Source organism: Lepisma saccharinum, chromosome 23 (assembly GCF_977018435.1).
Source record: "Lepisma saccharinum chromosome 23, izLepSacc3.1, whole genome shotgun sequence".
Lineage (NCBI taxonomy): Eukaryota > Metazoa > Arthropoda > Insecta > Zygentoma > Lepismatidae > Lepisma > Lepisma saccharinum.
This window is the reverse complement of record NC_139251.1, coordinates 33,894,790-34,183,147: the sequence shown is the minus strand read 5'-3', so window position 1 is coordinate 34,183,147 and position 288,358 is coordinate 33,894,790. Positions and strand designations below refer to the sequence as shown.

The 288,358-nt window shown below is 38.1% G+C and overlaps 5 protein-coding genes and 1 long non-coding RNA gene across 9 annotated transcripts; 3 read left to right on the top strand and 3 right to left on the bottom strand.

Annotated features, from left to right (window-relative positions):
- The first annotated feature begins 20,594 nt into the window (after positions 1-20,594).
- On the top strand, positions 20,595-35,440 carry LOC146005285 (zinc carboxypeptidase-like). The gene is made up of 10 exons (XM_083144408.1): positions 20,595-20,603; positions 23,873-24,035; positions 25,607-25,743; positions 27,596-27,680; positions 28,463-28,607; positions 28,885-29,039; positions 32,085-32,172; positions 32,595-32,794; positions 33,847-33,931; positions 35,186-35,440. Exons 2-10 carry the CDS (start codon positions 23,889-23,891, stop codon positions 35,374-35,376), a joined length of 1,233 nt encoding a protein of 410 aa, XP_083000534.1. The 5' UTR covers positions 20,595-20,603; positions 23,873-23,888; the 3' UTR covers positions 35,377-35,440.
- A 23,185-nt stretch (positions 35,441-58,625) lies between these two features.
- On the top strand, positions 58,626-102,486 carry AspRS-m (aspartyl-tRNA synthetase, mitochondrial). 2 transcript variants are annotated; one of them, XM_083144405.1, is made up of 12 exons: positions 58,626-58,752; positions 73,502-73,677; positions 82,845-82,943; positions 84,054-84,152; positions 85,493-85,663; positions 86,596-86,772; positions 89,576-89,755; positions 93,658-93,750; positions 95,926-96,144; positions 100,519-100,728; positions 101,275-101,461; positions 102,236-102,486. In XM_083144405.1, exons 1-12 carry the CDS (start codon positions 58,659-58,661, stop codon positions 102,433-102,435), a joined length of 1,905 nt encoding a protein of 634 aa, XP_083000531.1. In that variant the 5' UTR covers positions 58,626-58,658; the 3' UTR covers positions 102,436-102,486. The 2 variants fall into 2 exon arrangements, with proteins under 2 accessions (XP_083000531.1, XP_083000532.1); XM_083144406.1 differs by lacking the exon at positions 73,502-73,677 and having other exon boundaries at positions 58,637-58,752.
- A 2,845-nt stretch (positions 102,487-105,331) lies between these two features.
- LOC146005287 (uncharacterized) lies at positions 105,332-130,703 on the bottom strand. Of its 2 annotated transcripts, none has more exons than XR_014444002.1 (3): positions 125,930-130,703; positions 123,752-123,816; positions 105,332-105,911 (listed from the first exon to the last, which is right to left on the bottom strand). It is a non-coding gene; the product is annotated as an uncharacterized LOC146005287 (long non-coding RNA). The 2 variants fall into 2 exon arrangements; XR_014444001.1 differs by lacking the exon at positions 105,332-105,911 and adding an exon at positions 120,495-120,631.
- A 17,681-nt stretch (positions 130,704-148,384) lies between these two features.
- On the top strand, positions 148,385-173,996 carry LOC146005286 (zinc carboxypeptidase-like). The gene is made up of 10 exons (XM_083144409.1): positions 148,385-148,405; positions 151,052-151,217; positions 160,086-160,222; positions 160,590-160,668; positions 166,157-166,301; positions 168,194-168,348; positions 168,788-168,875; positions 171,533-171,732; positions 172,927-173,011; positions 173,763-173,996. The coding sequence occupies exons 2-10, from the start codon at positions 151,068-151,070 to the stop codon at positions 173,945-173,947; spliced, it is 1,224 nt and encodes a 407-aa protein (XP_083000535.1). The 5' UTR covers positions 148,385-148,405; positions 151,052-151,067; the 3' UTR covers positions 173,948-173,996.
- A 21,876-nt stretch (positions 173,997-195,872) lies between these two features.
- On the bottom strand, positions 195,873-210,813 carry ppl (glycine cleavage system H protein, mitochondrial). The gene is made up of 5 exons (XM_083144260.1): positions 210,587-210,813; positions 209,425-209,504; positions 206,773-206,836; positions 202,885-203,016; positions 195,873-200,293 (listed from the first exon to the last, which is right to left on the bottom strand). Exons 1-5 carry the CDS (start codon positions 210,747-210,749, stop codon positions 200,196-200,198), a joined length of 537 nt encoding a protein of 178 aa, XP_083000386.1. The 5' UTR covers positions 210,750-210,813; the 3' UTR covers positions 195,873-200,195.
- Positions 210,814-247,763: 36,950 nt separating this feature from the next.
- Positions 247,764-287,205, bottom strand: csul (protein arginine N-methyltransferase 5). Of its 2 annotated transcripts, none has more exons than XM_083144356.1 (12): positions 287,086-287,205; positions 282,870-282,968; positions 281,406-281,524; positions 278,113-278,330; positions 276,760-276,872; positions 275,213-275,510; positions 269,303-269,529; positions 265,500-265,622; positions 261,994-262,169; positions 256,663-256,866; positions 253,131-253,312; positions 247,764-248,404 (listed from the first exon to the last, which is right to left on the bottom strand). In XM_083144356.1, the coding sequence occupies exons 2-12, from the start codon at positions 282,956-282,958 to the stop codon at positions 248,252-248,254; spliced, it is 1,902 nt and encodes a 633-aa protein (XP_083000482.1). In that variant the 5' UTR covers positions 282,959-282,968; positions 287,086-287,205; the 3' UTR covers positions 247,764-248,251. The 2 variants fall into 2 exon arrangements, with proteins under 2 accessions (XP_083000482.1, XP_083000483.1); XM_083144357.1 differs by having other exon boundaries at positions 269,303-269,511.
- Positions 287,206-288,358: the final 1,153 nt, after the last annotated feature.

Below are 288,358 nucleotides of genomic sequence, written 5' to 3'. Positions count from 1 at the left end.
CTTCTATTTATCATTTATTTCTTCTATCTTCTATTTACAACAAATCTTCTTAGGCCTTCTTCATCAATTTCTTCTTTGGCATTCTTCAATCTTCTACAACAAATCGTCTTAGGCCTTCTTCTTTATGACTTGGCATCCTTTATTATCTTTCTTCTCGGATCCTCATCATCCTACCTTGACTATCATCGTAAGTTCCCTTGGCGGAAACTGGTATATCTATTGCTATAAGTTTGAAATCCTTTTCTCTTCTCGAAATATCGTATTTGAGACCCAAAGGATCATGGCTTACAACAGGATGTTGGTAGTTTCTCCTCCTTCTTTCTCCTCCGTTGTATAATATACTCCCGAACTCTCTTTTCGGCACACTTTTCTCTTTTCTTAGGCATCGAGAAATGGAAATTAAAGCTACAATGGACTTTAGCGCCGTCTCCTATGCCAAAACCAAAGGGAGATAACCAAGGTTAACTAATAAAAAGCGCTACCTGTGGCCCAGTGCTACTAATATAACTAGCGCAGCCGAAAGTGCTTTGGGGCGTGTAATTTGAATACAGCGCCACCAGGAAAAAAACAACAAAAACCTGGCGATATTCTCCTCGCCAGAGGTAAACAGAATCAAATCCGATCTCAAAGATCGAAAAAGGACACATTCTGAACTCGTCACTCAACTTATTAACTTTACTGAATATTCCATATATGGGTATATCCTTAATTACCATAATCTTCTATTTACATTGTTATTTATTCCTTATATACATTTTTATAAACTGCATTTACTTATTTCCCATTTGCTTTAATACATACAATCATCCTTCTCATACTCTAATTTCAACAATCAGTTTTCTTTCCAGTTCTTTTGCGCACTGCCATCTGCCGTAGATTCCATGAAATATTCCATATCGCTTTAGTGATTGTGTCCGGCCGACTAGGCACGTGACAAAGCATAGCTAATGAAACTTTCGGTGAAGTTATTCTCCAGCTGTTTTGTGCATGGTCGACGTGTGTAGCAAAATATATTTTCTTCGAATACTAGAAATGGGTTTTTTTTTCCCAAGAACCAAAAAATTGCAAATGCTAATACCATTTGTCAATGCATTTGGTTGCATGACTAAGTTGTTTTGTTGACCAACAGAAATGAATGATACGTGTGTACACATTGTACTTGTGGCACACACAAAATTTATGGTGATGGTGATCGGATCTATGGTTGATTCTTATGTAAATATGTATATTTAGCTACCACAACTAATCTGTTTCTTGTAAACAAACAGTTTGTATGCAATTTTGGTAATTGACGTACGAGCTCATTATACAATTTATAAACTACCCATATGTAACGTTCCACTTCTATGAGTTCGGTTACTTTGTCTTATATTGGCATTTTAATAACATGTGCAAAATGGTGAAAAAAATGTTGAAGTATGGCATCTTTTTTTAAGCCTTGTTTCATTACAATCTCACATGGTTTGGCACGTTGTCCAACTGAATGATGATGTAAAATGGAAAGATAAATGAATGGATACCAGCAATATAATGTCACAGTTATTATTATTCCTTAGCACTGTACAGTGTTATGATGCGTGATAAATAAGCAGTTTGCAATATGTACTAAAACACTCACACACACACACAACACGTACACACGTAGAAACACACGCTCGCTATCATTATATACATACATAACACACACACACAAGCATACACACATATGTAAAATAAGGCTTCGGCATGAGCTTTAATAACAGTAAACGCTAAAAAAAGACTTTTTCTTAGAAAGCGGACTTTAAAAAACTACTCCAACTGTATTGTGTAAAGTACACGAATTCTGTCAGTTATGTGGTATGATGATGGCAACGACTGTATGTGTGGCATTTTTCAGTTTATTTCCGGAAACTAATTAGTGGGTTCCATAATAATTGACCATGACAGTGTTTCAATCATGTGTGGAGATGGTATTCTGTGTTCTGTGTTTTCGGAATAATGTAACTTAATGCAAACTTGTTCAATTTCTAATACGTGTCATAGGGAAAGATATCTTCCAAAAAATACGTGTTTATTGTGGTACATTTTGGCATTATCTTTCATTGTCTTAATCGTTTGTTCGTTTATGAATTTACTTCAAAGTCCTGACCGGTTAAAAAATATATAGGTTATATTATGGTGTGTACTATATTGTAATCAAATAATGTTATTTTTCAATGTCAATATGCGTGAAAGATAATTGTAACATTCCTCAATAATTTGTGAATATTTTTGCCTGTTTGTTGCTCTCTCGTTTCTTTTCATTTGCCGCCAACATTTTTTCCAAACGTAAATTTATAATTCCTCGGAAATGAATCACATTCTTAATGATATTGAACACAACAAGTTTACAACTTATGAAAGACAAGGCGTCAAGTTTGTAAAGATTAATGTTTGTTAGAAATACGTAATACAATTTTATCTATTTTTAATTTAATTAAAATTCGCGTCTTTCATGTTTGAATGTGGCATTGGCAAGAAATATATTTTTTTTAATTGGTTAACTACTGTAATGATGAGAGGCTAGTATTTGTCAAAGTTTCTACAGGCCTTAATATATAATTTACAGAATAGTATTGAATGTGTGATCAAGTATTTGCTAATAATAATTTGCAATGACTATTCTAAAATACAATTGCAATATTAATTTATTATTTAATCAATTAAATATGTAATATTTTATAATGTAAAAGTTCGAAATTATTCAGTACGAAGCACATTCATAGTAAATTTGATTACAACAGGCTACGAGAATATTGATAACACATTACTAAATATTTACGTTAATATACGCGTACTATAGGTGTACAATTGCATATTGTACAAAATATATATATTGTGTGTAATTTCATTCATGCATTTAAACTAGATATTTGTTTGTACTTTACCTGATAGTTATGTTGCATAACAATTTTAAAATTCGAAACAATTCTCTCAGAGATTATACAGTATTAATAAAATTCTACTAACTATCTTTAAAAACGGGTTGGGTCAATTAAATTTCCATTAAGACACACACGCACGCACACACTCAAACATGCACATATGTAGTATACCTACTTCACCTATTCCAAGTAATAAGTACGTTTTCTTGTTAATGTAAAGATTTAAACATTGATATGTAAAGAAATGTTGATATATAATGTTTCTATCGGAAATTGCAGTCATAAATATGAATGAAATGAATGGAAATGCTTGATTATGTTTCGAATATACGTAAAAATAGGGAAATAATTCTAAAACAAATCCCGAAAATCAGAATTTCGAAACAACTTCTTCAAGTGGATTCATTTGGAGGTTAGATGGCTAGTTGGCAATTTCAATTCCAACAATTTAATTCAGAAGACTCGGAGTTCAGAACATATATAAGACAGGTAATAGCAAATGAAAATCGAATGAAACTGACCAAAATGTGCAAAGCTTAATTTCTCCAATGGGATGAGAATCGTGATTTGAATTTCGCTGACCTGCTTCCCTAATAATAAAATAATAAAATCTATGAGAAATCTAACTTTGACAAATACCTAGTGTGTTCACATCAATACAGTTTATAACTTCAGTTAATGAAAAATTTATTCTTATTAATACATATCCTGAAACGATACATATAAATAAAAGATGCAAATCGTAAATATTTTTCTCTTATGGATTTCAAAACTTTTCAAATAAGTATATTGAATTTACTGTAACTTCCTCAAGGACCTTGGTTTCAACCGAGTAGTATATCTTAAATACAAGTACTAATTTCTCTAAATAAATGTCTGAAAGTGCAAAAATTAAGAGCACGGTGTAAATATTACACACTTGTCTATCAATTGCACAAGACGTACGTACACTGTGTATGTTTGACGAGACTTCTATGCCCGAAATTGAAACAAATATTTCTTAGTACACAATTCATATTGTTCCGTACGGATACAGAACATTTTGGAAAAAACAAGGACAAGAATCTTTCCTTTTCAAAAAAAAGTGTACGCACATAAATATAATCTTTATAATAGTAGAGGTTATCTCTATTCATCTTTCACCTACAGATTGTTGCTTACAATGTAGACTCACTCATTCATCACTGGTTCACTGTACTTCTGAATATGTAGCTATGCGATATTGAACATTGTATAAGCTATATAACTGAAACGTTTATACTTCGCATGTAATCTAGCTGTCACCTATCTTAGTATGGTACAGTAATACACTATATCCAGGAATCAATATCTTATTCTGTATATCTGCATATATATATGACTAATAATAGAAAATACAGTAAGTACATTTTCATGAAATATATTCACATTGAAGAAAAAATATGTGCAATGTTGCCTTAGAAATTACATTTGTAGCTCAAACTTGTGATATTTTCCCCAAATGTCGGCTGACTGTCAGTTTTAACAAAATTGTGCCTCGTCTTTACAATAGAGAATTAATAAGGCTTTTTAGGACGCTTCTAGCATAACAAATCTTATTTTTAAGACGAAATTAAAATGTATACAATGTAACAATTTTTCATTTTTAGTAATTTTCATATACACTAGATACAGGGTACTTTGAAAGGAATTAATTTATCAACTTTTCCTGTAGACATTCATATCTTGTAGTTGTTATATAACTGACTTACTCAGGTATATCTGGCAGGTGGGAAAGTAGTTGGATCAATAATGCAAATTAAGCTATAGGTATATTTTTAAAATAGTTTTGTCGATATTAATAGTGAAATTTTGGTTGTAGGTGAAAATGTAGAAGTCATCAAGGAAGACTTTAAAAATGAATCACAACATTGTTTCAATAAATCTCTAGAATTTTTGTACATATAATAAAAAATCGGTTTGTTGTATTTTTTTAAATATATAGAGATCATATTTGAAAACTAATTATCTAACTTTTTACCGTTTCACGTCAATCTACATTGTCTTATTACTTAATATAGTTTTTATGCATATTATTACATAGTTATATATACTTTTATGATTATAAAATACTTAAAATTCGATGCAATATAAACAGCTTGAAAATTCATCTCTTCCAAAGCAATAGTCCCCTTTAGGTGCTACATTGTATTTACAATAAGATGTGCTAAAGGACAATATATAGGGTAAATAACTATATCGATTTTTACTCTATATTTAACAAACTCAGACAATCACAGTTTGTAGTTCCTCAAGCTTCGTTATTTAATGCCTGTTATTTTGATAATCAGGTAGAAATTAGTGAAAGTAGTGTTGATATCAGGGTAAAATAGGGTTTGAATACAACTTAAAACTCAGAATCACTATTTCATGTAAGCTATTATTTGAATAGACGGGGTAAAATATTAAGAAACAAAAAAAATACACTATAGAAACGTAAAATTCGTATATTTAGAATATGTCATTGTCCTCGTACATAATTTGAACAGGTTATTAGATTTTTATAAATCTTCCTGAAAAGCAGCAAGTTTTATTTTAACAAGTGGATACATAACATTTAATTGTTCATTGATTTGGTGTTTTAACTCCATTTTATGCACAGTAAGGTTAATCGGGACTCGGCCTACAGTTTAAAGTGGGATCCGAACCACTATGTGCCTCCACAGGTATCGAACCCGGGACCCCTTGATTACAAGGCGACGACGATACCACTGTGCCATCGGAGAGGCATGCATAGCATTTAACAATGAGCAATTACAATATAGAATAATCACCTCAGGGTTAAAGGCCAAATTTTTCGTCTATAATATTACAAATCGAGAATTTGTTCTGCCTTTCCTTACAAATGGCCTATGTAGAATTTAATTGCTCCACTTCTACATAATACACCTTAATGTGTAGATATTCGTCTACATTACTTTAAATCCAATTTTTTTTAAAAAAAAAAACTATAATAACGTGTATTTTTAAAAATACACCTTTGTCGACGATTCAGAATGAGAATTAATACTCGATACAATATTTAATAAGTGAAATTATAAATCTTGCAATGGAATGATCAATTTCTTTTATATTTGTGAAATAAACGGTTTTCTCAGGAAGGATTATGATTATTAACAATGTACTTTTAAGGATATAATTTGCATTATATGCACTACTTTCTTTCTGTCAGATCTGCTTGCAGCTTAATAAAAAACAGTGTGACTGTTGTGCAATTGTCTACCAAAGCTTTCGATGATATTAATTTAATTAATAGGAGCTACTAATTGAAAAAATATTGCAAGTTGTTAATTTCAAGTAGGATGCTTGCTTGTACTCACGGGCTTGGCTTTGTAAAATCTTGAAGATGTCCAGTACCGCAAGTTAATATACCTTCACATTCCTGAAAAATAATAAAAAAGGCAATACATATATCTATTAGAAAAAGGTTCAGAAGCAATATATTGATGCATTTATACATACATATTTAACGTTGTTTCAGTTCCCATGACGGAATATTAAATATCAGATGTAAGTGTATATTATGATGCATGGAATATTTTGTAAAATATTGTTTTGTACATGGCTTTGTAACTAGAGATGATTTGTAAAAATGACTTGGATAGTTTCCGAGATATCAGATGGGGAAAGTGTTTTACATATTTTCTTTAGATACCGAAAACGGTAATCAAATAAGTAATTTCATGTTGATTCATTATTTTCTCAAACAAAACAATAATCAAGAAAAAACTTTGATAGAATAAACGTATTTAAAAAATCTGTATTTTAGAAAAAAGTATTAGTATTAATGCACAAGTAAGAAAATGGAAGAAAAAGCAATATATTTTCTAACATTTTTCCCAATATGTTTCTATTATAGATCCTTTTAGCAACCAAGCAATAGAATTTGTATTCATTTCATGAGTCATGACAGCAATTAATTCATATTTTAAGTGTCATTTTTTAAAATCTGTGACAAACGTCAAATCTTTGCTTCCAAATATATACTCTTCATATTGTGTTTTAGTGTGTTCTTTTCAAATCTTGTGCTTGTTTGTGGATTACATTGGAAATAAGGACACTCTTGCATAATTTGTAAATCAATGTAAAGCTTTATGTATTGATTGTGCTTGTCTTCTGCAAAGAAAAAGACGTCTATATTGTGCAACACTTGATGTAACTTTGTAAATGGATGTAGGAGTTGTGAAAAAAATGAAGAAAATCGGATGTAACAGAGCATCAAAACTGAAAATGGCCTTTAAGTGTTTAATATCTGTGCTGAACTTCTGTAATCTAAAAGGAAGATGTGTAATGTTGATTAGGATTTCTCTATGCATGTCTAATATCTTATTTTTAAGAAAAAATGGGAAACAAAAAAGCAAGTTCATTGCCGATGCAATAATGGAAAAAATAATAAAAAATAGCAATTAGAAAGTTTAATTCAACTGGTAATAAGCTGTAAATCAATAATTTAATTACTCTATTGCCTATGTACTGTTTGTATCGCCAATATCTTCATCCTGTTCTGCTTTTTTTGTTGTTATTTTTTCACAATGGGAAAAATAACATTCAGTTCTATTTTGCTGTTATAAACTGTTACGTGACCGTGTGTTTATTAGAGTGTGTATATGTGTGTGTGCATATATGAATGTATGGAACATTAAAGACAAAATGAGTGTGTGTCACCTGAGAAACTATGGTAGGGAATGCATGTGATTGTGTAATGTCCGTATAGGATATAGTGCCACTAAGGCCGTGTGTTTCCATGAAGGCCTACTGTCACTTAAAATATACAGAGAGTCTAGCCAGGAAATATCAATACTGGAGACTTTTATTATTGATTTTGAAAAATATTGAAATTTATTCGTTGGCGGTCGTTTGCAAATGTTTCTCTTCTCAAGGTTATATTTTTTCTGTTTTAAAAATTTATCTACCATATGGAACATTCTATGCAAAGTTACTTTTAGCCAAAATATAATTAATTATGTATAAAGTGCTCAAACACGTGCGAAGGAAATTGTTGCGTTTAGTTAATGATAAATGGTTAACATGTTACAAGCATTCATTAACTACAAAATTATTTGCATTTAAGAATGCATGCATATGTAATGTCAAAATTAATATATAAGCGACGATAAGCTAAAGAAAATTCTCGAAAAGTATTTACATTTGTGTATATTCCTGATGGGAGTGACATAAGTTCCAAAAAATATATTTTAATTAAATATGTTAACAAAAATCAACATCGAAATGCCATAAGAAATACGCATAAATCAAAATTTTGAAAATTCACACATGATCCATGTGAAAGTAAGTTTATATCACAACGAGATTTGTGAGAATGGAACATTTGATGATGATCGCTGATACCAGTTGAAGTAGGTTTCATATGTGTGTGTTAGTTGACAATAAAACAAGATGAAGGAATGGCAATTTTTAAAAAATTTGTATATGAGAAGGACAAAGGCACATTTAGAGGTTAATGAAAGTAATAATTGAAAAAAATTAAAATAAAACTCCTGCATAGTTGATTGGTTATTACATGAACTTCTCTCTTTATGTGTTAAAAGTAGAATCCAGATATTTCAATATAAAAATTCATAATATAAATATTTTTGCATATGAACCTAAAAGTAATTAGTTGCAATAAAAATATCGGCCATGCTCTATATATTTTATTTTTTTAATGTTTCAGTCCCTGTGAATGTTATATATATTTATTTCATAACAATCTAAATGTTATTTTAATTTTAATGTCTTTGCTTATCCGCAATATTAAATAAAACCCAATTTTCTTCAATGCTGTAACGTACCACTAAGACAATCGTTTACACTTGTACTGCCACTGGTTGTACTCTAAGCTAGAAGTTATCTATCTGATCGATGACTTAATTTATCCTAAAATATAATAGAATTTATGTATCTTTTTTCTTGTTGGTAATTTTGTAGGTGTACAAATACTACGAACGATCAGTAAGAAAATATAGTTATATTTTCCCATTGAAAATAGTGTTCAAGAAAAAATGGCTTTTGCAACACTGCAAGAGTGAAGTTCTTGTAAAAGAGTCGCCAAATTATAAAATATTTTTCTCCCAATTTTATTTATTTTTTAATATTGTTGTACGAAATCCACGCAATGTAGGTTCAAAATGTAACAATGTAATCTCCACGGTATAATTTTGTACGTAAAGGATAGTTTGCTAGTTTTGTACTAGTTTTGTAATACATGTGAGAGGTGATGAAAAACATATGCCACGTGTATTAGATGTAGTCTCATAAAAATATAAATTTAGCTGCAAGTGTTTTATGGTTCGATTTCTTTTCCTCATCTTTCCAAAGCATCTTTGATTATTTTACGAGTTGTATCACTTTGAACGAATTGTTATTATTAATTGATGTGTCACTTCATCTTCTCGAAATTGTATGAAACCTTGAAAGTCGAATTATTGATTGAAATAATATTAGCAAAAAAACAGTTGAAGTAAGTTTACATTGATTTACGCAAATCAAGCCATATTCCGTGACGAAAATATATATTTTAATGAAATTCAGCTACGTTTACCGCTGACAATAAACAGGATAGATATGTATCATAGAGAAGATAAATTTTAAAAGTGGCAATATGGTGAAAAGGTTTTGGAGTAGAGTTGGAGTGTGTTGTTTAATCAGTTCTGTCCAGAGGCCTGCACAAGACCCGGAAAAAAACCTGTCTGCGAGGAGGCGCGCCTACAAGAATATGCAACACGCACGTCAAGCCCGGGTGTTCGACATCGCGCAAGCAAGCTTCACGTCACAGTTGGCACAAGCATCGATTCCCGCCAGGTTTTTCTATTACCCGGGTCTTAAGAAGACCCGTGAGACTCGATAGCCCCGTCTAGTTGGCTGACTTTTTGACACTCGGTGCAGTGCAGGTGTATCCAGTGTCAGGCACATATCACCTCTAATAGTGCGTCAAGAATAGATAGGTTTTATATCGCACCAAGATTTCAGGACTATATAATTAGTGTTCAAAATTTGCCAGTATGCTTCAGTGATCATAGTGTTCCAATTCTCAAAATAAATTTAGATTTGATGAAACCCCGACAAGGTAGAGGACACTGGCTTTTAATCAGGGAAACGTGGAACGAACTGAAGGCGTTTCGGCCAGTGCAAAATACCCTAATCGAGTGGTGGGAAACTCGAGTTAAGCCTAAATTTCGTCAGGTCAGTAAATTCTTCAGTGCAAAGGTTAGTAGAGATCAAAGAAACAAATATAATTTTTTGTATGCAGTCTTGAATGATCTCCATCGTTTAGCACTGCAAGGTAATTTCAATCGTCCTTATGCAAATGAAATAAAAGCGCAATTACTTTCTATACATAGGAAACGAAAATCTGCAGCAATAATAAAAAGCAAGATTCTCCCTATAGACACTGACGAGCAAGCCACACTAAGTCACATTCTTCAAGAACATAAACACGCCAGGAGTCACGTCATTCATGAATTAACTTTAGATTCCGGTGAAGTTGTCACCAGCCCTCATAGTATACACGACAGGTTTTTGCAATACTATAAAAATCTTCTTGGTCAAGCCTTTAAACCAACAGAAACGCAATGTAATTTTTTGAACTACCTCCCTGCATCACTGACGGAAAATGAAAGAACTGAGCTCATACAACCGTTTAGTAAAAAGGAGGTTCATGATGCAGTATTCAAAGCTCCGAGGAATAAAACTACAGCCGAAGATGGATACCATCAGAATTCTATCAATGTTTTTGGGATTTAATAGGAGACGAATTAACGAAATGGGTCAATGAAGTGTTGACAAGAGGGATAATAGGGAAGACCAGTAGCACGGGAGTTATAGTGTTAGTATCCAAAAAGGCAAATCCAAAGTTCGTCACAGATTTTAGGTCAATTTCAATATTGAGCAGTGACATCAAACTTATAAGTAGGTGCATGAATCAGCGTTTAAATATATATATGGTTAAACTTATTGGCAATTTACAGTTCGCTTGTAATACGCCTCAAAGCATACATCACTTGCTTCAAACGATAAGAGACGTAATTATTACCAAACAAAATAAGAATGCATCGGAGGCATTTCTATCGTTAGACTTTTCCCAAGCATATGACAGAGTGAGCCATGAATATATGTACAAAGTCTTAGAAACATATGGCTTCGGAGACACTTTTATTAATTGGATCAAGACCTTATAAGGTATAATCACACGCTGCTAAAACTCAAAATAAATGGTTTCTCGACAACAAGGTTTAAAATGCGACGAGGTGTACTTCAAGGTAGTCCCTTGAGTAGCACATTGTACGTCCTCACAATAGCCCCTTTCTGTTTAGTATCCAGCATAATTTACAGGGCATTTTTATGGCTTCCACAACAATACAAGTTGGCAGTTTCACGGATGACGTGACCATTTTCCTCAAGGATGAAAGAGATCTGTACAGTGTCCAAAGCCAAATGCATACTTTTGAGCACACATCAGGAGCAAAACTAAACAGTCGAAAGTCATTCCTGATGCCCCTTGGCAAGGAGAATTCTTTCACAAAATATAAGGAGATCCCTGTAGACAAGAAAATAAAAGTTTTAGGTGTAAACGTCTATGCAAATATCGATGAAACGATTGAAGCAAATAGTAAACTCACGTGTGAGAGGACAATCTACGTCCTCACAGCGAACAAGATGCGCTCTCTGAGTTTAACAGCACGAGTAAGATTTATCAACGTTTTTGCTCTCTCTAAACATTGATATGTAGCAAAAATCTTGCCCTTCAAACCATAGCACTTAGCTAAGGTCAACAAAGCTGTTGGCTCCTTTATGTGGCATGATACAATTTTCCGAGTGGCAATGAGCGAGCTCACGTTATCAGAGAAGACAGGTGGGTTGGCACTAATACACGCGAACACACAGGCAAGAGCATTGTTTGTACAGACTGGCCTTAAAACAGCTTTCTCACTGCACGAGTCAACGACCCAAGCATGTATACAGACGATAATACAGGACATTCCATTAGAAGCTCCCATCGATATCCAAAGTATCCCCAAAAGATTTTCGTTTTATAAGGACATCGCTTTACAGGTATGCTACCAGTTATTACGACATGAGACAATTACACCATCTGTTAAAAAGTTATATAGTGAAATCAATAGTTTCAAGCACACAGTACCACGAATAGTCAGGGATTTCAATACACATAATTGGCCACAAATATGGGAAAATGTCTCCGCCAAACACCTTTCAAAAGCTGCCCAATCAATATGGTACAAAGTGGTTCATCGTGTTATAGTGACAAGAGGTAGGACATACCAATATGGAATCAGTGACTCTCCTAACTGTATATCATGCAACGTGCCAGACTCTTTAGCCCACAGGTTAACGAAGTGTCGAAACTCCTCCACGGCATGGAACAAATTGAGAACAATGCTCAGTCGTATATGCCGCACCTCATTAACAAAATTCACGAATACAGGTATAGTTTTCCCTGATTTCAATTTTTTCCACCAACAAAAGAACGAGCAGTACAATGGTTGATCACTGAATACTTATTATATATATTTCATAATGAACGAGAGCAGTTTTCAGGAAAAATTCAGTATCTTGCAAGAACAATACGAAAAAAATCATCTCCAAACAAGAAATGGTATGCAAATTTCTTAATAATGCTTTATACTTAATTTAGGTCAAACAAAAATGTAAAGGTTTAAACCAGATAGAAATACAAATTGTAATAGCAGTAATACACTTATGTAAATGTAATTCCACAACTTGTATATCAGAATGAGATGAAAAAAAAACAGTGGTTAGCACAGCGCGCAACGACGCCAGGGGTTCCGGGTTCGAGTCCCGGGTAAGGCTTGGGTATTTGTGTTCGTCCAGTTGATAAGAAACAAAGCAAATGTAACAATTGAAAAGTGTAAAAGTGAGAAAAAGAGTGAATGGTGGGGATACCTTCGTGTAGAGGATATTTCCTTTATTACAGAAGAAAAGTGGTTAGCACATCGCGCTGCGACACCAAGGGTCCCGGGTTCGAATCCCGCTCCGGCTTGGTTGTTTGTGAATGTCCATTCATCAATTTCATCACTCATCCCCATCTTCGCAAATTAGCCAAGAGGCACAAAACGCGAAGTAAAATAAACTAAATCAATCAATCAATCAATTAAATATCAATAATTTTTATAAGCAAAAATAGCACATCTTTTAAATATAATAATATACAAAATACTAATCATGTTAAACCGTAAATAGTGTCATTTTCATTAAACTGTAAATAAATATGGCAGCTGATATTTGGCTAACTATCATTAAAAACACTAAAATTCGGCTACAAAGACTTTAAAAATTATTTTAAGTTAAAATTATAAAGTACATAAAATAATTTTTAAAGTCTTTGTAGCCGAATTTTAGTGTTTTTAATGATAGTTAGCCAAATTATAAAGTACATCCAGAATTTATTATTTTCACTGTAAGAAAAGTTACTTAAATTATAATAGTTTCACTAACACACTCAACAAACATTTTCATATTAGGTTCATTATGTTCAATTCCAGAAACAGAGAAATGCATATTTACATGTAATTTGTTATTTGCTTTAATCAAACTGTTCAAATATTTTACAGGGCGGTTTATCAGAAAAAGCCTTTCTATATAAAAAATATGTCTGTGTACAGTACGGTGCCAAAAAAAAGATCGATTTAAATAAAAATTATCAAAAATTATAAATAAAAATCATTATTTTTATCCACCCAGCTGTTAAGAGGGGCGGGGGAGGGGATAAGTAAATATTTTCGTGTTTTGAATACATAAATGTCAAAGAAAGATATGTTGTAATATGTGAAAATTCAGAGGTAGAGCATCGATTTGTATAATTATTAATGTAAGTGTAGCCACAACCAGCCATTCTAAGTAATTACATAAATTTCCTGGAAGAATCTGACTGTACTTGAGGGACCCAAATTTGTTTCTTGCGGAAGCGTACTTTACGATTTTGTTACGCCACTGCGTCAAATATTTAATATTAAAATAACATTAAGACTTAACAACAAAATGAGATTCACAATTATTATTATCATCTAAGTCCTAAAATTCAATGTTAACTGGTACAATTAATGTGCAACGAAGTCAAAATGCTAATTTTAAAAAAAGTCAAATTAGGTGTATCAATTTATTACACCAAAGATTTCATACTTATGGGGCAAATAACTATCGTTTTAAGATTTGTTGATGTTGAAATCGATTGTGTCGAAGAGCTTGTAGGTAGATATTTTGGGTCCCTAGACAGGATTGTAGTTTAGTTCACCCCTTTCCCCCCGCTCTATCAAGCACCGACATTTTATGTGCGTCCTTCGATATTTTGTACTTAAGCCATGGTTTGTGACATTTACATCCTACAAACTTTAAAATGAGGAAACAAAGAACGACTCAAATAATATATAGGTTATATTTAAAGATTCTTAGTTTGTATTTCTGATTTTTTTAAAAAACGTTTAGCACATTTAAGGATATTTCAGTTGTCTTACTGACTAAAGAACATCTTAAAAAACGTACTATTACTACTGCTTTGGTTAATGAAAATTCCAGCAGCGTGTTACTGTAACTCTGCCAAGTGTAAATTTCCCTGTCGCGTACTATTAAATATAATTTTCGTCAGAAATTAGTTATTATTATAGGCTATTATATAAATATGATAATATGCTGACGTTTCCTTGATGACTGTGTATCGATTCACATTGATATTTCAAACTTATAGAAGGGATGGGATCTTGCATTCTAATCTCGCACAGGGCCTCGCGATATGTTGCTACGCCACTATACCTAAGATTTTGTAACTTCTCAAATTAGTTTCATTATTATGTCAAACCAACTACCATATATTTTCCAAATTTGTTTCGAAGGTCTTGAAATAGGTTTGTGTGTCTTGTTCATTTTATGTCACTTTTCTGGTCTTGAAATCGTAAATCTTCTCTCGGCTTCATTTTTACGTTATTTGTTGAAATGTGTAAATAACATGGCCTGCTATTTGCACCCGTAAGAAGATACGAGTCGCATCCAGAAAGTAAGTTTCCCTATTTTTTAAAAAAAAAGAAAAACCAACACAGTTTCAGGAAACCATTTATTGGCAACAGGTACAGCAAAGGTTCAGCTATTTTTCAACATAGCAACCACCAGAATTGAGACACTTGTCGTATCGTGGTATCAACTTTTGGATCCCACTGTCGTAGAACTCTGCCGCCTGTGAATGGAACCAGCGTGTGAGAGACGTCTTCAGCTCTTCCCAGCCAAATTCCGTCAAAACAGCTGCTGTGCGCCGAGCCGTATGTGGACGAGCATTGTCATGGAGGAACACAACACCTGCAGTAAGCATGCCACGCCTCTTGTTTTGAATGGCACGTCGCAATTTCCTTAGTGTTTCACAGTAATGGTCAGCGTTCACCGTTTCACCTCTGGGGAGGAAGTCAATGAGCAAAATGACCTTCCTGTCCCAAAACACGGTGCACATCACTTTCTGTACCGACAGCGTCTGTTTGAATTTCTTCTTGACCGGAGATCCACTATGCCGCCAATGCATTGACTTCTGCTTGGTTTCCGGGGTGAAGTGCGAAATCCACGTCTCATCGCCCGTGACGATCCTGTCGAGGAAATCATCGCCGTCATCATGGTACCGTTGCAGGAATGTCAGTGCTGCTCCTGAACGTTTCATTTTGTGTTCGGGTGTCAGGTTTTTCGGCACCCACCTGGCACACAATTTTTTGAACAGTAGGCGCTGCGTGACAATCTCATGCAACACGGATCACGATATCTGCGGAAAAAGGCTACTCAACTCCGTAATCGTGAAGCGACGGTTCTTTACGATGCGCTGCCGCACCAGCTCAACCAGATCATCAGTGATGAGGGACGGACGCCCACTGCGCTCTTCATCATGGACACTTTGACGACCTTCCGAAAAGTGCCGACACCAGCGACGCACCATCTGCTTACTCATAATGTTCGGACCATAGACCTCACAGAGCTGACGATGAATGTCAATTGGCGCAATGCTTTGTGCATTCAGGAACTTTATCAGCGACCGAACCTCGCATGCGGCGGGAGAAGGAATACGAGCTTCCATTTCGGACCACTGCTGCCTCGCTTCTGGCATGCGGCGGGAGAAGGAATACGAGCTTCCACTTCGGACCACTGATGCCTCGCTACTGGCGCCGGGCGGGATCTGTCCGCCTGGCATATGATTGATACGTCTTAGCTCTGCTGCGCATGCGCAATTTACATTATGTTTACTTTCACGGGAAAAAAATAGGGAAACTTACTTTCTGGATGCGCCTCGTACAATATTACTATCAATGCGGTCTGTAGAACTAGATAACTAGCAACAACATAAGCGAACGACGATTTGCTGAAAGAGATGACAATATTCAAAAACCTTTTACAATGCAAATTCTGATTTCATGTTCCATTTTATGGACCATCGTGCTTCAGTGTTCGGGGGGGGGGGGGGGAGAATCTTGGACAACTAATTCGGATATTGAATTGGCAAAATTACAACAGAGAAAAAATCTGTTTGATTGATTGATTCATTTATTTTGTCAATTTATACACAATAAGGTTAATCGGGACTGGACCTATAGTTTAAAGTGGGATCCGAACCAACATGTGCCTAAACCGGCTATCGAACCCGGGACCCCTTGATTACAAGGCGACTACACTACCACTGTGCCATAGGGGAGCCCCCTCCAAAAAAGTATAATATAGAACAACCACCAGTCACACAAAGTTCCAAAATATTTACGATGGCACTTTTTACGAAACTTGGTTTGTACTCCTTTACAGGTGTCAGTAGTGGTGGCGATTAGGGGCGTGGCGATTAGGGTGCAGTTGCCCTACCCCACACTTTTTGCCACTTTTGCACCACGCTAACCTCATGTACCAAGGGAAATTAAACTGTCCTTGCCCCCCCCCCCCCCCACACACACACACATTTGCACCTTGGCCTCCTTGTTTTGGGTGTGAGTGATACAAATGTTTTCTACCAAGGAATAAATGTCTGCAATTTCAAATTGATAAAAGTGATGAACATTTTAAGTGCTCCTTGACCAGTTTAGAATCTAAAAGTTGGCAACGGTGACTGCGTGACTTACGTATCTGGAGACGGTGCAAAACCGGAATGAGCGATCGCTGAAGATAAGCGAGCTTCTTCTTGCAAGGCCTCCCATTTACCCGTGCGGTTTCGATGCTTGACGGGTCAAAACCCAGGTCTATAGTTTTACTCGCCCGCTCGCCAGCCAGGCGGGCCTTGTAAGCGACTCTGGCCGATGTGCAGCTCTCTGGTTCTGTCTTCAAAGAGACAATATGAGAATTTTCTGATCAGTTGTGATTGGTTAAGACCCTGGTTCTAACCAAGGTTAGTTCTAACATACACAGAATATAATTTATAGGATGGAACTTTTAATGACTTCTATAAGCTTGTATCACTTGCCATGATGTTCATGAGAAAATCATGCAAATATCAAGGTAGTTATCATGTAAGGAGTTAGCTAGGATCACACCGCCTGTCCTCTCGGGTTTCTAGCCAGCGTTGCCTTTTCACGCATGCTGTTTACAAAGCATTCCGAACCAAGGAAAGCATTCACACTGTCACGTAGTGCTATACAACTTGAGTATGGAGTTCGTTTATTTCTAAGTGTTTGAATGTTTCTTTCTTGCCGGTAGTGTACTATTTCGATGTGTGAGAGGCGTAACTGTGAATACTACCTTTTTTTTTACCAACATAATTGTTTGCGTCCATATATAAATAAGAAGCACGTCCTCGAATACACTGTACTCGTTAGAACTGATAAAAATCTCCGCTGTCTGTTAAGTTCGCTCTTCAAATATAGACGATAGATACCCTATCAGGCAATCTCATCGTCTGCAGTAAAATAACTGTTTTATTTGCAGTAAAACAAAGCTATCGCCTCATTTTCCCTCTGCAAGGACTTAGACAAGTTCTGCGATTGTTACGATTCTTTTGCGATGAGATAACGAAATAATAGATTACAGATATTTTCTTACCAGAAGTCAAGATTAATGATATCAGTCAGTGCCTACCGATAAGTAAGGTTGGTTTTGTTTTATTCTTTCAAAAGCAGGTGCATTTTTCGCTTTCAACTTATATGAATGTGAAAATTAGAATCAAGTTTAACAGCAAAATGGACACAGTCACAGATCTGGGGCTCAACATGTCTCAAGAAGGGCAACATCCGGTTTCAGTTCATGTGATCTTGTTGAAAGGTTTGTTGGAATAAAATCGTGAACAACCGTGAAGTTCTGTGACCAAAGATCTTTTAAATGAGCCCTAGATTAACAGAAGGTACTGGTCTTCCTCAATCCCGATCAACTGTGCAACGATCACTTTGTAATCACATTATACAACTTCAAATAGTACATTGGCGAAGTTATTTCTTCTGTGAGTTTAAGTATTGTAAATAAACCAATTCAAGATGCAGTTCACTCTCAACTGTATTGACTCACCGATTTACAGGGTGAGTTAAAAGTCACAGAAACTTAATGGAAAATGAAATATCTGAGTTCACCCAGCAAACAAACAGCGAAAGTGCCTACCTTTTATGATGTAACCGCAACACGGCCGCCATATTGAAACCCGCCATCTTGAATTTAGGTCAAGTTTTTCAAAAGTAAAGGAGTTAGGCTGGCTACAATTAGTCATGATAGAAAGAGGTTAGCCTTAGGAAGAAGCACATTGGTGTGTTTCAAGCGGACGTCTGCCTTTTCAATTCAACTCAATTTTTTTAAATGGGAAGGGGGTGATGTGATTTATATATGACACTGTTTTCTCACACCTGGAAAATAATACATTTGTCACAATCATGCAGTCGTAACTTTATCCTGATTAAAGATAGGTTGAAGAAACCTTCACCACTGCATTTCTCTTGAAATTCTAGCCTCATTTGATTCTAGTCTGACTGCCACACGAGAAACCCAGGTTGGGTGATCTAAGGTAGGATTTTTTCCGACTTTGTCCCCGTAGATGGCTGACATCGAGAAAATGTGGAGTCCTACTCCCACATACTTTAAATGTGCCTTCATAGAACAGTGCTAATGCACAGAGAACTTTAGCTTTACCTTTACCTGTATATATTGTATTCGTTTCTGTACTACTGAGTACCTACGTTTTATATTGTTACTTATGCATAAACGAACCCTATACTATGTCAATGACCGAGGACCCTCCAAAGACTTACTTGTCTCCAGACACCTCCGCACTGCGGGGTTTTGCGGCTTGTAACTCCGGCACTGCTTGTGTGTAATATATTTATACGTGTGTTTGTGTGTGTATACACGCACCTACACGAAAATAAAGGCTAGTCGAATATTGGCGATATTTGAAGTTCTAGCAGAAATAGAGAAAATCGGGTTTTCGTCCGGTGTGCCGGTTAATAATTCTTAATTTCGTCGCTGGATGGGGCTGGAAGCAAGGGTTGGTGCACAGTCTCAACTGTTACGTCAGTGTGTTGTCAGGACAGTACCTGTCAAAACACCGTGGATGTGCAACCGAGTGCGAGTGATCGTGATATTGGGTTTGTGTGGTAAACATGTTGACCTTCAAACCAAATAAGGAGCATGTGCGGTCCTGCTTTTCTTGTTCAATCAAAAGAAAACCGCGAGTGAAAACCATCGTATCCTTGTGGAAACGTACGGTGACAATGTCCTAACGCAAGACGCATGTGTACGTTGGTTTCGACGATTCAAAAGTGGTGATTTCGACTTGAAAGACAAATATCGCCAGGGGCAGCTGAAAAAATTCCAAGACGCCGAATTGCAAGCACTGTTGGACGAAGACGATATGCAAACGCAACAACAACTGGCAAAGAAGTTAAATGTTGGTCGCCAAACCATATCTGATCGTCTTCATGCCATGGGAAAGATCTAGATTGGGCGACAAGACACGGAAAAGTGATTTTGCAGCACGACAACGCCTCATCACACACAGCGAAAGGCGTCAGAGACACCATTTCTGCACTTGGCTCTGGAATTCTTGCCCCACCCGCCATACGCACCAGACTTATCCCCTTCGGACTACCACTTGTTTTCATCGATGTCTCACTCACTTTCCCAGCAACGCTTCAACAATTACGAAGATGTTGAACAATGGCTTGCTGACTGGATCACCTCAAAAATGTGAACGATTTTTCTGGTAGGGCATCTACAATTTGACGGACAGATGGGCAAAATGTATAGCTAGCGATGGCGTATACTTTGAATAAAGCATTTGTTACCTTTCTCCCCAGATACACTTGTTTTCTTTCGGATCAATTAAGAATTATTAACTGGGACACCTGGTAAGTGTATTCACCGATATTGCTCAAATACAAAACTAGACGAAAGCTCTAAGCTATCTAGCAGCTGAAAAACTTGACATTTGCAACAGTTGTGGTCATGATTTTTTTTCGATTGAGACCCCACTCTCCTCCTGAATAAAGCATTATATTTGAGAAGTTTTATTGAAAAATGTTCTCCAGAGGGCATACTTCAAAGAAACGTACGTACAATGTCTTAAGTTCACATCAGTATTTATCTAGTCTACAAATTGAGATTTCGCCACACAATACCATTACATAAATATTAAGATTTGATAAGCGAAGAACAAAGAACGTTTCCAAGTATAAAGAAACAATATACTTGTTCTTGTTACACTATCTGTCAGTGGCCGGTGAAAAGGTAGGTGTTGTATTTGTGAATGATCATTTCACTATATAGGGCTACTACAAAAGAAATGGACACTTTCAATGTCTTATAAAACAAAAACTATTCGTAATATCGACATTAATTTTTCGCTGTTAGGTTGAGGAACTGTGGAAGTTTCGATTAGACACATTGTTGGTGTTTGTTGTTGTCGCTGTATTGTTCCGGCGCAACAATTGTTAAGATGGCTGCAAACGCTGTTGAAAAATTATATTGTGTTCTTGAACTAGGCAAAACAAACTCCGTTACTGTCGTACAACGACATTTTTTAACACATTTCGGAAAACCAGCACCTATAGTGGAACCACAAGCAAAGAAACCTGCGCAGACCCGTGACTCCTGTGCACCGTACTCCCGCGTGGAGGGGGGAGAGTGGACCATGATTCCTTATTGCCCGAGCTGAACGGAAGAAGGGAAAGCTGCGCGGGGACTTTTCGTCCAAGGTTTTTTTCCCTAGTGATCGCTCTATACTAGACAATTGATCTACGATTGTTACAGAAAATTTGAAAGAACAGGGTGTTTATGTAAAGGCAAAAGTCCGTGAAGACCCACCGTGTCAGAAGAAAAAGTGGATCGTGTCCGTGCTGTTTTCCAGCGAAGACCACAAAAGTCCACAGCAAGGGCGAGTTGGGAACTACAAATGCCACAACAAACTGTGTGGAAAATCTTAGGAAGAGACTGAAAATGACGCCTTACACATTGCAGGTATTACAGCATCTAAAGGAAGATGACAAGGTTAAACGTCAAGATTTCTGTATTGAAATGCAGGAACGTAATGAAGAAGAAGATGGCTTCACAGAGCGGATAATTTTCAGTGATGAATCAACTTTTCACGTGAGTGGCAAAGTGAATAAACAAAACGTCCGAATATTGGGGACTGAACGTCCGAGGGCGACGGTTGAACCTGGCGGGATTCTCCAAAAGTGAATGTGTTCTATGCTCCATCCTGCACGAAGGTTTATGGACCCTTCTTCTTTGAAGAAGACACGGTAACAGGATTTGCATATCACCAAATGCTAATGAATTGGTTGATGCCTCCACTGCATCAGGACGGGTGAAACTTCATCTTTCAACAGGATGGAGCACCACCTCACTGGCACCGAGGTGTTAGGACTTTTCTGGAAGAAACCCTTCCACAGCGCTCTCGCACGGTGGCCACCACGGAGCCCTGATCTCACACCGTGTTACTTTTTCCTTTGGGGATTTGTCAAAGACAAGGTGTACGTCCCCCCACTTCCTAATGATTTAGATGAGTTGAAACAATGCATCACGACAGCTCGGAAAAGTGTAGATGCAGGTATCTTACACCAGGTTTGGGTTGAATTTGATTATCATCTTGATGTGTGCCGTGTGACATAAGGAGCACATATTGAACTTTGTGAGTTCTCGAAACAAAACTTAAAGAATTACTTTATGAAACAGTGAAAAGTGTTTCCTGATAACACAAATAGTTCTGGATTTATAAAGCATTGAAAGTGTCCATTTATTTTGTGGTAGCCCGTATTTCTCCAAGTTAAAGATACATGAGAGTGTTGCTAGAAAACTTGATTTGTCAGTTTCAGTAATTAGGATATTTAAATAGTGCTCTCTGGTGTGTGTATTATAATTATATTTATATATACAGGGGGTCCATAAGTAGGTGTACAATTACACATTGTTTCCAAGTAACGACTGCATACCTACGTTTTGCACCCCCTGTACTATGGAGAATTGATAGATTAATCGGTACTATATGGATATATCGGTGTATTGGGTCATAATTTTTCCGATCCAATATATTAATTAATAGTGAAAAATTCCGTCAATTTATTGTATAAAACATACGGCCTAGTTTTGTAAAGCAAATATCTAAATCCACAGTTTATTTTATATTGTTACTTTCTCTATCGAAATAAAAATTATGACGGTCTATCACACTCGCACACACAATGAGAAAGAACTGATAGTTAGGCCAACGGCAAGGATAGTAGTAGGCAAATTGTCAATCACTATTTTTATTATTTTTCTCTTCATTCTACATTCTGTGTTGGTTTAAAGAATGGAATTCTGTTGATGGGAGGCAGACATTATCCTCTGTTTATTGATATTTATATTTCAATTCATGATCATAACATTGTGAATAAACAGAATGGAAATGATGGGCAACTCGACTACTTCGCCTATTACTCTGCCGTTGGGCGTACGAGGTTACACGTACTCCTTCAAGTTTTTGCTGTAAGAAAAAAAAGTCCTTCCCTGAAACTATGGATTTGGGGAATAACTATTTAAGAAATTAGTTTACTATCCTTTTAATCGAAAACTAAGATCAAAAGTCAATATTTACCCAAGTAGCTTCCCCACCCCCACCCCCACCCCCTCCGAGCTGAAATGCGAAGTAAAATAAACCAAATCATCAATCAATCAATCGTCATTTCCTAAAGTACAGTTTCGTCAGCTGCTTACAAATTGTTAGCTATCACTGCGATAGATGGCACAAGAAGCGCTCTTCTAAAAGTCTGCACTCTAGTGGCCAATGGCCGAACTTCGAGAGCTAAGGTGGAATTCTGGAACGAGAACCGATGAGTGCTGCAAGATACGTTATACAGGAACATCTTTAGTTAGATATTTTTAAAAAATTGAATGGACGCTGTTAAAATAAAACTACGAAGGGTCTATGTGGTTTAAAATACGCGAAATAATTTCGAAAACTTTAATTCAGAAACATGCTAAATTTTTCAGTTATTACTGACAATGGTTTCACTTCCATTATCAGACTGATATCAAGAAGATAGTAAATATTCCATTATACTATAATTTGTTACGCCTATTTGCTTCAATTCACTTTGTGTTTTCTCAGTGATCAGGTGACATTGACTTTCACAGACAAATAAGTCAATCAGTCGAAAATGTCCACGTTTGCTCTGTTTTTCTGACGCAGCGAGTCCGTCGATGAAGAGTGTCAATAGGCGTAACTTGGCGGGGACAAGGGGCCACTTCCAAAGGAATAAAGAATAACATTTGTGAAGTATGGATAGATTGGTGGTGGCTCCTTTTTGCAAGTCGCAAGGAAATAAAGGTATAAAAATATACTTCTTAAAACCCCTTGAGAATTCTGTGGATTAAATTGAATATTGATTTTGGTTTTAAGTCTAATTTATGCACAAATAGGCTAATCGGGACTGGGCCTAAATTTTAAAGTGAAGTCCTAGGGGATTTTATATTGTACATTGTTACGTTAAGACATTTTTTGGCGTCTATTTGTACAGCATACCCTGCAGAAAGATGTTGCGAAGCTTATTTTTGGCGCTAGTGGCTTCTTTAGTGCTTGCTGAGAAGGCTAGATATGATAACTATCAAGTATTTCGAGTAACTCCATCTACCGAGGAACAACTTGAAGTTCTGCATCATATGGAGAATATTCCCAGTGCTGTAAGTATGCATTTCAAACTTTTATCTTTCACTCTCCTTTTCTGTATACAGCATGTTTATCCAAAGAACTCAGGTACACATTTGTGGCCAGTAGTTGTTACGTGTTGTACTATCAACCATTTTTTTCTAATTTATTTATTTATTTATTTATTTCGAACAGACAGGCACATGCTCAATTATAGTGTTCACAAAACATTGTGTAAACAAGAAATTAATGTATAAACGATATAAAATCAAGTGAAAATATGACATTTCAAACTACAACGAATTTATAAACGTGACTGTTTTCATACAGTGCTTGAATTAATACAGTTTAAAGTTACATTTGAATCTAAATAATTCAGATGTAATCAGCTTATATACATTTAAATAGTAATAATGAAATAAGAATATTGAGTAATATTTTGCACACCGGAAAACAGAGGTGATAAATTGAAACAATATTTTATAACAAATAAGGTAAAAGTATAGACAATGTGTAATTCAGGGTGGGATTATCATCTAAAATAAGAATCTTCATTGTGTCCTGGCTATATGCAGAGTTCAGAGAATTCAATGACTTTTAAATCTAAATAGATCAATACTAGGATTGTTACTAGAGACTGAGTTCAACGACAATAGGAATAACGAATAATTTTCATTTAATATTATTTTTTTGGTGGGATTAAAGTTCAAGGGAACCCAGGGGACAAATGCCCATTTGCCCTCTGGACCAGTACGCTCCTACACAATCAGAAGCATGGAACTTGCATTCTAATTTAAACAGCAACCGTTTTCAACCTCTGAGAAGCCTTCCAGTATGTTGATTGATTTCCTGTTTTAAGTCCACTTTGTGCACAGTAAGGCTAACCGGAACTGGACCTACAGTTTAGAGTGGGATCCGAACAACTATGTGCCTCCACCGGGTATCGAACCCGACCTTCCTGTATGTAGGGAATTTTCAAACCAAATGTACATCGTATGACTGAATATTTTTACACCATTCCAGAGAAAGAAAAGCAAGTAGTTGAGTTATTTTATCAACAACTGCCAAGGATGAGTCCTCATATAATAGTAGCTTCAACTGTCAAAAAATAGTAACTCCTCATTAATAACGCTAAAATATTATGCCAAATAAATCTTTTAATAAACGGTTTCACCTCTAGAAGTCATAGTTAACCCATTTGTTCTGACTAGAATGACATGATTATTATTTGCTCCGAAGAGAACATCATCTAAGAAAATCTGCTTCTTTTCCAAGTCACTTTACAAACATGGGCATTTTACCATAAGTGAATACGTATAGTTCAATGCGATGTTATGGTTAGATACTCAACAGAATTAAATCATAGTAACTTATACGAAAATGAGCTTTCACCTTCTCTTTTCCTCTGAAAACATCAAATGCACAAATTTTCATGCTATGCCACTGAAGTTGCTGATGTGGTAACACTGCGCAGTGCATCAACATCAAATGTAAATTATGTCTCTTTTAACGGTTGAGTATTTTTAGAATGACCCGATTCCTCAGGTATCGTAATGGTAGCGACTACTTACACAGAACTCTGTACCTAGATCTTTATAATTTCCAGTACAAATTCTGGACGGATATTGGCGCAGTTGGCAACCCTGTTGACGTTATGGTCCCACCTCACTTAATGGCGGAATTCTCTCATGTGCTAGAGAAGATTGGATTCCAATCTAAGCTCTTCATTGGCAATGTTCAGAGGTAAGTTCAGTTAGGAGGACTGCATTCATAAATAAAAATAATAAAAAAATAAAATAAAAACTTAACTATTTGAAGATGAACTTCATGCGGCGGTCTTTCTCTGAATTATTCATTTTTACTTGTACGATCTACAATTCAGAACACCAGATTATATAACTTACTGCCGGAAAACAAATAACTCTTAGAATCGATTCGAAAACTTAAACAATCACGCACTTACTGACAAGCGAAACGGACGCGTTACATGACCGGCCACTGTTTCTCTCGGTAATCGAATGTTTACGCGCGGTGTCCGCCGTCGTAGTGTGAGAGGTTTCGATTTCTACCACTTGGTAGCGCCACCGTACATTTTATAAATGCAGCCCGCTTTTTAGCATTACAAGGGCCTAGGAGGGAGGGAAGTGGAAGCAGTGCTTACGTTAGAGTTAACAGAATTGTACTGGCAGTCCCCGAGGGGGAAGCGGCTTCATATACCAGTTTGCCTCTTGTCGCGCGCCAAGTGAATTTGAAAGCTCCACTCAGCGCAACGGGACGCAGTAAGATAGCGGAGTATAGATATTTAATCTTTGCACTAATGGCAACAAAATATAATCTGTTTGGGAGGGGGCTGCAGTCTTGCAGCCCCTCTTCATCGGTCCCCACAGGCTTGGACACTTCGGTTACCTTCGGCTGGCTTTTATCTCGACACAAATGTGAATGAAAAAACTCAACAATCTGAAACTAGAAAAAACAATATTCTTAACCACTCTGCTCCCAGTAATATTTCAGCAAATATTAAAGAGGAAATCTATACTTAGCTACACTTGCATGAACAGGAATACACTTAAAATGCACTTGAAGAGGGAAATTAACACTTAAAATCACTACAAAGAGGAAGTATACACTTGAAAGTATTAAAAGAATAGACATTAAAAAGGATAAGTAAGCACTTTTAAGAGTACAGAAAATAGGAAAAGTTGACAGGTACACAGAAAAATTCGAGAAGCACAAGTCTCAAAAGATGAAGGTTACATAAACGTCATCATACTCTGCTAACCCTTCCGGCAACAACACATCTCCACTTAGAGGGGAACTTTATGTGAATACTATAATTATGTAATATTAAGAATATTAGCAATTTAGTTCACCCATTTGAAACGAGATGGAACGGGAGTCATCCAGGTATTCACGAATCGGAACGCTGTTCCCGTCCATTTCAAGTCCTTGGCTTAAAACAAACTATTATTCATCAGAAACAATTTATTTCAGTAATGGTGCACATTTGCTTACAGTTACCAAAAAATATATGGTCAAAATTGCCAAATTTAGTAAAAGCTACCAAATTTTTTGTTTGATGTTTCCAAAAAGCTTAACCGAACATATTTTGTTAATTGAACCAAATCAGTTTTCTGTTTGAAAGTGCCGAATAAAGGAGAAGTCGACGCCTGAATGTACAGAGGGAGGAAAGGAAATGTCTACGTAACGAGAAAAGAAGTAATTATGACGTAAAAGTATTGAAATTTGACTTTTTTAACAGTCGGAAAAACAAATATTTTACCATCATTATAATACAATTATTTGTTGAACTTTATCTCGATTTTCTGTTATTCTTGGTTAGCTTGTAAGGTAACTCGTAAGGTTTCTTTTTAAAGTAACTTTGCAAAGTCTGGCGATGGCAAAATGTTGAGAAATGCTTAGCATGAAACCAGACTTTTCTTCTGCGCCTTCTCTTTCGAAAACACCTGTCAAGATCGGTGCTCAATGTCCCCGGGCAAGACTTTGAAATGTTAACCAACTAAACAGCTTGATTAGATGCCTTCAGGGTCGGTGAAACATACTGAAACTTGATCTCTTGCGTCTCCTTCTGTTACAGCTTGATTGACAACGAGAGACCGAAGAACTACCAAAGGCCCAAGGCCTCGGGAATCGATTGGAACGACTATTATAGGGTAGATGACGTAAGTAATACCACGTGTATGTAATGCATATTATGCATTATAGCATATCTCCTATTAGATTCATAACACAAACATAGGAAAAAGTAGGCAATTAAGAGGGGCAAAAGACTGAGATTTGCCCTTAAAAGGACCGTTTGAGATAATACCGAAATTACTAACCTTTTAATTTACATATATTTTAGGGCCGAAAACAACTGCAGCCTTTATGCACCACCATTTCATAAAAAGAAATGATATAATTGAAGAATTACAGAACATACATAAATAATATACCCATTATCAAACAAGCTTCAAGAATTATTTGCGCAGTTTTACCCACAACAATACACAAAATAATTATCGATAAATTGCATGGATGAAATCAGCTGTCCCCTTTTAAAGAAATAATTTTAAATTTAACTAAGACATTTAACTAATTCAATATTAACTCAATTGCGAACAGAGTGTGTGTTATTAACTTTCACTCCCTAGCGTGCACTATAGTGAACAAAATTCATTCAGTAACCGATAATTGACAAACGCATAGGGTGATTACATGGGTAATCCATAAGCTACAACGTGGTGAACAAACCTTCACTTTGTTTTTCTCAGTTCCATTGTCATTTCTTGTAATGTACTGCACTGTCCTGAATGCAAGGAAAGTTCAATTTCAAGCAAAAGTGTATTGGTTGTAATCCACTTTTCCTTGTGACTGTACAATGAGGATGGATGACCATGTGTTAGAAAAAACCTTGCAGTTTTAATTTTGCAGCGAAACATTAATAAAACAAAATATTTTCCAGATATACGCATGGCTCGATTCCTTAGCGGAAGAAAACCCTGACAGAGTATCCGTTGTGATTGGAGGAGAGTCCTATGAAGGAAGACAATTGAAAGGCGTTAAAATATCATCCGGTTCTGGTAACCCTGCCGTGTTTATCGATGGAGGCAAGTTATATTGATATTACGGAAGGCTTCGATTATATTCAATGTTCTGGCATCACTGCTTGCACAATATTTATTTTCCTAAATGTAAAGTGTGGACTATTTATTGTATCTTATTCTGAAAAATAGTGTACGCATAAATAAATCACGAAGCACAGTTCATACATGACTTAAAAAATTGAAGAGAGAAGTAAATTAGCAACATTGTGAATGTTAGGTTTGCTTATGTGAATTCAACGTGACAGAAAACTATACTTATTATAACAATTGTTTTCAACAGGTATCCACGCGCGAGAATGGATATCTCCTGCCGTCACTACTTACATAACGAATGAGCTGATATCCAATCCAGATCTTCAAAATCTCGCCAATAGTTTCGACTGGTACATTTTTCCCGTGATCAATCCTGACGGATATGAGTACACGTTCACCAGCGTAAGTAATAACATATTAATTCGTTTCATAAATTGTTAATGACGATTTAATAATTGGTTTAATTAATGCGTCTCCTATCTAGGCGAATGGTTAATTCTTTGGCGGGCACTGGTCTCAAAAGTCAAATAACAGCGTCGATGGGACACCATGCACTGTAGCATGCATCACCCACCGTAAAAACCTTGGCCATCAAAGGACTGCTGCACCACAGAGTATATTACTTTATGCAGAGTAACCTTCCACAAGTTGGGATTCACAGGATAGAAACATGTCTGATGACAAAGAGCGACTTTGTCCAAAATATGTGCATGGTTTCACTATGGCCTCAAGTGGCCACGCAAATTTGAGTCGAAGAAATAAGATCTGTGTCCCTGGGAGACCAATCAAAGACCATCGGAGTTCAATCAAAGAGTAGCATTATCCCTAAAGTTCAAGACTTGTGGACCCAGTGTTATATTAAACCACTTGGCCATGGGTGTTGTTTGTGATTGTTCCTTCATCAATATCGTCTAATCACCACTCACACTAGTTGTTGATTGTTGATTTGTTGTTTTAAGTCCACTTTATGCACAGTAAGGCTAATTGGGACTGGACCTACAGTTTAAAGTGGGATCCGAACCACCTGTGCCTCCAACGGGTATCGAACCCGGGACCCCTTGATTACAAGGCGACGACGCTACCACTGCGCTATCGGGGAGGCCCACCACTCACACTAGTCACCGCGATTAGCCAAAAGTTGCAGAAAAGCAATGCTGAGTAACCAAAGTACAAAAACATGAAGGTTTGAGTCCTGGCCTGGGAGGTTGTGGGTGTCTGTACAACAATTCCATCAGATCATCATCCCTTATTGTCACGACAGTGGCGGCGATTGGGTTCCGAAACTGGGGGGCAAGGTTAAAAACTGGGGGGACACTTCACTTTCCCTTGGTAGATAAGGTTTAGCATTGTGCGGTGGCAAAAGTGTGGGGGAGCAACTGCACTCCTCTCCCCCTCCCCTAATCACCGCCACTGCTTCACGATTATCTAGGGTGATCAATTCTCCCGTATTTCTTGGGATCTCCCATATTATCACTTTTTTTTATCATCCCGGCTCCCGTATTAACACTCAATCTCTTCCGTATATTTTAGTAACAAAAGAAAAAAAAGGTCGCAAAATTTCAACTCATCGAGTTCGGCGAGTCATACAAAACTTCAAGTCGATGGCAAGATCTTGCACTTTTAAGGCGAGGAGGGACAATTACGCACTAGTTGTGCATTTATTTCAATATCGTTGGATTTGGCACTGCTATTTAAAAAAGGATTTAGTATGCAAGAAAGTAGGAATTTGTCTCCATGTTGCAAGTGGAAACTATTTTTCAAGTTGATTAGTAAGCTAAACACGATGTTTGAAAAATATGATAAATAAGGATTTACAGAATCCCATGTATTTCTTATGGGAAACTAACTTCAACTTCAAATTACGGCTAATCAAATGCGAGTTTCGACTTTTCCTTCTACTAGGACATAGTTCAACGTGTCCTTTTCCGTCCATGTACTTTTCTACGACATTGGATGTTTGATATTCCCGAGAGAACGAATAAAATAATGGTCCCATAAACCTAATGCATTTTACCTTGCCTCATACGGCCATCCTGGCAGTGTTGCCAAACCTGATGTGCATAAAAGAGCTACATTTCACCATTAATAGAGCTAAAGATGACTTTCAAGGAGCTAGATTAACGAAGGCTGCATAATGTGCCTCCTAGGGTAATTTTAGGTGTCAGAGGGGTGAGGGCGCTGCTATTACCGTTTGAAGTGATGGCAATTTATTCTTAGTTTTCACCGCCTAGATTTGGCGGCATCACCAATCTCAATAATCCAATGATGTTCATATGAAATCGAAAATGAAGGATTCCCGGATAATAATATTGTCATCTTTACCTTAGCCACAGCGCTATATATAAAAATACCTGGGGAGGAAAGAGGGGGTGGGTGACGCAGCCTATATATGAATATCACGTCACGTGCAAAATGTACACTCATGACAAAGGTTGGTATTTATGGGCCGGAGCCAGTGGTGGCATCATGGCGGGGCAGAGGGCGGGTGCCACAGTTCACACTCAAACGAGTGCACGAAAGGGAGAGATCTGGCTCCAAAAGAGCGAAGTTGGCAACAGTGATCGGCAGCTGTCCCAGCGAGAAAGACCTAGGGAAAAGTGTTCCTCCTCGCCTTAACATTTGGCGGGCTGAAGTGACGTCATATTGCAGTAGTTGATGCTTTCTGCAGCAGCAGTGGTCAAATACATACAGGTTAGGACTAATAAACATGAAAATGTATAAATGTTTATTCTCTATATATTATTTAAAATGTAAATTGGTTATTTTGTTTATTACGAGAGGTTAATCGTATTATCCATTTGCTGGAGTGATGTCGGGCCGCTGAAAATGCGCAAAATTTATCAAGACTAAATCTCCCGTAACCTTTCTTAAATTCAGTGCCAAAAGTTTGAAATCTCCCTTAAATTCATGGCCGAAAGTTGGTCATCCTACTTTTATCCTAAAAATCAGAAAAGTGACGTAATATGAGAAAATACAATTATAAGATGGCGTAAATGATGGCATGATTAGAATTGACCAGAGCTTAAATAATTTGAGGGTAATTTTAATAAAGGTTGTGCGCATAATCTGAATGTTCTTATAATAAGTATTCGTTCATGAGCTTCGAGGAATTGATAAAAACATTTGCGCTATTGCATTGTGGTAGATCCAACAGAGGAATATGTAAATGTGAAGTTTGAACACTAAACAATTGATGTAACCAATTAACGAAGATCTTAAATCAGAACCTGCATTGTTTTTGTATTAAGATTACTAGAGTTACCCTGATGAAATAATTACAATTCTCTCAGCACGCGTGCGCAGAAATACTGCGCGTGCGCTCACCTCATGAATTTTGCAGGGGCCTATGAGAAGTGGGAATGGGTAGGAGCAACAAGCAGCGCGCTCTGAGAGAAGGAAGCTGTCCATCACAGTTCTTACAACATTGTTCTCCGTTTCTTCTTTCAGGATCGCATATGGCGCAAAACAAGAAGCCCAGCGGGTCTCCTGTGCCACGGCGTAGACGCAAACAGAAATTGGGGATACCACTGGAATGGTAAGTGCAGTGCAAGTCAATAAATTATATCCCATAGACTGATTGATTGATTTATTGACTTGCTTTATTTTACTTCGCCTTTTGTGCCACTTTTGGCTAATTTGGTATGAGTGATGATATGATGAAATTGACGAATGGACACTCACAAACACCCATGCCCAGGCCGGGATTCGAATCCGGGACACCTGGCATAGTAGCGCGATGTGCTAATCTTACTAAAGATATTTGGATCTAAAAGAGAAGATTCCATAATCAATACAGTAACCTCTCGTTAATCCAAACTTCGCATTATCAGGGCAAAGTGGATTGAAATCCCCTTCTGCTGCAATGAAGTTATTCACGGAATCTTTTGGGTATAAAGAACTATAAATTAACTCGATTGAGCAACGTGAGTCTTGCGAATGTATTCCATATTTTCTCAGAGGGCGGGGCCAGTAATATAGGCTGCGCCGAGACGTACCCAGGTGCGAAGGCCTTCTCCGAAATCGAGACTCAGAGTTTGTCCGAGTACATCCAAGGCATCCAGGACCTCCAAGTGTACATCAGTTTCCACAGCTACAGCCAGTTCATCTTGCTACCATTCGGATACACCAACGAGAAGTACCCAGATTTTGAAAGTCTTGTAAGTATCATAGAGTTTTTATTTTTATTTTTTTTGTCGCACTTCACTGTTTAAGTCATGCTTATTATTATTATAAACCACACAGAATTTGTCTCCTATTGCCTTTCTTTAATCTTGCATCTTCCTTGCAGTTTCCTTCATCTGAAATTTTGCACTTGTTTTCCGATCAGTCTAGAACTTAAGAAGAGCTCTAATACGCTATAGGTCCCCTCGCACCTAATTTCCTATGAAACGAAGATGGTTTGGAATGCAATAACTGCAAACATTGTTAATTTCATTGCATGTTATAAAGCGCCGAAGGGTATACTCTGAGAAGAAAAATGTACCTCCAAATGACATTGGGATTATAACGTACAAAAGGCGTATTGGCTCCCGTCCTTATGGAAATTATAGCGAAGAAACGTTAAATGATTCCATAAATAAACTGAGATTTAAACGAATAAATCTTCTCGCTTCTGAGGAAAAGTAGAGTAGGTGGAGGGACAACTTTGTTCAAAATATTTTACTTCTAACACGGGTTTGTCAGAACAATTATGTAATGTTATCTTCATTGCGTAGTTTTACATTCTACAAAGTATCTGCTATTGCATTATTTTCAGGTTATATTTATTTGAAAAAATGTTCATGTTCAATTCTCAACTGGGTAAAGAAAAAAAGATCGCTAAGAAAATGTTGAAATAAGAATATTGAAAAATCCGACAAATTATGAAGAAAACAAACTCTTATGGCCATTTAAACAAGTGATGTTTAACATCTAATTAAACTAAATACGTAGCTTAACGGTCGTTTAATTTCTTGTTGATGTATTTCAAATCCCCTATCCCCAAAAGAGATGTTATTATTCTTGAATATTTCTCAAATGTTCATTTCATTGTGTGCAAGAGCTCATCAAAACAAGATTTACAGTTGCGAAATGGTTACAATGTTCCGCCTTTTACATTTGCTTGAAAATTAACATTTTTTACAACATAACTGAGCAAATCTAGCTAATTAATTTTATTGCTCATGGTTATTGTTTTTATGGTAAGTCTTATTTTTCATCTTTCCCCTAGTACAATGTTGGAAGAGACTCTGCAGCCGCCCTTGCACAACCGTATGGAACTCAATATCAAGTAGGAAACATTGTTGATTTGTTGTGTAAGTACAATAAGTTGCACCACCAAGAAACTGAAGTGATTTTTTTACATCTTTGTGGACATGCTGTAATGTTGGCCAAGTGAACATACCAATGAACTGTGCAACCAAAATATGCAATGTTGCAAGTTGCAAAGAGAAAAAAAGTTGATAGAGAGGCGGAAGTGCTTAATCGATCGTACTGTTTTAGGCAAATTGAATCCGAAGGCTTGGCTGTTTCTGCTAGCGTCTAGCGCCGTCCAATCAGAAACGCAGCTTCCAACCTGCAGCTGCTGAGCATGGCACGGAATCGTTAGCTATTGCAAACTTCCTCATCCTTACCGTAAATAAAATACAAAATCCTGTCTCATTAGCCTGTGTCAAGTGTCGTGACACAACAATCTTCGTCGCTGAAACTGTCATGGAAATACATCACAGTAACGGACGTGAGAAAATTAGTACGAGTAATGTAGCAAATTGGGCTAATTGAACGCCTATTATCAATGTTCATTAATCCATAATTTTAGTTTTAGTTATGTTAGTTTTAAAGTCCCATGCGTTTCAGTTACGTCACCAATAAAAAAAATAGTGGCAATGCAGAGAATAGAGAGGGCAAGTGTTTTTGTATGAGGAAAGTCACTGTTTTGTTACAGCCAAAAGTAGCACATTAAAATGGGTATTTGGGGGTAAAGGCTCGTTTAATGACAAAGCTTTTCGTGCCTCTTGTGGTGGGGGGATTAAGATGCTCCATTCTACCTTCGGCACTGGTCCTCCTGACAGTCACGTCTGTTGTACACAAAAATCAAATTATTGCTACTTGTGAAGGATCTATTTTGGTCTTAATTTTATTGAATTTAAAGTATGTAGAATATTGACATGACTGGACAGTAGTTAAGAAGGGGGGCGGGGTTGCAAATGTGCTGGATGCCGAAAGTTAAGGGGCGCCTTAAAGGCATCCGTCCCATCCGAAGAAACTTCCCTAATCCGCCACTGGTGTAAATAATGTGGAAAAAGAAATCGTGTAATTATTGGGCTATAATTAAACTTTTCTGAAAAAATAATACAACAAACTTTAGAGTTCAGTTCTATGAGAAACAAACCAAATATAATTACTCTGATTTTAGAACTACGATTAATTCTTTATGATTATTTCCTTATTAATTTTGTAAATCAATAAAATATTTACATAAGTTGAAGATATCATTTTAGTTTATGCAAAGTTATTGGACTTCCATCTGTTGGTGGGAGTTGGAATTAACTTCGTTAACTCTTTAACAGATGTCGCCAGCGGCGGAAGTATGGATTGGGTGAAAGGAACACTAAACACGACCTGGACCTTCACTTTTGAATTGAGGGACACAGGTGAGAATGGATTTATTTTGCCTGCAAGCGAGATTATTCCTTCGGGCAGAGAGACTTTGGAAGCTGTTGTCACCATCGTGGAAGCAGCCAGGAACAAACGCAAATAGGATGACTTGCTTCGTATGAAGTTGCCGTGTCGTGTTCAAAGGAGCAATGTTTTGACTATTAAAGAATGAGAAAAATGATGTGTATGTGCTTTTATTGAAAATTCCCAACTGTGAAAACCTTAAAGTACTCTGAAAATTATCTACTTCGAAACAGGGTCATACGTGAGATTTAATTATTGGTGTAGCTGGACCTCATGTTTATACCAAAAGACCTGCTAAAGACAGGGAAAAGAAGAAGGAAGCGCAATAGATGTTCGACTGTTTATTTCAAGGGAACTTTTTTAGTCACAACTACATTTAAGATTGAGGGAAACTCTTTTTTTATTATTGATGGAAGATTCTGTTATTTATGGTTATTTTATATAAATAGTCCACGTGTTTAAATTTCCTACTGGCATGTTGATAATTTATGTTGCTACCTTCCCGAAATGAGGACTTAGAAAATCTTATAAAAGTTTCAAGTTGGAGGTGGATCCGGAAGTGAGTACATAAGTACCGTATTAGACTGGTGTAGCATTTATACTTTAAGATTTTTCAAATACAGACTAATTTGACTATGTACATTTTCTCCAATCAAGTTCTATTATATCTAACATATATCCTATGCTCATTGAAATCATGAATTGAAATAGTAGTGGATAATGACATTAAATTTACACAATCACTTATTAGTTTTGGTTATAATACACAATTGAAATATGTAACAAAGATGAACTGGAAAAAAGTGAAGTGGAGAAATGCTCTCTTATAGCGTAGGCTACTTCCAGTTATACCACAGCAAATTCTAAATTTGTCTGTGGTTATATTCAGTGCTCGTGTTCTAAGGACAGGTATAAGGTACACACACATACAGACCCAGACTCTGATATAGACTAGAGTGGGAGTCAATTGTAACATGAGGAAAATGTAAGTCGTTACGATGTTTCTTTCGTGCGATAGTTATCTAAAGTATACTTCGCTGCTAAAAGAGGAATCCAGTAGTTGAATCGTGTAACCTGCGTCTTGCTTTTCGCGATTTTCACATTTTTTTCTAGGGGTGTGCGGGACAGAATTTTTTGGGTAGGGACGGGACATTTTTTAAATCCCGACATTCGGGACGGGAGAAATTCGCAATTTCCCGACAAAGTCTGGAAATTTTGGGGACGAGAAATGTTCAAAATTTCCCGAAGCTCTGGAAATCTCGAATTCTACACGTCATTTTCACTGTAAGTGATTGTTTTGCATTTCTGGTACAAAAAGTAACAATTTCCGATAAGTTCCAGACATTTACAATGAAGAAAACGTCAAGAATTAACGACTTTTTAAAATGACCATTCGGCATTTCCCGAAGTCGGAATCTGGACGGTAATTTTTTTCCCCGCTCCCGACTTTTCGGGATCCCGCACACCCCTACATTTTTCTATAATTTCAATACGTAAGTAAAACTTAAAAACGTTATTCTTTAATACTGTTTCCTATGTGGAATTCGATATGGGTTTGTGTACATCATAGTAATTCTTAATGGTTTGTGTATTTATTAGGAGAAGTATGTTCCATTTTTGGTGTCGTAATTAGGAGCTTCAAGCTAATCAGGATTTTTAAGAGGGGAGGATGATCCGAAAATGTGGGGGGAAAAGGTAAGATCTGAAATGCTGTTGGAGTATTAGATGTGACCACTAGCGCAATGGTAGTATTGCATCTAGAGTAAAATTGTAGAGTTGCAATATTATGCCTCAAAGTAAGTAAAAAATTCAGCTTACCGACAGAACCTCCTGACCCGACAATCTGCAACACATGTGCTTTCGGACAGGGGATGTCACACAGTGTACAGCCGTACAGCTTAGGGCTTATGCCTACCTGATAGCGTGGTATTTACGTCGTGGCCTTGTAATCAAATAGTCCTAAGTTCGATACACGGTGAAGGCCATAGGCGCCGACTCCATGGGGCTTAGGGGGGCTCGAGCCCCCCCAATGTTAATGATGTGGGGGCAGAGCCCGCCAAATAATTTTGCTTAAGAGGATCTAATGTATTATTTTTCTTCTCTTGTAAAGTTTTCTCTGAATTGTGCCACATGAACTTAACTTTAAATACACATTTGAAATGTTCTAGACCATCAACTTTGGGGGGCTGAGACCGCTAAACCATCAACTTGGGGGGGCTATGATCGGAGACAGCAAAACACATGACTTATTACTATACTATACATCAGAGACATGATGAATTTAGCCAACGACTTGTTAAAGACTGTTTAGGAATCCCCTAGAAGAATGCAAATATTTAGGAATATTATTGATGTGACTGCGACCACTTTGCCCTCGTCGGTAGGCGTTGAGAGCCTCCAGTATGCAACAGATCTTAAGGAACTATGAGAACCTTCTCAATTTTGTTGATAAATATTCTGAAGAAGATTCTACTGACGCAGCATCAAAATGTGCTGGATACCTGGAGACAATGCTTCACTTCAAGACATTTTTCATTCTCTCCCTCTACTGCCATTTGATGGCTCCAATAGAAGAGGTAAACTGTAAGATTAAGTCTTCACGCATTGGTGCTACAGAAGTGGAATCAAAACTAAAATACTTCACTGACATCTTTCAAGAAAAGCGAATGTTTTGAGCAGTTCTGGCTGAAATGCACAGAGGGCAAACCGAGCCTCGTTGATGAGCCAGAATTGCACCGGCAACGTCATGTCCCTATGAGACTTGAAAATCCTGATGCTGCCAAAACTCACAAGTTCTTCACTCCAAAACAGCATTATAAATCAATATACACCGACGTCTGTGACACAGCAAAATCATGTGTTAAACAAGGGCATGAATCTACAAGACTACAAAAAGTAACAGCCGTAGAGAAAAAATGTATCTCAGCTGTGAACAGTTGCACAACAAACTTTCAGCAAACGCGAGAAGGTCATTCAGTCCTATTCGCCGACTAAAGACATATTTGCAGTAGCGATTCTTCATAAAGGGCAACTAGGGCACTGCCCCACAACACTTTTAACATAAAAAGTTCATCTGAAGAGACGATCGGTATATGCGCGTAAATATTTTTTTGTTTTTTCCCTCAACCCCTACGTTGCTGCAACCAGACTTACAGGGTATGCACCCTGTGCGAGGTTAAAAACATTTACAGCATAGGCAAGGGACGGTCCCCTCACAATGGAAAAGCGCAAAATTCGTAGCCGTCTCTGGGCAGTGAACGAGGTGCCCTGCCCATTCATGTTTGCCTGTTCAGTGTTTCCAACGCTTGGCAGGTAGTTCATTCGTTCTTCCAGCCTGCAGCAATAAGATAGAAAAAAATCCCTCGAATGCTTTTCTTCGCGCTTGTTCCGGCGACCTGAAAAGTTGACAACACTTTTTATTGCACAAACTAGTCCCTCGTATTTTTAAAAAGATCCTCCTTTCTTCCCATTGTAATACGGATTTGGATTTGAGTTAGTGTGTGAGTTTGCGTTGCGTTCCGTCTGTGCGTATTGGTCGCTTATGAAATAATTAGTTTTTCGCGATTTTATAGTTACTGTACGTGTTTATTTATTTGTGTAATTGTGTCTGTGTTCCAGCAACTTGACATGCAGAATATCTTCGTAAGTATAAACGAACTTTTTGGGGGTACATGGCCAATGTAAAGTGTTGTAACTGAACTTAACGATGCATCATCTTCCTAGTTAGTCATTGATATTAGTGGATACTTGGTGAATATGACATTGAATCATGTAGAAACTTTAATATCTACGCCTTTCAATTCATTGACAATGGAAGAGAAACTGCAGTGTAACATTTTTCTAATCATTCCAGTATCTACCCAAAGTTTAGTTACTGCAAGCGTATAGGGTTCCGACGTCAGTATTCGAGTTTTTTTTTATTTATGTAATTTGTTCCATATGTTGCTGATTTTTCGTATTCCTACGTAGTGAGTATGTAATGCTCTTTGGAGAGATATCTTGATCAGAATGTTAATTTTATTCCAAATTGTTCGAACAATTTACTTACTCCATATCAAGAAACTCCCCTCAAAAACCTTAAAGAGGTTTTTTTTGCCCCCCCCTCCCCACCCAAAAGAAAAATGTGCCCTGCCTGACTGAAAAGGCACGCGCCGCCCCTGCATATTTGAGATCTACAATAAGGCAGAAGAGACTAAGCAGCTTAGCGGTACTCCACGTACATCAAACTGTGCTTGATAATTTGGACCTGAGACCGCTCGTTAATGAGTTCATAAAAAAAATAACCCACTGGGTAGAGCAACTTTTGCTTTATTTTTAAATCATGTTCATATGTTTTTGTTGTGTATGCCACTTTATATCTTAGTGTACATGCTATTTTTTTATTATTGCAAAATTAAATTTAAAAAGTAAAATATTGTAGCAAGAACAAAAAAGTAAAACTATTTTCCTGCGATTTGTGTTATCATTTATGTAAATAATTAAATAAAACTGTTAAATATTCGTTATTTTATGGGTTATTTGCAACCCATCACATGTCTGTTGCGGACATTAAAACACACCCATGCCCTCGCCGGGACTCGAACCGAGACCTCTGGATCAAAGCGAGTTGAGTCGACCACCCAACACGCTCGGCTACCGAGACCGGCAACAAAACTGTTAGGTTGGTCGCTTAATGTAAATACATACTTTTCAATAAAAATGTTAATAATATCTAAAAAAACAAATGAGCAGACACAAAAGACAAAGAGACTTTGAAACATTTTCTAAACGTATTTCATGTTACATTTCAGTAGATAGTAAATATGCCTTTGAGGCCAACTCTGATTTCTTGACCAAACGACCACAAAAAGTTGAAAAACTCACTTTCTCTCCCTGTTCCGCGCCTCATTTATTACGCTGACGATGTTTCACGGGGGCAAAAAGGCAGTGATGAGTGAAAGATGAGCTCTCATCCCCTCATCCTCTCATCTTTCTCATTCTCTTTTTATTCTCTCATCTTCCTCTCATCCTCCTCTCATCCTCCCATCTTTCTCTTATCCTCTCATTTTTTTATTTTCTTATTTTCTTATTTTTTGAAAGATGAGTGCATCTTATCGTAATTTTCCAAGTCTGGGACCAAATGTTTATATATCATGACCTACGTAAACCTCTTTTCTTATTCTCTCATTCTCTCATTCTCTTATTTTTTGAAGGATGAGTGCACCTTATCGTAATTTTCCAAGTCCGGAGCCAAATGTTTATATATCGTGATCTTCGTAAACCTCTCTTCTCATCCTCTTATTCTCTCATCCTCTTATTTTCTCATTCTCTCTACCTTTAGAATATTGTCGTCAACATTAGAGATGAAGTTGGAGTGCTGGAATCAACGGGGCCAAATGTTTATATATGGTGATCTTCGTAAACCTCTCTCTCGGGGGGAAGGATGTGGCATATACACACGCGCGCGCTCTCATCTTCTCATTTTTTTATTCTCTTATTCTCTTATTTTTGAAAGATGAGTGTATTTTATCGTAATTTTCCAAGTCCGGGATCAAATGTTTATATATTGCGACCTACGTAAACCTCTCCTCTCATCTTCTCATCTTCTCATTTTTGAAAAATGAGTGCACCTTATCGTAATTTTCCAAGTCCGGAGCCAAATGTTTATATATATCGTGACCTTCGTAAACCTCTCCTCTTACCCTCTTATTTTTTGAAAGATGAGTGTATTTTATCGTAATTTTCCAAGTCCGGGACCAAATGTTTATATATATTGCGACCTACGTAAACCTCTCTCTCGGGGAGGGAACGATGTGCCACACACATACGTGCGCGCGCTTATGTATTGTAACACAAACAAACAAACAAATAATAATTGTTGTTTTTTAGGATGCCTGGCCCCTATAACCTCGCCAGGGTGCGTGGTGCCCAACCAAAAATGTAAAAGTTTTCTAATGGCTGCGGTTATAGATTACCGCACCTCTGTAGAGTTTCACGTGTTTTTTTTTTTTCCCCCAAACTTCCATGAAACCCTACAGAGGACCTCCGTAATGCATGCAACGTGTACTAACGACTCTAGTGTTATTTGATGTTGTGATATTTTTTGGATATAGAGTTTTATTATGAGATAGATAAAAATGATTATGTTTATTATAATATTTTCTTGATGAAGATGGAGAATGTATGTGTGTGTTACAAATAAAGTTGCATGCTTATTTTCTAGTGTGTGTGTATATGTTTTTGATGTTTCGACAGCATCTGAAACGATAAAAAGAAATTTTATTGTTAATTTTCACGTGTAAAAAACAACAACAAATTTTTTGTGCAAATTTTCTGATTGTCTCGTGCTATAGTGCAAAAAGATATTGTAAGTGATAACTAATGAAATTGACATTTGTAACTGATCTGAACTAGTGAAATTCGTATTGTGCCATTGTAACTGATTGTGCTAGTCCAAAAAATTACTTATTGTGCAAGAAAAGATGTTAAAAACTTGTTAAAACTGCTCTGTGACCCTCTCGTTCTTCACGTCGTAGGCGAAGGACTTCTCTGCAATCAGGATGACACTGCATAGGGTATCCTCGGGCAAGGCATCGTGGAACTCGCAGACGACCTTGATGTTGGTTCGATCGTTGACCACCACCTGCTTTCTCTTAGATGTGTTGATGACGGTCATGGGTCTCCGTGCTTTGAATTCGCTGGGCGTGTAGTACATGTCCACGCTTCCCTCGGTCACGCGTTTGTAAGCCGAAAACGCTTCGTAAAGTTTGAGGTAATCGTTTTTGGTCACGTCAAGATTGTAATTCTCGCGCGGGAACACTTCATTGCGTCCATTCTTCAGATAAACGTTCTTGATCTTACAGTCGTCGAATTTGCTGGAATCTTTTTCCTGATTCTTGTCCCTCCCGGTCTGAAAGAGCACTACGACGAAATCTGGCATGTCGAACTGTATGTTGTTGAACTGCGTCGTCACGTCGAATTCCATGTGACTTCCCGACGCCATCTTCTGCACGCACTGGTAACCGTGAAAGTGAATCGGCACCTGCGGACTTTTCAAGATCTCCGCTTTGTACTTGAGGGCGTAGTTCGTTTCGTATTCCACCACCGGCATTCTCAATTCCATGCTTTGGATGACGCATTTCGCTGCTTCGGGTAAAGTGTTGGCTATCGGCGTGGTGCCGTCCGGGCCCAAAGTAGCGTATCGCATCAGTGCGTCGTTGTCGTTGGCCGCTCTTCGAAACGTGACTCTCAGTCCTCCCTTCCACATGATCTCCTTGTAGTCCGAGAAGAATCCTGGAAGCAGACGCATGGGAAAGAGCACCGTGTGACTTCTCGTCGATATTTTGGTCCCGGCTTCGAATCCTCCTGCTTGATAGTACGCTGCGTCTGTTTTGGATAATTTCAATGTTCCCACTGCCGTCGACGTGATGCCTGGATAGTCTATTCTGTCGATGACGGTGTTGTGTTTCCTCACCTCCACCTGCGAGAACAGGTGAGGCACGAAGTTGTCCACGAGTATCAAGTTTGCTGCTGCGGGAAACGCGTCTCCGCTTTCTTTCTTCACCACGTCGAATTGAAGGTAGAGGTCTGCTCTGTGAGGATGAATGAACCCATCGCCTACGTCCACGTCGTATTCGATCTCCCTGTTCGCTTCGTTCAGATTGGCAAACGTGCGACGGTTGGGAGGGAAAGATTGCAATTCGTAACTTTCGATTTGCTCCATTTTACATGTATGGTTATTTATTATACGTTGATCTCCACGATGGCAGTAGTTGTTGCACCTGCGAAATCCACCACGTCTCCTTTCTCGTTCGTCACCACCAACTCTATGTCGTCTATGCGGTTGCGACATACTGGAAAATAGATCGGCGAAGAGGGCGTGTAGATGATCGGTTCCATGAATTCGGAACTTGGTTTGAAAGTGGCTATGATTCCCGTCTGCTTGTGACTTCCCAGTAATCCGTCCGAGGATTTCGTGATCATACCTTCTGCCACGTTACAGTGTACGTTCAGAGCTTCTATGGCCAAAAATTTAGGAATGTTGGTTGCTACGTGCTTGATGCCAGCTTCGAGTTTTGTGTTGTTCTCGAAACCTAAAAGTTCTCCTATGGTGCCCAGGTCCACGGTCTCCGTCGCGGATAGGATTTCCACTCTGTGCGTGACCGAATTTTGAGAAAGATATGTGCCTTTGGGTAATTGAGCTTGCAAAGTGGAAAGATTGTATTGTCCTGGCGTGACGACGATGTGTTCGCTTCCGACGCTAATTTTGTTGTTGTGCTGCGTAACATTAGGTATGAGGTACATGCTGTAGAATGCACGCAGAGCCACGGATTTAGGATAGACAATGTCGTCGTGCAGCGTGAGTTTCAAGATTGAAGATTCGCTCGTGAGATGGAACACGCCCATCCTAGTGATGCTGTTTCAGGTTCCACAATGCTTTCTGGAAATCCTCGATCGTAGGGTTATTTATTTTAGAGAGAAACGCGAGCACGGAGAGGCAGAGATGACCGCAGTTCACGTCTCCGAAATCATGAATGCGTTCGTCGTTGTAGTATATAGAGGTTTTGCTCGTTTTCAGATAATGAATTAAATTTGTAGGTGGAACACCTCCGAAAGAATCGAAAACGAATGCTTTATCATCATTTTTGTGGTAACATATCCAATGCGTGCCTGGATTTTCTTGACCGTCCAAGTTGACTACTCCACATTCTCTTTTTTTCACGCTTGAAGGTAACGAGTCGGACATGAAAACTCCTCTGAAGTGTTTGATTTGTAACGGTTCGATCAGAGATTCAATGTCTCGGTTGGTGAGTGCTTCTGTTTCTTTTTTTTATATTTCTTCAAAGCATCGAGGTTGCTTTTTTGTTTTTTGGTTATACCTTTCCCCTTCTTCTCCATGGCCAGGTTGTGACGTTTCTGTTCTTCCAATTCCGCCTTGTTCTTCTTCGAGTCGATGACGGTTTTCGCAATGGCGGCACTTCCGCCGGCCAAACTTCCAACGGCCCCCAATGCTGCCAGGATGGCCGGGATGCTGAATATGAAACCTCCGATCTTTTGCTGTTTCCGCGAACGCTGCAACCTTTTCAATTGAGGTGTGCTGAGCAGCAATTTCATTCCATGTCCTTTCGACAAGCAAGAACGTTTCTTCTCGCGTTGTTTCTTGGTGAGTAACCCATCGAGGGTACCTAGATTTTTTAGATTCGAATATGGTATCTGGTACACGACACCCTTGGGCTTCATGTTGATGCTCTATGTGTTATTTTCACGGTATGTTATTTATATATATATTCTGAGATTTTTTCTTGTGTAGTTTTTTACGGTATGTTATTTATATATAAATATTCTGAGATTTTTTTTTCACGGCCCCGCACTCGCTACACAAATTCTATTACGTGCTTCGTTTTCTTGCCAAAAAGTTCCTTTGTCCCCTTGTACACGATTCGAGTTTTGTTCTCGATTAAAATAGATAGCTTCTCGTCCGATAACATGTTAGCGTATCGATCTGGTAAAAATAGACTGTATTGTGCGTTGAGCAACAGGCGTACCTTGGGGCCATACTGGGTAGAAACGATTGAACCGGAAGTTATCGTGTAAGATTTGTCGACTTCCAATTCCCGAATTTTTACATACTCGACTGACAAATTTAGCATTTGTTTTAATGCTTGGAGATCACTCATTTTTTCAGTTGTCATATCGAAGAAGAGAAATTTTCAGTGTGTGTGTTAGGGAAATTTAATTGTTTTTCACGATGTGTGTGTTATTTATATATACCGAAGATTATTTTTTTCACGATGTGTGTTATTTATATATCAAGTTTTTTTGACACGTATATATATTATTATTTTTTTAACACAGGAAGAAAGTCCGTGCTTCGGAAAACGCGAGGATGTGCGTAGTGATATCTTCCGTCTCCTGCATAGACTTGTACCAATCATCAGTATACCGTCTTCTTCCCTGCCTTGCCTCGTACAGTTCGTCCGACCTATCGTTCAATTTCTCCCCTGCAGCCGAAAGCAGAATGTTGAGATCACCGCACCTCAGGCCGCTGATCTCCCGAAGAAGGTCCTTGAGAACCATTTCACAAGGGATGCGAAATTCCGGCGTCGTTCTTGCTATGATTAGAAGTTTATTAACATCCCCGTTAACTACCTTTTTGAATATTTTAGATAGTAGTTCGTGCGGCAAATCAGTTATGCAAGCCATGTTGTTTTTTTACTGTATGTTATTTATATACCCCACCCCAATTTTTGTTTCGTGTTCATGGCGATGGTGGTGCCTAGTGCGGCGACCCGTTCACCCAGCGATGCGTCTCTGCTCACGAACCTTTCGAAAGCTGCATGCTCTAACTTTCTGTCTGCTTCGTGACGTGCGTCCAGATCCGTCTGCGTGGTGTTGTAGGCGATGTCGTGATCTTTGCATGCGGCGTCCAACGGATTTACACCCTTGTCTCCTCTCTCCAATCTTTTCTCGAGTTTGGTACCCGGTCCGCAGTACTGGTAGCCAGGTAGATGCATCTCGAAAGGTAACTTGTTGATGATGTCGTTTACGAGTCCCTTTCCTTCGGCCACGTTCCAAAATTTCGGAGGCAGCGTGTTGATGATTTTGATGAGGTAACCTATGCCCTTGTCGTCGTTCACGATGAAGTTGGAAAGTTTCGTGCTGATCATGTCCACGATGCCAACCTTCTCGTTGTAGAAATTACCGTTGCCTGCATTCTCTTCGCCGGCTATCACCAACAATCGGTCCACGAGCTTCCTAACGTCGTCCACCCAAACGAATTCTTTGGGTAACGTGTTGTAGCGTTTGACGCCGCTGCCTGTTTTGACCTGGTTCCAAATCGGTTTGATGATTTTCCTGTACTTCTCGCCGCTGCTTGATTTCACCCTATTCTGCGAGGCGTCGTTGTTTTGGTACAAGGCATCCGTCATGATCAGAATTTCCTTGTAACTCTGGTAATCTTCGTCGGTATAATCTTTCGGCTGCTTTTTGGCAACAAGTTCCCACAGTCCCACCGTACCCGGATACCTGTTCCAACTATCCTTGTCGCCTAAATTGACTTTAATGTCGTTGCCTTCGAAGGTCACCTTCGATTTCCCAATCTTCCACACCACACCCCCGCCTTCGCTGGTTTCCATGCTGGGATACAATCCGAACACTTCATCCTTGTCGAATTTCCCCGTGCTCAGGTAGTCTCGTGCCAAAGGTCCCAACTCGATTTTATCCGAAGACGACGACGTGCTGCCTATGGCTCGACGTCGTGCCGGTGCATCCTTCAGTTCGAACGGCGTCGAAGGAATGCTTGAAATAGGCGTGGGTACAGCGTAACTTTTAGCTGCAAGCGGTACGAGTTCATTGATCAAATTTTTATTTTGTTCCGTGACACTTTTAATTTCTTTACCTAGACCGCTGATGGCATCAATCACAGGTTGATCCTGACGTTTCTTCTCTTCGTAGAATCCGCGATTTTCGGATTTCCAACCTTTGAAGCGTTTCGCGAGGTAATCGCGAAGCTTGAGATTTTCGTCTTCGATTTTTCGTTTCGTCATGACGTTATTTATATACGTCGTTTCTCACAACGTTGCAACGTTTAGAAAGTCGTTGATTTTGTTTCTGTATTTTCCGTCGTTGGGTTTCCTCGTCATGTCGATCGTAGTGAATCCGAAATCGTCACCGTTCCAGCAAGTAGAGCAGCAGCCTTCCGAAAATTGATTGTAGTTCATGTCTCCGCCTACGTAGTCATCGTACGCATGCTTGAGGTTGGTGTGATCTTGACGAAACAAACATATGAAATTAGCGTTGTCGCGTACTAACTGTTTTGGAATTTTGGAAAACGTTTGAGCTAGGTAGAAGCAATCCATTCCTTTGTGACGACCTTGCGTGAAAAAGTTGCGAATTTCATTTTGATTTTCCAGGATGGCGTCGTCGAACACAACGACTGAATTTTCACGACAATCGTCGAGTGGTTTTATTTCCGAGGCAAACGTTGCAATGTCTAGACCATCGTACAGTTTCATCAGTTGCTGGTATTTGGATTGCTCCAAACTTTTCGAGAACACGTACAGGTGCCTGTTCTTCCAATCTAACCAATTCGGTGCGAGGAGAAAATTGTCCACGAGCAGTGTCGTTTTCCCACACCCCGAAGGACCTACGATCAGACAGCGGATGCTGTCGGGAAGCAACTCGCCGTTTTTTTTCTTCGTTTGACTTTCCGAATCAGGTAGACGCTTCACCACGTTCCACGTACTCATAGAATCACTTCGTTTGAATCGATCCAACTTGTTTCCGGAAGTCCCAGCCATTTCACCAAAAGTTTGTTGCCTCTCTTGCGCAAAACTTTTTCGATAAGGTACGTGTCGGGGTATTTAGTTTTAGAGAGTTCCTCTTCATAGAAGCGCCCCAATAAAATTTCACCGCCACTGTCCTTTATTATATACGTGTGACGGTTCCCGGGTAGAACTCGAACCACGGTAAAAAGTTCGGTGCTCCAGTTTCGTGTGAAACCCCTGTCGAACGTTCGCTTCAATTTACTGACCCTCACCTGTTCTCCAATTTTGTATTTAGCCTTTTTTGTCGTGGGCGTGTATTTTGGACAGTAAACGCTAGAAATTAAACGTTGCTCGTCAGACTTGGTAACTTCAGCTGGCTTCATGCCTATCGTTGCGTGCCGTGTGTGATTATAGTCGTTAACAAGTTCCGGAAGAATAGTGACCCACTTGTAGCTTCCCTGAAGCGTGAAGCGTGACCACATGCGCGATTTCAGAGTGCGATTGAATCTTTCCACGATGCTGGCCTTGACGTCACTGAAGGTCGAGTAATGTTGAACGTTGTGTTTCCGAATAAACTTTTGGAATACGGCATTGTAAAATTCCTTCCCTTTGTCCGTGTGCAGAAACCGAGGTCGTCTGCCGCCGCTTTCGCGAAAAATTGTCTTGAATGCTTCCGTGACGCACGTTCCTGTTTTCGCCTTCAAAGGTAGAGCCCATGCGAATTTCGAAAACGTGTCTATGACGGTGAGGAGGTACTTGTTGCCCTTGTTCAATTTATGTACGTTTTTTAACTTACCGCTACTCATCTCCACGAGGTCACTTTCCCAGAGGTCGTCGATTCCCTTGGTTACCACAGCCAAACGTTTGTAGTTGCGGCGTGCAGGTTTATGCAATTCTTGGACGATAGCTTGCCTAGACATTTTTATTATTTTTAGAGATTACGTTTGAAGAGAAGCACAAGCGTGATGGGATTCAAAGAGGGTGGTACTTCGCTCGTGTTTTGAATGATCAGCTTATCGCCGGCACTCACGTCGAAAACGGTGAGATCTTCGTCTTCGTGTATTTCATATATGTTGCGCGTTTCGTTCCAACGTGCCAGAGGAATGTTTCCTGCTTTCTGGACACCACGATTCGATATCAAAGTCATGGTGGGAACGCTAGCTTTTCTACCGTGAGACCAGTACGAAAATTCGTTTATCTGAATCGTGCCATTGAGGAGAAACTTGTAGTACGGATGATAAGGATGCAGCATGTACAGTTTGTTACCTTCGATGAACGTGGAGATTCTCTGTTGATTGGGTACGCTGTTGATTTCGATGGCTTGCAGAGAATGCAGTTTAGCGAATTTAGTATCGACGCTAACGAGGTTGCTGTGAAGCTGACCCAGCGTGTTTTGTACGGGCAACAAATGTTCGACTATGGTATCCGTTACGGTAGAAAATGACGGTTTGATTTTCACTTCCACGTTCAACTGCTTGTAGCTTTCGTTGAGTTCTTGCAACTTGGCACCGAAAGAGGTCAGCGTTGATTCCTGCGTTGATTCCAGCACTTCTTCCAACGTGCTGGTGAATTCTTCTTGTAATTTGGAAACGACGACATGCAAGCGTTCTATATCAATATCGCTCACGGCGGTTTGAAGTTCAGAGAAATTCTTTTCTATTGCGGAAGTTCGTTCTTCGATTTCGAGTTTCAATTTTTCCAAATCTTCATTTTTCGATTGAAATTGTTGTAATTTGGCCAAATCATTTTGAAGCGAATCCACGTTCAACTGTATATTTTGAACGCTGTCGTAAGAAGGTACGTCGACATAATTTTTTATCAGCGTTTTCAGTTCGGAATCGATTTTCAGAATAGGGTCGAGACATTGCGTTTGGAGCGTAGCGATTTCCGACTCTAAACTTTTGTTTAAGGTTTCCTGCAAAGCGATCAAATCAGTCCTCAACTTCTTAACACGAACGTCCAACATGAGAATCTCTTCTGCATGGTCTACACGCTTGGTGTTGCCGAAAATGTCGTTAGGCATTTTTGGTTAACGGTTATTTATAATAGGATAGACGATTCGTAATTCTACGAAGAGAGGAATAAGTTTGTCGTAGTCTCCGAGGAGTTCCACGTAAAGATAATCTCCTGCAGACACATCGTACGTAATGTTAGAAAGTATCTTGTCGTGCTTCATTCGAAAAATGTTCTTGCCGGTAGAAATTTTGATTTCGCCTGTGTTCTCCGGATTCACGGTGATTTGAAGTTTCCCGTCGATCGGAATTTCATAGAAATGTAAATTGTTATTAAAAACATAAAACATCTTGCCCACATCGTTATTTATTTCCGTCCATATACTATTAAGATGTACAATTAGTAGACCATTGAGTTTAGATAACACGGAAGGTAAGAGGCTATTGGAATTTGGTGATGGAGTGTCCATCTTGTTTTGTTTGCGAAAACCAAAGAGATTCATTGTCCTTGTTAGTTATTTAACACATTGTGCTTTTTTGCTATTCTTCAAATCATACGGAGGAAAAGAATGAAAGAGGGAGCCCTCGGGCGATGAAAAGTTGCAACCTGTTATTATGTTGTTAAGCCCGCTCCAAACCGAGGCTCATTAAATTCAACTCTTATTTTTCATCGCCCGAGGACTCCCTCTTTCATTCTTTTCCTCCGTATGCTATTCTTCTTCAAAAACACAGCGGACTTCATGCTATGGGGTTACGGTTAACACACGTCACATTTATCGCTTCCATTGTAGTGGCCCCACTCTCTCGTGTGGATTTGACAATCGAGAACACGTAACTTGTTGTCCGTTGCATCCAATGCGACCTTGCTTACGCGCGTCGTGTACAAATCATGCAATTTACTTGCAATGCGATAATCGGTGCTGAGTTGCCTTTTACGATGAAAAAGACATTCCTTGTAGTCTTGCATGCTAAATTTGCTGGTACTTATTTTCCCACCCCCTTCGCTTTCTTGATCTCTTTTTCTTCTGCAATCTTTACACAGTACATTTTGGCACGAAGCCCCGCAAATTCGCTGATGTACTCCCCGCCAACTTCATCTTTGTATTTTCCAATCGTCATTTTGTTTTCTGCCGAATGTAAGTGATGGCCTGATGGTAAGTTGCTAAAATCAAACAGATGCTTCATCTTAGTCAGATCATGTTCGAGGCTTGGTGTTTGGATTAGAAAAATGAAGCTATCCGTGTCAATGTAACATATTTGGATGTTATCTCCATAAAAAGGTTGAAACTGATCGTAGTACGATTGGTACATGTGCAATTTTGATAGTTCAAGGACAGTGGCACCTATGGCAATCGGCTTGTTGAGCATCACTTGCTTCTTGTTCCTCTCGACGAATACTAGATTCTCGTCGAAAATGGTGAAGTTTTTGAAGTAGGGGGACGCGACGATCTTTTCAAATTTCTTTTCGTCCGTGACCAACGTTGCGTCGATGTAATTACGCACGTTCTCCATCGTCTTGCCGTAGATGGCGTTATTGAACAGTTTGTACAGATCCTTGTCTGCAGGCGATGTCGATTGCGCTCTGCGGCGCGTGTTCTCGGTTATGTAGGGTTCCAGCCACTTGCTCTGTCGGAACTTCAATCCTCTATGAACTTTCTTCAACTGCAAGCCGTGACTTATGTAAAATTGGAGGAGTCGGTAGTGCAGAACGTAATTCCGCTTGTTCTCCATGCTTAGTATGAGTTTTGGCTCCGATCCTCCAGGTGGCTTCTTTTTGGAGGGGGCCAGGGCCAATCCATGATGTTTCTTGTGAAGTGTTTCGGGATAATCGAGATCCACTTCCAAGAAACAGCCCCATTCGTTATCTTCGCTCCAGTTGAGAAAATCCTCGCAGGAGAGTTCCTCTTCGGTCATCCACGCGTAGTCGCTGATGGGAAGACACTGGGACATGGAGTGGCCGTACAGGTTGTTGACATCCCAGTAGACAATATAGGTGTTGGGCTTCGGTGCATCGTAACCAGGCGTATGAGGATTGTTTGCCTGAGCATGGCGTCGGGGACATTGGACGATGCCACCGCGTATCGCACTCTCCATGAAAGCATACTGTTCCTTCTCTGCGATGAGGCCCAGTTCCACGTTGGTGTATTTCATCATCGATTCCCAAGTCAATCCCGGCGTGGTGAAGAAATACGCAGGATCCAACTTGTATATCGTGATGCATCTCTTACGAAACGATTCGAAAATGTCCATGAGGAGAGTCACGTCCAATTTCAGATAAAGATCGTGATAATCGCGAAAAGTTTGGCAATTGAATACCCTCCATACACTACGAGCGTGTTCGTAGTCCTCTTCGGAACAGACGTCCTCCGTGAGAGAAGAATAAAATACCTCCCGGGGTGGAAGTTCCGTCTCGTCAAATTTGTCGAAATCGTTGACGTACTCGTAGGGGTAGACGCCCTTGCGACGCAACAGATTCAAATTCTCATCTCTCCCCGAAAAACATTTTTGTTTGGTGGCCACAAGATCTTCGTCGCCAAGTTGAGATGCAAGGCTTGCGAGGCTGGAGGACAGGAAATTGTACGAGTCCAGGATTCGCACTTCCACGCTTCCTCCTTCTTGGAGAGGGATCCACACTCTCACCACAATATACTTCTCACTCGTTCTCGGAATGATGCTGATTCGAGAAGTTATGTTGTGGAGCTCTTTGACGAAGAGATGTGTGTCGTACTTCTCCGTGTAGTGCAGAAACACGGCAACAAAATGCGACTCCTTAATTTTAAGATTGCACGAATTACAGATGGTGCTTAGAAATAATCCATTCTGGTGGTTATGGTGGACGACCTTGTAATTTTCGGGGGTGAAAGCCTGGTTACACTCCTCGCATCTTGTCGCCGCGTCATGTCTCTGTTGTTGTTCTGTTGTGAGAGCAGGTGGAGAAACGTAAGAGCCTTTCAGGCCGGGTGCAAGTTCTCTCGCGCATTCCGCTATCTTCTCAACAAAATGTTTTGCCGCATCGGGTCCGCAATACAAGATGACATCATTCAATTTTTCTCCGTAGATGGAGAAACTGCAAGGCTCGTGGTGAAAAATTTGGGTCGTGCTTGAGGTAGAGGGATCAGAATTGCAAGACGTCATGGGAACTTGGAAGCTTTCAAAGTCGGCATAAAGGACAGCGGGATGGTGGAGAAGAGCCTGGTGTTTCTGAAATTTCATCTTGGTTCCGGGTTCCGGCATGACATCTTCGGGTTCTGCATTCACGGAGCCAAAACACTTGTGCTGTTCTTTCATCTTCTTTCCCTCGCGAAAAATTTTTAAGCATCGATCGCAAATTTCGATCTTATCGTGATCCTTGGTGATCTGTCTTCCTACTAATCGTGAGAAATTCCGTATCAAACTGTAACGGCCATCTACAAGCAAGAGTCGAATTACATTATTCTGCCTTCTCGCAGGTCTTAACACACGAATGTTGTCGCAATCGTCAACCCCAAAAACAGAAATATCGATATCTTCTCCTTTTTCCTCTCTATAGTTTTTTAAAATTTGATTGATCTTATTCAGGGGCACAGGATAGGAAATTCCTCTCATCATATTCTCGTATCTTCCCTCGTATCCTCTGTAATTGGACAGACGTTGGGGGTGATTATTTGCTGGGTGTAATGCAGCGATGACAGACCATAGGAAACTCTTCTGATCATTACTTTGTATGTTCAACACTGCATTTTGTTTTTTTTGTTTTTTTGTTTTTTTTTGAGCGCTGCGTAATGGTTTGAAATTGCAGACTCGAAGTTCTAACATGTGGTTGTGACCGCAAAGACTCCACCCACTTCCTCTACCTTCAAACTCTTCTTGTTTTTGTGTCAGGTGCTCAAATAGCCGTGTCACTATCTCGTCAAGATCCTCGTTATTGTCATCGTGTAAGGCTTCACACCCTACGTAAAAGCTAAAAGTACTTGACTCGGACGAGACAACTTTCTCATACAGCAGGGTCAAGACGAGATGAATTTTAATTGCAACATTGACGAGGCAATCACGTAATTTATCGACTACCAGAGATTTCACATTGTCGAGGAAGATGCTCGAGTCACATTTTTCGTCGCTTCCAGATTTATAGGTCATGATGCGTGCACTTTTATTCAAAGCACCGCATTCATGCCCATCAGTGCGAGATTTCTTTGCCGGCGGGACTAGGACATCATGATCCGGTCGACGACATTTTTTCAAATGCCTAGCAATATTAGGTTTAGAAATTGATATTCCGCAGTTGCGACATGCCACTTTAACGCAAAGACCGGAGGGACCTGGTTGCGATTCCATTTTTTCTCTCTGTTATTTATATATATATACAGAGAAATTTTTGGGGGGGGTTGTGGTGATGGTAGTGGAAAGCGCACTGAAACAGAAGGAAAAAAAAGTTGAAAAATGCTAGATATTTTTTCCTTCCACATATATATTAGACGCGAACAGTATGTATGTATGTATGTATGTGTGTGTGCACTGTTGTAGGGGGTTAAAAATATACGACATGTAAGTGTGTGTCAATTTTTTATGACTCCTTTGAATATGTGTGTGTCAGACGCAAAACAAAAAATATTAATATATCATGAAAAAATAAAAACTTACCTTTCAACAGAGATAGAGAGAGAGACTTCAAAATAAAAACTTGTAGCTCACTAAAACTTCCACGATGATATATATGTATACTGCTAGATAAACAATTAAGAATACTGAACTGCCACGATTGACGTTCACCTTTCAAGAGAGATAGAGAAACTTCAAAATAAAACTTGTAGCTCACTAAAACTTCCACGATGATATATATGTATACTGCCAGACAAACAATTAAGAATACTGAACTGCCACGATTGACGTTCACTATGATAATGATGTACAAAAGAAGAAACTGGTACGTTATATAAAAACTCCTCTCTTTTTTCTCCTTCCCTCCTTCCTACTCCACGCGACTCTCTTTGGTGAAAACACAATAAGCGCTATAGTCAATGTCCTAGCAAATAAAACCCTTGTTGACTGATTTACTCATGTTATATTTTTTTTCAACAAAAAACTTTTGTGATGCGCACAATATCCTGTGGGGGACAAATAACAATAAACGGGGCGTTGATAGTTCCACCCATGCATGTATTCTCGATTATTTCCCCTCGGCCTCTATTCCACGCCCCGTCAGGGTGTGGTGTGTGAAACGGGCGGCGACCCCAGCACAAAACTCAAAAGCGGAAGATGCTGCTGTATTCGCTTCCGCCGCATCCGCTTCTAATTCTATTGTTATCGGGGATGTGATGGATTCTTTATTCAGAACCGTGGGAAAGCTGAAAAAAAATAGAATCTCTTCGGGCGGAAGAGGATGCAAGGTGAATGGGTTCGGGGAGGGGTTGCTGTGGATAGTTTGGTCCGTGATGAAAATGTTACATTGAGCGAGGAAACACAATTTCTCCACGGGGACGGGAAAAGTTCTACCGAGCGTTGCTATCCACGCGAACATTAGAAATTGCCTGAATGCCTTGGGGGCTTGGCATAGGATTATCGATTTTCGTTTTAGAGAATAATCTATATAAGATTCTAGCATTGAGAACGAACAACGTTGATTGAATTTTGACAACATTCGCAGTACAAATCTAAACTCGTGATGATTTCGTCGCCACCATGCACCCCCCCGGCGAGGTTATATAGGGGCCAGGGATCCTAAAAAAACAACAATTATTATTTTGTTTGCTTGCGTCACAATACGGAAAATAATAAGAGGCATACGCACGCGCGCACGTATGTGTGTGGCACATCGTTCCCTCCCCGAGAGAGAGGTTTACGTAGGTCGCAATATATATAAACATTTGGTCCCGGACTTGGAAAATTACGATAAAATACACTCATCTTTCAAAAAATAAGAGGGTAAGAGGAGAGGTTTACGAAGGTCACGATATATATAAACATTTGGCTCCGGACTTGGAAAATTACGATAAGGTGCACTCATTTTTCAAAAATGAGAAGATGAGAAGATGAGAGGAGAGGTTTACGTAGGTCGCAATATATAAACATTTGATCCCGGACTTGGAAAATTACGATAAAATACACTCATCTTTCAAAAATAAGAGAATAAGAGAATAAAAAAATGAGAAGATGAGAGCGCGCGCGTGTGTATATGCCACATCCTTCCCCCCGAGAGAGAGGTTTACGAAGATCACCATATATAAACATTTGGCCCCGTTGATTCCAGCACTCCAACTTCATCTCTAATGTTGACGACAATATTCTAAAGGTAGAGAGAATGAGAAAATAAGAGGATGAGAGAATAAGAGGATGAGAAGAGAGGTTTACGAAGATCACGATATATAAACATTTGGCTCCGGACTTGGAAAATTACGATAAGGTGCACTCATCCTTCAAAAAATAAGAGAATGAGAGAATGAGAGAATAAGAAAAGAGGTTTACGTAGGTCATGATATATAAACATTTGGTCCCAGACTTGGAAAATTACGATAAGATGCACTCATCTTTCAAAAAATAAGAAAATAAGAAAATAAAAAAATAAGAGAATAAGAGAAAGATGGGAGGATGAGAGGAGGATGAGAGGAAGATGAGAGAATAAAAAGAGAATGAGAAAGATGAGAGGATGAGGGGATGAGAGCTCATCTTTCACTCATCACTGCCTTTTTGCCCCCGTGAAACATCGTCAGCGTAATAAATGAGGCGCGGAACAGGGAGAGAAAGTGAGTTTTACAACTTTTTGTGGTCGTTTGGTCAAGAAATCAGAGTTGGCCTCAAAGGCATATTTACTATCTACTCATTTCATTTGCATGAGGAATATAATAGCTGATTAAAAACTGCTATACGAAGACGTAATTTTTATTTTTAAAAAAGGGAGGGAGTGAGTCATTCATTCATTTATTTCAGTGATCAGAGCCCCCCCAATAATTTTGACAAGTCGGCGCCCCTGGTGAAGGCACATTACACAAGTAGTTCGAATCCAATTTTAAGCTGTAGGTCTGAGCTTAAAAATTCAAATCAAATCCAACATTGGCGCTCATTGTTTACATTCAATTCTCAGAAGTATTCGAGTAGTAGTATTGTATTCCGCAAATTAACAATGTTTTCAAATTTCCTCTAATACCGGCATGATAATCCTATATGTAGAAAATAATATATTAGCAATGGTTCTAGCAGCCTTTCCTTAATAGTTATAACACTTAAATTACCAAACATTGCAGACTGCCTCTCTCCACAAATAAACCCATTCATTTGTGCAGAGAACAAAATCCAAATTCTTGCAAAAGTAGAAAAATCTTCAACAGTGGCGGCGATTGGGTTCCAAAACCAGGAAGGCAAGGTGCCAAACTGGGGGGGGGGGGGCAAGGACAGTTTTATTTCCCTTTGTTTAATAGGTCTAGCATAGTGAGGGGGCAAAAGTGGGGGCAACTGCCCACCACCCCTCGCCGCCACAATCTTCAATGTTACTTGTGTATATTTTCATAGGTTTACATTAAGATATTCCATAGTTTGATTGAGTTAAAATTTTTGGGTGCTTTGGCACATTGGCCATTTTGCACCCTTCTAAGTATAAGAGGAAAAATTCCCTTATCTAAAACCCTTACCTTAAAGTTAGAAAAGGGGTGTAAAGAGCCCCATGAATAAAGGTTAGAAGTGCAAGATGTAAAAGGATTTGCACAGGACAAGCACATTAAAAAAGGTAAGGACAAGGATGGTCTAAAAAAAATCTCAGAAACGGAGTAAACGGGCCGCGCTTCTCTAAAAGCTATAAACATAAAAATCGCTCTCATCATTTCCCAACATTAATGGCAAACTGTTTGGAAGTTTTAAGAATGGGCATGGTCTCCTTGTGTGTGTGATCTGGTGTTTATGATCGTGTGCACACGTAGAGTGCGCGTCAAATCTCCTGCATATGGCCTTGAACTGCTGAACAGCACCAGCGAATCGCAGACGTGCGGCGTTGCCTAGTTCACAACCTGTTTCACCTCGCTACTAAATCGTGTACCTGGCGCTCGGATATAAATATATTATTTCAAGTGTCAGTAGTTCAACAGATGGAAAGATAATGAATTTGCGAGTATGTACGAAAAACAAGCGTGATTGTAGCTTATACCGTTCCCTCTGTAGAAGCAATGTCATTATAAACGTATTTGCATTGTATCGTTTTTGTTCTCCCTTCGTTACTGTTGCATTCCGAAACTTTCCGATTAGCGAAGGGAACAGGGCAGGTTCGTTCCCAGTGATGGTAGAAGGAGAAATTGACGAAGAGGATACCGTCACTGTTCGTTTTTCCCACGTTTTTAGTGTGTGTGTGTGTGTGTGTGTGTGTGTGTGTGTGTGTGTGTGTGTGTGTGTGCGGCGCGCGCGCAGCATGTCGTTGAGTAAACCAAGTGGTAGTGATAGCGAGAGAAGAGAGAACAATACAGTGTTGTACGAAGCCAGGCACGACGGGTGATTTTTCAGGTGTACAATTTTCTTTAAAAAAAATGTTCGAGTGAAGAAGAGAGAAGTAAAATTGACTTTAAGAAGTGCCAGGCTCTAACAGCTCAAGCGTGTGGTGTGAATCAAGCTACCGGTTCTCGGATATGTTCGGGGGCAAAACAATGTGGATCGGGGCCTGCTCAAATGTTTCAATCACCTAGAAAGCACATTAACGTACCAAAAAAGGACGACAAACTTAGATAACTTTGAAAAAGACGTAGTTCGTAGAACCGTCTTCGAAATTTACGATTGTGGCGAATTTTCTACTGCCAAAAGGATAACTTACTCTTTACGGGGCAAAATATCTTACAAAGGCTGTACAACTTCCACTTTGAGAATATTGAAACAATTATGCAGTCCCTCTGGCACAATCAGGTATGTTCTATTCTTCCATTAAGTTTATTATATTATGTTATATTATCTAATGTTCCGTGCTCTCCGTGACAAGGCGTTTCGCTCAACCACGCTGTCTCTTTTCCGTGTGAGATTTCGACATGGCACCGCTGCAGTGCGTTGCTATTGGCTATCGCCATATGCAGGAGATTTGACGCGCACTATAGTGTATTCTCACTGGAAACTGAAGGTGTGATTAATGGAGTGACTAGCAACATTGATCACCAAATCGGATATCACATGTCATTTGTTCTATTCCGGTTCCGGACGAATATGCTTGTCTTTTCCAAATTATGTTTCGTTTGAAAGTTTTTTGTCTGTACGTTGTAAAATGTGATGCAGTGCTACAAATAAGCGGCAAATATATATCGAATGCCTTCAGATATGGTAAGTGTATTACAAATATAATTCGTAATGTGTAGCGCTTCACTGTGTTCTTGCTTTTACTGGTATTCATACAGACAGTTAGCCGGCTCATCAAACTTCCTTAAAACATATTTACTCTCATTAACACAGTAAACAGTCTTCTCCTTCGTGCCACATTAAAACGGGGTTACCGGGGAATATCAGGGTACTACTTTACTATACCTGAGACACCTGGGAATCATTTCTTTCGCACTTTTTTACATTGTTAACGTACTATTCTGCATTCCGGAACACTTATTTAGGTGAAATAATTGAATTTGTTATGAAAGTAATGTATATTTCTTACATTTACGAGTACTTACTGTTCTTGTTTATTTCCACACACAACATGGCGATAGCTTACCGTTGATCGTTCCTTGAGCCAGAAAAACCATTGACGTTAGCCCAAAAATTCACGATAGCCCCACAAACCATCACGGGGACGAGGTATGCCTACTAGGTTAGGTTAGGCCTGTTAGGTTTGGTTCCATTAGCACTCCTTTCGTTCAATTTAGCATATACGGACAGTACGAGAGCGTATTGTGCTCTCATGCAGGAAGCAAATGGCGGCAGCAGCAATAGCGCGTCGGAAATAGATTTTCGTAGAAAACCACATGCATTCGCATTAAAATGAATCAGAATTACATTCCCGAACATCAACAACGCTACAGAAAATGATTTGCGTAAGTACTTTCTCCTGTAAATTTGAAGAAATCTGTCTCGGGTATAGTAAAGTGCTACCAATATCAGATTACTACCGTGTTTTCTTTCGCCGTGGAATGTTTTTTAGCGTGAAACCTTTAAATGTCTGTTATATCGGAGACACGTTAAAATCGGATATTTTGTGTTTCGGATGGTTCGTACTTACCAATTGTGTATTGCGGAACATAGTTGAAGGTGCCATTATGCATTTTACACGAAAATAACTTCGATTTTTCACATTACGAGTGATTCTTTTGGATCCTTTCTTTCGTTGCGGATCATACAATATGGCGTGCACAGCTGTGGATCATCGCGCGTCGTGCTTGTGTTTTGTCGATTAGGAGTGGGTATGCAGTGTTTCAACCTTCTTAACCGAAAAACACCTACTTTCGTATTCATTATGTCATCACAAACCATTGACGGATAGCCCCAAAAAACATTCACGATAGCCCCACGAACCATTGACGGATAGCCCCAAAATCCATTCACAATAGCCCCACGAGCCATTGACGGATAGCCCCAAAAACCATTCACGATAGCCCCACGAACCATTCACGGATAACCCCAAAAACCATTCACGATAGCCCCACTGACCATTTCTGGCAAGGTTAAATTAGGTTAGGTAAGCATAGTTAAAAAACTCTCGTAAAAAGGCACGTTTGGAAACACTGGCGAGACCGCATGACTTTCGACGCTCGCGCCATCTGCAGGTACATAATGGAAATAATGTTGTCGCTTTTCACAAAATGCAAGTTTATTATATCAGAAGGGTAAATGTTTACTATCCTTCGGACACCTATAACTTCTGAGTTTCGTCAATTATTGACATTTCTACTTACCTATCTGCTTCGCGGATCATTTTTTAACGTGTATTCACGTTTTTTTTATCAATTTTTTTTTATAATTTTATAATGGTTTGTGGGGCTATGTGTCAATGGTTCGTGGGGCTATGCGAGAATGGTGTGTGGGGCTACGCATATTTTTTTCTAAACCAATTTTTAACTATTGTGACCCTACCTAACCTAACCTTACCGGAAATGGTTCGTGGGGCTATGTATGAATGGTTCGTGGGGCTATGCGTCAATGGTTGAATTTCCGCTATGAAACATTCCCACATCACACAAAACACCTTCCAGATGTTAGACAATACTACAGGAACTTATTACGGTAAGTAGTTTCTTCTGTAGAAATGAAGAAATCTGTCCGAAGGATAGTAAACTAGTACCAAAACTTCTTCACAATTTTTTACCAAGGAAATTGTAATGTTTCGTGGCGCTATCTGTGAATGGTTTTTGTGGCTATCCGTCCCAGAATCACTGGGAAATTTAAAGTAAAAAATTATTTTCGTTTGAAATTTTTTAATCCAAATTTCCCACAGATTCCGGGCTCCGCCCCTGGGGTAATTGACCTACTGCGGCCCCGCCTCCGCTCCAGCTCCCCGGCTTTCTCTATAGAGTCCCTGTTAAAGGCATGTTAGAAATTGGCCAGAGTCACCTGCCCCCAAATGAGCCCCAAACTTTTAAATTTGAAGAAATCCATTTCCAGGATAAGGAAAACTTACCTGAATTGCACCACGCATCCACGACACGTCATATTAGGCATATACCCACAGCCCATTCCTTCTAACGAGTAGCTTATATTCACTGCCACATTTTCAAAATTTCTTTCCTTTCTTCACAATCCCGTGTTCAATTAAATTAAAACATCCACTGGATCTTCCACACCTAGTATAAATTTCACCACGCATCCACGACACATCATGTTTCTAACTTTTGTTGCAAACACAGCAAGTTCGAAACAGTGGATACCCAATGAACATGAACAAAACACAATCATGAAGCGAGATGATGTATGAAGGTGTACGCGCCAAAGGATGTTGTCCGTCGGAGCATGAATTTTCAACGAAGAACATGAATTTCCGCTATGATACATTTCCACATCACACAAAACACCTTCCCGATGTTAGACAATGCTACAGGAACTTATTACGGTAAGTAGTTTATTCTGTAAAATGAAGAAATGTGTCTCCTATGTAACAGATATTTATCAAATATCTCTCCGACACGCAATTCCTGTTGCTTCCATTTGCTTCTATACGTCAAGGATGGTCCATGCATTTAATGACGTAACCCCCTGTCAATGTTTCCAAACATGGCATTTTGTTGCAAGATTTTTTATTTTTCGAAAATTCAAACTATGCTTGCCTAACCTTACCGGAAATGGTTTGTGGGGCTAACGCCAATGGTTTGTTAGGCTAACTAGGTATTACCATAATTTGGTAACAGTATGGTATAGGGAAAACACATTTCACTCATTCATTTCGTCATTTTTTACATTTGTACATACCTATTTAGATTTCGAAACATTGTTTAAGGTGGGATTTCGCTTTTTTCACGAAAATAGCTTCAATTTTCCACATATCGAGTAATTATTGTTCGTTCCTCTCACACACAATATGGCAGAGAAATCTTGACTAGCGTTGTTGATGATCAGTGGGTTTACAGTGTTGCAACCTTCTTCACCAAAAAATACCTACTTTCGAATTACTCATTTTGTATTTTTATCCAGGTTCGAAAAACCCAACAAACCATGCACAGATAGCCCCACGAACCATGCACGTGTAGCCCCACACCCCATTCACGGATAGCTCCTCAAACCAATCATAAATAGCCTCACGAACCATGCATGTGTAGCCCCACAAACCATTCATAAATAGCCCCACGAACCATGCACGCAAGGTTAGGTTCTGTGAGGTTAGGGAAACATAGTTAAAATTGTCTTGTTCTGGCAAAACAATGGTGAGTTTGGAAACACTGACTGGGGTTTACGTCATTGAACGCACGGAACATTTGTTTCACGTAGTCGAACGTAATGGAGGCAAGAGGTTCTTGTGCATCAGAGGTACATTAATGTCAAATAATACATGATTTACAGGCCGAATAAGTTGAACGAAGGGAGAAAACACTTCCACGAGCTTTCAAAAGTCTACAGAAACTCAGTTCTGTAAGTAGTTTCTCGTGTAAATTTGAAGAAATGTGTTTTTCCTATACCATACTGTTACCACATTATTTCAAATCCAGCCACGAAATTAGGTATTTTTCGGTGAAGAAGGTTGGAAACACTGCATACACACTCCAATTCGACAAAACACTGCCACAATGCATGATGAGCCAGTATTCTATCGCCACATTGTGTGTTACTGAACCGGAAAAAGTAAAAGCAGTGAGTACTCATAAATTTTAAAAATTTACATTATTTTCGTTGGAAATTCATTATTACACCTAAAGAAATGTTCTGCAATGTAGAATTTTACGTTAGAAATGTAAATAGTGCCAAAGAAATGATTCTAGGTGTTTCCACTATACGGAAGTAGTACCAAAATGGGTATTTTACACATCCATGTGATGTGCACAAGTCAATTATTTGCACGATTACATTTCGTTCATAAATATTTGAAACTAAAACGCGAAGGTGAAGATACAACTTCTATAGGTCTATATATTAGTGAAATACCTGAGTAATATGCAGTTCACTATTACCTATATTTCCATTTTTGCCAGACACACTACTACATAATGACTATTGATTCTCGTTGCTATATCAACGTTAGAATTCCAAATATCTCGTTTATACAGCGTATAGTGCAATGAATAACATAACACATAATTAACGTTGTACAAAGTAATAATTATACATTTTTTTTAAACGTTAATATAAAGTGATTTTTATAATAAGAAATTAATGATGTAGACTTACTGGGGGATGATGTGAATACAATTAAGAATAATGCTAAAATATTTTTCAAAACTGCTAAAGAGATAGGTTTGGAAGTTAACAAAGAGAAAACTAAATATATGCTTACAGGCCGAAACCAAGTGTTAGGTAATAATCAAAATCTAATTATTGATAACAACTCGTTTGAAACAGTTTCCAAATTCAAATACTTAGGAGTAATATTAACAAATGAAAATTATATTAAAGAGGAAATAAAAAGTAGGCTTAATTCAGGAAATGCATGTTACTTCTCTCTTCATAAACTTTTGTCTTCTCGTTTAATATCTAAGAATCTAAAAGTTAAAATATACAAAACCGTAATTTTGCCTGTAGTATTATATGGGTGTGAAACTTGGTCCCTTACATTGAAAGAGGAACATAAATTGAGAGTATTTGAAAATAGGATCCTTAGGAAAATATTTGGACCTAAAAGGGATGAGGAGACAGGTGAGTGGAGAAGGTTACATAATTTAGAACTACATAATTTGTATTCATGTCCAGACATTATTAGAATAATTAAATCAAGAAGACTTAGGTGGGCAGGCCATGTGGCACGAATAGGAGAGGAAAGAGGAGTTTTCAGGATTCTTGTTGGGAAACCTGATGGTAAGAGACCAGTAGGAAGGCCAAGACGAAGATGGAGGGACAACGTCGAGATGGACCTAAGGGAAATCGGTAGGGATGGAAAAGAGTATATAGATCTTGCTCAAGATAGGGACAGATGGAAGGCCTGTGTTGCTGCAGCCATGAACCTTCGGGTTTAAGAAGGCTAGAGAGTTAGTTAGTTAGTTAATTAATAATTTCAATAAACATATAATTATATTGTGCGGATTCACAGAACCGTCACAACATTCCCCTGCTCCGGGAAAATGAAAACTACGAAACAACGAGGAGGAGTTTTCATTTATAAATCAGTCAGATGTTATCAACATAACTAAAACAAAGTTACAAATGCACAATATTATCTGACATTCGACAACAACTTGCACATAAACAGATTTGTGCCTAACATGTAATAACAAATCAGATCATAATAGAACATTCAATTGTACAAAATAATAAACAGAATGGTTTCCTTTTTCCAGTATCTACTCTCATAAATTTAATTTTCAGACAAGAGTTGATTCCTCTTTTCTTCCGAACAGTTAAACACTCGAAGATTTGAAAAGTTCACCTTGTCATAATATTGCTGGTTCATTTTGCAAAGAATTGCATTATTGTCCTTAATTTCCTTGACAAGGAATGGCCCAATATACAAGTTGAACAATTTATAAATCTGGCTGTTAATTTTAGAATTAACTTGCCTATTTTTTATCATTACCAAATCTCCTGTTTGAAATTTGATCGAGTTCAATGCATTCTTAATCTTTCTACTTCTTCTAGATTGTCTAGTCCTGATTTCTGCTAAAAACAATTTGCGTTTCCATGGCAAAGATTTAATTTGTTCTGGCCAGCCGATTTCTTCAAATATTGAGTCCTTCATATCTTCATGTAAGAAAAGTTCACTAGGAGATAATCCGGTAACTGAAGAGCATGAATGATTTAATAACTGAATAATAGAATTTATTTTTGGATACCAAGTGGTGTGATTATCATTGCAGAATAATCGCAGTAACCTAACAATCTCCTTATTGTACCTCTCAATAGGATTAGATTTCGGATTGTATGTAGTGGTAGTAATATGCTTAATTTTCCTTGAATCCATGTAGGCTTTCCACTCATTTGATGTAAATTGGCTTCCACAATCTGATAATAATACATTGCATACAGGGTAATGTTTAAAATATTGTTCTTCAAAACGATTGATAATTTCCCTGGCAGTCGCTTTTCTTAACGGATAAATCATAACAAACTTTGACATAACGTCTACAATTGTGAGGAGATATTCATATGTACGTGATCTTGGTAATTTTCTGATTAAATCAATAGAGAGGAAATCGTGTGGTTTGTGAGAAACGACGTGATATTCATCTCTCCGCAACGGCCGACCTACAATCTTTGTTCGTGCACATTCTAAGCAATCTTTCAGGTAATTTCTAATTGATTTTCTCATGTACGGCCAAAAATATGCTCTTCTACAAGCTGTTAAAACCTTCTGATAACCAAAATGTCCATTTAAATCATGCATTTTGTGCAATACCAAAGGTATAAGCTCACGTGGCACTACAAGTTTACAAATTTCATCTGAATTGGGTTTATAAAAAAGAATTTTGTTGTGAAGAAGATACTTTGTAAAGTCTTTATCCGTTGCACTATCTTCCAGGTGAGAAATTATATTATTGCATTTTTCATCTGCTCGTTGAGCTTTTAACCAAATAGAAGAAGTATCATCTTGTGAATCTTCCATAATTACTTGATTGATATATAATTTATCATCAAGTGCAGAATAAGTAGTACAAGGCGGAAATCTGCTCAACGTATCAGCAATATTATTCGAAACTCCTGGGACATGATGTAACGTGAAATCAAAACACTGCAGTTTGAGAGCCCATCTCGTAAGACGAGAATTAAGTGATTGTGCAGTTTTAAGCCAAGACAACGACTTATGATCTGAATATAAGTTGAAATCAGTTCCTTTAAGATATATAGCAAATTTCTCCAGAGCAAATAATATAGCTAAACATTCCAATTCGTGTGTACTATATGTAATCTCTGCTCCTCTAAGAGAACGACTGCCGTATTGTATGACACGAATTTCATCATTATCAACTTGCCAAAGTACACAACCGAATCCTTTCTGGCTTGCATCAACAGAAACACAAAACCTCAACTCAAAGTCGGATTGACTCAATGCTGGTGCTGAAATTAGAGCATTCTTTAATAACAAGAAAGCTTCTTGACACTGAGGTGTCCAATAAAATGGCACATTCTTGCGTAAAAGATAATATAATGGACTAGCGATATCTGAAAATCCCTGTATCAAACGATTTCTCCAATTTGCCAGTCCCAAAAATTTGCGAAGTGACTTTTTGTTTTGAGGAACAGGAAACTGTAGAATAGCTGAGTCTTTATCATGATCGACCTTAATCTCGGAACCAGACACCACATGACCCAAAAACTTAATTTCCGTTTGGAAAAATTTGCATTTGGCAAATTTTATGGACATGTTCGTCTTCTGCAATGTCTGTAGAACATAATCAAGATGTTCAAAATGTTTCTCTATTGTTGGGCTAAATATTAAAATGTCATCCACATATATCATCAGAAATGAATGAGACTCCGGTCCAAACACCTTATTCATCCTCTCAACAAAAACAGAAACAGCTGATTTTATACCAAATGGCAAGTAACAAAACACGTGCTGTCGTCCTCGATACGAAAAAGCTGTGTACTTATATGAGTCGGGCGTAAGTGCTATTTGAAAATATCCACAGGAGAGATCAATCGAAGAAAAATATCTTGCACCCTTAAAATGTTGAAGTAGCTCGTTTATAGGTTCAACATGGGTAAGTGGTGAAATTACATGTTGGTTTAGGCGACGAAAATCCACCACTGGACGCCACTCACCATTAGATTTTGGGACGATATGTACTGGGTTTAAATAAGGCGAAGACATCTCTTTAATTATTCCCCAGGCCTTCCATTTCTCTAGTTCCTTTTCTAATGCTGCTCTTTTGGCGAACGGTACCAGATATATAGGTGCCTTGATTGGTTCCTTTGTGTCTAGTTCAATTCGATAAGGTTCTACGAATGCAGATCGGGGTCGATCAGAAAACAAACTATGGTATTCTATTATTAGATTCTCAAGCTGAGACTGCTGCTCCGTGTTGAGTGATTCACACGACCGCACCTTCGTTGTGATCTGATCTAGAGAAACGACAAGTAAATTTTCTGCTTCTTTGACTATAGTAACTTCCTGCATCTGGCAGCGATCCCTATCAGTTGTGATTTTGCTAGAATTAAATGGCTGAACCAATTCGGAACCAGTAGACGCCATCAAACTAATTTCGTTTCTTCTAAAATCGAGTACAGCTTTGTGTTGCCTTAAAAATGGTATTCCGAGAATTAATTCAGCATGCAGTTGCTTCAATACGAACATCTCCAAAGTAAAAACTTCCGAGTTAATTGAAATACTTATAATCTTCCGACCAGCAACACGAAACTTCTGATGTCCTGCAAACGGCAATAACTTAAGTTGATCCACTGTATCCAGTTTGGCACTCGGAATAATTGATTTTATACTGCACCATAATTCATAACTGACTAAATTACACTGGCTTCCACTGTCGATGACACACTGTATCGTAATACCGCAAACTGTTCCTGTGATCAAAGGTTGATCAGTAATAGGAGTAGGTATACCAGTATCATTTAAAATCCAAGTAGGTTCATCTTCGTACCAATCTAATTGAAAAAATATTGAAAGTGGATAACAATGATCAACTTCAGGTAAAACGGAATTACTTAATACAGCATACTGACAAGTTGTGCCTATATTTTCACTACGATATGATTTAGACGGACCCTCCATTATGTTAGTGCGAGCAAACTGGTCCACGTTCACCCGCGACATTCGTTTAATGTTGCTTCAGGGACAGAAGAAATGAACTGTTTACAAGAAATTTCTCTTGGATCGAAAGATGGAGCATTTTCATTTAATGGAGTATTCGCCACTGCAGTTGCATTGCAACTGTTTCCCGTTGACAACTGAGAAGACGAATATCCGCAATTGGCACATACACTGCATGGTTGGAATGAGTGGAAATTACTGTTAGAGAACTGAGAGTTAGGACGCAGTGTAAATTGCTGTTGTTCTTGCTCGTTTCTGGCATTGAAACTGTTGCTCATAAATCTACCATTATTGTTGAAGTATCGTGAGCTTTGTGGACTTCTATTTTGCCGGAAATTTTGAGTTCCTGCACCATTACGTCTGTAACGATTATATGGTCTGTTAGTTAGGTTAGGTTTCCCAAAATTATTATTTCTATTAAATATCATCGTCTTCTGGCTGGAGTTTGATTGTTGGTTTTCAGCAACAAACGGAACATCTGTACGTGGAATCTTATTTCTTTTATTTTCATCGCGAGAAGAAACAAAATGAACAGTATCATTAGGTCTTACGTTACGTCTTGAACCTTGATTTCCATTAGGTTCATCATCGTTCACAAACGATGAACTTTTAGCAACACTCTGAAATCTCAGTTTTGCCCTTGCACTATTATTGTCAGTAAAACTTTTAGAATTATTCCCATCATGTCGGAAATTTTTTTCACGTACATTATCATGAACATTAAAACTCTTGTTTGATCTTGAATTCACTAAATCCAACCTCTTTAGTAACGCAATTACATCATCCATTTTAACTAATCTAGCAGCTAATATTGTTTGTGCAATAGATGTGGGCAACTGATTGATTAAAATATCAATAACTTCTGCATCATTCGGACGATCAACTAAATTATAATATGCTGAATGCGTACGAATAGCAAAAACTTCCATACTACTCGTCGATTTAGGATCATATTTACGACTTCTAAGTTCAGATAATTGAGCCTGAGTTAACGAATAAGACGTGTAGTGATTCAGAAATTCGTCAACAAACTGTTTGTACGATGTAAACAAATCGACATGAGTATTATACCAACCTTCTGCAGGTCCTTGAAAACAATTAGTAATACATTCAAGCCTTTGCATGTCAGGAACTTGCAGTAAGTCTAAGTAGGACGTTAAAGTTTTAATAAACTTACGTGGACTTGATTTTTCAGGATCTCCAGAATATTTAGGAAGAACAGTAAGTTCATTCAATCTTACCAGCCGTCGAGGTTCTTGAGTAAGCGAACGCATACAATTGTCAGGATAATCACATCGATGATTCTGCTGATTTGCTGACTTTTGGTTTACTTGCCTCTTTCTTTGCTGACCAGAACCATCAGAATATAAAGAACGGGTTGATTGACATAACTTGTTAGTATTACTAGTTCTCACTCGATTATTACTAGAACGTTTGTGTCTTTGTGAAGCAATGCGATTGTGTTCATCATCAGAAACATCACACGCTGAAGAATCAGATGATTTAGAAGAGGTTAGGTTCCGTGCAGGAATACCAGGTTGACAGTTACTATTCACATGAGAACTGTAAACTTGTACAGGATTACTTGATTCAACATTAGTCGAAATATTAGATGTTAACTTAGTAATATTTTCCTCACATGCTTCCACGCGCTTAGTTATTTCGTCCTTGCTCACAACGACTTCAAGTCTTTGAACTTGCCGAGACAACCCTGAAACATTGTTCTGGCATTCTGTAATCTGATCAGTCAATCCAGCAAGTTTATCAGAATTCTCTGTACAAGTAGTGTTGACTTCCTCGATTTTCTCTGTTAGTCCTTGCACTTCTCTTTCCATTTCCTGATGTAATGAACGTGTTGCTAATTTGCAGGACTCGGCAACTTCAGCTAATTCCTTTCGTAACGATGTACTCAATTCGTGGAAGTCAAGCTTGAGTAGTTGCTGTGAATTTTGAATTTCCTGTTGAGATTCCCTGATTTTTATAAACTCAAGCTGATGAGACTCTTGAGTTTGCCTCATTTTTGTAAACTCAACGTGTTGAGACTCTTGAGTTTGCCTCATTTTTGTAAACTCAAGCTGTTGAGACTCCTGAGTTTGCCTCATAGAATCTTGAGTTTGCCTCATTTTTGTAAACTCAAGCTGTTGAGACTCCTGAGTTTCCCTAATTTTTGTAAATTCCATATGTTGTGACTCACTGATTTTTCTTAACTCTGCCAGCAGATCAAACATTTGAAAAGGAACATTACTTTGCCCCGTTGACGTCTCTGCCAACACAGAAGGACGAATGTCAATTTCTTGAACATTTTCTTGACTTCTTTTCCATTCCACGAAAGCTTCAATACTGAACGGATCATAAGAAGGATCACAATCTGTACAGAAATAATTTTCATTTAACTGGTATAATTCCCAATGCTTATCGGACAAACCCAAACATTGTAAATGATACCAATGGCCACAATTTTCACAAGCTACCAACCTTTCCTTATCGGGGTCTTTGCAGCACTTCACCATATTCATGGCACCATTCTTATTTTGTGATTCATCAGGTTCATCACCACAATTGATAGATCTAGCTGTAAGACTTGTTTTGGATCTCAGATTATAAGGATTACTTGATGCGTACCTAATATAAATTTATGTACAAACTAGACTCACAAGAACAATGATGTAAGTTAACACTTACGCAAAACACATCACTCAAGATCGTGCTGATAACGTTCCCCTTACTGGCCACCAATTATACTGTGATGTGCACAAGTCAATTATTTGCACGATTACATTTCGTTCATAAATATTTGAAACTAAAACACGAAGGTGAAGATACAACTTCTATAGGTCTATATATTAGTGAAATAACTGAGTAATATGCAGTTCACTATTACCTATATTTCCATTTTTGCCAGACACACTACTACATAATGACTATTGGTTCTCGTTGCTATATCAACGTTAGAATTCCAAATATCTCGTTTATACAGCGTATAGTGCAATGAATAACATAAAACATAATTAACGTTGTACAAAGTAATAATTATACATTTTTTTTAAACATTAATATAAAGTGATTTTTATAATATGAAATTAATAATTTCAATAAACATATAATTATATTGTGCGGATTCACAGAACCGTCACATCCATTAACGTCCTGCTTGAATAGTTGTGTGCCATGTGCTTTGTATCCTTATGCCTCAAATCTACTTTTGATTGGGTGATGTTACAATCCACCTGAAACCAGCTAAAAAGCCAGTAAAGCAAACAGAAATTCTAACGTGGTAAGACTGCAGAATATGGGCTTCTTAGGAGGAACGCGGTTCCTAATTTTATGGTAATGGTTTGAAGTTAGTAATCTGGAAAAGTGTCTTTCAAGGTGCGGAAATGTGTAATTTTCGAATAAAACAAACGAGAAATACAAGCTCTTGAAATCGTAGCAATGACGGAAAATGTGATATGGTGTGGCACATTCCTGCACAAATCTTGTGATAGCAACTAAGGAAAAAGTGGCATGTGCACATAAAGATAATATAATGTAACATAAGATAAACTAACTTAACCTAACCTAAACATACGGACCTCGGGAATAAAGGAAATCCACTTGATGCCGGTGAACTTCAACAAACTCACTGCAGATAAACGTACCTCTGTCCTCTCCTTGTAAATCTTCCACTGGAACCACACCAGGTGGTCAGCGAAAGAATCTGAAGGGACGTTCTTGTTGTGGAAGAAATGTTTAGCCATCCTCCACGCAGATTCGATCCTCTGTGTGTGAGTGGAATCCGGAGCGACAAATCTATTGTCTGGGTCACTGTGATTCACTGTTTTGTGTTTGTACCCCAAACCTGCCAAACCCCCATATGTCTTCCACATGTCAGTGTGTAAGAACACCAGCATTCTTGACATTTTCAGGACATATCTCTAATCGTAAATCACTGGAGCCATCTTCAAGCATGCCAATCACCTGGTGCCCTTCTATGTGACGGCCACGTTGAAATTTTCGTTTCCCGAACTTAAACCGCCAATTTTATCCCGCAGGTTTTCATGTTCTCTGTAATCAATGACAATTGTCTTGGCAGAACGAGTACCAATCACACACTGTGTATTGCCTAATATCCTTTACATTCACACCACACGCCTCTCAAATTGCACCGTCATAAGAATCGCCATGAGCAAAACTATACATAAGGCTGAAAGTGGTGGGGAGATCCAATTTTGAATTCTCGAACCATGTCCCTTTTGCACTGGAGATGCGATATTGAGATCCATGGCCTGATTTCTGACACCGGAGACTACCGACGTTACCATGCGTTAGATCCAATGTCATCGGACACCTATGCTTCCTGCACATCTTTTCTTTCTTGATAAACCCATTATCTTTGCACCAAGATACACAATCATTGTGATTTCCTAACGTCGAATACAATTTTCTTTTGTTCCAAAATCCCTGTGGCCAAGCTATTTTCACGGAATGAGGTGAAATGCCGCGAAACAAAAAAAAGTAATGAAAGAAACTGTGTAAACAATATGGATGCAAACGAATGGAGAAATGCATTGCTTTTAGTAGCAGGAAAATCATTTTTTATGTGCAAAAATATAATAGTAATCGGAAAATGACACCAGGAAATTGAAGCAAAACGTACGTACTTTTAGGGTATAAATTTTTTCGTCTATTTATAGGAAAAAAGCAGCCCATGTTCTGCATTAAAGCCGTTTTTAGAGCATGGAAACTTATAATTGTGGGAGTTATTGCAGTTCAAATGTGTTCTGCAATTGTAATGTACATACTGAAATGTAGAAATATTTTTTATGGCAATTTTCTCCTTATTTCACCAATTGTCATGTAAACATAAAAATAACTAACTGAACCATGTGTAAAGCAATTAGAAAAATGTGTCTGCTACAATAATAATAATAAGTCACAATTGAAGTATCAAATTGAAGCATTGGCCAAAGTTCCTTTTGTTTTATTGTGATTTCAATTTGCTTAAGTTAACACATACTGCGGATGTAGCGATTACTTAGGATTTTGTTCAATATATGCTTTCGTAGTTAGGTTAGGCAGGCCAGGTTTGGTTATCTTAGCATTAAAATAAAGTCCCTAAATGCATTCTACTGAGGTTCTGATTTACTTATACATATATTCTCACTAGTCAACGATACTTACAGTTGCTTGCCAACGGAAAATACATTGTCCATGGGAAGTTCGCATGCTTGCATATGGTGATTTTGAAGTTGTATTTTCAGCATAAGTATTTTTTTTCAAATTTCAAATAGTGCTCATTACTTTAAGGAAGGTTCAAATTTCATGTGACAAAGATTGCCAAAATTCTATGATAATTAGTCTTGCTGGTAGGAAAATTTGAAAAAGAAATCATAAAACAATCAGAACAGTTATCCAGGAATTTAAGGCTTGGCTGGACTTTTGCCCGACACAAGGACAGCCATTCCTTACAGTTTTCCTGTCTTTTTGGACAACTGCTTTGATGTTCCAAAACCTGAGAACTTACATGTTCTTACAGTTATTTCTTGTGTGAACGTTCGTGCAGTTTGCTTTCACTGTTTTCTAGATGTTCTAGAAATAGATGTTTTCTAAGTTAGTAAACTTACTTAGCCTTAAATGTTGCATCACCATTAAAGAAGATGATGAGAAATTTCTAGTTTGGAAATATTCGAAGGGGGATTTTATTCATATGAAACTGGAGTATATGGTATCCTTCAGTGGACAAACTGATTGTTTTATATATTGCAGCATCAACCAGTGCAGAGAATAGGTTTACATATCGCAGCCACACATGCGGGGAGCTGAGGGAAGACCATGTGGGCCGAGAAGTTTACCTCTTCGGATGGGTCCAGTTTCAGAGAATGGGGAAATTCTTCACCCTCAGGGACAGCTACGGTGTCACACAAGTTATTATTCCAGAGGATGTAAGTTCTCTTCTACAATGTGGTACAATATTAGAAGCTTCTGTGTCATGGAGCCTAATGGTTAGTGCTCTCACCTTTGGTGCAGTGGTGCTAGGGTTGATTCTCATTGGTACCTCCATAGTGTAGGAGGTCCACCTCCTTGATCCAGTTTAGAATGCACCAAAAAAGCTGTTGCCAGGGATAGACATGAGGCACAGATCAGATGGTGTGACCAGAGTGTGGAGGAAGACAAATACAACCCCTATGGTAAAATATGGTGGAGGATCCATTATGATCTGAGCCTGTATGTTAACTAAAGGAGTTGAGAAAATGCAAGTAATTGGTGGAATCATGGACAAACATGTCTGTAATAATATCCTGAAAAATAATTTGAAAAAAAGTGTCCATCAAATGGGGTTGCCATGTGGCATGAGATTCGATGACTTACAGGAGGTTAAAACAGCTCTGAACGAACAGTGGGACAGGGAGTGTTCTGTAGAATTTTTCCAAACTGGTTTTGAGGGCTGGATAAAATGCTGGCACAAATGCATCGAACATGATGGCAACTGTGTGGAAGGGTAACTCTAGTAGAGGACACTACAGGCAAACTATATGTATGTTCATTGTTTCAATCTTTCAGTTATTAAACAAATTATACCTCAACAGGCAAAACTTTTTGATACCTCCTCATATTTTTATATTTTTTTTTTTTTAGAATTGAATTTTAAAATTATGCCAGGTGAAAGTTTTCAGGAACTATGATGACTAGTTGCCCTGTATTTGTGTACCCCTGGATGTTGTGACATGGATTCTGTTTAGTTTTCAGGTATAATGTCACAGCATTGACTTAATCATAATTTTCCACAAGCTTGTGTGAAGGCCGGCAATATTTATTTCAACTTGTCAAAATCTTGAAGAATAATTGATAGAAAGATGAACTTGACTTTTCAATGTTTTTATAAGAACTCATCCATTACTATATCTTTGGGAAACTTTTTCAAAAGTACTTTTATTCTTTCAGTAAGTTATAGATACCAAATTTTAATGACATAATATTTCTGATAAACAGACTTATATATTTCATGAAGGATACAAATTGTTTTTTTTTTTATTTGCCTCCTTAATTCGTAATTGCCTTGTAATCAAGGGGTCCCGGGTTCGATACCCACTGGAGGCACAAAGTGGTTCAGATCCCACTTTAAACTGTAAGTCCAGTCCTAATTAGCCTTACTGTGCATAAAGTGGACTTAAAACCCCAAATCAACTAACCAAAACCTCCATAATTAATATTTGTATCAGTTATCTGTGGAGTTTTGCATTAGGAAAAATAAGTTGAATTTTGGAAACCAAGGTATATACCTAAATTGTCATTTAACTCTTGTTAATAAATGCTTTAAAATCTCCAACAAAGAAAGAGTATTAATTATCATTTCGGAAATGCTCCTTCAAAATGCCTTGAACTAAATTACACTCAGGTGCCAAAAGTCATGGGATAGCAACAGGTGTATAAATAGGCAGAGCGCTTTCAGTGCTTGCAGTTGTATTCTTTTGAGTCTTGTGATGCATCTTATAATGTGATTATGGCTACACGACGAGAATTATCCGAGTTTGAACACGGAACGATAGTTGGAGCTAGGTGCATGGGACATTCCATTTCTGAAGTTGTTAGGGTATTCAACAAGATTCCTCGATCCAAAGTGTCAAGCGTGTACCAAGAGTACCTCATTGCAGGCATTACCTCCTATCATGGACAGCAGTGACAGCTTAATGACCGCGACCAGCGACGTCTGAGCAGAATCATTCTTGCTAATTGACAAGCTGCACTGCTTTAAATCACATAAACAGTCAATGAGGGACGCACGACAGACGCGTCTGTGACGTCAGTTCATCGAAATTTGAAGTTGATGGGATTTGGCAGCAGAAGATCGACTAGAGTGCCTTTACTAACAGAATGCCATCGAAAGCAGTGTTGCACTTGGGGCCATCCACTCATTGATAACTGGAAAAACGTAGCTTCGTGAGACGAGTCAGATGGTATGAGCTGATGGTGGGGTTCGGGTGTGGTGCAGACCACATGAAGCCACGGACCCAATTTGTCAACAAGGCACTGTGCAAGCTGGTGGTGGTTCCATAATGGTGTGGGGTGTGTTTACATGGCATGGCTTGGGTCATTTGGTCAAATTGAACCAGTCATTGGCTGGGAATCGCTATGCTCAGCTGCTTGGTGACCTTTTGCAGCCCTTCATGGACTTCATGTACCCTAACAATGATGCAATTTTCCAAGATGATAATGCGCCATTTCACCGGCCACGATTGTTGGCAATTGGTTTGAGGAGCTTTCTGGACAATTCCAACGAATGATTTGGCTACCTAGATCGCCAGACAGGAACCCGTGAAAACACTTTTGGGATACGATCAAAAGATACATTCGTGAACAAGATCCTGCCCCTGCAACAACCATGCAACAATGGGCGGCTATCGAGACTGCATGGCTGTACATCTCAGACTTCCTCCGACTGGTAGAGTCCATGCCACGTCGAGTTGCTGCACTTCGCCGGGCTAGTAGGTATCCCATGACTTGGCACTTGAGTGTACATGTTATGTATGTAGTTTATTCATCTATCTGCTCTCACTCTCTTTCTACCGTCTGTACAGAATCAGGTGAAGTCTTGCACTTCCTTAAGTCCTTTTCTTCTCACCGAGCATCTGGACCAGACAATATTCCTACTATTTTCCTTCAAAAAACAGCTCACTCACTAGCTATTCCTCTTGCAATGTTATACAATAGGTACTTCTCTGAAGGCTGCTTCCCCACTCAATGGAAGAAAGCAAATATCATTCCTATTTTTAAATCTGGCAATACAAACAATACCACATGTTACAGGCCAATTTATCTCCTTTCAGCACTTGCTATTGTCTGTGAAAAAAATTTGAAAAATAGACTTCTGAAATTCACATCCCCTTACATTAACCCAGCAGAACACAGCTTTCTTCCAAATTTGTCATGCCTTACCAATCTGTCTTCTATGCAATCCTATGCCATAAACGCCATTACTAATTGTAATCAGTTGGATGTTGTGTACTTTGATCTGTCCAAAGCTTTTGATTCAGTGGATGACCATTATTTACTGCATAAGTTATCTAACAGATTTAACATCACTGGAAACACATTAAAAATAGTGAAAGACTCTCTAAATAGACAACAATGCATTATACTTCCTGGAACTCATTCTAACTAGCTACCTGTTATATTTGGTGTGCCGCAAGGAAGCGTTCTTGGCCCTCTGTTATTTGTATTATATCTGGATGATCTCACAGACCTCTTTAATTTCCCCATCTCAAGCACAATTCTAATGTTTGACGATGATTGCAAGATTATGAGAGAAATAAAACAGCCATCAGACATGCAAATTCTCCAAAAGGACGTTAACAGATTCTCTGAATGGTGTAAGCGATGGAAACTGTCCACAAACCCTTCGAAATGCTCTTACATAACAATTTCATTGAAACAAAACATTCTTGAAGGTGATTATACACTCACCGACCTCCCTCTAACAAAAGCAGCACAACACTGAGATCTAGGTATCCTCATAGATTCAAAACTAAATTTCAATAATCACATATCAACCATTAAAAAAAGGCAATGTGTATGCTGGGCCTATTTTACAGATTCACCGAAATCAATAACCTGAAAGCACTTTCCATTTACTTCAAAACATTTGTGTCCCCCCATTCTAGAATATTGTTCACCAATCTGGAATATGGCTGCCCCTTCTCATACCTCCAAGATCGACAGTGTTCTCAGCTTTTTTTTTTTTTAATACTCCAGAAACTCGTAGATACGTTGCAGATATGAAATTGCTATACAAGATAATAAATGGAAACTTAAGCCTCGGCTGGATGTTTAAAGGAATCGCGATTTCAAGCATGTCGTTAGTTCCTTTCCTAACAATAGTACGAAGAAGTGCGAGGGAGTCGTTGGCATCGCTGTCTACGAATTTCCCTCTGTCCCTAGCAGACAAATCCCATCTTCGCTGCCGACTTTCTGTAACTGGTCTCACTTATCACACCAAATCCAAACCTCTTCTTGGTGTAGCTCTGTGTTTCGTCTTTGGAGGCCAGGCCAGGTTAAATGTTTTCATTGTTAGTGCTTTCTTATGCTGAGCGATTTAAACTAACAAGCATCCCTAACTACAAAAGCATTCCGCGCTTACGTCAGAAGATGAAATACGGTGCGTGACGAATATGGTGTTCGAATTTGGTGCGATTAACCATACCCTTATGGCAAGTTGGCCCCGCGGCTACAGCACCTTATACCGCGGCTTTTACGATCTGGGAAGGGGATGGGGGGGATGGCAGATGTGCTTGAAAATGTTTTCTTTCAGCTGAACCAAGCACATAGCAGATCGCCAGAAAGTCACTGGGACAAGTTTCCCGTAATTACCCACGCGTCCCTCCTTTCCTCTTCCAGAAGCAACCCTCTTTCCTTTTCACGTGCTACTGTGACATAAGAAGTAAGGACTGAAAAAGTTTTAATATGAATGAAATGAAAGCTCAATTGGTCACGGTAAATAGAGATAAATGTAATAAATTGCATTAAATTAATTATAATCTTGGCAAAAAAAATTGAAGCACGTATCTCCATAAATCGGCAAAGAAAATATTAAACTGCCCTTTTTTTACGAGTATGAAAAAATCCCAACAATATTCCTATTTAATCATTTTAACTGTATTTCTATATTCGACGTCTCTTTTCTGACACTTTGGCTAATTGCGACGAAGAGGTTGAGCGATGATTAGATGCAATTGATGAAGGGACAATCGCAAAGAGTACTCATGCCCAGGCCGGGATTCGAACTCGGGACCCCTGACATCATAGCACATGCTAAACACTCTGCCACGGAAGTCTACTTTACTCTCGTAATCACCACTGTAATGGCACCATTAGTACAAGACCCATAAAATGTGCCACAGGAGAATGTGCAACTAATGCCTTTAAATCAATTTGTAGTATTCTCAGATTGCATACTAGTTTTATTTATTTACACAACAAGCCTTACACCAAATGAAATATGTGACCTCCCCGATGACCCAGTGGTTGCGTCGTCGCCTTGTAATCAAGGATCTTGGGTTCAATGATATATCGCGCTTCAAAGTCTAGTAATTTGATACATTCCTCAGGAGCAAGTTTGCATGGAACTTTTATTGTATATACTGATTTCCGGAGGAGGCACATAGTGGTTGGGATCCCACTATAAACTGTAGGTCCAGTCCCAATCAGCCTTACTGTGCATAAAGTGGGCTTAAAACACTAAATCAATCGAAACGAAATGAAATATTTAAATTAAGAGTAAAAATATTATTAATAAATATAGTTTCAATGCTACTCGTTTAAGAACACTATATGTATTTGTAGAATCATTGTTAATTCCATCCAATAATTATTTTATTCGTTAGATTTTTATATGCAGCGCACCACTACGCCAGAGATCCCGGGTTCGAATGCCGGCAAGAGCATGGATGTTGTGAGTGTCGCATCATCAATCGTCCTTATCTTCGTGATTAGCCGAAGGTGGCAGAAAAGCAATGTAGGCCTAATATAAACCAATATTGGAGGAGAGAGTCTGGTGATCACATTAACTCTTATGCTAATTGATAATTTACTTTTAGAACACATCTTGAGGAACAGTGTTGAATTTATGCAAATGCAGAGGAGGAGGAAGGGGGCCCCAATACTTTCTTTCTGTATATTTTAATGTTTTCTTTAAAGTGTATTCATACGAAATTACACAAATATTTGAAACTAATGACAAGTCAGTCTTCACTACCAGTATCACTGGACATTTTAGCTAAATGAAAATTGCTATAATAATATGTAAGGCAGCCACTATTGCCGCTCAACTGAAAGAACTGGGGATCGGAACAGTTTGAGTGAAGGAAGCTTGTGGGATGGTGAGTAAGCAACTTTCCCCTATTTTGCAAGGGCAGTCAAGTCAACAAAAAGAGAAAGTTCATCGCGCTTGTTTCATGTGAAACTAAAAATTGCTGGAAAACGAAGGTTTCATGTGGTTCCTTTGAACTAGTTTGCATAAGGATAACAATGGAGGAGGGACTTCCAGATGAAATAGTGGTAACGCCTTGTAATCAAGGGATCCTGTGTTCGTTACATAGTAGAGGCACACAGTAGTTTGAATCCAATTTGAAACTGTAGGTCCAGCCCCGACTGATCTATCCGTGCATATTGCAGAACGTAGACAAAATCTTAAAAATATTAGCATGGCACAAAAGTTCTCTCCGATATTTCTGTCTCTTTTAGAGAAGGGTGGCCACCAGCATTGACTCCCTTTATCCTGATACGGAATCCACATTCTATATGAAAGTATATATTTTTCACCTTTTAGGTGAAAGTATAGTGAAAGCCACCTGCGAGAAAGTTCCAAAATAACTTTGTATTAGTCTGGAGGGAGTAATGTTTTGTGTATATAATGCCCTGTTTTTGGTATCTTGTTACTTTTGTACTTGATACAGAGTCTGATGAAGACCTTGCTAGAAGGTTGAAACGTTACGTTTAGTTTATGTTTTTAATGAAATAAATTACTGCCTTGGTCAGCATATTTATAATTTTTTCATAATAATGGAAACAAGGCTTAATGGTGTTATAATTGTCACACAGAACATAAATTCAGCTTTGTATGGGAAATTGTTCTAGTGAATTATTTTTTAGATTAATATAGAAGATTTCACTCCTTGCTTTAATGTTAACAACTGCACAAGCACTTCTGACAAGCAGAAGCATCGCAGGGACTTTTTTCTTGGCGGGCAAGATTAACAATGTAGGGGCATGGAAAATTTCATTTTAGAACAGCACACATGAATTTCCTGTTTCTTAGTGGAATATTTATAATTATTATTTTTTAATTTTTGATCATTTCAAAAACAGATAATTCCGAAATATATGAAGATCTTGGGCCTCGTTCTGCACTCATTAGGGATTTAATGGAAATTGTGAACAAATATCGGTCTACATGTATCCATTTTAATGCCTGATGGAATTTAAAAGGAGGGATCAGGATGAGAATGATTCCACCCCTGTTTTAAACCATCCCAACCTCTGGTTGTGAATGATACAACCTTTATTTCATAATTATTTTTTCAATTTCAGAAACTTTACTAACCAGAATAACTTAATGAACTTGAGAAAGGAAATGGCAATCTACGTATATGAATTATCTGATTTTCGAATATCTGGTTCTGGATTCTTCGAATGTCAGGATATTCTGATTCACCATATTATTGGTTCTTATTGGTCCTTCCTCAGGCATTTCTCTGGATTCTGCATTTCGTTACATCTGTGGACCATATGTTGACCCAACATATGTTGACCATATTTATATTTTTTTCATTCTGTGTGACAGCACTGTGATCGACCCTAACTTATTATTCGCCTGCGAGAGACACTGTAAATGTGAAACAATGACGCGACGCCATAGATTGAGTAAGGGGGCAGTTACACGTCATGTTAATACGTCAATTTAAATTGCTGATTTTTATAATAAATGTTGTTTTGAATTCATGGTGTGCAAAGAAATTTACCTGTGTGAAATCGTCTCTGCAAGTGCTACTGCGACGGGATCTGTTGCCTTTGAAACACTATAGACGTCGACGTTGCCTGGTTCCTCCCAGCGTAGAGATGTCAATCCATTAAATTAGGCACACACAGGTGATGTACTATGTAGATTTTCAGCGAAAATCTACAAAGGAAAAGAATATTTTATTCTTTACTTTGAGTTTCAATAAATTCACATAAATCGGTATGAATGTTTGAAACCTTCCCACCTGAAAAGATTCTGTGAGTTCTGGACTTTCGAAGTATTTATAACCATATGAAGTAAAAAAAAAAAAATAATAAAATGTCAAAATAGAATCTGTCCCTTCTTTTCTACATTTTATTCAATTCGATTACTGCGTATATTTATTCCCATTATTGTGCTTTAAGTAAATATATAGAAACAAAAGTGAAGACTTTTAATCACAGAATAATTGAACGATGTAACTTGACTTCTTCCTTCGGATCAGACTGATAAACTGCCGTAATTTGTGAGACAATTAATCTTGACGATTCATTGCTTCGACTTCCAAAACTGTCTGTCTTGTTTTTTGAAAGGAGCCACTGAAGTAATGCAGTTCCCTGATTTCATATAAGTCTGTCTCTGCCTGAACAACACAACCCAGATGGCAAGAAAAGATAAGCTTACGAACTGGCGGGTGAAACCTCCCCCCCCCCCTTTCCGTGCTCAGTTCGGCACGTCCCGCAGATGCGAGAAACACACGAGGAGGGTTGCATGTTGAAAAACGACAGCAGCACTGCAAGCGGAAAATCCTCGAACTTTCAGAAGGCGTGGGAACTAAATACCTGTATAAAGTTATATAATTTTTAGTGAAAATATTGTGCAAACGCTTGGAATTATCTATATAAATTCATGACACTAAGATCCACAATATTGAACCTAAATGGTATAGAATTTTAAAACTCGTCAAATGCCCCATTTAAAGCTGCTTTTCAGATCCCATTAATGCTGCTTTACTATTTTTTGTACGCCAAACTAGAACCCCAAATTGATTTTTTAGAATCTACATCACTTCCTGTATCCTACTAGAAAGGCCGTGCAGAGTATCACCGGAATTGGAAGCATATTATAGGAGATTTTGTCACTAGAAGGAGAAGCAGTTTTCAGCTGTTGAGAGAAACATACAGCCGAGGCTTAAGATGCAGCATCCCACTCCACGAACTCTCCCTCTGAGTGCCTAGACATAGAACACGGAGCAAGGAAACTTTTCACACTACAACTCCCAGGGTCTCACTCATACAACGATCACTATTCCATAGGCTACCGAATCAGTTCAATATCATCTCAAACCAAATAGATATATTCACTTCATATTCATCTTTTATCACCAACATAGAAAAAATTGTACATAAGTACAATTTGTTAAACTGATTTGTTTACCTTGGTACTGTCTTGGCTTGTTTATTTTGTTATCTTTTTTTGTGTGTTTTTAATCTTAGTCTATTGTTTGTTATTGTTGTTTCTTTCTGATTTAAAATGGCTTCTGCTGTACTGGAAATTTCAATAAATAAATAAATGAAATCTATGTGCAGTGTACATGTAGCCATTTCTTTATTTCAGAAGACTGATGTAGCAGAGACAGCAGCGAAAGCATCTTTAGAGTCAGTGGTGCAGGTCAAGGGCACTGTTTGCAGGAGACCCAAAGGGCAGGAAAATAAGGTGAGAGGCTGTTTACCATTCAATCAGGTTTTAACCCAACTTTACACTTATTTTCTGTAAAGTTCAATTTACGTGCATTGTGGCAACGGTGGTCACATTGCATCAGGTATCTTGTCAATGTGCTGATAGAGTTTGAGTGAAAAAGAATCGAAGTGGCAAAAGAAAAATGTTACAACCCTTTATCGAAAATAATTGATTGGAAACGGTGAATGGACTGGGTTAATGAGATTTAGGAAGATTTGTGTTATTTGCGCCTATTTTTAATAACGAAAAATTAATTTTAAGTCAGTTTCAGTCTTCCAATTATGAGAGTTTTTGATTGATGCATCTGTAATGCTTTTCGTTTCTACATGAAGTTGGTAAACCTTTTTCTTATCCCACAGTTGTCACCCAAATAATTCAAGAAGTCAAGTGTAAAAGAGCTCACAGCACTATGCTTCTGATAAATTTGGCTGGAAAATAAAGTTAATTGGTTCCAGTCTGTTTTTCCAAAACATGGCTGTACATGCAGCCTCATTGTCATCAACCACACATATTTACATGGTCGAAGATTGAAGTTTTTAAGTTGACTTCTAAATGGAATTATTTTTGAATGTTCTGGAAACTGTGGAGTATTCTAAATGTATAAGATTTTCTGAAATTTAGAGAATCTGCATTTTTGTTCGAAATGGAACATATTTTGTGAAGGTCCTTTAGTTTTATTGGATAATGCCTCATGTTGTGTTTGCATTACATTTTAAGCGATTTATAGGGCATTATTTTGTTGCCAATACAAATACTGATTTTGGTAAGCTTACTGATATTTGAACATTAACAATGCACATATTTCAGAATGTTCATCAGTGTTCGCACTGATCTGAATAACCTGAAAAGTCAGGGGAAATCAAGTGTTTTTGTACTTTTCCAGGATTTGGAAATGAAAATAAATTCCACGTTTCTCTTGAACCAGCTTTTTGGTATTAGATTTTTTATATACAAAAAGAGTATAGTTTATTTGGATAGTTTTGATTAAACTTTAATCTCGTGAATAGCAAAGCAGTTTAATACTTAAAAACATGGTTATTACACCCCTGTTTGACTGTAATCATATCTTCTGCATTTATTTTACAGAAAATGCCAACAGGCGACATTGAGGTGATTGCAAAGAAAGTTGATGTGATAGGTCCAGCGAGGAACCAACTGCCGTTCAACATTAGAGATTTTAATAAGGTATGTGATCTACATCATATAAAAATTGCTTTTTCTCATTTTTCAACACAGTTGCTTGAAAATCAATTGAGATACTGTATTTAGGTATCTGTGTAAACAGAATTTATTCTTAATTAAAATTGTATACCTGGTAATGAGTGTAAATTCGTGTCTAACTTTATTGTGTTCTGGGATTTTTTCTTTGTGTTAGACTTTGTCTACCCTACAATTTATTACCTTTAAAGGCTTAGATATCAAAATTATTGAAGCAAGCAGCACTTACGTAGTAGCCATTTCGATCTATTCTTGTATGTTACTCTGCAAAGGTTTGTCACATTTTTTCTTTATGTAATTTGAAATTCGTTTATAATTACAGTTGAGTTGATACTAATTCTGATTTATTAGTGTTGTAAAGTGTTAGTTCAGATTGTATCGCCGATTCCAGGCAATACTTGTCCTGAGTCTGTGTGTATTGCAGCTTCCGCAAAAATACCATGTGATTCTGGAAATAACCAAATTTACAATTTCTATTTTGTACCAGCATTGTGTTAAAAATGCATTTTGTCATTAAGCCTTTCCGGACGGGACTGGAATATCAAGTTTTCCCATGAGATGTTTTTTTTTTTCCCCAGCTTTTCAAAAGATCATATAAACAGAGTGTATTATGATTTAACGTTTTTTCTCAAATCTACAACTCTTCCTCTTTCCGCAGATATATAATATGTTACATTTTGTATAAATTTTCTCACATTTATGAAATTTATTTTGTAACAACTTTTTGAAATTAAAAAAATATGCCTCTGTGTAAAGGTTACTAGAAACATATTCTGAATATTTAATACAAAATTAATTCATGAAAATAATGTATAAACTTTCTATTAGGATCAAAATAATCACTAACTGAAAAATCTGAAGCGTAATGATCATAAGAATTCCTGCAATGTGAATGAAATTAAATGTTATTCCCATAGCATAAACAAAAGCGAAACTTAATTCAATATGAGTACAAGTAAAATTTAGAAACAAAGAAAACTTGACATGTAGTAGTTGAAATTTTAAAATTTTTTTTACAATCACGTGCATGAGATAAGTGATGAAATTATAGCTTGTCATTCATTTACAATGGTATTTCACGATTTGCAATGCCCATCGCTTGTCTGGTAAGGGTTAAATGAATTAATATTCAGATGTAATTTTTGGAATCTTTTAATGGTGATATAATTTCAATCTTACAGTGTTAAAGCAATAAAATTGGAGGCAATCAGCATCAGTAAAGTTATTTTCTTAAAGTTATTACCCCTGTTTATAATCTAATTTGAAGGTTTTTTTTTAACATTAGCTTATGATGATTAACTTTTCAGGCGAAGGAATCTCTTCGGATGAAGCACAGGTATTTGGATTTGCGGTTTCCTGAGATGCAGCACAACATGCGACTGCGGTCAAGGACTCTGATGAAGATGAGGGAGTTCTTGTGCAATGAATGTGGCTTTGTGGATGTTGAGACACCAACTTTGTTCAAGAGGACACCAGGGGTAAGTGTCTACAGTTTTAACAAGATAGGTGATGCAATTGAAATTGTAGATATTTTGAGTTTGTACGAGGGCGGTCCAGAAAATGATACATCGATCAAATTTACTATGTATGCATTGCACAGAATTTGATGATGATTAGCACTGAAGGTGCCCTGTAACCTGGTATGAAGGCATATGGGGAGGATGTGATCACCACCATGCTCTGGCTGCATTCCCCTCCTCTTTAAACTAAAAAATAATAAGATATAAGATTTCCATTCAAACTATATTCACCAGAGGTTTCAGGTGTGTTAAATGGGTAGTGAAATCATGAATATTCAGTTTTTTCATCTTAGTCCGAAATTTGTTTTTTTTTAATAGTCAGTAAAGTCAGTATTTTTTTTTGTTTCCATGACATCAGTTTGTGATTTTTAAAATATTTTTGTTAGTCTATTGTGACTTTCCAGTGGGATATTATTTTTCTTCAATTCTTATGAGTTAAGACAGCATTTCTTGAGTATTGGCTTCCTTTAAAGACAACACATGTTTTAATCTGATCACAGCCCTAACTTCACAAGTGGCGGCATTTTCAATTTTTTTGAACATTGTAAACACTCAGAGAAACAATAACTACAATGGCAGCACTACGAAACTTCGCACACACTGAGCGGACAGTCAACTGAAGTCGTTTGACCTAGAGCGGCGGCTATTCACGTCACTAGCGCTCCACACAGCGCGAATGGGTACTACTTTCCGGATGGCCCTCATAGATTGTAACTGATAGTTTCCAGTACTCGTACTACTGGTATCTGGTTTATTACTAATACATCTGTTGGTTCAGCCCTAATTTTATACCCTTTATAAGTAGTAATGTCCTTTTTGATGTACCCTGTATTTTATGTTTTTGTTGCGTACTTTATAATTTTTTGATTGTTTGATTGTTGATATTTCAGGGAGCCCAGGAATTTGTTGTCCCCACTCGATTCCCTTGCCAGTTTTATTCGTTGGTTCAGAGCCCCCAGCAGTTCAAGCAGATGCTTATGGTGGGAGGCATAGACCGCTACTTCCAAATAGCTCGATGCTACAGGGATGAAGGAGCCCGTCCAGATAGGCAGCCGGAGTTCACTCAGGTGCGTTGAATAAGTGTATTTGCTAGAAATAGGTTACATTTAGTGTGACATCACTAACTCCCCTTGTATTTAGTACTAAAGTGTTTACTCGGGGCAATAATTGGTTATGGTGGCATACGCAATAGATTGCAGGTTCAAATCCTGCAGTTGGCAGCCCTTGATGGATTTCTTTTTTGTAAGTAACATGAGGTATATGCAAGGACACACTTCCTTGACCTCCCTGTCACAAGTAATTGATGTTAACTAATACACACCATTAAATTAAATTGACTGACTAATCTAGTCATTAAAAGTATAATAATAAAATACTTATGTTTCGTGAATATCAGTTTTACAAAAGAACGACGTTTCGGGATCCAACTGTTCCCTTCTTCAGGTTCTCATTCTAGGCCAGTATGATCACTACATAGCCACGTCAATTAAGACAAGGATAGAGGAAATAGAGAAATCTGGATAAAAAGTTGATTCCATGCCAACTGGCCCCATACACGTAATTTTCCATGATCTATTCCTTTCCGTAAAAAAATTCACACACTAAACACGTTAAAAACGCCTTCACAATGACATGCTTGCCCTCACGACTTATTCAGCGAGTTGATATGGCTTCTCGCGGATTGCCGGAAGTTGCTCGGCCTTAGTCCCTGCCCACTTCCCCCCTCCTCCCATCCACCAACTACGTCATATCCATTTCAAAATCTCGAATCTCTAGAGCTGTGTCGATCACGGCCGGAGTGACTTGAAAGCCAATATTATCCTTACTTAAACATCTTGATCCTCATTTTGTCAACATTCCCATCGTCCCTATGTAATTTATTGCTCCTGTCCTTGCAAATGAAAGCAGCTTCATATACATTCCTACCCATTGGTTTATTTTCGATCCTAACTATCTCTCTTTTCTTAATTCCATGCCCTTCATCAATTACATGCTCAGACAACCCTGTTCTTGACTTCCCTTCCCTAATGGCCGTATCATGTTCTGCCCATCTTATTCTCATGCTCATATATGATCATACTGGCCTAGAATGAGAACCTGAAGAAGGGAACAGTTGGATCCCAAAACATCGTTCTTTCGTAAAACTGATACTCATGAAAAGTAAGTATTTTATATTATACTTTTAATATACTGAACGTGAGTAAGTTGCACATGCCTTGAATAGACTAGATTCAAATTATTCATGTTCACTAATTTTTAGTTTGATTTAACAGTTAACCTTTTTGACAGTCATTTGTTACACATTCTTCAAGGTGGTATTTGTTCCCACCCCTGATGGCATATCCGTGTGCCATGAGGTGATGTATACTAATAGTTTACTTTGGGAAAATACAAATGCAAAGTGAAATTTTAATCAGATATTGTTTACTCAGCTGCCTTCCATGGTGGAGTTTTCAGACGAACATCCTATGAAGCCAGATGTTCCAAGTTTGAATCTTGGGTAAGGTATGGGTATAACATTGTCCATGTCATCAGATCATCTTTCATACTCATTATTGCTGTATACGGTTTTTTTTTTTTTTAAAGTACATCCTGAACTGCATTTTTGAAGACTTGGCTCTGGCACTTTGACCCATAACCAGCAATCACATGGTGGGTTGTGTGTTGTCCCATGTTTGCCCATTTATAGCCTTAGCTTTTAATCTGGATATAGAACTTTAGTCCTCGGACGATAGCGTAGTTTTAGTATTTGTCTGAGTCAGTTTTAAAATGAATTTTTATGCATTGAGCCAGTTTTAAAATGAATTTTTATGCTTTTATAATGCCTCATCCTTGACTTGTTTTTGTTAGAGGCTTGTGCTCATATTAAGTGATGGTAGCAAATATATTAAGTGATGGTAGCAAATAGCCAATGTGCTGACTTGCCCATATTTTTAAAAAATAAACATTCTCAGTGTTGCAAGAGGTACAAAAGTGAAGTGTAAGTTTTTCCTAGGAATTTTCAAATCTCCATATATTGTTATTGTATTTGTTATTCAAGATCACTATATACCTCTTTTGCGTTGATCATAGCAGTGAGAATTAGCGATTACTAGGGCTAGAATTTTTATGACCTAAAAATAGCCAAAATATGCAAAATAAAATATGCTCTTATGACCTAAAATTGTACAAAATATGCACTATAATTTGAAAAATACGTCCTTATAACTGGGCTATTTCAAACATCAATATCTAACATATGCTGAGATATTTTCACATTATGTACTATTTTTAGTTCAATTTATGGGCCCCGAAGTTGCAATGCACAATGATTACTTTCTGCAAATTCTCAAATAAAAATGAAAAAGATTTTGCTGCAGTCGCAGTCCAAGAAAAAGAACCAAGTGTATATGGAAGTAAGAACGAATCCACTTTAACAATGACTATATTTCTTGAAAAAGCGAAAATATGCTGAATATGGCCGAAATTCGATCAATATATGATCTATCATGCAGAAATGGCCAAATATGCCAAAATATGACCTTTAAAAAGCACCTTAAATAAATTAATTTCTTCATAATATGAATTTTGATATGTTTATGGAACACATCACCCTTACCAAAAAAAAATATGCCAAGTTTTGAAAATCCTAGCCTTAGTAATTACCTAACAAATGTGAAATTCTCATGTTCTGCCCATGACTCTGAAACCAATAACCTTCACAGGCAAGATTATGAGGTGAACACTCAACATGATGAACCACTGAGGCAGCTCAATTTTTTTTTGTACTTCGTAAAGAAGACGCCCCTTGTCCTTAGCCTATAGGTTTGCCTGTTGCTATGTGTAAATAGATTTCCTTTTCTCTGTTTGACCCATATCCCCCTTTTCCAGCTAGATATAGAGATGTCCTTCGTAGACAGGGAAGGTGTCCTGACACTTGTTGAAGAGCTCTTGGTCCGCAGCTGGCCTCCAGATCTAGGAAAGCTATCGGCTCCATTTCCCAGAATGACCTACGAGCAAGCAATGGAGGATTATGGGTCTGACAAGCCTGACACGCGATTTTCCATGAAGGTGAGTGTTAAAAGATTCTTCTTGTTGAATTTATATCTTACAGGCAGGGTTCGTACTTACTTGGAAACGTCTGGGGAATGAAGTGTTTTGACTTGCCGCGATTTGGGATTCAAAATAAATTCCACTTTGTTTCTGTGTACTAGCTTCTTGATGGGAGTTCTTCTATATAATGTTTTTATATGATAAACATGTTTTCTCGGGCTATTGACCAGTCTCACCTTTTTATGGCTAATTATGGCTTAGATGTTGGCCTAAACATAGATCGGTTTATAGGTCTGATGTCAATAAGTGATAAAATGGAAAAATTACATGGGAAGATAGGAAGTTGGGTTACAAACATTGCTTCAATATTTATTTCTAGGTGAGTTTTGGAAAGGTTTCATAGCTTTCGAGAGCTGACGTCACTCTCGTCTTCAGGGTAGATGTGTAGTTCTGAGCGTCAACCAGATTCATATAAATTGGGTTGATGCTCAGTACTGTACTTCTACACTGAAGATGAGAGTGATGTTAGCTCTCGAAAAGAAAGAAACATTCCTGGTCGATAGCCTGAATATATTCATAATTCATCACCAGGAAAGCTTCAATACTTATTTCAATCTTTTTAATAGGTTTGTCTGGATCAAACTACATTGAATACCAATTGCTGTTTGACACTTAAATCTTGTTTTTTAGCATGTTAAAACACCATTGAATTATCTGGAAATTTATTTTAAAATTTACTCTAAAGCCTGGGGAAGACAGGGAATTTGTTCTGCGGAAATGAGTGGGAAATGTACTATTGCTTTTAGTGTGTGATTTGAAGGATACATTTTAACAGGCAAGTGGTACTATGCTGATGTAATGTAAATTTCAATCATTTCATGAGACTTAAACTCTTAATAATTCAGGACGTTGTCTACCACCCTAGAAAAGTAAAGAAAGCTACTTTTTTTTCTGGGAAAAGTCAAGAAAATGTACTTTTTTTTCTTCCTGAAAAAACACTCTTGTAGTCCAACTCTTACAGTAGATAATACTTAAAAGCCTGTAGGAACACTGAATGAATTTCCTGAAGCAGATGTTGCTCATCCAATGAGAAACAACTGAAAGAATGTTCCTTGCATCCAGAGCTTGTAGTTTCTGATCTCCATACTAAACACGTACCAACATGCCGTGAATGCATATTGGGGGATGTAGAGATAGGATCTTACACATTTATGTCTGCCATTTGTCGAAGTGTTGTGATCAGCACCATGCTCTGGTCAGGGTTGCCTCCAGGTTTCCATTAAGGTCTGGCCAAACCTACAGATTCACTCAATGCATGGGCATAGCTTGAAATATTTCCACCTGATATCCTCCACCCCAAGGAGTCAAACCTGAGTCTCATGCATGACAGTCAGATACCCTATTGACTGGATGACAAATAAAGGCAAGTCAGTAAGTAGGTCACAAACGTTAATTTTAAAAAAAATACTAAATACTGACTTGAAAACCGTTGTTATTTTAATCTCCACCAACATTTACACTTATCCCATCGCTTTTATCAGTCCCCAAGAGACCTGCTGCATAAGTCTTTGGGCTGCTGTCCCAGCCACAGTTGCACTTCACATTCAACATCTTCATCATCCATGAAACGTTTGCCGCCACCGTGCTCACTTTTTGGAAATTCAAATGATCATACATTATTGTTGTAGGCTAGAGCATGAGAACACACAATTTAAGTTGCTATGCTGTCTATCGCCACTCGTCTGTCAGCTCGGATCATCTCCTCCACGCTTACCATCTCCACGTACAGTCCTCGAATTCGGTTGTCATTTTTAAATTGAGTTGCCCATGAGTGCATCTGCTATCTAGCAACTGCTCACTGAATATTGAGCTGGATTGTGCTGCCACCTAATGACACCTTCAGAAACTACTCTCTACTATTTTCACCTATCCCAGATCAGTTTGTGGCCTATTTACTGACTTCCCCTCATATTATTAATTACAGAGAATTTATATAAATATAGCATCAATTCTTATGTAGTACCGTGTGGTTATAATTAAACTGATGGTGTTCAGAGTGGTACAGGATGGGCTGTAATCAGCGTAGGAGTCTGAAACTTCGTAGATATGCTAATGAAGTAATGCACTCGCGAATTATGCAAAAAAAAATGGTCCAATTAATGCCACCAGGTTAAAATATGGTGCGGTAAACAGTCAGAACATTGTATGGGTACAGGAAAAAGGCAGGAATGATCAAACACATGATAACAGTGATTCTGGCACGTTTATTAGGAACTATGGTTACAAGAACTGTTCAATATGGCCTCCCCATTCAGCAACATGCTGCATCCGTAACACGGCATGGTCGACAGTTGCTCGCAACATGTCTGGTGAAATCTGAGCAACATGTCGTTGTATGCTAGCCGTCAGATCAGGCAGAGACCGGATATGTCCCTGATAGACACAATCTTTTAAATATCCCCAAAACCAGAAGTCACATGGATTTAGGTCGGGCGATCTGGAAGGTTCGTGAAGGTTTCTTGCAGCAAATCTTTCACCTGGCGAGCGACATGTGGTGTTCCCCCATCTTGCATGAAAATAAATAGTGGTGTGGTCACAGTTCCGTTCTTGCAAAGCTGGAATCACGTGTTGCACAAGGAAGTCCCTATATTGTGTAGATGTCACTGTACACCTAACAGGCCCTCGAGGTGTCATCTCCTCGAAGGAAAATGGACCAAGAATGAAGGAGCTAGTGAACCCACACCAAACAGTCACGTAAACTGAGTGCAATGGTTGTTCCTGCACAACATGTGGATAAGTGGAACCCCATATGCAACAGTTCTGTATATTCACTGCGCCGTCCAGAGTAAAATGCACCTCGTCAGTCCACATAATATTCCCCAACCACATGTCATCCACTTCCATGCGTGCCAAAAACTGATGGGCATACTCACGGCATTGTGGAATATCTTTGGGTTTCAATTGGTGCACAGTATGAATCTTGTAGGGATACCAGTGTAAAATGCACCACAAAACCTTGCGAACTGTTGACCAGAGGAGAGAATTCACGTGCCACAGCTCTAGCACTGGTTGCAGAATTTGAGGCACGTGTTGCACGGTCAGCTACAGCAACTTCGTCCACAACTTCCATGGGGATGGGCCGCCTTCCTCTCCCTGGTGTGACCCAATTCACCTGTTTCCTTGAATTTCTTCATCATGTTCTTCAGCACATTAATTGACATGGGTCCTCTTCTCAGCCCTTTCTGTTGGCGATATTCCCTCAATGCAGCGTTGCTATTGATCCCATTCTGGTAAAACAACTTCACTAGCAGTGCACAGTGTCTCTTCGCAATAGCCATTGTGTTTTACATGGAAAAATTCAACCTTTTTAATTTTCAATGAACATTCACATCACAAAAGGAATCATCAACAAGCATCACCAACAACAACCAGGGAGCTCACACAATGGTTAGGCAATGCCACCAACATCGGAATAACATACTGACATCAGAGTTACGGAAAATTCCACGTTCTGACTGCTTACAGTGCCATATTTTAACCTGGGGACGAGAATTGGAACTTTTTTTCTTCCATAATTCGCGAGCACATTACTTCATTAGCATATCTACGAGGTTTCAGACTCCTACGTTCATTACAGCCCATGCTGTACCACTCTGAACACCATCAGTTTAATTATGACCACCTGGTATCTAATTTTGAAAATAATCTGTATATTGTTTATAATTATCAGAAAGTTTACTGACAAAATAATCACCATTATTTATTTTTCTATTATTATGTATTGAAGTTCTTAATGGAATATGTGCATCATCCCAATCTCTTTTTATTTTATGAATGTGTTACGCATGAAATTAAATTGATTGGTGTATTGAATTTGTTATTAATACTTTTGTAACACTATTAATTTGATGTTCTTTCAGTTACAAGACATTTCAGAAAAATGGCAGCAGAATTCTGGAATCAATTTAGACAGCCATTCCACAGCAAGGGCCATAGTTGTTCCACAAGGAAGAGTAAGTAAGTTAATCTTCCTGTGATATTTTTCTATTAAGCTGTGTGTAATTTTTTTTCTTTCTCTCAAATAGTTACTATGAAAATATAATATTTGCCATTCACATATATGTATGCATGAGCGTGTGTGTGTGTGTCTTCTTCTCCCTCCCCCCCCCCCACACACACACTGCAATTCCACTGTTGTTCCAACTTAGAAAAAAACAGGCAGATGCAATAATGAAAAAGATTGCAGTATTGAGGACAACCATCTTTTGATGCAGTAAACCGATTTAATTAATTATTTTCACTTCAATATTTTTGATCAAAAAAATAGTTCTCATTTTTTTAAAAATTAAGACCATTTAATTGCATTTTTGATGCCATTTGTATATTTAGGTGCATATTATATGAATTCATAAATTATCCAATTAAATTTGACTTAATTTTTGCATCTGTAACTGTCGAAATATGCAAGTTTTGTATGCTATGTCATCTAGTGATGTTGCAGGAAACAAAAAAAGGTGATTATTTAATGTTATAAAAATTGAGTCATGAAATTTATCCTGAATTTTATATTTGTATTATTTTAATGTTGCCTTTCTGCCACTTTTGGCTAATCACAAGAATAGTTTTTAGTTTTTACATCTGCAATAGAGCAAAATAGCAATCGGGCTGCATGTGGAATGATGATAAACAAATAGACATTAGAATCCTACGTTTATTATTTTAGTTACAAGAATAAAAATGTGGAACACGTGCATACCAAGAAGTATATAAGACACTTTAATATTCATAATATTTTTTTCCCAGAGTTGTTAAAAAAAAAATTGTAAACAAACTGTGAAGCACAATTTTTTTTTTTTTATTGTAAATCTTCAGAGATTCTAGTGAGAAGGCTGTGCCTGCTTAGCCTGACACAGTTTCTTGATGTCTGGTTGTGCACTTGAAACTTTCAAGCAGAGATTCCGCTAAAAATTTAGTTTTATTATAGGTTTCGAACGAGTATTTTATTTCAAAACGAATGAAACTAAGATAAGTGTGTTTCTGACAAAATCAGCCTTATTTTCCTGTTGTGTGTTAAAGCTATGGAGTCTGAAACAATGAAGTCTGCTCTACACACCTGCAGCAAAAATGTTGTTGTGTGGCTATTCTCGACATTTCTCTTCGGAGCTGATCGCATACCTCTTCAAGTCGTTCATGTACCCCTGGGGGTACACATACCACAGTTTGAGAACTACTGTCCTAGAACATTGAGCCAAATCTTCATGTGATTTGCTTTCTCTGTTGTCTAGATATCGGCATTCGTTTTGTGTCACTCTAAGTCTATATGTGAAGATTCACTTAAATGCTCTAGAATAAATTCTAAACAGATATAATTTTCATAATATGGATTTTTCAATTGCAGAGAAATTTTGCAGGCCAAAAGCCCAGCACAGCCTAAAATTAGGTGTTTTTTAAAGTTTTTTTTTTTCCATGTTAGGAGAAGGGTACAAATAGCCTCAGTGTATCAACCATGATGATTTCTGATAATCAATCAATCATTTTATCACTACCCAAGATTCCATTTCCAACTTGAATGTTGCTTTTTTGAATTTTAAAGAACTCCTTATGCCATGTCCTGGAACAGTTGTGGTAAAACCTAACCTACTAAACTTGGTTTTCAGGCTACAAGGTAAGTTGGATTTTAGCATGGGTCCATCAACCTCTCCTAGAAATCGACATTGTTCATTTCAAGTTGCAAAAACAGAAAGTGGTATTTTTAACCTAAAGAATTTTTGGTTCCAAAATTCCAAAAATTATAGATTTATGTGGAGATCACACAGCATAAACGTTGAGTAAAATTTCCTCCTAACTTCTTAAACCTTGTTGTGAACGAGGTGTGTAAAAGTTAACAACAAAATACAATAACTATGAATTTAGTATGCTAACTGTATGAAATGTTAAAAAGTAATGGAAAGTGGTTTTGGATCGAGTAGCAATGTCTTCCCAATCATGTAATAATAATAATTTCATAGGAAGTTTATAACCATGTAATAATAATTATTGTTATAATTATTTCTCTTATTCAACTTTTATGGACTATCTTTTCATCAATTTCATCTAATTGTCATTCACATCCAATGTTATGATTAGCCTGCAGATGAAAAAAAGTTCTGTAAAATATAAGTAAAACAAATACTTATCTTCTTTTGTAGGTTCACTTCACCAACAAGATGCAATCAAAATATGCTGATGTAGCACGGAAGATGCATCCAAAGGCCCTCTTAGGAGTGGTGCAGGTGCTCACAGATAATCAGTGGAAAACCTCATCCGAAAAGCTCTTCCAGCCAGCCATGCTCTCTGCACTCAGCGAGAAGTTGAGGCTGAAGCCAGACGACCTAGTGTTCATTGCAGTGGGATCAAAGGATGATGCTGTAAGTACCATTCAAGCAAGAAGATCTGCTCTAAAATATTTACTAGCTTGCTCTACAGTGCGAGGATGAAACCGATAATATTGTTGATTCATTGCAGATGAAACAAGCATAAAAGTTCTAAGTAGCATTGTTGTAGTCGAGACCATTGTTGCACGTGGGGTGTAAGGGATGACCCTTTGTGAAGACATCCAAATGTCAACCTCTCTCCTAACAGTTGGGCTGAAAAGTTCGTAGGCTAACATAGTAAAAAATATTTTTTTGACAAAATTCGATTTTATTATTCAATATAGTTGCCTTTGAGGGCGATACAACGATTATAGCGGTCATACAATTTTTCGATGCCATTTTTATAGTACGATTTCTCTTTAGCCTCAAAATAGGCCTCAGTTTCGGCGATTACCTCTTCATCAGTGCTAAATTTCTTTCCAGCGAGCATTCTTTTAAGGTCTGCAAACAGGAAAAAGTCACTGGGGGCCAGATCTGGAGAATATGGTGGATGGGGAAGCAATTCGTAGTCTAATTCATATAATTTTGCCATCGTTTTCATTGATTTGTGACACGGTGCATTGTCTTGATGAAACAGCACTTTTTTCTTCTTCAAATGGGGCCGTTTTTTTCATGATTTCATCCTTTAAACGCTCCAACAACGCTATGTAATAATCGCTGTTGATGGTCTGGCCCTTTTTGAGGTAATCGATGAATATAATACCATGCGCATCCCAGAATACTGATGCCATAACCTTGCCAGCCGACTGTTGCGTCTTTCCACGCTTTGGATTCGGTTCATCACGTGCAGTCCACTCGGCTGACTGTCGATTGGACTCTGGAGTGTAGTTATGGAGCCATGTTTCATCCATTGTAATATATCGACGGAAGAATTCGTGTTTATTACGGTTGAATATCGCTAAACATTGCTCCGAATCATCAAAACGTTGTTGCTTTTGATCGATTGTGAGCACGCGCGGCACCCATTTTGCACACAGCTTTCGCATGTTCAAATATTCATGCACAATATGTCCAACACGTTCCTTTGATATTTTTAAAGTCTCAGCTATCTCGATCAACTTCACTTTACGATCATTTAAAATTATTTTGTGGACTTTTTTTATGTTTTCGTGGGTAACAGCCTCTTTGGGGCGTCCACTGCGTGCATCGTCTTCGATGCTCATTTCGCCTCGTTTAAATTTAGCAAACCACTTCTCAACGGTTGATTTTCCTGGTGCAGAGTCCGAATAATGTTTATCAAGCCAAGCCTTGGCTTCAACAGTATTTTTTTCGCCAAAAAGCAATGCTGAACGCACAGTCAGTATAATCTCTTGTAGGGCTCATGTTGTGTCGTCCATTGTGAGCAGGGTGTATAAAAATCTTCTTCTTCCTCTTTCCCCTTTTGCCTCATAGCATCGGGGTTTTCTCATTTCCTCGATTATTTCTACTTCTTTCCATTTAATGTTTTGATATTCCAGGTTCTGATTCTCGTTTCCTTATTCTTGCATTATCGTCTTTGTAAGATCTGTCTGGGGTTTCCGAGGCATTCATTTCTTCTCTGAATCATCACCTACCCCTATGCTGGTAATTAGCCCAGTGATTGGGGGCCTTTTGGTTGTTTAGTCCTTTCTGACTCAATGCCATGGCTGGTTTTCTGTTTGGGTTTTCTCCCTTAGTCTTCTGAGGATCCCTCCTCGCCACTAGACAGTGGTTTTCCCAATTTTAACTACTTGGGAATGTAGTGCCCTTTCCGCCATCTGCGCCGTACTGAAGGACTCCTTCTCCGCCGCATCTGCCGTTGGGATCTTCGCTGTTAACCTGGCAATGGCCCTTACAAGTTGCTACCATCTGGAGCCAGATGGACCAAGGTTTTTTAGAGAGGTGTTTCTCCTCTGGGTTTCTCCGCCGTTGAGATGACCATCCATCTTCTTCCGCCTTTGGAGCCGTTAACCAGCTCGGGGGGCCGCGATAAGAAGCGGTGTGCAATCAAAATGCAGAAGGGCAGAACGTGACCAAATTCTGTCTCCTCGTTGGCTGCCATGTGGCTGGGGGTTTTCTGCGTTGCCACGTTCGCACAAACAGGCTGACAGACTAATCAGCTGTAGCCAAGCTCGGGGAAAATAAAATGTCACGTGAAATTAAGCACGTACGTATCAGTATGCTAATATATGTTATTTCCGTCGTAAAGTGATAAATTAACAAATCTAGAAGTTTGAATCTGAATTTTCTTGTAGGTTAACGTTAACTTCCCATGTGAATTTTACTTTCTGGCAAGCATGAAATTAACCTTTAACCTTACCAGTTAAAAATTCTACAGAACACTCCATTTCCAGTCACAGATAACGAACATTCACAAGTCACTACTCTCGGCACATTAGGCAAAGGAAGAATGACAGCAGAGATTGTGCATGCCCAGATCAAATCCAGGCTTGCCTCACATCCTATCAAAACATGTCTCTGAATATTCTGCTGTGCATGACTCACATCTACTTCAACGAATGTATTTTCTTGAAGGAAGAAAAAATATGTGGAAAATAAGAGAAACAAAAAAATAATATCTTCCACCAACTTTGACCCTCCAAAAAAAATAGCCTACTTTCAGCGGAGTGCCCAATGAAGGGTTGGTGGGGGTAATAACCCAATACCTTTGCCCTAGTATTCCATAAACAATTGCGTCAAAGGCAGGATAATGTGGCAAAAACAGGGCTGTATACTAAAAATGTATATGTAACCCCCTCCCCTCCCTTTCGAAATTCCTGGGCATGCCACTGCCTATCTTAAGCTGCATGTACTGCTACATTTAAAAAATGTTGTTGAAGCTCAGTTTTGGAGCTGACAATACCAACTGGTCATGAGTAACTAATAAATCAAACCTTTTGCAAAGAGATTTCGCAGATTTTCAATTGTCATACCTTTTAATTTCAATTTCTGGTAAGTCAAGTATTAAATAAAACCTTATGTTTTAAGTATGGGATGTAGTTTAACCTTACTTTGCAACATCAGAAATTAGGTGACATACGTTACCTCATATTGACCAAAACGAGTTGAATCTAAAAGTTGAGATTTTTACTGAGAGTTAGGTTCATGCAGGGCTTCCTTTGTGCCAAATTTCAGAATTTTTCAAGAACCCATCTGAGATATTTAACTACGAAAACTGTCAAAATTCAATGAACAGCCATGTTTGAGCCCATGCTATAAAAAAGGGTGGCATTTCTAAGCACTAATATTGTATTTACAGACACCTTGCAGGCAGGTCTACACATGAAACATCAAGCCTTAGACTAAATCCCTTCATTGAAAAAATCAGGCTCAAAAATCCATTTTTTTAACTATTGTCACCCCAGTTTCCACCCTAATTTTCATACTTACGATGCAATTTTAAGCAAAACATACTTGAATATCATAGAAAGTATACTTCATTACCTACAAAATGTATTTTGTCTCAGGTCTCTAGCTGTAATGGTTTTTGAGATATTAAGGTTTCTGTATACTGCTACATGAGCAAAAAAAAAAGCCATGCGCCATGTTGGAAAAATGGCTGCCCCAGGAGAACTAAAGACAATAATTTTTTTTGAACATTGGTTTTTACATCTAGAAACATGTGCAAACATATGTACTAAAAATGAAATTTTTCTAAAATGGTCATGCAACCAATTATTTTAAAATTGGTTGATTTGACATGGAATGACCCAAAATGGTATAAAAATTTTCCTCAATTTTAGTTTCCTTCATTTTAAATTTTTTTCACCTTCGTCCCCTGAAAAACGTAAAATCAAGGTTTCACTGTAATAATTATTATTGTACGGAAAGAGTAGCCTAATTAAGCTGTTTGTACAGTCACGGACACTTCTGAGTTGTAACAATCCCATTAACTATCAATGTGATCCTTACAACCCAGAAGTGTCCGTGACTGTACATGATCAAATGAACCTCAATAGAAGTGACTTCAGAACAAATTTGTTCTCCTTGGATTCAAGGTTAATGTTCAAGAGTTCATGTATTTAGTGTAGTTTATGTTGTGTGTGTGTGTAGATTATGTAAGCACAAGCCATGCAATCTGTGTACATTTAGACTTACAGTGTGTGGTTCAATGTGACTTCGAACATGTTGACACTGCTTTGTAGCTAAATTCATGGCCATAACTTGGGACCTAACATTTGGGTTAGGGTAAAGAATCAAACAAGTTTTCTGTTCCAGCATCCAGGACTGTTTTTTGTAATAAATATTACATTTGCAAAAATCATAAACAGTACTCATTACTTTTATTCTCGGATCCGGGGAGCTTAGCAAAAGTACCCTTAACTTGTAAATTTTAGCCTATGGCTCAGTTGAAATGTAATCCTTTGTGTGCTAGAATTGATCTGTAATAGCTTTTTGTCCATCTTTCAGTTGTCGTTGCTAGGAAGACTGAGGGTTGATTATGTAGACCACATGGAATCAAAGGGCGAAGCAGTGCGAGAACTTGGCTTCAATTTTTTGTGGGTGCTTGATTTCCCTCTGTTCTTGCCTGGAGATGCTGGGAAGTTGGAGTCTGCTCACCATCCCTTCACGAGCCTACACCCCGAGGATATGCACCTGCTGCAAGAGGAACCCTTGAATGTGAGTTGACAACCCTTCCGGGATAAACATACTTAAACCCTTTCCACTCAGAATAAAAATACTATATCTGCCCCTACCTCTTCAGCTTGGAAAATTTCATGCATTTTTTAAAGGTTTCATCAATTATCAATTCAGTTCATTTCTGTTGGTGTATGTCTGTGTGTATTTGACTGTAATGATTATTTAATGGTGTGTAAGTGGTGACCCTTTCCATAGACATCAAAATGTCACTCTACCTTCCATCTAGTGCACCCTGGCCTGCAATTTGCAGACTAGCGAGCTCGCCAGGCTCAGGCATCTGGACTCACAGGTAGTATAATCCTCTGTGAAGCTTGTGTTGTGTCAGCCCTATATTTTTGTGCTCGTCCCTTCATGCATCTCATCTCACCAGTCATCCTTATCTTCACGATTAACCAAAAGTAGCAGAAAAGAGAAATAAAATAAACTAAATTAATCAATCAATTAATGTTACATTTGATTCAAAGCTTGTGGTAATTGCACCCTCATTGTAGCCAAAATAAACTAGGATTGTTGTTTTGTGTACAGGTCCGAGGGCTGCATTATGACCTAGTCTTGAATGGATCGGAAATAGCTGGCGGTTCCATCAGAATACACGACCCAGCCCTTCAGCATTGCATCATCCAGGATGTTTTGAAGGAAGATGCATCACAGCTGCAGCACTTAATCGAGGCATTGGGAAGTGGCTGCCCACCTCATGGAGGGATCGCTGTTGGTAAGTGCTTGTTTAGTTTCATATTAGGGGAAGAGGGTCGTGTTTCTCTACCACTGGACTGCAGACAGGTACTGGGCTTGGCACCAATTATACCCCCTGAGTGGTTCTCATGAAAATTGTCATTTTACTTCAAGCAGCAATGTCCATTAACAAATATTTTAAGTGGAAATATTCTGATTAATTGGAATTATTGTGTGTTCAAAAATGCAACCAAATTAATTTAATGAAGTTGGCCTGACGAAGCTACCATGATTTTGTTAGACCAGTGGTTGACAACTAATTTAAACCTAATTCTATGTCTGTCAATAAAACCCAGACATAATCGAACTCTTACTTTTATCCTTATGCCATAATGTGTTTATTAATATTTAATTTCGCTAATGTGTAAAGTTTTTTTTAAAAAAAAAAATAGAATGGGGTCAGGGCATCGACTTTTAGAAAACTAATGTAACAGACTGCAGTCTCACTAAGTTTGAGAATCACTGTTGTAGAGGCACCAAATTCACATACACTGACTATACAGTCTGTTGAACAATTGTAGGCTCATTGAATGTTTCAATTCCAACTGTGCTTGATGTGAAATTTTTGACTCCACTTCCCATCTACCCCTCAAAAAGAGCACTTTGTGCACAGGTAGATCTAATCAGAACTGAACCTAGAGAATAAAGCAAGATCTAAACTCTGAAATGGTAATAGAGCATATCCTAGAATATAAATGTATGTTTCTTGTTTGTATGACAATATTGCATAGTAATCTGTGTACTATATTTGTAGGTATTGACCGTCTACTGGCTATAATGTGTGGTTCCCAAAGCATACGAGATGTGATTGCGTTTCCGAAAGGCTTCGATGGGAAGGATCCAATGTCGGGAGCTCCAGTTCCTATATCAGAAGAGGAGAAGAGGCTGTATCATATAGAGTGCGTGAATCCCGAAAGTGAAGAACGGAAAGATCAGGTTTCTTCATCAAGCTGATATTTCACTTTCATGTAGAATTGATAGAACTCACATCATTTGTATATAAGGGTATGCACATGATAATAAAAAGTATTTCACTTGTAAAGCGTTGTGTAGTTTGGGATATGTTGTGAGTGTGTAGATTCCCATATTTTTTTTTTGGAACTAGTAAGGCCCACTTTAGATGGAAGCATTTGCTTTAACATTTTCGCTAGTATAAGTGCTTCCAGACTCTACTTTACACGAAAGCATTTTACATAACATTCTGGTTAGCATTTGTGGCTGCAATGTGAAGCATTCAGAGAACGTTAGATAATATATTACAGCACAAAATGCATATGAGTTTCACGGTTTTTATTTAATAACTAATAAATTTAAAGAGGGAGAGATGTAATTTAAGAGAGGGGGAAATGGTTATTTAATTGACAAAATAATATTGTGTATACAAACTGAAACTGTACACATTTTTTGTAATGTTTCAATCTCACCTACTGTATATAGTGAGATATTTCTCTCCATGAACCAGTGCCCAGTGTTTACTACTGAATCAACTAATTTCTTCTTCCATCTATGTACTGTATGTTCTACTGATTTGTACCTAACACCTCTTTATAGGAAACACTATACTTCTCAGCTGCCATTACATATGCACTTGTGACCTAGAGCTTGCTTCTGATTGGTAGAGGCACATATTTTTGGTAAATAAAATAGCAAAATTTCGGTACCAAAACAATCTCGGGGTACAAAAGCAGTAAATAAAATAAAATTTTCCTGTTATAGCAGTGAAAAAGTGGTATATAAAATGACATTTTGGTTTTAAAAATGTGAATATATTCCAAAATTTGATGTAAAAATTGCACTTGCTACACAAAATCAACATAATCCTTCTAATAGCACATTTATGTTCTTACCAGAATATATTGTTTATTCCTGTTTAAAGGGGTCCATTTTTGCTTCTCAAATATTTATTTTCCATGGATTGCATACCTCACAGGATAATCCTGACTTCACAAAGTGTCACGTTAGTAAATAAACTCTAAATTTCGTGTTTAAGAGTCTATTTTGCATTTCATTTCGCATCATTTCGTGACAAAACAGAGTATGAAAAAGCACCTCGCACCTTTCTGAAACATGAAAAATTAACATTACAATGCGTTATTTCACATTTTGTTTTTTCTACTGATGTTCTACTGATTGGTTATCCTATGCGAAAAGCTAAGGAAATTAGGACCGATTCTGTCTAGTGTGCTATGGCATCAAAATGCTATAAGATTTCTTCACTTTCCACTGTAAAATTTTATCATGGCAGAAATGAAAAATGCCAAGGATAATGCTTTCATTTAAGTGGACCTAACTCTTAATTTTCGTCATGGTGTTGGAGAAACGCACTAACTATGAGGTTTTTAGAGCCAACGCATTAAGAGTTTATTCATTAAATTATTCCCAGCCTCCGTAATAGTAGTTAGCACAGCATGCTATAAAATCTGGTTATGTCATTGTTTTTGTCCTATCATCTGTGTTATCAGTTCATCATTTATCCTTGTAAACATCATAAGGCAGCTTCTACACTGAACTGAAAAGCAACAAGCAATACATGTTACTTGGAAATGAACCTTTGGAAATAAGTATAACATTGAATGATCAAAAATTATGGATACTTGGTATTTGTGAATATACAAGGGATGATCGAGAAAAAAAATACAAAGCCTACAAATTCCAATTCAAGCAAAATTGCATGCAAGGACACTTCATACACTACTTCTCAACATAGTCCTTTCCCGGTTTGGGCATTTATTCCAGCACGAGGTCCTCTGAGATGCTGCATCAAAGAGCGAAGAGATGGTAATCACTCAGAGCAAGCTCCGGGAAGTATGCTGGATGATAATGCACATGCCACCGAAAACTCACCAGGCCAGGATGTAAGAATGCCAGGACGTAAGGGTTGAGCCTGCAGTCTCAGGTTTCCTGCTCTTATCTACTGTTAGCTACGCTAACTAGTCTCCCACTTCAGTTGTTTTTTTCAGTAGGATTTTGTCTTCCATTTTGAAACATACCATTTGTACCCTCTCCCTTGACTTTAATCACAAAAACAAATAATACTTCATTGTTATTACACAGTGCAAGTTGGTAGTGGAAGTCCAACAAGGGTGCCAAGTCTGGAATGTATTTTGGTTGTATGTGGGCCATGTTGTGCGAGCTGCCATGCAGGCACATACTGCTCAATCGTCACAAGACCCATGTAGGAGTTTTGCTAAGGAACCATTTTCTGTCCCAAAATAAGATTCCCTGATGTACATACTTTTCCATGCACTTAGAATGAAATTCCTGAATATATACAAAACTTTAAAATACAAAGAAGACAGTCTTGGAATATAAAATTTAATAACTGTCACTGTTAACCTTTAGCTAAGAATGTATAACTGGAAAGAAAATCATAAATAAAATACTTCTCCCACCTTCTTCGAGTGACATGTTCAGGCATACAACTGGTGAAGATAACACAGCCGTCCAGTGTGCACAAGTCCTTTTTTTATCTTGCCGTAAACATCACATACTCTTGTGAATCTCCCCATTTGTTTATTTAGCATGCTTCCGTAATATAGTGGTTGCACAAGTACATGCCATGCTAATTTACACTAGTGGAATTTGAGCACAACTAAATTTTCCACAATGGAGCAGTTAACATGAGGAAGTGTGTTTCATTTTTCAGTATTGTGCACATTGGTTAAATCAGCTAGTTAAAAAGAAAGCTACTAAAAATTGTCACTTATAATTTGTCATTTCTTCCCGTTTCTTTCGTATGCAATAATGTTTCAAAAACGAACCAAATTAAAAATTAACGTTCAAGTCCTGCCAAGCTGCTTTCTCATTCGATGATGCATCGCGTCACTTTAATACGCATAAAATATCAGCACTATACCATGAAAACTTAAGTGGAAAACAGCCTGCTGTTCTCTTGGCTCGGTGAGGTTGGTCAGTAGCAGAATAGTGTCCTCCTTTAATCCATCAACTTCTCGGCAGGAAATCCATGGTGACTGGACCATTAATGGACATGAATGATTTTCCAATTTGTTACATAGTTAGGAAATGGTACACAATATGCTTTCAATTCCATTTTTGGTGGAGGGGGAAATCCCCCCGTTAATTCACACTGTTATATATTACCGATTGTTGCAATTAACAACTTATGTTTAGTCTTGCTTATTGTTTCTTGTTCCATGCAACTTGAACAGTGCGAGGCAATACATTTCTTATGTTATATGATAAGAACACGTCATGCCTAGGTCAGAATCAGCACACCAGAAGTAAATGCTGGATCCACCTATATAAATCACTCCTTATTCTAGAACATTACACTGGAGATAAATGATAAGACATTTTTTAAAACTTTTTACAGTGTTTAATTTTCCTTCGATCAGCATCTAAGGTAAGAGATTTCCATCAAAGGTTGGTGCTCAGTGACGCTTCCTACATACAGGGATTCTGTCTAGACTCTGTAAGAAAAGAAACCAGTTTCAGTATGCAACTACAAACAGTCGTCTACAAAAGATTCAAATTGTACAAAACCCTACTTGTATATGTGTCAATAAGAAAGATATTCAGTATTATATTTGAATGTAATAGGTATGTACGTACAAAAAAGAGAGACATTCTATAAAACACTTATAAACTCTTCCACAGTGTTGTGAATCGTTGATTTATGAACCTAACCTTACAGTTGGATGTATATTATCATCATCCTTTAGAAAACATGGAATATCATTATAGCAAGAGTAATTTGTTTCAATACTGGAATGATGTAGACAAAGTAAAAAAGAAACGTGCAACTTTATGCACAGTACCTTGATATGGGGAAATCTTCAAAACGCTTTAGTGCACATAAGCAGAAAAAAATCACATTATAATCAATAGAGTTCAAATGATTATGACCTAAAACCTTTAGAGAAGTGCATCCTTTATACTCTAAAATGTGCCACATGATCAGAAAAAACTCAGTAACCTTCAAATAATTATAAACTTAAAAAGTGCATTTCACAAAATAATTATTTTGTTTTGCAGCAGAATGTCCTTCACGATAGACTGTTGACATTACAAATACATAAGAAAATATCATAATTCTGATAGTTTTTAGGAAAGGAAATACTAGACAACTTTAGCAAAAAATAGTGCTACCTTAACTTATTACTTCATTTCTTAGTTACACTGAATGATGACATGTCGTCCACTGGGAATGTAACTGTTCTATGTCCAATTTTTCAGGAGAGACTTTTAATATTTGACCTGATATGTTAATTAAACCTTTGTCACCATTATGCTGAAACTGTTTGTCATTGTTGCAAAGGCTTGTGTATTGAAGCTTTTGTGAAAGGTAGTAGTTGTTTGGTTAGGTATTTATGCTGTAACTATTTATTGAAATTTCAGATAGAACAATTGCACTCAACACTAACTTAGATACGAGAGTGCCAGTGTTCTTTCTACCAGATACTGCATTTTAGAAATGAGATTAGGTAGTTGTTCTGTATTAAAGATGAAACAAATTTCATTATAAATTTGTATTCAGTAGCAAACTAAAAAAAAATATATTCAATCAAAAATACTTTGATTCCGTATTATTGAAACTTTGTCAACCAAAGTAAGAACCTAAGTCCACTACTATTTCTAAGCAGCTCCCACAAGTGACTGAGGTTAGAATGCAAGTGGTTTATCTCAGATGACGCTTGTGGTGGTTGAGGGAAATTGCCATAAGGCTTCATTGGCTGTTGGAGTTTGCATTCTCATGGATGCTTCCAAATTTTGTATATGAACCAAAAACATACACAGTATACCAATATTGGTTGTATGTAGGCATCAGGTGATAACAGAGATTAAACATCCTAAATAGACCACAGCCAAAATATCTTGATTTGTTTTACAATTTGGAGATGGAACAATTAAATTCTCAATTTCAAGCCAGTAGAAGGATTATAATATTATATCTGCTGATTTTTTGTAAAAAAATACTTTTTATTCCAAGTTCTGGACAAAATATGACCTGAATATGCATTTACTACACAGGGCCAAAAATACCTGCATCATCTTCACAAAAGTTAGATTTTTTAAAATAATTTTTTATGTTCTCGTGCAAATTTATTGTTTTAGGGTCAATAAATATGAAGTGGTACAACATGGTTGCTTGACCATTTTTAAAAAAAGTTTATATTTTGTGTGGTGTGAGCCTCATATGTTGACAGTTCAGAACCACTGTTATTTTATATTTTCTATCACCGATTTGAAGATGGCGAGCATTTTTTTTTCATGACACTCATCATTTTCTCCATTCGTAAGCATCAGCGGCAACTTTTTTATCTTAGCTCTGGTAACTCCTACGACAATGAGACAAAATCTGTGATGTTAAGCACATTATAGTCTACAATTATATTTGTGTGTAATTTTCTAAATGTTATTCCTTCATAATACATTTTAAGGTCAAAATTGTGTATTTTAATCGCTCAAAATGACATTTTTTGGGGGGAAGGCAGTTTGTTTGACACTTGAATTTTTTTGTGCAAGTACCTGTGTACCAATAGTGTGTGTCAAAATTATTTGAAGCTTGAGACTTTAAGCCTTTTCTTTCTACAGGGTCACAAACATATACTTTTTGTTTAAAAATTTGAAGTTCAGGGTTAAATATCTCTGGTGGGCAGTTGTTTAAAAATCTGAAATTTGTACACAATACAGTACTCCATGATAAGTAAGTTCAGTAAAAATTTTGAGTTTGATATTTAATTGGTTTAAGAGATACAAAACTCGTAAAAAATTCAATATTTTGCTTTAAACATGGTATGCCTAATTTCATTTCTTATTAACATTTTGTGTTAAAATTCTGCAAACTGTAATTTGGAATGTCAATCAACAACATTACTATGCTGAAATGGCTCTTTGTTTTTTTGTTTTTTTTAAATTGTAAACGCATTTTGGATTTTGAGCAGCCATACATTGCACTTATAAGACTTTCCCGCTTCTCCATTGAAGGTTTCAAACTTCTATTGCCAGGGGATGCTGAACTATAGTGAGGAAAATGGCAGCATGTAACCATGCAATGTCGGTGGAGCGCCTGAAGTAGCATGCCGTGATCGAGTTTCTTACAGCAGAAAATGTGCTACAAATAGACATTCATCTGAGACTGAAGGCATTTTATGGGGATGAATGCGTAGACATCAGTACTGTGCAATTTGGGCTTTTCATGGTCGTAAAGAAAAACCCAGCTGAAGAACTCTCAGCGTATGTGAGAGAATGGAGTGGAAGGCCGCTGATGGAGGTCATTGGGATCGTGTTCAGCTGGGGTTTTCTTTACGAGCATGAAAAGTCAAAAATCACACAGTATTGATGTCTACGCATTCATCCCCATAAAATGCCTTCAGTCTCGGATGAATGTCAACTTGTAGCACATTTTCTGCGGTTAGAAACTCGATCACGGCACGCTACTTCAGGTGCTCCACCGACATTGCATGGTTACATGCTGCCATTTTTCTCGCTATAGTTCAGCACCCCCTGGCGATAGAAGTTTGAAACCTTCAATGGAGATGCGGGAAAATCTTACAAGTGCAATGTATGGTTGCTCAAAATCCAAAATGCATTTACAAGGTAACGTAAAAAATAAAAACATAGGAAGCTTTACTTTTCAGCATGCCCTCGTATATATAATTTATTGCAGAGCCATTTCAGGATTGTAATGTGGATGATTGACATTCCAAATTACAGTTTGCAGAATTTTAACACAAATTGTTAATAAGAAATGAAATTAGGCATACCATGTTTAATGCAAAATATTGAATTTTTCAAGAGTTTTGTATCTCTTAAACCAATTGAATATCAAACTCAAAATTTTTACTGAACTTACTTATCATGGAGTACTGTATTGTGCACAAATTTCAGATTTTTAAACAACTGCCCACCAGAGATATTTAACCCTGAACTTAGATTTTTTTTAACAAAAAGTACGTATATGTTTATGACCATGTAGAAAGAAAAGGATTAAAGTCTCAAGCTTCAAATAATTTTGACACACACTATTGGTACACAGGTATTTGCACAAAAAAATTCAAGTGTCAAACAAACTGCCTTCCCAGTAAAAAATGTCATTTTGAGCGATTACAATACACAATTTTGACCTTAAAATGTATTATGAAGGAATAACATTTAGAAAATTACACACAAATATAATTGTTGACTATAATGTGCTTAACATGACAGATTTTGTCTCATTGTCGTAGGACTTACCAGAGCTGAGATAAAAAAGTTGCCGCTGATGCTTACGAATGGAGAAAATGAGGCGCGCAATGATTAAAAAATGCCCGCCATCTTCAAATCAGTGATAGAAAATATAAAATAACAGTGGTTCTGAACTGTCAACATATGAGGCTCACACCACACAAAAGATAAACTTTTTTAAAAATGGTCAAGCAACCATGTTGTATCACTTCATATGGATTGACCTTTTATGGTGATATCAAAAGCTTTTCGAGCATTAAAATGTGTTATTTAAGAGTATCCTGCTTTAACATGTATTCGAAAAGTACCGTGTGGTATGCTAAAGTTATTTTTTTTATTGCAACTTTTTTTTATTAACCAACACATCAAACTAATATCAGATAGGTTATTTTTGGAGGTCACTGGACCTATTTGCCTAACATAAGAACCATTGCAAAAAAGAAAGAAATGTGCCCTAGGAAGTAAAATTCCTCAAAGAAATATATATCCGCATGCTCTGAGGAATCGGTGTGAGCTATCATCACCAAAGGGTAAAAGTTATAAGGTAGGCTTAACATTTTAGTAAGAAAAATACAGACAATGTAAAGTTAAGCATATTTTGTTATGTGTGACATATACTGTATATGGTAGCATCTCTCTCTTTCTTTATATGTCTTGTCTGTGTGTTTGTTGGAAGACTTACGTGCAATTTCAATGACGTTACTTGTATTTCTAACTACCAATTCCAAATGTGTTGCCTTTTTGTACTAAACAACTTAAAAGAAACTTACTTGTACGTGCTGCACTCCTTGATATGGACTTCAAAATAATTTGACGCAGATCTCTGTCCCACCGGTTTTTGTTTGTAGTGTTTTTTTTTTATTTCTTTTTTTTTTATGATGCCTCGAACTGGCGTTCCACTTTCCAATAGGTTCCTTGGCCTTTGTTTCCCACCTCCCACCCTAGGATCTTTGTACCACACTGTGGGCCCTGAAGGCTCTCTGGGCCCTACAAAGCCCAACTTGGCCCTGTAGACCCTGTGGACCCTTTAAGGGCTCCTTTAGGTCCCTTCGAAGACCCTCGAGACCTCTTTGAGCCCCCAATTTCCCCCTAGGGGTAAAACCAACACTGCTGATAAGATCCTGGCCAATGGGGGAGCCCAGGTCGAAGGGGGGCGTGGGGTACCTCCATGCCTTCCACCCTCCTTCCCACCGAATCCCCCCTCCTCGTGGGAATGAGCCCCCCAGCGTTCCAAGGTTCCCTAGTGATGGTGCAGCAGAAGAGGAGCTTGATATCCAACCCCCCGTAGTGAGCTCCGAAAGGGACAAGAGAGGCCCACGCACACACACAGACACGCATGCACACACTGATACACACCAAATAATAAAATAAAAAGCTACCAGTTAAGAGCTAAGAGGGAAATTGGAGGGTGAACTACAATGGCTCGGCTGTCAGCTAGCAGCCGAGGAAGACCTTATTTACTAATGGTGACTCCAGCTGCCATACAGCAGCCGGAGACCACCCTTATGCACCAAGGTGACTCCAGCTGCCTCTAAAAGTAAAAAAAAGGTAAAGTGTTCCCCTGTGCTTAGCACCACGCCATGAAGGCGTATAGGGGGTGTGGAGGTAACGCCCCACACTTTCTTGATCCGGTCGTGAGTAGGGGTGATGTGATCAGCATCACGCCCCTGACCGCCTTTACCCCCCAGGGTTTCCCCCAGGTACCCATGTTATTCGACGCTGGGTAGGCGCCGGGGCCGCTTCCACCGTTAGAAAAGTTCCCGGATTTGAACCGGCCGGGGATCGAACCCGGGACCTTTAGCATGGTAGTCAGACGCGTTACCGACTGAGCCACCGTGGCCTCTAAGCAGCCAGAAATCACCATTACAGTCTATGGTGGCTCCAGCCGCCATACAGCAGCCGGAGACCACCCTTACGCTCTAATGTGACTCCAGCCACCTCTAAGCAGCCGGAGATCACCTTTACAGTCTATGGTGGCTCCAGCCGCCATACAGCAGCCGGAGACCACCCTTACGCTCTAATGTGACTCCAGCTGCCTCTAAGCAGCCGGAGATCACCTTTACAGTCTATGGTGGCTCCAGCCGCCATACAGCAGCTGGAGACCACCCTTACACATTAAAGTAGGCATAAAAACTTAATTATTACTAGCGGTAATATGGAAACTCTGCAGTATGTTAGGATAGTTTTACTGAAATAACATGTTTAGGCCCAACCTCTTCGCCAATCCCACTTGCCTCTTGTTGTCAGCAACTTATCCTTAACCAAGATGAGATGTGAAGAGTATAAGAGCTTTAGTTATGAACGCTTACAGGGAGCAAATGTAGAGAATAGAAAAATGAAAGAAATAAAGAACAGAGATGAAGAAAGAAAGAAAAACAGGGAAGTGAGAGAGAGAGACAAATTAAGAAGGGAAACAGAGAAAAAGAAAATGAAGAGAGATAGAAATAAAGGAGGCAAAGAAACATGGAAGCAACAGAGAAATAAAGAAAGGAGACAGAAAAACAAAGAAAGGGGGAAGTTAGAGAGAGGGGGAGAAAGAAAGAAGCAGGGAAGTGTGTGAGAGAGAGAGAGAGAAAGAAACAGGGAAAAGAGAGAGAAAGATAGAAACAGGGAAGTGAGAGACAGAGAGAAATAAAGAAGGGAGACAGAAAACAGGGAAGAGAGAGAGAGAGAAATAAAGAAGGGGATAGTGAAAGAAAAACAGGGAAGTGAGAGATAGATAAATAAAAAACTGAGACAGAGAATGAAAGAAAAAGGAAAAGACTCAGGAAGAGAAAGAGAGAAGGAAGAAGAGTAGCAGAAGATGAATAGAGAAAAATATTTATAATAACTAAGAAACAGTAAATAAGAAAGAAGACAGAAAAATAAATGGTCAGAGAGAGAGAGAGGAAGTAAACACGTACACAGTACATACTCAAACTGAATAAAGGTCGAAAGCTAATAGAGAGAAGCTGTTCAGGGAAACAAGGAGACATGATGAACACATGTTCTCCCATTAACCAAAAAGCAGACGCCCATGCCAGGCTCACGATGACAAATCGAGACAATAGAACCTGATAATGATGATGATCAGTGAAGCGCTGAGTACTGACACAATGGATGTCAAATCACCACCTATTTAAGTGTTTATAAATATAATCTATAACCTAAGTAAACTAAATCTAAACTTATCTAAATACGCTTATTTTGTCAAATAAGGCTATCATTTTCGCTCCTATTCTTAAGAATCTTTATTTTTTTTTTCGCAATTTTAAAATATATTCTACACCAGTCCATTCATCCAACGAAATCTTAACATCATTATTATATATGTTATCTAGCTTCAGTACCCTCCACCAGAGATACTTCCAAGCATTTCACATTTTCTAACTTTCTACAATGCTATCCTGCCAATCCTTATATTCTTCACATAATTTTCTTCCGTTCCCTCTTCTAAAATTAATTCTCGTGAATACTTCCAAGCATTTCACGTTCTCCTACTTTCTACAATGTTATTCTCCTTCATATAATTTTCTTCCATTCCCTCTTATAATATTAATTATGATGAATACTTCAAAGCACTTCACGTTCTCTTACTTTTTACAATCCTATCCTGCCAATCCTTATATCCTTAACATAATTTTCTTCCGTTCCCTCTTCTAAAATTAATTCTCGTGAATACTTCCAAGCATTTCACGTTCACCTACTTTCTACAATGTTATTCTCCTTCATATAATTTTCTTCCATTCCCTCTTATAATATTAATTATGATGAATACTTCCAAGCACTTCTCGTTCTCTTACTTTTTACAATCCTATCCTGCCAATCCTTATATCCTTAACATAATTTTCTTCCATTCCCTCTTCTAAAATTAATTCTCGTGAATACTTCCAAGCATTTCATGTTCTCCTACTTTCTACAGTGTTATTCTCCTTCATATAATTTTCTTCCATTCCCTCTTCTAATATTAATTATGATGAATACTTCCAAGCACTTCACATTCTCTTACTTTTTACAATCCTATCCTGCCAATCGTTATATCCTTAACATAATTTTCTTCCATTCCCTCTTCTAAAATTAATTCTCGTGAATACTTCCAAGCATTTCACGTTCTCTTACTTTCTACAATGTTATTCTCCTTCATATAATTTTCTTCCGTTCCCTCTTCTAAAATTAATTCTCGTGAATACTTCCAAGCACTTTACGTTTCTCTTACTTTCTACAATACTATCCTGCCAATCCTTATATCCTTCACAGAATTTTCTTCCGTTCCCTCTTCTAAAATTAATTCTCGTGAATACTTCCAAGCATTTCTCGTTCTCTTACTTTCTACAATACTATCCTGCCAATCCTTATATCCTTCACATAATTTTCTTCCGTTCCCTCTTCTAAAATTAACACATTCGGGTCTGGCCTCATAATACAGCATTGTTACCTCTGGTCTGCGGTTTTTGGTTGTTTTTCAAAAAATCATAGAAAAAATATTTTTAATCTGTTTTTATTTACCACATATTTCTTAAATCTACAAAACTTCCTCTTTTCAATGAACTAAAATTTGTTAAATTTTATTTCCATTTTCAGACGTTTTTTAATATTTTTTCAGCAATGTTTTGTGAAGAAGAAAGAAGTACAACATTGTAACAAATGTTAATATAGAGATATTTTAAGTTCGTAATCTGGAAATTTCAATAATTAACTACGTAAACTATCAATACATCTTTTGAATCTTGCATAAGAATACTTCTTATGTGCACATAACAAAAAATAATTACAAATTACAAGTAATTATCTTTTGCATGAAAAAGTGGCTGCAGGACAGGACCAGACGATGTATCAGTTGGTTCTGTCCCCTCTGTAAAAATTAAACAAATAAATAAATAAACTAAATAAATAAAATAAAATTTCATTTTACATACACTATACAAAATAATAAATGGAAAAACTAAAAATACATCAGTGCATGTAGGAGAATCAAGCAAGAGGCAAGATGAATAGACCCAAAAAAATTACCTCTTCTCACTTCATTCATAAAATACTAGAGTTTGCAACACTGTTTATATTGTCGACAATAATTATTACAAATATAACCGACCTTCCAAATCTTCAAATTCATCTGCATCATCAAAATCGTCGCTAACTTCAAACTCTGAGGTGGAATCCTCTATGCAGTCTGGATCTAACGACGCCATTCTAAACAATGCACAGTACATCAACCCGACAACAAACAGTCACAGGTGTGAGATAAAAATAGCACATGAGTCACCTAGTGGTCAGAATTTCAACAGAGGGGCTTGAATGAACACGAGCATGAGACCAAGTACGAGCATATCACGTCGTTCAATCGGCAAAGCGATTGCATACCGCAGGACGGGCTATGCCCGTCGTTCGTCCACATTGACTTTAAGTGCACTGCGGGCTATGCCCGTCGTGAGACCCCAATGTGTTAATTCTCGTGAATACTTCCAAGCATTTCACGTTCTCTTACTTTCTACAATGTTATCGTGTCAATCCTATTCTCCTTCATATAATTTTCTTCCATTCCCTCTTGTAATATTAATTTTGATGAATACTTCCAAGCCTTTCACGTTCTCTTACTTTCTACAATACTATCCTGCCAATCCTTATATCCTTCATATAATTTTCTTCCGTTCCCTCTTCTAATTTTAATTATCATGGATTTGCTAATCCACCATGATCCTTAGAGCTAAGTACTAATATTATTTCCCTATATCCTTGTAATTTGGAAGAGGTAGTTGAAGGTATCTGCCAAAAGTATAAAAAAGAGTTAATTATGGTGTGAGCCGATAATGGATATAGTGGTACCACAATTTAGCATAGCTCCAGTAGAAGAACAAGAAATGCTGGGTATAGAATGATTCACAGAGAACATAATCCAGAGGAAGACTAAGCTTAGATGAAAGAGGCAAGGAAGGAACATAGAGGCAGTCCGATCTTCTTTTCAGGGGTTTGTAAAAGGAATGCAACCCTGCCCTCAGGGTGAGCGGTTAGCGTGCATGCCACCTATCCTATCGTCCTACGTTCTTATTCTGGATGAAGCATTCACATTTCATCAATTCATCATCCATTCTTGTATCCATGATTATTCTATAGGGGTACAAAGGGTAAAGCATGACATCTCTTTCATCAGATCATATTCATCCTCATCGTCGTGATTAATCTCGTGGGGTAAAAAAAAGCAATAGAGATAAGCCAAGATGGAAGAGGACAGGAGGAGAAATGAATGATAAAGAACCAAATTGCGAAGGAATGTGAGCAAGAGGACTACAGATGTAAAATGTACCAGCGGAGTCCAAGGCAAATTTAGAATATCATATAAGGCGTCCATGTTGACATGTCATATTGTGAGACAATAATGTTTGCACCATTACACATCCACTCAATAGTTTGTTCTCGTCCATCTCAATCCAGTTGGTTGCTGTGACTTTGGAAAGTGAGACACGCAAGTGAATCATGGCGGAACAGCAGTTTAAATATCTAGCAGTGATAGAGTTCTTGATGCTGGAAGGACACCCACACCTGTTTGGTCAATGTGCACAAGGACTCTTCACCTTCCCTTGGCACCTTGTATAATTGGGTTAACGAGTTCAAGAGAGAAAGAAAATCCATGCGAGATGAGCCATCGCCATCACAGCCCAGAACTTACAAAAATTGGAGGAAATAGTCATGTTAGACAGAAGATTGAAACTCTCCTAACAGTCAAGACAATGGGCATTCCGAAATCAACGTTGACTGAAGATTTGATTATGAGAAAAGTATCTCTGTGACAAAGTTGTTCACACCACTTCAAAAGCAAGATCGCATCGACATTTCAAATAACAATTAGGAATTAGTGAGAAGTCAGAAAGCAATTCTGTCCACCTTAGTAACATGGGACGAGATGTGGATATATTATTATGACCCCAAAGCGAAGCAGGTTTTCCCTTGCAATAGAAACATGAAGACTCTCCTTTGCCCAAGAAGGCATTCTACATTTAAATTGTCAAAAATTCACCCTGAGACACTGACATACCCTTAGATCCACAATTTCAGCACTTTGAACTAAATATATAGAATGAAATGAAGCACAGTATATTGTAGTGATATCGTGTGTGTCTTTTGCATGAGAGTAAGAAGAATGGAGAGGAACACTAGTACTCACACTCAATGGCAAAGACTGCCTGCACTTTGGCGATAAGCGCCAACCAAACAAGGAACAAGCAAAAGTTCAACAATCAACATGCAAGCTGCTGTTTTGGAACTGCAAACGATCACTGCTTATCAATTCCACCCCCAGGAATATCATGGTTAATGGTGAATCATATGCAGAAACTATAACCGAAATTCGTCAAACCATTCACCAGAAAAGGTAAACGACAGGTACTGGGTGAATGTGTTACATGATAATGCACCACCAAACACGTCTCACATTGCCAGGTTGCCACAGACGAACTGAAGTTCACAGTGATAAACTACCTCCCTTATTCAACAGATGTAACCCTCAGTGATTCTTATTAGTTGAAAGTTTTGAAGTTCGAGTAAAGGAGACTGTGATTTCACAACTATGAAAAGATTGTGTGTGCTGTGAATTCCTTTTTAGAGTCTCTGGTTTGATCCTTGTACAATACTGGGATTATGAGCTTGCCATCCAAATGGGAAGAGAGTGTTAATAAAGGGCAGACTACATTGAAAAATAAACCAGATGTTTTTGACCACGTGGTCTTTTGTGTGTTTTTTAATTCACCTTGGACACCCCTTGTGCATTTGAACAGGATGACAGTTGGACTGAAAAGGCAACACCCAAAATTGAAGGAGGATTCCCAGAAACCTACTGGTGCAGAAATTAACAAGTAAAATAAACCTACTGTACATGTGGCATGATCAGCCACACAGGAACTGTGTTACAATGAATGAACCGGAGCAAATTGAGGAAAAACAAGGAAGTGAAACAGAAAAAAATATGTGGTCCAGTGACTCATGGTGGGTCATATACATTTTCCAGTAACTGCCAGGTGCCAATGATCTGGGTTCGTAGATTAGGTGAGTCATGGATGCTGAGTTTGCTTCAGCATCTAATCACCATTTATCCACCATTCATGCTCATGGTCGTGATTAACATAGTGGAAGAAATGCAATATGATTCCTGGTTCAGTTCCCGCATAGGTATGAATGTTGATTTGTGTACATCCCTTCATAAATTACATCTATCACCATCCATCCTCATCCTTGAGATTACAGTAGGGATATCAAAATCTGACACAACAATAGAAAGCAAGTACGACAGTAGTTTCCCATACTATAAGTACTTTTAATTTAGAATTACAAGCCTATGTGCAAGTCAATGTAAGCGCTTCCCGATAGCATAGTGATAACATTGTCGCCTTGTAATCAAGGGCTTGGTACCCGGTGGAGACACATAGCGGTTCCGATCCAACTGTAAACTGTAGGTCCAATCCCGATTAGCTTTTCTGTGCATAAAGTGAAATTAAAAACGAACTCAAACAAGCAAATATAACTGCCCTAACCTAGCAGTGTAATGTGGTTAAAGGTGTCTGTCATATTGAAAAAGTTCTCGAGAGGTATATTTGAACACATTTAGTGCAACGTAGCTTTTAAAATATTAACAGCAGCTTCTTTGTAAAAATCGCAGAATGAAAACTCAGATGTGAACTTTAGGTGTATTTACATATCAAATTGTTCAAGACATTATTAAAGTTAGTGTACACATCTTCATTGTCTAAGATTGGTGGCTGCAAGTACAATGTTTAAAGCTAATAAAAGTGTTTCAAGGAATTATAGAAGGATTAATAGAGTTCATGTTTATGATATTTAAAAGATGTTCATTGAACTCATCTGAGAACATTAGAAAAGTGAGGTTACTGATCCGAAGTAAACATCATGAATACTATAATGTGAGATATGCATTTTTAGTCATTAAAGCAAAATCCACCAAATCATGTTAAAACCCCTGTAAATGCTGTTGTGACTGGTTAGTAGTGGTGTAGGAACGGGAGGTACAAGGGGTACACTGTACCCCCTTAAATTTTTACAGTAGGTACCTTTCTAGATCACACGATCCGAAATGTACCTCTTGTACCAAGTAATTTAAAGCAAGAAAGTTTATTTTGTCTGCATTATCTCCTTATTCCAATAAATTCATTCCACGTTCAACCTATTATACATACTATGTTGTGTTTCAAGTTACCCCACTTGAGCTAAAACTAAAAGAGAACTCTTTAAGAGAGTAAAAACAGTTTAAAATGTGTGCAACACGATGAAATGAGGCCTAGGCATCTATCTGTTCTGGTTTTAAAAAACCTGTTCCACATTTAAAGAATGTGGACAAATTCATATGTATATGGAGGTTGACATTTGTACCCCACCCAATTAAAAAAACGTTCCTACTCCACTGATGCTTAGTATAACGAACTGCGAAGCCAAATTCAGGATTAGGAACCTTGATACTTCAGTGTTATTCTTTTTTTTCTTCCAAAATTTGTGTTTTTTTTGTTTTATCTCACTTTTCTGCCAATTGTACCTAAAATTATACCTTCATTCTAGTTTTAAATGAGCATTTTAAATTGTTCGTGGCAGTTTCATACCCTGTAAACTAGTTTTAGGGAAGTTATTTTTCATTATTTCTCGTGCCATAAATACGGATGTTACGTCTCCCAAGTGACGGCAGGTGATCGATCACTCGTAAAACATTTCTCTCGCTGCAAAAATACTGATGTTATGGCTCCGTGTAACAGTAGATGTTAACTCGATGTCTACCAAAAATCGCACAGCGCCACTTGTGACAGTATGTACGCACTCAGTCCTGCCACAACTGCGCCACTTTGATCGGTGATGCAAAAATTTCCCATACAAGGTGAAAAATCGTGGGAAATATCAGTTTACACGTGGATTTATATAGCTGTCGGAATTATTCCATTATATCACGTGCCATAGTTTTATTTTGTATAAGATTTGGAAAACTTGCAAGTTATAAATGCGTAAATATGGCACATTTTAATTCTTAAGTCGAAAACGCAAGAATGTTGGATTTTCCCGATATGTTTATTTTTAAAGCTAGCAAAATGTGTTAAAATTCGCGGAAAAGGTCATAATTCACATTTTATGCTAAATTTGCATTATTGCGCAATTTTGGATGAAAAATGTGCTCAGAACATACATAAACACTTTTTTGCAGCAATTACAATTTTTCGGTGCTATTGCATTTGCGGAAAATCAAGGTTCCTAAGGATAAGTGTACGGATACGTCATTGCTTTTGTTTCATTGTCTGTTTCATCATTCATACCCGTTGTGGCGATGCACCTACAGAGGTACAAAAGTGATGTAAAATAGACCAAATAGAATGTTCCATATTTTCAATAGCTGTTATGACTCTGGCACCATGAGTCACTGGAGGAAAATCGCTGGAAAAACTGGAAAGGAGATCGAACTGCTTCCAGGCGACAGAGGACCGAGCAGTGTGAAGTGTAGAGGAGAGAGTCGGGCGAGTTTCCATGCAACCACTACATCCCCTGCAACCGTTCCCTTACAGAATAACTAACAAGGATGAAGGGGGCGGCCTTCCCCACCTCTCACGAACGCCAACAGAGGAGGATCCTGTACCTGTCCCTTCCATCACATCAGTCCCTACCGAACCCGGGAACTCCAAAAGGTTCAAACCCACAAAGCTCGTCAAAGGGTGGAAGTATGGAGTTTTCACCAACGAAGGCTTTCTCAGCAACCCGCTGGTGCCTACATCCCACACGGCCTGGGCTACATCCCCCATGACCATTCACCCCTCCACAGCACTGGTTCTCCCCCCCTCTTTAACCCTCCCACACCCTTCCCCTTAAGGCTGAGACAACCATTTAAAAAGGGACCCCAGTTTTCACCTGGCTCGAGATAGGCCAATTTTTCGAGGGAGGTATTTTGTGGGTTGGGACAGAAATCTGTTTTTTGTTGGGTACATCAAATTATAGTTTTTACTGGAACCTGTAAAAAAGGTATTGGTTTTAGTACTGTTAAATGGTAATCTAGAAAATAATATAAACTTAGCATTTTTCCAATGTTTAAACTCCCCCTGTTTTGTTAACTTGCTAACTCCAGGGGAATTTATTCAAATGAACAACTCCTTATTTTCTATCTTATATATATATAATAGGTACTTACGTCACAGAAACAATCCATTTAAAAAAACATAACTTCAATGTGAAAGGCTGGACCCCCACTTGAAAGAGAAATATATAATAGATTTTTCGTTTGTACCGGTTTTGTATCATTGAAATTGTCAAGTATAGGGAGGGGTTAATCCCCAAATTAGAATTTTAATTTCAAAACCATATCGGCATTAAAATGATGTGACATAAACTTCAAATATTACAGTGTTGTTATCTTTCTGACGTCGCAGAACTATGAGAGAAGGCTGAGAGACGTTGTACCCTCCCCCCGTAATTAATTTACTTGAGATAGTTAATGGCACAAACAAAATGAAAAGTGGTACATTCCGGTACAAACGACGATCTATCACTTTGTCTATGAATAGTTCTTTCAGAGGCGAGGCGTCCGGTCATCATTGCATTTTATATATTTTAGAGAAGCAGTAAAAATAATAAGTCAGAATACTCGCATATTTGTGCGAAATAAGCCAAGCGACAGCATGAAACAGCTCGAAATACGCAAGAGATTCGCTAATCTTAGCGCATCGAAATGAGGGCCCCAGTACTACCCCTCGCGCCGAACCCTCCCGCCAAGTTTCCTATTGAAGGCAATGGTGTTCGTCGGCCCAGCTCATCGCAGAATGGTGCGAATCTCTCTGGTCTGCCGGTGCCGAGAACAGCCGAACGCTTCCGAACAGGCGCACAGGTCCAACGACCTGTATTTTCCCCCACTCTTGAAGGTCTGAGTCATAACAGGCCCTTTTTTCAGCCCCCATCCCCATGTTTACAGCCACAGCAGGGTTTGCCTGGAGTCATCAAGATTCTTCCGAGTGTCCTGTGGCGTGCTCAAGGAGGGGTGTTGGAGGATCATAATTCTGCTTAGGCTCAATATTCTTTGAAAAAAAAAAGAAGAAAGCAAAGGCAGGAAAAGATGGCAAAATGAGGACTACTAAAAAGTACACGTAACCCCCCACACCACTCGAATGTCTGCTATTTCCACTTGTTAAGAGGAAAAGCACACATTGAACGATATGAATCTGCTTTTCATTATCAAAACAACAATTGGCGGCGAACCATAAAGGTTCTTCTTACCATTAAACGCGACAATTGAGGTATTTGCATTTCAGTTTCCATCATATTTAATAATTCTCGTCGTATGGGATAGAATTCTGTGTCTTTTGTAGTCGTAAGGTCTGTGGTATGAGCTTTTACATTGAATTGGCAGTGACCTTGGCGTTTGTCGCAGAGAAATTTTGTCCCCCCTGCCTCTCCGTTGAAAGATCGACCCTGACGTTTGGCAAACTTTAGGTTCAGGACTGCTTCAATTATAGTCACTGCATCACATTGCTATTTCTTCCATATTTAATTAATTTCATTTTTGGAAAGTCGGCCAAAGGAGAATTATAACCCCTACCACATGAGCACCGCACACAGAAGAAAATCACATAATATTTTAATAGTGTGAAATGGTTCGTGAGGCATGTGGATTTTTTCTCTAATAACAAAACCGTGTCGAAAATATAAAAGACATTTTAAGTTCCCAGAAACTTGAAAGGTTACCTTTGTATACAAAATAATATTACATTAAACGGGGAAGATTAGTTTAAAAATTAACTTGCAAAAGATAGATAATTTTTCTGCAGACATTCTCAACATGTACTTTTATTTTCAAAGTTTGATACTCATGAAATTGAACCTTCTAACTTTTAATGCAAAAGCATTAACAAATTATATTCCACAAAAATACATGAGGTGTAATCAGAGCGGGCCCTAGGAGGGGCAACTGGGGCACTCCCCCGAGCCCCCACGCCAGATAAGTAACTAATCTGAATTTTTGTTGTTTTAAAAATGTCCATAATTACTAAAATAATGTTCTAAACTAAGTACTGCATAAGAATCGTGTTCAAATATTTGAATTGAAATATGTAATATTAATATTCACAATTATTTTAATTAAACTTGAATCATGAGGCGAATGTATTATTGTACATGGCACAATGTAAATTCACTACAGCGTGCAGTTTCATATTGAATATACCAATTTCTTAAATATAATGAACGTCACACTTGCAGTACATCAGGAATGAATAGAAACACTCATTTAAAAACTTTTATTGGCTTCTCATAGTGGCCGCGGTGGCTCAGTCGGTAACGCGTCTGACTACCATGCTCAAGGTCCCGGGTTCGATCCCCGGCCGGTTCAAATCCGGGAACTTTTCTAACGGTGAAAGCGGCCCCGGCGCCCACCCAGCGTCGAATAACATGGGTACCTGGGGGAAACCCTGGGGGGTAAAGGCGGTCAGGGGCGTGATGCTGATCACATCACCCCCACTCACGACCGGATCAAGAAAGTGTGGGGCGTTACCCCCACACCCCCTATACGCCTTCATGGCGTGGTGCTATGCACAGGGGAACACTTTACCTTTTTTTTTTTTACCTTTTTCTCATAATCCTTGTCTTAACCTTCAACGTGTTCTGCTTATAGCTCGTAAGTAATAACATGAAATATAAGCAAACATTGGCGGAGATTAGGGGAGAGGGATGGTTGCAGTTTTGGCCCCGGACTATGGCTTCTTAACGGTAAGCCTTGTCTACCAAGAGAAAGTAAACTGTCTTTTTTCCCTGCCCAGTTTTGGCACCCAATTATCGCCACTGTGTGTAAATTAATTGTCTATTAATTGGAATAATGTTTATATTGTAACCATGTAGGAAACCTGTACTCCAGACTTGGGAACAAAAATCTCAAGACTTTTTTGGTTATAAACGCCTCGTATATTCGTACGAGTATATTGTATACCCCGGGCCCCGCACACAGCTAGTGCCGGCCGGCTGTGGTTGTGATCATAAACTTTAAGTGAAACTGAACGGCTCTTTTTTCAGAAATTTTATTCTGGGAAATTTTTAATGATAATTACTCATCAGAACGTATATGAAATATGGAACCAATTGTACTTACCAATTCGTTATGAATGTTCCGTGTGTAGGAGAGCAGCTCTTTGATTCTGTCGTCCTGAGTAACCTCTGAAAGAGAGAACACGAATATACCCTCTGTCGTAATGTAAATCATTAACAATGCAAGTGGAAGCTTCATCAGAGAGAGGCATAGGCGTGCGCACACTCTCTGATTGGGGGGGGGGGCAAAAGCCTTGAAAATTCAGTCGGGGATGAAAAACCTCATTTTATCTCACTGTTTTAGTTTTTGCATTGATGTGATATATGTATGTATATGTATATATATACATAAACATATTATTTAAATACATTACATAATTTATTCATCCTCCCCATAACAAACCAACAGCAAAAATTATATAAATTGTCTCTGAAATGTGAGCGCTCCTTTTCCTCCAAACCAAATTGTTATAGCAGCAACTGTCTAAAGTACTTATTTGTTCTTACTTCTCTCTGGTAATGTACAATGCATTGGAGAAAAGAAATTGCAAGCGAAGCGAGCAAGGAAAATTATCCATCCAAATTTTTGTAAGTTGAAACAGTATTCATTTAAAAGGGCGCAAAAAATTTCATGGGACACTATGGCATTCTCTTTTACAATATTTCTCAATCAGATTGTTCGGCGCCCAGGCCCAACTCCCGCCGCTTCCTAGCTATGGCTCTGAACTTGAGAAGACTTCAAGAAAAGCAGATATTGCGAGCGAAGCGAGCAAGAATATTTTACGAAATGTATTTTTATCTGTATAAAATTTAAAGTCGAGGGGACAATTCCCCCTCTGTGCCCCCTGCAAGTGATCCTGGCCGTATGGAAGAAATAATGCAAGAAGGACGTGAAAAGTAATTCCATCTTGTAACGCCTGTGTTGGGGAGGACGCTGGCTTGCCCGAATTGATGGTAAAAGTATAATGGAAGCGCGCGGAAATTTACAATTGTCAACGCCTACGCCCACACAAGGGTCACAAACACAATCTGACGCGACGTTCCCGTTAAGCCTATATTCTCAACCACAAGGCAAGTCACAGAAAGGTCACGTCAGGTTCCAGTATACTTTGGAATCCAAAGGAACGGTCGAAATCAAATGATTCCGTTCACTTTATTTTTGCTAATAATGCTGCAAGAAATAAGAATATTAATGTTTATATATATATATAAAAGGAATAATTTCAAAAACTTAGAACACACTAGCGTAAGTAATTGGATAACACTCCGCAACACAACAGTTGCGTATCAATTTAATGACTTACACCTTTCTCACACGTCGCTAATAAGGTTAAATGCGGCGTTTCTAAGATTTAGTCTTGTTATAAAAAAATAATAATAAAGGAAAGAGGTTATCAGGAGCAAGACATATCCTGGCTTATTATGCGATAATCTAATCAACCAGAGCAAAAGATTGTTCAGAGATAACTGGGTTAAAAACTTCTAATCAAACAAGTACAATTCAACTTCCTTTTAACAATCTGTTTAATTTCTGTTCTCAACAACTATTATAAAAAAGGTCCATCAGGACTCTGGTTAACAATTCATTCTCCCAAGGAGTAATTACGATCGTAACAAGCGCATTATAAATATACAAATATCAACAGCATTAAGAATGGTAACCAGTCTTATCAGTAATAGACTACAATTAATTTCCTTTCTCTTTTTTGTGTAATACAATTTTTATTGCATGGCCGTTGATGCTACCGTGTTGGTTATGTGGTGGTACTGGATTGAAATCGGAAAAATGCGGGGAGTGTTGTACGGTTTACCAAAAAAAAAGGGGGGGGGGGCGTAGTTAAAGCAATTCAGGATAAACTCCCAGTAGCTCTTCAACAACACTATTAACTGTCCAAATGGTTCCTCTGTCACTTAACACGCGCTCAACCAAGAATAAAAAAGAAAGTGGTTGCATTTAAGTGAGCCCTTTTTTACTACTACCGTCGTTCGCTACGGGCAGCGTGCTCAAAACGAACACTTCACACTAGAAAGCATTTTGTAAGTTTTCGTTTGCGGCGATAATTGGGAGTAATAATCGTGCAGTCCCTCAAATTCACAGTACTCGTTATTGCAACAACGAGACAAGTCTAAAACTGAAAGGAGGGATAACATACGTCGATCGCGTGTGCAAAAAAAATTCAAAAAAGGGGACAGTTCCATAAGCAAGCAGACAACGGGAATATTCGATAGAAGTCCAATTTACCTTATGTGTATTCCTTCGGAGCTCTAGTCGTAAACCAAGTACACTCAACTGATCTGGTACCAAAAAACTGCCGTTAAGTATTTCCACTTGAGACCGTAAATGCAGCTGCTACTAAAATGTGTGTTCCATTTTCGTGGTCTCAATAGGTTTCCGAAGGAAGTAAAGTTCAAGGCGAGCTTTCCCCGTGTCACTGCTGCTGGGCTGATAAGGCACAACGCGAAGTCTGAATGCGAACTGCTAACTGACTGTATTCCCGATCGTAATCGACGGGGAAGAAAAAAAAGGGGGGAGGGGGAGAAAAGGAGAGAGTAGTTTTTTGTTATGGCCAATAGACGGAGACACGAAGCAGACGACGAGGAACTCCAGTCTATTGGGTTAGAGAGTTTATTTAACAAATGAACTCTATAATCGTACTCAATGGTACGTGTAATATTCACGGATGAAATCTCGAGTACGTGAATATTACAAATTCCCGGGTCTTGGGGGAAAGAGAATCCACCTCTCAAAACAAAAAAAAAAAAAAATAGGGAAAAAGGCCTAAACGGCTAAGTAGCATCAATAGGCTTGACAACCAAAAACCTGAAACATGTAATTTAACAACCCAAAAAAATTTAAGTAGAACAATTATATCAAGAATACCAAAATATAATGAGCATAATTATAGTACGTTATTCCAATAAAGATAAATACTCAAAAAAATCTCATGAAAAATCAGATACACAGAAATCGCTCTGAAGTGAGCCCCAAACTTGACAGATTAAACATCATATAAGATACGCAGAAAAAATACCACACAAATTACAAGAGCAGTTCATGAAATTGTATGCAAGGAATTAACCCAAAGCATATGTCCACCATACCATCACAAGGCAAAAATCAAGCACATGAAATGAGTAAACTAATACTAATGATATATATATATATATATCCCTTGTAAGGAAAGATGAGCAGGATATAACATCACACCATACATATATGCATTCTTACTTGCAATCAGATAAAAAAATTGGAACCTAAAAGGTTCAAGACAAACATGCATACCAAATGACACACAACTCCATGTTGGCCATCCCGGCTCCAACATCTGAGGAGAGCAATTATACACACAAAAGTCATTATATGCGCACAACACACAAAACGTGGTACCAAGTCAAACATATAAGCGATATATAGTCAACTTATGCCGCACCATAAGCGTGCAATCTGACGAATGCGAAGCAGAAAAGGGGGGGGGTATATGCGTAGTGATGCACAGTAGATCCAATTTGTCGTAGGCGTTTAATGACATGCTCAATACCATGGTCCAAAAGGCATTGATGATGTAAGATTTCCTATGGCGTAACAGGAGCGCAGTAGTCTCGAGAAATATGAAACAAAAAAAAGGAAAGGAATCAACAAAAGAATAAGAAAGTAGGAAATTAGAAAGAGAGATAGAAAAGAGAAGACTATGAACTACAAAAGGAAGGAAGAGAAGGAAAGTAGCATCATTACAAGGCCGCATGCATCACAAATATGTTATTGATCAATAAAGATAGGTATATATATACCCGCACCACATACAAAAAACAATAAGAAAAAACATAGATTATATCACAATGAACTTACATATTGAATGACCAAATAATATACCTGTTTTAAATAAAAAATAACAGGAATATAACAATTACACTTATATCCTAGGCACCTTCATATCTCTATAATATAACAATTTTACAATCAAAAAAAAATTCTCAGCCAGAAAAGGTTAGAAAAAACAGTCTACGTGTTAGCGTTTGGATTCTGTAAAGTATGCCCAACCTGGGTAGATCCCAAGTCCACAGGTGACACCGGAGGGTCTAAATTGCGAACGGTATATGGTTTAAGGTGGGTCACGGAAGAACTATCAACGGCGTTCTCCAACTCCGCAACGGGATTTAACGACAAAGGTTCGTGCTGCACCAAAGGAAGACATGATGGAGGGTATCGGCCCTCCTGAGAGTTGGTTATGATATTCGAAGATAAAGGCGGCGTATTCGCTGGTACAGGATGTAAGGAAGAGACTTCATGATCAGAATACAAGAATGTGTGCCTGGTATCTGATAAGTGCGAAGGCTGGGGCGAAGTTATATGTGACTCTGGGTACATCTGCGAACGCCACTTCAACTCCGGCTGGATTATTTGTTGAGCCAAGGCAAAAAATTCTCGAATAGTCTGAGGGCGAGGAAAATTTAAAATTAAAGCCCGTGCGGGGAAATTCACACCCTCAAGCAAGACCTCGAGTAACTGTTGTTCAGGCCATTCAACGGCCAACACCTGGCTAGCATCATAAGCATCGCGAAGAAAAGAATAAAGAGTTTCTGATGGTTTCTGAACACGGTGGAGGATAGATAGTCGAAACATTTGTAATTCGGAAGGAGGTATGAGTCTGAGCCAGACCATTGATAGAAACAAATGCCATGGTAATTTCTGGCGTAAGCCCTCCATCCAAATATCACGGAGAGGATTTAAGGTAAATGGTAACGCCATTAATAAAATGGATTCGATATCCAATAGTTCCAAGGCAACAATCTTATGGATGAGACACAGAAATTTAAATAAAGATAAAGGATCCCCACCCGTAGCGGGTAACATGTCTTTCAAAAGAATGGATACCGTTTGAAAACGTATGGTCTCCCTTATCGGTGACGCATTTTGAGGGAGGATTACCCCTTGAAGAAAATCCAAAACGGAAGGGGAAGGGGGTGGTAGCGGTGATTGTCCGTAGGGAGGTTGCACATCAAAAGTCATTTTTAGGAATCGTGGACCCACACGGGTCAATCACAATCACTCCTTCCAAAAGAGGGGGGGAAAAAAAGGGGGAAGGTTTTCCCGGTACGTCGCTGGTAATATAATGTAGGTGGAAAAAATTTAACCTGCTCGGCTTCCAAAAATTTGTACTGCCACTAAACTGGTAACTAATGTAGATCGAAAAAATTTAACCTGCTCTGCTAGCAAAACTTTGTTATATAATGTAGGTGGAAAATTTAACCTGCTCTGCTGCCAAAACTTTGTAACGCCTGTGTTGGGGAGGACGCTGGCTTGCCCGAATTGATGGTAAAAGTATAATGGAAGCGCGCGGAAATTTACAATTGTCAACGCCTACGCCCACACAAGGGTCACAAACACAATCTGACGCGACGTTCCCGTTAAGCCTATATTCTCAACCACAAGGCAAGTCACAGAAAGGTCACGTCAGGTTCCAGTATACTTTGGAATCCAAAGGAACGGTCGAAATCAAATGATTCCGTTCACTTTATTTTTGCTAATAATGCTGCAAGAAATAAGAATATTAATGTTTATATATATATATAAAAGGAATAATTTCAAAAACTTAGAACACACTAGCGTAAGTAATTGGATAACACTCCGCAACACAACAGTTGCGTATCAATTTAATGACTTACACCTTTCTCACACGTCGCTAATAAGGTTAAATGCGGCGTTTCTAAGATTTAGTCTTGTTATAAAAAAATAATAATAAAGGAAAGAGGTTATCAGGAGCAAGACATATCCTGGCTTATTATGCGATAATCTAATCAACCAGAGCAAAAGATTGTTCAGAGATAACTGGGTTAAAAACTTCTAATCAAACAAGTACAATTCAACTTCCTTTTAACAATCTGTTTAATTTCTGTTCTCAACAACTATTATAAAAAAGGTCCATCAGGACTCTGGTTAACAATTCATTCTCCCAAGGAGTAATTACGATCGTAACAAGCGCATTATAAATATACAAATATCAACAGCATTAAGAATGGTAACCAGTCTTATCAGTAATAGACTACAATTAATTTCCTTTCTCTTTTTTGTGTAATACAATTTTTATTGCATGGCCGTTGATGCTACCGTGTTGGTTATGTGGTGGTACTGGATTGAAATCGGAAAAATGCGGGGAGTGTTGTACGGTTTACCAAAAAAAAAGGGGGGGGGGGGCGTAGTTAAAGCAATTCAGGATAAACTCCCAGTAGCTCTTCAACAACACTATTAACTGTCCAAATGGTTCCTCTGTCACTTAACACGCGCTCAACCAAGAATAAAAAAGAAAGTGGTTGCATTTAAGTGAGCCCTTTTTTACTACTACCGTCGTTCGCTACGGGCAGCGTGCTCAAAACGAACACTTCACACTAGAAAGCATTTTGTAAGTTTTCGTTTGCGGCGATAATTGGGAGTAATAATCGTGCAGTCCCTCAAATTCACAGTACTCGTTATTGCAACAACGAGACAAGTCTAAAACTGAAAGGAGGGATAACATACGTCGATCGCGTGTGCAAAAAAAATTCAAAAAAGGGGACAGTTCCATAAGCAAGCAGACAACGGGAATATTCGATAGAAGTCCAATTTACCTTATGTGTATTCCTTCGGAGCTCTAGTCGTAAACCAAGTACACTCAACTGATCTGGTACCAAAAAACTGCCGTTAAGTATTTCCACTTGAGACCGTAAATGCAGCTGCTACTAAAATGTGTGTTCCATTTTCGTGGTCTCAATAGGTTTCCGAAGGAAGTAAAGTTCAAGGCGAGCTTTCCCCGTGTCACTGCTGCTGGGCTGATAAGGCACAACGCGAAGTCTGAATGCGAACTGCTAACTGACTGTATTCCCGATCGTAATCGACGGGGAAGAAAAAAAAGGGGGGAGGGGGAGAAAAGGAGAGAGTAGTTTTTTGTTATGGCCAATAGACGGAGACACGAAGCAGACGACGAGGAACTCCAGTCTATTGGGTTAGAGAGTTTATTTAACAAATGAACTCTATAATCGTACTCAATGGTACGTGTAATATTCACGGATGAAATCTCGAGTACGTGAATATTACAATCTTGAGTATCCTTTTGTCTTGTTATTCGTAGATTCTGCTGGTCTTGCTTTCTTTAACTTCAATGTTTGCCCCCCCCCCCCCCTACAATTGATTTCCGTCCAAGGTTGGGAAAAGGCAAGAGGCAATGCCCCCTTGTGGTTGCGCCATTTCCTTTTCAAGTATAACATTGTTTAATAACAGCGATAAGTTTTCTCTCCACTAAATTTCTAGGTGAAAGTATAATAATATAGGGGCATCTAACGTCTGGAAGGGGGGCAAGGATGACCACACCTCCTCCTTCGAAAACGAAGGTCAACCTAAAAGTATATATTTCAAGATATAGTTTGATTTCAGTCATAGTAATTTACATTAATTATTATGTAATGGGGACGCAGGAATGTGATAATTTTAAATTCAAGTGGTGTTTTTTGAGGGGACAGCACTAGTATCGGGGTAATATGCCCCATGGAAAAATACCTTGTTTGTCCCTTTGTGGAAAAATCTGTGAACGTCCGTGATTAGGGGGGGGGGCAATTGCCCCCTTACCCCCCATGCGCATGCCTATGGAGAGAGGATATATGAGATAACCTCATTATTCAGACTCCCATGAACGAAGCAGTCAGTGCTAACCATTGTGTTGTAAAAAGTAACAGGAACAGACTAACAGTGCTCTGATCAAGAGTTTCCTCAAATGCCTCTCGACACACTTGTAAGATTTTACTAACATTGAGCAACAGATAAGTAGAACTCATTTCTAAGCCTTTCCTTAATTTTGAGAGCATTTGCCTTTTAATTTGTTTCGTTTAAAAGCTGGTAATCATGCAGTAACGAACCCCTCCATCTAGAGGTCCAGTATTCGATATTTCAAAGGTAGTCTCCGTTGGTACCATCTCTACATTTCGCTGAACCAATATTGACATGAACTCTTCTTTTGAGCCACATTGGACAACGCACTCATACTACTCAGAATTCTACAGACTTTTTCATTCTAGTCTTATCGGGTTTTAAGATTTACAATGACAATAGGCTTGAATGACATTGAATAATAATATGCATGTTTGTTAAGTAATGAAAATAAATTCTCACCTACTGCTTTTGCAACACTCTTCTTGGTAGATGCTGTTGTCTTCCATCCCATTGGCTTGAGAAGACATCAGGTGGCCCGTGGTGTCCAATTTGGTGGTTGAACTTGCTTTGATCAGGCAGTCTGGGTTTGGTGGCGTCTTTCCACTTCCCAAAGTATGTTGAGACATTTTCTAGAAAAATAGAAATTTATATTTTGTACCATCAATTCGTACCACAACTTTCCATAAATAACACTGAAGAAATTACACAAAATGTATACTTGTAATGTTTCACGGCATGCACATGTTTTCACGCGATTTTGAAACATGGTTTTTAATTTGCTGTCTTTCTTTACTTATCTTCATAATAATATTATCTCAGTATAATTTTCCTTAACGAGTTATGCATTTAGACTCCATCGAGATATATTCTGCCCTTGAACAAATTTCTTCCGCTTCCTTTGCAGAGTTGACATTAAAATGAAAATCTGTGGACGTAAGTTTTTATTTCAGGTGAAGGTTTCATGTAATTATGTTAATAAGGAATTTATAAGTAATTTATCTAGCGTGTCCTTTGAAGTTCACATTAGAGAAAAACCTTTGGAAGGTATTTTGAACATCAACCCCTCCCGAATTATTTTTTTTAGTCACAGAAAATATCAGTTTTATATTTTAGTGAATATTTGCGTGTCAAGTGTACGTTATATGTTTTATATTTATCATTAATATCCTCCTACTGACAAGAAATGATACGGTGCCAGTGGAATTGGAAATTCTTAAGATTTGATTGACAGAAAATTATAAATTGTACTACTTACCTTTTTGTTTTTCTGATCAAATTTTGACTCACTTAAAGGACCATGAAAGCTTAATGTCTCTAATTAGTTTTCATATACTATTCATTTCATAAGAATAGGCATTTTTAAAGATGGTTTCTATGGGATCAGTCAACAAACACAAAAGCATTATTGAGTTAGTATATTGTTGCCAGCAGCAATGCAATAACATTCAGGTATAATCCACGCGTTTACTTTGTTAACGTCGAAGACTAAAGAAACCTGCCGCCACAAACATGGGTGGGGATAAATAGCGGGCGAGTTGTTTTCGTTCAATCACACTCAACCTTCAGCCAATGGGCGCAGCTGTCATTCTGCTCGTCTACTCCACGTGGAGTCTCAGTCATATGACTGCGGATGCGCTGTTGCCGTACTTTGCAACTTCAATGTGGAGACCATGGGAAGGTGCTTGTGTGTGGAGGGACAAGGTGGCGTACAGTACAGTATATGTGCAGAGTAGATGTGTGGCAACACTTTGCGTTGAATGTGATTGTTGGAGCTGGTGCGCACGCTCCGTGGACTTAAAAGCCAGCAGGTCGTTAGCGTAGCTGGCGCGTCGACTATATGTAATTCTTGCTATTATGAAAGTGATGATGCTGGTTTTATTGGTCATATAAATATATGTGCTTACCATAGCCAAAACTTGGGTTTAGGTCGTATTTAGGATGTTCGTGATGTTTACAGGATATAGTTCAGAAAGCCATGCTTGCTCTGGTAACGCAAATTTTGCATGACCCCTTCTTTTAGAAATTTGTTATGATGAAGCAAAGGGAGATAACAAAAATGACAAAATTTGCTAAAAGTTCAATTTTTCCTCAAGTAGGGACAGGACCTACAGTTTAACGTGGAATCCAATACATTGTGCAATGTGTCAATGCTGGGAATCGAACCTGGCAACCTTTGATTTGAAGAAGACAATTTAAGTTGCTCAGTTAGCCAAAACAAAGGCATTTACCAGGAATGTATTGCGAGACAAAGCACTTGAGTGAAAAGTTCTTAGTTTTGCCTCAAAAGAGATCCGTGAGGCGAGTTTGTTCTGATGAAAGATTACATAAAAGTTCATGAAGGACATACCAGAGCCTTCGTAAATCAATATGACCAAATTTTAAAATTATCTCCGGTGTTTAGCCACAAGATGGAACATGTAGTTTATATTTCAGTTTCATAATTGAAAAATTGAAATCAGTTCCTGATTAGTGGTTTAAGTGATACTCTAATTTATTATTGATCATGTGGTAAAGGGATTTTTCAGAGTGATAGTTTTCAAGGTAATAAGCTACTATAGTTAATAGTTGATTATTGTAATAAATTGTCCCGTGCCTTGGCCATAAAGTCTAAGGTGTCAGGCTTTGGTCACGAGCTGATTCGAGACTCCTGGGAAAGGGGGGGGGGATGCTTAACAACTTTTCCCCTAACATTTCATCCAGTGTGTGGGACTGGTGACCAGGGACGGCGCCAGGGGTGGGCACGGGTGGGCAAGCGCCCACCCAAAAATTCCTGTGCCCACCCGATTGCCCACCCAATCAAATTCAATAAGTACATATACTTGGAGATATATGAATAATTCGATAAATAAGTGTATTCTGGTGTTCATAACATGTATATTTTACTTGTGAATATTATCTATGCTAGAAATATTCACATATTATCAACCCATAAAAAGCCAATTTTGTCATTAGAAAGTAAATGTAAATACTAGAGCTATTGAAACAAAAACTGTGAGCAAATGAATAATTCCATGATTAAAAGCAGCTAGTATTAGGAGGCTCAAAATTATGCAGGGTATGATCAAGATTAGATCAGAATTTAGGGTGAACTTGAGGACTGTAGCTCCGAGCCTCCACATACGTATATAAATCCCGCCCTGGGTATGGTTAAAATAATCTCCAAATAAACAAATAAAATCATCATCTTAGCCTTACTTCCTCCGGCAACACAATACATTATTTTGACTTTTTAATTATTATTATTAGAATAATTTAATCAAGAAGACTTAGATGGGCAGGCCATGTGACTTAAATGGCAGAAGAATAAAATAGTTTACAGGATTCTTGTTGGGAAACCTGATGGTAAGAGACCAGTAGGAAGGCCAAGACGAGGATGGAGGGGTAACGTTGAGATGAACCTAAAAGAAATCGGCAAGGATCGAAAAGATTGGATTGATCTTGCCCCGAATAGGGACAGATGGAAGGCTTCTGTTGCTGAAGCCATAAACCTTCGGGTTTAAGTATGCTAGAGAGAATAATATAGTTTGTATTTAGCTCGGCATTAAAATTCCAGAAGTGTCCCTTTTTTTATTTCATTACAATTTTTATATACTTCTTATCTTCAAATATCAATATGGTATGCGAAATATCAACTTTATATTCATTCTACTAATAAGAAGGAATCACAATAATCACTACAATACTGCAGTGAATAAATTTTAATAAACCAGTTATGTATGGAAAAAGCTACATAATTATTCAATTGCGAATGAGTGGCTTATCCTATTTAGAAATCCTCTTTCCACACATAAATTTTGCCACATGAATCAGCCGAAAATGTCAACAGAATCTGTGGATGTAGCTGAAGTAGAGAAAAAAAGTTATGTCACGAAGTATCCGGAAGACGATTTTATTAGCTTGTTTTTAAATCCACTTTTATACTCAGATAGGCTAATCGGGACTAAACCTACAGTTTAACGTGGCACCAGTGTGCATTGTGCTTCCACCAGAGGAGGAGGGAGTCGAACACAGGACCTCTTCATTATAATGCGACAGCGTTATGCCTTTGTGCAAAAATATACAGAAAGAACTCGCACCAAACGTGGCATTTTATCACTACAGAAGATGCGTCCATTTTAGGAGGGTGATTGCCTGAGACAAATATTTGAGACTTTCGGAAAACATCATTGTTCACGGAATTAGCTGCCTTGATCTACTAATGAAATGCTGTGCAATTGAAACTACCATCTCAACTTTCTAAGAGGTATGAACTAATGCAACTCCATTTTTGGAAAAGTAAGTTGTGGTTGATTTGTTATATTTAACCTTTAAACCTTTCGAAAGTAACCCCTCTCTCGCCGCGGCCTTTGCGCGCGATTTTTAAATTTTTACACTTATTTCAGAAAAACGTTATATCTCTGAGACTATTTGAGCAATCTACTTCGGATAACTTTTGTTTGAAAACAAAAACATCTGAGCACGCGACCGTGTATAATTCAGAAAGCCCAAGTGAGAAAAACGGGGTTAGCCTTTCGTTAGCCTAGGAATACTTCATGGACAATGAACAAAGAATTTGATTTCCATGTGTGTTTTAAATCATTCCTAATAAGACGTTCATTTTAATCCAAACATTCTGTGGCGGCGATTAGGAGGACCGGGAAGGGGGGATGCAGTTCCATCGCCAAATTTTGCCATTTTTTGCCCCCGCACTATGGCCTCTTTATGCTAAGCCTTTTCTACCAAGAAAAAGTATATTGTCTTTGCCCCTCAAATGTTGGCACCCAATCGCCGCTACTACAAACATTGAGATAGATTTCTCAGTTGTACAAACCTTGTAAGCTAAGAAAAGTGACCCCTAAGGAGCAAAAAACTCTTTCAGTTAAAAACTCATACGATGAAAATACCGTGCGTCCATTTCGATCTGCAGCCGAGAGATCGGGAGAAGCGTGGCGGGCGGCGCTGGCGGAGATGCCGACATTTGCGGCCTGAAATGCCCGCTTATTTTTATGGACATATGCAGACATTTATATAAATATTGCAAAACGAGCACTAACCTGTGTTATAAGAGTATGGTGTTAATTTTAGTAGCTTAGTGGCTGTATGTGCTGATGATTTTGACACTCCCATCTCCTGTGAAACACGGCGTAGAGGTTTGTTTGGATAACTTTCTAACGCTGCCCCAATTTCATCGATGAAGCTCACGAAAACCATTGACTTTTAATGGTTTCGTCGGCAGCGTAATCTTGATACAGTGTTGCACATTCGAAACCTCCAAACGATCCCCATCGACACAAAACTCTTTCAAGGATATTAACTTAAGCAGGACGTTGCTGGTCAAAACTATGATTAAAATGTTTTATTATCTGTGACTCTTATCGTCACTTCTAAAGCGTATTTTTTTGTGTATATAATTGCAGAACTTGGATGAATTACAGATGATGAATTATAACCCAGGTTAGTGCTCGTTTTGCAATATTTATATAAATGTCTGGATATGTCCGTAAAAATAAGCGAGCATTACAGGCCGCAAATGTCGGCATCTCCGCCAGCGCCGCCCGCCACGCTTCTCCCGATCTCTCGGCTGCAGATCGAAATGGACGCACGGTACTATGCTCAGGAACATGCATTTAAATTACGAGAAACTTCACGATTATCTACAGTCGCACTTTCTATCATTGTCAAGTATGTGCCTTGTATTTGCAACACAAGCTTAAACCTAATTCACATTTATTTCGCTGTATTAACATGCATGAAAGAATGTGATTAGAATGTATGGCTGCGCATGGGTAAACACTTCCTTGAAATAATTGTGTCCATCAGAGACAAAGCGAAAGGAAATGGAACAAGATGCGAGAATAGATTAGAAAAGAATAAAAAGAAAACAAGAAAAGGGAAGGGAAAAGAAGTAAGAAGAAAATCGGGAGTGTAAGAGAGAGGGGGATACATACGTCTTACATACACCATATAAACTATATATGGTCTTACATTTATACTGCCCACCCTAATCTATCAATAAGGAGCTTCTGCCCACCCGGTCGAAAATTTCTGGCGCCGCCCCTGCTGGTGACAACCCACCATCATGAGGAAATTAGTAAGCTATGAATGAGTAGTGTAACCCATTCATGAAAATCTACGACAACAACTGGGGATTCGTCGCGCTGACCATACGTCACCCCATGACCGGTTGGATAATGTGTGGAAATGAGGCCGTCGGTCGCTATGTAGGCCGTGGACCTCTGGGGCTGTTTCGCCATGGTTTATTATTATTATTCCATAAGATGTAACATGTAGAGATTTAACAGATTTTTTAATTGAAAAAAATAATGAGTGCATGATTAGTGGTTTAAGGGGTACATTGAATGTTTATGAACCATCTCGTAAAGGAATGTTTAAGATTAATTTAGTGATTGAATTAGATTATTCTACGTCTTTTTTGTGCTCCTTTTGGCTAATCATTCATGAAAATCTATATAATATAATATTACCATAAAATTCAGTTATATTATTATATAAATGTTGAACTTACCTTTCTGTCTTTTTTATGAAATTTTGACTTTCACTTGTAGCAGTGTGAAAGCCAAATGTCTCATTACTTTTCATGTCAGAGATGTTCATGCCTTTCTTGATTGTGGGCATTTCTAAGGATAAGTTCTCTGGCAACATCTAACAAACACATAAGCATTATTGAGTTAGTATATTCTTGCAAGCAACAATTCAATTTCTTTCTGGTATTTTTTATTAGGGTCCGGATTTTTTATGACGTCATATTTTTTTATCCTGGCCTGTTTCTTCATGGCTAAGTTAATTTAAATATGTTTCAAGGTGTTCTGGAGACAATGATTCTACTGTCGGATTAGAAATTATAGATACTTGAGTTTCGACTCCAATTAATAATTAACTAGTAGACCTACATAAAAAAGAGTTACATCAAAATTTAGCTTATTCAATTCTGTGTTAATCTATGCTAACCATTTTTTTTTTCGAGTATTTATTTTATTTGTCGACTTATTACCAAGAGGTCTAGAGTTTGATACCCAGTGGAGGCACATAGTGGTTTGGATCCTACTTGAAACTGTAAGTTCAGTCCCAAGTAGCCTTTCTATGTATTCGGTGGCCTTAAAACCAAACTCAAACAAACTAAGCACCTTATTGATGTTCTGTCATATTCCTGTTGTCAAAAAGAAAGAAAAATAACAGGACTTAAAAGTGAATGAATCAAGGACTATAGAGATCTTCAGGGCAGTGCTTGAAGTGAAAAATGTTACCTGGGGGCATGTTTGGACGAGCCAATGGGGGGAGTGCTCCTATGATGTAACATGATTACAATTAGACAGCTAGGAGGAGGCTTTGCGAATATCTTGTTACCTGTGGAATAACATCTCATCCCATCCGCTCTCACTTCGAGCCCTGTTTCAGGGCTCTTTCAGAAAAAAACATCAATTGTGTCGTCTCTATTTTTTATGTCTTAGAGGTTTGAAAGAACAACCAGGCTGATGCATCCAACAAAGGGAGACTAGCTAATGCTGTTGCTCAGAAATTTGTTTTAGGGGTATTTCTTCAAGAAGCGGTTGCTGATGTTGACATAATTCAGGTGGGTATACAAAAATTGATGATTAGTCAAAAGTACAGCGCCTTGAATAACGTAGTGTGGAAAACGGAACGGTTCTGGGCTCTCTGGTTGGTTCCACTCGAATATGATACCGCTAGAGGCGCTGATGTTGGTCCCGGTACTTGGTATTCGTCTGCTTATAATGGAAGTACATTGTAAATGGAGTTTTCGCTGCAACGTCTGATTCTTTTACACGAAGCATTTCTATGAAAGTGATAATTGATATGATATTTAGTACAGTGGTCGCGAAGATATTAACGAACATTCTAGACAGTCGACCACGTCCTGTTATCGTTATACTTTCATTAATAATACGGGAGAAAAAATACGCCTGGAATGCTCTTGGTAACTAAATTTTTGTGCATGAATTAGGTTCATCATCATCATTTCTTTTAAAGATATACACACTGAAGCATTTATATTTTTTATATTTACTGTCTCTTTTCTTCCGCTTTAAACTAATCGCGGCAATGATGATAATGATGATTGCATGAAAGGAAACTTTCAGGCCAATGGGACACGCGACACGGGGTGTTTACACTGACGTGACTAGTGACACAGACACTTGCAGACAGTAAAATAGCATTCATTGCGCATGAGGGTCGAAACAGCAAACGACACGTTCAAATATCGTATTCGCATGTTACTTGTTACTTCGGTCGTAAAGCTCCTTAAGGGTGCTCAGACCGAAGCTGCGCGCTACAGGGAGAGTTCCCAACTAAGTGACAAGCGACAGCCTTGAAGCGGAACTTCAGTCTATTAGCAAGCGTTTGCTGCTAATTGTGCGAACAACAGATCTAGGCAACACGATAAGCCCCACGTGTCGCTTTGTCGCTTGTGTGTCGCTCAAACTGGGCCATTTCTTCAATAGCTTGCAACATGTTGCCGTGGTTTGTTGTTCGCGTATGCGCGATGCAATGAGTGTCTTGCTTTAGGGAGATTGCGTACCAAAGCGACAAGCTGCACGCGACACTTATCGCTTGAGATCGTCACCAACCGAACGCTGGCCTGTGCTGCCCGTCATGCCTTTACAATGTGAAATTTTGCTCTTGATTGGCTCGTTTCCAAGCGACATGTGTCGCGTCTTGCTTCGGTATTTAAGTTGCCTTGGACCGAAGGACCCGTGTCGCTTTGGTGTCAATTCCTCGTATCGTTTGTCGCGTGGGTCTAAAATCTCCATGATGAAACGGTGCAGTTAGAGGTTGTGTCCCTACGGTTCGAAAGGCTGCATTGATTACCGACTGCTCGCTTTCAAGCGACACTTGTGGTTTGTCGCCTCGGTATGAAATATCTCTCAGGATACTATTTATATTCTAATAACATAGAAAAATAGACTCTAATACACAGTCTAAGACCTGACGTCCAGAATCACATTGCGATGTTTCTTCTTGTGTAACGCACGCATGCTATTTATTTATTCATTTTATTTTAATTTTCTTTCCAAATTAATGCCATTTCGTGACTGCAAATCACTCCACAAATATAACTGTTTCCATCAATTCACGTGCCGCCTTTCAAGACAAACAAATCTACATAATATATTCCAAAAACTAACAAAGCCGCATTACTTTCATAAGAAAATTAGCACCGATACTGATCGCACGGCCATCTATGTTCTCATCCGTCTCGGGAACCAGTTTCTTGGGTCGTTTTCCACACTACGTTATTCAAGGCGCTGTAGTCAAAAGTTATAATTGTTGGAACGGATGTAGATTTGCTGGTCCTGCAGTTGCACTGACCCCGAAGTCTCCTGTCTCCTACAGTATCCAAAAACTCATTCACCGAGATGATGATAGATACGTTTCCTCATGACCATTAAAGGGCTTCTTTTCTTAATGAGAGTAGGGGTGAATTCTACTGACTGCCTAGGGACAGCATGAGATACTTTATGCCATATAGCATTTACCCCCCATGATAAAATTTATCAAACAGAGGGGAGACGCAAGTAGCCAGAAGGGGGAAATCCCCCCATCCCCCTACAAATACTACCCTGGGGAAGACAAAAGCAGAAGAACTTGTTATCAGCCATCTTCAGCCAAGGAGGATGCTCTCAAGAAGAATTGATTACAAAAGGGCAAAAAGTTTATTCTTGTCTTGCTTAAATTGAGTAAATACAAACATCTAGATGAAGTTTGTAACTTTAGCTTCATAATTCAAAGAAGCAAATCGTATTAGAAAGCTCATTCTGATTTGGCTGCTCCAAAGATTCAAGGCACAGAGTGTAAGTAAGCTACGAAAAGGTACTTGAAACAATCATGTGTAGAGTTCAACAATATGGGAATTACAGACAATAATGATATTATTCTGAGGAAACTAATGCAAATACAGTGTCCGAAAAGACACGCAACCCGGTGTTGACGACCGTATAATGGAATAGCGAAACGGAATGAGAAGAAACGCTTTTTGCCAAGAGAATGCCCTGTACATTGGGAAAATTTAGAGAGACAAACATACGTATGTAAGAACATACATGTTTTAATAATAAATAAGCAAAGTGTGATAGCCTGAGGTGAAACACGTTTGTTAGTGACAGGTGACAGCAACAGTGTTGCCAGTGTCCCTCGTAATATTGTGAAAACATCGATTTTTGGAACAGCCCATTTATTCCCTTGTGCAATGTTTTTGAAACTTCGTCAAAGTTCTTTTTCTGTCAAATTCAATAGATGGCCACCTAAATTGTTCGTTGGTATTGTGAAATGTTGCAATAATTTACCTCAGTGAGTTCTGTGCATCAATACACACGATTTGAAAAAAAAAAAAATCGCCTTTGGCAACACTTTGCTTATTTGTTATTAAAACATGCATGTTCTTACATATGTTTATCTCTCTAAATTTTCCCAATATACAGGGTATTCTCTTGGCAGAAAGCGTTTCTTCTCATTCAGTTTCGCTATTCCGTTATACGGTCATAAACACCGGGTTGCGTGACTTTTCGGACGCTGTATTTGAATGCAGGTCATTTGAATATTTTCAAAATAAGACAATTAAAATTATATATTCTATCCATCTACAGCACATGGGCTACTTTAAAATGTTAACAAAATATTAAAAATGTTGTTTTAGCGAAAGTAGGGGAGCGCACACAGCTAGTGAAAGCGCGGGCGCGTTCAAACTTGACTCGCTACAGGGCAAATTTTAGTAGCAAGCTTGTCATCTTTGGTATCAAAATAAAGATAATTTTATACTCTACAACCTTTGTTTGGATAATTTCCCAGTATTATCATTCGTAACGAAAATACAGTGCCAAAAAGGAAAAAGTAAGTATAAAAATTTACACTTTTTCATGTCTTAAAATTACTCAAAAACTATTGGAAATATTTAAAACATGAAGAGGACCAAATTTATAGATAGTAATGTTGGTACTGAAACTGAAAAAAGAACGTCCCGATATGTCCACCAGTTTCAGAGATATGGACGTTTTCCTAAAACACTGCATATTGAATGTTCGGGGGGGGCGTAGGGGGGAAGCTAGGGGGAGGGGCGGCGACTTTTGGGGAAATACATCTCATATGATGGTCTAACAATACACCAAAATTCAGCTTTCCCTTAATTATTTCCGACAACCCCCCATTTTTTGCCTTGGTTTCCTGGACTAAACCTGCCCTCTCATTATCGAGTCTCCTCTGCATGCTACGAAAATTGGCGTCTGATGTTCCTTCTCACGGACGAATAATCGGGCTTCTGTTCTTTGAAACAACCCTGGATGCTGAGACATACCAATATGTTGTCAGGCAGTTCATAGTCTTACTGGGGCCTCCCCGATGGCGCAGTGCTAGCGTCGTCGCCATGTAATCAAGCGGTCCCGGGTTCGATACCCATGGAGGTACATAGTGATTCGGATCCCACTTTAAACTGTAGGTCCAGTCCCTATTAGCCTTACTGTGCACAAAGTGGACTTAAAACACCAAACCAACCAACCAAACCATAGCCATACTGCATGTACATTTACATTTACTCTCATGCTGTTTTTACAATGGGTCAAGTTTTAAATTGAACACCCTATATATATTTATATATATATATATATATATATATATATATATATATATATATATATATATATATATATATACATATTTATTATACACTCCATCTAGATTAATTACATATAATAGAAATAAAACACCAATACAGGCATACAAGCAAAACAAAAACAGAAGTCAAGCCGGCCCCTGTGGCGGGGTGGTTATCACATCGCACTACGACGCCAGAGGTCCCGGGTTCGAATCCTGGCCTGGGCATGGATGTTTGTGAGTCTCCAATCATCAATTTCATCATACATATCATCACTCATCCCCATCTTCGCAAATTAGCCAAAAGTGCACAAAAGGCGAAGTAAAATAAAGCAAATCATATTCATAAAACAAAAGTCAGACATCTTAAAATTTCAGGCAATTCATAAAATTTCTCTTTTTACCTAAAATTAGACCTGAATTTCTCTGCAGAAATTTTCCTTAATGTAGCAACACTACCTCTGCCAAGCGCGTCACAGAAAGCAGGATAAAATGAACAAGCATCGTTCTCCCGCAAACGCATTTCTTTTAAAATAGCCATTCGCACTCTTTCTCTTCGGTTCCATCGCCCTCCCCCGAACAATGGGGAAGGAAACCCGGTCTCGGAAGGGTGCGGTGGGGAACGATCAGTGGCGTACATAAATCAGTGTTAAGTTATTTAAAAAATTTACTTAAATTCTGGTTTAGGAACCTGTTTTAATACTTGCATAATGTATAATGAGCATACTCATGTATTATTCGCGATTAAAATTACCACCTGAGCGCTATACGTCTTTTCAGTTGTTACGGCGTGCGCTCTAGAAGCTGGCAGGGGAAGTGGAGAGCGGGGAAACGACCTATCCAGCGCAACGAGACAGGCCGGTTAGAGAGAGAGACTGCAGCGTTGCCAGAGTAGCGGGAAAAGGGAGTTGAAATTGAAAGAACCATGAAATACAGACGTCCCATTGTTCGCGTGTGGCCTGAGAATGCATATTATCCCCATCTTGTGGTCAGTAGAATACCGATAAGTGTATGATATCAAGTGTATACGTTGTAGGAATTATTTCCAACTGTACCGAATGGTCCGTTATAATCACTGCGTCTTTGATGTTCCTTTCGTCAAGCGTATCTAAAAACTGCAAAAACCACTAAAAACTAATTTACATTCCTGTGAAAACCAGTGTGACTGGAACCTACGTGACAAACAATAATGCGCCCACCTTTACCCACGGGCACTTTTAAACCCCCTGTACCCTCTTTATTTTGCCAGATTTTCGTTGGAGCGTAATGCTGATGTATGTACGTTTCATCTAAATAAAATACCTATATACGACAAAGGTTCCTTATTTTTTAGAAGATGCATTTTTCGCAAAAACGTAACTCTGGCTGTAACTATATCGGCTCTCTCCATCAGAAATCGTCTACCGTCATTGCTCTTTTTGTACTTGAACCCCATAGGCTTCAGTATCCTTCACTACGACGAAACTCTCCACTGAAAGCTTATTTGTGTATGCAAATCAACGAAAACTTGTTCAGTGTTGGATATTCACCCTCCCGAGGATGATTCTTCTTATTATATCTTTATCGCAACCGTCGATTGACTTTGTGATAGATACTGTTCCTTTTGATTCGTTTGCGCGGTGATTCAAATGACGTGGAACCCGACGCCTCAAGACTGTCTTTGCCTTCCCTAACAATATGCTGCACAGTTCGCGTCACAATGGAACAGCGAGAGTACAAATAAACGTCACATCACATGCCACATACACGTTTATCGAAGAAACAATGCAGTTAGGCAATACACGACGCGACAACAATTACTCCCACGTATGTTATTCCTACATTCCGCTCATAACAAACAGGAATAACACTGGGGCAAAAGACCATCATCAACGCGGTGAATTGGCAACACAGCAACGTGCAGAACGAAGTTAGCGCCTGCAGCTTCCTCCCGAAACTGCGTAACTCTCGGCTCCACCGCTAGGTGGTCTGTTCTCTGGTTGGTCAGCAGCATGTTCCCCGCTCCCCACTTCTCCTGCCAGCTTCTAGAGCGCACGACGTAAGAACTGAAAAGAGCTATTCGCGATTAAAATTAACCGATATGCCATCTGGTGGGATTTCCAGGAAGTACTCTAAGTAGGATACGTTGTGTTGAAGTCGTTTAAAGCATGGGGAATATGCGAGAGAGAAAGGTCCACTGTTAAGGGCTTTTTTTTTGCTCTAAGTCGTTTTATGGGTCAGAACAAATTTAAAGTTTTCATGTGTTTCCACCCCGTGGAATCAACAAAATGAAATTTGTTAATAAATCAGGGAAAACGTAATTGACAGAAGATTGGTGTGGAGGATATAACACTGTAATTCGGCAAGGAAATTCGAAGAATGCAAGAGTCTGCTTACTTTATTTTTCGAGAGATAAATATGTATTACCATGAAAGTAAAGTTTTAAAGTGTACTTTATAAATAAAGCTTTTTTTCTCGAAAAATCATGAAGCGTCTTACCCAATGCGTCAATGTATTACCGGTATTACGTATGTGTGAAATTTGGAACAGGTGCTAGTCGATTAAGAGAGAAGATGAAAATAGTTTGAGAATGAATTAATGTCAAATGTAACCAGAAAAAAAGGTGGACATGCTAATGTTACTGTTTCATTCAGTACGATGTCCTTTTTCAATGAGTATAGCCTGGTCATGAAATCGTGAATATTATTATTATACCAGCCTTTCTCTTTCGAGAAAGAACTGCAACGATATGTTTGCAATTTTCTCCTGTCCCAGCTTTTCAAGTACAGGCTAATTTTAATTCCTTTATTTTCAAATAATTTCCGAGAACCCCAGTTCCAACATGAGGTGCAGATGATACAGCACTGCTTTGGACGACCAGTGCGTATACATAGTTTCGTCTGCATTTTCCGTGTTAATTTTGCCTATCATAATTAAATGCTTCGCTCTCAGTACAGCTTCACTTTTTTTACAGTACCTGAAATTCACATCGCATTCGCAATATTTAAAAATAATGCGTAATTTAAACGTTTTCTACCATACCAGTCATGACAACACGCTGCTATTTTGAACTACCGCTGAATGTAAACAAAGATATATCCTACTTAGAGCGGCCATATTGGAAGCGACACTAGCGCTCAGGTGGTAATTTTAATCGCGAATAGTGTCGCTTCCAATATGGCCGCTCTAAGTAGGATAGATCTTTGTTTACATCCAGCAGTAGTACAAAAGAAGCAGCGTGTTGTCATGGCTGGTATGGTAGAAAACGTTTAAATTACGCATTATTTTTAAATATTGCGAATGCGATGTGAATTCCAGGTACTCTAACAAACGTTAAACTGTACTGAGAACGAAGCATTTAATTATAATAGGCAAAAAATAACACGGAAAATGCAGACGAAACTATGTATACGCACTGGTTGTCCAAAGCAGTGCTGTATCATCTGCACGTCATGTAACTGGGGTTCTCGGAAATTATTTGAAAATAAAGGAATTGAAATTGACCTGTACTTGAAAATCTGGGACAGGAGAAAATTGCGAACATATCGTTGCAGTTCTTTCTCGAAAGAGAAAGGCTGGTTTAATAATAATATTCACAATTTCATGACCAGGCTATACTCACTGAAAAAGGACATCGTACTGAATGAAACAGTAACATTAGCATGTCCACTTTTTTTCTGGTTACATTTGACATTAATTCATTCTCAAACTATTTTCATCTTCCATCTTAATCGACTTGCACCTGTTCCAAATTTCACACATACGTAACACCGGTAATACATGGACGCATTGGTTAAGACGCTTCATGATTTTTCGAAAAAAAAAAGCTTTATTTATAAAGTACAATTTAAAACTTTACTTTCATGGAAATATATATTTATCTCTCGATAAATGATGTAAGCAGACTCGTGCATTCTTCGTAATTTCCTTGCCGAATTACAGTGTTATATCCCCCATACCAATCTTCTGTCAATTATGTTTTCCCTGATTTATTAACAAATTTCATTTTGTTGATTCCACGGGGTGGAAACACATGAAAACTTTTAATTTGTTCTGACCCATAAAACTATTTAGAGCAAAAAAAACAAAAATAAAAAAACCCTGAACAGTATACCTTACTTTCTCGCATATTCACCATGCTTTAAACGACTTCAACACAACGTATCCTACTTAGAGTACTTCCTGAAAATCCCGGCAGATGGCATATCGGTTAATTTTAATCGCGAATAGCTAAATGTTAAAAAAAATAATTGGGTTGATGCATAAGTTCGTAGCGTTTGTGTTTGGTATGGCAACACTGCGGTGTAACGACTATGTTTATCGTTTAATGTTCATCAATTGGAGTGGCATTGTTGTGCTTCTGAATACGCATTGAATTTTACATCTTTATGGGCTAAAGAACAATAAGTTTCTAGTGGGAAAAATAAAACATTTCAGACATATTATTCTGTCTGAGGGGCAAAGGCAGAGGAGGCGGATCGAAACATTTGTCCCTTGTACGGGGAGAATCCCAACGGGGAAAGCAGGGCAAGGAACATCGTGCTTTAATGAAGACAGTTTAAACGCTTGAATCCACGAGGATTCGACTCGAGAATTCGCAAATGTGATGAACTGTGACCATTCAACCATCGTGCGACATTTGCATTTCATGGGTAAGGTTCAGGATACTGCACCCTCTAAATGAAAATCAAATCAACGAGTAGGCCAGGAAGACAGCATCAAGTGCTGCGACACGATAATGCACACCCACACTCCGCTAACATGACAAAAGCTGCTATCCAGGAGCTTGGTTGGGTGGTAGTTGTTCCACATCCTCCTTACTCCCCCGATCTTGCGCCCTCGGATTCCTACCTTTTCAGCTCTCAATCCATCAATCTTCAAGGAAGCTCCTTTGGTAACGAAAATCCTCTTCAAACTTGGCTTGACGACGCTTTTAACCCCCAATCAGCTGATTTCTTCAGGCGTTGAATTAAAAAACTGCCCAGCGTTGGTAGACAGTCATAGACAATGAAGGAAAATATATGACTGATTAATTTATATCTTTTGTTCATCTCAAATTAGTATCAAATAAAAATACTTTTGTGCATCAAAGCAATGCATAGAAAAGACTGGTTTGCAGGCGGTAAACGCTGCAACATGGAGAATACGCAACTGCAATGCTCCGAACATGATACATTTTAAAATGTCTGTAACCGAAGAACTTTACTTTGAGATAAGTTACCAGACATATGGAATTTGCACCTATAGATTAATAAAAGCAGCACACTTATAGTTTGGTGTAACAATGCACTCAAACGATTATCTGAAAGAAATCTTAAAGTTTATCTTGGAGAGTACAAGTGTCAATTGACATCTTTTCACGAAACGATAACTTGGGAGTAGAAAACAAATACGCTATAAATAAACTGAACTGGCATCAACAAACTTTAGTTGTTCCTCGGTAGAACTAACACAATAAAGGTGAGTAGCATTTTAACGTGTGTACAGAGAGTTGGCAAAGATTAACACAGAAAGTGCATGAAACTTGCATACCCAAAAAGGTTATTAAGGCTGGACTGGGCTTTTGGCAGCCGTAAGGGCGATTTTTTGCAAATTTTCCTCTCCATTCGAAAAACCTCTTTGCTATTCCAAAATATGAAAAATTACATACGCTTAGAATTCCTTCTAGAACATTGACGTGAATTTTCGTGTAGTTTGCTTTCGCTGTTATCTATTCGCTGTTATCTAGATATTCTCAAAAGTTCCACGATTACTTAAGTCTATTAAACTATTGATAATATCTAGGTAACAGTGAAAGCAAACTACACGAAAATTCACGTCAATGCTCTATATGAAATTCTAAGCGAGAAAATCGCCCTTATGGCTGCCCAGTCGAGCCTTAATGTGTTCTATTCCCTAACTAAGAAAATTTGTCTAAAGCATCTTCCCTCAGGAAAAATTGCGTAAGGATCCCCCACTTGCCTCATTGCTTCCACGACGAATCATACAAGCATCCCTCCAAATTGGATCAATTTCCACATCGAGCACTGGATATGATAACTAAACTAACTCTCTAGCATTCTTAAGCCCGAAGGTTCGTGTCTGCAGCAACACAGGCCTTCCATCTGTCCCTATCTTGGACAAGATCTATATACTCTTTCCCATTCCTACCGATTTCCTTTAGGTCCATCTCAACGTTGTCCCTCCATCTTCGTCTTGGCCTTCCTACAGGTCTCTTACCATCAGGTTTCCCAAAAATAATCCTGTAAACTCCTCTTTCCTCTCCCATTCGTGCCACATGGCCTGCCCACCTAAGTCTTCTTGATTTAATTAGTCTAATAATATCTGGACATGAATACAAATTATGTAGTTCTAAATTATGTAAGCTTCTCCACTCACCTGTCTCCTCATCCCTTTTAGGTCCAAATATTTTCCTAAGGATCTTGTTTTCAAATACTCTCAATTTATGTTCCTCTTTCAATGTCTATTCAATTAACATTCTCCATTCCAAAGTGCATTTTAATATTTCTTTATTGTAGACATTCGTGCTGTACTTTAGCTATTTGCTATCTCTTTGCGTTAATCACAGTAATGAGTATGGATTAATTACATACATGAAGCAACAATCATAAGGAAACAAGGATGGGATTCGAACTCGGGACCTAGTCTCTAAATTCATGTGCCAACATCTACACGTGGTATACTGGTCTTATATTGTGTTAAGGGGAAACTAAAAGCAATTTTGCAGTAACGTTTCGATAACAGATGGCAGCACCGTTTGTCATAGCAACCGAGTGCCATGTTGTCAGATCTACGCATGAATCAAGGGTACGTACTATTTGTCTAGGTGCTCCTCCGTGGCCTGCGGTCTAAGGCGCTGTGCTTTGGGCTCCGACTGCTAGACGGTTTGGGTTCGAGTCCACCTGGGTTCAGTGTCTGGGTTCTCGGCCTGTGTATAGGGCCGGTCACAACCCACAATTGTGAGGAAATTGGGGAGCTACAAGTGAGTAAAATAACCCGGTCGCGGATATCTCCTATAGGAATTCAACTTCTGTTTTGGGAGATGCTGGAAATATTGTTATTTATCAGTTAATAGTGATAACTAGAAGAAAACTTTAACTTAATATAAAAACGATACAGGATGACTCAAAATTCCCTTTAGACCCACTATAAAATGAAAAGAAGTTAGGTTAGGTACAATTGATCATGATAGAAACAGGTTGTGCCTAGGCAGGAACCATATTGGTGTATTCCAAGAGGACGTTCGCCATGTTGAATTCATCTAAAAAAATGGAATGGGGATGGTGTGACATATCAAAACAGGCTAGAATTTCATGAGAAATGCAATGGTGAAGGTTTTTTCAACCTATTTTTAATCAGAAAAAAATATGACTGCATGATTGTAACAAATGTCTCATTTTCTAGGTGTGAGAAAACACTCCTAGAATGCTCATAACGCGTAGGGAACGCATCGAGATCGTACTGCTGTCTGGGAAGAGAAGTTCACGTGCCTTGCAAATTATTTTAATCAACAGCACACGCAACGAGATCCAGTGTCGCATGTGACAGTTGCACAATTGCTCTAAAAGTTACGGGAGACAGGACAGGCAACGATCAGGACGTCCCAGAACTTCCACCGACACATTATGAGCATTCTAGCAGTGTTTTCTCACACCTGGAAAATGAGAAATTTGTTACGATCAAGTATTCAGAACTTTTTCCTGATTAAAGATAGGTTGAAAAGATCTTCACCATTGCATTTCTAGTGAAATTCTAGCCTGATTTGATATATCACATCACCCCCTTTCCATTAAAAAAAATATTGAGTTGAATTCAATATGGCGTACGTCCGCTTGGAGCACACCAATCATAACCCCCTAGGCCTAACCTGTTTCTATCATGACCAAATGTACCCAGTCTAACTCCTTTACATTTTATAGTGGGTGTTAAGGAACTTTTGAATCACCCTACATATTAATTTTATCATACAAACATTTTTTTAAAATAATATTCGTAGTTCTATTCACGACCTATTCCAGCTTTTTCACAGTTCTGCCGATTCTAAACAAGTTGGTTTCTGCTGTAATTCTTATTAACTGAAAATCGGCTCTTCGTCTTTCTTTGCAGAAATTAAAACGAGACAATGAGGTGTGGCCTAATTTTGCTGTTTGTGATCGTTTCAACGATTGCTGAACAAATCAGGTTTGACAACTACCAAGTTCTACGAGTGACGCCTTCAGAAGCGCAGCATTTGACAGCCCTGCGTGAACTGCAGGAAGATTACTACAATGACGTAAGAACATTAGCAGTTTGCTTGCTTCCAAGTTCTGTTTTATTTTAACTTTCGTTATTTAAAGTTTTTTGTGTACCTCTCTTAAGCCGCCCGTATATGCTCAATTATCATTGGAACATAGTCCAACAAAATCGACAATTGAAAGACGTTGAACAACGTCTTGAAAGGTCAGATATTACACCTCTACAGGGTCAAAGAAGTTAGTAATAAGTTGTGCTTTATACAGCGTATATTGATACACTTGTATTTTGAATTGTATCTTCTGCAAATATGCTGAATAAAGAAACAAACTGCCGGAGTACTAATTCAGGCGAATGTACATGATCAAAGAAAAATTTGTCGAACATTTCAGATTTTACCTGAAGGTGGCAGTGTGTACGGCAAGAAAAAGAAATAAGTGAGTAGCCGTGACAAATATAATAATAATATATTATCTTCCCAGTGGAACATGTATACATAGAGTACTTGAAAGTAGTGCGATGGCGATATACTTTCTCTGTATTACAAATTTGAATATAAATATACTAGAATATAAATAAACTATAATCTGACACGACAGAGACACTTAATCATCTTAAGCCCGCATCACACGGAACTGGATTTCCAGTAGGTATGCCCTAGTTGGCGCTGGACTGGTTACCAATTTGCTAGTTTTCGCCTCTCGCGATACTTATCAGCGTACTTGTCGATAGACTTTTGTTCCCATACGAGGGAAGTTGTAATGGCGGCCGAGTGAGATGTAAACAATGCATCACTTCACATTTTTAAAAGCCGATAACTATTCAGCCGACAGGAATAACGTTTCGTATAAAACGTTATTAGGTATAACACAATGGCGCTGCTTAAATACATATACTTTACAACGTTTACTGTACACGTATGGAAGAATATTTTAGTTGTTTCAAATGTAAACACCGTGCACTCAGCATAGATGGTGTAACTCAACGCGCCTTTCATGCTGTATACGTTATACATTGCTGGAGTAACACTCGGAAAGCAGAGACAAAAGCCCTCCTTTGCACACTCACAGATTATCTTCACATGGCAAAACTTTGCTCTGATTGGCTGTTCCACAGAATCCAGTCGAGGAAAGCAAGTAGCAATTAGAACATGTCCTATTCCTCCAAACCAGTCAAGCAGTCAGCCAGGCGGCCATGATTGCTACCTAGAAAGTTAGTTCAGCGCTAACTAGGGCATTCCTACTAGAAATCCATTTCCGTGTGATAGGGGCTTTACATCTAACTAACATCATTTTATTTATCTAAAGTATAAATTAATATCAACAACAAAAATGTAATATTTTAAGATTGCCTGTCCAATCTAATGGACATTTCCACTTTGACATGAAAAACGTTTTAAATCCATTCATTTTACAGATAATGACACAAACATGAGATGTGCAAATATCTCGGCGATATTTGTTTCGGTTCTCGAGAAACACGCCTTCAAACACCGCTGAAATTCACCTCCTACGTCACAGATTTGAAAACGTTCTCTCCACAGACAGGAGGTTCTCTGACGTCATCACTTAGAAATGCGTGGAGGCGGGGCTTCTGCTCGTCCCGTCAACTTAGCATGAGCCGCGGAAGCGACAGAAAATTCACTTGTTACTGTGTAAAACAAGTATCTTGTAACTTCCAGTGCAAAAATCTGTGCTCCATTTCTTGGAGATGAATTATGCCCTAGCAGTATAGTAGTATTTACTATAATTCAGCCACTCGGTAGAGGGTTTTCCCATTAGGGTGACAAAGCAAACCTTGTAACAGTCAATGGCTGAACACGTGAACAGCCTTGTTCATTGCGAATACATAGGTTAGTTCTGACTGGCAAGAACTTAATGTTATAGGAATGCCTTTTCTGGAATTACAATTATTTTCGTCATAATATTTTCTTCACAAATTTTAAGATAATACTTTCAGAACACACTGGTTTACACGCCAATTTCTGCAATATAAGAGGTGATACGGTATAAAAAGGTACGGTGAGTTTTTAAATTTCCTGCAGTAAATGACAGTTTTCTTCAGTTAATATATATTGCAAATTTTTGTATTTAGCCTACTTTTACGTCGCTTTTCCATTCACTTTGTTTAACCGCAACGATGAGAACGCATGGTTAATTTATTATGTATCATCTCTAACATCACATTTCTTCCCACTTTTGGCTAATCGCTACAATGAAGATGAATAACTACAAGCAGTATTCGAAGTCGGAGTGCAGGAGTACACCCCCCCCAACACACACACACACTACCACCAAATGCACAATCTAAATATCACCCAACCTGCCACGATAAGAGACGAACTTTTTCTTCTGTCCCATCTCATTTCGAAATCATTCACTTGTCCCATCTCCTTTTATGAGACGAGACGGAACATGCCTCGTCTCGTGATCAACACTAACATTAACAATAGAAGCATCCCCCTAGCTGTCCCCAAAGTCTCGAGCAAACATCCTCCCATGTAACAATTTCCAGTTCAATGAAATGTCACTCACAAGGAAACAGTCATGCCCAGGTCGAGTCAAACCTGGAACATGCGACTTCCTCAGATAGGCATGAATTTTGTGTATAATAATTACAACGCCAGTTCATTCCTGGTAATTCTGAATCTGTAGTTTGGTTTGCATATATGAGCAGGATAATATTTAGTTTTCGAGGGCTGTACCGTCGAAACGAGGAGTCAAATATATATATATACAGGGTGTTTCTAAAGGTCGTTTACAACGCTTGGGAGGTGATTCCTCACACGAAAACAAGCAAAAAGTCTAAGTTCCATTTTTACGACTGAGGCTTCGTTTCCGAGATAGGAGCCTCGCAAAAGGTGACAAAGTGAACGTCACACCTAACTGGGACGAATACTATCACAGATAGAGAGGCGGTTCCAAGGGAATCATAAAGGAATCGTATGTGCTCAGTCCGGAAGTCACTATGAAAAGTTCACTGCACGCATGCGCAATGGAGTCCTCAAAGGAATTGGGGATTTCCAGCAACAACAATGCATGGAAAAGGTATGTAACGCAGCAAGAAGGACCGTGACAATGAGAAATGCGTTCAAGACAACACATCCCGACCTCAAACATCAAAACATGACCACCGAACACAAAATCCGAAAAGTTGAGCACGGTTGCATACCCCAGTTACACGCGAGGAATGAACGAATCATGTCATGTGGCATACGAGAGACAGGAGGAGGGAAAGAAAAACACAATATCAGATGATTGCGACAACGTGTATTTTTACACGCGACAACTACGTAATATCCCCCCCACACACACACAGCAAACAACAAATGCTACAATATCTTACGCACAGACAGTCCGTGTCACTGTACACCAACTTAAGATGTCACTTTCACCACACAAAGGGGGTGGGGAGCAATACCAAAAGTGTTCGCACGCGATCATTGTGACGTAAAAGAGACCAGTTTTGGAAGCGCTGCACAGGCAAGTCTGGCTCTCGTAGTCTACGTTTGACCTTCATGACTGCTGTTCCCGCGAGAGGAGCTCGAAGGGTTGGTTCTCTCCGGCAGTCGTCCCAATCGTGTTGCAGGTGCTGGGATATGATCAGCAGTTCGCTCTAGGTTGTCATACGCATTGAAGAGTACTAGTATGTTGCATTGAAAGAAGTTGACGTGGTGGAGTGGGCAAGTCAAGTATCGCAACAATTGGTCTGTGGTGTTCGTACGGTGATACGGCCAATTTGTGCAGTGTGCCAGTGTTAAACAAAAACAATACTTTGCAGTTCCAGCTCCCTATTACACAGATGGCTGCGTATACGACCCAGCAGCTAGCAGACATGCATCTCATGTATGGGGAGGCACGTGGTAATAGCAGTGAGGCAAGGCGTCTGTATGGAGAACGCTTTCCACATAGACGTTTACCGTCTCACACCTTCTTTCAGGTAGTGGACAGTCGACTGCGTGAAACAGGGTCAGTGTTACCACCGCGACAAGAAGTTGGAAGACCCCTGGGTGTACGCACACATCAGTTTGCAGAAGATGTGTTAACAGCGGTCGCAGAACATCCTGGCACCAGTACGCGAGTGCTCGCTCGGGCACGAAACACGTCTCATGTGAATGTTTGGCGAGTGTTGTCAGATGAAGGAATGCACCCTTTTAAACTGCAGAAAGTACAAGAACTGTTACCTCGTGACTTTCGCCCTCGTATGGAGTTTTGCCAATGGTTGTTGCATCAGCTAGACACAAACCCTCACTTCGGGGCAAACGTATTGTGGACAGATGAAGCCATTTTCACCAGGATGGATGTCTTCAATAGTAGAAACAGTCATGTATGGGACTTTGACAACCCACATGCACTTTTTGTGGCCCATCACCAGCACAGGTTTTCAGTGAATGTGTGGTGCGGGATAGTACATGATCATTTAATTGGACCATACATTCTCCCTGTTCGCCTGAATGGTCGCACGTATCATGCATTTCTTAGTGAGGTTCTGCCTGAACTGTTGGAGACCGTACCTTTGGCACTGCGGCAAGAAATGTGGTACCAACACGATGGTGCACCAGCTCATTTCGATCGTAATGTACGACATTTCCTGCATGACGTGTTTCGCAATAGGTTCATTGGTAGGGATGAGCCTGTGCCTTGGCCACCGAGGTCGCCAGATCTCAACCCTCTCGATTTTTTCTTCTGGGGAGAAATGAAAACCCTCGTATACGACACACCTGTCACATCAGCTGAGGACCTCGTTGCTCGCATCAACGTCGCCACCGCGACGGTAGCAGATACACCTGGCTTGTTTGCTCGTACTCGACAATCCTTGATTCGTCGCTGTCATCTCTGCGTAGAAGTAAACGGCAGACATTTTGAAAACCGTCTGTGATTATTGCCCTCGGCAAATACCAGTGAGAACACTTTTGGTATTGCTCCCCACCCCCTTTGTGTGGTGAAAGTGACATCTTCAGTTGGTGTACAGTGACACGGACTGTCTGTGCGTAAGATATTGTAGCATTTGTTGTTTGTTGTGTGTGTGTGGGGGGGGGGATATTACGTAGTTGTCGCGTGTAAAAATACACGTTGTCGCAATCATCTGATATTGTGTTTTTCTTTCCCTCCTCCTGTCTCTCGTATGCCACATGACATGATTCGTTCATTCCTCGCGTGTAACTGGGGTATGCAACCGTGCTCAACTTTTCGGATTTTGTGTTCGGTTGTCATGTTTTGATGTTTGAGGTCGGGATGTGTTGTCTTGAACGCATTTCTCATTGTCACGGTCCTTCTTGCTGCGTTACATACCTTTTCCATGCATTGTTGTTGCTGGAAATCCCCAATTCCTTTGAGGACTCCATTGCGCATGCGTGCAGTGAACTTTTCATAGTGACTTCCGGACTGAGCACATACGATTCCTTTATGATTCCCTTGGAACCGCCTCTCTATCTGTGATAGTATTCGTCCCAGTTAGGTGTGACGTTCACTTTGTCACCTTTTGCGAGGCTCCTATCTCGGAAACGAAGCCTCAGTCGTAAAAATGGAACTTAGACTTTTTGCTTGTTTTCGTGTGAGGAATCACCTCCCAAGCGTTGTAAACGACCTTTAGAAACACCCTGTATATATGAAAGGTTTTTTTGTATTTATAATGATAAATAAGCCTTTGCATACGTTGTTAATTCTATATTTTTATAGACTTGAGACGAGAATGAGAATTGCCCTCCCAAACCGAGACGGATGTTTATAAATTGAGACGAGACTGTCAATGAGACATTTACAAATAAACACGAGACAGACATTTACAACTCTCAACGAGAACGAGACCAAGGCTGCCAGTCTCGTCTCGATAGGATCCTTAGTGGTGAAGTTGTGAACGAACCAATTAATGCGTTAGAGGTAACGAGATGAGGCGGTTTTTTTTCGCAGTACAAAATTCAAAATAATTATATCGTACCATTTCAGTATGGGATAATGTTATACACATGGGCGTATATATAGTTCACGGGGGGGGGGGGGAGGATGAATCAACTTTTGGTATGATTAGGGTTGCTTTATTTCGTAAGTGAAAATCCAGGACACTGAAGGCCGGAAGCTTGTTGGGGAGCAGGGGGGGGGAAGGGGTGCTGGACCCGACAAAGTTGTGTGTATGCAGTCACACTACTTATTAGTATTGATACTTTTATGTTCATCTTGTGTCACTACGTGTTTAAGAACCAAATTTCTTTAATATGATTCGAGGGGGGGGGGGGGAAATAACTGATTTGACAGTCTCAATGTAGTTTCTTATCGCAGAAATTCCGAAACTATCAGGAAATTGCAGATATTGGTCTGCAGTCCCGTCTGGTGTGTGGAATTACGAAATTTCCTTCCCATCCGTATCCGTCCTATACGTCTCTAATTTAAGAGAATGAAATAAGTCCGAAGGAAATTTTCATGAACAAGCGGATAGAACAAGGAAACTGGTAATTTTAGTGAACCAAAAAAAGAGAGGGGTTGGACCCGTTGAATCTCCCTTAAATACGCCCATGGTTATACACATTATTTCCTTGTAATAATTATACATAAACTAAGTATAGATATGTACTGTGCAACTAATGTAATCTTCTCAGTGTATTTTCTCTTATCTGCACAAAAATATTTGATCATAATATGCGCAACAGAAATGAAACACAAACTGAAATTGCTTTATGGAAAAGAAAGTTAAATAGGCTTTATAAATAAAGTGAAGAAAGTGAAAATTCCTATTTTGCACTACATAGGTTACGGTAAATATAGATAAATATAAGTTTAAAAAAATATTTTTGAGTGTCTGGTCAGCAACCAATTTTATAAGCAATATTTTTCGCATGGCCTGAGAACACACACGCAGCTGAACCCTTTCATTTATCTTGCACGTGAGCAGCACGGATATTTCGTAGAAGAATGATCATTACAAAGCATAGCTTTCCTTTCTCCTATCGCTCCTTCTTCCAGTATTTAAATCGGTACAGATTTGTAAAACTGCTGCACGTGTTCGCTCACCGTGGGCTAGCCATCCGGAACTGGACGCTCGAAGCAGACGACAAACGAGCTCTCCCTAAGGAATGACGTAGTAACATGGCGGCGGCGTGTTTTCAGCGCAACGCTAGCCTCGCAACTTTTGAAGTATCTTTTCTGCCTTAAACTGGACGCAGAGAAACGCGAGAACTTGCAGGGGTAATTTTTCCAGGGTGTAGTTTTTAAAATTGCTGTAAAAAAAATTGAGTGGAAATGTCCATTTACTATCGTATCACTTCTGCTGTCGAAATATACAGGAATGTTCCATCGTCCCCATTTTGTTTCTCACAAGTAACAGCCACAAGTAGGCCGATTAGTTCTGGGGGGGGGGGGGTAAATATTTTAAAATATCAAACCATTAAAACAAGGTATAGATAAAACATTAAAACAGATAGGGTGAATCAGCGATGCTCCAAAGTTCTGTGCGGGAGCGAAAATCACAATATTTTCGAATTTTTATATTATACTAGCTGATTTCCCGGCGTTGCCCGGGTATTTATTTATCGCAATCTTCTATTAGACAGGAAAATAATGAGTTCTAACTATAGTGTAAAATGAACTTGGAGTTGAACGGCATTGGGAGTGTCACTATTCATTTCGGCGGCCCCAAAAACTATGGATTCCACACTAATATCGGTCGTTTTCGATTATTTTTACATGTCTCTTTCCCACCCCCATTCCTAGGGGGTGCCAGGGGTGTCTTACCCCCAAAGTATTTCCTTCGAGATTGCAAGTGATACGTGTACCATATTTGGTTGAAATCGCTCCAGGCGTTCGAGAGTTATGCCGGAACAAACACACATACATACATATATTTTTATATACAGGGTTAGTCAAAAGTATCGGGACAGGCCAGTAATAACGAGACCCGTGGACGGAGGAAAATCACATGTCGCAAGTGGGTATTGGTGCGGAAACTGCATTGAATGGGGGTGTGGATATCATTGCAGCCAACTTGGATTCCGCCATATTGGATATCACACAATATTTTCAAATGGAAAGGGGTATGTATGAAACATCAATTTAGGCTAGAATCGTCCCACAAACGACAATCCAAACTCATTTTGGACCTATCGCCATTCGTGGAAGAGATAGGGTGTGCTACTTTTGACTGCAAAAAGTGAGATTTGTCTGAAAGAATTGTTTACTGTGTTCTTGTGGGTAACTGTACACTGCAAGTAAACAGAGAGCATGAACAGGAAAACATGACATTGACTTACAGAATGCCTCAAAGCAAGTGCTCACACTGCTTCCCGTCGACTGTCTGACAATACGATGTCAACCGATCGTAATAACTGCAAAGTGCATGTTGTAGCATATCCCGAGAAAGTCCTCTTGTTTCGTCCACAATGTGATTCCGTAGATCATTCAGGGAGTGTGGTTTGGTGCGATACACTTTGTCCTTCATGTGCCCCCATAAAGTAATCCTGTTCATGCTCTCTGTAATTTGCAGTGTACAGTTACCCACAAGAATACAGTAAACAATTCTTTCAGACAAATCTAATTTTTTGCAGTCTAACGTAGTACACCCTATCTCTTCCACGAATGGCGATAGGTCCAAAATTAGTTCCCCTTTCCATTTGAAAATATTGTGTGATATCCAATAATGCGGAATCCCAGATGGCTGTCATGGTGGCCACATCCCCATTCATTGCAGTTTCCGCACCAATACCCACTTGCAACATGTGATTTTCCTCCGTCCACGGGTCTCGTTATTACTGGCCTGTCCCGATACTTTTGACTAACCCTGTATATATAGAAGATTGTTCTCGAAGATTTGGAATATTTTTCAGAAATTAGATAGTTGATTAGGTGGGAAGGTCTGTTTCACCGGTAAAATATTCAAATCTTAAGTCAAGCAATTAATAAAAAAAATATCTTAATTTTAGTTCAAATTCTGGACCGATGTATGCGCTGTGGGTCGACCTGCTGATATCATGGTGTCTCCGCAGAATGTGACTTACCTCTCTAACTTTCTCCACACTTCCGGAATGCCAGCTGACGTGCTTGTACAGGATGTTCAGAGGTAAATTTAACCTTATATTTCTATAAAGAAAGCGAGGTATCATAATCATGGACGTCCGCAGGATTTTTTCCATGAAGGGGTAAGGAAAGTATTTTTTTTTTCAGGGAAGGGCAAACAAGACATAGTGTTGTTCCCTCAGAGAACATTGCTTAAATTTGAATGTACCATATTAATGCAATATTTAGCAGCTATTATTGTGGCTGAAATGAAATTATATGTGTGAAATATATAATTTTTGGTTGACTTGTCTTTTCCAGGGGGTACAGCCCCCCTTTTTCCCCTTTTCCGGACGCCCATGATCATAATGGAAATATATTTTCATCATTTAATCTCGCGAAATGCAACCTTAACTTAATTTTCTTTTCAGTTTAATTGACAACCAAAGACCAAGCAACCATACCAGGGCCACAGGAATTGATTGGAATGATTATTATAGAGTTGACGATGTAAGTTCAAAATTATCTACTCATAGCTAGAAAGACACAATACAAAGTACTATTAACATATATGAATTTCATTTGTATGACAATACATACCAGCCCTAGTCATTTTGCCGCCCTGGGCAGATGGCGGCAGATGTCGCTCCCATTTAACCCCCCCCCCCCCCCCCGTCATTACGCAGCAACGGGAAATTGAAAATCAATATATTCCTAAGTAAAACATCAAACTATAAAATAAATAATGAGACTTGTTAATAAAAAAAAAATAAGTACTATTAAGCACAAAACGGTATCTCCCTCGTCCATAGTTAAAACTTTAAGAAATGCGACACTAATTTTATATTATTATTATATTTTATGACAACTCTCTCTCTCTCTCTCTCTTTTAAACGTATTTTAAATGTAACAAATATTAGGAAAGAATTGAAGGCTTGACTTCATATGTTTACCGTTGTAGGTCTGTGATATATGATTGGATTTTAAAAATAATTACATGTAATATTCTCGGATCTCCCGCGTGGGTGATCTAAGGTCTGAATTATTTCCTGCGTTGTCCCTGCATAAAGCGGCTCTGGGGTTCACCCAGCCCCAAATTAATTGGTACCTGGGGGCAACCTTGGGAGGTTAAGGCGTCCGGAGAGTGGTGCTTATCACATCACCTCCAAAATGGCCGAGATCGAGAATGTGTGTGGCCCTTCCGCCACATCCCGTAAATGTGCCTTCATGACATGGTGCTATATGCACGGGGAACTTTACCTTTGCATGTAATATTCTTTTTCGTATAATGCTATCTTGCATAAAATGGAAACAAGCGTGTTTCAGACATGATTGACCGAAGATAGTATTTCTATTAGCCTTAAAAAAAAATTTAAAAATGTTCGCCACTTGCCACGCTTACCGACAAAGTTAAAAAATTAGACGTTCTACACTCACATTAGGTGCAAAATCATGACCCTTTATCAGTTTAAGCTCTCCTTTGGTGTAATTGTTTTATTATAGCCGAAAGCACTTTTAGATCATCTTTTAATTCAATTTGAATTTGAATTTTTATTACTCCATATAAACCATATACATTGGTATTTGGAGCGTTCAGTACAGTTCATATAAAAAGTATATAATTACAAAATTTCTATAATTTACAATCTAGATATTCATTAATGCTATAATATTCCTTATTAACTAATAGTTTCTTTAATTTGTTTTTGAAACTTGCCATACTTTTTGCTTTTATATCATTTGGTAAATGGTTGAATATTTTAATTGCCATCTGTTGGGTCCTTCTTGAACTAATGTTAACCTGGTGAAGTAAGGCTTTAAGAACTGTTTATTTCGGGTGTTATATGTGTGTTCTATTGAACTTCGCTGCGCAATATAATGACATTTCATATATGTACAGTGAAGGGAGGGTTAATATTTTGAATTTCTTAAACAACGTTTTGCACGATTCCCTAGGCTTTATACCTGCAATAATCCTAATGGCTTGCTTTTGTTCTCTAAATGATTCTAAACTTGCCGGTGAGTTCCCCCAAAATGCTATTACATAATTTATTAGTGAATGAAACATTGCATAATATAACTGAATTAGTGAATTTGTATTAAGTGTTTGTTTTAATATGCTCAGAGCAAATATTTTGGAATTTAGTTTTTTAACGAGTATTTTTACATGGTTTGACCAATTTAGATTTTCATTTATAGTAACTCCTAAACATTTTGTTTCGCTAACTAATATTACTGGGAGATGGCTATTCTTTACTACATCTTTAATTTTATTGTTTTGTTTAGTGTGAAATAGCACGGAATTTGTTTTCTGTTCATTCAATAGTAATTTGTTACTGTCAAACCAAGATTTCATTTCTTCCATTTCTTCCATAGCTTTCATATGTTAACATTCCGGCAATTTGTCTACACTTTTCAGACAAAAGATCAGATGGCATGTTATTATACTTGCTATTATCATAAAATAAATTGAAAATTCACTATGATGTTTAAGCTGCTCAAATCTTTCTCTTAGAGCTAAAATAATCGTCTAGGACCTGGTACAGTTTTTGTGGATCTTCAACAGTTTCGTCATACTGAAACTGCTTCTTCTTTCGATTTCCGACGTAGTCTTTCCTATCTTTGGATCATCTAATTAGATGCCAATAATTATTTCTCATCAACCGGGGTTGCCGCCTCCCGACGCCTCCAAGCTGCCAAGTGGCGTCTAAGAAACTTTGAAATTTTTCATCACTCCTGATTTTTCATAGCGTTGATATATTTGCAAGAAATCATCTAACGCATCGTAGTGCGGCGATTACCAAACAAAGTAATAAAAATATTGCATTTTATATATTTTAGAGAAGAAGTAAAAAATAAGTCAGAATACTCGCATATTTGTGCGAAATAAGCCAAGCGACAGCATGAAAGAGCTCGAAATGCGCAAGAGATTCGCTAATCTTATCGCATCGAAATGATGGCCCAGTACTACCCTCCCGTCAAGTTTCCCATTGAAGGCAAAGGTGTTAGAAGCCCCAGCTCATCGCAGAAGAGGTGCGAATTCATCGTCTTTGACGGTGCCGAGAACAGCCGAACCATGGCCGAACGCTTCCGCACAGGCAGTTTCAACAACGTCTACAACTTTCCCCCACTCTTGAAGGTCTGAGTCATTACAGGCCTTTTTTTCCAGCTCCATCCCCATTCTTACAGCCAGGGCAGGGTTTGTCCGGGTCTGGAGTCATCAAGATTCTTCAGAGTGTCTAGTGGCGTGATCAAGGAGGCTCAAAAAAAAAAAGAACGTCAAAGGCAGGAAAAGATGGCAAAATGAGAAATTCAGGAATGACTACTAAAAAGTACACGGGCACACCACTGCGAATGTCTGATTTTTCCACTTGTTAAGAGGAAAAGCACACATTGAACGATATGAAATCTGCTTTTCATTATCAAAACAACAATTGACGGTGGACCATAAAAGTTCTTACCTTTAAACGCATGAGGTGTTTTCATTCAGTTTCGATCATATTTAATAATTAGAGCCCGGAAGTTCAGGCATTTATTTTCATTAAAATAGGCAGGCAAAAAGGCATTTATAATGTGGAAAATAGGCACTAAAAATGAAAAAAAGGCAAAATAAACTGAAAAAGGGCACATTTGGAAGTCTCTTACTTTTATCTATAATTTCTGGCAAAATGTTAAGATCTACATTGGGAAGAGCATTTCAATTTTTCCGTCTTGATTGCACATAACTAAACACAAGGTGTTTTTAAAGTTCTCAACATTCATTGATAGTCGTCTGTCAGAGAGAATGTTTCTCATAATAGAAAATGATCTTTCTACTTCGACAGAAGTTATTGGAGCATACATAAAACAAGCTAATGTAGCTGGACTCATTTCGGTAACAGCATTTTCACCTTTTAGAATATAACAAATTGATTTCAATTGTTTCAGGTCCTCATTTGCACTCACTACCCGTTTGCACTTTTCCGCAACAGCTGACCCCTTTTCTCCTGGCACTTCCATCATCTGCTGCATAGATTCCTCGTAGATTTTCATGGATGCTATAATTGTAATTGTCTCTGGCAATGCACCATAATGTGCAAAAACAAACTTGAATAGCACAGGAGTTTTTTCACTTCACGAATTGAAGCCGCTTCATTTTCTGGAAGAGCATCTATCACCTCACTAATTTTTTCAAGGTTGTTAGCATAATATATAGCTGCAGATATCCAGGTTCTGCATCTGGTCAAGACTGGTTGCGGAGGTAAACTAAGCTAAGATGCAACTTTATTAAATTTTCAGGTTCGAGAGAGAGATTTCAGAAATATCTTCCTTGTCTTCGAAATCAACCTGTCCACTTCAGCAGTCAATCATGCACAAGGAAATGTTAACCGAAAGGCAATATCCTAACTGAGTATGAAATACATTTTTCACTTTTCTCCTTCAGCAATGTTGAAACATGCATGAGTTCAATATTACTTAATTAAGGCGAAAATTATTCACATAATAAACGGAAGAAAAATAAATGCCAACAACGTCTTTTGGGAGAAAAATAATTTATATACACATTTTTTTTTTAAAAAAAATGGTCAAATTTAATTTAAAAAGGCAAAAAAAGGCATTATAATTAAAAATAGGCAGTGGGGTCCCAAATAGGCAAAATAGGCAAAATGGAAAGGCTTCTAAAACATTCGAAACAACATAAAAAACATATATCCGGAAAAATTTTATCAATATATGCAGTAGATAAAAAAAGGCATTCTGCCAAATTTACGGGCTCTATTAATAATTCTCATCGTTTGGGATAGAAGTATGTGTTTTTTGTATTCTTAAGGTCTGTGGTATGAGCTTTTACATTGAATTGGCAATGACCTTGGCATTTATCGCAGAGATATATTGTACCTCCCCCCATCCCCCATTGAATGATCGACCATGACGTTTGGGAAATATTGCGACGTAAAAATGTCACGTTTCGCCACTGGTTTTGAAGACATTTGTTTATTACATTAAATGGAGTGAAAAGTTATACCAGATAACTAGCGTGTAAAGAAATGTAAAGCCACGGAACTGGTTAGCAATACACTGAGCCTCATGTGCGACCATTTGGACAGTTTTATTGTCACTAATTATTTGAAGGAGCGCATCATAGACCTCTGCACTTGATATCTCACCGGAGTTAAGACATCGAATCTGCTTTCCAACCTTGTAGTACTCAGTGGTTTTAAAGTGAGACTACTGATATGTTCCTTCAAAATGGTGGGTTGGCATTTATTAACTTGCAAGTTATATAATATTATAACTTTCAAGTTTTCAATAGCTTTATTTTTTCTTCTCTTCAAATTTTGCCGCCCTAAAAATTTGCCGCTCTGGACGGTTTGTCCCCCCCCCCCACCCTCCCGTCGGCCCTGTACCAGCATCGCTTGATGGCTCTGAAGTTAGGTGAAGGGCTAGTATGAAAAATGTAAAACATGCTTCTTATTTTCATCCTTCCAATGAGGAAATTGGGTTTCTAACAAAACACACACAAAAGTGGCAAAAAGTAGGGGGGCAACCGCCATTGGATATGATAAAAAATTGACACTTTGATTCGTAAGATGATAGTTCGATATTGAACACAACCAGTTTTGTAATTAAATACTATACTGAAAGTCGCACCTACACATAGAGAATCAAAAGAAATACTTATTTAGAAACGTTTATCACTCTTCTATAATTCTTGGATTAAACCATCAACATTTTCTGCTTTCTATATTCTATGTAACCCTAAGAGTTGTGCTATTTGAGTATAGCAAGACAACTCGATTGTAAGATCTTCGGATAATCGAATGATTTGAATACAGGGGTGACTAATATTCTGTTCTTTCAATCTGGATACACCACTTTCGTAAGATTTTCTGTTGTGTCACATAATTATGTGATAAGAAAATGTAAGAAATGTTGCAATGGGCAAGCGATTTCATTGGGATATTAAAATAATGTCTCAAGCAGTGTTAAATTATTATTAAACAGTTCTTAATTTCAGATATATTCGTGGCTAGATGATTTAGCTCAGCAGTATCCTGAAACAGTGACCGTCGTCGTTGGTGGCCAGTCTTTTGAGGGCAGGGAGATAAGGGGTGTGAAAATATCATCCCAATCTGGAAACCCAGCTGTCTTTATCGATGGAGGTAATTTCAGGTTTTAAACGCAACATCTCTGTGCACGTGTGCATGTTTGTCTCTGTGTTCACTCTCTGTGTTCCTCTCCCTCCTTCTCACGCTTATCTGATTTCTGCCTCTTCCTTGCTCTCTACTTCTCCCTCACCTCCAAGGAGTGCCTCCCCCAGGCCAATAGTGCATCCTGCCACCCCAGATCAATAAAGTATTAAATTACTACACCATGGCTACCTCTATCCTATTACTGGAAGTCACTTTTTAAGCTATCCTGAAAACTTGATCTGGTGCCATACCCATGAAAAAATGGGTCAAGGGATGAATAAAGATTATGATCTTCCTTCCCTTCATCTAAAGCAGTGGTTTCCCATAGTGCGCACAGCGAAATGTTCCAATATTTTCACTGAAATGGTATGATTGTTCAAAATATGTGTTTTTTTTAGTACTTTTTTTTTACACATAACATGTTAACACTGTTAAGCCTTGCTTCCATATTAAAAAAACATTAAAATACTGACCAAGGCAGAATTTATTGTATAGAAAATATATACACTAAAAAGGTAACGTTTCCACCCCTAACGGGGTTTTCTTCAGACGAATCTTCACACTAGAATGATGAAAATTACAAAACATCATCTTATATATACACACACTCCCAGATTAGAACATTTCCTGTCAGGAATTCCTGAGTGTGGAATCTCTTGACAGGTGATTGACCGGTCAACATGTTTCTGAATTTGAAATATGTGTTTATTTTTAAACTTAAGGAAAGCAACCTAACCACACTAACTGAGCGTTGCAAGTGTTAGATACGCCTACATTCTGACTTGGGCACCACGGAAAATTCTTGAAACAGTAAGGGCACCGTGAAACAGAAAAGTTTAGGGACCCCTGATCTAACGGATTAAATATGGTGCACCTAGTAGCAAAAACTAACTTGAAATCACCTAAAGTAGTGTTACTAAGGAAATATATTCTGATTCTGCCTCACCCGGCCTCATCCCACACATTGTAGCGTGGTACCAAGGTGTAAACTTTTTTTAACGTGTATTTTAGAAAAATGTATACATATTGAAATTCATATTTTAAGGAAAAATGGCCCCCCAAAATTTTGATGATGCGGTCCGTGCCATTATCCCCCACATCCATGGGCTTGTTGTCACCTCCCCTCTTTGCATATGTGTTCCTCTCCTCTTTCCAATATTTCACTCTATTTCTTCCTTCCACCTATCATTCTGTCTCATCCAATGCTGTTTGTCTTCCTGTTCTCTTCTTGTTTCTCTTTTGCTCTCCCTCTGTGATCTCCCTACCCTTGTTCTTCATATATCTCTCTCTCTCTCTCTCTCTCTCTCTCTCTCTCTCTCTCTCTCTCTGTCTCTGTCTCTGTCTCTCTCTCTGTCTCTCTCTCTCTCTCTCTCTCTCTCTCTCTCTCTCTGTCTCTCTCTCTGTCTCTCTCTGTCTTCTCCAGGGATTTATCCAGAATTTTCCATCTGGGGGTGTAAGGATAAATTTAGCCAAAATGACCATAAATTGGATCTTCGTGAAAGAAAAAAATTGGGGGTGTTGAGGAAATCACTGGTCTCTCTTACTGCACCTGTCTCTGTTTTTCTTCTAGCCGGCCTTCATAGCTAAGTGGTTACAATTTACTATGATGCCAGAGGTCCTGTTCAAATCCCAGTTTGATAATGGGGTGTTCTTTGTGAATGTCCCTTCATGAATTTAATCATATCATCACTCATCTTTATCGTGCGATTAGCCAAAAGTGTCAGAAAAGCGATGCTAAATAACAAATTACAATCAAATTCTCTGCCTATATCTTATTTATCCTCCCCCTATTTGACACACACCTGTTTTTCATCTCGAGACGTAACTTTACAGTGTGTTAAGATGTTTTTCTTACGGTGCAGGCATCCACGCGAGAGAATGGATTTCTCCTGCCGTTGTGACTTACATGCTGAACGAGTTGTTGACCAACCCAGAACTTCAAACGCTGATTGAGAGCTTCGACTGGTACTTCTTCCCCACCATAAACCCAGATGGCTACGAGTACACCTTCACCACTGTAAGTACTTCTCATGTTATTTGTCGATGAGTATTATCGCTACATCATTTCACTTACATCTGTTCACGTTGTGCATCATGGTCGCCTACAGGGAGGATCAGTATGTGTCCAAATCAGCGAGCGCGACGATTCTCATCCCTTCGAAGTCGTCCCGAGTAGTACAGTTGCTACTTTCCTTACCAGGTGTCAGCTCGAACGTGTGACACTTTAATAAATGCCTTAAATACTGCACATTATTGCTACTTTTATTTGAATGAACTTCTATCACATATGTCATAACACTTGAATATATCTAATAAAAGAAAACCATTTTTCTCCAAGGTTTACATTTAGTTGGATTGGAGTACTGTATACACCAAGCACTCTGATTCAGAAATCATAAAAAAATTAAATACAAGGTAATAATGGCGTCCATTTGAAATATTTTAATATTTTGCAGGACCGAACCTGGAGGAAGACGCGAAGTGACTCTGGAGCACGTTGCTATGGTGCTGATGCAAATAGAAACTGGGGTTTCCATTGGATGGGTAAGTATGTAGGTCGTGTGGGTTTCTAGAATGAAAAGTTTGGTGAAGTTTGTTATCATTTGGGATTGGGCCTCCTTACTTTATACCTCTTTGGATAATTACAATACTGATGATGAATGGGTGAGGAGATGACAGGGGAAGAAAGGGGTGTAAGAAGACCTAAAGCAGATGTGGCACCACACTCTCCCAGAAGTTGTCCAACACATTAAAAAATGCCGAAGAATGTAATTTTTATGTGTGTGTAGAGATAGCACCGACACTGAAACGAACTTTTAATAACCAAGAGAAGAACAAGATCAGACTCTCTGAGGTGAGAGCAAGTGTGTGCCAGACCTCTGTCTGATGTGATAGAAGACTTTGGTATGATACGTGAAAAATTCACCTAAACCAAATTCAATATACTGTGCAACTTCTTCAAACAAGCAGATACCTACCAGACAATTTACAGATTAAGTCCTATATTTTGTTTATTAACCATGGTGCAACATTCTGCGAGGTCAGAGCCAACCTACCGACTGCCAGATTCGCTCCAACCTGTCGAGTTGAGAGATCATTCAACCAGTTATGGAGTGATGAATCCCCCCGTCCTTCTTGCAGGTTTCCATGGCTCGGTTACACAACTTATTTGTAGCTGCCCAATTTCCTCACGATGGTGGGTGGTCACCAGTCCCATACACAGGCCAAAATCTAAGGAAAAAAGTTGTTATGTTTTCTCCCAGGAGACTCGAACCTGTATGTGTCCTGTAGCCGGAGTCCAAAGTATGACACTTTAGATTGCATGGCCAGGATGAAGGAGATATATTTTTGTTTGTAGTAATTGCAAAGTCAATCCATTTGTGTGAGCCTGTGCTTGGTGGTTGCATATATTCCGGATAACTGTTTGTTTTGCAGACGCATACACAGTGCAGTAATTTGAAATTGAGACTGATTTTTTCCTCGGTAGGTGGCGCCACTGTGCAAGCATTCTGTGGTGCGAACAAGTGAGGTGTATGTCACGAACAATTGGTGCAGAGCTCGTTGACCTTGAGTGACATTGCCACATGTGTCATTGTTGAGTGTGGGCACGTGTCGTGAAAGTGCATTGTGATTTCAACATGGAACAAAGAGCAAACATCATGTTTTGTGCGTACCTGGGTAAAGCTGCTATGGAAACAATTCACATGTTGCAGCCAAGTTTATCCCGTACACATGTATTTGAATGGCACAGGTGTTTCACATGAAGGATGGGAGTCAATTGAAGATAACGAGTATCCGGGCGCAGCAAGGACGGTGAGAACACCGGAATTGGTTGAGAAAATAAGGACAATCATTCATGAAGACCGAAATTACAGACAGACTCTTACTGCTGTATTTTATCTTGAGGTTATAAAATGTTTGTGATAACAAATGTGATGCCGAGTATCGGGATGATGGCTGCTGATGTCTGCTTCATGACAATGTCCCAAGTCACAAGGCTGTGATTGAGAAGGACTTTTCGACCCAAAAGGGAAGCCGTATATTGTTGCATCCTGCCTATTCACCAGATCTGGCCACATGTGATTATTTTCTATTTCCTAAACTAAAATCTGCACTCAAGGTTCGTACTTTGACGACGTTCCAACCATCAAGAGGGTTATGACAAAGATTTTAAACAGCATTACACAAAACGAATTCCAGCAATCCTTCCATGCACTGGTAGGCAGAGTGCAATGATGTGTGGATGTAGGAGGGTCCTACTTTGAACGATCACAGGTAAGTACCTTTCTATGAACATTTGTTTATTTTCTACAGCACCGGTCTCGATTTCAAATTGCCGCACTGTGTCTATACTGTGCTGCATAACATGTTGTTATTGCTATAGTTTTCAAGACCCAAGATGAGGCTGGCATTAACAACTCAAGGCAAGAGCGAAAACTAAACAGGCATTTGGAAGTCAAGACAATACCGAGACTCTGCAAAGCTAGTCTTGATTTGGTGTGTGAGAAAGAGAACAATCAACAGTGATAGAACAGCTGTTGTCAGTGACTTTCTCATCCTTCTTGAAAAAGAAAGAGTGAACGAAATGGTGAACAACTGAATGACAATTGTTCTCAACTACTAAGAACCTCCACAATAGAGTGCTGCATCCAGGCTTTTTTGCTCGATCGTCTAATAGTTCACATGGATGACGCTACATGGCTTATGGAATCGACGTTTTCTTCGCTCGAGCGAATAATGCTCGAACAGGCAAGCGATCGGTATACGCTCGAAGCCCAGTAGTTCACGTACAAGCGTAATTTGTCTGTGGCAGTGGGCCTTCAAATATGGATCGTGAAGTGAAAGATGCAGTGGAATGTTAACTGAAGTGAACATAGTCATCATCTCAATGTTAAAATGTAATTTAGTCTATCTTGCTAATACATAGCAATATATGAAAATGAATAAATGATTATGGGCTGAAACTACTAACACGAATTTTACACATATATTTGTCCGATTATTGTCCCATTGATTGATATTCTATATATTCGAGCGAATCACGCTTGAGTGTGGGAGATTCAATCGAGTTTGAGCAAGCAAAAGTGGTCCAATGCAGCACTCTACTCCACAAGTAATGGAAATATTCAGATTGAAATTCTGTAAGCATGTAACGAATTTATTTGTAATCCAGTGTTAATAAAAATATACTTTATTTGCAGAGGGTGGTGCCAGCAGTAATCCTTGCACTGAGACTTATGCTGGGGCCAAAGCTTTCTCTGAAATCGAAACCAGCAGCCTGTCAGAATTTATGCAAGGTATCCCTGATATCCAAGTTTACATAACGTTCCACAGCTATGGACAATACCTTATGTTACCCTATGGTTATACAAATGAGAGATATCCAGATTACGAAAACTTAGTAAGTACTTTATATATAGCGAAGTCCATAATAATGAAAATATATATTTCTAACACACAAGGGATGCTGACGATAGTGTTGTGTTTTGATTGGTTGAATGATTTGGTTATTATATTTCATGCCGCTTTTCTGCCATTTTTGGCCAAGCATGGCGATGAGGATGATACAATGAAATTGATTAAGGGACACTCACAAAGAACAACCATGCCTAGGACTCCTAGTGCAGTGGTGTGCTCAAGAGATGTTGGTGGGGCTCAGAATTTACAAAAAAGAATATTTAATACAGAAAAAGATGGAAAAATTAGGACTGAGTACTGGAAAAAAGTATATGGAACTCCCCTCCCCTTTTTTGAAAATCCTGAGCATGCCTCTGCCCTAGCATTGAAGCGCAGAGGTCGCCATTCTGCCATGCAGTTCGGTAGCGTGTTAAGTTTTGAAATCCCACTTTAGATGTATCTTTAGTATCTCAGCTTGTGCAGAAATTTGGTAAGAATAGGATCATAATCAGGACCCATACTAAAATGAACTATGTAAGAAGTACAATGTATCTAAAGATATCTGTTTGGTGGTTACGCGGAGATAGGTAATTAACTCTGATAAGCTTACTTTTCATTTTTCCGCGTAAATTTTTTCTCACGATCCATTTCGCCACTTCGCCTGATGAAGCCACCAGACAAGTGGCGAAATCGATTGAGAGAAAAAAATTACATGGAGAAATGAAAAGTAAGCTTATCAGAGTTAATTGTGTAAGTATTTTTTCTCATTCCTCTGACATATCGCAGCATAACTGGAGTGAATATTTCAGAAATGCAATAAAATTATTTGGAGGGCTCGGGTGTAAAACATGTTTAAGTGACATTTTGGTCATTTCTGAGTTCATTAAGAGAAAAGGTTATTAGAAGCTATACTGTAGATAAATTGTTTTCGTGTTGTGTTTACCAATTTCAGAAGACTTCACTGAATCCAATGCAAATTGTATGACATGGCAATTTCACTCGGAAATTGAAGGATGGCACATTGTATTTTGTAACTCAAAAATGACCAGAATGTCACTTAACCATGTTTTACCCCCGAGCCCTTCATTTTGTAACTGCAGCAAAGAGTAATCAGCCATTTGCTGAAAGATGCTGAAAACAAACATACACAAAGATAGTGTCTGCAAGTCACATTCCTAAAATTATATTTGTCTTCTAGATGGCAATTACAACGGCTGCAGCAGGTGCTCTAGAAGCGAACTATGGCACACTTTACTCCGTTGGAAACATTGTAGATCTTCTTTGTAAGTATGTCTTCACTTGTGTTCTATTTCTGTATTCTACGGACTTTCCTCCGTTAGTTCCGGTGTGGAAAATGTTTGGAACAAACTAAGACCCTATAATTAATACACAGAATATAAAAACAAATTTCACGGATAAGTGTATTTCAGTAAAAAAAATTGTTACTGTGTCTATCTTTCCCAAAAGCATTCGAGCCTAAATTTCCTATCAAATATATTTGCAAATTAAAAAGAAAGAAGTTGATTAGGTACTTACTAGACTGTGCATGATAACATTCTAATAGTTAATGCACAAACTGTGTTTTAGTTTAAAAACTTACTCCCACACTTTTTGATTTTAAAAAAAAAAATGTATGAACAGAATACAAATAAATTTATTGGTTCTTGATTCTTATTTTAGAAGTGCAGGTTACACATGGTTTTAAAGGTTTGCCAGTGCAATTAGTATATATTGGAATGTACACTACTTTGAAATAAAGTAATGAAACATATCCAACAGATGTGCCACATAGGAAAACAATTAAGTTATTGGAATTGAGTTGAGAATTTCCTAAGACAATAGACAATCATGTCTGTCAAAATGGTTACCAAAGGCTACTTGAAATCAATATTTGGCTAGAATCCACATACAATGAGCAAAATGGACTAACAATGACATTTTGATTGGATATTCAGTTTGAAAAATGACAGATGGGACAGGACAACTTGATGCCACATCATTGCTTATTATTAATATCTATAACTTTTCTTGTAGATGTTGGTAGCGGTGGATCTATAGACTGGGTGAAGGGCATTCTGGGAACTCCTTTGACCTATGCCTTTGAATTGCGAGATACGGGAGCATATGGATTCCTTCTTCCAGCTGATCAGATAATTCCTACAGGAATTGAAACGCTTGATGCTGTTATCAAGATTGCGGAAGCCGCAAAGAAATTATAATATGACAGCACTGTAGTTGTGTAAGAATCTAAAATATATATATATATACACACACACATATGTGATTTCTTCTCCATGAAAATCTGGATGTTTTATTTCATAAACCTTATTCACTGTATGATATCCATCCCAAACAATGGCCGTGCGATCAGTCTTTGGCATGCATGCTGGTTTGAGTTTCCTGGGGTGAAGCAAAACAACTTTCCTCCTGATATTTTGTTATATAAGGGGCCGGTAGCCACCCACCATTATGAGGAAATTCGGAGCTACGAATGAGTAGCATAAACTGGTCATAAGAAACTACAACAACAACTTGGGGTTTGACCACGTGTCACCCTATAACTGGATGGATGGGGAGGCATGTGGGAGTGAGGCTGACAGTTGGATTGGCCCTGGCCCTCAAGGGCTGTTGCACCACAGGTTATTATTGTTTTATATACAAACAATACAGCAATGCAAGTCACTGTTGCAAAATTTTTTAACGCAGTCATTCAATCATAGCTATCCAAGGTTAAGCTATCATGTTTGGGGTTGGAGTTTACACATTAACCTGCGGTTGGAAGATGAGACCACATGTTCCCTCTTTTTCTTGACTATGTTTGGCTTTAACACCTTGTAAATTGTCCTGTGTGCTGCGGACTGCTCAGGATTGTTCAACACCCCAGCTTGCTTATTCTACAGAGTGTTTTAAAAGTCATGTAACCCTAACTTTGATCACTTGAAACATATTAACACCAGGGTTGGCATTTTGCCTGTTTTTTTTTTTTCAAAAAACCCAACCCGGGTGGGTTTTTCAGATAAAAAAATGGGTTTTATTGGGTTTTTTCAGGTTATGTTTAAAAATATATATATTAAAAATGAAATATTTTTTTCTCCTAGTAGTAATGCATTGTAACATTCAATTTGTATTGCTTTATACCCTGTTTCAACTATCTCTAGAGCAAGGGAATGAAAATAAGTCTCTGCGCAAGTAGTAACAAAAGATGGCTCCACCAATGAACACCGGAGAGAGAAATGGAAATTCCTGGAAAGGGTAGGGGGTCAAGTGAATGCAGTTACCAGCCTTCACAGCAGCATGTACTGCTTTGCTCTGCCCACTACATTTCCTCCCCTTCTCTGATGCTATGCACGCCCTTGCTCCAGAAATAACTGACAGGGAGTAGTTGACTGAATCAAAAACTATTTAACAATTCTTTTAACATAATCTGTTCTAAAATATTCGTCCAACAGTTTGATTCTATTCTTCCAGGAGGGTGTAATAGTTAATGCTTTGCGATCAGTTTTCAGGGTTGCATTCCCTGAGGAGGCACATACTTTGATGTATCCAAGAATCAGACTACCGAGGATTTGGGGGGGGGGGGGTACAAAATATGTTATGACCAGTGTTTTTTTTTTCTGGTAGTCAACAACGGTACTCCATAGTGGCATCTTATTATAGGTGAGGACTAATAACATTTTATTCTAACAAGAGAAATGCCTAGGATATCATAAGTCCTGGGTTCAAATCCTGGCCTGGGCATGGGTATTCTTTGTGTCCCTTCATCATATCATCACTTGTTCTCATCTTTGCGATTAGCCAAATGTGGCAGAAAAGAGGAGTAAAATAAAGCAAATCAATCAGTGAAACAAACAAGAGAATGTGTGTGTGTATGCTTGGATGCATCATCCTTTATGAACATAACACAATTTTGAATAGTTGTTATGATGAACACATTAACAAACAACACGGTACCATATCAACTTGAATAGTGCCGGAACCTTTCTTCCCAGAAAAAAAAAAGCAATAACTAACTTTTTACAGATTTAATTTTATCAATCAGGTTTCCTACCTTCTTCCTACATAATGATACTCAAATTTAGGCATGTTAAAGTTTCTTTTTCAAGATTAAGCACATTTTTAGTTAATACGATTAGTGAATATTCCATTCTGAACTTCACCAGCCCCCTTGACAGAGTGGTTAGCACATCGTGCTATTATGCCAGGGGTTCTGGGTTCAAATCCTAGCCAGGGCATGAATGTTTGCAAGTGTCCATTTATCAATTTCATCATATCACTCATCCCCATCTTCGCAAATTACCCAAAAGTGGCTCAAAAAGCGAAGTAAAATAAAGCAAATCAGTCAAAACCATTCTGATATTCAGTTTATGAAACAAATTATTTTGTGAATGCGGTGTTGTGCCTATGTTGGAATGAATTATGCTACAGCTACAAACACGTTTTTTATCTCATTTATTTCATATGCCATAGAGCATTAAATAATTCAAAAATACTATGTAACACAATGTTTAAAATCTGCTTCAATACAGTTTATCACAGTTGTGTTTACTGTTTTCCAATTTATTTTTCTGGGTGTTTCAAGCAAAAATACCTCCTCCATGTATTAAGCATACCAAGTTATAAGTTTCCCGTATTTAATTGTCTGGCTGATTTCATCCAAATGGAACACCTTATACATCTTCCAAAATATCTGGCTGCTATGAGAATGGCAATTTCCATGGTCAAAACATTGGTGACCTCCAATTTGGTCCATAACGATCCCCAAACGTGCACTAAATTTCAAAACATTTGTCAAATTCTAAAGAGTCTCTTTTCTTAATCTCCAAAAATGTAGTTTAGGCAGAGATTTGAAAGTGTCATGAGAATTTGGAATCTACCTCAGCATAAGAAAAATCAATTTTTTATCTACAATCTTGAAATACTTTGAACAAATGCAAATGAAAAACAAAATCATTCCCAAGATGTATCTAGATGTGATTAATTTCAATTAAAAACCTTTAAATTTGCTGCAGTTATTGTGGTCTCAAAATTGGTGACTTACCCCTAACCTTCCTAAAACACACACTCCATTACAGAGTTTTTACTAAAAACTTAAAACTCAAGTGATGCCGTAACATAGATTAAGAAACACAAGTCTAAGCTATGAAAATATAACCTAGTCAAATATAAGCATAATCAGTGGCGCAGGAACGGGGAGGGGGGTTACAGGGCTACATTGTACCCCCTCAAATTTTTGAAGGGGGTACTGTAACTCCCTAAATTGTAGATTCAAGTTGTACCCCTTGTACCCCACTCAGATAATTTGACAGACGCGAGGTGCTACTGTTAAAAGAACCTAGTATTTTCTATTCGCTCAATACAAAAAGTGTATATTGTTTATAAGCATTATTTTCCTTACCACATGAATTCAAGCCATTGTAAACTTAATCTACTACATTGTGCTACTAGTTAGTTCATTGACCTGTGTTCTTGGAAATCTTTCTAAGATGAAAATAGTTTAAAATGTGTCTGAAACCATGGAATCAGTTAAAGTTTACTTTCATAAAATCATGCTGCAGACGGATGCCCCTTCGTGTAAGGGGAGTACACGTTTGTAAAGAAGTGGCCATGTCGATTCGAAGATATAAATCTGCATCAGAAGGTAAAATAGTCCCCCATTCGGATCTCTGGGTGGGGGACTACTTTGGGAGGTCCCTGGACTAAGGATAAGATCTACATTAGGAATAAGGATATTAAATTAGGCACCTGGAATGTTCTGAACCTTTACCGGCCTGGGGCATTTCAGTGTACAATTAATGAGATAGTTAAGTATAAATTGGATGTAGTAGCTGTCCAGGAAGTTAGGTGGCCAGGAGAAGGGAATTGTAAAACTAAAAATTATACTTTTTTCTAGGGTGGTACTGAAAATCATAATTTTGGAACAGGCTTTTTCATAAATAATAGAATTATCTCGGCTCTTAAAATAGTAGAATTTATTAATGATAGGATATCATATACAGGGTAGGTGGTATAAAATTATTTTAATAAACATACATGCACCAAAGGAAGATAAAGATGATAATACTAAAGATGATTTTTATACAGAGTTAGAACAGGTCTTTGATAAATTTTCTCAGTACGATATGAAAATTCTGTTAGGTGACTGTAATGCACAGATTGGCAAAGAAGAGACATTTAAACCCACGATTGGTAAAGAAAGTCTTCATGAATTAAGTAATGATAATGGTATAAGATTGATTACTTTTGCAACCTCAAAGAATTTAATTGTGAAAAGTACCACTTTTAAACATAAAGATATCCATAAATATAACTGGTCTTCTCCAGATGGTAAAACTCATAATCAGATAGATCATATTCTCATTGATAAGAGAAGGCATACTAGTATAATTGACGTTTGTACACATAGAGGTGCTGACTGTGCCAGTGACCATTATTTAGTAATTGCTAAATTAAGGAACAAAGGAATTAACACATACTTAAGCATATTAAAAAGTATAAAGAGTATAAAATAAAATTACATGTATGATTTTGAGTACAAAGGAATTAACACATACTTATGCATATTAAAAAGTATAAGAGAGTATGGAATAACATAGAAAATAGAAGAAAAATCAAAGGTTATGACTATTAGTGAACATAAAAATACAAGAAAAGTCAAAGGTTATGTCTATTAATGAAAAATATGATCTAAGTACTCCTCTGTGCTATAAAACAAATACTTCATGAAAGATGAAAGAAAGAATTAAGAAAGATTACCAAATTAAACTGTCAACTAGATTTGATGTTTTGCAGGATTTAAATGATGATGAAAATATAAATGAAACAGACGTAAATAAGAATTGGGAGCACATACGTAATGCAATAGAATCAGCAGCTAAAGAAAGTATAGGATACCATAAACCAAGAAAAAGTAAGCCATGGTTTGATAATGAATGTCATAATCTAATAGAAATAAAAAATCAGGCTAGACTTAGGTGGTTAAATAACTCTGATGATACAAATCTAAAGTAAAAAAAGTTAAGTGTTCCCCTGTGCTTAGCACCACGCCATGAAGGCGTATAGGGGGTGTGGGGATAACGCCCCACATTTTCTTGATCCGGTCGTGAGTGGGGGTGATGTGATCAGCATCATGCCCCTGACCGCCTTTACCCCCCAGGTTTCCCCAGGTACCCATGTTATTTGACGCTGGGTGGGCGCCGGGGCCGCTTCCATCGTTAGAAAAGTTCCCGGGTTTGAACCGGCCTGGGATCGAACCCGGGACCTTTAGCATGGTAGTCAGACGTGTTACCGACTGAGCCACCGTGGCCATTCATGATACAAATCTAAGCAATTATAATAGAATAAAGCGAGAAGTTAACCACACGTTTAGAAGTAAAAAAAGAGATTACTTGAAAAGCAAAATTAACGAAATTGAAACAAACAGCAAAAACAAAAATATCTGAGATTTATATAAAGGTGTAAATGAATTTAGAAAGGGGTGGCAACCTAAAGTAAACTTGATAAAAGATAAAGATGGTGATTTTCTAGCTGACCCAAGCGATATTCTAAATAGATGGAAGAACTACTTTAACGACCTTTTAAATGTTCATGTAGGAGATAAATTAGAAGTAAATGAAGTACACACAGCAGAACCTTTAGTTCCAGAACCTAACTTGAGTGACGTTAAAGATGCTATTAAAAGGCTAAAGAATAACAAAGCGTGTGGCATTGATTTAATACCAGCTGAGTTAATTAAATATGGTGGAAATTCTTTAATATGTCAAATTCATAAATTAATTTGTTTAATATGGAATAAAGAATAAATCCCTCAACAGTGGAAAGAATCCATAATTGTTCCTATGTTTAAAAAAGGTGATAAAATGAACTTGCAATAATTACCGTGGAATTTCTCTACTCTCAACAACATATAAAATATTATCTAACATTCTTTTAACAAGACTAACCCCATATGCTAATGAAATTATAGGTGATTATCAATGTGGATTTAAACTTAACAGATCAACTACAGATCAAATTTTTCACATCAGACAGACACGTGAAAAAAAGTGGGAATATAATCAAAATGTCCATCAGCTATTCATTGATTTCAAAAAAGCATATGATTCGGTCAAAAGAGATAAATTATATAATATATTAGTCGAGTTTGGAATACCTAAGAAGCTTGTTAGTATGATAAAAGTATGCACCAGTGAAACAAAGTAAAATTCGTGTGGGTATTAATGTGTCTGACAAATTTACAATTCATGATGGGTTAAAACAAGGAGATGCATTATCTCCATTGCTCTTTAATTTTGCCTTAGAAGATGCTGTTAGGAAGGTAAAAGAAACTAAAGAAGGACTAAAATTAAATGGTATGACTCAGTCGTTAGCATATGCAGATGATGTAGACTTATTAGGGGATGATATAAATACAATTAAGAATAATGCTAAAATATTTTTCAAAACTGCTAAAGAGATAGGTTTGGAGGTTAACAAAGAGAAAACTAAATATATGCTTACAGGCCCAAACCAAGTGTTAGATAATAATCAAAATCTAATTACTGATAACAACTTGTTTGAACCAGATTCCAAATTCAAATACTTCGGAGTAATATTAACAAATGAAAATTATATTAAAGAGGAAATAAAAAGTAGACTTCATTCAGGAAATGCATGTTACTTCTCTCTTCATAAACTTTTGTCTTCTCATTTAATATCTAAGAAACTAAATGTTAAAATATACAAAACAGTAATTTTGCCTGTAGTATTATAAGGGTGTGAAACTTGGTCCCTTACATTGAAAGAGGAACATAAATTGAGAGTATTTGAAAATAAGATCCTTAGGAAAATATTTGGACCTAAAAGGGATGAGGAGACATGTGAATGGAGAAGGTTACATAATTTAGAACTACATAATGTGTATTCATGTCCAGATATTATTAGAATAATTAAATCAAGAAGACTTAGGTGGGCAGGCCATGTGGCACGAATGGGAGGAGTTTACAGGATTCTTGTTGGGAAACCTGATGGTAAGAGACCTGTAGGAAGGCCAAGACGACGATGGAGGGACAACGTTGAGATGGAGCTAAAGGAAATCGGTAGGGATGGAAAAGAGTATATAGATCTTGCTCAAGATAGGGACAGATGGAAGGCCTGTGTTGCTGCAGCCATGAACCTTCGGGTTTAAGAAGGCTAGAGAGTTAGTTAGTTAGTTTTTTATCAGAAGAGTATATGACTGAGTTTCTTTCATTTGAATTTTTCAAATGGAATTTTCCGAAACTAAATACTTTCACAATTCCTGCCTCGTCTTGTTTCCAAGATGCGACATGACAGACCAATTTGGGGGGGGGGGTTACAATGTACTCCTGTGACTCGCTGATTATTTTCTTTTATTATTAACTTTGTCAGGGGACGTTCAGAAAACTTTTTTTTCTTCTTTTGAAAATAGAGATGGTACGGAGACAAAAGAAGTCTCAAATTTCGAGATGACTGAAATAAATCTCTGCAAAATTAAAACGAGAAGATCTCTTTCGAAACTTTCGTAAAAAAAATTTATCTGAAATAAAAATGAGAGACTGCATCTTGTCACAGTTAGCTTGCTATATTACAACAATTATTATTATTATTTATTATTTGAAGTAGGGTTACACTTAAGCTTACAGTATTTTTACATGGATTATCTTGACAACATCCATTATATAATGGATTATTTTTGTTTAAAATATTGCTAACCGTTGTTATAACTGTATCTTTAGTCAATATAAAAATAAATGTCTGATGAAGGGAGCATGTGTTCTTCTGAAACGTCACAACGAAAAACTGTTTTCTTATGCTTGTAATAACCGTAAACTACAAGAAAAACTTTTGTATCATATTTGAGGAATTTACTTAAAATAAATTGTCTTATTCAAATATACCAAGTGTATGTCTTGTTCATATTTCAAATAAGTCGTATATTTTGTTCATTGTAATTGCAAAGTTAATCCATTAGTGACAATTGTGAACCTATTCTGCAGGATTTCATCTAGTCGGGATAAAATTCCGTATTTCAACTGTTTGCATCGTCAAACAGTACGTTGTGGAAGTTTGAGTGGTGACAAATTCGTATTACCTCGATACCATTCCTAGTTGAAATGAAGCAGCAATGTTTCCTAGACATTAAAGCAGGGTGCGATTTGTGATTTTATCAGAAGGGAGAGGATTATATAGATCAATATCAGTGCGATTATATCAGTGACGTGCGGTGACGTCGAACACCTGGTGTAGCAATGAGTGGCGTTCCCAACGGGAGTTGGTGTGGGCCATAATCCCCCCTCCCCCTATTTACGGCCCAGTATTCCTAAAAGAAGAACGTCAAAGACAGGAAAAATTACAAAGTTAGGAATGACTACAAAATATTGTACACGTAACTCCCACCCACTTTCGAAAATCAAAAACGATTTGATTTGACTACTGAGCCAGAGATGCCGGGTTCGAATCTTGGCTTGACAATGGGTGCTCTTTGTGTGTTCCTTCATCAATTTTATCGTATCGTCTTCGCGATTAGTCAAAAATGGCGGAAAGCGTAGTAAAATAAACCCAATCAATCAATGAATGATTTGATTTGATTCGCTTTTTTGACACATTTGGTTAATCGCAAAGATGATACGACAAAATTAATGAAGGGACAAACACAAAGAACACCCATGTCCAGGTAGTGGTTCGAACCCGTAACTCCTGGTGTCGTAGCACGCTGTGGTAACCACTCCCCCACGGTTGGTTGATATGATGGTTGATTTGATATTCTAAGACCACTTTATACACAGAAAGGCTAATAAGGACTAGACCGATATTTTAATGTGGGATCCGAACCACTATGTGCCTCCACCGGGTTCCGATCCGGGACCACTTGCACTCCCCCATGGAGGTCGGCCGACAACAAAGATGAGAGGAAGGCGCAAAGCATTCGGATACGTGGGTATCGATAAAGCAAACTGCATTTTTCCTGAGTAGTAATTTTCAATTGATTTTTTGAAGCACCATCTTTATATGAGTTTTTTTTCCCCCTAATTTCCCCATCTCACGATCTCGTTACTGAAGGATCCGGGCTCGAGCCCTGGCCTTTGCATGAGTGTTTCTTTGCAACCACTCTTCACCCGTTTAATTTAATCAACGTTCATCGTCATGGCAGAAATTAGGTAAAGCGATGGAAGAGAGAAGAAAATACAAACAATTTCCTCCCAGTGCATCTGCAGGGCACTGTGAAATCAGGAGCCAAGAATTCTCTGTTTATGATTGTCCCTCTCGACTTTCATAAGCTCTTAGCTACTTATTGCGATTAAATCTATACAGCTAGAAAAAGCGATGGGTAACAAAACACAACTCTAAACAAACCATTTTTCTACTTTCTTCAATGATATTCATTTGGCTTTTTGAGTTCTGGGATACATTTTTCATTTCTAATTTTCTCATTATTCACTGCAGGCAGAGTACAACACGTAGGAACAAGAATGCACGCTCGTCACGAATTCCGGCCTGTGAGGTCCCTTCATCAGTTTGATCATATCATCACTCATTCTCATTTTCGAGATAACCAAATGTAGCAGAAAAGCGATTTAAAATAAACCAAACCAACAACAAGAATTAGAACGCGTGTTCTCTTGCCCAAATAAGTACATCCGTATGTATGATTGTTTAGCTTATCCATTTTTTTTTAGCCGGACCCCGTGGCCGAGTGGTTAGCGCATCGTGCTGCGATGCTAGGGGTCCCGGGTTCGAATCCCACTCGGGCTTGGTTGTTTGTAAATGTCCATTCATCAATTTCATCCCTCATCCCCATCTTCACGAATTAGCCAAGAGGCACAAAAGTGAAGTAAAATAAACTAAATCAATCAATCAACCATTTTTTTTATTGGAGGCCGAGATTAGTAACACTACTAAAACGAGAGCAAGAGAGAGCGGGAGAAAATATTTGTTATTTAATCATTATATATTCCATATTTGGAGGAAAAAAAAAGCATAAAATTTTTGTCTGCACATAAGACGTTCCAATTGCATAAATAATAAAAGTACATCCCATAATATTATACATACATATTGTACAAAGTGTAAAAAGTTGTGTAAATACAGAAAACAGAAGTACTGCAAAAAAATTTCCCCTTAGTTCTTTAGAGGATTTACAAAGGTAGCGAAGGAAATCCAATCCCCTATCTGTCCTATAGGAGATAGACTGGAGGACCTGAAAGCACGGGCTTTCAACCATTGGAGCAGGGGCAAGGGAGGTAGAGGCAGAAATCTTCCCTTTCTCTTTGGAAACCCGTTTCTACCTGGAACTGCTAAGGCGGAAGAAGAGCGAGCTAGGCCAGCTTTGCCCTGCTGAACGCACCGAGGGACGAGAAGCGCGTGAAAAAAAGTGTTGCATATGAACTGCGGCTTCAACAATACAATAAATATCGTGATTTGAAAATAATTAGAGATTTAAGATTAATTGATCTATCTCTGCTAGACTAGCTACTCCTCAGTGTACGTCACTGGATTATATAGATTTTAAACAAGTCTTTTTAATTTTACCTATGCATTGGGTATGCTTAGAATTGCACATAAATTGCTAAGAATCTAATTTTTATATCGAGTACAACACAAACATAACACCATTTATGGTTAAATTCTAAAGTAAAATTGTAAGAAAATTATATTAGTCAATTGAAAGCACGAAATAAATTAGACACTCTGCAGGTTCGATGATTTGCCAGTTGGCTTGTCAAGGACACTGTAATGCTTAGTCTTGATCAAATTTGTTACAAATTTTTCTGCATCAAAGCTGTGCACTGGGAGTCATTTGAAATGAAAAGGAGATTTAAAACTTCTAAATGATTTCTCTAATCGGTTAGGGTAAGGTTCTTGGCATTGAACTAGTTTTCAGATTCAACTGTATATATTGGTACACCCAACGGCGAAAGAAACAGCAGGCGAATTGTCCACCACCATTTTCATTCGGTCTGTATTACACAATGTGATTGCATTGAATTGAAATAATGACGTAAATAAGCAGAGAACAATTCCTGCTTCAAACCAACATAGTTTCATTCCTTAAAACAACACAGGATGTAGAATAAAAGAGCAATGAAAATAGTTGTGGACAATTTGCCTACCATTATCTTTGCCGTTGACTGTACAATTTGGATTGGATTCACAAAGTCTTTGAGTGATGTGTGAATGTGTCTTGGATTTTCTTTGTAGATGCGAATACATTCGACTGGTGATGCATACATGCTTTCTCTTACATTAAAGTTCACACTTTCATATAAACGAGAAATTAACATGTCACCACAAAACACATGTCTGTATCTGCATTTAATATGACAATATCTGGAAAATAATCTAAACTCTTCAAACCGGCTCTTCATATTGTCCACCAAAGATTGAAAGACAATATTTTGAATGTGTGATTTTCCTCTAACTTTGCTTGCTATGAGATCTGAAGGATTTCGGTTTTGCATGTGCAATGGCAGTACTTTCAGTGTTTGAAGAGCATTATAAGGTACAGCTTATTACATTACAAATAATTACTATGTCAAATGTTTTACAAATACTTCAAAATTAGATCTCTTGCAAGTTGATCGAGTACCATCTTGACTCAGTATTTTTTTAAAAGACAATACAACGCTATAGCTGTCAACAAAGGTTTGATAAGTGTTAAGGACGAAGCGGCACAATATACATCAAAGACAGGGCACAGTTTTCGTAGAAAATACTTTTGAAACACCCTTTAGAAGTCTGAGAAAATTCCGAATACATTGCTTCTAAAAGGCACTGTCCAGGGTACATATCTGCAATGAATTAGTTTAATGATATTTTATATATAGCTATGGGGCTCTAAAATGAACTGGACTGAAGTGGAATTCTATAAGTATGATATAATTTATAATATGATTTTCATATTCAGTGGGTGGGAAATGATTATACCTGATTTTGAATTACACAGGTTAGAGAAGGGGGAATTCTCCTCACCCCCTTTAAATCGCAACATGCATTAAAATGAATAGATGTATCTTTGTTCACAATTTTCACATTACAAAATCCTGATTTTTCTATTCCATTAAATTCAAAATGAGCTCAGAACAAGGTCCAGAGCTTTATATGTTTTGGATTTGTTATCTGGTCTTGAAATCTCTTGTTCAGACAGCCATCAATTCTTTTTTTTTAAAAAAAAATGGTACATAAAATATTAATGCAAATTTTGAATTAAAAACTGGATATTTGTATCTGAAATGGAATTTCTCATGCCCCACATTTGACTTAGATATACAGGTAATGGACAAAATAATATGAACACCAATGCAATTGAAGAAAACTTGTATTAGTAGGGGGTTGGGCCCCCCTTTGCCTGAATGACAGCTTGCATCCTACGTGAGATAGACAAATTAAGGTCCTGTACAGTGTGAACTGGAATACGTAGCCACTATTCGCACAAAACAGTCTCAAGTTCTGAAAGTGTCATTGGAAGTGGAAACCGATTACGCACTTTGGCCTCCAAAATACTCCACAAAGGCTCAATGATGTTAAGATCGGGGGACTGTGGACACCAGATGAGATGTTCTACCTCATCACTGTGCTCATCAAACCATGCATCAACGCACCTAGCAGTGTGAATAGGGGCGTTATCATCTTGGAAGATGGGGCATGCATCGGGAAACAAAGTCTGAACCATGGGATGGAGGTGGTCACCCAGGATGGTGCAGTACTTCTCTGCGTTGATTCTCCCACGCAGGACGACAAGTGGGCCAACACCATTCCAAGATATAGCCCCCCAAACCATTACAGACTCCCCACCATGTTTCACGGTAGGCACTAAGCAGTCAATATCAAATGCTTCAGCAGGAGTTCTCCATACATAAACACGTCCTGTGGTCTGAAATAATGTAAAAGACAATTCATCTGACCATATCACATGTTCCCATTGCTGCTGTGTCCAATTCTTGTGCTCTTGGCACCACCTTCTTCGTGTCACTGCATTACGTGGAGTCACCAATGGTTTGGGGATGGCAACTCTGCCACGAATGTTCACAGAATGCAGCTCCCTTTGAATGGTTTTCGTTGATACAGGGTCCTGGAGGTGATTGTTCATCTCTGCGGTTATCTGGGACAGTGTTGTCTTGTGCTTTCGAGTCACTATTCGCTTCAACACACGTCGATCCCTGTTGGATAACTTTGTTTTTCGCCCACTATTCTCCTTTGCAGACGTTGTCTTTCCATGTTGTCTGTAGGCTGTCAGAACAGTTGACACTGTGCTCCGTGCTACACCAACAAGTGTAGCTGTTTTTGTCACAGATGCTCCAGCCAGGCGGGCTCCTATGATCATGCCTCTTTTGAAGTCTGAAAGGTCGGACATACCTGCATTTGACAGATAGCCGACTGCTCGCATGCAACTCACACACCATCTTCTGATAGACTGATATGTTTGCTTTCATCGCTACTAGATGGTTGAAATCTCTGCTGAGTGTTGTTCGTTTTCCACGACGACGTATATAGGCCTTTGCAAACCAAGGTGTTCATATTATTTTGTCCATTACCTGTACATATGTGTGTGAAGTACACACACACACACACACACACACACACACAATATATACAGGGTGTCATTTTAATGGCACCCACGGACCACGGAAACGTATACAGGACATCAAAACAAACAACTTTTCTCAGTGACATTTTTCTCGTTGGTGCATCATTTCGGCGCTACAGTCGTTCAAAAAAGACCGTTTTGCCGCCTGAATGCTGGCAACCACACACACCATTTGATTGCATTTTTGAAGTCATATCCCCTCGTGAAGCGATGCATTCGAGGGTTGCCAGGAACACACATATTCTGTGAAAAATGACATAGCTACAATCAGCCACATTACGTTCCGTCAAACAAAACGAGAAAACACGTTCTGTAACCTAACAGGAAGTAAACAAACGATACAAAACATGGTAGAAAGAAAATAGAATTCAATTGGAAGTGATCATATCGAATTTTGTCTCAGCTTACATGTCAAATATTTGCAAATCTACTTACCAAGTTGCCGCGGTGGCTCAGTCGGTAACGCGTCTGACTACCATGCTCAAGGTCCCGGGTTCGATCCCCGGCCGGTTCAAATCCGGGAACTTTTCTAACGGTGGAAACGGCCCCGGCGCCTACCCAGCATCGAATAACATGGGTACCTGGGGGAAACCCTGGGGGGTAAAGACGGTCAGGGGCGTGATGCTGATCACATCACCCCCACTCACGACCGGATCAAGAAAGTGTGGGGCGTTACCCCCACACCCCCTATACGCCTTCATGGCGTGGTGCTATGCACAGGGGAACACTTTACCTTTTTTACTTACCAAGTTGGCATCTACAATTTAGTCTATCCACTTTGTCCTTCTGATACTAGTTGTCTGTGACACACTGAACAGATTACAAAATAGAAATGAAAGAAGTCAAAATTCCAAAGGTAAGCAACACATAATATAATGTATATTCAGGGCATTATGAGGAAAGTGACAAAAATGGGATATAAGTAGTAGTAAAACAAACTCTCCGACGACTGTGCTTATCTATGCACCGGATACACATGTAATAGTTTGCAACTTTGAACAGGGCAGTATATTCGCTACTGATTCATCATTAGATTGTTACTATGGTTGTACGTGTTTTAGCCGTAATGTAACAACGTGAACCTCGGATACTTCCGTTATTACCACAAAAGTACCACAAGGCATCTGGACACAAACCTGTAGATATCAAGCTTGCAACAAGATTTGCAAATATAATTTACATGTAGCTTGGCGCAAACAGCCACATGTAAGCTGTAAGTCCAATAAAATTTATTGTTGTTGATATTTGACATGTAGGCTGAGACAAACTCCGATATTGACACTTCATTTTGAATAAGTTTTTCACCATTTATCATATCGTTGATTCAGTTCCCCCTTCCCCTGAGTTGACTGCTGATCTTCTGGCTGGTAGGCTATGATATTCGTTGTACTGGACGCGTTTCTCCCTTCGTTTTACAGCCAATAATGTGGTTGGTTGTTTTGTCATTTTTCACAAAATTTGTATGTTCTTTGCAACACTACCGTGCGCTGTTTCGCCACAGGAAATGACGTCACAGATACGATCAAATGTTGTGTTGGGTTGCCAGAATCCAGTTGGCAAAACTCACCAACGAGAAAAATGTTACTGAGAAAAGTTGTTTGTTTTGATGTCCTCTAAACGAATCTGTGGTCCGTGGGTGCCATTAAAATGACACCCTGTATATATGGGGGGCAGTCAAATGAAAACCGAACTCCCACCATAAAACACATTCCTCGCAAAAGTTGGCAACACTGTTGTTACGTATCAATACTGCCATCTGTAGGGTAGGAGAAATGCATAGTGAAAATGCACAGGTCCACACAGTTGCTTCGTCATTGCTCAGGAGGTGAGCGTAGTAAAAAGTGTGTTCGTCCAGCATTGGAAATGGAGGCAAGCAAAGAAGAGCAGAGAGGTTTGGTTCGTTTCTTGGTGGCTGAGGGTGCTGGAACATGCAAAATTCATCATCGCATGTCTGCAGTGTATGGCAAACACTGCATGTCCCTGACAAGTGTGCACGAGTGGCAGCATGTCCCTGACAAGTGTGCACGAGTGGCAGAAGAGATTCTGTGAAGTACGCACATCACTGCAAGACGATCCACGCCTGGGACAGGTTCCGCATCAACTGACTGAGGGACAAAATTTGAATTTGAATTTAAAATTGTGGGTGCGTCAGCACTAAGGCTATTCTGCACCCATCATATTATACGGGATCCAGCCCCTTATCGTTACAAATAACAACTCTAACGTTGCAGAACTAAAATCATAAAATATTAAAATCTTCTGAGTTTCGTTAAAAGCTGAGGCTGTAAAGGAGCACTCAGCACAAATAAGGACAAAAAACAGGACAACACAAACAAAATTATACTGGCCATGGGGCCAGTTGCCAGAGCCTAGTTAGTCTGCAGTCCAGGGTGTACTAATTTGGAAGTGAGGTTGACATTTGGGTGTACTACGTGGAAGGTCACCCCTTACACCCCGACTGAGGGACAAAAGATTGACAGAATGACTGCATGTCTGAGTCATTTGCAGTGGTACCACGAGGAAGACTATGCGTTTCTGTCACGTATCGTCGCAGGGGACGAAACGTGGTGCCACCATTTTGAGCCCGAGAGAAAATGGCAAAAGCCAACAATGGAAACAGGTCGATTCTCCCCCACCAAAGAAATCCAAGGCTGTCCATATGAGTTCCGGTAAGGTCATGCTGAGCTGCTTCTTCGACTGCAAGGGCCCTCTGTTGTTGACTTCCTAGAGCGTGGAGCCACAATCAATGTGCAGCGCTATGCAGACACGTTGCAGAAACTGCGACGTGCCATAAAGTCAAAATGCCCTGGAATGCTGTCGGACGGAATCATCCTTTTGCATGATAACGCCTGTCCTCATACTGCCAATCTGGTGAGGGATAAGCTTCAGACATTTGGCTGGGAAACGCTTGAACATCCTCCGTACGGCCCCGATATATTTCCCTTTGTGACTTCCACATTTTTGGTGACCTGAAGAAAGACATTTGTGGACGTCGGTTTCATTCGGACAAGGAAGTGCAACAGTGGGTGAGGTTGTGGATCCGTCAGCGACCTACCTCTTTCTACAAGACTGGAATTGATCGTCTCGTCTCCCAGTGGGATAAATGTCTCAACACTTGTGGCAATTATTTTTGAATAAAACAAACTCCATTGTCACTTTCTAGCGGGTGTTCGGTTTTCATTTGACTGCCCCTCATATATATAATGGAAGGTTGAATTTTTGTACCCCCCAAATGAAAAACGTTCCTGCGCCACTGAGCATAATTTAAAGTTTTCACAAGACATATTAAACCAGTCTGTCGTGTACAATCTTTAAACATGATTACTAATATTTCTCTAATACAATGCGAGATCAATCCTTCAAGTTATCTTGCAACTCAATGGCGGTTATCAAAAATAGAATGTGTGTGATTTTACACTCCTCTCCTAAGCTATGAAATATTATTTTATAAGTTTTACTGCAAAATTGTGGACCAATTATATCTAAAATTACTCAGTTTAATGTCTTATACTCTGAAAATGCCCTGAAATTGAAATTGAAAAAAAAAACATTGTAGAGCATAGCATCGAGCCTGCCTGCAACATGTGGAAAATAAGTTTTTCATCCACCAACTTGAAACAAATTGTTCACACGTTTTTTTTAGCTGCAGACATAATTTTACCTAAATGATTCTAAATTTATAGCAGTTATTATCATCATTAAATAGATGACTTATCCTCCTTTGCCCATCCACCCTAACTCATGCTCCTCCTAAATCATGCACTATATTTTGATACTTTTATTGTCAAATTATAATGCTGGTGTACGTTTTGTGCACAAAGCTGACATTGTAGTAACTATGAAGATGCAAGACTTGGCTACAGAGCTCCTAACCAGACATAAATAATATTTTACTGCTAGGCAAGCAACCCATTAGGATGAGAAATGACAAAAATCATTTAAAAAGTGTGTTCTAATTTAATCATGTCACAATTAATAACATTTCAATAAAATGTACTCAATTTTCCCTTGTAATGTTTGAACATGCAAAAATTTCTTGTATCAATTGATCATCACAGTTGAAACTATGATGTGCCACTATGGTTTCCCCCACATAAGGAAGTGACTGAAAACCAAAGTGCTCCCACATTTCGAATTATAAACTTTGTTCAAGTATGCTGCATCAATAAATGCAAACTATTTATCTAAAAATTTCTGATACTTTTTCTATTTTGTTTCTTGGATATAAGATCTTCTTAATGTTCATTTCTAGCATGATTTGAGGAAAACAACCTGAAAAAAACCACTATGACTTGTCTACATTTACTATTTTTAGTATTATAACTTCTGATAAGCCTTTTCTTTACAAGTTTTCCAAAAAAATTTGACAATCATAGAAAATCACAAGTATTTAATGCAATAATTTACATTTTCTGAAATCCCACATTTTGATGGATTTTTCAAGGTGTTTTTTTCTGAAAAAACCCACGTGGGGAAAACTGGGCTGGGCCCACCCGGGCCGAACCCTGATTAACACCAGATTTCTTGCATTGCGAAGCCTTAATTTTTTTAAATATCTTGATCGCCATTTCATTCCATACATGCATTTTCTCAGAATGGTTGTCTCGGAGAATAAAAGTGGATAAGAAGTTATTGCAGGGTCATCAGTTGTGTGACTGGTGCCCTGCTAGCCTGTGGTTTGTGACCAATAGAGATTATGTGAACCACTTGATGAAGTTGGACCTCCCTGATGGTGTAGGGTTAACATTGTCACGTTGTAATAACAGTGTCCTGGGTTTGAAACCCCATGGAGGCACGTAGTGGATTAGATTCCAGTTTACACTGTAGGTTCAGTACCCACAACCAAGAACAAGAGGAGAAAAGCGTACTTCAATACAGTTGGCTCTCAATTGAAGGGTTTTGGTGTAAAACATGGTTAAGTGACATTTTGGTCATTTCAGAGTTCAGTAAGAAAAGAGATTATTAGAAGCTATACTGTAGATAAATTGTTTTCGTGTTGTGTTTACCAATTTCAGAAGGCTTCACCGAGTCCAATGCAAATTGTAAGACATGGCACTTTGACTCGAAAATTGAAAGATGGCACATTTTACTTTGTAACTAAAAATAACCAAAATGTCACCATGTTTACAAAGCCCTTCAATTAATACCTGATCACTGATTGTAGTAATTTTTCTGTTTTTCCCTACTAATCAAGATATTTCACATTTGAATGTGGAAGAAATTAGATATGGGTCATTCCACGTCAATTCATCCAGGCCATGTCACCCACCAACCTCGATTTTGATGAAATTCGGTATACTTGTAGAACTTTTCATGCTGATTACAAAAATGACAACTTTTTTTAGATTGGTCAAGGGGTTCAGAAATTACGCGATTTTAAAAATCTCCCTGTACGCCACATGCGGCTCCACTTTGAATGACACGCATTAGGTTATAAATTATAGTATCTTCTCTCAGGTTTGCCGTAGAAATTTCAAGTTTGATTTCTTTTGCTCAGGAGAGTATAAGCTTTCATTTAAATAAGGTTTCTGATCAGTGTATCAATAATCATGTATTTTATGTATAATTTCATGTATTTTTTTAGAAAAATGAATGACTAACTTCAAGAGCGAATTTCGTGCAATGCCCCCCCTTCAATTTTACCCAAATTTTATATACAGGTAGCTGAGAGTAGGTACTAATGCTTGATGGAAAAATTGGGATGGGCGGTTCAGAGACAGGGTGATAAAAAATCATTTACATTAAAAGTTAATCTTATTAAAAATACTTATGTATTTAGCACAAAGTCTGAAGTACAATATGTTTTGAGGTATAATATTCAAAATTTCTGTTCACTATGTGTGAAGGTAAGCATAGGCGTAACCTGGTGGGGGCAAAGGGAATCATTTTCCCTATCCAAAATTTATAGATTAATTAAAACCTACAAATAATAATTGTAGTGGAACCCCGATTTCAAGTTCCTCGATTTTACATTTCCCTGCATTTTACATTCAATATTGGTGGTCCCAACATAGCAAATTTTCCTCGGTTTTACATTTTCTCGCATTCTAAGTTTTTTCAGCTTGGTCCCCTGAACAACGTAAAATCGAAGTTCCACTCTATGTAAGTTAGTTTCAACTGTCTTCATTTTTTAAAAAAATATTAAAATCATAGTCATTAGCATTCCCAAACTTAGCAAATTTTCTTCGAGAACATTCTTTTTGTGCATTTTATCTCAATATGGATTTTTTTTATACTCTTCACGGAGATACATAATATGAAGTAAGAATTAATAATGCACATTTGTGCTGATTGAAGTTTTTCCAAATGGAGCTTTTCTTGCCACATACCAGAAAAAATCTCCTTGTGATGGGGTGGTTGGAACACTTAGAAGACTTGTATAGACGTCAACAGTATCAAGTAACAAGTTCAGCAATTCCATAGAAATAGTATTAGAGGCATAAATTTCTTATTAATCACGTAAGGTGAAATGATAACAACCCCCAGTACAATGTGTCAGCGATTGCAAAGTACTATACAACAGCACCAGGAAGTTTAAGTATGCACTGCTTTGAACTTAGGCTACAGGTTATTTACAGTGTTCGGTAAGTTACTTTTTACAAGTAACCGTGTTTCAGTTACTCATTTAAAAAGTAACTCTGTTACAGTTACTGGTACTTTGAAAGTAACAGAGTTACTTTACAGTTACTGTGAAAGAAACTTACAGTTAATGATCATTGATTTGTGTAAAAATTACAAATTGTGTTTCTAGTACATAATCCGTATGTCTTCATAAATCTACATTACTACTGCAAATAAATGATGAAACACAGAATCAACTTTGCTTGAACGATTTTAATTAAGAAATCATTTGAATGCTGACCACGATATTTTGAATATGGTGTCATTGATTCCACTTGCACCTATTTCTTTCTCCTCCATTCCAAGTTCAACAAAATCCAAAGATCCACTCCTTCAACGATGACTGTTTCCTAGCTCGACAGTCCACCTAAAACACTTAAGTTTTCACATACAAGTAGATATGAATTGAAGTAAAGCGTGGATGATGTTAGCATGCAACAAAGCATAGCTTCCTTGACAGGCCAGCAATTCCAAGAAAATCCTTTTACATAGCATCCAGAGAAGGTACAGATATTTTTTTTTACAGTTGGGAAAAGAAAATGTGAACGGCACAATTTACAGTGCATGAAATTTTGGCAATGCATAGAATACAATCGAGTAAGTATTTTTCGGTACTATCTTCATGGGCGTAACTTGGGAACTTGGGAACTATCTTTGGTTGAGAGAATCAAAGTTTTCAGTCCCATAAAAATAGTGTCAAAGATTATTTGCTAAATACATTTGAAAAATCACAATAATTACTCTTTTTTTGTTTGTTCCTCAAGTGCCAGGAGGTTCACAAAATATATTTAACTTGTAGGTTTTAATTAATCTATAAATTTTGGATAGGGAAAATGATTCCCTTTGCCCCCACCAGGTTACGCCTATGCTTACCTTCACACATAGTGAACAGAAATTTTGAATATTATACCTCAAAACATATTGTACTTCAGACTTTGTGCTAAATACATAAATATTTTTAATAAGATTAACTTTTAATGCAAATGATTTTTTATCACCCTGTCTCTGAACCGCCCATCCCAATTTTTCCATCAAGCATTAGTACTTACTCTCAGCTACCTGTATATAAAATTTGGGTAAAATTGAAGGGGGGGCATTGCACGAAATTCGCTCTTGAAGTTAGTCATTCATTTTTCTAAAAAAATACATGAAACTATACATAAAATACATGATTATTGATACACTGATCAGAAACCTTATTTAAATGAAAGCTTACACTATCCTGAGCAAAAGAAATCAAACTTGAAATTTCTACGGCAAACCTGAGAGAAGATACTATAATTTATAACCTAATGCGTGTCATTCAAAGTGGAGCCACATGTGGCGTACAGGGAGATTTTTAAAATCTCGTAATTTCTGAACCCCTTGACCAATCTAAAAAAAGTTGTCATTTTTGTAATCAGCATGAAAAGTTCTATAAGTATACCGAATTTCATCAAAATCGGAGATGGTGGGTGACATTTTCACAAAATTCTGGATGATTTGACATGGAATGACCCATGAATTAACTGCCAATTTCTACCAATCAAAAAAAAAAAAAAACTTCTACACCACTAAGATACAATACTACAGTGCCACTGGGCTATCTCCCGGTGTGCAATCATAGCACAGAACTGCTACTTTGACACAATCCTGTTTCCCTGCTGGCTGGTTCCGGGAGAAGGGATTGGAAATTGTAAGAACTGGTAGGCCTAATTGGCTGTTAACAGCACGTGACTGCCATAAAGGCAGTCCCACGCCGGGACTTAGCTTGATCGGACTGTAAGGTTTCATGGCCCTTCCCGAGAGCATAGTGGTAATGTTGTCACCTTGAAATCAAGGAGTCCTAGGTCCAATACCTGGTCGAGGCAGATAGTAGTTCGGATCCCACCTTAAGTTGTAGGTACAGTTGATCTTTGTACAAAATTCCATTCCTTAAGAACCATAATTTCATAAACCACAAATTTTGTCCAACAACTTTATTTCAACATTTTGAATATACTTTTAACATACTACCCAGGCATGTAAAATATGCTTATGACAACCTAAGTACAAATATAAAAAACTACATTCTCTGTGACACGATACTACATACTTTCTTGAGAATTGAACAACACTTAATGTAGATTTCACAAGTAATTTGCATTGAAAACAAAATTCAGTCATGGCACTAAGGAGAAAACAAATATGAAATTGCAAAATTTAAATATTAGTAATGCAAAATGATTTGGTGTGCAGAACATTACTGAAATATGTTGAAAAATATATGAAATGCTTCTCTTGGGTTTAATGGTTTTGCAGAACAAGAAATGCAGTGATTCATACATATATATATGCTCAAGAAGTACCATATTGCACTACATAATCATCGCAGATTTTATGCCATTTTTTTTGCATAAAAAGTATGGTAAAAGAAGCTTTATAAAAAAATCGTGTAGTATTACCTTTACTTAAAAATCATTAATTACTGCACTGTATTTGGTGCAAGATTAGAATGCATGCAATATTCGTGAACATACATTAAACGTGAATACAGTAAATCAATGCACATCATTTAGTGGACATTTTTGTGGTCTGAAAAATGTTAACACATCAGTTGTTATTCATTTGTGCACTATAGTCACAATATTACACTTGCGAAAATTGACTACAGTGTTACAAAGTACGGACTTACAAAGATTCTGCACTGTTATCATTGGTTTCATTGTCGAATGTGATGATTACACGTGAAAATACAGTATTTACTTTTTCTTTTCTGTGAAGCTGAAACTTAGTCATTTTAACTTCAGTGACAGTACAAGTCAAAATTAATAGAACAAAGTATCAGTTTTGCAGAAAAAGTACTACTTTTGAGTATAAACATAACAAGTTTTGACATTAAATATGAGAACTGTATGGTTTATCAATGAACTCAATATGAAATAACTAGGTCTGAACAAATGTCAGTATATCTGCAGCGTTCGGAGAGAAAGACAATCGCAAGATATATGCGAGAGGAAAAAAGTCACAGCTAACTTCTGGCTTAAGATCGTCTTAGCTGAATCGATGAACGATAAAACAAGTTGCATGCAATCTGCAAATAAAGATTAGGCAATGCAACAACTAACAAGCTGTAAAGAGAAAATCCACAGAGAATTTTGGAAAGAATTTAAAAAGTAGCTACTATTCTCGGGAAGGGGATCAATATGGCATAACTACTTTGGTCGAACTTTCAATTCAATTTAAGTAATTAAAATCAATTTCGAGTTCATTTTCATATTCAGCTTTATACATTTAGTGTTCAATATAAATCTTTAGTGTGAAATTAGAAAAAACGTTACAACGTAAGGTCCCATGAGAAATATATACTTAGCATTCATTAATGCAGATTGTACTGTACAAATCATACATCGAAGTAACACTCTTTGTTGTTTGAAGCAGAAAAGATTTTCCATGCACGTGGTCTTGATATAAAACAATTAACTTCTCTCTTCTTACACTTCAAACCAACATTTACACATTTTCAAAATATAATTTACTTATCTTCAATACCAACACTGTTCTTTCTCCGACTATGCCAAGTATAACCATAGTCATTCCCACAATAACGTTATTGCAAACTGCATAAATCTTCAAGGATGGCCATCTTGCAAGATATTGTGCAAACGAAACAAGCAAGTAACTTGCTGTGGCTGCAAGATGACTAAGCCATTTGACTCACCAGACTCTGTTAGACACGAGGTCCAGGATGCTAAATATGCAAGGTAATTTGAAGTTGACTGGCTCAGCGCACGGAGCTTTCAGTATTGGTTTGAATTTAATTACTGATACCGACTATTAGAATGTGCAACAAATTCCACATGGCACTTTCAGTTTGAATATCGCCAAAAAACATGGAATAAATTAATTTTATGATTAAATGGTTATCCCACATAAAATTATGAATATTTTAAAGCTAAATATTGTTAGATTGGTACAGTATAATTACAATGGAAAAATTATATATTAAAATTCATTAATATTCTGAACTATTTTGAATGGTTACAAATTTCAAGTATCGGCTCCGCTCTAGAAAAAAGTTTTAGAAAAATGTTAATTTTGCGTAAGAATAAGCACCTTAACACATGTAGTACACAGGAAAAGCAAATTGCAGATCCTATTTATACAGATCTCACATGGTCTTGGAAGAATTTTTACGCAACAAGTGCACCTTTAATATCATCATGGTTTAAATGCAGACAAAAAAACACAATTTGTCATGAATGAGATTCATATATTTTCTGCACCCATTAAGTGCCACTTGTATCACTATATTTTTGTAAATTTCATGATTGTTAAACCTTGAGTTGATTACCTGCAACTTCTATATATTTTGCCACCCTATTTACAAAAATAGTTTCCCTGAAAAACTGCCAGTTCATATTTCACAGAAATAAGGATTTCATGTGAATGGTGGCAATGAATCTCAAGAAATTGATAGTTGAGTATTTTTTTTTTTCAAAAGTTACATGGAATTATTGTATATTTGTGTAAGAGAATACCAACCATGCTTGTGCTATGATTCAAGTACACTGATTTACAATGGTAATTACTATTATGCTTATGACTCCTGTAATAACATACCCGAGAGTTCATTCTTTTGTAAAGGCAGGTTATCTATCAAGAAGAGCCTTGATATAGCGGGGTACATAATCAAGGCAAATTACTGAGCTTCAGTCTTTTGTCGGCAAATTCTATGCTTACAAATACACAGAGTACTCGTATATTGTATAAAGACCAGGAATAGCTAACCCATGGCACAAGTGCCATACTGACACTTTATAAGTGGCACGTGCAAAGTTGACACCTTTAATATATATTAAACAATGAATGAAGTATTTTGATGACATTAAATTACTAGATGACCATGATTTGTCTCCCATATTATATATACACAAAACATTAACATTGTATCTAGTATATGTATGTAAAACATTTCTAGCAACTGAGGGTGTTATATTAAGGTAGAGTGGCACATTCAAGTCTCTGCACATAAACGTAGTGCACTGTGGATTGGCAATCCTTACGGCTTGGCTGGACCTTTGGCATGCGAATGGACGAATTTTTTCAAATCTTCCTCTCCATTCGAAAAACCTCTTGGATATTTCAAAGTATGAAAAATTACATATGCTTAGAATTGCTTCTAGAGCATTGACGTGAATTTTCGTGTAGTTTTCTTTCACTGTTGTCTACATATTATCAAGTTTCACGATTATGTAAGTCTATTAAACTATTGATAATATCTAGATAACAGTGAAAAATTCACATCAATGCTCTAGAAGCAATTCTAAGCATATGTAATTTTTCATATTTTGAAATATCCAAGAGGTTTTTCGAATGGAGAGGAAAATTTGGAACTAATCGCCCATTCGCATGCCGAGCCTTAATACAGATACTATAGTTTTCACTGCAGATAAATATCTTATGAATGATTGGTTGGTTATAACCAGGGGCATAGCCAGAATTGGCTTTTTACAGGGTCCAACCTAGGATAACAATATAGTGTATTGAAAAATTAATGAAAAATTGAACTGGAATAACAACCTGCTATGTATATCACTTGTTACCACTATATTTATAAAATACCACTTTTGCTACAATGTTACTGAACACATTACAACCACAAAGCAGAAAATTTACAATTTCCCATGTGTACATGCGGAAAATGTGATGAAATTCTCAAGAAACTCTAAAGATCATGTAAAACACTACATTTACATTATTTTGCAATTTAGAATGTAGGAAAAAGGTGTTTAGTACATCGCTTTATCTAGCATCATACTTTTGCATCTGTTAAAGAACTGTAAATCAATGTAACTTGGCACAATTTCAGGAGGGCCACAAGCCATGTGATTCCATGCCTGACTATGCCAGTGGTTATAACAAAATTGTTCTCTCCTCAGTAAGCAGACCATCTCATTTCCTGTCTTATTCGTTACTAACATAAAGCAATACAAAATATCTTCTGTACAGGCGAAACATACTCAAAACGGCATCAAAACATTTGAACATCACATCAGTCACAACACTTCATATTTCTCACCAAATAAAAACACCTTATGAAGTCTAATGTGCAAAAGGGCAGCATAATTTACATTGGAACTACGATACCCCCGAGTTATCTCTCAATATATATGCATACAAAATAAATAGACACCAACAAAAAACACTAATTGTTTAGGTACAAAAATATTCTCTCATCTGAAAGACCTACTTGGTAACTTATGGCTATGTACTCTTATATGTATCATTCCTTTCCGAAAACTAACTTAGTGTGAACCAGACTTCAGGAACTTTTCATAATCTTCCTCCTTCATTAAGCTCTTCAGTTCTTCAGGAGTGGAAAGCTCAATTTTAAATAACCACCCTGTAAATTAATACAAAACTGTTTTACAAATTTTGCTGTTTTATAAGTTGAATTTCAGAGTGGAGGAAAAAAATTAATTTTATATGTGGGCTGTTCAATACAGAATGATCATTATCTTTTTATTCACATAATTTCTAGCACTAAAATTTAATGTTATGTTATATTGTTAGTGTCATGTGTAAAATTCACCCGATACTAGTTTAATTGTTTTGTCTTCAGTTGAGTGCCTGTGACAACCTTGCAAGTTGAGACATGTTCAGTTCCGTCTACAGCAGTGGTTCCCAAAGTAGCAGGACACCGCAAAATGTTCAATTTTTTTCACTGAAATGACACTAATTTCAAATATGTGCTTATGATTTGATTTTAAGTCGTTTGGGAACCTCGGGCCTACAGCAATAATGGAGATAACATGCTTCATTGAAATTTTGCACATTTAGTCATCTGAGGTCTATGCAATACTACAAGAAGCCTATGGAGAGTCTGGTCTTTCCTATAGCACAGCTCAAATAAGTTAAAGGTCCCTACTAATCGGAACTTACCTGGATGCCTCTTGTATAAATCAGTAGAGGAAAAGTGAAAATTTAGCAGGGCTGGCAGAAAAACGTTGGTTACTGAAGAAAGTACACTTTTAGAATTGATTGATTCAAGTAATTATTTTGCAACAAGATTTACCTATTTATCATTATTATTATTACTATATTTCAAACATTGAACATTAACTTCACTCAATGGCAGATTAACAATCATCTATCACTAGTTTAAATGGACATGGCCGAGTGGAGGGAGGGTGAATTGCAATGTGACTGTAACAGAAAACTGAGGTTAGGAGCATGCACATGTCAAATTTTGTTAACGTTTACGAATGCAGATATTTGTTCCACTTTGTCGTGATATTATTAATAATAATACAATTCTAGCAGCATATTTTCAGTGGTGCAGCAGTGTAAGGTTCCATTTATGAATTTCATTTTTGTTGGTTGTTGCATCGGACAAACATCGTAAACTACAAAAATTGTTATTCTGGGATATCCGAGGAACATCGGATCAATAAGAGCGCAATGCATGCGATTATTTTCGGATGTTGCATATGACAAATTTATTTATTTAACAGAAGATTCAAAATACAGCATTAGCCATTTTACATTGGAATGTACTAACAGAAAATAACACGAAAAATAATAAACTAATATTACGTGTGATAATGTAACTTGCGTATTTTTACTAAACAGCCTTCTAAAACGTGCCTGATTTTCAAAAGATGTATATTTTGTTTGTTAAATTATTGAATTAGCTGGGCAATCTGTGGAACAGGGAACAAATGTTGAACTGCTATGTCCGATAGGCATAAAAAGTTTGTTCAATGAAATGTGGAACCACACCAGACAAACTCGGATGTACAGTCACAGACACTTCTGGGTTTTAACTATCCCATTAAAAGTAAATGAAATTGTTACAACCCAGAATGGCATCGTGGGTAAGCAGTGCATAAAAGAGGCCTAAAAGTTGATGCCTAGACTTGACAAGATTCCCTGTTCCCATGCAGCACTTCATAATGACATTAAAAAACAATCAAGACAAAATTCCCTGACTTTCTTGGACCTCTCAAATTCTCTGACTTTTCCTGGTTTTCCAGGTCTGTTGCCACCCTGGATATCACAAGACAACACATTGCCACAAAACTGTACCAAACCTTGTCTCCTGCCTCTGCACTACATTTGAATTTTTAGGATCATCGAATCGGCAACCACTAGAGCTCTCGCCACGAAAACAGACCAGTCAAGGTCATGCCACCCACCTACAGTGTTGCTAATAAGCAACAAATTCAAGCCACAAAATCAACAGCATATGTACAATGTGTGAAGTGTCAACTGAGCAACTTAGAAGAAGTGTGGCTACCTTGGAGGGCCAGGGGTGTGAAGGAGGCAAGGGGAAGCTCCCACCTTGACTGGACTGTTTTCGTGGTGAGAGCTTTAACAGTGAGATTTTGATCCACTCTGCAATGCTCTCTTGACACCAATCTATTTAAATTAATATTAAAATAAACCAGCACAATACTAAACATTCAAAAAATAGTACTACAAGGACGGGTGAAGTGCAATCTTTCATTACATATTTGGCAGATAAATGTTTGGTTGAAGTCCACTTCGGCTCCGATAGGCTGTGCAACGTGCCTCCAGTTTAGATCAAACCAAGGGTCCCTTAATTACAAGGTGACAGCATTACCAATGTTTCAGTGGCAACAGAAAGCTCACAGACATGTGTGTCAAAAATTATTAAACAAACAACTGATTTGCACAAGGATGGGGAGTGGGTCCAAGTATTTCCTGCCTTCACCTCTGCATTTTGTTACCTCTTCAGGCTAACAGCAAAGATGAAGATGAGTGGTTACATGAAACTGATGAAGGGCACTCACAAAGAAGCAAACATGTCGAGGTCAGGACTCGGCTCTGAACTATAGATAAACAGGTGTAATCATACAGATCATTTTTAAAAAGAATGGTCAAGCCATTGGTGCTGGACCATTTCATATGAAATAACCCTACTTAGGAGACATTATTTCCATCCCACTACCGGAAATATTACGCACTCACCTTCTTCATAGCAGGACTTGTTAATAAGACCAGGAGTTTCTTCTACTGATTGGTTCTTCTCTGCGATCGTTCCTGATAGAGGACAATAAAGCTCGCTAGCAGCTTTCACACTCTCCAACGCACCACATTCATCTGAAAGGAAATTTTACATAGAAGCTTAGGGATCATCTTACTACATACAACTACATAAAGTACATGGACAAATTCAAACAGAACTGGCAATACAAGAAAATTCCAATTTCTCATCAGAGAAAACTCTCTAGTTGAAGAGAATTTTGATTTCTTGTAAAAAGTACACAGGAGTCTCTACCCATTTATTAATGATTTTCTTAATAAGCTTTATCGAGTAACACACACAATGTACTTACAATCCACATAACAGTTTATTTCTGTTAATTTTGGTGACCACTGTCACCACCCACATCACAACGAGGGCCCAGACTTTTAGGATTTTATAGATGTCATTTTAGACATTATAAAGAGATGATTTAGCCCTTTTTAGGATTTTTTCCCTACCCGTATTTTTATTGAAATCAATCACAAATCTTTGCATTTACATGAGCATCAATACTGCAAACACATTTTCCTTCACATATTACATGTTTACTAAACTTAAAGCATATAAAAAACACAGTCTTGAGAAAATACAGAAAATAATAAAAAATTAAAACTTGTCATTGTTAAGCTATTTCTTTTCTAATGTCAACTTAGCTTCCATTTCTTTTCAAATGCCCTTTCCCTTCTCTCACTTCCATTCTCCCTTCTGTGTGTGTGTGTGCGCGAGAGAGAGGCTGGGGGAGAATACGTTTTCATATTGCCGTACAGTTAACAATGGGTTCACTCTGATGAAACAAAACAAAGTTTCAGCATTTTAAATTTTTTTAGCTGAAAAGTTCAATTTATCCCTTTTTAAGATCTTAACTCCTCTTAGCCGTTTTTAGGACCTATAGGATTCATGTATTTCATTAAGAAATGGCTAAAACGAAAATATATGTTAGAATAGTGACGTTACCAAGTAAGGACTAAAATAGGTTAAATCCTGAGAATCTGGGCCCTAATCATAACACATCGACAATGGTCACCACAATTTATCAAACAAAAATAAATTGTTATGCGTGCATGTAAGAACATTTCGTGTATATGTTACTATGATGCTTAAAAATCAGCTTCAAGCTCCACCAAGGGAGGATAAATACATAACCTAAACACAATTATATTTTTTTTAAAAAAAATACTTGAAAAATACAGGCTGCCCAGTCACCATGCACCCGAGTTTTCAAATTCAGTGCTAAAAATATATAAATATTTTAATATTTCAAGTTCGCTTGTGGAAACATACATTACCCTTTTTTAAAAAATAAGGAATACAGTATTTTTTTTTATGTTTGTGTTTTTTTCTGTGTCACTTGTTATCATTAAATCAGAATATCTTAGTTGGATTCACGGCTTTCTTGGACCACATGACCACATAATATATATATATATGTAAATGCTGGCTCCCGAGATAAAAAAAATACTTTCGCCTGAATTAATTTTAGTTTTTTTCTATTCCTGGTTGCATGCATTTTGATATTTTGATGGAACTGAAATAATGTGCTTCCCCTCAAACGGAGTATATTACCATGTGACAATCCTGTTGCAAACATTACCAACACAGCAATCGTCCAATTTCTAAACAAAAATTTAAGTATACTGACGTGTGTTAAAAGAGTAAAAGTCAACTGTATTTTGAGTACTGGTATGCAAAAATATCATCCACTTGTAGCATGCAGTTATTTATGCTCAGTCAACCTATGAAGCCAATCATTACGATCAAGCAGTGATGGGTCCAGCTATTTCACAACAGATGGGTTGGAGGGGGGGAGAGAATTTTATGACATGTTGCAATATAATAAATACAACTTACTGACAAGTACAGCATAGCAAGTAAAACAAAAACTGGAGTGTACTTTTGTGCAGGGTTTCTATAAGAAATACACTTCAAAGGTTATATATAGAAACCAAAGTACTCCTGAACCAGCCAAGATATGTTGAAGTTTGCTTTGCAAATTGGGACTGGACCTATAGTTTAAAGTGGAATCCAAACCATCAAGCGCCTCCATCAGGTATCAAACCTGGGACCTCTAGATTACAAGGCAACAAAGTTACCAGGGAGGCACAAAAATAGTCAAAATTCTTTTCTTTCACATATATATGTGTATTTATGAGTGTGTGCCCAACCAACAGATGTTCTGTGTGTGCGCCCCTCATCACTAGACCCCAAATTTTTATGTAATATGAAAGTACAAAATATGTACATAAATATGTAACAAGAAGTGATAAAATATGTATTATCAAAAGGATTATGAAAAACTAAATATGCTGACCAAGGCAGTAATTTATTTATTAAAAACAAACTAAACGTAACGTTTCAACCTTCTAGCAAGGTCTTCTTCAGACTCTGTATCAAGTACAATATGTTTTTAATAAATAAATTACTGCCTTGGTCGGCATATTTACTTTTTCATAATCATGGTAACAAGGCTTAATGGTGTAATCAAAAGGATATGTACCTAAATATGTAGTATCATAGAGGATATGTAATATTAATATTAATCGAGTATGCAAGCAATTTAAGGAATCCTACTAGATATTTATTTTATTTGAACATATTCAACATAATTTTAAGGATATAAGTTGTTCAAGTTAAAATTTGTATCAAATTTATATAAACTCAAAAAACAGCAATGTGCACATATTTAAGAAATCAATTTTGTCAACCATTAATTACTTTTCACATCGCAAATTATTGTACAATATGTAAGAGAGCTCTTCGTAATTTTCGAAACAAATTGTAAAAACAAGCATCTACAGAAAGAATAATGAAATGAAAATACATAACTACTTTTGTACTTTTTGTTCAAGGGAACATATTGTGTAACTCGCTATGTACAGGAAAGTAGCTTTGTTATGCACCGATGCAAAGTTTCTAGGTGCTTTGTCTAAACCTAAAAGTGAAACTAAAACATGCAACCAGAAAGGGGGAATGGGGAGAAACTCTAGCATCCAGTCTTTTTTTGGAGGGGGGATGGATCTTCAACCTGTCTTTTTATTTGGCAGTCAATTTTAGGTGACCATAAGTACTATGCATCTCATTGATTAGAAAATATGACATCACATGAGATACAAATTTACTTCATCATGTTTCAGATAGAAAATATATAGGAAAAAGGATCAAAATAGGAAAAAACTACCGAAATATGTTGGTTTATGTAAAGCAAATTAGCAAATATGTAACATGTCCGTTATATAATTCATTGATATTTTCGTGTTCAAAGTACATATCTAGAAAGGAATAGAATATGTAATTACATACAAATCCGAGCTCTACACATCACTCAGAATCCAGTTCATTCCAAATACGATCCACTTGTTACTCTAACATATACGATCTCACAATTTTTTCCCCTCTGCATAAAAAACGAACATTCTGAAATTCCTCACTCTAATCATAGATGGACAGCCTTGTTGGCAGAGGTTTACCATAACTTGTACTAAAAATGCCGCTGCACGACAGTAACAGACTTTACTAATTTAGACAAACAAAAACCAGCAGTCATTTATGTGATGCTAATGTTGTAGTTCTATACAACACTGAAAGAGTCTATTTCTTTGATAGTATTTGGAACTACTTTTCTGCCACTATTGGCTGTTAGCGACAAGGAGCACCTATGACTGGGGTTATCTTTCCTGGCAAGATTGTGAATCCACCACTTATCATACTTGACCACTCGGGGAGCTAAGAATATCCAGCACACACCAATGTTTTTAATTCACAACAATGCATATAAAACAATCACCTTAATCACAATAAAGGAAATCAATATTTCAATACAATAGACAACTCACCCATCTTGTTAAACTTTAAGCCAACATCTGGAAGCTGGGCATACACCACATCACCCAAAGCATCCTGCAAAAATTACAGAAATAGAAAAATTAGTTGTTTGAAAAATACACAAATACAGAACATTGTTAGGGTTTGCATACGTATGGGCAAGTATGACATTTTTGTTGATATTGATAAAGTATATATACACCAATAACTAGACGTGTGAAGTTTTAGTTTTAACGATATGCAGAAAAGTTGAACAAAGCAAACTAACTTGTTTAAAATATACTTGGGTAGGTAAAAGAGGCAAGTTTTCGGCATTTCGGAATGACTGAATTTTACACTTTAACGCGAAAAACTCCGTGAAATATGCAATGTAAACTCAGGATAACGCCGCTTCTGTTCAAAAAGAATACCTGAAGTGCTATATCCGTCATTTTTAGTCTAGCTTGTCAATAATTCTAATAAAGAGATTGTCAGCCTTCATTTATTGTAGTCTCGCACAGACACGACTGGCAGTGCTTAACCTTGTTCTGAAATAGAATTCACCCAGGGTGGTCTTCCCACGAGGGAAATTTTGTAGGAATGGGAACATTTTCAGGGGGTGTTGTGTATCGGGTGGGGGTATGTGTGTACACAAAACTGTATTTTGAGGTCACAGAGTGATATTTTGGCATTGTTAGGGAAATGTGATGTGTACGATTGTGTTCAATCATTCAATAAACATTTCATATTTAGTGGTTGATGACATGAAATAGTTTTCTAAATGGAAGAAATTTGGTCATTTCTCACAAAGGTAAGCTATACTTCTTTTTGTGATTGAAACTAAAATTTGTCTAAATTTTCCAGAACTAACACAATGTGAAAATCTTAAGCATAGAAGGAGCAGTAAAAATGTATGTAAAAATAACACAGAGTTTTGCCCTAAACCGTGAACAATAACAATAAATGCAGTAAAAAATAACATTGAAATTTAGGGAAGAATAAAACAAAAACTTCATGTCCCTACCAATAACCAATCAGATATAAAATTGTAAACCTAAACGAACTGCAGTTTACAATGGACATATGAGTCAATACAGATGAGCAGAGGCAGGTATTTACGGAGATTGCGATAATCATGATGTGATAGAAAAACATTTCATTTTACATAATACTCATGAACTAGGCTTTGGCTAATAATGTGTTGATGGAATAATCACGACAACTGCAAAATAGGATCCTAAATGCAAAATATGAACACAATAGCACTTTTTTTATTATTTGCATTTGACATCTATGCAACTCTATTGTTCTATGGACCTGCCACATTCTCTAGGAGTCCAAGATTCACTGACGTGGAAACTACGGAGTGCAGACAATGGTGAAAGATACATATATTTTATCATAATCATTTGCGTTTTGACAAGGAAATAATAACTGACGACACTGCTGGTAAATTTTACATCTTTTAGTATGAGTATAAACACAATATTGCTAGATAAAGAAGATATAATTTGTTGTTGAGGTTCTCACACTGTCACCATAATATACATGGGCAATCATTATTTTCTTGAACACAGCAAACCTTTACCAGATGTATTTGAACCTTCAATATTAATTACTGTATTAGTGGATCATAACAGCACATCAGTTCTAAGGGAATTCTAGTCTCAGCAGGATAAAACAATCTCCATGAGCAGCATAGTCAAGTGCAGACTAATTTACTTGGGGGTCGCTTAAGGGGTGTTTCAGTTGCCTATTTAGACAGTGTTATACTAATTATCGTAATTTCATGTTCTATTTACATGATGTATTAGGTATATGTACTATAGTGTGAGTATTTGTTATTACTCTAGATCAATTGCCAATACAATTCGTTGTCCACCTTACTCGATAAAAAGAATTTCCCATAATTACTATTTGCTGATTTTAAACCATTATTATTATCAGCTTATAAATTGCACAGAGTTCCTCCATAAATTGGTTTGCATCTCTTTTTCTTGCAGGTGTGGTTTCAATTGCTACTGCAATGTTCATTGTAGATTAGGCACACACAGGAGATGTACTACGTAGAAATTTTCAGCGAAAAATGCAGGCTTGAGCAGGATAGGTAGCTCAGTGGTTAGAGCAATGGCACAGTATGCCAGAGACCCAGGTTGCAATAGTGAAAAATCGGGCAAGGACAGGCCAGCTCGGTAGTTGTGGTTAGAGAAATGGCACGGTATACCAGAGACCCAGGTTCGAGTTCTGGTCGAGCCTGCTTTTTTCGCTGAAAATTTCTACGTAGTGCACTGTTCATGCCACGTATAAATAACCAATCGCCAGATTCCTCAGGGAAGTCCAAAAATCACATTAAACAGAATAAAAAGGATAAAAGAAAAACCCTACATCGTGGCCATTAGCTGTCTTTTTTTCGACCACAAGGGAAAAAACCTTGGGACGAAAGTCCCCGCACAGCTTTCCCTTCTTCCCTCCACCTCGGGCCATAAGGAAGCATGGTCCACTCTCCTCCTCCCCTACTCGCGGGAGTATGGTGCATAGGAGTCGCGGGTCTGCGCAGGTTGTTTTGCTCGTGGTTCCACTATAGAAGATAAGTCACTATTTACCATGTAGCATACAGTGGTCAAAGTCCAAACCATTCATCATAAAGCAAACACCATTGAATAGTTACAGAGGAAATATCTTACCTGAGCATACTCTGTGATTCCTATTGTTCCAACATTTCCCTCTACTGAAACCCATTCATGTTTATCCGTATACAGCTTCTCTGGAAAGAAAAAAAATTCACTGTAAAACACTGCTTTGCTCACTCCTGCACCCACCAACACTTTATCTAATTTAACTACTCTTAGCCCAATTACAGGCAGAATATCAAGTGACATTCTCTACTTGGAAATGAACCAATGTAGAATCAGCATTAGTCTCACATTCCAAAACATGCACATAGGCAAGTGCAGACTAATTTACATTTCAAACACAATATCACAAGTATTTACAAGCACAGAAACATGTATTTAAATGTTTGTATTCCAACCCTGATGCCTTCATTGGTCACATTCAATCATAAATTTTATCGCATTACAATATCAATTTTTGAAGTGGGAAACCTCTAGGACTCACAAATCCAGCCCAATTGTACTACGGTTAAGAAACGTTATCAATCAAAAATCAGCACAAGTATAAGCAACCAAAAGTGCTATGTAAAAGTATTCCAGCATTTTTAACGGTAAGAGTTCCGAATGTTTAATGATATTTTACCAGTTTTATAAGAGTATCAGGAAGTGCTTTAGAAAACTGGAAACAACATGCAGTAAGTAATCACTAAGCCTCTGGAGCATGTGCTAACAGGCATAAATAGAAATCGGACTAAGTAAAAAAAAAATTCATACTATGTACCACGATTATTCGGAATTAAACACTCGGAACTTGGGGCGAGTTAAGCTGGGTGAACTAAGTTCAGGAAACATTTGTAAAATACTTTTCTTAACACATGTTACACCTCATCATTATGAAATATATACGAAATGCACTTTGCACTTTATTCAAATTTCGTAAATCATGTAAACGGATGCAATTTTTTGCTGCTGTTGCCTATCCGGTTCACTGAAGAACGGCAAGTACAGTAACACTATTTATGTAAGGATTTTTTACTGAATTTTGGTTTATACTAATTCAACTCTACAATAGCCAAATGATACAAAATCACACAATTACGTCTCCAGTCAGTTTAGCAACACTTTGATAGATGACAACTTGAAAATTGCTGCTGAAAAATCACAGTCCACTTGGCATAACTTTTTACTGTACACCATGGAAAAATACTTATTTCCTATAGACCACTCTACGCACCCCCTGCTAAAGATGTTCGACTTGAATGAATACATCGTACTAACAATTGTCTGTGTGTGTAAACTGAAGTATTGGCACTACTTGTCCTTGCCATTTTCGATAATTGCGAGGTTAACTGTGGAATACACTTCACTCCTCGGAAAAGACGAACACACGCTGCCATTCTGGAAAAATTGAACCAGCTGATAGCAGAACACTTCGACGCAGAGAACACGAGGATCCAGCCCGGCTGCTACAAGAAGAGGACCTTGAGCGAGCGTTCAGTTCAGCGTTGCCAACCCCTCAGCTACGAAAAGTGCTGTTCCAACTGTGAAATTATGCTAGAACGCCACCGAATTATGCTAGGTTTTTATTATTATTATTCATTATTAACAATATATTTTATTACTATTTTCAGATGTTATATTGTATCCCGGGGGGTGTATAATTCACAAATATATTTCCTATGCGTACTGCATTTTTTTTTTTTGCATTATATGGAAAGACGTATTAACGCATTTCCACCTCCAACACCCCGCTATACACACACACACTTTTATGTTATTTTTTTAACAACTTTCAAATGATCATACAATGCATTTCTATGTAAATTAACATTTTTTTTAAAAAAAAAAAAGGAAAGGAAAAAGGTACCAAACGAACAAATAAGAACAGCCTCTTTCCCACTCCTTTCTACATTTCTGAGCATGTTTAAATCCCCACGGTCTTTTTTTTCTTTTCGGGAGTTTCACAGTTACTTGTTTTGCTATTAGTACTCATTTTTCGAAATTGTTCCAAATATATTTCACAAACAAATTTTAAAAAAAGGCAGGAAAAAAAACATTCACAGATATCGCCCAAAAATACACAAAGACGCGCGCACGAAGAATTAAAATCACACAAACGAACAACACTTTTTTCGCCACGGGAGACGGCTTCCGAAATGGTAAGATGCCGACCGGACCGAACACAAGCTGAAAGCAAAGATGGTCAAAATTTGCAGACAAGGGAGGGCGGCACATGAGCTTTATTTGTCAATCCAACTGTCTATTTCCTGTCAAACATTCCTCGCGAAAATACAGGCACCGCAAATGGCTGACCCCTTGTGTCGGTAATGAGAAAGGTCAAACTTTTGAGAGTGGGCCGCCTCCACCCTCTTCGATTTTATGGTAGGAAGATGCGGAAGAGATGAAAGATGTTGGTATGGGACGGGATCCCTGGGCCGGTTTGCTCTCTTTTGTTGGAAACATGTCCACTCCTGAAATAGAGATGTGCAGTTGTTTTTATTTTTACTTCTTCAGAGCAATTTCCTTTGAGTTCAACTTCTACCGACGGTTGTAGATTATGCTAGATTTGGCTGTTATGCCAAACAAAGGGTGCTAGGTGCTAAAGATGGTTAAATTATGCTAGGTTTAGCACCATTATGCTAGGGTTGGCATCGCTGGTTCAGTTCGTACGGTTACGATCAAAATTTCCCTTTCGAATTTCCCACTGTGCTTTAGAATTTCCCTTGCCACACTACAGAGAAGCTTTCAAGATTTTGTACGTGCACAGATATTATCAGAAAATGTTCCATTATTGTTGGTGTTAATAATTATTATTATTATTATTATTATTCTTTTTTATTTTATTCAACCTACTACTATTTATTTTATTCAACCTCCATCGCCTTTTTCATTCTTTTTTATTCTACATCCTGTGTAGATTTAAGGAATGGAATTCTGTTGATGGCGATTTTATTTCATTTCATAATCATCACACTGTGGAAGAAGGTTAAATAAAAATTGTCATGGAGAGTTCTCCGTTAGGTATACAGTCACAGACAGTTCTAGCATATGCTTCTGGGTTGTAACAATCTCATCGATTGATTGATTTGGTTTATTTTACTTCGCTTTTGTGCCACTTTTGGCTAATTCGCGATTAAAATTACCACCTGAGCGGTAGTGTCGCTTCCAATATGGCCGCTCTAAGTAGGATAGATCTTTGTTTACATTCAGCAGTAGTACAAAAGAGCAGCGTGTTTTCATGAGTGGTATGGTAGAAAACGTTTAAATTACGCATTATTTTTATATATTGCGAATGCGATGTGAATTCCAGGTACTCTAACAAACGTGAAGCTGTACTGAGAAAGAAGCATTTAATTATGATAAGGCAAAAATAACACGGAAAATGCAGACGAAACTATGTATACGCACTGGTTGCCCAAAGCAGTGCTATATCATCTGCACTTCATATTGTAACTGGGGTTCTCGGAAATTATTTGAAGATAAAGGAATTGAAATTGACCTGTACTTGAAAAGCTGGGACAGGAGAAAATTGCGAACATATCGTTGCAGTTCTTTCTCGAAAGAGAAAGGCTGGTTTAATAATAATATTCACGATTTCATGACCAGGCTATACTCACTGAAAAAGGACATCGTACTGAATGAAACAGTAACATTAGCATATCCACTTTTTTTCTGGTTACATTTGACATTAATTCATTCTCAAACTATTTTCATCTTCCCTCTTAATCGACTTGCACCTGTTCCAAATTTCACACATACGTAACACCGGTAATGCATGGACGCATTGGTTAAGACGCTTCATGATTTTTCGAAGAAAAAAAAAGGTTTATTTATAAAGTACAATTTAAAACTTTACTTTCATGGAAATATATATTTCTCTCTCGATAAATAAAGTAAGCAGACTCGTGCATTCTTCGTAATTTCCTTGCCGAATTACAGTGTTATATCCCCCATACCAATCTTCTGTCAATTACGTTTTCCCTGATTTATTAAAAAAAATCATTTTGTCGATTCCACGGGGTGGAAACACATGAAAACTTTTAATTTGTTCTGACCCATAAAACTATTTAGAGCAAAAAAAAAACCAAAAAAAAACCTGAACAGTAGACCTTACTTTCTCGCATATTCACCATGCTTTAAACGACTTCAACACAACGTATCCTACTTAGAGTACTTCCTGAAAATCCCGGCAGATGGCATATCGGTTAATTTTAATCGCGAATTCCCGAGGATGAGTGATGAAATTGATGAATGGACACTCGCAAACATCCATGCCCAAGCCGGGATTCGAATCCGGGACCCCTGGCGTCGTAGCGCCCATCCCATCGACTTTCAATGGATTCGTTACAAGCACAACCCAGAAGTGTCCGTGACTGTACAAGCTATGTGCTCAAAATGGGTTCCATTAAAATAAACCTTATTTTAAGCAGATCAACCTGTAAAGGCAAACTCCCTTCAATCGTGTACAATGAACATAATGCTTATCTATAGCGAGTGACACAGAGGCCTGGGTCAACCGACAGAACAAACAAAACATGATAAGACCAACTGAGGCTTCTTACCACATTGATAGTGAACGTTGCAGCTCGTGACTTTTGACCTTAAGCTTGGATTGCTACACAATCACCCAAGCTTCTTCCCATAAAATATAGTAGTTCAGTCGGGAAATATGGTAATTGTGCTATGCTCGTATTCAGTGTCCGAACACGGGCCAATCGCAGACAGCACAAATCTAGAAGTCGGCTCATTTTAAGATTTGCCCTGCTCAACAAGTCTTCAATTAAGTCTCTTCACGACATCTTACGTAGAAAGACGGACAGCTTGTGCATTCTTGCTTTTGATCCTTTCTGTCCGATACCTAATTTGCAGTTTGCGCGAAGGTTCCTGAGGTACGAAATATAAAATGCAATACTGATTTTCAATTTCATTGCTTCATACTTTGAAAAAAAAAAATCAGGAACTAGGAGAAATGTGTCCCCTCGCGTAACTCCCCCCGTCATTTCCACCCGTGTCAGAGGCAAATTTCCAGATTTAGCTCCTGAGAAACAAAGGCAACTGTTTCACTTTGGATATGTGGTGCTTGTGTTTATAATATCGTCATTACATGGTCATTCTCATATTCATAATCATGATAAAAATACACAAACCAACCTTTGATTACAATGAAACGGTTAATTATTTCTTGGAACCACACCCACCAGACTTCGAACCTAGGCAAGAGCGTTTACTTACCACTACGCCATCGGTATAGGCGTGCGCAGACCCTCTGATTAGGGGGGGCAAAAGCCTTGATGAAAGTTCAGTCGGGAAAGAAAACCCTAATTTTATCTCACTCTTTTAGTTTTATTGTATTGATGGGTCCTATATATATATAACGTTAGTTAAATACATTACATAATCAATTCATCCGCCCCATAACAAACCAACAGCAAAAATGATTAAATTGTCTTTGAAATGAGCGCGCTCCTTTTCTTCCAAACCAAACTGTTATAGCAGCAACTGTCTGAAGTACTTAGTTGTTATTACATCTCTCTCTGGTAATTTACAATGCATTATAGAAAAGAAAAAAACTGCGAGCGAAGCGGGCAACAAAATTTTTCGATCCAAATTTATGCAAATTAAAACAATATTGATTTAACAGGGTGCCAAAATTTTATTTCATGGAACGCCATGGCATTCTCTTTTACAATTTTTCACATTCAGATCGTTTGAAGCTCAAGGACATATCTATGGCTGTGAACTTGACAAGACTAACAAAGGCAGATATTGCGAGCAAGAAAGTTTTTACGAAATGTTTATTTTTATTTGTCTAAAATTTGAAGTCGAGAGGGCAATTGCTCCTCTGTGCCCCCCTGCAGGTGCTCCTGGCCGTCTGGAAGAAATAATGCAAGAAAGAAGTGAAAACAAATTACATCTTGATAATCCCTTTGTCTTGCTACTTTTACTGCTTTCATTTACTTCAATGTTTGCCCCCTAAAATTGATTTCCATCCAAGGTGGGGAAAGGCAATGCCCCCTTGTGGTTGCGCCACTGCATTCCCATCCCCCGTAGTTGCTTTGAACTTTCATCGACTTGAAAATATTTCATTTTCTTTAAGAGTATAATATCGTTTAATAACAGCGATAAGATTCCTCTACACTAAACTTCAATGTGAAAGTACGAGTATAATAACACTGGTCAACAATTTTTTTTTATTTTTTATTTTTTTATTTTTTTTTTTTTTTGCGACATGGATGAAAATTCACTTTTCTTTATCAATCCATGATGCTGAACCCGAAACTGACAATGAAAATGCCACTCGACTTCCGGTTTAAGAATTATACGAGGTATTGTCGAAAAGTCGGGTTTCCCAATGTTGTAACGTAGTGAAATGACGTATGCTTGATGTGCATGTGACTTTTACGTTTGAACTGTATTATACGAACAGTACAAAACGTGGGTACATTTCCATTTGCCTTTTCCAAGTAAATTCATGAATCAAAGTTTTTACATTAATCACAAAACAAATATTTTCTAGTATACTACTGTATGGTGTGTTCTTTACTACTTATGTGGGATTAAATCCGCTTCCTCTTTGCTTCCCTCTTGTAGTGAAGTTCAGGATCGTCCAGCAATAGTCGGCAAGCATTGCCGTACTCCATTTCCCTTGGTATCTTTCCTCCATTACAGATATTTGTTGGTGGAAACGCTCACCGTGTTCATCACTTACCTCCCACAACTTTTCGGCAAGAAATTGAGATGAGAGTAGAAATTGCAATTTAAGGAACATATTGCAACCCTTTTTTTGATAGGATGAAACCAAATTATTTACAAGTTTTTCATAGTCTTCAGCACATTTGTTTCCCAAGAAATTGTTGGAGACTTCTCTGAAAGAACTCCATGCACCTTTCTCATCATCACTTAGCAGGTGTTGGAAGATCTCGTTCTGGTGAAGTTGACGAATTTGAGGGCCCACAAAATTCCTTCTTTGATCTTCTGTTCACTGATTTTTGGAAATTTGTTAAGTAGATATTTGAATGCCTAAGAGTTCCGATCCAACTTTTTGATCAGTCCAAGCTTTATATGAAGTGCAGGAAGTATAGTATTTTCAGATTCAACGAGAGGTTCATTTTGTACATTCATATTTCCAGTTTCCATACTTTGACGTAATGGCCAATCCTTTTTATTGAAAGGAGAAGCTCTGTCTCTGCTATTCCATTCGCAGAGGAAACAGCAATATTTGGTATAGCCTTGTTGGAGTCCAGTTAAAATAGCAATGACTTTCAAATCTGCACATATTTTAAATATGTAGTTGTTGTATTTAATTGATTGAAGGAGGAATTTTAGGCTATCATACGATTCTTTCTTTTACACAGAATAACCAATAGGGATTGACGGCAATTGATTGCTGTTATGAAGCAGTACAGCTTTTAGACTTTATACCGATGAATCTATGAACAACCGCTACTCCTCACAGATGTGCTTAATGCCCATAGCCTCTAATAAACCATTAATATCTAATATCACTGCAGCATATCAGATCTCCTTCGGTAGAAAAGTATTCTTCCAACTTTTTCTGACGGTCACGATAAAATGACACCTTCACATTACTAGCCAGAAAATTCCATTGTTGAACTCTGGAGGCTAATTGCTCTGCCTTGGCTAACCTTGTGCTGTTCTGTAAGTTTAACATCACCTGCAAAGTCCGGATCTGTGGAAAGTTGTGGATCGTACGGTTCGTCTTGTGAGTCTACGGAAAAGGATTCAGGGGGTGTTGGAACAGGTAGTTCATTACTATGCGCCACAGGACGAGTAGCAGAATGAAAATTTGGAAATACAATTGTCTTCTTTTTAGTATTGGACATACGTTGTATTGGTGGGACCATAGGCCTACAAAAAAAACAAAACAATCGTGTGTATGATTAGTGGGTTCCACCCAAATCATGGGAATAGAAAATAGCATCGATGGTCTTCTCTTATTCAACCAGTCCAGCAGATTCGTGTAGCAGGTCTTACAACGGAAATGTGGAGCGCAAGTCTTATCTTCATCTCCGAATTTGCAGTATTTACCGAAATATAGATTGTAGGCTGTTCGTACAGCAGGGGTAATATTTCTCCGCTGTCCAGAAAACACCATTTGGCCACAAACATAACAGAATGTTTTAGCATTGATAATGCATTTACGTGGCATTTTTTACCATCACTCAGAAATTTAATCAAATGCCAACCTTACCAGAAACGCACCACGTAATACGTGATTTATCTTCGATAAATGCACACACTCAACCTAGTTTTATAAAGCCACAATCACATCTGAAAAAAATGAACACCTCACAAAACAATGAATAAAGAGGTTTTGTGGTTGGTCTTGAACAGTCCCCCCTTTCCTTACAACAAATTTATTTATTTATTTATTTATTTATTGAAATTTCCAGTACAGCAGAAGCCATTTTAAACCGGAAAGAAACAACAGTAAAACAGTACACTAGTGTTAAAATGAACACACGAAACAAGATAAAATAAAATAAAATAAACAAACAATAAATATAAACATAAACAAGTCGAAACAGTTCCAAGGTAAACAGATGTGTTTCACAAAAGCATTACTTATATACAATTTTTTCTATGTTTGTGATAAAAGATGGATATGAACTGAATATATCGGTTTGGTTTGAGATTACATTGAACTGATTTGATAACCTATGAAATAGTGAACGTTGAATGAGTGAGAGTCTTGGAGTTGCAGTGTGGAAAGTTTCCTTGCTTCGTGTTTTATGTCTGAGCACTCTGAGGGAGAGTTCGTGGAGTGGGATGCTGCATCTTAGGTTTCCATTAATTATCTTATGTAGTAATTTCATATCTTCAACGTATCTACGTGATTCTGGAGTATTTATGTTTAAGTTTATAAGCAGATCTCTCTTAGGTAGGTGTCTCAGGGCCGGCACTCTATATCGAACGATGGAGAGGAAAAAGCTGAGAACACTCTCGATCTTGGAGGTATGAGAAGGGGCAGCCATGTTCCAGATGGATGAACAGTATTCTAGAATGGGGGACACAAAAGTTTTGAAGTAAATGGAAAGTGCTTTCGGGTTATGGATTTCGGTGAATCTGTAAAGTAAGAATAGCATACGCATTGCCTTTTTTGTGATGGTTGATATGTGATTATCGAAAGTTAGTTTAGAATCTATGAGGATACCTAGATCTCGGTGTTGTGCTTCTTTTGTTAGAGTGATGTCGGTTAGTGTATAATTACCTTCAAGAATGTTTTGCTTCAATGAAATTGTTATGTAGGAGCATTTCGAAGGATTTGTGGTCAGTTTCCATCGCTTGCACCATTCAGAGAATCTAAGATAAGAAAAACTCAACATTTACTTCTTACAGCTATGCAATACCATATATATAGGGAACTTCTCCAAATCAACAATGCCCTGTAACTCAATTATAATTAGTCAATTGCGATTTTCAACGACAGTTTCGTATTTAAGGGACCAATATTGACTAGAAATTGTATATATCACTCATGTCGCATTTTGGCTGTTGACCAGTGTAATATGATACGCACCCACTTATTGTATAATTTTATGTGTTTAAAATGTTAATTGTCTATTATGACGTAATTTGTTTTCTTCAAATGAGTAGTCTGTTATGGTTATGGACTAACCTTTAAAACATTTGATTGTGGGTTGTGAGGAGAGAGATATTATGGATGTTTCTGGAATAATGCAAGTGATTTTGGAAATGTGACTGTTTTAATTTGTGTAGTGGAGAAGTATTATGATCTAAATACACTTTTGTTTGTAATAAGAAGTTTAACTGTGAGTTCTAGTGTAATATATTAACATTAGCATATCCTTATCTGATTTCCCACAACCTGAGGGCTTCATAGTAGGCTGATAAGTCTCAGGCTCGCCGTTGAGGAATAAACGTAAGTTGATCCTTTGAGTATATTCCGGGGAACGTAGCAGGTGTAAACTTTTTGGCGCCGCAACGCGGGGCTCGATAAATGTGTTTGAGTAGGGTATGCAGAAGCGTAATTTAAGAAGTGATCGTCGTAAGTTAAAAATGGATACTTTAAGTTGCTGTTCCGATAAAGGGAAAGCTGATGATGAAGAGGTCGAGTGCAACGATTGTAAAAGAAGCTTCCACTTACGTTGTGCTGGTTATCCTTTGACAAAATCGCAGTATAAGGAGGAAGAATTGAAATGTCTAATTTGTAAAGAGAAGGGTAATAAAGGAAGTCCTTGTTTGGAACAGTTGTTTCAAACCCTGATGGAGAAAATGGAAATGGGAAGAAAAGAAGATAAAGAGGAACAGGAAAGGAGAAGAAAAGAAGATAAAGAGGAACAGGAAAGGATAAGAAAAGAAGATAAAGAGGAACAGGAAAGGATAAGAAATGAACAAGATAGAAAAAGAAATGAAGATAAAGAGGAACAGGAAAGAATCAGAAGAGAACATAAAGAGGAACAGGAAAGGATAAGAAATGAACAAGAAAGAATCAGAAGAGAAGATAAAGAGGAACAGGAAAGGATAAGAAATGAACAAGAGAGAAAAAGGAATGAAGAAAGAGGAGAATTGATGAAGCTGCTCAGTCAAGATAAGGAAGAATTATTATTTAGAATAGAAGAGGGGCGAAAGGAATGTAGAGAAATTAAGGAGACTCTGAGGAAGGAAATTGCGTGTGAGAGGCAGCAAGTAGCTGAATTAATTCTAAAGCTGGAAGAAAAACAAAAGGAGGATTATGACAAGTGGAACTTAGACTTGACACAGGAGAAAACATCTAGAGAAGCTAAAGAAAAGGAAATGGAAAATGAAATTGAGAAATTGAGGGGACGAATAGAGAGTGTTGAAATAATTGCAAGGCCAGAAGCAACACAAGGTTCCTCAGAATTACTTGATAATTTAGAGCTAAATCAGAGAAGGCAAGAAAAGAAACTTGAAGAAGTTACGGAGAAAGTCGCATCTGTAGATAGGCAGGTCGATCAACTACAGATGTTAATGGCAGGCTGTCGGGTTCTAGAACCTTCTCAAAATGGTGAAGTTGCATTTCAATCGGGAATGAACGGTTCAACAACGAGAGGTGATTCCAAGGAGAAGATGAGGAAAAGAAATCGTTACTCGTCAAGTTCTTGCTCTGCAGTTTCCTCTAGTTCTGAGGAAACTGAAACTAGGAAAATTACAAAGCCCAGGAAGAGACATAATAATGGAAAGTCTGAGAGATGGGGACAGGACGAGATATCTCGTGACAATGCTTATAAGAATAGTTCCTACAAATCTTTTCGCATGTCTGATGTTAACGCTCTTTCAAAGTTTGCTGGAGAGATTAATACTGTCTCTGCTGAGAGGTATTTAAAAGAGCTAATAACATACCTGGATCTAATGAATGTTCCTATGATTTTTAGATTGAAGTTATTGCCCTCTCTTATGGTAGGAAAGGCTAAGGCGTGGTTTGTTGCAAATGAGAAGAAGTGGAAGACTTTTGAACACTTTTGTGCTGCCTTTAGAAAACAATATGCGTCTCCTGATGCCAAGCAAAGGGAAATGCAGACTCTGAGAAACAAACGGTATTCGAGGAGCTGTGACCTCTCACTTGAAGAATATTGCTGGGACACATATGGCTCGTATTGTAATCTTGTTGATAATGTTGACCAAACAGAGGCGCTGAATTTGGTTATTAGTCAACTACCACAGCGAGTGCGTCAGTTGGTACTTACACGTGATCCACAAAACTTCGACCAACTCACTAGTTTCTTAGGGAGATATGAAGCCTCGGAACAACTGGAGGGCTGGAGAGCAGACAATCCCAGAGTAGAGAACAGGAGACCACAACAAGCTAGGGTCCGGCAATTGAAGTATTCGAGAGACCAGTCCCACTCTCAGGGAATGCCTGAACCTAATGATAGTTCTACTAAAGACCACTTTAATAGGAAACCACAGTACAGAAACGCTCAGAGAGGAGGGAGAATATTTTGGAATCGGAGAAAGAACCCGTTTTATCAAAGAGGATGGACTGTTGATAGAAGTAATACTGTTACCAAGGAATTTGGAATTCAGACTGACGTTGTTCGAGAAGCAACGCCCAGTGAGCTTAATGTTAGAGCATCCCCATGGGACGTTCCTTCATCCCCATGGGACGTTCCTTCAAGTAGTAAAATGAGTTTAAACCCTCGTCCGTTGTGAATGAAGCTCTCTCATTCACAACGGTAACCCATGAAGATAGTGGAGTTTATGGGAGCGAGAATAGATTATTTACAGAAGAAATTTTAGAGGTTTTGTTTTTAGAAATAGAAGCTGCTCCTAGTGACTGGCACTTTGTTCGATTGACAGCTTTGGAAGAATTTGATTATTCTAATAAGAAACCTGAAATTATGGCTGACGTTTTGGGGATAAAAATTAACTGTATTTTAGACACCGGCAGCGAGTGTACCGTTATGAGTTATCGAATGTGGCTAAAATTAAGAGAAAAGCTCCCAGGTTTGAGACTTCAAAAGTGTCCAGGAGTTAAGTTGAGAGACTTTGCCGGAATTGAAAGATCCCGAGTTGTGGGTTGTCGAAGAATTCACTTTCAAATAGCTGGAGTTACCTTTGAAGATTTAGTCTATGTCATTAGGAATTTAGAGGCTGAGTTACTTTTCGGATACCCATTTTTAAAAAAATATAAAGCTAATTTGGATGCGGGATCTGATAAATTATATCTTACTGTAAATGGACAAGTTGTTGAAGAGGGGCTCATTCCAAAGAGCACTTCAGAATCTGATTTGACGGAGAAAGGACTTAAAGTGGTCAATAGTATAGATTGTGAGAAAAATACAGTGGACGATAATTGCATAGCTTCTGAGGAGACTTTAAGAATGAAGGCCTATGAACCCGAAATATTAAGGCAAGAAGAGAAGGAAAGGTTGTTCGAATTACTCTTGAGTTATCGTCATATTTTCTCGGATAGGCCTGGACTTGCAAAACATTACGAATGTAAAATTGTGTTAGGATCTGGTGAACCAGTCTATACGCACCCTTATCCGATACCTATGGCGAAGAGGGCGAAGTTGGAAGAGGAATTGACCAAATGGAAAGCCTGGGGAGTGATACGTCCGTGTAACTCACCTTATTTAAATCCTATGTTGGTTGTAGACAAGCCAGATGGGTCGGTCAGGCCCTGCATTGATTTTCGGAAGCTAAATAGACTTATTATTTCCCCCAGGAGCACAGTGCCTCTGTTGCAAGAAGCGTTACAAAAATTTAGAGGAAAAAAATATTTCACTTGTTTAGATTTAGCGTCAGGATATTTACAGATTCCCATTCAGACCGAGCATCAAATCTACACTGCTTTCAACTACAATGGTAGGTCGTGGTGTTTTTCCCGTATGCCTTTTGGTTTAGCCAATGCAGTTGCTGTTTTCATGCATGCAATGCATAATTTATTCGGTCCAGATACAGAAGACTTTCTCACTGTATATATTGATGACATCCTAATCTTTGATGATTCTATTCAATCCCATTTTGAACATGTTGATTTTGTTTTGCGGAAGTTGCAAGAGGAAGGCTTTACTGTAAAATTGAAGAAATGTTCCTTGGTAAGGGTAGAAATTAAATATTTAGGACATCTTGTTTCTGGACAATATATACGAATAGATCCGCGGAAGGATGAAGCCATTACGAAGTTTCCAAGGCCAAAGAACAAAAAGCATTTACAACAATTTTTGGGTCTCGTAAATTGGAGGCGAAGATTTGTGCGAGATCTTGCTCAAAAGACTGCTAAGTTAGAGGAACTACTGAGTAAAAACAAAAATTGGGAATGGAACAATGAACATGAGTTAAGCTTCCGAAAGTTGAAAAGGGAGCTGATTCAAATTCCTGCTTTGGCCCAGCCAGATTTCTCAAAACCTTTCTGCATTATGTGTGATGCTTCTCTCATAGGTCTGGGAGCCATACTCTTCCAAGGCGTTCTGTCTGAAGCTGCCAAATTAGAAGAAATTGCTATCGTGCAGTACGCCAGTAGAAAATTAAAAACTTCGGAAAAGAATTATACTGTTCAAGAATTAGAGTGTCTTGCTGTTATGTTTGGTATTGAACACTTCAAGGTGTATTTATATGGCACAAAGTTCCTCATTTATACAGACCATAAGAATCTTGTGTGGCTGGAAAACAGCAGAAATTGGAATGCCAGACTTACTAGGTGGGCCTTAAAACTGCAGCAGTTCGATTATCGAATCCTTTACATCCAAGGCAAACACAATCAACTCGCTGATATTCTAAGCCGTTATCCTCCTAGCGCTCCTGAGGAGAAGCTCCCTAATGAATCCACCCTAGTGTTTAATGTCTGGCATATAATGCCTAATAACTTGAATGAAGTTGAATTGAACAAGTGGAGGGAAAGGCAGATTAATGACTCATTTTGTCAAAAAGTACGGAAGAATCTAAGGGAAAATACTAAGGACAAAGAAAAATATCTGGAGCATCAGGATTTATTGTTCCGAAGGAACAAAAACTCCCAGCAATTTCATCAAATTGTAGTCCCAGAATCTCTTATTCAAGAAGTTTTGCATGCGGAGCACGACGGAACTGGACATTTTGGATTCACTAAAACCTATAATAAAATAAAGTCCAGATACTTCTGGGAAAATATGAAAAGAAATGTATCTGAATATGTAAGGGAGTGTTTAGTTTGTTCGAAGAATAAGCCCGACAGATTGGGTATCGTGAAGGAGAAACTAACAACCACTCAAAGGGATCCGCACGAAGTTCTGTCCGTGGACCTAATCGGAAGGTTACCTAGATCCAGTCGATATCTTTATTTGCTCACCATGGTGGATGTCGGCAGTAGGTTCCTGATTGCCTACCCACTGCGGACTGCCAGCACAGGAGAAATTATCAATAAATTGGAGCTGGGATACCTAACACATTTTATGAAACCAAAGTACATCGTGACAGATCGAGGAAGTCAGTTCACTTCGGATAGATGGAAGAAGTTTTTAGAAGGCCATTCCATATCGCCATTGCTTACATCTCCTTACCACCCTGCCAGTAACTTGGTAGAGCGATACAATCAAGAAATTGTTAGATTACTTAGAACATTCTGCAGCAAAAGGCACGGAGACTGGCACAAATACGTAAATAAAGTGTGTTGGATGCTGAACTTTTCGGTATCAGAGGAAACAGGATACGCGCCTGTGGAATTATTTTACAACAAACCAGTTCCAGCTAATTTGTTAAAACAACTAGAGTGGCCCCTTAACGAGCAAAGTGAATCAATTGCTTGGGAAACCAAACTGTTTAGAGCCCAGGAGAGTAATAGGAGGAAAAAGGATAAGCATAAGTTCAAAAATAAGGGCAATGCTTATTCCCTGTATTCTGGTGACCTCGTTCTCAAGCGGAATCGTAAACTCAGCTCAGCCAAAAATAATGTTATAGCTAAATTTTTCGAATATTTTGTGGGACCGTTTCTAGTATCTGAAACGAAAAACAACGTGGCAACTCTGATGGATCCCTGGACTAAGGAAGTGGTTGGACGAGAGAACTATGATAACCTAAAGAAGATTAGCTGCTCTGATTCCAGAAGGGAAGAATTGTTGCGAAGGTGGAAGAATGACTGTAATTAAGAACTAAAAAAAAAATTTACTCCATTTTCATTTTGTTAATTTTCTTTTTGTTTGTGGGAGGATGCCATGATACGCACCCACTTATTGTATAATTTTATGTGTTTAAAATGTTAATTGTCTATTATGACGTAATTTGTTTTCTTCAAATGAGTAGTCTGTTATGGTTATGGACTAACCTTTAAAACATTTGATTGTGGGTTGTGAGGAGAGAGATATTATGGATGTTTCTGGAATAATGCAAGTGATTTTGGAAATGTGACTGTTTTAATTTGTGTAGTGGAGAAGTATTATGATCTAAATACACTTTTGTTTGTAATAAGAAGTTTAACTGTGAGTTCTAGTGTAATATATTAACATTAGCATATCCTTATCTGATTTCCCACAACCTGAGGGCTTCATAGTAGGCTGATAAGTCTCAGGCTCGCCGTTGAGGAATAAACGTAAGTTGATCCTTTGAGTATATTCCGGGGAACGTAGCAAATATAGGGGCATGGAACTTCTGAAAGGGGACAAGGATGACCACTGCTCTCCCTTCGAAAACGAATGTCAACATAAAAGTATATATATATATGATTTCAGTCATAGTAATTTATATTAATTATTATGTAATGGGGACGCAGGAATAAATTTCATATTCAAGTAGTGTTTTTAAGGGTGCAACACTATTCTCGGGATAATATGGAAAAATACCTTGCTTGTTCCTTCTTGGGAAAAAATGTGCGAATGTCCATGATTAGGGGGGGCAATTGCCCCCTTGGCCATCGGGGAAGCAAAGTGTCTATGGCTATTTCCATTCTTTTTTCTCTTCTGTCTTACGTGTTTTTAAGGACTACGTTTCCAGATATGCTGGTGCAGGGACTGTCAGCAGTTTGTTTGTTTTTTTTGTTTCAATTTTTGAAGCCCCCATTGAGTAAAACAAAGAGAATTAACACGTGATGGACAATTTGCTTATAATACTTACGCATTCCACACTACAGTCAACAAATTGAACAAGTGACTTATTTTCATGACTTGATGTTGATTGTAAAATACTAAAATTTGTAAAATTTCCACTTTCAGGCAAAAAGAAAACAAAACCCAAAGAAATAAAAAATGAAATGACAGCAACAGCACGAGCCGATTTCGAAATTTCTGTGAAGCGATGGGGGGTAACCAGCTTTATTTTTTTATTTTTTCAAGCTTGCCCTTTCAACTTTACTGTGTACAAAATGTTAGAAATGATCGCTTTATCAGCTTTCGTAATGATCTAATATAATATTGCACTTCACGTGTTTGCATCAGAGGTCGAAGAAAGTCCGTTTGAAGAAAGGTCAACGTTGTAAATTGTTTAAAAATCTACAGTTGGAGCTATTACGGTAATATGAAGTGAGTGATATGCACTCATCATCTTTTCTGGGTGTGTACAAGACGGGAAATTTGAAAAATCCCTCGTTCGGGACGGGATGCTCACCGGCAGGGTGCGTTTACGCCAAACAAGGATCACGTTTCGAACGAAAATAACTATCCTCGTGAACCTGACAATATGGCGGAGGTAGTACCTTTTCTTTTTTCTTTTTGAGAGTGGCCTGGAGTTTGGCATGAAAGTAGTTTCCTGGCCCGATGCGTTACAGAGACACCTAGCGACATATCAGGGAACTAGGAATTCTTGTCGACTGTCCTAGGCCAGAGGACGGACCTTCCTCCCTTCACCACCCCTCGCTTCCTCCGTTTTAATTACAGATTAAGGTCAGAAGCTTTTCACGGAAGAAATCAGCCTTGCGCCTTTCATCCATGTGAGAACGAACTTCACGCATCGCACGACTGTTGGGAGCTTTCAGACACGACCCCATTCAGTCGAAAGTAAAACATTCATCGTGCATGCGCAAACAGACTGAGGTGACACGATGCACGATATTGAGATATCAGCACAGTCCGAGCGACAAGTCAGGCTTGTCTGTCCCATCTCTTCGGTTCGAAAGGTTGGATTGAATACTGAGAGTTCGCTTCCAAGCAACACGCGTCGCTTGTCACTTCGGCCACAACGAACTTCACAATCTTCACGCAAGGACTTAAGGAACGGCCAATGGAAACCCTGCAAGTCACTGAATTTCACACCTGTTTTCGTATTTATGTAGAAAAGCTCGCCTTTCTAAGAAATTTCTGATAAGCATGGTGTCGAAAGCTTCAACAATTAAACACTTTTAATATACAACCAATCCAAATTTCCTGTAGACGCGGTCGGATGGGAAATTATTTTCTCGCTCCTTGTTGAGCGGGATGCACTCAAACATATGTGCAGATTTACGAGATGTAGCTAGAAAATAACCAGACTGATGCTCGTTCTCATTCGACCAAATTACACATTGGAAACGATATTCCCTTGAAAATACTTCCCTTCCCTATACCTACACCTTTCCATGCGATTTTCCCACTGTTGGATACAGTGCTGAAAGCCATTATCTGAAAGACTGTTTATGAGTTCCGTTGCTTTTGCTTTCACTGCATCTAAGGATGCGAATCGGATCCTTCTAGTACACATTTGACCTTAAGGAACAGAAAGAGGGCTAGGTGCAGTGATAAGGTGTATGTTTCATGATTGCTTGGTAAAAAATGTCTTGAGACACAGTGCGGTGTGTGCCAACGCGTTGTCCTGCTGAAGACTCCACGAGTCATTCATCCACATTTCTGATCGTCGTCTTTCACTTGCTCACACAAAGTCTTCAAAACCTCCTTCAAGCAGACCTGGTTCATTGTCTGCTTCAGACACCCAATTATTGTAATGTAGATGATCCCTCAGATATCGGAAGAATACAATCATGGCTTTGAATTTCGACTTACTAACGTGTGCTTTCATTTTATTTCGTGGGGAAGTGAGACCCTTCCAAAGCACGGATTGTTTCTTTGTTTCAAGGTCATATTGTAAGACTAATGTTTCATCAAGAAGATTGACATTTTGTAGAAAGTTTGGGTTGTTTCAAATGTTTGCAGGAACGTCAGCACAAATGGTAATTCAATGTTCGTTTGCTCAGGAGTTAGAAGTTTTGGCATCACCTTCACACACACATTTTTCATCCCAAGTTCATGTAAAATCTGCCTAACACTTCATTTACCACTGTTTGCTTATTTAGCATTTGCTCGAATACTCGTGCGACAATAATCTCCTCTCACAAATGGGGAACCTTTTCAATGTTTTCGGTGATTCTTCAAGTGTATTTCTAAACAGTGCTTGAAGTGGTGGGGGTGCCTATTCGAGTTTGAGGATAGGTGAAAGGATGCTTATAAGAGATGAATATGGAGACAATGCAGTGGATTTGCCTATGCAAATTTACCTTGGCAACCTCCGTGGCAGGGAACTTATCACAGGCATGCTAATGATGCCACGAGCATCAGGTTCGGATCCCGGCATGGGCATGGCTGTTCTTTGAAAGTTTCCCTTCATCAATTTCATACGATCACTCATCCTCATCATCTCAATCAGCCAAAAGTGGAAGAAGCGTCTTAAATAATAAAAACACACTTGACACTTTTATGTTACGTAAGAGCATTATGTCATGGATACTTGCCTAATCTCATGCAATGAAGATACGAAACAATTTTAGATGGCTGGCCGCAGCCTTCTAAGGACGTGAAGCAAATGATAAAGTTAATGTATTTTTAATCAAGGTCTATCAACACCTAATTGCTTTACGGTTGGGCTGAATGAACCTACTATTCTAGACTGCTCGGGGGAAAAGCACTTAAGTCAAAAAATGCAATTTTACAGAATGCGGTTATTTGTTTATTTTAATAGCAAACATTACATGTTCGATCATTATTGTTTAGAATCTTTAAACATGCCCAATATAAAATTATGCTTATAATACCATGCGAGAGACCCGGGATGAACCAGAGATTCAGACAATATAATTTTTTTAAGCAAATTCGGCGTATATGTGGCGGGGGGGAGGGGGCTAACTCTCAAAGTTCCAAAATTTCGGGGGAAAAAATTGTTCCCCCACCCTCCCCTCAAACAAAAAGTACATGACAGTGTCGACATGCACATGGAAATGATCGCTAACATGTAAGGAACACAAAAATATTTGCATTATTATCATATGACCAATGTAACTTGAGTTATACTCCCAAAAGGAATTGTCGGCACGCCACTGATTCAAGCTTCAAAATGCAGCGGTACTTTGAAATGACTATAGCTCAGAAACTACACTGCCCTCCAGAAATTAAGCAACAACAAGAAAATGTGAGGTTAAAGAGAAAACAGTTGGAGAAAAGAGAAGAAGAGTGGTGGGCACGCTGAAAGAAAGCAACGAATGCGTTAGGGATCATATCCCTTATTAGTGTCAGACAACGGTCACTTTCGTTACAAATAAAATATGTACACCCTCCGGCCTTGTGTTTGATTCTATTGGATGATCACCATTTGTTGCTTAATTTATGGAGAGCAGTGTAAATGCCCTAGAGATATGAAAGATATACCGTTGTACGCAGAATGAATCACAGATTCAGACGATATATAATTTATGCACATTCGGCGTACATATGGAGGGGGAAAGGGGGGAAATTCCCTCAAAAATACTTTTCTTAAAAAAATGTTGTTTCCCTTCGCCCCCCTAAAAAAGGTCAAAATTCACAAAATGCAAAATTTATGCAAATTGGGCGTATATATGGAGGGGGAAGGGAGAAAACCCCCATTTTTTTTAAAAAAATTGTCACTTCACCCAAAAAATGTCCTCGCACTTGGGCACAAAACGACACCTACGCACAACATTCACGGACGAAAAGCTAGAACGCAGTGAAAAATGAGCGGCGATTCTTGCAGCTGCTTGAAATTCTATTTTTAGACAATGCAGGGTAACCCCTGTCGCAACTTGTGGACACTTGTGCTAAAAAAAAAAGGTTTCCTTCAGCGTGCTTCGAAATTCCATTCTCACAACGCAGATTCAACAACCAGTCTTCCCCCTCCCCCACCCCGCACCCCCTGCATGCACCCTCACGGAAAACTTTCATTTTGACATCGGATACTGATAAACAAGTTTCCTTCGAATGCAGTTAACAGACGGGAGTGAAAAGCATTGCTTTAGAACAACAAAGCCCGTCTTCCTTTATCGGCAAAAATTTGACGTTGAAAAGAGCCGCAAAAGAGAAGTACCTTTTCCCGCCTTATCCCCTCCATTTTCATGAAGACAAAAAAAATGCAAAAATACATTTCTGTTAAATACATGTGTTAGGAACAATATAAAAATATAAAATAAAAATTCTAGCCAAAAATAGAAAAGTTATAACGTAAAAACTACGACCTTGACACAGCGTCTCGATCGAGACGCTTGGGACAGTGAGGGTTACATTTGGGTATCTCGTTCGAGACGCTTGGGTGGCAAAAGGTTCGAACGACAATAGACAGAGTCTGGTTGCCAACATCCATCAAGAAGCTTCGAGCAACTGGAAATATGCTTGGGTTCCAGTGCAGGTGTACTGGGTCCTTCGGTGACCTCAGAGGTGGCCTATCCAAGGTCTTCTACCATTTCGTTTTACAGTGTGTCTACCAAAATTAAAAATACAAAATTCTTGACTTTTTCATGACCTTCCCCCCCCCCCCCTTTTTCTTAACGTTTATTTAATCGCCCCCTACTTAGGTATAGTTGGAAATTAAGAAAATAGATATTTTTATTCAGTGAAAAACCCCTACCACAAGGCCAGTTAAGATGAAAGCTGAAGCACCGGCGGCTCCAGGGGAGGGGGGTACGATGGTACGGCTGTATCCCCCGCTGTTTCACGGACGCCGGGGCGACATGAGCAGAACGTAGCCTGATTTAATTTACTGAATGCATCTTTTGGGGTAAACTTGTTCTTGTTCTTGCGGATATTTGTTGCTATGCAACTTCCACGTTGCAAAGTTCAGACTGAAACACTTTGGAGATATGGAAGAGGAAAAAACGCCAAAACATCATCCCTTTTGCTTGCTGCTTCAATCAACTGTCAACAATCACGCGGAACCTGTCCTCTAACGTCAACAATCCCTTACAAGACCCATTCTCACTTTTACGAATTGTCAGTGTTTCTTTTTTCGTTCACTGCTTCAGAACGCGGCAGGCGGCTGTTCGGAAGGGCTACTGGACGTTTTTGACCATTTTAATAATCCGCGGAATATAAATAATAATAAGCGGAATGATGAACATTTTTTGAAAATAGTTCGTAGTATTGCTTCCCTTCGGATACTCAGTTGTGATCCGGTAGTGACTGAATCGCATGCATCGGGGGATGCGGCGATGACCAAGCAAAATATTAATAAAAATATTGCATTTTAAAAATTTTAGAGAAGAACTAAAAAAGGAAGTCAGGATATTCGCATATTTGTGCGAAATAAGTCAAGCGACAGCATGAAACAGCTCGAAATACGCAAGAGATTAGCTAATCTTAGCGCATCGAAATGAGGGCCCCAGTACTACCCCTCCCGCCAAGTTTCCTATTGAAGGCAATGGTGTTCGTCGGCCCAGCTCATCGCAGAATGGTGCGAATCTCTCTGGTCTCTGCCGGTGCCGAGAACAGCCGAACGCATCCGAACAGGCAAACCTACGACATGGTCCAACAATCTCTACTCCCCCCCCCCAACTCTTGAAGGTCTGGGTCATAACAGGCATTTTTCAGTCCCCATCCCCATGTTTAAAGCCACGGCAGGGTTTATCTTGAGTCAATATTCTTCCGACAGTGGCGTGCTCTACGAGGGGTTGGTGCGGGTCATAATCCCTTCTTATAGACTCAATATAAAAATAAGATCGCCAAAGGCAGAAAAAGATGGCAAAATGAGGAATGATTACTAAAAAAAAGTACACGTAATCCTCCCTTTTGAAAATCCTGGGCACGCCACTGCGAATGTCTGCTATTTCCACTTGTTAAGGCGACGAGATACAGTTACGCACCATGTGTGTATTTATTTGAATATCGTCGGAATGGGCAATGCTACTGAAGAAAAACGTGGGGATACAAGAGAGTATGAATTTCTCCACATGTGACAGGTCGAAGCGTTTTTCAAAGTTGATTATTAAGCTAGATACGACCTGTGAAAAATATGACGAATACGAATTTTCGGAATCCCATATATTCCTTATGGGGAATGAACTTCAACATCAAGTTACGGCTAATCAAATGGGAGTTTCGACTTTTCTGCTGGGCAATCACTTCTTCAAACTGCCCTCTTCCCGTTCATATAATTTTCTATTCCATCGGAAGTTTGATATTCCCAAGATAACAAATCAAAAAATACTCCCATATGCCCAATCCATTTCTCCTTGCCTCCTGGCAGTGTTGCCAAACTTGGTGCGCATAAAAGAGCTAAATTTCACCTTAAATGGAGTTAAAACTGACTTTCAAGGAGCTAGATTTTCGAAGTGCTTCCTAGAGCAATGTTAGTTGTCAAAGGGGTGGGGCGCTGCTATTACCGTTAACTCTAAATTGATGACAATTTTTTCTTAGTTTTCACCATTTAGATCCGGCGGCATCAACCACCTCATGGTCGTACGAAATCGAAAAGAAAGGATTCTCTGATAAATGCAAATTTCACGTCAACGTGAACGTGGGGCGACGCAGCCAATATAACAATATCACGTCACCTGCAAAATGTATAATCATGGCAAAAGTTGGTCTATGTGGGCCGGAACCAGTGATGGTATCATAGTGAGGCACGGGGGGTGGGCGCCCCAGTTCACAGGCAAACGAGTTCTCGAAAGAGCCAGATCTGGCTCCGAGAGAGCTAAGTTGGCAACACTGACTAGGAGGGGAAAGCCAGGCGGAGACTGTCCCACATGCCCTTAAGAGAAAAACACCTAGGTATATTGAACGATATAATCATCATAAGGTATTTAATAATTCTCATCGTATGAGATTATAATGATGCATTTTGTAGTCGTAAGATCTGTGGTATGAGCTTTTACATTGATTTGTCAATGACCTTTGCGTTTATCGCAGAAAAATATTGTCTCCCACCTCTCCCGTTGAAAGATCGACCCTGACGTTTGGCAAATCTTGCGATGACTACGTGAAGTTGTCACGCTTCGCCACTGATTAGAAGGGTACGGTCTTAACAGGTTTTCCGTTTCGCATTCAATGAAAATGAGCACAGCAAAGAAAAACTGTCAGGGGCAGAAAATAGGAAAAGGCACAGAGAACTGGAAAAGGCTACCTTGCGTCAGTCTACTTTCATGAATATAATTTTCTGAAACGTTCCAAATCAAGTGAGTTATTGAAATCATTGAAAAACGGCCTACTTCTAGCGAATCATTTTTGTACACTTTTCCCGAACAGCATTATAGTGAAAAAAAATTTCAAATTCGAGTTTCGAAACTAGAGATAGACTTGAATTTGGCAGTGGCGTAGTATGAACATTTCGGGTGGGAACGCCAAGTCCGAAGAAAAGGTCGGCCCTTTTTTGCTTAATAATTTACTTATGGAATTAGTCGCCACAAAATGATTTGGGTTTGAGACCTGGTTCATGTTTATTTGCCTGAAGCCAGCTGGGTTTTCAATAAAACATCATCCATGTTTTAGCTAGAAAATGAGATGCCTCACTTTGCAACAAATGTTTTGAACTCTGGTGTTTTATACCTTTCTGCATGACGCAAGTCATTAAAAAACCTACCTGAATCACAAGCGCCTCTGCACAACAGTAGACGTCATTGTTGTGGATGATCCAACTACTGATTGATTTAGTTTATTTTACTTCGCTTTTCTACCACTTTTGGTTAATCGTGAATATGAATATGAGTGATGATATTGAAGAAGGGACACAAAGAACACCCGTGCTCATGCCGGGATTCGAATCAGGGGCCTCTGTCATCTTGGCGCGCTGTGCAACACAATAAACAAATATAAATAATGATAATAATAAAAGAATAGTCTTGCGGGTTAAGTGGAAGAGCAGCCACAGGCTGAACGTCTACCACGAGGACTTCACCAACTTATTTGATAAAAACTGTGTTGATCTTTTAGTTTTTAATGCACATCGCTGTTCGTGCGATAAATTATACAATGCAGTAGCCATTAAGAAGTGGTATATTTGAGTTTCGTAAAGTTACGTCAGTCAATATTGCGTATTGTAGCATCACATAGCACGAGTGACACGAGAGCGTAGAACCGGGTAGGAATTCTGCTGCTGTCGTCTGCTTCAGAAGGCAGGAAGGGTCACATGAACCAATCACCGTAGACCTCTGCTCCATACGCTGGCGTACGAGAGAACATTTGCGCGTGCTGTAGAGATCGAAGCTTTTCCTCCAGATAGACAGCAAATAATGGGTGCGTTCCGAAAGTCTTAACGAAACGAACGCATTCAACGAAAATAACTGGGCTCGTGAATCTGGTGAAACCAGTTATTTTACGGACTTATGGGACACACTAGGCGAAAGCGCAGGCGCAGCGTTTTGTTTAGAGAAAGTTTCCGCATGGCGTCAGCGGAAGGAATGTCCTTATGACAAAAATAAACTCTATTATGGCCACTGTTACTCATTTTAATCACATTCTAAGAACGATCAAGGCATACTTATCTTGTGCATGTTGCTTCATATCGCTATCTGTTAAAATTATAATACATTTTCCGAACTAGTGCAGTTTGAATCCATCAGCACGCGCTTTGTCTGCAAGGAGCAGACGATTTTCACGGAACAAACCAGCATCCTGGCCCGTGCGTTTGGTGAATCTCGTTCTTGCATGAAACGCACGGAATGTGACTTTTGGGACAGCATAATGAAACTCACGAAACGCACGGAAGCACTTATGGAACGGCCAGTTACCATAACTCGTTTAACGCGTTAAACTCGTGCGACTTTCGGAACGGGCCCAATATAGAGTCCTTTACGCCGAACCTACCCGGCGTCCGGCCAGGAAAGGCTTTGAAAAAAAAAATGGCCGAGTCTGCTGCCACGCACGTGTCAGCAGTAAGAATAAGCGTCAAATTTGCTGCTGCCACGTAATTCGTCTGCTAAGAGGATGTTACAAATCTTAAGAACAGATTAAGACGAGATAAATGCAAGTTTATGATTAGTGGGAAAGAATGTACAGGTAATTTAGAACCTTTTTCTTTAGAAAGCATTTAGCGATATTATTTTAATGCGAACAGAACTTAACCTAACTACGAGATCATTTAGGTTTATTATTAGAAGAATGCTGAGGGGCCTAATCTTAAAACATTTTTGTGAAAGTAATCGCTACAACTTCACAGTATGTGTTACAGACGTAATTGCATACATAGCATGATGAAATCACGATAAAACAAAGACCGAGTCTACTGCCACGTGCATCTTTTTTGAGGTCCCAGCAGAAAAAAAACGTGGCAGCAGACACTGCCAAAAAAAATAGCTAGAACGAGTGTTGTTAGTGAAGCGTTGCAAGCGGGTCGCGAAAAATAGCTATTATAATGTCATGAAGGTAGAACAAATATGAAATTAGTCACGTTTTACTTTATATTTACAGCATTTCTTAAATTTTAAATCTGGGAACGCCGGGCGTACTATGACGCTACGCCACTGAATTTTGGATAACATTATTTATGTCAGGTTTAGTGTTGTTTTTGTCTTTGTTTCTCTCCTGCCTTTTTCTTTTGAAATCACAAAATATTGCTGAAAGAATTGGACATTTCTTGGTAAAACTACGTATAGTATTAGGTACGGCTAACAACAACAAAACGAAACGTGATTTAACCAACCTTTCGTCCGTGAAGTTAAGTTATTGAGACACAATGAGAACACGTAATATTTCGCCTGAGAAAAAAAAAAAGTTAACAAAATCATACGTTTTGGACGAGTATTTGAGTGAAGTAGTCGTACATAATTATATAGTTTAACCCATTTCTCATACTTCTGGCCGTCTTAATGATTCTAAAAGAAACAAATTCTCTCATATCGTCCCCCAAAGAAAATCAAATATTAGGATTAGACATGTAATTATACTGTTCGGAACTCTGAAGTTCCTGATTTCTTCTCTGTGGCTTCTAGTTGCTGTTTTTTTATATTGGTATGTATACTTAGACAAAAAATCTTAATTTTCAGAGTTAACACAGTAGCTAATGGGGAAGATGTTTGTCAAAATTATTATGCATTTCTTTAACTTTTCTTCTCAGGGGGAACGGGTTAAATGTTAATAGTTTCGTTAGAAGCATATAGAAATATGTCTGTATAATATGGGATCCTTTTTACTAGTGCTGTATATTCCAAGAAGTTCTTACGTTAATTATACACTGCGTTATTAAACTTATAAAAAAATCGTCGTACAGACACTAAATATAAAATTGCTAGAAAAAAAATTAGTACAGTATAATACATTCTACTAGAAGAGAAATCCACGAGCAAATTTTATTGTACAAAATTATCAATGGATCAACGGAAAAGCAGGAAATTTTAAATTTATTGAAATTCAATGTGAACAAAAATAGGTTACGCACTTAAGCAAAAATAGGTTTGCTTTTGCAATAAATTTTACATTAGTCACTGAGCCGGAACTACAAGCCGCAATCCCCGCTGTGTAGAGGGACCCGGATACAAGTAACCCTTTAGGAGGCCCTCAGCCATTGACATATTAGAGGGTTCGTATAAGCATGTAACAAATAAACGTAGTTACTCAGGTGTACAGAAACAAACACAATGTATACAGGTTATGGTAAAGTTTAAGTTTCCCGTGCTTATAGCACCGTTCTATGAAGGCACATTTAGGGTATGTGGTAGTAGGGCCCCACACATTTTTGATGCCAGTCATCTTGGAGGTGATGTGATCGGCACCATGCTGCGGTGGCCTTTATCCCCCACCCCAGGTACAATTTGATTTGAGGCTGGGTGGCCTGCCCTCATTGCGGAGTGGTTAGTACATAGTGCTACAACACCAAGAGGGCCCGGGTTCGAATCCTGGCCTGGGCATGGATAATTGTGAGTGTCCATCAATTTCATCACGTCATCACTCATCCCTATCTTCGCAAATTAGCCAAAAGTGGCACAAAATGCAAAGTAAAATAAATCAAAATCAAATTGAAGCTGTGTGACCCCTGGGAGCTACCTTATACGGGGACAAAGCCGGAAAAATTCCGACCTTAGATCATCCACCCCATGTTTACCGCGTGACAGTCAGACTAGAATCAAAACAAGCACGAGAAATGCAGTGGTGAAGGTTTCTTCAACCTATCTCTAATCAGGAAAAAGTTATGACTGCATGATTGTAATAAATGTATCATTTTCCAGGTGTGAGAAAACATCACCCCTTCCCATTGAAAAATTTTGAGATAGACTGGGCCTTCGGTAATATCTTGTGGTGGGGGGGGAGGGGCAAGATTTGTAGATCCAGCACTGACTAGTCACATCAATTTGTAAAGGTCCTATATAAAAGACTGTGTAATCAATTTTCATTCTGTAAGTACAGGGAAGCGCTGTTTTGCTTATCGTGCCCCTTGTTCACGAATCCTGAAACTGCCAGTGAGCTGAAGCTGTACTTAACACGAGATTATCTTTCATTATTAATGCATGTAAAAATTAATGCTTTAGACTTCATCCTGGATAGGGAATGTTCACATTACTTTTACAATATTTTTACAAAACTTCATGCACACAAGAATGTAATTCTTAAGACACAAAGTGAACAAATGTTAACCACAACTCAATAAAATTTTAAATTTCCAAATATTCAATTTTATCAAATCCCAGCACAGGTATGTAATATTATAAATTCACTATACTGTAGAAAAAATAGCACAAATTCTTGACTTTTTTGACTGGTAGACACCCTGTTTTATTGTCTAAGATTCAATTACTATTTTATTTTAAATTAGAATTGTATATGAAAAGGAATTTTTATATTTTTTGGTCTTCAATAATTATTAATATATTGAAGCATGAAATACAGTCTGTCCCACACTGTGACCATGCAGTCTAAGATGACATGCTTTGGGCTCTGGTTACGGAACGCAGGTTTGACTCTCCTAGGGGAAGCATAACAACCTTTTTCTTGAGATTTTGACACATCTAGTGGCCATCCACCATCGTGAGGAAATTGAGGAGCTACGAATGAGTAGCTTAACCCGGTACGGAAACCTGCGACGACGACTGAGGGTTTGTCGTGCTGACCACACGTCACTCCGTAACTGGTTGCATGATCTCCCACCTCGGCAGGTGAGAATGAGGCTGGCAGTCGGTAGGTAGGCTCTGGCCCCCATGGGTTGTTATGCCATGTGTTATCATCATTATGAAAATAGTCAGATTCATATGAAACTTGCAACATTCAGGAGAGAAACACTAATACATCTTGCACCATGGAACAAAAACTATAACTCAAATCCAATAATGAAGAATTCAAGCAATAACAATAGCGAATACAATAGAACCTCGATTTCAATTTTTCAGGGGACCAAGTTGGAAGAACTTAAAATGCAGGAAAATATAAAATCGGGGTTGCACTTTAAACTAAAGATCTTGGTATGAAATACAGGGTCCAATATCCTCAGCAGTTAAGTTCATTAAAATAGTTTCAAAAACAATGGAAATTTAAACCAATGTTGGTATTTAGTTTTTACCACACTTGCATTATTATTATTATTATACATAACTAGAGCCCCGAAGTTTGGCAAAATGCCTATTTTTATCTACTGCAGATATTGATAAAATTTTTCTGGATATACACTATCTGGCCATTCGTCACCGGACACCTGGAACGAGTACTTTAATTTGGTTTCAGGCGTCCGTCAGTATCGTGTGGGGCCACCTTTCGCAGCAAGTACAGCCGCAACCCTCTGAGGAAGACTCTCCACCAAATTGCGATAGGTTTCAACGGGAATCCTGCTCCATTCCTCTTGCAAAGCGGCGAACAACTCTTTAGTGTTTTTTGGGCGGTGTGGCCTGGCTCTCATCCGACGCTCCAACTCGTCCCAAAGATGCTCAATCGGGTTGAGATCAGGACTTTGGACGGGCCAATCAAGTTTTTATACACCCATATCCTCGAACCACGTGTTGATCACACCTGCCGTATGACATGGGGCATTGTCGTGCTGAAACAGATAAGGACCACTACCGAATTGTGCCCACAATGTCGGTAGCACAGAATTGTCCAGGATCGTTTGGTATGCATCTGCATTCATGTTTCCACGCACTAACACAAGAGGACCAAGACCATACCAGGAGAAGCACGACCACACCATGATGCCACCTGATGGGGTGTCCGGTGACGAATGGCCAGATAGTGTATGTTTCTTATGTTGTTTCGAATGTTTTGGAAGCCTTTTCATTTTGCCTATTTTGCCTATTTGGGACCCCACTGCCTATTTTTAATTATAATGCCTTTTTTTGCCTTTTTCAATGAAATTTGACATTTTTTTAAAAAAAATGTGTATATAAATTATTTTTCTCCCAAAAAACGTTGTTGGCATTTATTTTCCTTCCGTTTATTATGTGAATAATTTTCGCCTTATTTAAGTAATATTGAACTCATGCATGTTTCAACATTGATGAAGGAGAAAAGTGTGAGAAAAAAGTATTTCATGCTGAGTCAGGATATTGCCTTTCGGTTAACATTTCTTGTGCACGATTGACTGCTGAAGTGGACAGGTTGATTTCGAACACAAAGAAAATATTTCTGAAATCTCCCTCTCGAACCCGAAAATTTCAGGAAGTTGCGATTGAGCTTTGTTTACCTCAGCAACCAGTCTTGACGAGATAGGGAACCTGGATTATCAGCAGCTATATATTATGCTAACAACCTTCAAAAAATCAGTGAGGTGATAGATGCTCTTCCAGAAAATGAAGCGGCTTCAATTCGTGAAGTGAAAAAACTCCTGTGCTATTCAAGTTTCCTTTTGCACATTATGGTGCATTGCCAGAGACAATTACAATTATAGCATCCATGAAAATCTTCGAGGAATCTATGCAGCAGATGATGGAAGTGCCAGGAGAAAAGGGGTCAGCTGTTGTGGAAAAGTGCTAACGGGTAGTGAGTGCAAATGAGGACTTGAAACAATTGAAAACAATTTGATATTCTAAAAGGTGAAAATGCTGTTACCAAAATGAGTCCAGCTACATTAGCTTGTTATATGTATGCTCCAATAACTTCTGTCGAAGTAGAAAGATCATTTTCTATTATGAAAAACATTCTCTCTCTCAGACTACTATCAATGAATGCTGAGAACTTAAAAAGCACCTTGTAGTTATGTGCAATCAAGACGGAGAAAATTGAAATGCTCTTCCCAATTTAGATTTTAACATTTTGCCAGAAATTATAGATAAAAGTAAGCGACTTCGAAATGTGCCTTTTTTCGGTTTATTTTGCCTTTTTTTCATTTTTAGTGCCTATTTACCACATTATAAATGCCTTTTTGCCTGCCTATTTTAACGAAAATAAATGCCTGAACTTCCGGGCTCTATACATAACTATGACCTTATATAGGTTACTTTGTATGCCTTATTGCCATATTCACATCAGGTTTATACAAACTTTCAAAACATTTACGTTGAGCTGAACCTAATTCAGATTTCTTCACACTTTTCAGTACATACTTATATTTGGTAGAATGTGTCATTTTCAGAATGCTCTAATGGTATCCGTTGCTTTTGTATTCCTGATGAATAAGACGTAGGAACACTTCTACCAGTGCAGAGACGTACATTATAATGCAACCAGACAATATCACAAATATTGGAAGTGAAAAATGAGACTGCCAGGACCCTATTTTTCACACTCCAGGTGTGAAAGGTGGAGTTTGAAAAAAGGAGCCACTTTAGTGGCTGAGGGCATTGAGCAGTTTACTCATAATGCAACCACCACATGATTTGGGTTTGAGACCTGGTTCATGTGTCACTGACTCTTCATCAATTTCATCTCATCATGCATCCTAATTAACATGATTAACCTACAGAGATAAGAAAGCTATGTAAAAATATCAAGAATAGGAAATGTAACTAGTATTAAAATGAATGACTATGAAAAATTTAATTTTCAAAGAACATGCTATATTGTGCCTAAAAATAATAATAAAAAAGGATTTAGAAATCATTGAATATGATGGATACTAGAAACAACTTGACAGAAACAATCAACAGTTCAATCAGCCATTACCACAAACTTCATTGCTTTTCTTCCACTTTTGGCTAATTGCAATGACGAGGATGAGCGATATGATGAAGTGAACACCGATGCCCAGGCTGCGATGCAATGCCGGGATCCCTGGTGTTGTAGCGCACTGTGCTATCCACCACGGATGTCGGAAAATGAATGTACGAGGGTTATTTTTTAAGTAAGGTCCGTTTTGCAATAAAAATGAAGTAAGGAAATGTTTTTCAAAAATATTTATTTTCTGAATTTACAAACACTTCTCTATTTTTCTACATAATTTTCTTGTCGGTCGTAACGGACTAAGAGTTTTTGGATACCCTCCTCACAGAACTCTGCCACCTGTGATGATAGCAAGTTACTCACGGTCGTTTTCACTTCTTCATCAGTGTCTAAACGCTTCCCGCCCAGGAAGGTCTGGACTGTATGGTGGGTGATCGAATACCTCCCAGCCAAAAGATTCGATCAGATCTTGAGTTTGAGCTGCAGCATGTGGCCTTACATTGTCATGAATCAGTACGACACCGGCTGACAGCATTCCATGCCGTTTGTTCTGAATTGCTCAACGAAGTTTTCTTAGGGTCTCACAGTAGGAAGCCGAGTTAATTGTTGTTCCTTGTGGCAAAAAGTCCACTAATAAAACACTCTGCCTGTCCCAAAACACAGTTGCCATGATCTTGCACTTTGAAAGTGTCTGTTTTCCTTTCACTTTGACCGGCGATGATGTGTTGACCATCCGCCATACAGTCCACACCTTGCACCTAGAGACTACGGCCTCTTCAGCCATCTGAAGACCTTCCTGGGCAGCAGAGTTCTATGAGGAGGGTATCCAAAAACTCGTAGTTCGTTACGATAAATGTTTAAACTGGCAAGGAAATTATGTAGAAAAATAGAGAAGTGTATGTAAATTCAGAAAATAAATGTTTTTTTAAAAAAAATAACCCTCGTATTTTGATTTCTCATATTTGATTCACAGACAGGGCAAATATTGTAAAAAGCATACAAACTTAACAAAATTACTTCCAACATTTGAAGTATATGTACGCATCCTTGAGATAAAACAGTCCACAAGACAAAACAAATGTTTTGCTCTGGAACAAAAAAGTTGTGGAGACTTTTATATGGATATCAAAATGGAAAGACATTGAAAATTATTTGGTGAAATATCAAATTTGAGGGGTTCAGAGACTCCACTTTTCATGGAAATTGAGTTACATGTATAATTTAGAACTGTGAAGTATCAACATTTCAGTGCTCCTAAATTTCAAATTCACCACTATGTTTGTGCCCCAACAGCTAAACATTGCACTAAGTTATTTAAATGTGCCTTTTTCTCAAAGCTGTCTTGAATGGAGTTACGCCACTTGTGTTCTGAATTATGGATGGCCAAATCTGGATATTCTGATATCTGAGTTGTCCAGATTATCAAGATATCCAGAAGTGTGCTTTATCCAGACAGTTTTAATGTTTATCAGTTTTAAGGAATATCCACATATTCTTTTATTCGTCAATTTCGTATTTCACTGTATGAATTTTCTACAAAGCTTTCATCAAATCTGTTCCAACAGGATATCCGAATTATCTGGATATCTGCACTATCTAGTTTATCTGGATAATTCAGATTTGCATTTTGATTAAACTATGGTTAAATGGATTAGGAACTGTATATATTTGCGTTGTGTACATAGCACCTGGTAGTAACAATGACACATACACTTTATTCTTTAGGTTCATAGAAAAGCACTGTCACCTGGTGACGCTAAACTCCTGATAGGTGGGGACTTTAATCTGACAGATATAACTGGTAGCAATTACAATCTAACTAGTTCATCAGCAACAACGTATTTTGATTTAAACAACTTTATTAATGTATATCAACTAAAAAGCTTGAACGACATTAAAAATAGCAATGGGAAAACACTCGATTTGTTTTTGATAAATGGGCAGGGAATAACAGTAACACGAAACACACAGCCACTAGTTCCTGAAGACACACACCATCCCTCGCTGCTAGTAGATATTAATTATGTCAAAGAAACCCGCGACAAAACTTGTCATAAGCTACAGTACAACTTTAGTAAAGCCGACTTTCCATCCATCTATCACAAGCTGCTTAACACGAACTGGGAGGTATTGAAAACAAAGAATGACGTTGATCAAGCTACAGACGTGTTTTATGAAATTATATATAAAATATTCGATGAATGTATCCCCTTAAAGAAAAGCCGCAAAAGACAGTACCCGTGTTGGTTTACGAGCAGCATTATTAAAAATATAAATAGGAAACATTATCACCACAAGAAATGGAAAAAACAGGTGGGAGACTTTCGATACCACTACAATAAATTTAGCGTATTTCGAACAATAGTGAGGAAAGAAATTATTGATGCATACAACAGTTATGTTGCCAATTCGGAAATAAATATTGCAAAAGATAGCACCCAGTTTTGGTCGTTTGTTACAAATAAACGCAGGAAAAGTAACAAAGATCCTGTACTGTTCAAAGATAAAGTGTTGCCAGACCGACTATCAGTAGTCGAAGCTTTTGCACAGCATTTTCAGTCGGTGTATAAAAAAGATCCCCCTAGATATGACATGCAAGTATTACCTAACCATAAACAATATGAAACTTTGGATAATCTTAATATTACAGAGATACGAATTGAAGACGTAGAAAAAGCAATTAAAAACTTAAAACCTAAGAAATCAGCCGGACCGGACAAGATACTGCCCTATGTAGTCAAAGGTTGCAGTAATATATTGAAATACCCGTTATAGCTCATTTTCAATTTAATTCTTGCAAAACACAAATTTCCTGAAAAATGGAAAGCCACGGCAATTTGTCCACTTCCCAAAAGCAATAACACTAATGACGTACAAAACTACCGACCAATAAGTATATTATCAGCCCCAGCAAAAATATTCGAAAAAATCATGCACCGTTACATATTTACCCATGTAAAACCTGTAATATCATCGTTTCAGCATGGCTTTGTACCACGTAGATCGGTGTTGACCAATCTCTCCGATATTACCAATTTTATTAGTTCAACATTGGACGAAGGAGGTCAGGTTGACGTAATATATACCGACTTTTGCAAAGCGTTCGACTTGGTTAACCACGATATTCTATTAAGTAAATTAGCATGCTTCAATATTTCTGAACCACTGCGTCAACTGTTCGCTTCCTATTTGCAGAACCGTAAGCAGTACGTAACGTATAAAGGCCACACATCCGACGAGATAAGAGTCACCTCAGGAGTACCTCAGGGGTCTAACCTTGGGCCACTTCTTTTCACATTACTTATTAACGATTTGCCGGATTCATTTGAAAACTCACACAAATTGCTGTTTGCAGATGACCTGAAATTTTACAGGAAAATAAGCAAACAAGATGACAGTGTGCAACTTCAAAATGATGTTACAAAGTTAGAAACGTGGACAAAAATCAATGATTTAACACTAAATATCAGTAAATGTCATTATGTAATATATACTCGAAAGAAAAACCCAGTTGAATTTCAGTATCAAATATGCAACAATACTCTAGCAAGAAATTTTACAGTCAAGGATTTAGGGGTTATTTTTGATTCAAATCTTACTTTTAATAAACACGTAGAACAAATAATTAGTGAAGCGTTCAAGAACCTTGGGTTTATTCTTAGAATGGGGAGGGATTTCAAGAGTATAGAGACACTAAAAGTTTTGTATTATGCATATGTAAGACCCAAACTCGAATATGCTTCTGTTATATGGAATACAGACACAGCAAAGTACAGTGTAGCAATTGAAAGAGTCCAATCGAGATTTCTTAGATTTTTAAAATACAAATTTCAGAAAGTTTACCCCACATTTGAACACTACGACAACCTAATATATGAATGTCAGTTTACAAAGCTGTGTCACAGAAGAAGGCTACATGAAATAGTATTCTTGTGGAAATTGTTAAATCATGAAATAGATGCTGAACATCTACTCTGCCAGATTAATTTTCGAATCCCGTCGTCGAAAACTAGACTAAAGAATGAAGTTTTTCTTATAAAGAAGGCTAGATCCGAAATTAAAAAGAAATCTCCAATGTGGAGAATGTGCACCAGTTACAATAACTTGCTAATCAAGAATAACACAATTGACATCTTTTCTATGAACCTAAGGGACTTCAGTAAAGCCACTATTAACACAATGGCCTAAGCTTAAACACATAAGTTCCTATTTAAATTGTGATAAAGTGTATATATATAAAAAAATATTTTTAATATTTTATATATATATATATGTATATATGAACAGGAATTCCTTGACTCCCAGCAACTGAAACCACTCCTCTGGCTAAGATTCATTGATGACATTTTTCTCCTCTGGACACATGGCGAACCCTCCCTCACAACATTCCTAAACCGACTAAATGAGTTCACCACCCTCAAATTCACCTGGTTCCACTCCAAAGACCAAGTGACCTTCCTCGATGTGGACATCCACATTGCGGGAGACCACTTGGAAACATCCATACATATCAAACCAACCAACCACCTCCAGTATCTCCACTACTCCAGCTCACACCCCTACCACACCAAAAAAGCCATCCCATTTTCCCTTGCCCTCAGAGGCCAGCGCCTCAACTCATCCCCCTCATCCCGCCAAAACTACAACCTACGCCTGCACCAAGCCCTAACCAACCGTGGCTACCCCTCCACCCTCATCAACAAACAAATTACTAGAGCTAACTCCCACAACCGCACCAAACAAACCAAAACCAACCCTCCAACTCTGATCACCCAATACCACCCTCACATTACAAAAATCAGACATACCCTCCACTCCCTCCTCCCCATCCTGCACAGTGATCCCGAGACCAGATACATCTTTCGGGAAAAACCTAGGGTCGTCTTCCGTCGCCCCCCCAACCTCCAAAACATCTTGGTCCGAAACACCCCCACCCCTTCCGCACCCCTTCCCCCAGCCCATAGGTGCAACAAACCCAGATGCAAGACCTGCCCCATACTCATCACCTCCCCCACCCTCCTGATCCCTACAGCGGCAGGTGAGTTCACCCTTCACCCTAAGGGCACCTGCCACTCATCCAACCTAATTTACACCCTCATCTGTCAAATCTGTGGCAACTTCTACCTAGGCGAAACCTCCACCCCCTTGAATCTAAGGATAAATAATCACCGTTCCTCCACCCAAAACTCCGATTTCACAGTTGCCATCCACACCAACAGCCATAACACCACCTTCAATAACTGCTTCCGTGTTGCCATCATCCACCTTTTACCCCCCCCCCCCCGCTCTGACACATCTTTCCGCAGGCGATGGGAAAGGGCCTATATAGCAGGCAGCACGCCACTATACCCCCCGGACTCAACCTAGCCAACCAGTAACTCTTTCCTCTCCTCCCCGAAACTACCCACCCACCTTACAGTAAACACTGGCTAAAGTATTTCGTGTTTCCTTTCAACTGTTTCTGGCAACACTGACCGTAGAGACGCTACGGTCAGTATTCTGTTCCTCTACTCACAGTGTCGTCGATCTTTTATCTACCTTCTTGAAAATGCAACTCAGATCGCGAAATATTGAATTATTTCTATTCGTGTGGTAAGTGTTTACTGTCTCCTTCATTATTTGTGTATATATATATATGTATATATATATTTATATATAATTTCTATCTCTATATTACAGAAATATATGTAACTGTAATGACTATGTATCCTTCATATGGGCTCTGTAATTAGGTATGTACCTGTTGAGTTCAATAAATAAATAAATATCTGAATTATCTGTTGCATCTGAAACTTATATAAGAAAATTTGAAATTACAGTACAATACACCAGTATTACAGTACAATACACCAGTATTACAGTACAAATACAGTAGCAGATAAAGAAGTTACAAATGGGATGGGGAAATTTCAGTAAAGTCTCTCACCTAAGAGAGAATCATTTCTAACCTACACTTGCACTGTTTTGTACGAACAAAATGTAAACAGGAACAAAGCTGACTTCCCTGTTCTTAATATTAGATTGATTGATTGAGTTGGTGTTTTAAGTCCACTTTATGCACATTAAGGCTAACCCGGGACTGGACCTACAGCTTAAACGATCCAAACCACTATGTTCCTCCACCAGGTATCGAACCAGGGACCATTGATTACAAGGTGACAACATTACCACTGCACCTTCTTAATATTAGAGTATAGTGTTGCAAAAATAGGGAGCTGCAAAAGATGGTTATTATAGTGTCGTTATCATAATTACTCCCTCTCATGGCAAACTGAACATCCAGTTACGAAGAGTAAAGTAAATAAACAAAGAAAACAAAAACTTATTCTCTCAAAGGAGCATGGGTTCAATCCCCTTTTGAGGGACACTGGTTTGGATCCAACCTTAAATTCTAGGTCGAGTTCCGATAAGCTTATCTGAGTATAAAGTGGACTTTAATGAAACTTTAAAAATTATTCTTGAACCTATTAAGCTTCTTGATAAAAGACAGAACATTTGAGTCTTTAACCTGGCAGTTGGGTATCCACGCCAGGCTTCTTAGCAGCAAGGATCAAAATGTACAATGATAGATCCTTTGGTAACAGACACCAAACACAAAGGCAGAAATACACTTGGGTACCATATGACACTGCAATAGTGGAGCTCAGATTTAAATCAGAGTACTTCCCATGTTGTTTGGTTTGAAAGATACCTTACCCATGCTAATTTAACAACTCTATGAAGAAACAAGGAATTCTGAAGTGAAGCGAAGACACTGTATTCTTACACTACATCAAGGGAAGAAAAACCTTATGCAAATTCAATATAACTTATTTTATTTTAAAAAAAATAACAAGACACGACTTATGGTTTGTTCACTTCCAAGTACGGCTAGACACCAGAAACTGTTTTCAAATCCCGAAACGAAATTTACAGTAAAAAGCAAGCTGCTGAGGAATAATTCATCGACATTCACAATAGACAAGTTTCCATGACAACTGCCAGCCTCAGATTCATTATCAATCTTAAATCCTAGCATGTCACCGAGGAATGAGATTGCGTTAACATACTTCACTTCAAAAACATTAAAAGGACTGCCCATAATAGCAGCTGCCTTGAGGTATTATCCATGTCTTTGGTAGACAAATATTGTCACTTTTATCTGAAAAAAGGTTGCTTTTCAAAAAGCTTACCGTGGCTGGAAAAATAAGATAAAAAAGGGAAAATGGTTCTCAATCTTGTCCCTGGCAGTTCTATGAAAAATCACATGTGTAGGTTCACATGACAAGATATAGAATAAGCAGACTTCAAAGACCGATTGTGTAAGAGCGGCCGTTCGGATTGTGAATAGGCACTGGCTGTGGTCTAGACACACACCACTCGTACCATACATTCTTCTTGTTGCTCAGTCGCCAGAAATGGACTTCTAACTCGTCTCCAGCTTTCAAGTGCAATGGATCCTGCAATAAAGAATCAAATAAAATTTGTTAGGTTCAACATTCTGGGTGGTACACATACAAATGTGCATGCGAATGAGTCCATGAGCAATGATTGTTTTTTTTTTTTAGTATAGAGTTATTTAAGGATGACGTCATATAGCTGAAGTCTTCAACGCAGTGTTAGTTCGTATCTTTGACATAACCCCGACCGAACACGTATCTGGTTTCGAGCCACCACCTGTTTTTCGGAAAACTGCTGCTGTCACTTTTGCCTGCAGTGTCTAGACATCCATTTATTCACTGCGACGTTATTTTCCTAAGGTCTTTATATTGTATTAAAAAATAGCACAACACAATAACACAACCTAGCAAAGATAAAGAACTGCAACCTCACGTTGAGAAATCTATAAAGAAACTGGATTGGCAACATCTTATTTACTCCACGTGGACTTGACAAGTACCATCAGTTCCTAAAACAGATGCTATTGGTGGGAAAGGTTTGACGGGACGATTTACTTGAACTCCACGTGGACTTGACATATTGTTGTAAGGGGGAAAACTGATCTTTCGGAACATTCTTTTAAGTAAAATGGCATTCAAATGTGGATAACAACTATACAGTTTGATTCACAAAGCAAGAAGATACGAAGATCTTCATAGTAAGATCTATGTGGCCTGGTGTCAAAAGGAAGCTAAAATTTTACATAAACAAGTGCACCTAAAATTAATTTTATACAACATTTGCACCACTGAGTACAATGTCATAGACACCAAAATCAAAGAAACGCACGCTATCATCTACTACAACAATGAACTCAACATAGATAGTGGTCAGGCACACCACGCCTGGCTTCCTTTACTGCAGCAATTAACACCGGTGAACAGCAGACGAATGTAGACATACAGGCAACAACAGTACACCTAGCGGCGATTTACGAAAAAACAGCAGAAACGCACCAAGCAACGACATAACGAATTCCAACGAGGATGGTGGCAGTGGCTACCAAAATTAATAGAAAATAACAAAAAACAGCTTCGCGGAAAACATGAGTACCTGATTTATCTATTAACGTGTCTCCTCATTCCCATAGTATGAATCCCAATATACTAGAGCTCCAAACGTGAAAACAAATACAGTACAGTGCATTAAAATCAGGAAAAAGAAACAAAAACAAAGAAACAGAACACAAATGGAACTTAGTTTTTATTGTATGTACGTATTACTTGCATTCTAGAATTATTTCTCTTGTAGTCTATGGTTATTACAAGCATAAAAACACAGTTTTTTGTTGTGATGTTTCAGGACAACACATTATTTTTTTTAAAAAAAAAAAATATGAATACCAAATATCATCAGGCAATTTTGAATGATATTTGGGATTCATAATTTTTTTTTGAAAATAAAAAATAATGTGATCAAAATTTTTATCTGAAATAAAAATAAAACTGACTGCTGTTTTAAGTTGCTATATTACAACAATGTAACATTGACAACATCCATTGTATAACGGATTCTCTTTTTTATTTAAAAAAATCTTAACCATTGTTATAACTGTATCTTTAGTCAAACTAAAAATAAAAGTCTGATGAAGGGAGTGTGTGTTCTCCTGAAACGTCACAACGAAAAACTGTGTTTTTATGCTTGTAATAACCATAGACTACAAGAGAAATAACAAATGGATCTCGCTTAGAAAAAATATCATTGCTTGCAACACTAGATTCATTGTTGATTTATTCATTTGGTTTCTTTTTGTTAATTGCCAAGATGGGGATGAGTGATAATATGATGAAGCAACACTCACAAAGAACACCCATGCCCAGGCTGGGATTCGAACTTGGGATCCCTGGCATCATAGCATGCTGTGCCATATAAGAGCTGAAGTCAGTTCAGCTTATGTCTAGTTTTAATGAGTGTTGTGCGTTTCACCTTCTTCCTTCTTGCCCTGACAACAGGGAACATATACTGCAGAAATGTTAATAGTCTTTTGTGGCATTACGCATTTTATTTACATGGTTCTTGTGCTAATGACTAAGCACAAGAAGTTTGTCCTAAGGTAACCTCTGTGGCTGGGTACTTAGATGCTAGAGGTCCCAGGTTTGAATCCCGGCATGAATATGAGTGTTCTTTGTGTTTCTTTATCAATTTCATCATATCATCGCTCATCCTCATCCTTGTGATTGGCCAAAAGTGGAAGAAAGGCAAAGTAAAATAAGTAGGGATGGGACCGATTAATCGGTACTCTATCGGTATCGGCTGATATAGGCATATCTGTGTATCGGTAAAATTACCGATTATTTTACCATTCCGATATATCGACAAATATCTGATAATTTAGTGCAAAACTCTTTATTTATTTATTTATTCAAAGTTTCAGATACAGCACTTTTAAGGCCATTTTACACTGAAAACTCTAACAAATAACAAGAACAAATCAAGATGGTTTAAGGTAAAAACAAGAAAAGTTAAATATAAACATAAGACATAAACAAGGAAACAAACAAAGATTTACACATTCATTTTTAGGGAAGATCGGAAAATGCTTTCAGGGGCAAAAATGTATATGTTTGCGGGTAGTTTATTGTAGAACTGGGGCAGCCTGTGGAATAGAGCGCGCTGTATAAGGGAAAGCCTAGCGGTAGAGTTGTGGAACAATTCAGTGTTTCGGGTGGATCGAGAGGGAACTCTGAAGTTGAATTTTGTAAGAAGAAATTCAGATCTTAATTTCCCATTGATGATTTTATAGAAAAATTTCATATCGGCCATATCGCGTCTGGTCTGCAGTAACTGAATGTTCAAAGTAGTCAGGATGTCAGGTTTCTGAAGATGCCGCAAAGAAGGAATTCTATGGCGAATAATGGCGGTAAAGAAGCTGAGGATGGAATCCATGCTAGAAAGATTTCTATTGGAAGCCATGGCCCAGACTGGAGAACAGTATTCGAGAATCGGAGAAATGAATGACTTGAAAAACAGGCTAAGAGAAGTTGGAGTATCAATTTCAGTGAATCTGTAGAGGAGGCCTAAGAGGCGCATAGCACTTTTAGTTGTAGCTGCGATGTGTTCCTTAAAGTTCAGTTTTTCATCTATGATAACGCCTAGATCTTTTTGGGTCGCAACTGTAGTAATATAATTGTTTTCAAGAACATAATGAGAATGTATTTTGTTCTTTTTTAAAGAGACTGTGAGGGAGGAACATTTCTGTGGGTTAAGTTGTAGATTCCACTGCTTACACCATGTGACAAGTTCGGAAAGAGCATTCTGGAGAATCACAGCATCTTGCGTGGTTGAGATTTCTTTGAAAAGTTTACAGTCGTCAACAAACATGAGTATCTTGACAGGAAGTGAGGAAAGTCTTTGAGGGAGATCGTCCATGTATAGGATGAACAAGAGAGGGCCTAAGACGCTCCCTTGTGGCACCCCAGACAAGACAGGAAGAAAATCAGAAGAGGCGCCTGAAAGGGTGACACGCTGTGTCCGTGAGTGTAGATAATCTTGGATTAAGGAGAGAAATTTGCCATGTATGTTAAATCTAGTTCGTAATTTGTGAATAAGAAGAGCATGGTTTATTTTGTCAAAGGCTTTTGAAATATCCAAGTATATCACATCTAGCTGGAAATTTTTGGAAATAGCCCTAGTGGCATGTGAAAGGAGAACTGAACTGTTGTAATTTTTATGGATAATCTTCATGCTCTAATTTCTAAAAAAGTAAATGTCTAAATATTCAACTTCTTTTGCACTGCAGTCACCACGAAACACACATTTATTAAGGAGATCAATGAACATTTCAGGTTTTTCAAGGACCATTTCTAATTTTATATCGGATCGGTAGAATATCGGTTATCGGTATCGGTAAATTTTATATCGGTACTTTATCGGTATCGGCCAAAATTTCATATCGGCCCATCCCTAAAAATAAGCCAACTTAATCAAACAATGGAATAAAACTATTCTAATGCAACAGATTGATTGATTGAGTTTATTTTATTTAGCATTTTGTGCCTCTTGGCTAATTTGCGAAAATGGGGATGAGTGATGAAATGATGAAATTGATGAATGGACATTCACAAACAACCAAGCCTGAGCGGGATTCGAACCCGGGACCCTTGGCATCGCAGCGCGATGTGCTAACCACTCGGCCACAGGGTCCGGCCCCAATGCAAGAGAAAAATAACAGCTACTTTAATGAAAATATACAAGTGGCTATTATTTGCTTACAGATTTCATTTTCCTAACAGAATAACAGTGCAGCATTAGTTAATACGTTAATTTTGCATAATTCTCAAGATATTACGACTCTGCAAGGTGTTTGTTGGTACAGTAAAACTTTGTTAATCCGGACCCCGATAAGCCAGACTTCGCTTAATCCAGACAGGCAAAAAAAAAAAAAAATCCACAGAATTTATATTTGTGGCTAGAAGTCAACAAGAGAAGTTCCCAAATAAAAGGCAGTCAACCACTGATGAAATTCTGTTTCCCGCAGGCTTTGTACTGTACTGCATAGTGTATTTAGGCCTATGCCCTTTAAATACACCATAATAAACGTGTTTTGTTGCTATAAACGGAGTTTTAATGCACTCTCTACTGTTAATTTAGGTTATTTCAGTTAATATGAACTTTCGTTAAACTGGTCAACTTATTCTCCTCATTAGTCCGGATTAACAAGGTTTTTACTGTATTTGTGGTATACCTGGAAATGTTGCATGAATATTCTTACACAGTAACCATAAGTCCCATTTGTGGTTAACTTACCTTTATTGGGAAGAAAATAGGGAACCAGCTGAACATCCCTTTAGAGTGAGTTGCTGGATGAATACTCAACATGACATCTTTGTACAGCATTGTATCAAAGTACCCCGAAAATCCATGAAGCACACAGTTTTGAGCAATGTTGAAGGTAAGCTTCTTGTAGCGAGTATTATCTATTACATCATCTGAAAAAGAATAAAAAAATTGCCAAATCAAGAATAGGATAAAAATAATCAACATAAGAAATCTACCCATGACCTATTATTTGCATAAATATGCCCTAAAATAAGCAAACAAAACAGACAGATGACCTAACAACAATCTATATACAGTAGAGCGTCGATTATCCGAAGTAATTGGGGGACATGGGTGTTCGGAAAACTGGTTTGTTCGGATAATCGAACTGTACAGGTTTATTTGCCAAAAAGAAGTACTGTACAGTAAATTTATTCATAAAAACAGGCATCTCTTTAAGTATGTATTACAAAGTAACGTACAAAGGCAACTTTAGTAGGAATATATAGTATGTGGTACAGTTTATTAAACAAAAATATGTACATATTACATACGCATTTTGCATGAACAATACACACAGTACACAAAATTAACGTTTAAAAAAATCCTTTATTTTGGTCTGTCTAAGCAAGCCTACACGCTTACGAGCAGCTAAGTCACATACTTTTTTCATTACAGATATCTGAAAGTGAGCGAGTACACAGTTCGGTTAAGCGGTCGTTCGGTTGACCGACGTTCGGATAATCGACGGTCTACTGTATTCCTTAAGTCCCCCCGGGATTTTGAAGTTTTGGTGTACAGTAGCAAACCAATATACAAGAGATGAAAGCAACACAACACGTAGGAGAAAGGTATAAGTTTGTTTCGTTACATGTGGCTTAGTTACACATTTCTCCACTAGGAGGCACTAGTGTGCAAACATGGCAGTTTCAGGTGAACAGATAATTTGCTTTTACAGCCGACCTCATTCCATGCAACTTTTATCTGTGGGGTTATGTTGAAGATTGTGTTTACATGACTCCTTTACTAAAACATTTATCAGAGCTTTGACAAAGAATCATGGATGCAGTTGCTAACATCCACACTGATATGTTGGAACATGTGTGGCAGGGACCAGAATACAAGAATGACATCTGTTGAGTCACCAAGGGAGGACATATTCAACATTTGTAAGGTAGCTAAAGACTTTGACATTACTCTTTTCAATGCTCTCATCCCCATGGGTGAGTCGGCCACGGAGTTACTGACTTCTAAATTCCCGGAGAAACTTATGAAACATTCTGAACATTTATAACTAATAAATTGTGTTCTCTCAAGAACAAAAGTGAAAATTGAAAGTATGTAGGCCTATTTACAAATGTTAATACCATATGCTGAGATATTTTCACATGCTTCTTATTGTTTCACTAATTGAGCCCCAAGTTGCGACGTACAATGACTACATTGTGCAAATTTACAAATGTAAAAGACAATCTATTGTTAGAGGCACATATTTTTGGTAAATAAAATAAAATGTCTGTGTTATAGCAGTGGAAAAATGGATCAAATCAAAAGCAGTATATAAAATGATATTTTGGTTTTAAAATTGTGAACATAATCCAAAATTTGATTCAAAAACTGCACTAATTACAATAATACACATAACCCTTCTAATAGCACATTTATGTAGTTGCCAGAGTACAGTGAAACCTTGATTTTACATTTTTTAGGGGGCCAATGTGAAAGAACTTAAAATGAGGGAAAGTGTAAAATACAAGAAAATTGAATAGCATTTTGCTCTATTAGGACCATGAAGATTGAACGCATAATGCGGGAAAATGCAAAACCGAGGAACATAAAATCGGGGTTCCACTAGATTAAGTTTATTCCTGTATAAAGGGGTTCATTCTTGCATCTCAAATATTTACAGCAGAATTAATCAATTTTCTATGAATTACATAACTCACAGGATAATTCTGACTTCAGAAAGTGTCGTGTCGGTAAATGAACTCTAAATTTCGTGTATAGAGTGAATTTCGCATTTTGCATCATTTCGTGACAAAACAGGGTAGCAAAATGCACCTCACACCTTTCAGAAACATGAAAAATTAACATTAGAATGTGTTGTTCACCTTTCGTGTTTTCGTCAAAAATGAAATATGCATGCCCCTATCTATTGTCCGTCAACTAGAAAAGCTTCTTACTACTTTCACTGAGCAAATTCATACCACTTTAGAAAGAGCAGGGTGAAAAGAAAGCTCTTCATGAGGCCTATCCACAAAGAACCTGAACTTTCAAAATAGCATGTCAATGTATCAATGTTATTCGGTTACTGGTGCTGCATACCAAAATTCTTTAAAATTAATCTCCAGTTTGTTGCATAACTCTACACCATTTCATTTCCAGTCTACAAATATTGAGTGAGATACTGATCTATGCCTATGGCAAGTTTCTAATATAAACAAAATTAAGATTTTTGAAGAACACCACTCCTCATTCAAAATTTTTTGGTGAAGTGTAACATAACACAAATGTTGTAACCTGCCCTTTCCTACTTTCCTGATTGGAATTTTTACTATTCTTACCTTAAGTTCTGAAGAAGCCACATGATGTTGAGTAATTAAAAATTAGGTTACTTAGTGAAATGATGGCACAAAGAGCTGCTTGAAACTGGTGTTGGGCGATATATCGTTTAGACGATATATCATGATATTTGGCAATATACAGTAAAACTTCTCTATAACAGACAGGCCTGGGGAAAAATAAATGTCCGTTATTAAGAAGTGCCTGATATTCAGAAAAAAAGAGTAGGAGTAGTATATTATACACAATAGTATAAGCATATTACAGAACGTACTTTATGAACATAATGTTGACGACTTCAACTTTTTCCATTAAAGTCAGTCGTTTGCGTTTCTGCGACATTGTAGCAGAAGTGACACACACACTTCTCAAGATAAACACAAAGAATACCGTCTACTGTCTGCACTTTTAACAATAAATACATTCGGTGCAGCATGAAACAATGTGTGCTAGTTCGAAATACTGGCCATTGTTGTCGAATTCCAGGAATTGCGACCGTTTTCTTTCAGGCTGTCAGTTATTAAGAAGTAATATTGCCATTAAACCCTATGTATTTCTGCCAGGGAATTTAAAAATGTCAGTAATTTAGAAGTGTCCGCTATTCAGAGGTGTTCGTTAGGAGAAGTTTTACTGTATATCGTGGAGACGATATATCGCTGATATCACAATATGGAAAAAATATTGTATTGTATCGCGATATAACATTTCTGATAATATCCATCCCTACTTGAAACTGTCACATGGGCAAGTATACATAATCTAGATTATATCAGAAAGACTATTCAATATTAGAGCGCATTTTGACAGAATGGACATTTTAAGTGAGACTGTACCTCATGCCTTCAAAGAGGCAATGGGAACAAAGACCCAGGGAGCGCACCTGGGACCCTAGCCTTCATTGCCAGCATTCCACCAACTTATTTTGCTGGATGGAAGAATCACTACACATGAAAATTACCTTTGTTAGGATGATAGAAGGAGAAGAGAGCTTGGGGTGGAGCCAAATCGTATCTATTCTGTAAATGAACGACGTATGGTGTTTCAAAATGGCTCAGAGGATGCTTGTCCTTTTCCTTGGATATCTTAACTTCATTGTATAGCTTGGAAGACTGAACTGGGCAGAGATACGATGTATAACATTCAGGGATGCTTACTCCATCATCTGTAAAGAAAAAACAAACTGGTTAACATTCCTTTACAAAGGAAGAGATACATTCTTTCTCCATGGTTTCTATTAGCAACTTGAAGTAGGAGAGAAGTAGTGCCTATTTTTTCTATCATGTTCCAAGAAGAAAAAAATGTCTATTATATTTCATGCATTTTCACAACTTTGTTAAGATTAAGTATGAAATCCACCATCTTGAAATGTGTTGTAGGATTTCACCAGGCCAGTCACCTGATGTATCTGCCTGCTAATTATACAGCAGCATGGCCAAAAAATTAAGGATGTCCAAATCAGGAAAAAAATTTATCCTGATATCAAATAGCTGTAATTTTCTATCCAGATATTGGATATTCTGATATATTATCCGAAATGTCTGGATATCCAAAATGTGTGCATTATCCGGACAGTTTTATCATTTATTTATTTTAAAGGCTATCCACATATTATTTTATTTATCATTTTTGTATTTCACTGTATGTATTTCCCAAAAATACTCCATCAAATCTGTTCTATTTGAATTATCCAGATTTTGTGGGCATCCCTACAAAAAAACTAGTGACCTGATCACCCCCTTCCTCAATTACACAATACATATCAGTTTTATGATTGACCAATTGATTTTCTTTATTATACTTTGCTTTTCTGTCACTTTTGGCTAATTACGAAGATGGTGATGAGTGATGATGTGATGAATGGGCACTCACATTTGACTAATTATGAAGATGGTGATGAGCGATGATATGATGAATGGGAACTCACAAACATCCATGCCCAGGCAGGGATTTGAACCTGGGACGCCTGGCATCGTAGTGTGATGTGCTAACCACTCCGCCATGAGGGCTAGCTCAAGTTGTGTGACAACTGACTTGTGTTTTGTTTATCAATTTCTTCAAATGTAATCTGATTCGATTTGAAAATAGGGTCAATAATTAGAATGATTATCACTGGTTTCTCACTTTCCATCTTGAAATATGTTGACCGGGATGTCCAATAGACTTACCTGCAATATCCTCTGCTTTTTGAGCATCCACTTTACAATTGCAATTTCTATATTCCCGATTTTTAAATGAATATCTGAAGAAGGCACATTCTCAAGCGTAACTCAAAAAGTAATTATCATGCTTGTAAAACTGAACCAAAAGGTTCAATGTATAATGTAGAAAATGAAAAATCTAAAATTGAGGTACAACAAGATTTACAATCTTTCAGAGTTCCCACTCACTTTGGAAAAATTAATGCCCTTACTTGAAATTAATTTCGAGACCATCCAGTAGGACTTTAATATGCAAATAACCAAAGCCAAAACTACACTTGCTGTTCAATGGAATAGAAGTTTATGCAAGACTGTTTACAATAAGTGAACCAAAATAAAACTCAAACACGCATCAATTTTTGCATGCACTATCAATTACAATCTAATCCTTACCTTTATGTAAATTATGTAGAAAATTATCCTCATCATATTATTAAAAAGTAAATACCGTATTCACGCGTCTATAAGCCGCAACTTTTCCCCCCGAAAAGTGGACCAAAAGATGGGGTGCGGCTTATACACGCGAATGATAAGAAAAGCATGTGCGGCTTATACACGCGAATGAAAGAAAGTGCAGCTACTGCTAGGATACTAAAATACATACGTTGATTTGTTATCTTTATCACATAACGGATTCATTAACAGCAAATCCAACAACAATGCATCTGTAGCAGGCTTTGCAACAATATGATATCTTATCTTTAAATATTTTTTTGCAACAATATGATAATATCTTATCTTTGAACACGAATCATCCTTACTGTCGTATTGATCTGGAAACCATTCAGTAAAGTGAAGTTGTTAAAGAAGGTTGTGGGACTGAGGTCAAGGTTGGTACTATCAAAGGGAGGATGTCTGGCAGAAGAATCAGCTACGATGCTCATTTTAAACTTCAAGCAATACGATATGCTGAAGGAAACGGCAACAGATCTGCAGCGCGATATTACGATGTGGACGAGTCTAACATTCGTCGATGGAGAAATCAGAAGGAACAACTTGCTGCAACAAGTGGCAAGAGAAAGACATTTCAGGAAAAGGAGCCAAATTTCCACAGGTAGAAGAAGAAGTTTTGGCCTTTGTAAATGAGAGAAGAAGTGCTGGCTATGCTGTAACCGTAGACATGATATGTTTTCAAGCTCGTGAAGTAGCTTCAAAGTTAGACATCAGTCATCAAGCTTTCCGAGCTAGTGCGGGATGGTGTTCACGTTTTATTCGTAAGAAAAGTTTATCGCTTCGCCATAGGACAACAATTGCGCAACATTTCCCTGCGGACTTTGATCAGAAAATTGTTAAATTTCACAAATACGTGATTCGAATGCGAAAGTCCAATGATTATGGCTTGTCTCAGATCGGCAACGCGGACGAAACACCTATTTACTGGGACATGCCTATGTCCAGCACAGTTGCACCGAGAGGCTCGCAAGACCACGGGTGGAGAGAAACAACGATATAGTGTAATGTTGGGTGTTCTTGCAGATGGAAGGAAACTGCCACCGTATGTTGTGCTGAAGCGTAAGAATGTGCCAAAGGAGGCATTTCCGCCAGGTACGTGCCCAGCAGAAAGGATGGATGGAAGAACTGGTGTTGGACTGCATAGACGAAGTGTGGAATAGAAGGTCTGGTGTATTGCTGAAGCAAAAGAGTTTGCTGGTGTGGGACAGCTTTCGTGGTCACCTAACAGACAGAATACAGACAAAATTGCAACAGTTGAAAACGGATGTAGCTGTGATTCCAAGGGGTCTAACGTCTGTACTGCAGCCCCTAGACGTTTGTGTAATTCGCTCGTTTAAAGCTGCGTTCCGGCGTCTCTATAATGACTGGATTAGTGCAGGAAACCACGAGCTTACAGCAACAGGAAAGATCAAACGTCCGACTGTCAAGCAAGTGTGTGAATGGATTCTGGCAGAATGGAAAGTGTAAAGTCGGAGACAATTGTGAAGGGTTTTCTGAAGTGCGGCATATCCAATGCCCTAGATGGTACCCAGGATGAAATGTTGTGGGATGATGATGTTAGTGATGAAGATGACAATACCTCTTGTGCAGAAAATATTTCAACGAGTAGCAGCAACGACAGTGAATAAGGGCTTTGAGGACTCAAACTGAATGATACGGTATTAATATGTAGATCATTGCGCTAAAATAAAGGTTAAGATACTTTTAAAATACTTACTTGAAATTGGCTACCTACGCAAAAATAAAAAGTCAATCGTGCAGCTTATACACGAGAAATTTTATTTTCCTGAAATCTAAGGCTTATACACGTGTTTGGCTAATAGACGTGAGAATACGGTAAGTATTTTGCAGGGCTTAGTCGATACCAGTTTGAACCGATTCAGATTCCGATACTGTTACCGATTCCCACCAATACCGATAGTTGAAAGTTACAATAACTAAAATTTGTTTAAAATATTGATCAATATTGGTGTGTAAATATTCTTCTTCAATTTCCATTTTATGTATCAATTTACGAAGAAATTTGCTTCAGAAAATTCAAGAATTACAATTTCTTCCTCTTCTTCTTTTCCACCCCTTCTGCCATTAAACATCAGGTTCCATCATCCACTTCCTGTACACTTTTCGAAGGGTTGTTTTCGGATTTCTGGCATTTTTTTCCCTTTGTTCTTTCCTATCTTTTCCACATACTCTTCCCATTGAACTCTTGGTCATCCTCTTCCCCTCTTGCCTCCTGGTCTGGCCTTCAGTACCTCTCTAGGCTAGCGATCAGAATATTAAAATAGATACATCTCTAAATACATCCTTGCCTAGATGTATCTTCATAAAGACTTGCTATTTTACAAGCTACCGTACAGGGTGCGAAATCATTGAACACTGATGGGGGGGCGAAAGTTCTTAATCTTCAAACCCCCTCCCCCACAAACATATGTGTAAATTATACGATATACATATTTGTAATGTTATTAAAAGTAAAAATAAATTACTCAATTAAAAATAAATTATTATTATTAATTTCATAAATAAAATTAATTTGTTACTTTTATACATATCAGATACTGTAAAGCAGCTAACTAATATCTTTACTAACTGGTAAAGGAATGGTAATGGTAAGATGGTAATAATTGAAGTGGTAATTAACTCTGATACACTTACTATTCATTTCTCCACGAAAGTTTTTTTCAGCAATCGATTTCGCCACTCGTCTGGTGGCTTCGTCAGGCGTGAACTGTCTTGCTGCGACTGGTGTGGTTCTTTTTTCTTCCGCTTGTGCTTGTGGCGGCACTTTCACTTTTTGTTGTTCTCGTGTGGGTGTAGAGCTTCCTTCTCCTCGGTGTTTTAGTGCTGCACAAGGTGGTTCCAGATCTTGTCGTCTGCTTTCACGAGGCGGTGTTTGCTCGCATGCGCAGGCGGGTTTTTTTACTAACGTTTGGAGTCTGTGCTTGGTTTCTTGTCACAAAGGGGGAGCAGGTTGGGTGGGCGTTTGTTGCAGGGGAGGAGCAGGTTGAGTGGGAGCTTGTTGTTGGAGAAGAGCAGGTTGGGCAGGTGTGCATACTCCTGATGGTGGAACGCCAGGTTTTATTGAGGGCCCCGGTATTGGTGTTGAGGTCGGAAGGAAAATGAATAGTAAGTGTATCAGAGTTAATTACCTATCTCCTCGTAACCGCCAAACTGATATCTTTAGATGCAATGTAATTGAAGTGGTTTTATTATGTGTAACTTTTTGTTTAATTTTTGCTTTATGTTAATATAAATCGGTTAGATTTCATAGTTATTATTGTCTTGCATTCTGGTTTTACTTTTATTGTGCGTATTGATGTGGCTTTGTTAATAATCCTTGAGAGAGAGCATTCAATACTCACACCTACACTAATTCGTGTTTTTCCGATATTATTCTTAGTAAAGCATATTTGAAATTAAAAGTAATTACTTATCATATGTTTGTTCTAACAAAAACTCTCCCTCTGGAAATTTCTGAGGCCAAAATTGTTGGTGGAGAAAATCCTCCCCCAGGATTTCGCACCCTGACTACCTTCTGCTTATTTCAGAAGCCAAAAATTGCACAAACCACACTTTACTGCTTTTTGCCTCAAGGTAAAAAGTAAAGCTACACCATCGAGAGATCTGGTACCACTCACCTTTCAGGAACTTTTGTGCACCATCGAGGCATTCTGGCGAGAGTTCATTGTCACCAAAAGAACCGAGCAACTCCGAGATAAGAACGTCCGCTTTCTCTGGGGCTTTCCACTCCCTCATATCACAAGACACAACGGTCACCTGATGACCCCAGATTTCTTCTTGTTGGGCTTGTAACCTGCAAATTATACTTCATCAGGAACCAAACAACTACAAGGATGCACTACAGTAAATCCATCATTACCTGTAACATTATCATAGCAAAGATAGCCGTTATCCCACTTATTTCTATTACATTATAATTCAGCTGATCATACACCACTATGAATCACTACCTGTCCATACATGAACATTAAATCAGTTATGAGAAAATATAAGCATTCAATGCAGTTATACCATACCAAAGTTTTTGATTAAAAATATTCATAAAATTCATTACAACCACCATAACATTAAAATGGTTATTAGTTATCAAAAATCAAACTCTGCCCCATACTACTGGTGAACGATAACATTACATTCATGGTGTAGTGCATAAAATTCAGTTAAACTATTTCATAGGTGAAGTTCCACATTTCTACACTGCCCTTTTATGTTGTAGCTCGATACATTTCGAAGGACCACTGTTTTCACCAACATACAGCAACAGAGAAATACGGAAGCAATGCAGAAAATTGTATATATTGCGAAATTTTCACAGGATATCTGGACTCGATGAAAACATAATGAAGATCCATACTTGGGAATTGTGTATATGTTTTGTTAGAATAAATATAATAGTACAGGAAACTATGGATTATTTAAAACTCCGTTGGGCAAATGGGGTATTGGGGTTCCGCATCAATATTCATTATAAGATTGCAACACTGTCAACTATACTGCGCATGGGTGCTTTTATGTACGAGGACGTATCAAAAAGTTTCGAGACTAGTTCTGTAACATGCCAACAGATGGCAGTGCAAGGCTGCACGCACTGGCACAGGGAGCACCAACCTTCATAAGTCAGTGTACCAAGAGACATCGTCCTGTGTACATCGTGAGCTGTGCAGCTGGTGCTCTTCTGACCACGTGCGTTACCACGTCTGCGATTTCATCATGAACAGCAAGTTAGAACATGGAATTCTGTGTGAAACTGGGCAAATCCGCCACAGAGACGCTTGATATGATTCGGCAAGTGTACGACGATGCTGCAATGAGTTGTTCGAGGTGTTTTGAGTGGCATGCATGTTTCAAGAGTGGAAGAACAAGACTGGAAGACGACGAGAGATCAGGACGACCTTCAACAAGCACAACACCCGAAAATGTTGAAACCATTCAGCAACTTGTGCATTAGGATCATTGGAGAACAATCCACAACATTGCAGCCATTGTCGGTGTGTCTTACAGAACAGTGCAGGCAATCCTCACGTGTGATTTGAACATGTGCCGTGTTGCTGCCAAGTTCGTCCCCAGGCTGCAGACCCTGGAGCAGAAGGAACACCGCATCCAAGTCTGCCAAGAACCCAGTCAGCGTGCCGTCTTCCACTCTCGACGTACGCGTGTTTCTGTGACGGATTTGCCCAGTTTCACACAGAATTTCACGTTCTCTCTGTTCTAACTTGCTGTCCATGATGAACGCATGTGGTCAGAAGAGCACCAGCTGCACAGTTCATGATGTACACAGGACGATGTCTCTTGGCACACTGACTTATGAAGGTTGGTGCTCCCTGTGCCTGTGCGTGCAGCCTTGCGCTGCCGTCTGTTGGCATGTTACAGAACTAGTCCCGAAACTTTCTGATACATCCTCGTAGATGATTTTCTGTTTTAAGCTCAGCTGTATTGTTCTGTTGCACTTCCAAGCAACCGAAATAACACATTCATAATCCTTGGACTTTTTTTTGACATTTTTTTAGTTTTTCTGAACCCTTATTTACACGACCCTTACTTAGGTAAAGTTGGAAATTAGCAATAATGAAAAAGCCCTACCAAAAGGCCAGTTAAGATGAAAACTGAAGCTGTACTTAACAAGAGCATTGGACCTCCTTGATCTATTAATGCATCCTGAAGTGCATTTGGCAAGACTCTGGTGCTTGGACGCGCAGCGAGTATAATCTTATGTGGAACTCGTGTTGCTGTCCGTATATATTTGTGATTGTCCCTTCATCCATCTTATCTTACCATCATTCATCCTCATTATCACGATTAGCCAAAGGGGCAGAAGTGAAGTAAAATAAACAATAAATCAATCTGTCATTGTGATAGCAAAAATTCTTGACCACAAGTATAATTTCTTGACCTACATGTAGACTTTTACTTTTTCTTGACTGGTCAACACCCTGCATTATAAAGTTGCCAGTTGCATGCTTGGGGGGCTAATACCTAACAAGGAAAATATGAAAGCAAGAAAGACAGCACACAGCAGATTCAGATACAGAAGAGGGTTAGTGAGGAAGGGGAGGACATGTGGGTGTGGTAGTGACGAAAGAGAACATGAAAGTGACCACGTGACCGACACTTGTTCAGTTGGTATGTATTTCGGCAAGGGACAACTGTCTCCCAAGCATGCATCTGACCTTAACTGTATAATATTAGGTAATTTAATAAGTGCAGCAGGAAATTGCAGTTGATCTTAGAAGAAATACAAAGAAACAATGTTCAGCATGGATGCGCACTATAATACATGATATATTTCACACTAAAAAACACAAACAGCACAATGAAAAACACTTTAGGAGTTCTTCTGAGCTTTTGATTGGGCGAGGGGCGATGGAAGGGAGGCGGTTGAAATTCCACTGGCGCTACTCGCTGTCTCTGCCGGAAGATGTCTTTGCGGTCTTGCAGTGTTGGTAAGTTCTTGTATCTTTGGATTGTTGGCTGGGGGAGATGGATTTTTAAGTGTTACTGTGTTTTTAAAAATTAAAAATTTAAAAATTCATCTTCTCAGCCAACAATTCAAACATACAAGAACTTGCCAACACTGAGAGACCCCAACGACAACTTCCGGCAGACACAGCGATTGATTGATTTAGTTTATTTTACCTCGTGTTTTGTGCCTCTTGGCTTATTTGCGAAGATGGGAATGAGTGATGAAATTGATGAATGGACATTCACAACCAACCAAGCCCGAGCGGGATTCGAACCTGGGACCCTTGACATCGCAGCACGATGTGCTAACCACTCAGTCACAGGGTCCGGCGGAGGACACAGCGAGTAGAGCCAGTAGAACTTCAACCGCGTCCGTTCCGTCGGCCCTTGACCAGCTCTGATGATGATTCCGAGAGTGAATCGAAAGCTCAGAAGTACTCCTAAAGTGTTTTGTATCGTGCTGTTTGTGTGTTTTTTTAGTGTTTTAACAAATATTTTGCCGGCACGTGACGTAAGTTTTCTAGTCATATTGCACACCTTAAAGATAGTTAAAAGGTTAGGTGAAAGGTGTACTCCACATGCCTATGCATGTTACAGAAAATGACGTGCCTAAAACAAGGTTAAAAATAAAATTAAAAAGGGGAAAGGCATATCAAGTACTTACGTTACAACTGCATTGGGATTCTTCTCGACTGCATACACCTTGATTTTCCTATCTGCCTTCTCTGCTGCGTTCAAGGCTGCCCTTACCAAGGGGCCTCTTCCTGCTCCCACAACCATAACAATGCTAAAAAGATAACAGGTACTTGAATATTTTTCACCTGTAATTGTGTGCTAAAATACACATATTCTATATTTAGCCCAAGACCACAATTCATATACATCCTTTGTTGGATGTGTCTTTCTGATAGAGGACTCACAGGCACCAAAAAACTTTCCAACAGGCAGATAAAAAGGCACTGAAAATGACAAAATGGGTACAAAAAATTGACGGAAATCAACAGAATTTTCATTTTCCTAAATAGACCCTCAAAAGGCAGTTATCTTTGAAATAAAGCAAAAACAGGCACTATAAAACTCATTTCCTATAAAGCATCCATATTTACTCATGTACTGTATAATGTGCACTTTTTTCCAAATTTTTTGCACCCATAACTGTGGTGCGTATTATGCACAGAATAATTTTTTCATGTTTACGGAACCCTATCATGTTATCATGTTATATATCGTTGTAAAGCTTGAATTCTGTAGTTTCTGAATGTGGCAACAGTATTCCAATCAAGATGGCAACACTAATGTGCAATGCAGTTGAAATAAGCTCATCACAATATTAAGGAATGTTCTGATTTTTGTGGTACTTTGGATGAAAGAAAAAATAAGGAGAAAGAAAATAATAATTCAAATGTATTCCTGGCCAAAGAATATGACACATATGGAGTGTGTAAATGCCTTAATGAAAGAAATCTTGTTCTGCTAACTGCTAGTTTGAGGGTCCTGAATGGGCCTCTTATAAATGTCATATCAGTCATGGGAAAAAGTATACATTTTGAAGGTTTATTTTTAGAAAAAGTAAAGAGAAAATGAGCACAGGCTTAAAAGTATAAAGGCCAGGATTTTTCACTTTGTAATGTAAAGTTCTGCGACACAAGAAAAGCAGTGTCGTTCTGGCAGAATTCGAGCATCCACCTCCCTCACAACACAGGACGTATATCAGCGGTATTTAATTGGTGAGAAATGACAGAAAATAACTTCCTGGGCACTGCATATCAATAATGTAATTTTGATCTCCCTTTCTACTATTACAGAATAAATAAGGTGGTTAAAGAGTGAAAGCTTTGGGATGCTAAACACAGTGGAGGGAGAAGGGGGAGGTGGCTTGGGTTGGTGACTTACTGTTTACACAAGAGGATATTTTCCTCTTGGTCCACATAGTAACAGGTGACTCATTGAATAGGTATGATGTCACTAGCTCTTCATTGCCAGAGCAACAGCTATACGACCTACAACTAAGAAAGCCATTGCTTGAACCTGGATTATACTGTGCATTATACACGAGATAACATTTTTTGTCACTACTTTTCCCCACCAAAAAACCAGGGTGTGCATTATACAGGCATAAATACGGTATTCAAAGTAGGCACTTAGGGAATGACAGGATGAAGCTGAGCTGTTACCAGGAAGTATCAGAATTTATTCACTGATACTTTCCAGTCTAAATATCTCAAAATTATACAAAACACACAATTTCCATTACTTTTACAACGAATTTTGGGAGAAGTGGATTTTGTGAATGTTATTATCTCCAGTTTTAAAGTGAAACTGGTAGATTGTTATGGTATAGTTCCAATGGCAAACTTCTAGAATAAAATGTATAAGTGCTCTGCTTCGTATTGAACTGGTATCAGTTTAAAGTGGTATTGACTTGGCCCTAATTCTATTCACAGGGCTCCCACTCATTTTATCCAACCAAATTTGTAAATAAATGTCCAGAGTATTCTGTGGTGTTTTAGCAAGTTCTACGGGTGCAACTGCACTTGCTATTTAAGAGGATCAAGCTTATTCCACACTGTTCAAAATAAATTAACAAAACCATAAAAAACATCTGTATATGGATTATCTTCCGAGGAAAGCAGGCATAATTTTCCTTCCCAAATTGTGGCAAGTAACAGCCCCCCCCCCCCAATTTTTCTGATGCATTTTCACAATTCACGGACTCCATCAATCGTAGGTTTATTTCCTTGACAATTTCTGGTGTTCCAGGATTTCCGGTCAGTGGGAACACTGATTCGTAACAGTTGAATTTTTAAAAAATGTTTCTATCTGAAGAGTTTAGTAATCAAAAAGAAGGCAAAATGATGTTCCAAATGCCACACGTTTCATCAAAATTGGACAATTAGTTTCAAAGATAAATAATCTTCAACTTTTTTTATATTTAATTCCACTATAGGTTGGATTATTTAATGTATTTTCGCAATTCATCTTTTAAATTTTTAATTTTTTACATCATTAGATTCACCAAATCCCAAAATTATTGAAATTGACCACTTGAAGTACAGTCTATCAATAAGTAAGCACTTAAAAAATCTACATAAGCCAGTCATTGCACAAATGTTCATTGAACTATTTTTGTAAAGATTACGTTTGCATTATTATAGTAAAAAAAATCAAGATTAATGCACTGTAAGAGTGTAAATAATGTGGCCAATAACATAAGGGTATAAAAGGAGAAAGCACGGCCCTGAAACTTAGATTTATATTTTATAAGCAATTACAGCAAGCTACTGAAGAACTACTTCAATAGCTTCTGAAAACTTACAGAATTGATGCCATCCTTAATGAAACTGAAAACAATGTTATCTCACTGGGAAGGTGCCATGTATCCACCAAATTGCAACAAAACAAACAAAAGAAATAGCAAACTGCAGTGATAAATAGAAAAAATACTGCTTTGCTGACTAGGAAAAACCTTACAAATTACAGACCAAGACAAAAGCCAACCAATGAAGAATATAGCCCAGGGACAGGACTCAACTGTGACAACCAATTTTAAAGAAAATTACAAACTAATAACAACAAATAGCACAAATGACATCTCATTCATTTTTCAGGTTATGTGCAACTTACTCACTTTATGTACTATAAATAAAATAAAAAATAACTTATCTTTACTTACGTTCAGTGAGTATGTGTTGAGTAATTGACAACGTTTCAAGGACCACTGTCCCCTTCTTCAGGTCGGTCCTTGAAACGTTGTCAATTACTCAACACATACTCACTGAATGTAAGGAAAATACGTTATATTTTATTTATAGTAAATGACATCTCGTAAACCAGCCTGAGAAAAAAAAACCACCTACGTCCAAAAACAGTCATATACTTCATCCTTGGACCGAAACTTGGTCCCTTACATTGAAAGAGGAACATAAATTGGGAGTATTTGAAAATAAAATTCTTAGGAAAATATTTGGGTGTAAACGGCATGAGGAGACAGGTGAGTGGAGAAGGTTACATAATTTAGAACTACATAATTTGTATTCATGTCCAGATATTATTAGAATGATTAAATCAAGGAGACTTAGGTGGGCAGGCCATGTGAAAGAAGAGTTTACAGGATTCTTGAAACCTGATGGTAAGAGACTAGTAGGAAGACCAAGACGAAGATGGAGGTATAATGTTGAGATGGACATAAAGGAAATTGGTAGAGATGGAAAAAGAGTATATAGATCTTACTCAGGATAGGGACATATGGAAGGCCTATGTTGCTGCAGCCATGAACCTTCGGGTTTAAGAAGGCTAGAGAGTTAGTTTATCCTTGGACTGTTATAAAATATCCATCAGAGCCTTCTCGGAATGGTGACAGCCATCAATACGTGAATAAAGTAATTTTCACAAAAGACACACGCAATTAATAGTGATATTTTCATCACTTGCAAGCAGTGAATTAATATATACATCACAACTACTTACAGTGTAATTTCATCCTTCTGATCGAATGGTATCTTATCAACGAGCATGTTATATATGGCACGCTGGTACTCTGTATATTTCACAGGGTCCTTTTCAAATACTTCGTAGGTCTGGGATTCCAAATTGTCCATTAGGGGCTGCAGAGGGCACTGGAGATAATCCTCGTATCCCCTTGCATACTGAGCTAAGGGATCTGTCTGGCCCACTGTCTGAAAAGACAACACAACCTACCAATCATAGTACACTAAGAAATGTAACATGTACATAAATTCCGATATATCAATGCATGAATATTGTTGTTTTTCCCTGCACACTCTGTGAAAAAAAATTTCATAGCCACATTGAAAGGTAAGCAAATCTGAAACTCTGCCACACTGTGACATTTTTCTACCATTTTTCAACCCAGGTTTCGCTTCCGATGTTATACCTGTGTGGAATTGTCTACAGTTTGTGGAGAAATGGCATGATATGACAAGACTCAGGTTCCGAGTCCTGGCCGATGCTGCATTAACTTTCCATATAGTATATGTCATGTATGAGGGTCAGTCATAAAGTCTTCATTATCGTAGAGAAAAACAAGACTGGAGCCAATGTTTGTGTTTTTCACATAAGCGCACTTCCCTCTAGTGTCAGCTCAACACAACTATCCAGCACTATAGTCCTGCGGAACGCTGCTGCAACGTAGCTTCCAAGATGGCACCCCCACTGGAGACAGTGGAAGTTCGCGCAGTGATTAGTTCCCTGTTTTTGATGGGGAATAATGTGAAAGCGATCCATGCAGAAGTGATCAGTGTGTATGGCCAAAATGCCCCATCCGATGACAGTGTGGTTAAGTGGCGCAGGTGCTTTCAATGCGGAAGCACATGGCGTCGCCACCTCCAAATAAGGGGAATATGCAGAAGTCATCGGGAAAGACGATGCTGAGCATTTTTTGGGACTGCCAGGGCATGCTCCTCGCAGATTACACTTGGACGGTACTACCAGGACCTCCTGACCAAGTTACGGGAGGCCATCAAATCAAAGTGCTGAGAAAAACTTTCCAAGGGTGTTCGCCTGCTCCATGACAATGCACCAACTCAATCTGTGCAGCAGAAGGTGACACATGCAGCTGGGTTGGGTTTTGAAATTCTGCCCACACCCTATTCATCTGACTTAGCACCCAGCGACTTCTTTCTCTTCTCTCTCAAGAGGAGCCCGCTGCATGGAAGGCATTTCCAGGATGACGACAAGATGACTGCTGAGGTGGAGGAGTTCTTCGGCAGCCAAAGTGGGGAATTCTACAGCCACAGCCTCCATCAGCTCATCCACCGCTGGGAGAAGTGCATCACTCTCTGTGGTGCATATGTAGAGGACTAACCCCACCCCAGGCGTTCATGACACCAGCTCAATTTCATCACTACCACAATAAAGACTTTATGACCAACCCTCGTATGTGACAAGTCATCAGGTAAATTCCACATCAGTCATGCATCTAACTTTGCATGTTAATCAAATTAGTTTATTTAACAGATTTTATGAGCACATTATGAACAATAGTTTTGAGTTTGTTTTTTTAAGTCTACATTATGCAGAGATGGGCTAATCGAGATTGGACCTATATTATAGTGGAAGTCAAACCACAAGATATTGCACCCCTGACTCCTTGATTACAAGCCAGCGATGTTACCACTATGCAAATGGGGAGGCCACGACAACAGTGGTGAGTAGACCCCATATTTTTATGTAATATCAAAGTACAAAATATGTAACAATAACTGATAAAATATAAACCTAAATATGTAGTATCAAAGAATATGTAATGTTAATAATAATTGAATATAAAAGCAATTTCAAGAATTATGCTAGATATTTATTTTATTTGAACATATTCAACATAATTTTAAGAACATAAGTTGTACAAATTAAAATCTGTATCAAATTTATAAACTCAAAAAAGCACAGCAACTATTTAAGAAGCCAATTTTGTCAATTATTAATTACCTTTCACATCACAAATTATTGTAAAATATCTAAATATGTAAGTATGCTCTTTGTAATTTTCGAAACAAATTGTAAAAAAAAGTATCTACAGGAAGGACAATTGAATGAAAATACATAGCTACTTTCGGACTTTTTGAACAAGCAAACATATTGTGTAACTCGCTACATACATAGGTTTCTTATCCACCCATGCCAAGTTTCTAGGTGCTTTGAATAAACCTGAAAGCGAAACAAAAATACGTAACAAAAAAGGGGGGAAGGGGGAGAAACTCCAGCATCTTTCGATAAGTACCAGTTCCTGTAATTTCTTTTTGTCTGTAACAGCGATGACGTAAATTCCTCATTTTATGCCTGTTCCAGTTTTGGCAATTCCCCCGAGGTTATTTTACTCAATGCCTAATTCTACCAACAGAGGTCTCTGTATTTCACTTTGCATTTCCTCCTTCCAAGTTATGCAGGGATAAAAAGCCACACAGTTCAACCTCGGGTTCTCGTCGTGTAAGTACAACAGCAGTACAACTGGGTGTTTTAACGTTTTTTTATCGTCTAACGACTTACGATCGTATGTGTTTCAACCTTTCAGAATCACGATAAATAACATAACGATTACAAGACTTGTGTTATGAAAAATTCTTGCCCATTTCTGTACTTACGAACCTAGTCGAACGTTTACGTAAAATGTGCATTTATGAATAGGGAACAATTTTAGTTTTTGAGAACGTACGTTATCTTTCAGCCAATGCCCCCCCCCCCCTTGTTGTTTTAAATTGCATTGCTCAACTATTATACGACTAGTAATTTCACATGTACTTGATATCTTTATTAAATGAAAGGGAAAAATATCGTCGCTAACAGCAAGCAACATTTGACAGCAGAAAGAGGTGATCATTATTTTTCCTACACGTGCTACGATGGTTACTGGATTGCTGCATGTTGTTTGAAGCTTGGATCTAACATGCCAACCACACAGTTTTGAAGGACGGTGTAGAGAGCTTGCATGAGGTCGGAACCAGGTGTTTTTGACCCTTTCAATTCAACACCATCAATTTCTGTGCAACAGGGTTACGTTGAATCAACCAGAACAGAGTAAAGGTATGTACATGTCGTTATCTTTCGGCTATAGTAGTGAAACGAACCTTGTGAATTAGTGCGGCACATGTACGAGTGATTGTCAGAACTATTAAATTTCAGACTACCCCCAAAATTGTGTGAATAAATGATTGTCTTCAGAAGTAAAGGTTTTATAATTGCAATTGATTGGTCTACTCCCCTTGATTTTAGATAGAATTCATGCAGATGAACGCCAGAACAGTTAAAGTTTTAATCATCTTCTAAACGATTGTTTTAACGAAACTACATAATTTTGGATTGAGAAAAAAGGTGTTATACATATTTGGAGGTATTAATGAGAAAGCTCACGACTTCATTTTTTCATGATTCAACCCCTATGTTTCCAACAAAAAAATTGTAGGAAGCATAACATAATACCTTTTCATAAATATATCGAGCATCTAAAGGTTAAAATTAGGTCAGGCAGAGAAAACAGGTTGCTATGGAGGAATTTTAATGTGTTGGTTGATTTTAAAATTTTAAAATATCAATTGATTAATATTTCAATATGTACATTGAGATAATTATACACCGATGAGATAGTTAACTAGACTACCTTATATATTGTTTCAATTTGTCTTGTTATCCAAAAATTTTAAGTTGTTGCAAACAAGTACTATGGCCAGCATGCAATCAAACATGCAATTGACTCATTGTTACGAGGTCATCTTATTGTTCAAATCGTATTATTCAACCATTTGATGTTTTAATGAATAATAAACCATTTATTCTGACGCATGCTATTTTTCATTGAAGTGTGGTATAGTGTATAAATTAAGGTGTTTAATTTAAATAGCAAAAAAATAGTGATTGGTGAGCTTATTTGTTATCTTGAGTATACTTCAAGTGTTGTTATTGTGGGAACAACGTTTTTATCTTTCAGCTTGAACCCCGTAACAAGTCAAAAGTTTGTATTCGTGGTTCCTCGATTAATACGCACCACATTATTTTTCCTCTGAGGTTAAAGTTTCGACCAGCATAGTTTCCTTATTACATAGATCGAGGAACGACGTTACATGTCTTAACCCTGTCTTTGAACTTGGCAGTCAATTTTAGGTAACCGTAAGCACTAAGCATCTCATTGATTAGAAAATATGACATCACATGAGCTACAATTTTCTTCATCGTGTTTCCGAGATCAAAAATATAGGAAAAAGGATGAAGATAGGAAGAAATTACCGAAATATGTTGTTTTGTGTAAAGTAAATTAGCAAATATGTAAAAATACGTAACACAAAACTTATGCAAAATCATGTAAGTTACATAAATCGTTGACATTTTCCTGTTCAAGGTGTGTATCTAGAAAGGAATAGAATATGGAATTACATACAAATCCTGGTTATAGTGATGAATATACATTAATTTGTTCTTGGGTGTTTTGTAGGAATGATCAGATATCAATCAATACTTTTCTGCAGTTTGGGCATTTGAGGGATCTATATATATATAACTTCCGGTTATGTCTTTCTTCTAACTCCAAGATGCAATGATAAGTTTGCAAAAATTCAATTTTTTTCACTGTCTGGTGAGTGTCTCCTTTCTCCTTCTTTGCTTATCTGGAAAAGCTCTACTTTATCCACCTACCCACACTGATCAACTACCCGATCATTCAACGACAAAGCTGCATACCGCAGAGTATGTAATCCTGGCCTCACATCCTCTGGGGACTTTCCGTGGAGGATAAGAGGCTTTAAACCTCTCGATGAGGGGTCAGACACACGGGATCGTAAGTAAAGTCCTGAACAGTAAAACACGCTCTCAATCTGGAATCAGAATTCATCGAGTATAGTGGGCACTTTGGCGAGGCAGTTCGAGGTGACGTATAAGGTGCGAGATGCCTCAGTAAGTTGCACCTCGAACCCAGGATCTTACATTGAGCATAATCATGATTGGGTCACAGTAAGTGTGGAGAGAGCTTCGTTCTCGCATCTCTCTTCTTGACACAGTAGGCCAATTAAGTTATAAAATGGAAACATCTCACATTTCGTAATTTGCTACAATCCCTTGTGACTCAAACGATCCCCAAGCTGTACACCGAGTCACACTTCAATATATTCAACTAATTCGAGTTTGCTTATGGAAATATCCATTATCGTTTTTAAAATACCAAGTATAGCATGTGTTTATTTATGTTAGTGTGTTTTCTGTATCACATGTATCATTAAATCAGAATAATAAACATGGATTTATAAATTGTTGCACTGTTGCTAGCCGAATTTTAAAATCTGCTGTGATATGGTAGTCGGCCATGTATTAGAATGTATTGTATAGTTATTCAGGCTATTACCGGTAATCTTCTGTAAGAAGGTCAATCTAGTGCAAGAATTAATTACTTTCTAATCTTGTATTAATTAATAAATTAAATGATTCACGATTGTATGTAGCTTTATGTTTGTTGGATTCTTGGCCTTCTTGGGTCATATTTGAAAAAAAAAAGCAAAGATAATTTTTTAAAAAATATGCTGACTGCTGAATTATTTCAAGTTTTTATCTACCCTTGGATATCTGTAAGAATGTTAAGCTCTTCCCTTATCCTTTCTGTTTTCACTCAGTCATATTCCCGTGCCACAAGTCCCTGAAAACAGAATCCTAATTACTTAGTAATGTGCATCCATCAGGAATCAAACCCAGAACCACTTGATTACAAGGCAACAAATGACAGAATTAGCCAAATACTAATAAGGAAGCTTTCGAAATAGCCTCGTAATAGCAGGACACACACACTCAAGAACCGTTCGATCACGGAGTTTAGTTTCCCGGAGACACAAATTTAACAGCGAAAGAACACCCACCACATTCAGAAAATTTTCTTAAACTTACTTGCCAAACATGTTCCATATACTGTTGATAAAACTTCATGAACCCATGCCTATTGTTACCCGTTATGATTATCTGAACGTCCTGCAATCCGAACCTCCTCACAACATTCTGGTGTCCACGGGACAGAACTGGAAAGCCCTTTTTATTGGTTAAGAACAGGGACGTGGGAATGACTAGGCTTTTAACTGGTTCACCTATCCACCGGGTGATAACGTCGTCTCCTGGCGCATCTGTTGACAACTCCAAAGCAATACCCAGTTTCTTTTCGAAGTTGCAGACTGATCGGAACTGGTTCCACCTAAAATTAAAGCAAGATTAACTGGTAATATTATGAAATTATGGGAATATGGATTTTTCTTACACTTTGTTTTTTTTTTCCAACATGTTAATTAATGAGGATTACCTAAAATGGATGAAAGGGCAAAACCTTGGGCTGAAAAAAAAAAAATATATCAATGCCAAAATTTAAGTCACGAGGAAATTTATGACTTAACAATCAACAAAATAAGCACTTATGACTAGTGTTGGGCAATATATCACAATATTGAAAAAATATCATCCAGGTGATATCCGCAAGATGATATATTGTCACAATATTTTGGTGATGTATATTGTGTCGGCAATATATCAGCATGATATTTTAGTGATATATATATCATATCGTCTATATAGCATATTTTGGTGATATATTGTTACGATATTTGATGATATATATCGTAGGGACGATATATCACTGACATCGCGATATGGTAAAAAAATATCGAATCTTATCATCTTTGACGATATTTTCTTGACAATATATTGCGATGTCATCCATCAATACTTATGACCTAAAATTTCCATAAATATAGCCTGAAACAAAACAAAAAATATCCTCAACAATAACAACATTTCTGATTTAAAAAATTGTGGTTTCTTCTCCCCATGCAAGTTTATGGAAGATTAAAAAAACAAAAGAGCTACTTTATGAAGGGTCGGGATTGAAGAATTCCGACCTTAAATCATCCTCGCTGGGAGTGAAACTAAGGTCTCCCTCGTGGCAGTAGACGTCCTACCTATTAGATTGCTGAGGCTCCCTTTACTTTATCTTTCTAGCCACGTCACATGTTGAACAACCACAACCTTCAATTTTAGTATGCAGTATGCAACAAGAAATAATTTTATCCATAGCTTATTTATAGTAACCTTGCTTCTAAAATCACGTCTACCACATGGTTTATTTAAAACATTAAATATTTGATATTCAAATTGTAATGTTTAACTAAACTTTAAAGACTGATAAAAACAGAATTTTATGGTTTTTATTGCCCACAAAAATTAGCCTTTCTCATCTATTTTCTCACTTTTAATTATTTTTTTACATGTCTCGTGGGCAGTGAGGCCCCGGGCAGTCTCACTTCAACCACCCCTTGCTATCCATCTATTCACATACCTCCCTCGCCTGTTTTTAAACTGCATTTCAACCATGACAATGCCAGCGAAACATCATATTTTTAACCATTTTACGTAATTACAGACAGGTAAGACAAATTAAAAATTACAATTACCATTCCCAAGTGTTTTCTTCAGGATTGTAACACAACACCTCTGGGTCTTCCTCATCTGACCTGAGTTCGGCTGCTGTGATTCTGGGGGATTCCATGGGCACATGAACCCATACCTACAACAGAACAAAGCATATACTGTTCATTCATGTAATGACATAATAAGGGTATTTTGAACTTCAGGTTTACGAAGTGATGGTATGAAGGTACTGTCATCCGTAGCATGCCTAGTGGTTTTGGATTTAGGCAGGAAAAGGGATGGGTTAGGGGCATGATGGAGGGTTTCCACGAGGACCTCCCATCTACAAGCACTGTTGCCAACTTAGCTCTTTTGGAGCCAGGTCTGGCTCTTTCATGCACTCGTTTGGGTGTGAACTATGCCTCTCCCCCCTGCCCCACTATGATGTTATCATTGGATCCAGCCCACATAGACCAACTTTGCCATAAATATACATTTTGCACATGATATTGTTATATTGACTGTGTCGACCCACCCCTCTTACTTCCCCCGCCACTTTTTCCATTGCACCCTGGCTGATGTGAAGATGACATAATATATTTATCTGGGAATACCTTATTTTCGATTTCATATGACGATCAGTGGATTATTGAGAAGAGTGATGTCGCCAGTTCTAGATGGTGAAATCTATGAATAACTTGCCATCACTTTAAAGTTAACGGTAATAGGAGCATCACCCGACCCCTTTTGACCTAACATTACCCTAAGAGGAACTTTATGGAGCCTTTGAAAATCTAGCTCTTTGAAAGTCAGGTTTACCTCCATTTAAGGTGAAATTTAGCTCTTTTATAGACATCAGGTTTGGTAACACTGATGCAGAGAGGAGTTATGCGCCGGAGAAATAATTTGCGCTTGTGGGAGCATTATTTTTATTTTTTCTCTCGGGAATATCAAACATCCAGTGGCGTGGAAAAGTACACGAACGGAAAAAGGTTTTGGTAGTTGGAAAATTTGAAACTCATTCAATTAATTGTAAATTCTCCATAAGAAAGGATAAGGTTCTGTCAACATCATTCACGATATCTTTTACACATCGTATCTCGCTTAATAATAAACTTTAAAAAATACTTCCACTTGTAACATGGGGAGAAATTCATACTCTCGCATAATGTTAGTTTTCTTTAGTAGCAGTGCTCATCCCGATGATATTGAAATAAATGTACAACTGGTGCGAAACTGTCACTCCTTGCCTTAAGGATGTCTACTCATGGCAAAAAGGATATTTAAAAACATGAAATTGTTAATCTAAGTTATAAGAACATATCCATTATATTTCCTAGTACAGCAACTAATGCTGAAACGTTACACAGAAAAGACATCATTTGAACATTTCATACCTGGTAGTTGCAGCCTGACATAAGTTTGTTATGGATGATTCTGGCAAGGTTTGACGTGTTTCTGCCTCTCAGCGTGAACATGACAGCCGGCAGTGAAAGATGCGAGGCATAAACTAATTCTTGGCTAAAGGCTTCCTCGGCTAGTCTCCTGGTTGTAAAATCTTCCGAGTCAACATTTATGTACGGAGACATCTTACCTACAATCAGGTTACTCCAATCTGGAAGAAAAAAATAATTACTGTCCACTGAACAAATGTTTGAGTGTTAAGGTCATGAAGAACGGTTTCAGTGTCCAGCTAGCTGGAAAAAGGTAGGTCTGTGAGCTGCAACCTTAGCATTACACTTATGGGAGTATCATTTTACTTGTTCTGTTTGCAATATCAAACTTCTGACGGTGTAAAAAAAACACATGAACAGAAAGAGGACAGATTGAAGATCTTGTTTGTGGTGGAAAAGTCAAAATTTTACATTAGGAGTAACTTCTCCACAAGAAATACATGAAATTTTGTAAATACTGCTGTGTGGTTTTTATGCACACAGCTGCAAAATGGAAAGTGTGGTGAAGGACTCTCATGCAGGGTGGCCACTCTAGGACCATAAGATTCCAGTATAATTCCCGGTTTTCAAGGTGAATTTTCGAAAAATTCAAGGGTTCAAGCAGATGTTTTCTCTATTTCAACCTTACGTATTATCACTTTTCACCACCCCCAAAGTATCCAAAAATTCTAATTCAATTAAATTGAACGACATATATTTATTTTAAGGTGCGGAGTTTACATTTGCCATTTCACATACTCAGACTAGAAATACATCTACAAAACAAGTCACAATGTTACGGAATATAGTAATCTGCAAAAAAATTGTTAATTTGAAAAACAATTTCAAATTTACCTAATTAACTTAAAGATGTTTCACCTTGCAATAATCTTCCTTATGTCAGATTGTTCTGCAAATGACACTAACAAAGCAAGCGAGTTGAGAGAATTCTGTTTTATTTTCCCTGCAGCTTTCTTTTCTTTTTCTTCCTCGATAAAAATAAAAGCTAAACTGCTTCAGAGCATTAACAAATATGTATAAATTGAATGAGATTAGAATTAATAAAAGTTGCAATTTTTCACGTCTATGGAGAAACATTCAAGCAGAATTAACGCATAATTCCAGGAGACAATAATTCACACATAATTCCAAGCGAGTAGCCACCCTGTCATGGAAGCTGGAGGATTCTGGTAAGAATTATTGTTTGTGTTCTTTTTTATCTCTTTTTTAGGAAAAAGGGGGGAGCTATGCTGTGTAGCTTTTACGCAAACAGCTGCAGAATGGAAACTATATGTGTAGTTTGGATATTTGTAAATGCTCTTGCCCAGTAGCCAGAAAAGCCAATGGTGCCATTCCCGCAACAGGTTCCCTGTTTGAAAGGTAACAATAGGACCTTTCATCGGTGGTTGGGGGCGAGTTCTTTGTCGGAGGTATAAATACCTGGTTCCGACTTGTTACAGTCTCTCACATTCTCAGATCGCAGAAAGTGGGCATCCCTCAATGGATTAAGACAGTTTTATGGATGCATCGAGACACACAGAGAGTAAGCACTGTATTTGTAGGGATCTTTGCGTGATAAACAGTGCGGATGGGTTAGCGCTATGCTAAATAGTGCGCTCGTAGAGTGAAGTCTTGATAAGTGCATTTCTCTGTGTGATGGGGCAATAGGCAACTTACAGCAAGTGTTATTGGATCTGTAATGGAAAGATGTATGTATGGAGAAGGGCAGCGGTGTAAATAAAACTACATAAAGATCATATTTAACGTATTAATCAACTTAAAAACACTTCTACTTGCAACATGACTAGAAATTCACACTCTATTGTGCAATGTTCTTTTTGTCAGTAGCACTCTCCAATCAGACGATATTGAAATAAATACACACCTGGAGTGAATCTGTTACTCTTCTCCTTAAACAGATTCAAAATAACAGCTGTGTTACATTTAAAAGAAAAAGTGACACTGTTGTGGAGACTGGTATGCTGGATGATTCCCAACATACCGAAGAGGTTTTCTTAACACAGGTTCAGATTGGACACAGCCCTCTCATCCATGGCAATTTGCCGCAAGGGCTGGTTTGTGCCAATTTTAATAATCTCAGACAAATATTAACCTTCTCAACTACTTGTCATACATGTTCCAAATTATTGTGTTTTAAGAAATGTTTCTACCTTATTGAGACCATGTCTTTTGAGGAAGTTTACTTTAGTTTATCATTACCTTTTTAACATGTTGTGTACGTCCTAAGCAAGTGCCTTTATAACCTTACACTTTCACAAGGGACTTTTTTCCACCCCTTTCTTAACATTCTGGTACGTATATTAGCTACGGGAAACCTTCCTTGTTTATTTTAAAGGGTGCAAAATGGCCTCGTGTGCTGACCCAGCCAAAAAATTTAACCCATTAAAAAGCTTTGTATGTTTATAAGACATATTGAGTGTGAAATAATCTTCGAAGCTTGTAGAATATAGTTTCCGCAAAAATTTAATCCTGAAAAATAAGTTGCAGAAGTAAATAATGGTCATAATTTGCAGTTGCCTGATGCACTATTCTCTCATGGGTGTTATGAACACGAAACGTAACTTACCATTTACAAGTAGAGGGAATTATTTCTTTCACACAGAAAAACTCCAATGGCATCAAGCCTAACCTACTTAAAACTATTCATTATGCACATAATTACTGAAGTGAACCAAACAAAACGTTCCTCAGCATTAGGCCATATCCTAGATAACAGCCAACAGATGGCTGATTGATGAAAAGTACGTGGGATAGAAACATTGGGGCCTGCATATATATGTCTCTCAATTACATACATAGAAGAAAAAGAGAAAATGTAACTTATGTTAATGTAATTGTGTTAGAAACTCGCACTGAGCTGATAGTGTCACTATAATGATGACACCAATAGTTACTCTTCGTAGCAATATATAGTAGTTCAGAGCATTTAAAATGTCAATCTATAAGACACCCATTGTGGATGAAATACATGTCCATTAGAGTTACATTGTAAACAGATGCCAACTCAGCAGTGTTCTTTACAATGCTGTTACAATTTCCAGGGTTTAGTTTGATCATTAACTTAGCATGCTCATAAGCACACCCAACAGCTTATTGTATTATTATTTACCTCACATTACTGGAAACAAGTAATCCTGCCTCTTGACACATAAGCAAACAAGAAATTATTAAATGATAACACGTTGACACAAAAAATCCTAAACTGAGAAAATATCTATCACAATACACATAATTACCTGAGCTGTTTAAAATCAGATCAGATCTTGTGAAAGCACCTGGCCTGTCTTTTGCCTTCCCTCCAAGGAATTCTCTCTTGAATCTAGGGTGTACGATTGGTAAACAGGCGAAATCAAAGCTGAAACAAGGAAAACAATAAAGTTGAAAACTTCGAAGGCATAACCTCATTCTACAGTGGGGCCATGAATAAAAGAACCAGTGTTGTGTGCATTGTACTTCCATGTGGAGGGGTGGGTTAGAGGGAAGCAGGCTTCACCTTGGGCAGAGCTGAATGAATGGAGGGGAAGATATGTGAAGGCTTTTGACCAAAAGTTTTTTTTGTTTGTGGCCACTCTAAAGAACTGTGATTCCTGATTTTAAGGTGAAGAGGGACAATTACACACCAGGCATGCATTTATTCAAATATAGTTGGAATGAGCAATGCTACTAAAAAGATCTCCGCCAGAAATAAAGAGTATGAATTTCTCCCCATGTGGCAAGTGGAAGCAGTTTCCTAATTTGATTATTAAGCCTTATACGATTTTTGAAAAATATGATGAATTAGTATTTACCGAATCCCATGTATTCTTTATGGGACATCAACTTCAACTTCAAGTAACGGCTCATCAAATGGGAGTTTCAACTTTTTCTACTACTATGACATAGTTCAACGTGTCTTTTCTCCGTCCATGTACTTTTCTACGTCATCGGATGTTTGATATTCCCGAGAGAACGAATACAATAATGGTCCCATAAGCCTAGTACATGTCTCCTTGCCTCCTACGGCCATCCTGGCAGTGTTGCCAAACCTGATGAGCTAAATTTCACCATTAATATAGCTAAAGAGGACTTTCAAGGAGCTAGATTAATGAAGGCTGCATAAAGTGCCTCCTAGGGTAATTTTTAGCTGTCAGAGGGGTGGGGGTGCTGCTATTACCGTTAGCTTTAAAGTGATGGCAATTTATTCTTAGTTTTCACCGCCTAGATTTGGCGGCATCACCCATCTCAATAATCCAATGATGTTAATATAAAATCGAAAATAAAGGGTTCCCGGATAACAAAATTGTCATCTTCATCTTAGCCACAGCGCTATATATAAAAATACATGGGGAGGAAAGAAGAGGTGGGTGACGCAGCCTATAGCTATACGAAATCACGTCACGTGCATAATGTACACTCATGGCAAAAGTTGGTATTTATGGGCTGGAGCCAGTGGTGGCATCATAGTGGGGCAGAGTTCATAGTCAAACGAGTGCACGAAAGAGCCAGATCTGGCTCCAAAAGAGCAAAGTTGGCAACAGTGATCAGCAGCTGCCCCAGCGAGAAAGACCTAGGGGAAATTGTCCCTCCTTGCCTTAAGCCATGTTATTTAACAATGGAAACTTAGATCACAATATATAATCTGCCAAGTGGCAAAATGGTAACTACTCCAAGCAATTAAAATGAAAACAAAATTGACATACTAAATAACCAAGAATATTTACCCGGATTCAGATGCAGCATGAAGACTGCTTCTAATGTCAGGAACACAGCAAAAATCCAGACCACACGATACTCTTCGAGTTGTTGACATCTTTGGTTAGCTGCAGAAAGAGCAACATGAAATAAATCAATACAATAATTTTATTATAATTACCATTACTTATTAGTTATGGGCAGGGTGCGAAATCATTTAAGACTGGTGAGGGAGGAAGATCTTAATCTACAACCCCCCCCCTTCCTAACAAACATACATATAAATTAGACGATATACATATTTATAATGTTATTAAAAGTAAAAATTAATTACTAAATTAAAGATATATTAGTATTATTGGTAACAGTTTGTTCAATCGGAGACACATTTCTTCATTCTTACAGAAGAAACTACTTACGGAAATGAGTTTCTCTAAGGTTTCCAACGTTCGTCGATGTATTTTCTTTCATCGTGGAATCTATTTGACCGGAAAATCATGTATTTTTCCAAGAGAAAAATCTCACCGACGCACAAGTGCCATTGCTTTCGCTATGTGAACTGCATGCTGCATACCTTTGATGACGTAATCCCCTGTCAGTGTTTCCAACCCCCTTTTTTTTAAACTGTTTGCCTAACCTAACTGCTAAAAATTTACTATTCTTCGGACAACTCTAATTTTTTCGTTTAGTCAATTTTTGACATTCATACTTATGTATCTGCTTCGCGGAACATTCCTGAAGGTGTATCAACGTTGTTTTGATGAAATTAATTGCAATTTTTCACATTACCAGTACATCTTTCTGGTAGGCCTTTTCGCTTGCCTGAGACACAATATGGCGAGTACACCTTCCTACATAATTGCACGTAGTGCTTGTCTTTTGTCAAATTTTTGACATAAATACTTACGTATCTGCTTTGCGGAACATTCCTGAAGGCGTATTGACGTTGTTTTGATTAAAGTAAGAGCAATTTTTCACATTACCAGTACTTCTTTCTCCTAGCCTTTCCGCTTGCCTCACACACAATATGGCACGTACACCTTCCTACATAATGACGCGTCGGGCTCGTCTTTTTTCGATTTTCAATTGTTATGCAGTGTTTCAACCTTTGGAAAACCAAGAAATGCCCGTGAACAAAGTTCATCATATCTATTTATTTTTCATTTTCTTTTTTTCGCGTTGTTTTAAGAAGAAACTTGTAATCTTTCGTGGCGCTATCCGTTAATGGTTTTTGGGGCTATCCGTACTGGAATAAGTGGGAAACATCTAGAAATTGCAAAATAAGCAAAAATAAGGCGTTAATTTTTCGGAATGGAAACTGTCGATTTTCGCGATTTGGTTTCACAACCAAATATATATATTCCTGATACTACCACGACACCAAATTTTAACTATGTTTGCCTAACCTAACCACGTGCCAATGGTTCGTGGGGCTAGCGTCAATGGTTCGCAGGGCTAGCGCCATTGGTTCGTGGGGTAGGCATACCTCGTCCCCGTGATGGTTCGTGGGGATATCGTGAATTTTTGGGCTAACGTCAATAGTTTTTAGGGCTACCCGTGGATGGTTTGTGGGAAATAAGGAACAACAGTAAGTACTCGTTAATGTAAGAAATAGACATTATTTTCGTTAGAAATTAATTATTTCACCTAAAGAAATGTTCCGCAATGCAAAAAATTGTGAAATAAATCATTGATAGGTGTCTCCGGTATAGTATAGTAGTACCAGATATTATAACATAGCAAATTCCGGTATAATTTAACAATACAGGGAATTTCTCCAATTTGTTTGAAATTTCGGATACTTACTAATTTGGGTCTCCTAATCACGAATCTGCACTTAAAATTTGGCGCTCACGTATAGAAATTCCAGAATTATGTGGAATTAACACCGGTATGATTGTCAACACACTCCTGTGGTAGCCATATTTGATGTTGACAAGTGAGGTTCGGTATTCGTTGCATACTTGTTGCTGTGTCTACAGCGTTGCCGCATTGTTACTTTCTCATTAGGGGATCATTGATCGTAGCAGATCAAACTTTGGAATTTTTTAAACTTGCTGGAATTTTGTATAATCCAATAAGCTCAGAGGAGAATGGTGATAGTGACGATGAGTGTGGATTGAGAAGATGCAGCTTCCAATAGAGGTAAGTTTGGCAACGGTGCGGTTCCTAGAGTGTTGTACGAATAGTTATACCAATTGCATGGAGCGTTCATTTGCATGTGAGAAAATGGTGTCTTGAAAAGTGTGGATTACATGTTTCTTCCACGATTCATTGACGGTAAGGATAGGTTACGTACGCACCATTGGCATGTGGTTAGGTTAGGAAACATAGTTAAATTTTGCAAGTTAGACACGTGAGCGCCAAATTTTAACTGCAGATTCGTGATTAGGGGGCCAAAATTAGTGAGTATGCCGAATTTCAAAGAAAATGGAGAAATTCCCGGTATTGTAAAATCGCTCCCAAATTCCCTTACTAACTGGTTAAAGATGTTAATAAATTATGAAATACTAGTTGAAGTGGTTTTATTATGGTAAGTTCTTATTTAGCTTTTGCTTTACGTTAATATAAATCAATTAGATTTCATAGTTATTATTGTTGTGCATTCTTGTTTTACTTTTATTGTACGCATTGATGTAGAATTGTTAATGATCTCTTGAGAGAGAGATGGCATTGAACACTCGAAATTACACTAATTTGTGTGTTTTTCGATATTATTCTCAGTAAAGTATACTTGAAATTAAAAGTAATTGCTCATTTTTTGTTTGTTGGAACAAAAACTCGGTAACAGTAGTATAAGCCGGAGACGGATTTCTTAAAATTTACAGGAGAAAAGACGAGAAAGTACTTACGGAATTGCATTCTTGAGGACTTTCTGAAGCCAGGGAAATTGTTTTTTAGAATCGTGCAACGTATTTTGCCTGTAAATAAGGTATTTTTCGTCAATCATGCATCACTGTTGTATGATAGCTCGTGCCGCCATTACCGTCGACTACATGAATCAAATGTTCCGTGTGTTCGGTTATGTACCCCCTCACAGTGTAGCAACCACGCGGAAGTTTGACGAGATGACGTGTGAGCGGTTTTTTTTCCAATGTAAGGTAAGACTCTAGTTTACGTCCATTTCCTAAGGAATACGTGTCATATAACGTTGGAAAGCTTATTTTATAAGGAATTCAACAACATAAATCCCAAAGCGAGCAAAAATTTCCTGAAGGAAAAACCGATGTTGTCCGGATATGCACAATTGAGGATTTTTTTAGATGATGAAGCACATATTTAGGGGTGAAATGAGTGCTAATGGAACCTAACCTAACAGGCCTAGCCTAACCTCGTAGGCATACCTCGACCCCGTGAATGGATAGTGGGGCTATGGTGAACAGAAAGTGTAAAAAGAAAAAGGCACTTACCTGAAGAGATGCCGGGTGCAGCACCACGATCGCGCACCGCGAACGCAAATAAGCAATCACCATGCAGATAAGGACGTAAAGTAGAGTCTAGCCTCAATTTTCGCTTAAAAAACTTTTGTGAATAGTTTGTGCGGTATTTATCGGTTCATAAGTTTTGAAACACTGCACATCAGCTGACGATAGACAACGTGAGTCAAAATTTGCCCGCCGAATTAGCAACGACCAATAAATGATTATAATGTTAAAAACAACGCTTTTTTCATGGAAAAAAAGTGATTTCCAGCTTGAAAAATCTTCCGCTATACATATGAGGTAAGTAGCAATGATTTTTATTTTAAAACAAACGAGTTTAATGTGTCTCCGGCTTATACTACTGTTACTAAAAACTCTAACCCCCGAAAATTTGGTGGGGGGGGGGAGATTTTTGAGGCCAAAATTGTTGGTTGAGGAAATCCCCCTCCCCCAACGATTTCGCACCCTGGATGGGGCTTTAGCATACCCATACCATATTTTTTTTTCAACTTGTTTTAAACACAAGAAAAGCCTTATGGCCACAAAATGCCGTTACACATTACCCGACGAACGATCTTTCTCAGAAGAATTACTTACTTGGAAACGTGAATTGCTGTTTCATGAATCTAGTTATCTCAGGCGTTCGTAGCAGAAGTTAGCCAATAGCGGTTTATTTGTGTAACTTCACAACACTGCAATTACTGTCTAACTTACCGGTATGATTTGACAGTAGGTAGCAACAGCAAAAAATACTACTTACTTATTACTTGAAATACATAATCCAAGAAAGCACGCTTTACATTTAAGTTTGATTGATAATTACCTATCCTTCTCTTAAATTCTGCCTAAGATTATGTTTTCGAAAAATCACATCACTACTTCATGCTTTCTTATTATACATGTAATAATCCACCATGCGAGTTATCACAGCATACAAAAAGCAATCAGTACACCACAGTATCGTCATTAACAGTCTTCTTTTTCTTCTCTTGCATTCGCCAAGGAGGGAAATTTCTTGCATTATGCATTGAGGAGGGAAATTTTCTCAATGGACGAGTTTAACGCGTTAAACGAGTTATGGTAACTGACCGTTCCATAAGTGCTTCCGTGCGTTTCGTGAGTTTCATTATGCTGTCCCAAAAGTCGCATTCCGTGCGTTTCGTGCAAGAACGAGATTCACCAAACGCACGGGCCAGGATGCTGGTTTGTTCCGTGAAAATCGTCTGCTCCTTGCAGACAAAGCGCGTGCTGATGGATTCAAACTGCACTAGTTCGGAAAATGTATTATAATTTTAACAGATAGCGATATGAAGCAACATGCACAAGATAAGTATGCCTTGATCGTTCTTAGAATGTGATTAAAATGAGTAACAGTGGCCATAATAGAGTTTATTTTTGTCATAAGGACATTCCTTCCGCTGACGCCATGCGGAAACTTTCTCTAAACAAAACGCTGCGCCTGCGCTTTCGCCTAGTGTGTCCCATAAGTCCGTAAAATAACTGGTTTCACCAGATTCACGAGCCCAGTTATTTTCGTTGAATGCGTTCGTTTCGTTAAGACTTTCGGAACGCACCCATAATTTCCATTAAATTTTACTTACACTTACAACAATTTTAAAAACGACACCTTGGAAAAATGACCCCTGCAAGTTCTCGCGTCTCTCTGCATTCAGTTTAAGACAAAAACGAGACTTCCAAAGTTGAGAGGCAAGTGTTGCACTCATCCCCCCTCCCCTTTGTCGTCTGCTCTTCGAGCGTTCAGGGACGCGTCGAGTATCTGAGCAATTGCTAGTTGAGCAGACAGATCATTTACTTGACCACATAGGCGTGAGCCGACCTTCTAGTTAAACAGATTTTTTATAAAGCAACCCAGCACCAGGATAATTTTTCATTGGCATATAATCTGCAGTCTTTCACAATCGTTGATGTTCTAGCGCTAAAATTTCAAAATTTGAATTATATAAGGACTTCCACGATATATCAGGGGGGCTTGGGGAAGGGGAACAAGGGGAAGCCACGGCCCCCCTACGAAAATGAAATTCAACCAACCATATATTCCATACATATAATTTCATTTCAATCATAGTAACATATTG

Bases quoted from the DNA above. Each gene is read 5' to 3' on its own strand.
- LOC146005285 (XM_083144408.1), top strand. From the start codon at position 23,889: ATGTTGCGAAGCTTATTTTTGGCGCTAGTGGCTTCTTTAGTGCTTGCT. The intron at 32,795-33,846 runs GTAAGTATCATA...TCTTTCCCCTAG, and splicing joins ACCCAGATTTTGAAAGTCTT to TACAATGTTGGAAGAGACTC. The intron at 33,932-35,185 runs GTAAGTACAATA...ACTCTTTAACAG, and splicing joins AAACATTGTTGATTTGTTGT to ATGTCGCCAGCGGCGGAAGT.
- AspRS-m (XM_083144405.1), top strand. From the start codon at position 58,659: ATGTTTCGTTTGAAAGTTTTTTGTCTGTACGTTGTAAAATGTGATGCA. The intron at 89,756-93,657 runs GTGAGTGTTAAA...ATGTTCTTTCAG, and splicing joins ACACGCGATTTTCCATGAAG to TTACAAGACATTTCAGAAAA. The intron at 101,462-102,235 runs GTAAGTGCTTGT...CTATATTTGTAG, and splicing joins TCATGGAGGGATCGCTGTTG to GTATTGACCGTCTACTGGCT.
- LOC146005286 (XM_083144409.1), top strand. From the start codon at position 151,068: ATGAGGTGTGGCCTAATTTTGCTGTTTGTGATCGTTTCAACGATTGCT. The intron at 160,669-166,156 runs GTAAGTTCAAAA...TCTTAATTTCAG, and splicing joins ATTATTATAGAGTTGACGAT to ATATATTCGTGGCTAGATGA. The intron at 166,302-168,193 runs GTAATTTCAGGT...CTTACGGTGCAG, and splicing joins AGCTGTCTTTATCGATGGAG to GCATCCACGCGAGAGAATGG.
- ppl (XM_083144260.1), bottom strand. From the start codon at position 210,749: ATGGCAGCGTGTGTTCGTCTTTTCCGAGGAGTGAAGTGTATTCCACAG. The intron at 203,017-206,772 runs GTGAGTTGTCTA...ATTTCCTTTCAG, and splicing joins CTTAAAGTTTAACAAGATGG to ATGAATGTGGTGCGTTGGAG. The intron at 200,294-202,884 runs GTGAGTGCGTAA...ATTAATTTACAG, and splicing joins CAAGTCCTGCTATGAAGAAG to GGTGGTTATTTAAAATTGAG.
- csul (XM_083144356.1), bottom strand. From the start codon at position 282,958: ATGTCAACAACTCGAAGAGTATCGTGTGGTCTGGATTTTTGCTGTGTT. The intron at 276,873-278,112 runs GTATGAAATGTT...GTTCTGTTGTAG, and splicing joins TGTCAGGCTGCAACTACCAG to GTATGGGTTCATGTGCCCAT. The intron at 256,867-261,993 runs GTGAGTGGTACC...TTTTCTTTACAG, and splicing joins TGCACAAAAGTTCCTGAAAG to ATGATGGAGTAAGCATCCCT.